Source organism: Pleurodeles waltl, chromosome 4_1, assembly GCF_031143425.1.
Source record: "Pleurodeles waltl isolate 20211129_DDA chromosome 4_1, aPleWal1.hap1.20221129, whole genome shotgun sequence".
Taxonomy (NCBI): Eukaryota; Metazoa; Chordata; class Amphibia; order Caudata; family Salamandridae; genus Pleurodeles; species Pleurodeles waltl.
The window spans coordinates 628,707,523-628,995,880 of NC_090442.1; positions in this window are offsets into that span (position 1 = coordinate 628,707,523).

Below are 288,358 nucleotides of genomic sequence, written 5' to 3' on the forward strand. Positions count from 1 at the left end.
GGAGCCAAAAATTTCCTTCCACCCAGCGTTCCCCCAAGTCTCCCGATAAAAATGATACCTCACTTATGTGGGTGGGCCAGGTTTCTGCAACAGAATAAGGCCCAAAACCTGAAGGGATAGAAGGGATAGTTGGGGGAGCCACGCAAGCCACACCTCCCTGGACTCCTTGGGGTGCCTATTTTTAAAAAATTTCTGGGTTTTGTAGGTTTCCCTACATGACAGCCGCACCCTGGACCAAAAACATAGGTGGGCCCTCCCCCCCCAAACACAGGCATTTTTGGAATATATCACTTTGATGTGTGCACATACGTCCGTGATGTGCCAAACACTAAAATTGTGAAAAGAAACACACTTAGGTTATGTGAAGAAGACCCCTCACCCACCAACCAAGTTGGTGGCATGCTTCATCATCGGGGTCCCACCCGAGGCACCTAGCGTGTCACAGGTGTGCTGCGACGCCTGATTACAGCGGAGCAGGTTTTGTCTTTTTTTACAACACATACTGGTTGGATTTGGCACGAGGGTGAGTGATGGTTCAGTGGATCAAATTTTATTAACAAGAGATTTCACAAAAATGAAATGCACTGCTAATAACTGAAAGGCAAAAAACTGAACCAATGACTCACAGCTTGTGAGCTGTAAAGCCGCGACAAGGCACCAACCGCTTTACAGGCCATTCACACACCTTTCATACATGACACGCACAAGACCATTCACACTGCCAGCCACGGGCCCAGCACATTACAACACTCACATCGACAGACCGCGCCACTCAAGGGCCCATCACTTACATACGCCCACATGCCTGATACAAGAATCACACCAGCTGATGGGAGTGTGGACTGCCGTTCGGCTGGCACCGCCAGCCAAGCGCCACCCCACACACACCGCCAGCCAAGCGCCACCCCAAGCACACCGCCAGCCAAGCGCCACCCCACGCACACCGCCAGCCAAGCGCCACCCCACGCACACCGCCAGCCAAGCGCCACCCCACGCACACCGCAAGCCAAGCGCCACCCCACGCACACCGCAATCACTTTTTTTATTTATAAACAACAAAGAAACTACTAATTATAAAGTAAGCACAAAACTACAAACACAAAAGCTCTAACTAAATACACAACAGATGCCAACCGTGAAACATATGAAAATTTAAAACAGACAGCTTACGCTCAAGGTATTTCCCAGAATTTTTTTGGGGTATGGTAACTTCTGTAACATGCGGGAACACACAGCCCAGGCTTTGAAGGGCATTCGGGGCAGTACATCCGGCTCTCTCTCCGGATTAATCTCCGGGCACATACTCTACATTTCTTTGTGGGCATGTCTTTTTTGGGAGTGGGAGGAATGTGATCTGGAAAGTGCCGATCTTTCAATCTAGCTTCATCCTCCACCACTTCTACTCTAGGAACTCTTGCCGGTTCCACCACAATAAGGCTTTCTATCACCGACTCCTGAAATTTAACAAATGTCATCCTTGACTCGGGTGAACAATCCTTGTATACAATAAAGGCATTAAAAGTTGCCAAATGAAATAAATGTAGGGCCAACTTTTTATACCACACATATGACTTACGAAGAGCAGTGTAAGGTTCTAACCTCTGATCTACTCTATCAACACCACCCATGTGCCTATTGTAGTCCAAAATGCACGCAGGTGTGCGCACTTCCGCAACCTGACCCCAAACAGCCACAGGGGAAGTACTCTCATCATGGATGGTCGATAGCATGTACACATCCCTCCTGTCTGAAAATTTCAGAGCTAGCAGCTCATTATTTCGCAAGGCACTGCACTGTCCCCTCTCAAGTTTTTTAGAGACAAGCTCCCTTGGATAGCCTTTCCGGTTAGAACGGATTGTGCCACAAGCAACTGTGTCCACCCTAAACAACTCCTTGAACAACTGCACTCCAGTGTAGAAATTATCTACGTACAAATGGTGACCTTTGTTAAACAGCCGTCTAGCAAGTTCCCACACAATTTTTTCGCTAACTCCAAAAGTGTCCGGACAACCAGGAGGGTCAATACTGGAATCCCGACCAGTGTAGACCCGGAAATTTTACACATATCCTGTACTGCTTTCTGACAGCAGATACAATTTAATCCCATACCGTGCCCTCTTACTAGGAATGTACTGCTTAAAAACAAAACGCCCCTTGAAAAGGACCAAAGACTCGTCCACACTTATCTCTTTGCCTGGGACATAGACCTCTGAAAACCGATCCACAAAATGATCAAGGACAGGCCTAATCTTAAAAAGGCGGTCACAATCAGGGTGATCTCGTGGCAAGGCTAAAGCATTGTCTACAAAATGCAGCATACGAAGAAGAAGCAAATACCGATTACGTGTCATAGTTGCAGGAAATATAGCCATTGCCATCAAGGGACTAGTAGACCAATAAGAAGCCAGTGACGGCTTCCTGATCAACCCCATCAAAAAAGACAAACCTAAAAACCTTTTCATCTCTTCCAGATATGTGGGAACCCAATGAGTAGCTCTAGACTGAGGCTTAAGTCTGGCAGCGTTGTCCCGCAAATATTGCTCTGCATACACATTTGTCTGCTCCACAATCTCTTCCAAAAATACATCGTCCATAAACAAGTGAAAGAAATGGACAGGCAGAAAGTTTTCCGTATTAACTCTACACCCTGGGAGACCAGTAAATGCAGGTAACTGTGGCTGCTCCATGTTTGGGGCAATCCAGGTGTCAGGTCTTCCAATGGGAAACCCTGCAGCCCCAGGCTGCTGCACTCTTGGCACATCAATGTCCTCCTCTAACACAGGCCCTTCATCTGCACTGAGAGTAGCTTCCTCATCAGAAGAATACTCTCGGACAGAAAACTCACTTCCAGAATCTCCTGCTTCCTCCTCTGCCTCAGATGCAGAGTCAGTGTCGTAATCATGGTCTGAAGACGACTCAAAGAGCATGCGAACAACCTGCTGAGCGGTCACTTTGCGGCTAGCCATGATCCTAACAACAAATGGATTGCCAACAACAACTAGCACTAAAATAAGTAATAAACAAAGTGTAGCTTTATCACAAAGAGTTATGTACTACAAAAAACTATACCACACAGTTGCCTGAAATAGCTACTCACCAAGCAACTACTCTGCAATCACCAATGATATCCCACTAAAAAGAAAAAAGAAAAAAGCAATTTAGACATATGACAACACAAACACCACTGTGCTCAAATCTAAGGACAATGTCAAACACACAATACTGCATTTAGTACACCACCTACAAACATGTCAACAATACTCCTTTGGAGTAAATTGCGTTCACTTACCTAAAACATGCAACTATGCAAACCACAGGACAACTACTGCCAAAACCGCAAAGATCCACAGCAAAGGAAGCAAAAGCGTTGAACTAGAAGAAAAAGAAGAAATAAATTGTTATAATCACAAATACAAATACTTTGCCAGTTGACAAACACCCCACCACCAAGAACTAAGAAGTTGTCCCTGGTACCTAAGTGGATCCTGCCCCCCTCGGGGTAGATGGGCGTAAAAGAATTGGCCAATCTGACCCCAAGGGGGGCAGAAATGGGCAACACCTCTGTGCCCCCTTTCAGGGGGCGACCCTTCCCCAAGGGGGCACCCCCAGCACAACACAAAACAAAAAAATCCCTGCCGTATTGGTGGTCTCTGCCCTCCTTGGGGGCAGATGGCCCTACAAAATTACGGGCAGAGATGGGCAATACAAATTTTCCCCACCTTGGGCGGCGACCGTTGCCCAAGGGGTGCCCCCAAACACACACCAAACACAATCCCTGACACCTAGTGTGCTTCCACCCCCCCCCCCCCGGGGCCAGATCGTCCAAAAAATGGCTGGTCTGCCATCGGGGGGGCCGAAACAGAAAAAAAAATCTCCCCAGGGGAGCGACCCTTGCCACAGGAGTTGCCCCCAAAATAAACAATAAAAACAAAATCCCTGATGTCTAGTGGTTTTGCCCCCCCCCCCCGGGGGCAGATCAGCCCAAAAATCGGCTGATCTGCCCCCGGGGGGGGGGGCAAAATACAAATAAAAATTGCCCCGGGGGGGCGACCCTTGCCCAAGGGGTCGCCCCCAAAAACACACATAAACAAAGATATCCCTGGTGTCTAGTGGTTTTCGCCCCCCCCTGGGGGCAGATCCGCCGAAAAATCAGCAGATCTGCCCCCAGGGGGGGCGAAATACAAATAAAAATTGCCCCCGGGGGGGGCGCGACCCTTGCCCAAGGGGTCGCCCCCAAAAACACACATAAACAAAGATATCCCTGGTGTCTAGTGGTTTTTGCCCCCCCCTTGGGGCAGATCCGCCGAAAAATCGGCGGATCTGCCCCCGGGGGGGGCGAAATACAGATAAAAATTGCCCCCGGGGGGGGCCACCCTTGCCCAAGGGGTCGCCCCCAAAAACACACATAAAAAAAGATATCCCTGGTGTCTAGTGGTTTTCGCCCCCCCCCTGGGGGCAGATCCGCCGAAAAAACGGCCGATCTGCCCCCAGGGGGGGGCGAAATCCAAATAAAAATTGCCCCCGGGGGGGGCGACCCTTGCCCAAGGTCTCGCCCCCAAATTTAGGCACAAAGAAAATCCCTGGTGGCTAGTGGAGATTCCTGCTCCACGATCGCGGGCCCTGCCCGCAATCGTGGAGCAGGAATCTTGAGAAAACAGACACAGGGGGAAAGGAAAAACCCTTTCCTTTCCCACTGTGTCTGTTTTCTCAAACCCCCCGCCCCCCAAAAACGGAGAGGACTCACCTTTGAGCTCCTGCTCCGAAGACGCGCTGGAAGCAAATGGCTTCCAGCGCGCCGGCAACACTAGATGACGTCAGCTCGCTGCGTGCGCGCTGACGTCATCGGATTGCCGTGGGGGGGGCGGGGGTGGAAGGGGAAGGTCTTCCCCTTCCATCCCCGCCTGGGGGGGGAAGGGGGGTGCACGGGGGGCGCGCTAGCGCGCCCCCAAGTTCCCCTGTGCCTAGGACGAGATGATCTCGTCCAAGGCACAGGGGAACTGTAGCCTTGGACGAGATCATCTCGTCCAAGGCACAGAAGCGGTTAATTTAGACATGTAAACAAACTTTTTTTTATAAATACAGCCAGAGTTTTGAACTTTTAAAGTGTTAAAATATAGAGTACTTTATTGGTCAGGCAACTCTCATTGAAGTCAATGGGGAAAATTACTGCAATTGGTCACTTGCAGGGTGAGCTTTGTGGAACCCATTTGGAGTTAAGGTCTTGGGGGTCCCTAGACTAAGCCTTAACAGTCAGTTTTTAGTTACCTTGCTCAGGGAGTCCTGGTGCAGAGGTACTCTGGCTGTCCTTGGTGCTGATGGGATCCGGGTGCGCTGTCAAAACTGCAGCCCTTGACAAAAGTACACTTCTGGGTGGACTCACACTCTGCTGTTGGTGAGTAGAGGCATTTTGGGTCCCAGGACCTGAATTCCACAGCTGGAACTTCACCACCACATCCAGCAGCTCCAGGTGCAGCGGTCGCATTCAGTTGTCAATCACGAAGGAGCTGGTTTTGCCAAAGATGCTTTACTGCTCCTCTCGAAGTCGCCTCCTACAGGAGGCAGGAACTCAGGAGAAGGGTCATTGTCAACGTTGGTCTCTATGCTGGAAACCCTCTCTTGAGTCGGTGATGTCTGAGAAGCAGTTGGTTACCGGATTGGTGTCAGAGAAGCATTTGCAGCGGCAAAAGTAGTTCACGGTTACTTTGTTGACTGAAGGTCTTCCGGAAGTAGGTAGCAGCTCGAAACATAGTGAGAACGTCACTGCTACTACGGGGGTACAGTGGTAAAGTCCTTGCCAATTGGGTTTACAAAATCTCAGTACAATTTAACGGAAAGAGAGCACTGGTACTGGGGTCTGGTTAGCAGGCCTCAGTACCCTTTCATGTTAAAAGCAACAGAATCCAGAAGCAAAAAGTGGGGGGTGGTCATCCCAAAAAGGGGACTTTACAACAGTTAAACATATATACCAGCTTACCTGGACTAAAATAAAAATAAAACCTTTATATGTGTTATCCACTAGCTCCCCATGTATGGTCATATAACTAGTAGGGGGGTGATACATTCTGGTCTGCTATCAGTGTTGGCAGAGTTTTGACCACACTTGTTACACAGAGTTCCAGCCAAATTCTTCTGACTGCTATGTTGTGGAGTTTTTCCTCACGAGCGGCTCGCCAATGGTATATTGGCAAGTGCAAGCATGATTTGGCATCCCCTAGCTCACTTTTCAGATGCCATGAGGGCACCCGGCTATATTTCCCCAACACGGGCGGTCCAAGGTAGCTGCGACCATTTATGATCAGAAATCTGCCTTTCAGGTAGAAAATTTACTTGAGTGGCAGTAAAATCAACTCATGAAGCAGTGCCCTCTGGTGCACCCTGTAATGCCATTTGTGCTGAGTTTTCAGCATGGAACGAGCTTTCGTGTTAAAAATCAGCACTTGCAGGGCATTGTGACTATTTCTGTCAATTTATGGAATTCCACTGAATCTTGTAGAGTGTTCATGTCACTCCATGGAAATCCACAGATTGAAACTCCATGAGTTCCACCCACCCCTATATACAACACTAACACATTGCCCTTATATGCTGCAGGTGCGTCTATATTTACCAGCCCTGAGAAGATGGCAGTTGATATATCAACAGAATGAACAAGTGTACTTATCACATCCCAGTCTGTAAACTACTAAAGAAAAGGCACATCATTAAGAAGTACAGGCTGAATCATGACACCATTGACTCCTTAACACCACGATGTCAATATGAACTGCTGACAAACATAGGACTTCAGACTTCAATCACACCTGTTGTGAAGATTATGGCAGTGTTCCATATCTGTGCTGCTGGCTCCTTTAAAAGAACACATTTAGTGACTCCCAAGAAAGATTTTCAGCTGTCCTTAACCAGGTCCACAATGACGGATTAATTACTAATTCCAAGTCCCTGATGATAACTCAACAGTCAGCAATATCAAGGCTTTGTTCTATGGCTTGGGAGACATACCACATGTTGCTGGAGCCAAAGATGGAACACATATTGCATTTGTGACATCTCATGATCAGGAGCAGCTGAACTGGCATTGGGAGGCATTTCTACTGCATTAAAGTGCAGGTACATTGTATAGCTGATCTCCACATCATGTGTGTGTCTGTGTGTTTTTGTGTGTGGGTGTGTGAACGTGGGTATCCAAGATTTAGAGGCTCCACATATGATTTGCTACTGCTATGCGACAGCTCCTTATCACAACAGATCGCAGACCTTGCACCAAGGAGCACCTCACTTGTTGCTAAGTGTTAAAATGTGTGCTGCTGTGAGATTTTGTTGGAAAGATGTGACCTTTCAAACAGAGTTTCACTTATGTTTTCTTTTGTGATTAGATTTGTAATCTCATCCTAGCTGCACATAGCTTTTAAATCCACTTGGAAATCCAGCAATGCCACAGGAAGTCTGCTTCAATGAGTCCCATGTGCAGGCTTTCTGGCTCCAGAAGCTTTGACGTGGGAGAAAATTTAAATTTGCTAGAGCAATAAGTGTAATTTTTTTAATCATCCTGTCATCTGTTGAAAAACTATCAAGCCTTCTGTGAATACTTTGGAGTACAGCACAGATACTGGTGATGGAGAGCTCTTCATTGCAACATTGGTGGAATATTTCTGAAAACACTGTAGGCTGGCACACACACATACAGGCAAGTGTGTGTACACATTTGTGATGTATTAGTCTTCTAGCTGGGATTTTGGTTGGAAAAAAATTAATAACACATTGTAGATGCAGTTTTACATACCAAGATGATGGACATTAAAATTTTGAGTGATGATGGAACGTTTTTTCATAGTATCTAATATGATTGTGTAAACTTTTTATATTTTTGTACATGTTACATATGTTTTCAAAACATATCAGTGTAATGTGTCTTGCAATTAATGTCAAGAAGGTCATAACACAATACATTCATTTATTTATAACTTTTTAAGAAAATCACATTTCACATCTTCTGAAAATGAGTTAGCTTGTATGTTGTTTTAGAAATTAAATGTAAGCCAACAATATCTTAGAGTCTTTTTTGAAGAAACAGTCCATGAGTGGTCTGGAAATGCGTGGAATGTGGGTGGATGAGGTGAATAGTCTAGGCACTCACATTAGGACATTACTTTTTGTCTTAAGTGATGGCTTTTTGGGCAGTGCATTCAGCTGAGCCAGAAGAATGGCCCCTACTGAAGCAGTCTGGGCATCAACAGGGGGGTTGGTAACTAGTGGGTCCCTGTGCAACAGTGTCCCATGTTTTGTAAAGCTGTCAACCGTAGATGTTTTTGGGCCCAGGCTGGCAGCAGATGGTACTTGATCACCAAACATGACTGCTAAATGAGACACGTCTGCAGATAATGCTGTAAGGCCATCCTCCACCACCACAGAATGTAAAGTGTAGACACTCAGGCAACTTTCCATGAGATCATTTTAGACACCATGGAAATCAATATTGGACTATGGGGGATCATTGGGGGTCCCTAACAGTCCAGCTGTTCCTTCTTTCACGTAGCTACACTCACCAGCTTTCGACCCATGGTGTTGACATTGTTGGCTGCACCCGGAGCCTCCCTTCCCGCAGCAGGTCCGGAGCTACTTCCTTTCACAATGACGACCAAGGGGGAGTATTTAAAGATCCAGCCTGTATCACTCTCAAAGCTAATCCAAATGCACAAAAGACACAGGGGGTCTAATTAAGAACATCAATTACCAGGTCATTCTTAAAGGCTCTTAGAAGAAAAAAATCTTTATTTGAAGGACAGAAAATCCCCCCCCCCTTAGGTGGCATGTTTATTCATCTGGTTCCTGCTCACGCCATTAAAAACGTGTTACTGATGTGAGCTACAACTCTCCCAAAGCTGGAGAAGAGCATTTGGATAATATTTACGAGATTATCTTCCATGTCAACTCTTTGGATTTGGTGAGCAGAGTGTAATGAAAATTAGTGAAAAGTGATTAAAATGCCTCTCAGTGGACAATGTTGTAGCTTTAAGGAGTGTCCCTCAAGAGCACAGTAAAAGAAAAGGAAAAGGGGCTATAACTTCACCATGTGTGTGATAATGGGGTCAACAAGCCTGTGCCATTCGTACTAATCCTACAAAGAGGTTGGGAGCATTCTTCAGGACCTAAATGTATAGTCTTCATACTTTGCATGTTGAATTGCATGTAGAAGAAAATAACACTATTGTCAGAAATAAACAAGGTGCAAACACTGGTAAAAGGATCCTTAGAAGAAAACAATGCTGACGACTTAAAGCACAGCAGCAGATAAGGTTAATATTTCTCCCGATCCCAAGAACAACCAGCAGGGCTGAGATTCAATTGCAATTGACAATACTTTGAATCTCGACCCAGGACATCCTGCCTCTATTGTTCCCTCAATGTTCCATGCCCAAGACCTAACACATCTTTCCCCTCAAATCTCAAAACAAAACAACATTTATTTGTAAAACACATTATAAGATGAACAAAAAATAACTAACCTAATACACCTCACCAGAACAAAACATGGTTTACAATGTTACACATAGTCACTTAGTTTGACAGATGGTCTTCTTTCCTTTAATGTTCTCAACCAATTAGCATCTAGAGGTACCAATGGTGGTCCTTGGATCATAAAACTGTTTTTTGACAATACCTCCCTTCTTTGCTTTGATAGTTTACCCTTTTTGTACCATTTCCCTTCCTCCAGCATCACCATATGTACTTTAATACACAGTATTCTCTTGGCATCAGGAAACCTAACATGCCTTTTGGATATCATTCTAGGTAGTTTGACCCTGACCCAGTTCCCCTCTTTGAACTCAACTTGATGCCTTCCTTTGCTAGCCTTCACACTCTTGTACTTACTTTGTGTATTCTGCCACCTTTCTTTCACTTGCCCGCATTTCTTGTCAGACACATGTATATCACTCTTCCGGGGTGAATCACCTTAGTAGTTGCTAAACAACCATTCAATAATGAGAAAGGGGATACATCTGTGATGGCTTTAGGGGTAGTACCAATTGCCAACAGCAAATCCTTCATCTCCTTTCTCCAATCCAACCTATTTGTAACTGATAGCTAGATATTGTTCTTGAAGGCTTGGTTACAGCTTACAACCAGCCCGTTGCTCCTGGTATGATAGAGGGACATGGTCAAATGTTTAATGCCCAATGGGCCAAACACATTTGAAACTGTTTAGAAGCAAACTGCACCCACCTATCTGTTATTTACTCTATGGGAGCTCCTTCCCTCAAGAACAATAATTGCAATAAATGAATGACCTCCTCTGTACTAGCTGTTCTCACTAATTCCACCTCAGACCACCGGATCCCATAAACAACCAGTACAATACCATACATGCAACGTTCTCCAAACACAAACATTGGATCAATGATGTCCAAACCCAGTTTGTACCAAGGTTTCTCCTGTACCAGTCCAGCTTCATCTGGGTTTGGAAAACTCATCTGGGTTTCACCAATAACTGCACAAGGTGCACACTCCCTCATGAATTGTTCTACAATCATATCCATGCCTGGCCACCAGCACATTTCTTTAATCCTCCTCCTCATGGCTCTAATGCCCACATGACCTTTGTGTGCCAGCCTCATTGCTTTTTTTTTGCATCACATGGTGAACAACCAGCAAATCTGTCCTCCTCAAAATGCCATTCTTATCATTTAATTCAGAGAACACATGCTTGAAGGCCATTATAGATTAACTTGTTGTTTTCTCTTACCATCCTTTTTATTAACAATTTATAACGTCCGACAGAACCTTCTCCCCCTGACAGCTAACATCCGTTCTTCCTCAAAAATACATACCTGCTTACATCCTGACATAAAAGTGAGTATGCAAAAAGCCTCATGATCACTGTCTTGCCCAACCTCCTCTATATTGAGAGGTAACCTGGATAAGCAATCCACAAACACATTCTTCACACCAAGTATGTATTCCAGGCAAAATTAGAATTCCTGCAGTCTTTAATCTCATTTGTAATTCTGTGAGTAGTCATTTCTGCCCCCACTCTTGGGTGTGAAAAATTAATCAAGGTTTTGTGGTCCATCCAAATTGCAAAGTCAGTTTCACACAGATACTGTCTATAGTTGTCAACACTCTAGCAATAGCCCACTGCTTCATATTCTATGACAGAGCCCCTCCCTGAGCCCTAGAAGCAAAATCGACTACCTCATCTTTCCCTTCTCTCACTTGTAACAATACAGCACTCAATCCATACTGCCTGGCATTGATAAACAACACACCAGGACCCCGCATATCAAGGCCCAGATTAAAGAAGCACTTGTGCCACATTAGCGTCATATTTTAGGCTAAGGTGGCATTAGACTTAAAAAAACATAGAGCCATATTTACAAAGTGGCGCAATGCATGCATTGGGGGACCTAAAAAATGGTGCAATGGAATATAAAAGATGTTCAGAGCAGGTATTAAAAGAGGGCAGACCGTTGGTTACAATGGGCCCCTATGTACAGTTCAGGGTTAGCACCAAAATTTTGGCACTAACCCTGAACAGTACATCAATAGCATCAAAAATGTTGATGCTATTGCCCCCAACCCTACACCAAGTTGCGCCGTATTTTAAATATGCGCATACATGGAGGCAGTAGGGGGGCACTAAGGGGTGCAAGAAAAAGTTTCTTAAATTTGCCCCAAATGTTTTGAGGGGAATAGCATTTGCTAACCTACTTCTGATTGAATTAAACTCTTTAATCCCTTATTCATATAAATATCACATTTTTCTTCAACAGTGATCTCACCTCATGAGTCCTTGCCATAAATTTAGGAATGAAATGTGCAAAAAACTTGAATACTCAAAAGAATAAACACAACTGATCCTTATTCTCTGGCTTAGGAAATTCCACAATAGCTTTTACCAAACTCCCTTTTGGCTTCATTCTTTAAATCAACAATTAATAGCCCAGATAGTCCACACAGTCCATGATAAACTTGCACTTGCTAGTTTCAGAGTGAAGCCTTTCTCCATTAGCATCTTTGTTAGACCTGGCAAACTTGTCATGGTTTCCCCTGACGTTTTGCCTTCTGACCTCCGGGTTTGCTGACTTCACTTTTGCTGGCTTGAGGACTCTGGGCATGCTATTACTACTGACCAGTGCTAAAGTTAAGTGCTCTTTCTCTAAAACATGAAAACTCTGGCTTATCCACAAGTGGTAATTTAAATGTACAGATAGGTCCCTAAAAAATTGCACTACCTGTTCCCAGGGCCTGTAAATTAAATGGTAGCCTTGGGCTTGCAGCACTGATTGTGCCACCCAGCACTGCAGTAGTCCTTCAAACATAGCTCAGGCCTGCCATTCTGAAACTGCATGTAGTTTTAAACTGCAATGTCAACCTGGCAAGTTAACCCTCTTACCATGCACAAACCTTCCTTTTTAATAAATATGTCCCTCCTAAGGTAGGCCCTCAACAGCCCCAAATACAGGGTGGAATGTATTTAAAAGGTGGGCATGCACCTCTTAGTTTTACATGGCCAGAAAGTGAAAAACTCCTGAAGTAGTTTTTCACTACTGCAAGGCCTATCTCACCACTGGGTTTACCTTATTACATTGTATAGGTGTAGTTTCCATTTGGGAAAGGATAGATATTTCAAGTTTGGTGTTTCTGGATTCATAATGTAACAGCACAAATTATGGTAAAGTTGTATTTTAAGTTTCAAGTCTGAAAATGACACTTTCAGAAAGCTGCATGTTCTTAGTTTAACCATTCCATGCATCTGTCTGTCTCTGAATACACATCTGAGGTAGGTGACAGCTAGGCCATGTGATTTCCATTTAGACAACCATACACAAAGGGAGCTTTTGTGTGCTTGATGGGCCATCCACATCCTGATGGACCATTAACATCCTGATGGGTCATCCTGGGCAGGATGGGAGGGAGGAGCTGACACTTGCATCTGAGTGGGCTGTGCCTCTCCTCACACAAAGAGCTGCATACCTCCCTGAAGCGAGTCTGGAGCCAGGACAGGAAGTTAAGGGACTTTTTGCACTACAAATGCCCCTCTTTGAAGTCTCTGCAACTTTAAAGACACATCTGAGTGTAAGCACTGGACCTCAGACACCACCACTACAGTACACCTCTGGGCCTGAGGACTTTCCGCCAGGAAGAAGGACTACTGTGCTGCTGAAGGGACCATCACTCTGCTGGACTTTGCTGGACTCCTGCTCTGTTGTGCCTCCACTGCTGCCTGCTGCCCTCCTTGCCTGGGAATGCGAAGGACCCAACCTGCATCTCCACATCGCCATAACTAAAGTGATTGTAAGGGCTATCTGGCTTCCCTCCTAATCTGAAATCTCAGAAACATCAAAGACTTCACGTCATCCTGAAACAGCACCTGCACTTTGCTTGATGCAACTATAAAATCCATGTAGCACCATAGTTGCACAATTTGGAACAGATGCATTTCCGCTTGGATGCCAACGGATCACTGCTCGAGGACTTTGCATTGCGAACTGTGAGGCTCGATGACGATGTATCACCCACATCACACAGGGATTTGCCAATAAAATGCTGTTTCAGGACATTGCTTCAATGGCTGCGTGACTTGACAATGACACAGTTCCGATTTCACAGATGAGATCTGATGAATCGCCTGCATCTGAAGAAATCAATGTCGATGCATTGCATCCTCTACTCCTCGCATTGGGTCTTTCATGTCGACGCATCAATCCATCCAAGGTACTTTTTCAGTGGGACAATGTTGGTTCTTGTATACGACCCGCACTTTATCCCGGTCGTCCTGACTTTTCAGATTTGATTCAGTGTAGCGCGACCAGATAGCCCTGGTTGGCCCTTTATATTTCTGAGCCCTATATTTGCAGATATTATTTAAAAATTCCAATCTTGACTACTACTTATTGAATTGTTGTCGTTTTGGCAAGCTCTATTGTTCTAATGAGGTATGTCTCTTTTTGTGTGGTGTTTCCAGTGTTTTTCTGTTTTAGATGTTGCACAAATACTTTTACATTGCCTCTTAAGTTAAGCCTGCCTGCTCTGTGCCAAGCTACCAGAGGTTGAGCACGGGTTAATTTCAGGAGCGTATTTGGCTTACCCTGACTACCATTTTGGTTCCTGCTTGGCCAGAGTGCATACCTCTGCCAACCGGAAACCCAATTTCTAACAATCTTAAAAACGGATCCCAACATTTTGTCATAAGTCACTATGGGGGTCATTCTGAGCTTGACGGGCGGCGGGAGCCGCCCGCCAAGCGGGAACCGCCAGAATACCGCTGCGCGGTCAAAAGACCGCTGCGGTTATTCTGAGTTTCCCGCTGGGCTGGCGGGCGACCGCCAGAAGGCCGCCCGCCAGCCCAGCGGGAAACCCCCTTCCATGAGGATGCCGGCTCCGAATGGAAGGGGTGCGACGGGTGCAGTTGCACCCGTCTCGATTTTCAGTGTCTGCTTAGCAGACACTGAAAATCTTGGTGGGGCCCTGTTAGGGGGCCCCATGACACCCGTTCCCATCAGCCAGGTTCTGGCGGTCAAGACCGCCAGAGCCAGGCTGGCGGTAAGGGGGTCGGAATCCCCATGGCGGCGCTGCCTGCAGCGCCGCCATGGAGGATTCCCCAGGGCAGCGGGAAACCGGCGGGACACCAGCCTGTTGGCGGTGCTCAGAATGACCCCCTATATCTTGTCCATCACCAAAATGTTATCCTGGAAGCACATTGCATTTGGACCATCTTTGAACATGGCCTCCACACCCTTTAAAAAACAGATGAGGCTGAAGCTAAACCGAAAGGCATTCACTTAAACCTGTACACCATGGGTAATAAATGATGTAAAGTGCCAACTCTCCCAATGTAATAAAATCTGGTGATAAGCTGAAGACATACTCAATGATGAAAAACCTTTGGCTCCCTGAAGAGAACTCAACAACTGTGAAGTATTAGTCAGAGGATGTCTATCCACCCAGATTCTGTCATTTATATCTCTTAAATCAATAGACATCCTCAAATCCCCATTACTTCTTTTTGCTAACACCACCGGTGATCACCTTTCCAAACTCTTGATGTGTTCAATGATACCTTGTTGAAACAAATGTTTTAATTCAGCCTCATACTCTATCCAGCATCTTCACTGCAGTGGCATATTCATTGGCTGCATCTCCTTCCCCCAACACAGTTAAAACATGCAGGTGTTTCAATACTTTTCTTCCTTTGGTACCCAAGGAATCTCATGATAAAGCATGTTTTTTTCTGTATAAATACTTTACCTTCAATTGCCTTCAAATATGCATCAAAACCCTCCATCCCCAACTCCCATTGAACAGGATGATTACCTGGGGATGACAAAAAGGCTAGAGGAAGTACTATACTCTGTTACAAGCTGAGAAAAATGGTCTGACACCCAAAAATGAACAAGTAAATAAATAAATAAGGTTTGAAAATATTAGTCACACTTAAAATAAAGTCTTGCTGCTGGTGTGCGAATCAATGAGCTCCTGTGAACAGCACTTTGGGGGTGATTCTAACTTCGGCGGGCGGCGGAGGCCGCCCGCCAAAGTTCCCCCACCAAAATACCGTTCCGCGCTCGAAAGACCGCTGAGGGTATTTGGGGATTTGCCCTGGGCTGGCGGGCGACCGCCAAAAGGCCGCCCGCCAGCCCAGGGCAAATCAACCTTCCCACGAGGACGCCGGCTCAGAATTGAGCCGGCGTAGGGGGAAGGTGCGACGGGTGCAGTCGCACCCGTCACGTATTTCAGTGTCTTCATAGCAGACACTGAAATACTTTGTGGGGCCCTCTTACGGGGGCCCCTGCAGTGCCCATGCCATTTGAATGGGCACTGCAGGGGCCCCCAGGGGCCCCGCGGCACCCCCTACCGCCATCCTGTTCCTGGCGGGTCTCTGGCGGTAGGGGGTGTCAGAATCCCCATGGCGGCGGAGCGCGCTCCGCCGCCATGGAGGATTCTGCAGGGCAGCGGGAAACCGGCGGGAGACCGCCGGTTTCCCGCATCTGACCGCGGCCGAACCGCCGCGGTCAGAATGCCCTGCGGGGCACTGCCGGTCTGTCGGCGGTGCTCCCGCCGACCCTGGCCCCGGCGGTCTCTGACCGCCGGGGTCAGAATGACCCCCTATGTATTTTTAAATGCTGTTGAAATTACTGTACCTTATTTTATGGTGTGACTATCACCATCGTTGTGTGATAAGCATCCAGATGAGTAAGCTATTTGTCAGTTTTGCTAATCACTGAGATTTATGCCCTATTTGTTTTGCTGATTAATAGAATAGTGCATGAATTTCAGCCAAATGAGAAATGCCACCCCTTTCCAAAATGACGGTGCCATTGCGCATTATAACATCAGTAAGCACATTCCGGCACCTTCAAAAGATGAGACTGTGCCCAAATGGTTGTCCTGATATCACCTTGAGTGTCACATCATGTCTGGTGATGGCAGACAATACAGCACTGTTTTCCAGCTCTTTCATTGCAGCCACCTTGAACGAGCAACCAATGTGGTTGCCATACCTGATGGTTCACTGCTGCATACGAGGCTCAGAACCTGCTTGTTGCCACTGAAAGAAGCCTTAAAAGAAAACACTCCAGAAGTCTTCAAGTACAGCAGCAAGTAAGATCCAACCGCTAGCCTACACTGAATGTGGCTTGCCAATTGTTGCCAGCATCTGGAAGACATTAAAATTAGAAAACATATTGTTTAGTTGCAAAAACAAACCATTCTGCCTGATACAGTTTTCTATAATTCTGAATCTTGTGCCAGTCTGCAATTATTCAATTGTCTCTTTGTTTTCTTTCCTGCTTGCCAACTCCATTTGCCTTTCAGAGCTCTGAAGCTATTATTTAATTGTTTAGGTTTATTCAACGACCATCAATAAAATAAACGCTGCTGCAGTAACCTATGCAAAGCCATGCCTTTACAGTGAGTGACTGCATGTGCTCAACTCTCATATGCAGCCAGGTAAATGATGATATTTTCTGGTGCCCTCACCTTGATGAGTTCCCCTTTCATTCCTCTGTGCATGCCACATGTTCAGAGCGGGTAGCCTTGCAATGTCCTAGAACCATGCGCATTGTTGAAAACTACCTTCACCTTTTCAAGTATGTCATCAGTGGGTTCCTGTGTTTAAGTCACTGTTTCTCACTGTGGTGGCTGCATTCCAATGGTTGGATTTGCTGTGGTCTCTTTTTAGGTGACAGTGTGCCTGTGGCCCACATGGTTGTGGATTCTTGTGTGTTATGGTTGTGAATTATTTTCTTCTTTCCATTTGACTTGCTTGACGTGTTAATTACCTTATGTTGCAGGTTTTCATCTTTGTTTCACATTCAAAGTATTCTTATTCTCTTGTATCTTTTTCGATCATACAGTTTATTCAGCTCCACGTTATATGTTTGCGTGGGGTGATCATTGTGAACATACTTGGGGTAGATTTTCCTTCAAAATTATGCTTGGATCCTCATTCGGAGTTGGCAACAGTAATATTTTGAGGGGAACCAACCACACTAATAACAATTGGCCTGTAGTTACTGCATCTGAAATTGCCAGATGCAAAATCATCAGGCCTGGCTTGATCAGAGTGAACCTGCACCCAGCAAAATCCCCTGTGGGTCCTGGGCACTCAGAGGGCACAGGTCGAGTCTGCTCCATGGTTGGAATTTCCATGAGGAAAAGAACCTTGTAATAATGATACCCTTGTTGATGATCCCTGAGTTTGGGTCACCGGATGGGATCAGTCATGTTAGCTCCAGTATGACCCAATCCAAACTGTGATGTCTCATAATTATTCCCTTAATATTTGCACTCCTAAATGCATGTATATTTCCTGTTCTGTAATGTGCTGTCCTCCTTTGTGCATTTAAAGCACCTGATCCATATCCTGCCACACCTGTATTATGTCTAAAATGTATCAAGAACATGTTGCTGTACCTTTTCTAGTGGAAGAAGCTTACACCTCAATCGTGGGCTTTTCCCCATGCACACATTTATGAAATGCCTATTTTTGTATTGCAGAAAAACAAAAAAGAAAATTGTGCTATTAAATTAGGCCTGGGTGGAGTTTGTGGAGTTTTGCTATGCGGTAAGTCGCACTGATTTTCAGGGCCTGGAGTTTGTCCGACACTGTAAAATCAGTGAGAACGACACATCGTGCAGCATGAGGACGCTGATTCTTTCTACCACTTGAGCAGATTTTCTACTCAAACAGCAGCTTCCACAATGCAAGTGGTAGTGACCTGCAGCGACTATCCACTTTGAGAAATCTCACCGGGAGGTGGTCTAGCATGTGATTTTTCTTGCTTCAGCTTGCCAACCTATTGTTGGCAAGCCGTGAGAGAGAAAATACTCTACTCCACTCTGCAGAGTTTTCTGGAGCTCCACACTCGGTATGGAGTAAGGAGTTGGCAAAACTGAGCAGAGTTCATCACCCACCCTTATATTGAATGCACTCACAATAAGCTCCTTCTTTGGTGTGTCTGAACTGGCTGTCCTCACAAGTTTGAGACGGAAAATTAAAATTGGTATGAGAGTGCACGGGATCAATGATGAACAACATATATTCTGACAACGCTACATTAAACATAAGCAAGGGATTTATGTGGTATTGTATTTATAAAATGAGCAATGTGACAAAGATGCAGTTAATGCAAAAGATAATTAGGGCCTTATTTATACATTTTGGCGAAAAACTGCACTAACGCAGTTTTGCACCAAAATGTTTTGAACCAGCTTGCACCATTTTTTAGCACCAGCTGGGCACCATATTTATGGACTCATGCAAGCCAGTGCAAAGGGTAGGCTAGCGTAAGTTTTTTTACGTTAGGCAGGTTAGAGTCAAAATAAATGACTCTAACCAGATTAGCGTCATTTTTTAGCGCTAAGGGGCATGTTTATACTGTTTGCACTGAATTAGCGTCATTTTTACAAATCTAATTTGGTGCAAAACAAACTCCATATTTATACTTTGGTGCTAGACCCGTCTAGTGCCAAATTTATGGAGTTAAAGTAATTTTTTGGAAGTGGAAACCTACCTTGCCTTAATGAGATGCAAGGTAGGCGCTCCCATGCGAAAAATGACTCTATGGCCTTAACGCCATATTTATACTCCCATGCAAAAATGGTGCATGGGACGGAGGAGGGGTTAAAAAATGGTGCAAAGCTTGCTTTGCCCATTTATTAAAGCCTGGGTCAGGGCAGGCGTTAGGGGACCTGTGGGACTATTTCCATGGTGGAATAAGCCCATGGGTGCCCTCCCCAGTCCCCAGGGGCACCCCCACCCACACCAGAGGGACTGCGGAGGATGGGGGACCCCATCCCAGGTAAGTACAGGTAAGATTGCATTTTATTTTTGAATGTGCCATAGGGGGCCCTGAAATGGACCCCCATACATGGCACAGGGTGCAATGGCCATACCCAGGGGACCCTTGTCCTCTGTGCTGGCCATTGGTGTGGTGGGCATGACTCCTGCCTTTTCCAAGGCAGGACTCATGTGGCATGGTAGGTTTAGCACCATAAAATGACGCTAATCTGGTGAGAGTCATTTTTTTTTACTCTAACCTGCCTAAAGTCATTTTTTGGTGCTAAACCCCCTTCTTCTATACCGCCAGCCCAACATGACTAAAGTCATTTTTTTTTACTCTAGCCTACTCTTTGCACCGGCTTGCACCATTCCATAAATATGGTGCCCGGCTGGTTCACAGAAATGGTGCAAGGCGGTGCTAAACTTTTTGGTGCAAAACTGAGTTAGTGCAGTTTTGCACCAAAAAGTATAAATAAGGGCCAATATTTTGTAAGTTTGCGCCACTTTTGCGTAAAAAAATGACGTTAATGTGGCGCAAAAAAAGTATAAATCAGGACATTGGTGCTACACTGGTCTAGCACCAAAGTATAAATATGGAGTTAGTTTTGCATCGAACTAGAGTAAACATTTGGTGCAAACAGAGTATAAATATGCCCCAGAATATAAATATGCCCCTAAATATGGCATTAAGGCCATAGAGTCATTTTTTGCACGGGAACGTCTACCTTGCATCTCATTAAGGCAAGGTAGGTCTCCACTTCCAAAAAATGACTTTAACTCCATAAATTTGGCACTAGACGAGTCTAGCACCAAAGTATAAATATGGAGTTAGTTTTGCACTGAATTAGAATAAAAAACAAATGATGCTAATTCGGTGCAAACAGAGTATAAATATGCCCCTTAGTTTGTGAAGAACTGCAGTGTGTTTTAGATAAAGCATTTTTTAAGCCTCTAGCAATCTCATCTAAAGTATTTTTTTATAATGCTCAATGTGAGTCAGATATCTATACATGCTTTCGAAAATAATCACACATAATAGCTTTTTTCCATGCTACTTAGAAGTTTAAATGATGATATTTTGTTGAGTGATATGAAAATATAATCTTAAATAAAGTCCCTTGGAAAGTTAATGATTTTTCTTGTGATGCTCCCTAATTTTCACAGTAGTACATTGCAGTTACCACCACCAAAATAAATTGGAAAGAGACCTGAGTTTTATTTATTCATCATGCATATTTATTCCTTCTTTCGTTGTTTTATTTACCCCTATTTTTGACCTTTCCTGCCCTTCATTTTCACTTCTGTGCTGTTTTCATTTATTTTTCCCCTCTAGCATAGGGAATTTGAATGACTAAGATTAAGCTGACAATGTCACCCAAGAAAATGTATACATTTAACTTTTAGCATATGCCTTTGGCCATTTTGTCTCCCATTCCAATTTTTCTCAGACTATTGCCATAGAACTCTGTGGGGAACGATATGTGCCCTGAATGTAACTCTTCGTACTTGAATAGTGCAGAAGCACAATGCTCTGAAATGTCGGAAAGTGTGTGCATTTAGAAAAAAATAGGCTGGTGATGTTTGAAAGTGTTTGCGCAGTTTGGTTAGAGGATCCAACTGTTCACTGAACGCACTATGCAATATGCCCAAGTTCTGACATGGACACTACATGCCCCATGAAGCCACGAGACTCTCCTGAGGTTTGCAAGTAGTGGCAGACATTTTGAAATCACAGAGGATATTTATCTCATAGTCGATGGCGTTTTTGTTAGGCAATCAAGATACATTGTAGCTGCAGTCAGAACCCTGTTATCAGAGTTTAGAGAAACCTAGAAGACTGTTTGCAATTACTTTTGGACTTAGCGAAAGAGCAAACTGTAACAGAGAGACATTTAAAATCCTGTTAGGTTTGAGGATTTAGACTATTTCTAAGTACTGTTTCAGGAGCCATTCTTTAAGCATTATGACCTCTCATTTTACAATACTTTGTTATTACAAATGAGAATGGAAATGATCCTAAAATCCTTCAAAGACTTCAATAACCCTTATAAGGTATTATTGTATTGAAAGGAAAGTGATTGCTTTTTGCCTGGTGAAATTTATAATCATGATGTTTACTTATCATATTGCAGTGTATGAACCTTTGCAATTCATTCAATGGCAGAGCTTGTTCTTATAATACAGAACATGGTTGTCCAAAGTGAGAAAATATTTATAGCTGTGGGTACATTTGACATTTATTCCATAAAATAATTGTGTTTTAGTTCTAGGAAGGCTAGAGCTTTAGAGAGGTGATAGCGATATTCTGAGTGTATATCATAAGTAATATTAGAAAGAACACTGTAGCAAGATACTAAGGTGGCCGTTATGACCCTGGCGGTACTACCACCTTCAGGCTGGCGGTAATGAACACCAAATTATGAACATGGCGGTGATCCCTCCCATAGACAGCCAATGTACCACACCAACCACCAGCGCAGTACGAACACCAAACACAGCTGTAGCCACCTACAGGCAGGCGGAAGACAAGGATCCACCCACCATATTATGACATAGCACACGCCACGATTTCCATGGCGGTAGCAATGACACCAAAAGCCTGGTGGAAATAGATCATTTAAAAGGAGACACTCACCTCTAGGGACACACAGAAGTCAGCGTCCGCCATGGAACCTGAACCACAAGTATTCCTGATGCTGTACCACGTCATGGCCGTCCTAGAGCACCAATGCAGACAAAGATGACGATGGTGAGTTCAGCCTCCTAGCACATAAGTGTGGGAGAGAGGTGGGGAGAGTGACACACACATGCACAGCACACAGCATACACACAATCAGTAACACATGCACAGGAATAAACAGCAACAGAATCCCGGAGTAAATGAAAGCAGGACTCTTACACAGTTCCAACCACTGTATTCCTTTTGTACGAATATGGAAAATGCAAAAACATGCACAACTCCAGAAATAAAGAAATGCAGGCACAAAGGCCAGTCCAAAGTCACTAATGCCCACAGGGCAAATTCCCCGCCCCAACTTGACTCCTGACAACATCGGGACTCCACTATTCAAGAGCATCATGTTGGAAATGGGCAAGCACCTCAAGGGGTGGGAGTGTGGTGTGGGTGTGGATTGCAAATCATTGTGAGGGGGCTCCTAGCCCACTGGTTCTGGAGGGGGCTTCCTGTCCACAGGATGAGGAGAAGGCTGGCTGCCCACAGGATGAGGAGGAGGCTGGCTGCCCACAGGATGAGGAGGAGGCTGACTGCCCACAGGATGAGGAGGGAGGCTGGCTGCCCACAGGATGAGGAGGGGGCTGGCTGCCCACAGGATGAGGAGGGGGCTGACTGCCCCCTGGTTCTGGATGGGGGCTGGCTGTCCACTGGTCCTGGAGGAGGCTGACTGCCTACAGGATGAGGATGGGGCTGGCTGCCCACAGGATGAGGAGGGGACTGGCTGCCCACTGGTTCTGGAGGGGCTGGCTGCCCACAGGATGAGGAGGAGGCTGGCTGCCCACTGGTTACTGATGGTGCCCCTTGGCCTCTGGCTCCGAATGCTTCTCTTTGGCCTCTGGTTCTGAATGCTGTTCCTTGGCCTCTGGTTCCAGATGCTGCTCCATGGCCACTATATTGTGGGCCTCCTGGTCCAGGGGTGTCTGTGGGGCCTCCTTGTCCAGGGATCATGGGGCTCCTCCTGGTCCAGGGATTTCTGGGGTTCTTCCCTGTCCAGGGATTCCTGTGGGGCCTCCTTCTCCAGGGATGTCTCGGGCTCCTCCTGGAAATTGGATGTCTGGGGCACCTTCTTGGCCTTTGATTTCTTGGGCTCCTCCTTAGCCTCAGATGTCTGGGGGCCTCCTTGGCCTTTGATTTCTTGGGCTCCTCCTTGGCCTTGGATGTCTGGGGGGCCTCCTTGGCCTTTGATTTCTTAGGTTCCTCCTTGGCCTTTGATTTTTGTGGTGCCTCCTTGGGCATGGATTTCATTAGGGGCTCCTTGACCCTGGGTTTTGGAGGTGGCCCCATGGTCTTGCCAGTCTGTTTGGGAAGGGATGGCACTTTGGCCCTCTGTTTTGGGGGGGGGAGTGTCCTTGGAGTGGTGGGGCTGGCTTCTCACTCATGTGCCCCTTAGTGGCAGCTGGAGACTTTGGGGATGGAGCTGTGTCAGACTGGGTGCTTGAGGTACTGGGCTGGGGTGGTGTCACCTTCCTCTTACCGGCAGGACGGGGGGAGGGGGAGGGAAGAGGTCAAGGCGGGCAAGGAAAAGTATCTTAGGAACAATGGGGCGGAATGTGGGAGGACGAATGGGAGTTGAGGTAGAGGGAGTGGTTGTAGGAGGAGGAGGTGTGTGGGACTTGGATACAGATACATGGACAGTGTGTGTGTGTGTGAGGTGGAAGGCTGTTGGGGGTTTGAGTGCAAGCGTTTGTGTGTTATTCAGGGAGCAGACAGGGTGGGCCAGGACAAACATGACGAGTGGATGGATGTTGTTGTGGTGTCTGCAAGTTAGGTGAGTGTGCTGCATGTGGTGGTCGTGGTAGCGACTGCACATGTGGTGTGGGGTGCATGTATGTGAGTATGTTGTGGTGACTGTGGGCAAGGCTGTACAGGTGGCAGGATCTTGGAATGTTGATGCAGTGCATGCAGGTGTGAGTGAGGATGTGACTGTGAGGGTGAAGGGGGAGATAGTGGAGGCAGTGGATGATGTTATGAGTGCATCTGGGTGTTGGCTTTGTGAGTGCTTGTGGACTGAAGTGTGCTGCCTGTGTTTGTCTGTGTGAGTCTTGTGTGTTGTTTTGGGTGCATGCTTGTCAGAATGTGTGCGTTGGGATGCGTTGGGGGTAGGGAGACTGGGACTGGGTAGTGGTAGTAGGAGGGGGGATGGATGAAACAGGGACACTGGCTGCTGTCAATGAAGTAGTCAGAGCCAGAAACTATCTCTGTAGGGCCGCCAGCCCACAGTGGATGACCTCCAGGAAGGCACAGCATTGCTGCATCTGGGATGCCAGTCCCTGGATGGAATTCACAATGGTTGACTGCCCTACAGAGATGGATCTCAGGAGGTCAATAGCCTCCTCACTGAGGGGAGCAGGGCTGACTGGGGCAGGGCCTGAGGTGCCTGGGGCAAAGGAGATGCCCACCCTCCTGGGTCCCATTGGCTGCAGCTCCCTCAAGTGTCCATCCAGTTCTGGGTATGCCACCGCCAGTATGCGGGCCATCAGGGGGGTCAGGTTCTGACGGGCACCCCTCCCTCATTGGGAGGCCATCCCCAGCTGAGCCTCTGCAGTCTTCCGGGCTCTGCATCTCAGGCCCACCCACCGTTTCCTGCAGTGGGTGCTTTGTCTGCTATAGACCCCCCAGGGTCCGCACGTCCTTGGTGATGGCACACCTCAATCCCTTCTTCTGATGGGCGCTAACCTGCAGAGGAAACACACAAGGTAGGACACCATGAATCTGATAATCCATCCTGTCACACATATGGCCAACAAAAAGCACTTCCCCATATGAGGTGCACACATGACCCATACCCCTGCATTTACGCTGCCACCAGCCATTCCCCCCACCTGACACACTGCCAGCACACACACACATCTCTATGCAGTCATGTCACATGCAACGTACCCATGGTGTACTCACCTGTTGGCCTGGAGGCCCATACAACTATACAATTGGCCATACAGGGGTAGGACCCCGTCCACAAGGCACTCCAACTCCTCTGACATGAAGGCTGCGGCCCTTTCCCCTGTAGCACGAGCCATGGCAGGTTTACAGACCCATTGTGGACATGGCTACACTGGAGGATGGGCATATCACACTCACCTATTGTCTGGACAGGGACACAATCACAGAGCTGTGTGCACAATTGGAGCCTAATCTGCTACCTGCTATCCGTAGCACAACAGCAGTCCCCCCTCTTGTGCAGGTACTCTCCTTGCTTCATTTCCATACCATCCGTAATGGTATGGGTGATAGTACTGACAGTTTATCAAGTTCGGTGGGTCTGGAGGAGTTGTAGTTGTGGCTGTTTTCTGTCGGTTTTGGATATATATATATCCAAATGTCGCGGACGGATGTCTGCCTCCACGGTGGTATGTTGGCGACAGTCAGCACGGCGGTATTCGGTTTTTACAACCAACATCATAATGAGTGCCTAAGGCCCTTATTACGAGTCTGGCGGTCGGACCACCACCAAAGCAGCGATCCGGCCTCTACATTATGACAACGATGGAGCTACCACGGTCCAACTGATGGCGGCGCAAGGTTGCTGCCAGTCAATAGCCTGGCGGTGCCAGCGGTCTTAATCTGTGAGGGCAGCGCTGCTCTGTGGATAGCGAGTCACCTCTCTACCGGCTTTTGCATGGCGGTTCCAATGCTGTGCAAAGGCTGGTGGAGATTGGGTGCGGGGCCCCATGGTGGCCCATGCATTGCCCATGCGCATGCCATGGGAAGTGCATGGGCCCCAAGGACAGCCCTGTTGTGCTTTTCACTGCCTGAATTACAGGCAGTAAATAGTGTGATGGGTACTGTCACAACCAACAGACCCCAACATTGTGTGGCCGGTTTCCAGCTGGCCCAGTAATAGGGCCTCAACCACCCACCAAACTCTTAATAAGGGCTTCATTTTGAGTTTGACGGGTAGCGGAGGCTGCCAGACTCGTAATAAGGGCCATTAATGCCTGTAGCACTGTAGGAAGATACTAAATGCATAAGACACTAAGGCCCCGATTTATAATTTTTGCCGCAAAACTGTGCAAATGCAGTTTTTCAGCAAAAAATTATACCGCCAGCTTGCGCCATTCCACAGCACCAGCCAGGCACCATATTAAAGGAATGGCACAAGCTGGCGCTAAAGTTGGGCTAGCTTCTTCAAAGAAGACTGTAGCCGAGTGAGGGTGGCGCCAGGGAAGAAGGGGGTTGTGCGTCAAAAAATGACACTAGCCTAATTAAAGGCAAAACAATCCTGTAACCAGACAAGCACCATTTCCTGCCACACAACCACCAAAAACACAACTCCTGTCTTAGGAAAGACAGGTTCATGCCCACCACCCCAATGGCCAGCACAGGGGACAAATGTCCCCGGGCATGGACATTGCACCCTGTGCTATGTAGAGGGCCCCAAGCTAGGGCCCCAATGGAAAAAAAAACATATATATATAATTGCCTGGACTTACCTGGGATGGGGTCTCCCATCCTCCGGTGTCCTTCTGGTGGGGGTGTTACTGGGACTTCAGGAGGGCAACTGTGGACTCATTCCATGGTGTTTAACCATGGAAATGGGTCTACAGTTCCCCTAATGCCTGGTCTGACCCAGGTGTTAAATAATGGTGCAAAACAAGCGTTGTGTCATTATTTATCCCCTCCTCCCACCCATGTGTCATTTTAGCATGGGGGAATAAATATGGGGCTATGGGGATAGCACAATTTTTTAGATGGGAACGCCTACTTTGCATCTCATTGACACAGGGTAGGTGCACGAATCCAAAACATGGTGCAAACTCCTATATTTTGACATTAGACATGTCAAATGTCAAAATATAAATATGGAGTTAAGTTTGCGCTGAATTTGCATAATAATAAATAAAGACAATTTGGTGCAAACAGACTATAAATATTCCCTGAAATGCCTTCTTTCATCTTTAGGAATTCATGCTTTTTTCTCTTGAAGTCAGTGCCCAATTGCATATCAAGGCACAGTAATGATATAAAGTATCTCAGTTTTTTGTCTTATCCCATTCCCTTTTTCTCATGCCTACTTCAACCTACTAGATAGTGTAGTGTTGACAGTGGATTAAAAGACGTGTAGAAATATGCATTGCTCACATTGAATGTGACTACAAGGTTACTGCTCTCTGATGGAACCCTTGTAAGGATTTTTTCCAATGCAAAGTCTTAGTTAACCCTTTCTAATATCCAGGGAGAGTATACTCATCCTTGATTTGTCCTCTGGAGCGGTAACATTCCCCTTGAATTGGCTACCACATGGGAGATTGTTCTCACTCAAATGACACAAGATGTTGCTTAATGGTGGCTTTATAGAATAGAGCATACTGTGTTCATTCAAAATTTGACTTATCTTGAACATTTCAGTGGAGCATCAAATGTTTTCTTAATTACATCACTTAAAGGGACCACATTTACATAATACTAATTTCCTTTATGAGTTTGTAAAAAGTCGCCTATTCCTAGCACAGCACCAGAATCAATGCGGTTCATCTACTTTACATGATGAGAATTCTAATGCCAAATTTAAAAGAATGTAATACTAGGGAGAAATCAAGTATTTTTGCATAAAAGCAATTGAATACCCATGAGTCCAAATGGCTCCTATAAACGTTGACAGTTAAATAGAATGATAATAATTGTCTCTTGTAGGAAAACCGGGCTGATGGCAGAAGCCCCCTCACTTTTTGCCCCCATTTTTAGCTGATACTTTGTGTTTTCTGCCTCTGACTGTGCCCTGGGCACTGCTAGCCAGTCCCATGCCCTGTGCTTTGTGTAAAATGGCATATGCAAATTAGGCATAATTATAATTTGCTCTGGTAGCCTACGTATAAGTCTCTGGTATAGTAGGTTTAGGGACACCAGTGTAGATAGGGCACCCTGGGTGATTTGCTGTGGTACCTGGTATCATTTTAAAGGCAGGCCTGCATTGGCAAAGTTAACCCCAAATTTGACTTTAGTATTACTTCCTAAGTCTTAAAAGTCCTAGTTCTTACATATACATCATCCATAAAGTCTGCCCTCTTATTTGTCATTAAAATAAACGTGTTACCCTCATTGGACCTTACACCACATATACATCACCCATGAAGTCTGCCCTAAGTGCCCCAGGGTTGGGTGTAGTGTAAATATAAGCAAGGGCTTTATAAAACATGCTTTATAAGCTCTGATGAGAGAAAAAGAGCCAAATTAGTTTTCCCCTTTGTAATCAATTGGCCCCATAGGCTAACATTGGAGACTTCATTTTAAAATAATAAGTCTTATTTTCAATAGAGATTAGCTAAAAATAGCACATTTGTAGCCAAATTAAATGTTATAATAAATGCAACAACTTGCCAATGTTTAATTTATTATAACTAGCACAGGGAAAAGGTTTTAGAACTCTTTCTGAAAGTTGCCATATTCAGCCCTGCAGTGTCCTATCCTGATTAGTCAGCCTCTGGCAGCATGAGCCAGGTTGCCTTAATGAGGTGTGAAGCGGACTGGGCTGGCACAAGGGAAGCATCTGGGGGATAGAGACCTGCTATAGCAGATGGCAGACAGGATGGGGGAAGAGAAGCCAAACTGGTCTTCAAAGGAGGGAAAGCAACTTGGAACAGAAACTGGACCTCCCTTATCTCCTGCACACCCAGACAGCGAGGAGCCCCATTGATTAGATTAAGAGAGGGGCTGGGGAAATGTGGCAAGGAAAATTGACCACACCAGTGGGTAGGCTCAGCCAGATATAACCTCAGAGGAGGGATTTCCTCAATGTTGGATTTTAAAATAATCTTGCTTTCTGGGATTGATTTTTGCCTTACTTCCCAGGGATTGGTCAACCCAAAGGGGGTTTCCCTGGACCCCATTGGGCAGGAGCACCCCCTGCTTGACATTCCAAGGAGCAAGGATAAATATGGCACAGCTTCCCCACAATTCAGATCACTGCGGGGAGAAGATTCCAGAGAAGAAGGACTTTGCCTAGCTACTGCAACTTCAGGACTTGACTCTGTAAGCTACAGGTACAAAGAAGCTGACCAGAGTCCCATGCATCAAGTCATCCAAGAATAGCCCAGCTGACCAGTGTCCAGTGGTCATTTAAGGATTCTGACCAGATGCATTCTGGGAACTGAAGTCCCAACCTCCAAGGAGCAACTCAGAGCTTCTGGAACCTTGGAGCAAGTTTGTGGACACGTTGAGGACCCAAATCATACGTCTGAAAGAAGATCCAGATGTTTGAAGAAGTTAGAGCCACTTTGAAAAAAAACTCCATTGGGCGACCAACCCGTCAACGAGAGTCATGTCCCTGATGTCAAACCCCGACCCAGCCTGAATTTCAGGTTAATCTCACTGAAGCTTTTCCCCATTGACAAGACCTACAGGAGTTGACCGGGACTCTGTGCTGAAGCAAGCCGCCACTATTGCATCGCAGTCCAGCTTGAAGAAGAGCCTCGCCTGACGATGAGAGAAAAAGCTCCAAAAAAGGTAAAATTTCAAAAGTTGGGCATTCGCTCCACTTATAAATTTGTAGGCTTTACTGCACCAATTTGGGATGCTGTCCTTCCATCGAGCTTTGGCAATCAGAGAGCCAGCTGGGGTTTACATGTTATTAGCACAAGTAGTACTCATACCATTACTGCACCAACCATCATCATATGAGGGTAATAGGGGCTCACACTCAGCTGTTGACCCCCCAGCTACAAAGCGGATGAAAGGCAGGAAATCTGGCTCACGATCTATTAGTCTGGAGGCTAGAAATAAGGGGGAATCTGCCCCCCTGGTGTCAAAGATACCTGCAAAGACCAATTTTAAACTGCCTGGTGTTTAACTGTCAGGTGCCTGGTGTTTCATTCTCAGGTCCTTGTGTGTGAGTGATAATGCTTTGCCTCAAAACGTAATGCATTTTGTTCTCCTTTGTAGTTTATATATAATCCCCAGCAGAAAATGTTTGATCCCATTGCTGAAGACTACCCATTTTGAGCAAGTTAGGCTGGCCCTCATGTTTTTGAAGCTATTGTCGGATGTACTATATATGCTGTTGCATGGTTTTGATCTTCCTCGCTTAGATTGAGGAAACTGCAATATGTGGGGGAGGCTAATTATGATCATGTTAATTTTACTTATGATGCACTTTAAAATGGTCTGGAATGTATATATCCTCTTGTTTTATGTTGTTGTTGTTTGTATCATGTTTTTGGGAGATCCAGTGTGTATAGTGGCTATAGTATGAGGACTGTTTTAGCCTATTTAAATTTTTTTTTTTTATATCCTGTATATCAATCTTTTCAGCAGTCTGTATGATGTATTTATTTATGTACATATTGTTTTGTCACATTTATGGTCTTAATAGACCAAATAAAGTATTTTATTATTACTACTACTACTACCACGATTTGAGAAAAGATTAAGGCACCTACCTGCTTCTACCCATAATCCACTTTCTAACATCGCTTATTCTAGTATCAGGACGTTCTGGGGTTTCTTTGATAAAGACAGCACAGTGGCCTGTCTCAGCCATCCTTTACACTTTTGAATGACATCTTCAGCATCACTGCTTTTCTGGCTGTGGACCTAAGGGCATGTCATCGAATTGTCAAAATAATCCTTGCTTTCCTTTGGTACCATTTTCCAGCTCACATTTGACTCTCTTTTCAAATGTGCTTGTGCATCTACATTGACCTTAGGTGTGAAAATATCTCTATTTACAAGTGGAAATGTTTGCCTTTTATTCAAAATATGACTCTACTGTCATAAATGTATTTGCTTGCACATTCTATTGAGCAATGCAGTATAAAACCATGATTGAGCAAATCTGTGGTGGTTGTCCTTGACCTAAATGATTACATGAAACCCCACAGGTTTGAGAGTTTTGATGTATTAACATACTCTTGGCAGGCACACTCCCACCCTTGATATGATCAGTGATATATACCTGTCATGGCCAGGAGTACATCCCTAAGTGGAACTTACAATGTACAAGAGAAGAGGTTTCTCCATTTAGATAATTATCCAAAAGAATTTTCCAGTTCTGTCAGCTGCTGCCTGGAAAGGTTTGGGGTGATCCATCCGGGGGGGGGGGGGGGGCAAGAAAAAAGGGGAGTCCCAAAACACGTTTTTCCCATTCATTTTCCATAAGGAATTTGAACAGTGATAGCGCAAAAACTACTGGGCAGATTTCCCCAAATTTGGCAAAAAGGGAGGTCCTGGTCCAGAAACAATGCTTTTTTGTTTTGGTGTAATTCCATTCAGTCTTTTTAGAGAAATTAAGGGGAAAACTAATTTGTATATCTAGGGACGCGGATCCATTGCAGAGCCGCACAGAGGAGTTTGATTGGCCGTGTGGAAGCTCTTCAGAAAGTTGTGGCCGCCATTTTCCGCACCTGCTACAGTCCTAGGGAATGGTTTGTGCGGGATAGGTTATGAGTTTAATCAGGTGAAAATGTTTATTTTTGGGAGATCGGTAATCCGCAGTGCTCATCGCGGCCTCCTGTGTAATATCACAATGGAGCTGGGGACTTTCTAATGAAAGAAAAAAATATATATTTTTCAACAGATAAAGCTGCACACATTGGTACAGTTACTCAGAGACACCCTGAGAGACTTTTTTCACTCTGTCACAAAGCCACTCAAAACCTCATGTACCCACTCACAGATGTACTTAGAAGCTCAAGTACGCACTCTGAGACCCATAGACACTTATGAACACACTTACACATGTAGTCAAAATTATATATTTGATCAGTTAATGCTGCACACACTGTTGCACTTAGTTACAGACATCGTGAGAGATTTGTCTACCCTGTCAGAAATCCACTCAAAAACTCATGCACCCACTCACAGATGTACTCAGAAGATGAGGTGTGTACTCAGAGACCCATATAGACACTCATACACCACTCCCAGAGTTACTCAGATTGTAATGTACCCACTGAGAGACAAATAGTCAAAAATATATATGTGATCAGTTAATTTTGCACACTCTGTCACACTTAGGCCATCATTATGACCCCGGAGGTCTAAAGACCACAAGGAGCGTGTTGGCAGTCTGACCACCACATTATGACCGTGGCATTTTGACAACAGTGGGACCACCAGCACTGCCACTTTCCCTTCCATGGAGATGGAGGGACTAGCAGTGCTGGCGGTCCTAATTCGCCAGGGCAGCGCTGCATGCAGCACCGCCCAAGGTTTACGAGCCCCGTCTCTGCCAATTTTTAAATGGCAGTTGCACCGCCATGTAAAAGCTGGTGGAAACGGGGTGCAGGGGGCTCCATGGGGAACCCTACACTGCCTATGCACCTGGCATGGGCAGTGTAGGGGCCACCATGGACAGCACTGTTGAACTTTTCACTATCTGCTATGCAGACAGTAAAAAGCGCGACAGGTGCTGTTGCACCCTACTCACCATGACATTGCCGCCAGCTCCATTATGAGCTGTCATCAATGTTGATGGCTGTTCCCCACTGGGCCAGCAGGCTGTTTCTGCCTGCCGCCCAGCGGGGAAATTGTATTAAATGAGGCCTTGTGGGGAACCCGACTGCATAGTGTGGCAGGTGAGCTTTTCGGCCCACCAAATTCAAAATTACCCCCTTAGTCAGAGACACCCTCAGAGACTTTATACACACTCTCAAAGCCAGTCAAAACCTCATGCACCCATTCACAGACACAGCCACTCAGGCTCACACTAAGAGACCAATATAGACACTCACACACCAACACTGAGACCCACTCAGATAGTAATGTACTCAGTGAGAGACACATTGAGACAGTCATGCACCCACTCACACATGTAGTTGAAAATACATATTTCATGAGCTAATTTTGTACACACTGTCATAGTTCACCACAGACACTCTAACAGATGTTTTGATTCACTCATGTACCCAATCAGAGTGTCATGACCTGAGTTTGAGAACCACTTCGAGGCGGATGAACCCACTCACAGACTCACACAGACACTTAGACATGTATTGACAGACTTAATGAGATAGTGATGTATCCTGAGAGAGGCATTGAGGAACTTATGGATGCACTCTGACATACAGTCAAAGAGTATTCTACTCACTCATAAGGTCATTAAGAAGTTCATGCAGTGACTTACAGAACCACTGAAAGACTTACACACTCAGTCATAGGCACTGATAGATAGTTCTGCAACTAGTCAGAGCCCTACTTACATTGTCTTTACTTAGTGAGAAACAGAGTGACAAGCGTATGTACCCTATTACAGATCCACTGAGAACCCCAGGAACCTGCTTGCACAGTAAGATAGTCACATATGAATTTGCAGTCCAAATGAGGTAGTGATGTATTGACTAACAGATCCACTGAGATATTTATTTACCCATAGACAGATCCACTGAGAGACTCTTTCACACACTCGGAAATCCACTGAGAATGTTTTCTACCCAGTCACAGAAACTGAGTTAGCTAATCACAGAATTACTCAGAGCGTAAGACTCCCACTCAGAGTTGTGGTGAGATAATGATATAAAAGGGGACATTCTCATATAGTGACATATGCACTGAGAGAGCGAGTTATATAATTATGGAGCCACTGACAGACATACTGATAAATTTTTATCCACTTAAAAAGCTCTGTGAATGTTGTTCATTGAGTGATAGTAGGGAATTTTAATTCCTGTGATGTATTGTAAAGTGTACTGTTAGATATAGTTAATACATAATAATAGATGATAAATATGTTGGTTGTTGAGCATTGAATTGTATTTTTGGTTTGTGGGTCCACAACCGAGTCGTAAATCAAAATCTTTGTTTAAAAAAAAGAAATTAGACCTTCCTTTACATTTTAAAAGTGTATGATATGTAGAGTGGCTCTAAAAAGAGCCTTTGTGTTTGTTGGTTGTATATATGAGTGAATGCAGAGTTTAAAATTGCTTAAAAATACTCTGTTGCCCTTATCTGTGAAATACACTCCATCTCTCCTGTATATGTCACCCCTGTGGAAGAGGAGGTTATTATTGTAGACTGAGCCCATCTCATGGTCTCTGAGAAATGCAGAAACTGTTTATTTACATGTTTCCTCACTTTGTCTATTTGTGGCCAAATTTGAGTTGAATACTTCAATTTTGGCTTCTGCCCTATATTTGAAAAAACAAAGAACAGTGTGAAGGAACATGTGCATCAATTAAACAAAGGTATCTTTCATTAGTATTTTCAGTCCTACTTCATTGAGTGTGCTTAGGTCATTACCACCACAGTGCACAACAATGAGGTGAGGAGGCTGGATATCTCCAATGTTTTGCACCAATGGAAGCAATTGATGCCACCTTAATCCTCTTTGACCAACCCAAGTTATATCCACACTAGGCAAAACAAGGTCTCTGTAAATGTCACTTTTTCTTGCATACTCACTAGCCCAAACAAATATAGCTGTGACCTACAATCCACACTCTGAACATTTTGAAATAAAGGAGCTGTTCTACAAACGAGAGGGCTGCAGCTGAATGAAGGAGGTTTGAAAATATGAGGTGGTTAAAATGGTGGGAGTTGCACATTAAAAAAATACATGTATTTGATTGGATATTGTAAAAAGAGTTATGTATTAAAATAGGTTGTGACTAAGAACAGCAGTAGTAAGTTTGTTCTTCATATGATTATACTTAGTGGTTGTAAACCAAACCTGATGCAGCATACAGTAAAGCTAGATTGCTGCTACCAGTAAATGTACATAACTTTTGAATTGCTGGTATAGTACAGTGTTCTGCAACAGGTTGCTACAGTGTGGGGGGAAGAGCCACTCTTAAAGGAGACAGTCACTCACAAGTAAATTAGAGAGTTTGCTGTAATCCGTTTAAAAAATAATGTTTTCCAAGATAAATATTATTTGTATTTTTATAATGTAGTGAAAACTGTGGAATAAAAAAAACTAGAAATATGTATTTTTGTCCCTGACTGGATTCACGACTCCGTTGCAAAGTTACACGGAGGTCCACGCAGGGAGACATGAAGGAGTCGTGACTCTGCAGCACACAGTAAGAAAATGGGCTTGTGACTAAGAGTAAAATATAGGGTTAATAGACAGTAACCATTGAAAACAAGAGTAACATAAATAAAACATGATACAGAGCTTCTGATTTAATAAGCACTACAGTATTATAGAGAGCAAATGTTAATAGGCTGCCATTACTGGTTGCTTGGAGTGAGAGTGGTCTACCATTTTTACTTTTACTTTTTATTGAGCTAATAAAAAGAGAACTGAAATTCATAATCTGATTTATCTATCATCAAAAGAGATTTAGAGGTATGTACATTTAGTATTATTTTTGGAGGGAGTTGTGTACAAATATGTGTACATGATATGTAAAAAAACTATTGTAAGTAAGGAGTAGTGACAGAGTTATTTTGATGGTACTGAAAATGTGTAATAAATGTGATTGAACGTTTTGATAGGATTGAGTAAATTATGTTTACAAATATTTGTGGCATAATATAGTAAGATTGTGTGGGTAATCTTGGACCTCATTAGTAGCATTTTAAGAGCAAAATATAGCAATATATCAAGAAAATAAATTCTTATGGAAAGGATCTTACAAAGAGTGCCAGAGTTTGTGGTGTAGTATTTTTAATTTGTGAACAGTTTCAGCTAGAAAGAAAATGTTTTAGTTTTGTAAAAATCTCAAATCTCCTGATTATGAGGCAGATGATGGATTATGTGGCAAGTGTGGCTATTGGATTATTAAGAAAACATTGGCACAAACTTATAATTTATTTGTTTACTGCCCAGTCTATAGTATGTGATTGTAATAAAACATATATAGGTCCAGAATTCTAGGGTTATGCTGTAAAGTAGTGTAGGTACTTACGAGTATAGTTGTTCAACTGTATCTTAACCCCTTCGCTGCCAGGCCTTTTCCCCCTCCTGTGCCGAGCCTTTTTTTGGCTATTTGGAGCAGTTCGCGCTTAGGCCCTCATAACTTTTTGTTCACATAAGCTACCCACGCCAAATTTGCGTCCTTTTTTTCCAACATCCTAGGGATTCTAGAGGTACCCAGACTTTGTGGGTTCCCTAGAAGGAGGCCAAGAAATTAGCCAAAAAACAGTGAAAATTTCATTTTTTTCAAAAAAAAATGAAAAATGGGCTGCAGAAGAAGGCTTGTGGTTTTTTCCCTGAAAAGGGCATCAACAAAGGGTTTGCGGTGATAAAATCACCAGCTTCCCAGCTTTCAGGAACAGGCAGACTTGAATCAGAAAACCCAATTTTTCAAGACAATTTTGGCATTTTACGGGGACATACCCCATTTTTACGATTTTTTGTGCTTTCAGCCTCCTTCCAGTCAGTGACAGAAATGGGCATGAAAACAACGCTGGATCCCAGAAACCGCAACATTTTTGAAAAGTAGACAAAAATCTGAATTCAGCAAGGGGTAATTTGTGTAGATCCTATAAGGGTTTCCTACAGAAAAAAACAACTGAAAAAGAAAAATATTGAAATTGAGGTGAAAAAAACATCAATTTTTCTCTACGTTTTACTCTGTAACTTTTTCCAGCAATGTCAGATTTTCGAAAGCAATATACAGTTACGTCTGCTGGACTCTTCTGGTTGCGGGGATATATAGGGCTTATAGGTTCATCAAGAACTCTAGGTACCCAGAGCCAAAAAATTACCTGCACCCTGCAGTGGGTTTTCAATCTATGCCGGGTATACAGCAATTCATTTGCTGAAATATAAAGAGTAAAAAATAGCTATCAAGAAAACCTTTGTATTTCCAAAAAGGGCACAAGATAAGGTGTTGAGAAGCAATAGTTATTTGCACATCTCTGAATTCTGGGGTGCCCATACTAGCATGTGAATTACAGGGCATTTCTCAAATAGATGTCTTTTTTACACACTGTCTTTGGAAGGAAAAAATGTAGAGAAAGACAAGGGGTAATAACACTTGTTTGCTATTCTATGTTCCCCAAGTCTCCCGATAAAAATGATACCTCACTTGTGTGGGTAGGCCTAGCGCCGCGACAGGATATGCCCCAAAACACAACGTGGACACATCACAGAAAACAGAGGTGTTTTTTGCAAAGTGCCTACCTATAGATTTTGGCTTGTAACTCAGCCGCCACCTATGGAAACCTACCAAACCTGTGCATTTCTGAAAACTAGAGACCAAGGGGAATCCAAGATGGGGTGACTTGTGTGGCTCGGACCAGGTTCTGTTACCCAGAATCCTTTGCAAACCTCAAAATTTGGCTAAAAAAACACATGTTCCTCACATTTCTGTGGCAGAAAGTTCTGGAATCTGAGAGGAGCCACGAATTTCCTTCCACCCAGCGTTCCCCCACGTCTCCCGATAAAAATGATACCTCACTTGTGTGGGTAGGCCTAGCGCCCGCAACAGGAAACGCCCCAAAGCGCAACGTGGACACATCCAAATTTGTGAAGGAAAACAGAGGTGTTTTTTGCAAAGTGCCTACCTGTAGATTTGGGCCTGTAGCTCAGCCGCCACCTAGGGAAACCTACCAAACCTGTGCATTTCTGAAAACTAGAGACGAAGGGGAATCCAAGATGGGGTGACTTGTGTGGCTCGGACCAGGTTCTGTTACCCAGAATCCTTTGCAAACCTCAAAATTTGGCTAAAAAAACACATGTTCCTCACATTTCTGTGGCAGAAAGTTCTGGAATCTGAGAGGAGCCACGAATTTCCTTCCACCCAGCGTTCCCCCACGTCTCCCGATAAAAATGATACCTCACTTGTGTGGGTAGGCCTAGCGCCCGCGACAGGAAACGCCCCAAAGCGCAACGTGGACACATCCAAATTTGTGAAGGAAAACAGAGGTGTTTTTTGCAAAGTGCCTACCTGTAGATTTTGGCCTGTAGCTCAGCCGCCACCTAGGGAAACCTACCAAACCTGTGCATTTCTGAAAACTAGAGACCTAGGGGAATCCAAGATGGGGTGACTTGTGTGGCTCGGACCAGGTTCTGTTACCCAGAATCCTTTGCAAACCTCAAAATTTGGCTAAAAAAACACATGTTCCTCACATTTCTGTGGCAGAAAGTTCTGGAATCTGAGAGGAGCCACGAATTTCCTTCCACCCAGCGTTCCCCCACGTCTCCCGATAAAAATGATACCTCACTTGTGTGGGTAGGCCTAGCGCCCGCAACAGGAAACGCCCCAAAGCGCAACGTGGACACATCCAAATTTGTGAAGGAAAACAGAGGTGTTTTTTGCAAAGTGCCTACCTGTAGATTTTGGCTTGTAGCTCAGCCGCCACCTAGGGAAACGTACCAAACCTGTGCATTTCTGAAAACTAAAGACCAAGGGGAATCCAAGATGGGGTGACTTGTGCGGCTCGGACCAGGTTCTGTTACCCAGAATCCTTTGCAAACCTCAAAATTTGGCTAAAAAAACACATGTTCCTCACATTTCTGTGGCAGAAAGTTCTGGAATCTGAGAGGAGCCACGAATTTCCTTCCACCCAGCGTTCCCCCACGTCTCCCGATAAAAATGATACCTCACTTGTGTGGGTAGGCCTAGCACCCGCGACAGCAGACACCCCAAAACGCAACGTGGACACATCACATTTTTTCATTGAAAACAGTGCCTACCTGTAGATTTTGGCCTCTAGCTCAGCCGGCACCTAGGGAAACCTACCAAACCTGTGCATTTTTGAAACCTAGAGACCTAGGGGAATCCAAGATGGGGTGACTTGCGGGGCTTTGACCAGGTTCTGTTACCCAGAATCCTTTGCAAACCTCAAATTCTGTCTAAAAAAACACATTTTCCACACATTTCGGTGACAGAAAGTTCTGGAATCTGAGTGGAGCCACAAATTTCCTTCCACCCAGCGTTCCCCCAAGTCTCCTGATAAAAATGATACCTCACTTGTGTGGGTGGGCCAGGTGCCTGCAACAGAATAAGGCCCAAAACTTGTAGAGATAGAGGGGATAGCACAGCAAGTTTATAAGGACATATTCTTTTATACATCTTTAGACTGACTCTGCTTTGGGGACCCACATAAGTGAGGTGTCATTTTACTTGGGAGACTGAGGGGAACACTGGGGAGTAGGAATTTTGTGCTGGAGTGATGATCTTACGAAGAAAAGTAAGGAAAATATGCTTTTTTAAGCACATTTTGAGGTTTACAGAGGAGTCTGGGTAAGAAAATGTTGGGGGATCCACGCAAGCCGCACCTCCCTGGACTCCTTGGGGTGTCTAGTTTAAAAAAATGTCTGGGTTTGGTAGGTTTCCCTAGATGAAGGCCGCACACAGGACCAAAAACATAGGTGCCCTCTCCCCCCCAAACACAGGTAGTTTTGTAATATATCGTTTTGATGTGCCCACATACGTCCGTGATGTGCCAAACACTAAAATTTTGAAAAGAAACACACTTAGGTTATGTGAAAAAGACCCCTCACCCACCAACCAAGTTGGTGGCATGCTTCATCATTGGGGTCCCACCTGAGGCACCTAGCGTGTCACAGGTGTGCTGCGACGCCTGATTACAGCGGAGCAGGTTTTGTCATTTTTACCACACATACTGGTTGGATTTGGCACGAGGGTGAGTGATGGTTCAGTGGATCAAATTTTACTAACAAGAGCTTTCACAAAAATGAAATGCACGGTTAGTAACTGAAAGGCAAAAAACTGAACCAATGACTCACAGCTCGTGAGCTGTAAAGCCGCGACAAGGCACCAACCGCTTTACAGTCCATTCACACAACTTTCATACATGACACACACAAGGCCATTCACACCGCCAGCCACGGGCCCAGCACATTACAACACTCACATCGACAGACAGCGCCACTCAAGGGCCCATCACTTACATACGCCCACATGCCTGATACAACAATCATACCAGCTGATGGGAGTGTGTGGACTGGTGTTTGGCTGGCAGTGTGTTGCAGTAGCCAACAGCAAGTCAATATGTACACTCTCAGCCAAGCCCCACGTGGAGTGTGGAACTCAATGGCATAATTTTTTTTTTTTTTTTAACAGAGGCACCCCTAACTAAGTAGAAAGAATTACAAAACTACAAACACAAAAGCTCTAACTAAGAACATGACAGAAATGCTAACCATGAAACTAAACACATGAAAATACAAAACAGACATGAGTTTACACTCATGGTTGTTCCCAGAAATTCTTCTGGGTGTGGTAATTCTTAAAACAAGCACCGACACACAGCCCAGGCTTTGAAGGACAATCTGGGCAGTACATTCGAGTCTCCCTCCGGATACCTCTTCGAAAACACACTCTACATTTCTTAGCTGGAAAGTCTTTTTTGGGTGTGGGAGGAATGTGCTCAACAAAGTGGCGATCTTTCAATCTAGCACATCCTCCACCACTGCTTCTCTAGGAACTCTGGCCTGTTCCACCACAATAAGGCTCTCTATCACTGACTCCTGAAATTTCACAAATGTCATTTTTGACTCTGGAGACCTATCCCTAAACACAATAAAAGCATTGAAGGTTGCTAAGTGGAAGAGGTGAAGTGCTAACTTCTTATACCAAACGTAAGACTTACGAATAGCAGTATAAGGTTCCAACCTCTGGTCAACTCTATCTACACCTCCCATGTGCTTATTATAATCTAAAATGCACACAGGTTTGCGCACTTCAGCAACCTGGCCCCAAACAGTCACAGAGGAAGTACTCTCATCATGGATGGTACTTAGCATGTAGACATCCCTCTTGTCTGAAAATTTCAAAGCTAGCAGCTCCTCGTTCCGCAAGGCACAGCACTGTCCTCTCTCAAGTTTTTTACACACAAGCTCCCTTGGATAGCCTTTCCGGTTAGAACGGATTGTGCCACAAGCAACTGTGTCCACTCTAAACAATACCTTGAACAATTGCACACCAGTGTAGAAGTTATCTACATACAAATGGTGACCTTTGTTGAACAGTCGTCTACCAAGATCCCACACAATTTTCTCAGTAACTCCAAAAGTGGGAGGACAACCAGGGGGGTCAATATTGGAATCCCTACCAGTGTACACACGGAAACTATACACATATCCTGTCCTACTTTCAGACAGCATATACAATTTAATTCCATATCATGCCCTTTTGCTAGGAATGTACTGCCTAAAAACCAAACGACCCTTGAAGAGGACCAAAGACTCGTCCACACTTAACTCTTTGCCTGGAACATAGACCTCTGAAAACCGATCTACAAAATGATCAAGTACAGGCCTAATCTTAAAAAGACGGTCAGAATCTGGGTGATCTCGTGGCAAGGTTAATGCATTGTCAACAAAATGCAGCATCCTAAGAAGAAGCAAATACCGATTACGACTTATGGTCGCTGGAAATATAGCTGTTGCCATCAAGGGACTAGTAGACCAATACGAAGCCAGTGACGGCTTCCTTATCAACCCCATCAAAAAAGTCAAACCCAAAAACTTTTTTAACTCCTCCAAATTTGTGGGAATCCACTGGGCAGCTCTAGAGTGTGGCCTAAGTCTAGCAGCGTTGTCCCTCAAATGCTGCTCCGCATACAAATTAGTCTGCTCAACAATCTCTTCCAAAAACATATCATCCATGAATAACTCAAAGAAATTGATAGGCATAAAGTTCTCTGTATTGGCGTTACACCCCGGGAGACCAGTAAAGGCAGGCAACTCTGGCTGATCCATGTTTGGGGCAACCCAGACATCAGGTCTTATAACGGGAAACCTTTCAGCCCCAGGTTGCTGCACTATTGGCACATCAATGTCCTCCTCTAAAACAGGCCCTTCATCTGCACTGAGTGTGTCTTCATCATCAGAAGATTCCCCTCCAACAGAAACATCACTGCCAGAATCTCTGACTTCCTCCTCTGCCTCAGATGCAGAGTCCGTCTCATAGTCATGATCAGACTGTGACTCAAAAAGCATACCAACCACCTGCTGAGCGTTCATCCTGCGGCTAGCCATAATCTCTCCTGCTAAAATTAACTGGACAAATTCACCACCAACAACCAGCACTGTGTAAGACAAGTAACAAAGTGTAGCTTTGTTAGTAAGAGTTACAAACTCTCAAACTATATCGCTCACTTGCCTGAAAAAGCTTGATTCACCAGCAACTACACAGCAATCACCAATGATATCCCACTAAAAATAAAGAAAGAAAGGCAAATTAGAAATAAGATAAAACAAATATCATTGTGCACAAACCTAAGGACAATTTCACACACAATCCTGCATTTAGTACACCCCCTACAAACATGTCATTCATGCATTGCAACAATACTCCTTTGGAGTAAATTGTTTTTACTTACCTAAAACATGCAACTGTGCAAACTGCAGGTCAACCACCGCCAAAACCGCAAGGAGACACAGCAAATAAAGCAAAAGCTTTGAACTAGAACAAAAAGGAGGAAAACATTTTTTATCACAAATGCAAAGGCTTCTTCAGTTGACAAACACCCCACCATCAAACATTTAGAAAATAGGCCCATCTGCCCCCAGGGGGTGTAGAAATGGCCAACAGGTCAATGCCACCCTTGGGGGGGCGCCCCGTGACCAAGGGGACGCCCCCCCACAAAAATAAAAATTTTTTTTTAAAAAACTGCCGTTCTAGTGGTATCTGCCCACCTTGGGGGCAGACCAGCCTAAAAATAATAGGCTGATCTGTCTCCAAGGGGTGCAGAAATGGCCTGGGTACATGTGCCCCCAAAGTGGGGGGCTACCCTTGCCCAAGGCCCCCCCCATCCTCTAACACACACACACAGTATCCCTGGTGTCTAAGTGGCTTCTGCCCCCCTTGGGGGCAGGTGGGCCTTACAAAATAGGCCCATCTGCCCCCAGGGGGTGTAGAAATGGCCAACAGGTCAATGCCCCCCTTGGGGGGGGGCGCCCGTGACCAAGGGGACACCCCCCCACAAAAATAAACAAATTAAAAAAAATCCCTGGCATTCTAGTGGTTTCTGCCCCCCTTGGGGGCAGACCAGCCTAAAAATAATAGGCTGATCTGTCTCCAAGGGGTGCAGAAATGGCCTGGGTACATGTGCCCCCAAAGTGGGGGGCTACCCTTGCCCAAGGCCCCCCCCATCCTCTAACACACACACACACACACACTATCCCTGGTGTCTAAGTGGCTTCTGCCCCCCTTGGGGGCAGGTGGGCCTTACAAAATAGGCCCATCTGCCCCCATGGGGTGTAGAAATGGCCAACAGGACAATGCCCCCCTTGGGGGGGCGCCCCGTGACCAAGGGGACGCCCCCCCACAAAAATAAACAAATAAAAAAAATCCCTGGCATTCTAGTGGTGTCTGCCCCCCTTGGGGGCAGACCAGCCTAAAAATAATAGGCTGATCTGTCTCCAAGGGGTGCTGAAATGGCCTGGGTACATGTGCCCCCAAAGTGGGGGGCGACCCTTGCCCAAGGCCCCCCCATCCACTAACACACACACACACACACACACACACTATCCCTGGTGTCTAAGTGGCTTTTGCCCCCCTTGGGGGCAGGTGGGCCTTACAAAATAGGCCCATCTGCCCCCAGGGGGTGTAGAAATGGCCAACAGGTCAATGCCCCCCTTGGGGGGGGGCGCCCCGTGACCAAGGGGACGCCCCCCCACAAAAATAAACAAATAAAAAAAAATCCCTGGTGTTCTAGTTGTTTCTGCCCCCCTTGGGGGCAGACCAGCCTAAAAATAATAGGCTGATCTGTCTCCAAGGGGTGCAGAAATGGCCTGGGTACATGTGCCCCCAAAGTGGGGGGCGACCCTTGCCCAAGGCCCCCCCCCCATCCACTAACACACACACACACACACACACTATCCCTGGTGTCTAAGTGGCTTCTGCCCCCCTTGGGGGCAGGTGGGCCTAACAAAATAGGCCCATCTGCCCCCAGGGGGTGTAGAAATGGCCAACAGGTCAATGCCCCCCTTGGGGGGGGCGCCCCGTGACCAAGGGGACACCCCCCCCCACAAAAATAAACAAATTTTAAAAAATCCCTGGCGTTCTAGTGGTTTCTGCCCCCCTTGGGGGCAGACCAGCCTAAAAATAATAGGCTGATCTGTCTCCAAGGGGTGCAGAAATGGCCTGGGTACATGTGCCCCCAAAGTGGGGGGCGACCCTTGCCCAAGGCCCCCCCCATCCACTAACACACACAAACACACACACACTATCCCTGGTGTCTACGTGGCTTCTGCCCCCCTTGGGGGCAGGTGGGCCTAACATAATAGGCCCATCTGCCCCCAGGGGGTGTAGAAATGGCCAACAGGTCAATGCCCCCCTTGGGGGGGGCGCCCGTCACCAAGGGGACGCCCCCCCACAAAAAAAACCAAATAAAAAAAAAACCCTGGCGTTCTAGTGGTTTCTGCCCACCTTGGGGGCAGACCAGCCTAAAAATAATAGGCTGATCTGTCTCCAAGGGGTGCAGAAATGGCCTGGGTACATGTGCCCCCAAAGTGGGGGGCGACCCTTGCCCAAGGCCCCCCCCCCCCATCCACTAACACACACACACACACTATCCCTTGTGTCTAAGTGGCTTCTGCCCCCCTTGGGGGCAGGTGGGCCTACAAAAATAGGCCCATCTGCCCCCAGGGGGGGCAGAAATGGCCAACAGGTCAATGCCCCCCTTGGGGGGGGCGCCCCGTGCCCAAGGGGACGCCCCCACACAAAAATAAACACATTAAAAAAAATCCATGCCGTTCTAGTGGTTTCTGCCCCCCTTGGGGCAGATCAGCCTAAAAATAATAGGCTGATCTGCCCTCAAGGGGGGCAGAAATGGCCCTAAAAGACATGCCCCCCAAAGGGGAGCGACCCTTGCCCAAGGGGGAGCCCCCCCCATCCACTACACACACAATCCCTGGTGCCTAAGTGGCTTCTGCCCCCCTTGGGGGCAGATGGACCTAAAAAAAATAGGCCGATTTGCCCCCAATGGGGACAGAAAAGGCCAACAGTTCTCTGCCCCCTTGGGGGGGGCGCCCCTTGCCCAAGGGGGCACCCCCCCCACATAAATACACATAAAAATAAAAAACCCTGGTGATCTAGTGTTTTCTGCCCCCCTTGGGGGCAGATCTGGCTAAAAAGTAGCCAATCTGCCCTCAAGGGGGGCAGAAATGGCCCTAAAAGACATGCCCCCCAAAGGGGAGCGACCCTTGCCCAAGGGGGCGCCCCCCCATCCACTACACACACAATCCCTGGTGCCTAAGTGGCTTCTGCCCCCCTTGGGAGCAGATGGTCCTAAAAAAAATAGGCCGATCTGCCCCCAAGGGGGTCAGAAAAGGCCAACAGTTCTCTGCCCCCTTGGGGGGGCACCCCTTGCCCAAGGGGGCACCCCCCCACACATAAATACACACAACAATATAAATCCCTGGTGATCTAGTGTTTTCTGCCCCCCTTGGGGGCAGATCTGGCTAAAAAGTAGCCAGATCTGCCCCCCTTGGGGGCAGAAATGGCCTAAGTAATTGCCCCCTAAAGGGGAGCGACCCTTGCCCAAGGGGCCACTCCCCGCAAGCCAGAAACAGAAAGTACAAAAAAAAAAAAAAAATCCCTGGTGTCTAGTGGGCATTCCTGCTGCCAGATCGCAATGCGATCGGGCAGCAGGAATGCTCAAAGAGACACCAGGGAAAAGGAAAAGCCTTTCCTTTTCCCTGGTGCCTCTTTAGCCCCAACCCCCCACCCACCGGGAAGAGGAACTCACCTCTTCACTCGTCGCCGCACAGGAAGCAAATGGCTTCCTGTGCGGCGATAATCCCATAATGAAGTCAGCGCGCGATCGCGCGCTGACGTCATTATGGGGGGGTGGGGGGGTGGGGGGTGGAAGGGGAAGGGCTTCCCCTTCCATCCCTGACTTTGGGGGGTGGGGGGGAAGCACACAGAGGGAGCGAGAGCGCTCCCTCTGGGCTGTGTGCCGAGGACGTAGTGGTTACGTCCTCGGCACAGCAGCACTGTGCCGCGGGACGTAACCACTACGTCCGCGGCACAGAAGGGGTTAATATATAAAAACATTAGAATATTTGTGGAATTAAAATGAATTTCTATTGTTTGCTGTTCTAATGATGATTAAAGTTATGTGGAAGTACAGTGGAAGAATGTTTCAACATGCTGCATAGGTTGTTCAATTGGGCAAAACAGTATTTTTGTAATTGACACAATGAGAGTATTTTATTATTAAGGAGTTCTAAAATATTTTTTTGTTTGTACAGATATATAGTTGGAGCGGAAGAGAAGTGGAAAATGCCAAATGAAATACAACGGAAAAAGAAAGTGTGCACATTATATTATCTCTTTCCAAGTAATAGGAAAGAAAAACAACATGTGGAAATTGACAAAAAAAGTTGTGACAATAGACAGATGAAGTTAAAGAAGAAAGCTGAAAGATCATCCAGGAGGCAACATCAGTTTAAGGAAATTAGAGTGTAAATGTTTTGTGGTAGACTAAGTAATTCTCAATCTTGTTAAGAGTATCAAGAAAATACAAAAAGGGAACAAACGTTTTGAACCAAAAAAAGGGTGGAGGATATAGTTGATAAGGTGTCTGAGGATGAGAGGCTTGGACAAAATGGCATTGAGTATGAAAAGATGCAGACAAAGGAAAAGACTTGTTAATAAAAGTAATTTAGTAAACTATTAGAGGAGAATGGAACCATACGTCCAGCACAGAAGCTTTCTTTAACGAGGAATCATATTTGCAAGAGAATACATTAGTGCATCTAGTGGATTCAATTGGTCAATGTTATGAAATGAAGGATAGGACTCCATTAGAAAAAGAAAAGATTGTTCCTAAAGGTGATGAAAGATCCATAGCTGTAGATGTTCCAGGGAGATGTACAGAACACCCTGTTTACCAGTGGAGTTGTAGTAGTATTTGTAGCATTCATCAACAATCTATTGATTTATTATGAGCTTTTGTACATGAATTTCCAAGTAGAACTCTCAAGAGAAACATTGCAATTTTGCAAGGTTTAGATCCTTGCAAAGTAAGTAGTCTAACACATTTACAAGGACATTCTTTAGCATGTTTATCCAGGAAAGTGTGCCAGAGCATGTGACATCACTAATGCTAGTAGTTTACCTTTCGAAAATGAGAAGTCTAGCTCGGAGACTGTACTGTGTAAAGACTCTAGCAATATGCTTAGGGGAGATGAATAGGGTACTTTTGCATGGTACTGTTAAAGAAGTAGAAAAGGTTTATGGCGATGTCCAGTTTCGGTTCTTTGGTTCTGAAGAGGATTGTAATATGAATAAGGAATCTGTACGTAGAGATATTGTAGAAGAGAGTTCAGAAATTGGCTCTGAGAACTTCCAGGAACAGATTACAAAATGTAATAAAACTAGTTGTGAAAAGCCAGACTATGTTTGAATTTCTTGTAGACACACTGACTATAACACACAAATAAGAAATGCAGATGTATTTTCAAATACTGAAGGGGAAAACAAGGAAAAGTGGCAAGAACCTTTATTTTTTTCATTTATACAAGAACAGTTTGATTTGTCAGTAGCAGCAATTGACAATATGGAACATCAAGGTGTAATTGTAGTTCTGAGCACAAAATTATAAGATAAATTAAACTTGTTAGAAAAGTCTGTATCCAGGACTGCTGGTCTAGAGAAACATTTACATGTTTGTAAACTGCAGAGTCATTTGAAGACATAATTTAAATGTAGAAGAAGGATTAGTAAATGGTGCCATGGGTAATGTTGTTGATTTCATTCATTTTCCTAATCGTGATGAGGTTGAATTCTTAGCTATAAAGTTTGATGACGTTGATGGTGTGAAACAAATTGGACAATGTGCTGTAGGTTTTTTGCTTGCTAAAGATTTGTATGTAAAACGAAAACAGTTTCCTGTTTGTTTAGCATATGCTGTACCAATCCATAAGTCTCTGGGGTTAAGTGTTGATTCTGCATTGATAAATATTGGAAGCACTGCTTTTAAAGAGAGAATGTCATATGCAGGACTGTCAAGAGTATGAAGATTGTCTGGTTTGTTTCTGGTTGCTTTTGATGAGCAGAAGGTTAGTGCAGATGCTAATTGTGTCAGAGAGTATTACATACTAATAAGTAAATATGCTCCTTGCTTAGGACAATATCCTGTGTAGGAAAGTCCTCCTTTTTGCCCTGGTCGCCTCCAAGGGCAGATACTGGTGGTTACTGACTCTTGGCTGTGACCTGGGTTCTGCATACCAGTCCCAGGGCCGGTGCTCTGAGTGAAGTGGAGATGCAAATTAGGCTAATTAAAATTGACAATATTAACCTGCCTATAAGTCCCTAGTATATGGTAAGACATGTAGGTTTAGGGACCCCAGCATAGGTAGTGCACCCATAGGTGCACTGCTGAGCTGCCCAGTGTCATTTTAAAGGCAGGCCTGCCTTGTTCGCTGCTTTTAAACTAAAGTTACATGCAAATTCGGCTTTGGTATAAAAAATACTTCCAAAGTCTTAAACTACCCTCTTTGTACATGTAAGTCAGTATATTTGTCAGATCTAAACCTATGTCATCCAATTTAATATTCCAAACTGATTAGAGCAATATGTCCAATAGGCAAAGCAATACATTTTACACTTCTTTGTGCTTAAAAGATATAGAAAAGTCTATGAGTACCTGTAATCTTGCCTGAATCAGCATAATCCTATCAGATGTAGGCAAAAATACATGTGTTAAGTCTTTATGGTGTCGACCCTTATCAAATAAGAATGATTATAAAAATGGCCACAATCAAGTTATGTTATATTGAATCTAGAATGATATGCCCCTATAACCAATCATAATTGGAAATGACCAGCGTGCACTGTGTCGGCAGCTGAGCAATGAATACCAACCAAAATACATTCTATTGGGATAGGTGGAAGTCATATAATATGCAGTCATTGTAAAACATTGGGATATGCCTTCTGATGAATGTATCACATGAAATTACACAAAAGAACACATAAGGAATTAGTAACATATTTCATAACTGTAACATAAAACTGGAGTACTCCTATAGTCTATTTGTGGAAGTAACAATGGTGTTTATCCTATATAATTGTCATAACCAACTCCATATACATCCACAATTTAAAAAAGTTTGCAAGACGTTCAGAGGGGGAAGGTAACTGTAAATTAAGTTGGTGGAGGATGTGTGTCATCCGATATGAACATTAAGTTCCTCTTCCCTTTATGTCCCTTTGGGTGCATGTTATCTAATTCCTACACCTCGTGTGACTCCAGTATACAAAGTTTCCTTTTACAATAACTCGTACATGTCATGAATCCTATTATTAGAAAATTGGGCTGCTTGCAGAAACAGCCTCACTTTTTACCACCATTGTTAGCCAGACCTAGGGCAAGTGCTCCATTAAAATGTACATGCAAATTAGGCATACTTATAACTGGCTCAGACAACCTACCTTTAAGTCCCTAGTAGATGGTAGGGCATGTAGGGTTAGGGACAACAGTGTAGTTAGGGCACCCCTGGGTGCCCTGCTGTGGTCTCCGGTGTCATTGTGGAAACGGGCCTGCCTTGCAGGCTGCTTTAACATTAAAGTTAACCCCAAATTCAACTTTGGAATTAAAAGTGCTTCCAAAGACTCATAATTACCTTATTATTTACATTTAAGCTACCCAAAGGTCTTCTCTAGGTGCCAACAGAGTTGGGTGCAATCCAAATATAAGCAGGGACTTTATAAAAGCCCTGGTGAGGGAAAAACAAATTAATTTTCCCCATGGTAGTGCTTTAGCTTCATAGGCTAACATTGGGAGGCTTTATTTAAAATTAATAAAGTCCCATTTCCACTAAATATGAGCTAGATAAGTCAAGTTTGGTATCAAATTAAAAGTTAGAATACATTCAACAACTTGCCAAGGTTGGATTTATTATAAATAGTACAGAGAAAGAGTTTTATAACTGTTTCTGAAAGTTACCAAAATCAACCCGTTAGTGCCCTTTCCTGATTGGCTAGTCTCTGGCAGCCTGAGTCAGGCTCCCTTAATGAGGTGTGAAGTGGCCTGGACTGAAACAAAGAAAGCATCGGGTGGGAGGAGAATTGCTGTAGCAGATGGCATAGCAGGATGTGGTTGGAGTGGACAAACTGGTTTTCAAAGAAGGGAAAGCCACTTGGGACAGAAATTGGACCTCCCCTATTTCCTGCTTCCCCAGCCAGATAGGAGACCCAACATTTAGATTAGGAGAGGGACTGAAAGGAGTGTGGTATGGAAACTTAGCCGCACCGGTGGGTTGGCTCAGCCAGAAGTTAGACTTTTAAAGAATGTTGTTTGATTTTTGCCACACTCCACAGGAAGTGGTCACCCCAGAGGCTGGCGCCCTGTATCCCATTAGTCAGGTCTGCCCCCTGCTTATCAACGAGGAGCAAGGATAAATATTAGGGCTTCCCAAAAAACGACTTTGCCTTTCTTCTAAATGATTCAGGAGTGGACTCCCTGTAAGCAACAGGTATAACGGAGCTACCCACAGTCACCTGCTTCAACTCCTGCCAGAAGAGCTCAGCTGGACAGCGTTCAGTGGAGTTTTAATCATTTGGCCAGGTGCATTGTAGGAATTGTTGTCCCAACGTCCCAAGGAGTAACACAGAGATTCTGGAGCCTTCGATTGGTGCTGTGGACAACTTTTCTGCATCAAGAAACACTTCTGAAAGTAAGTGTAAAAGTGTTAAATCATGGGCGGCTAGAAGTCTTGACTGTGTCGCGGATCAGCGCAACCTTTTTTAACCCTTAAAGCGCTATTTGCTTCTATGCGCTAATCTTTCAAAATTAATATCTCTGGTTCTCTACATTGGATTTGTGTCCCTTTTGTGTCATTCTAAAGATAGAAATATGTCCTATTTGTATACGTTGGTGCGGGATCTTCTTCGTGTGTTGTGTTTTTCTTATTTACTGTTTTGCTGATATTAAATGCGTTATACCCCTGAATCCTAAATGAAGCACAACTGCTCGTGGGCCAAGCTACCAGGGGTTGAGAAGAATTAATTTATTGAGGTTTTGACTGGACCTAGTGGTGGATTGTGGCCTATTGCTAAGTCTAGGTACCTACCTTCCCTTACCAATAACTCACTTTCCAACACCTAAGGTTACCAAAAATAATTGAAGGAGTTCAGATCGGTTGGCATGCTTGCGAAAAAAGCATCTTAGATCTGGATACTTGTAGCACGCCGGTGTACAAACACCCTCTTGCAGAGTGGACAGTTTGTGCTTTGTGTATATTAATGTCCGCATGGAGGACTTCAATACGTACATACTATAGTCTGAGCCACAATTTATGACTTATTATTTTATTATCAGTACAAATGGAAAATGCGTTTACATTTTTGCTAAATTTATCAAGCTTCACATTTGTCACATATTACTGGTTTTGTCTAAAAAGGTCTCATGCTTGGTTTGTTTGGAAACTATCATGTACCAAGTGATCTTGAAGTGATATAGGGCCACATGTACAAAACTTTTTTTGGAGGTCACAAACAAAACAATTTTCAGAATGGCACAATTTAAGACCACTTATAAGTATTTGGAAAATGTACACAAGCCAAATTGTGATTCAGTAATGAGTCTCGAGTCACTATTTGGTTTTGTGTTTCTGTATTTAGAAGAGGAATGCTTAAGACCTCCTCTCTAAATAATGAATCTCAGTGGTATGTATTAATGTTTGCAACCAAATCTAGGTCACCAAACAGTCAATTTTTACTCACTACTGAAAGGTAGTGTTAACCATTTACAAGTGCAAAAAGGTCCCCATGGGTCACCTTTCCCTTTGAGAATGTAAACAAATTATTTTTAAGAACTACAGGCGTTCCCACGAAACACAGTCTACTCTTAAAAAATGGAATTTAAACATTTCATTTTTTGTTTTTGAAATGCAACCGATTTTCCTTTAAGGTAAACGTCTTGCCTGTAAAAAAAAAAATTGCTTTAAATAAAATCATTCACATGCCTGTTGGCCTTTTAACCCCAGCAGGCCACCATCTCCATGATGGCTGTCATTCCTAATCGGTCACAAACTGCAACTTACCTCATTTATATTCATGAAGCAGGTTGATTTGCAACATACTAGGAATTCCTGATTAAGAGTTCGAAAGTTTCTCACACTAGGAATTGTGATTTCCTAATTAGGATTCAGTAAGAATCACAATTAGAAAATCACAATTCTTAGGTTTTGTACATTAGGCTCTTGTCTAAATGGAATTGATGGGTGAATACTGATAAGTGGTCCAATAACATTGTCAGATTTGAGGATGCCCCAGAGTTTGTTGAAGATATATCTTATTTTATAGACTTGGGCACTAAATCCTGTTATAAATGTAATGTATGTGTTTACAGAATCCTTGTTAATCCTGAACAGAATTTGATCTCTGTTTTTTTTGTTTGACCTTCACCATGGAGTGGGTAATCATTTTTACGGATATTTACATTCCGCAAACGTTGCTATAATGGTACATATTTCTTTTTTTATATAACTTATACTTGTTACTATTATGTTTTTCTCAGAGAAGTTTCCAAATAGGATACTGCACTTTAGATTTGTGGGATGATGGTTTTCAGCATGGGGAATGTTGTTTCCAGCAGTCGTCTTCCTAAACAATTGTCGTGAGACAGTCATTCTGCACCACTTGGAGGATATCCAAGAATACTATTATAGTCTTGTCCTTCTAGGTGCAACACAGATTTAGGTCATTAATTTCTAAGCAATCATTTTAGTGCCTTATTTCTTATCACCAACCCATATCAAAAAAGGTAATCTATATATCTTATGCATGAATCTTTATGTGATGAACAATGTTCATGTTCCACTGTCCAGACCACCTGCTGCTTTCACCAGTCCATGCATACATTTGTGAAACAGGGGTAAAGTAGGTGCCCATCCCAGTTCCTGAGATCTGACAATAATGAAAGCTGTCAAAGGTAAAAATGTTTTGCTGTAAACAAAATCACAAGCACCAGACCATGGCATTATGAGCTTTACCACATGCTGGTTTGTGGATCATTATTGCAACCCTAACCTAAGCCCAACCATTTTTGAACTATGTTGCTGAAATATGAAAGCCAGTTCTATTAAGGCAGTCTGACTAGTGAGCTTCTCTTTGTGATACCTGTTGTGATGTTCCTGTATGGAAACTGTGATTTTTAATGGGATCTTATTGACTGCATGCCTACATTTTTTAGTTCTTCCATGACAAAGCTGATGGCGCATTGTCGACCGTGCCTCATCAACAGTTCGTTTTTTGTCTGCTGTGGTGTTTGAACTAAAGTGTTGGGGTGACATTTGTTCCACCTAGTCCTGAACAGGCCATTAATGATAAGGCTGAAATGTGTTGATTTACACTTTCTAGGATTGGAGCGAAGCATGAAGAAGCAACAGACAAATTACATTTTGTCATGTACTTTTTTCAGAAATCTGAGGTGTCCTTTCAGTATATTGGTAATGTTGGAACAAAGGGGGTTAAAAATAATTAAGGTATAAGGATGTGTCTTTAAATAGTCCTCTGTTTGAAGAGACTATTGGTCTCCCCAGTGGTTTTGTGGGGACTTTAGGTAAAAAATAAATCAATGGTATATATGGTTTATCTGTTTTTAAGAAACTACATTTGTCATAGTTTATAAGTCACTATTCTTTACATGCCTAGAGAAGCTCATGGTAGTCATGCATCATTTTATGATATTCCACAGCAGAGATATTCTCTTAACTGCTGGATTTGCTTAAATTTCTTCAGGGTTCTGACTTGTTTTTTCAATTAAATTATAACCTTATTGGAAAGGTTAATAGTTATATGTCAGTCATTCACCACTGTATGAATCACTATATTTTGTTCCAGGGTGAGATTGTATTTAGTAGGATTTTGAGCCTCTTTAAGTGACTTTAGTTCATTAATCATGATCTTGTGAAAAAGTGTCAATTAAGTCATGAGGCATGTTAGGTTTAAAGATATTCTACTATGTGTGGCGTTGTTGATAGCAAAACCATATCTATGAGTGATTCTGTAAGGGTGATTTCCTGATCAGAACTAGAACCTCTTTCCAAGTTGTAATGGTCTACAAGGCTCTCAGTGTCTTCCACTCTAAACCAGATTTTCTGGGTGGACCACCCTGGAGGTCTAGATACAAACCTCTCATGTTGTGTACGTTAAGCAACTTGAAATTACACACAAACAAAGATAAATGTAATCTTGCTTGTATGAATTCAGAATTGGCAAGGTGACAAAAGGATACACCTCGACTTAATACAAGTTTCTCAGTATCAGACAAATCATGTTTTGATAAGTTGACAATAGTTTTATCATGAGTCTACCATTTATTGATTTCACATTTGGATAGTTTATCAAGCTGTCCCAATTTCCGCTTTAGTGGGATGTTTGTTGGTTTGTCTTTAATGTCAATAACCTTTATTAATAACAAGTCCTGTGCTCACTGTGCCACTAGATTCAAGCTTGCCTGGCTGATGAAGAGTGATACTCTGAAACTATTCCTAGGATGGTTGTTCTGGTCCAGGGAGTACCTGGCCTGGCAGTTTGGGCTGGACTGTCCCCATGAGGAACAGAATCAAGACTGATTTGCATATGGCTGGGTCCAAACAGGGTTGGCATGGTGAGCAAAAGAATGATGGATTAAACTGTGATCTGTGACTGGGGGTGAGTGTTTGCTTTGTTCAGCACTCCATCCATCATCCTTTTGTGTTCTTAAAGTTGTCCTAAGTGGGAAGGGTATGCCCAGACATGGGTCCTGTGCTCACTGTGCCACTAGATTCAAGCTAGCCTGGCTGATGAAGAGTGATACTCTGAAACTGGTCCCAGGATGCTTGTTTCCTGTCCAGAGAGGACCTGGCCTGGCAGTTTGGGCTGGACTGTTCCCATGAGGAACAGGGTCAAGACTGATTTGCATATGGCTGGGTCCAAACTGGGGTGGCATGGTGAGCAAAAGAAAATAGGATTAAACCCAGATCTGTTACAGGGAGTGAGTGTTTGTATTGTGCAGCACTCCATCCCTCATCCTTTTGTGTTGCTTAAGTTTCCCTAAGTGGGAAGGGTATGCCCAGACGTGGGTCCCGTGCTCACTGTGCCACTGGATTCAAGCTAGCCTGGCTGACGAATGGTAATACCCTCAAACCTGTTCTAGGACGCTTGCTTCTGGTCCAGGGAGGACCTGGCCCAGCAGTTTGGGTTGGAGTGTTCCCATGAGGAACAGGGTCAAGACTGATTTGCATATGGCTGGGTCCAGACTGGGGTGGCATGGTGAACAAAAGAACAATGGATTAAACCCAGATCTGTGACTGGGGGTGAGTGTTTGCATTGTTCAGCACTCCGTCCATCATCCTTTCATGTTGCTAAACTAACCTTTATATTGTCTGTTTTATTTAAGAGTAAAAATGCTTCTTGTCATTTTTTATCAAGTTCATTTGTTCACCCTTGAATTAATCCACAAAAAGAAAGAAAAGGAATATGGCATTTTCAGTAAGCTGGTGTTTAATTATAAGCAGCACATGTAGTATGTATACATCACTGCTTTGTCTTTTGATTTGACAAATATACATTATTTTAACTGCATTACCACAATCATTAACGACAAGGAACTGATTTGTTTGCAAACATTGGGATACGTTTAAATATTGATTTTATTTTAAGTCCCTACTGCTAATATTTTTAATGGGAGGATGTTGCAGTACCTGTGAGTGCTCATGGATGATGCTCGACTTACTCCAGCTCAGAGTTGGAGTATATTTACTCTTTGGCTGTAGTAACTAAAGAATTATAGTTTGTGAACAGGTCCCTGAGAAATAAGTCTAGAGAAGTAAATGTCAATCTCTGCAAAAAGATACATTCTCTCTTAAGGATAAACTGGTATTCTTTGATAGCCATCACCCGGTGCACAGCAATTGAGTCCTGTGTTTATAAATGTATATTTTGAGAAAAAAAGAAAAGATGAATCTGATTTACAGTACTGCAAATTTGTTTCAGCAGACCTTCATTTTGATGTAACATCATACCTCGGTCAGGAATCCTCAACTTATATTTGTATTGATCTGAGTACATCTGCAATTATGCTTTTTTGTGGAATAAGTTATATAACATATTTAATAATGCTCTAAATTTTAAAGACTGTTGTTATATTGCACTACACTAATAGAATGATTAGCTACTGATTGCTTAGGTTGCAAACCCAGTGATGTTGATGACTCATGCAAGGCTACTAAGTATTCTTTTTTACTTGTTTTGTGATTTAATTTATATTTAACATGACCCATTCTCCTCTATTTTCTCATTTTGTATTCACACATAAAGGCATGAACATTCTAAAATGAATACTTTCATTTTACAAAAGTCTGTTCTCAAACATCTCTTGATATTAGTTCACTCCTTCCTCCTCATTTGGAAGATACTATGTGTGCTTGTGCTCACTATTGATGGAAATGGCCATCATTTGAGTGTCACTTCCCACAAGTCTTTGCCTCCTTTTGCTGAACCTGTTTTGTTGGCAATAGTACAGCCTGCTAACCTTTGGTAAAGTGCTTCTGCTCTCTCTTTCAAATGTGTTAAAATGGTATACACCTGGTTGACACATTTAATTTACCTATAAGTCCCTTTTATATTGTACTACCTGTACTCAGGGACTGTACGTTGAATAAGTACAGTTTACTGCACCACGAATTGTGCAGTAAACTGTAGCACTGGAGAAACATATCTCCAGGCCTGCCACTGCAGCCTGGGTATGCAGTTTTAAAATTTTGTTTTAACCAGTCAAAATAACCCTTCTGACAAGCCTAAACATTCTATTTCAATACTTTTAAGTCACCCTATGCCATATGAGCCTAAAATGCTCATTGGGCAGGAGCCCTGGTATTTAAATGTAGGACATGTGTATTTAATATTGTACATGTCCCATCAGTGAAAAACCTCCAAGGTTGTTTTTGACCTTGGCAAGGCAGGCTCTTTCTTAGGGAAGCTCTGCATTGTATTATAACAACTTATAATTCCTAATTGTAGTCTTGGAACAACTAGGAAAATGTTTAAAGGATTTATTGCAAATGCAATTTTAAATGCAACTTAATTGTAAAGTTGGATTTTGAACTACTATTAAGGAAAATACGCTTTTAAAAGATTGTCCCTTTCCTGTGTAAAACTATAAAGCCTTTCTTCCAGTGTCCAACTGTCACCTGACTGCTGATGGCTTGCCAGTGGTGAAATGTGTATTGCTACAAGACAGTGGACAAAGGGCTTTGGGTGTGGAGAGGGAGTTTATCTCCTTGACAGGATGTGCTGGGAGTTTGTGCCCAGCCCCTTCCTGAGCTTCAAAGATGCCTACTCTGTTATTAGCAGATAAAGATCACAACTAGGCCTGCCTCCCTTCTGCCTTTCTATTCAGGCTTTATTCAAACCAAGTGTGACAGGGGAGCTGCCCTGAACAGGATTAAAGGGTGGACACAGAATTGCTCCTAGCACACAGGCTGGCACTAGACATAAAAGTGACTTCCCCAGAACTCTCCTCAGAATACTCCTGAACTTGATAAAAATTAGAAGGACAGCCCTGCTGTCTGAAGAACATGAAAGACTTAGCCTGCTTGCCTGTACCCAGGGCCCCAGAATTGACTCCACGCTTCCAGAAGCCTTTTCCTGTTTTTCAGGTAGCCAGTCCCAACTGGTCCTGACTTGGTCCCCTCTGCTGGCCGATGTGGGAATGAGTCCTGCCCCCTAAGTATTGTCCCCAAGGTCGTGGTCCCTTGTCTGTGGCCCGAGTGCACTCCTACCTGCCTAACTGAAAGCTTCACAAGACTTGACACCAACAACCTTTATCAATAGACCTGACTTCACTGGACTCAGTGCCAAACAGCACCCCATTGCCAGATTATCAGACTCAACACCAAGCAGCATCCAAGCATTAATGCTGCCAATCTTTGGGTACTGCTTCACTGGGTCCAAAACTGAGCAGCTTCCTATTGACCCTAAGAATTTACACAGCAGTCCCGAATGAATGCTGAGACCTTCCTCGGAAGACTTTCTAGCTCCATAAAATGTTCCGAGTCTGAAGATAACTTTTTTTGACAGGGACTAACCTGGTATCTGTATCCAACCTGTGCTCTATTGAGGCAGGCCTTAACTTTTGACTTTGACCTGGTATGGCATTACCAGATACTCATGGTTGGCGCCTGATATTTTTTGGCACTATTTTTTAACTCATACTTACTTTAGAAGCTCATATTTTTGTTTCTTCTTATTGTATGTGTGTCATGTCATGTATATTATTATTCACAATTTTTTTTCTAAATTGTTATGAGATTTGGCTTGTGTTGCATTTCACTTACTTTCTGTTTGAGTGCTCCATACATTATTTACATATTTCCTCTAAGTTAAGCCTGACTTCTTTGTACCAAGCTAACATGGAGTTGAGCTCAGGTTTAGTTAGTGTATTTAGTGGTTCAGCCTGACAAGGACCGTGATTATTATTTGAGTTAGGTTCTCATCCCTCTCAACTAATATCCCAATATCTAACAAATACTCCACAGGCTTTTTTCTTATATTACCTAGGTATAGGTACATGTTTTTAAACATATGTAAATATCTATATACGTATTCATATTTCAGGCATGGTGTGAGCTTTCAAAATTGCTATTCATTATATACGAACAGTGTGCGCTAGGTATTGTAACTGGTATCGAGGCAAACGATAACATGTTTTTAGGCAGGTTTTATCCCAGTCCTCTTGGAGTGGACAGTAGATATATTATCGCATCACCTGCCTCCTTGCTCCTAATTCCTCAGTGAAGTTGTCTGACTTCCATGACAGAAAATGTTTCACACCTGACGCCCCTGATATGTATATTCTTATTTTAGAAAGAATATGATAACCTTGGTTGCACATAAAGTGTTCCCTGTGGCACGGCTGTTTCAGTTTCCGCCCTAGTTTCAAACGGTTTGCAATTGTGAGACCAACTCCTTCTTATCTCCCTCTGGGAATCTTCGTCATGCCTCGAAGCAGAACTCAGCAGATATTACAAGCAGTGTCCACACGCCTGAGCAGATGTTATGCACCAAGGCATCGTATTTGAAGCTCACCTTTCAATATGAATACATTAAAAATATTCACCTGTCACTCAACAATGCGCGCAGCTGGTACCGGTCTGCCCGGTCAATGTGATCTCAATACTGCCTCTGTGAAATGTGTATATACTTATTATGAGACATAAGAATCATACATAGCAGAACCCTCCTTTGCGAAGTGGGCGTCAAAAGTCAGTGGCCGATAGAAAATGACACAAAATGAAGGAACATGGAGAAAATCTATTTAAAACCAGTAAAAGTGAATATTCTCCATTCAGAGCCGCAAATACTGTCAAAATATCAGTCCTGATACTTACAGAGTTTCGATGTAAGACTTTAAGCACACGTTACTGTATAAACATGCAATGATAGGCAGCAAAGGGGTCGAGAAGCCATACACAATAACAGTTCTGTTTGTTAAAGCTTTGTTGGATTTGTGACCTATATAGTGGCTTAAATACAATTGCAGGCAATTGGGATGTGTTCGAAAAGTTAAATTCAAGCCCGATTTTGTGAACTGTCCCTTTTGTTTAATACAAAGCAAAGTGCTTCCGATATTAACATACCTTTAAATTGTTATTGAGTTTGCAGGATTCTCGCGAGTGGTTCAAAATATTACATTTCCCCATCGATAACTCCGAATACAATTTTTTCTGCATGGATCAAATAGATCAAATAGGTCAGATAATGGGCTATCTGATCTGACCAGCTATCAATAATATTTCGAATTTGACACCAAGTATTGTATCTGATACAGTTATCCAATGATATCTTTTTCTGCATGCCATTCAAATGTTGCGTCCTTCTCTTTCTGAGTCCCAGAAGGCGCTTGGCAATTGACAGTTTTTTAGTCTGTGTGAAACCAACCACCCTACCAACCTGATACATGGGGTCACATTGGGAAATAAAAATGCAGAAAAGCAGTTCTGCCCTTGTCTCCTTCCCATCACTATCAAAACAGCCGTGAGTTTAGTGGTTGTGGGTTTAGATGTGCTACGCATAAAACGAAAATCAACTATATATAGCTGTGTTACATTTCAGTTCTGAGACTACAGCACAGGACAGTGTACTTGGACAGACCAGGGCTACATATAGGTGACTGCGTTATCCTCCCAAGTACTCTACATAAGTCGTGCTTTAAATCGAGGATGATGCTGTTGTAATCGATTAACAGGAGAAGGGAGCCCACATTCTCACCCTGCGAGAGTCAGTTACCTGGCCTCTCTGGAGTGACGTGACAGAATTTTTGAACACCAGGGGCCGAATCATCATGGCTCTGTGCAGGTGCGAAGGCCTATGTTTTTGAGTGAGAGATGTCTAGAGTTCAAACGTATAATGCGTGAACTTCAAACAGAACAAGTTGGAACAGCAAGCACAGATTTATTATCTCTGTTTCCGACTTGTTCTGTCTAAAGTTCATGCATTAACTCTGAAAAATTCGAGGTGCTTGAATTTTATAAACTCAAAACCATCATGACATGGCCCCAGGAGAAATAAACTTGTATGCAGTTCTGTGCCCAATGTATCCATATCATATCTGTAATTTACCTATAATGTACAGTGCTTCGACCTTGTCTTCTTTGCAAGAGCAGGAAATGGACATGGACTTTCACTTCACATGAAGGCTCATTGTGAGAAATTGGATTGCTCTTTTACTGTAGTGTGAGAACTGGTCAAACAACAGCCTTAGTCCCTTGCAGGGTGAATTACAAAAAGTCACCAAATTTACCTGTATTTAACCCTGGGTAACCTCACACAAAAAGCAGTCAGGCTTAACCTAGAGGCAATGTGTAAAGTATTTATATAGCACCCAAACAGCAATAAAGTGAAAACACAACACTAGAAAAATCCCAAAGCTATTTCAAATATAGAGTACATTTTCATGAATTATTTGACATCAAAAAGACAAAAATCCAACCAGTAGTGGCAGAGTTATGCATTTTAAATATTTTATGTGAAATCTAGCACCTAAAAGAGCAAAGCGCCAACCACTGATATCTAGTCACTTGAGACAGGGTCAAAGTCGAAAAGTTAAAGGCAACCATGATGGAGTGCGGTTCGGATACTCAAAGTAGATTGGCTCCAGTCAGTGCTTATCTTCACACTTAAAAACATTCATGCAGAAATGGAGGTCTAAAAAACTCCAGCAAGATGAAGCAGAGGGATTTGGCTAAATATAATTCCACAATCTCCTTTGGCAAGGGACTGATGAAAGAGATTTGCTGCTGAGGAGAAAACATAGCTGTAGAAGCAACAAAGTGAATCTGATCGGCGATGCACCTTCGGCGGATAGGTGAGCAGGTTGGTCCTGGTCTCCTCCTTGTTCTCAGAGCACTTTTTGGCCACATTTTATTGAGTCTTCAGTTTTAGATATTAGCCATCTGGGCACCTTTAGTACCAAAACCTAGGGCCCAGGACTGGTAGGACACCTCTTGGGAGTTCAGGACTCCCAAGAGGGAGGTCCGGGTGCGGGTTCAATATGGTGGGAACCTTTTATGTCCCTGTGGCTCTGAACGGGAGGCCAGCGAACTGACCCCTGGAGTCACTTCTGGTAGTCCTAGGTGCAGGTTAAGATGCAGGCCTCAACAACTGGGCAGGACTCTGAGAGCTCAAGGCAAGCTTCAGGCAGCAAAGCAGACCTTCCAGGTGAAGCAACAGCCTAGCAGAGTGCACAGAAGCAGGCATTCCTCTGAGAGTACTTTTGAAGGTCCATTGGAGAACTGACAAGTGGGTCTGAATGTTCTATTTTTATACCCTGGAGCTCTTCTTCTGAAGGTGGGAGAAGCCTCTGAAAAGGTTGTTTGAAGTGCATAGAATTTCCTGATTCCCGTGCCCTGGCTCAAGTCTGGTTGCAATAACAATGCAGGGCTGTTAGGCTCTTTCTATGAAGGCACTGCACAGGCTATTCAGATGTGAGTGAAACTGTACTCAGCACCATCCCCATCCTGCGTCTAGATGGTCCTTTAAGGCACACTTAATCCCTCTATTGTGTGACTGTCTGGGAGGAATACACAAAGTCTAACTGTCAGCTACACCCACCCATTCATGTCACCCAAAACAGGCTGCAAGCGCAAATGGCTGATGGCAAGAAAATGTCAACTTTCTAAAAGTGCTATTATCAAAATTGTAATGAAAAATCTGACTTTACCTTTTAGCATCATAATTTCATAGGTATCAAACATGACATAGCTACCTTCTGTTGACACTTGGCCATGTGGTAGTGCATCAAAAGTTGCTTCTGGAATGCTCTGGTGGCTATCTTGTCTTTTTCCTTTGCTCTGCACATCTTCACAATATGGCTACCTTTACCATAGCTGCTGCATATCTGACCAATGGTGGGACACTTCCCTTTGTGTGAGAACGCAAATTCACACTGGAAACATGTCTTCTTTTTGCATGTAGACATCACTTTTTGTCCTTCAGTCTTGATTCTAATTACTTTTTACACTCATGACTGACTTACTCTGGGCACCTCTGGCCTCCATGTCAGCACTTCTCCTCAGCCCTTCAGCTCTTCTCCAGGCAGAGGTTCCTCTTGATGTCCAGAAGTGATCTAAAGTCTGGTTTTGGGTGCCCTTCTTATACCCAATTTCCCCTTTAAAGTAGGCCTACTTCAAAGTAAAGTCTCTTTTGAATGCGAAATCCTGCCTTGCCCAGGCCATGCCCCAGACACTCACCAGGGGGCCGGAGACTGCATTGTGTGAGGACAGGCACAGCCCTTTCAGGTGTAAGTGACCACTCCTCCCCCCTCCTAGCATAGATGGCTCAACAGGAAATGCAGACTACACCCAGCTCTTTTGTGTCACTGTCTAGTGTGAGGTGCAACCAGCCCAACTGTCAAACTGACCCAGACAGGGAATCCACAAACAGGCAGAGTCACAGAAATGGTACAAGCAAGAAATGCTCACTTTCAAAAAGTGGCATTTTCAAACGCACAATCTTAAAATCAACTTTACTAAAAGATGTACTTTTAAATTGTGAGCTCAGAGACCCCAAACTCCACATGTCCATCCGCATGTAGGGAATCTACACTTTAATCAGATTTAAAGGTAGCCCGCATGTTAACCTATGAGAGGGACAGGCCTTGCAACAGTGAAAAACGAATTTAGCAATATTTCACTGTCAGGACATATAAAACACATTACTATGGGGGTTATTACAACTTTGGAGGAGGTGTTAATCCGTCCCAAAAGTGACGGTAAAGTGACAGATATACCACCAGCCGTATTACGAGTCCATTATATCCTATGGAACTCGTAATACGGCTGGTGGTATATCCGTCACATTTGGGACGGATTAACACCTCCTCCAAAGTTGTAATAACCCCCTATATGTCCTACCTTAACCATACACTGCACCCTGCCCTTGGGGCTACTTAGGGCCTACCTTAGGGATGCCTTACATGTAAGAAAAGGGAAGGTTTAGGCCTGGCAAGTGTGTACACTTGCCAAGTCAAATTTACAGTTAAAATTGCACATACAGACACTGCAGTGGCAGGTCTGAGACATGATTACAGAGCTACTTATGTGGGTGGCACAACCAGTGCTGCAGGCCCACTAGTAGCATTTGATTTACAGACCCTGGCATCTCTAGTGCACTTTACTAGGGACTTACTAGTAAATCAAATATGCCAATCATGGATAAACCAATTACATACAATTTACACAGAGAGCAAATGCACTTTAGCATTGGTTAGAAGTGGTAAAGTGCTCAGAGTTCAAAAGCCAACAGCAACAGGTCAGAAAAAAATAGGAGGCAGGAGGCAAAATGATTGGGGATGACCCTGCATAAGCAAAAAAGTCCAACACTTGTCTATCTGCACGTTCTTCAGTTCTGGTAGCCATCAACACTCACTCCAGACTAAACGTTTCTCTCAGCATTCGTCATCTGAATGAATCAGAATCCATTGATTAATCTAAGCCTCATGGCTTCTTCATGATTAAATTCATTGCATTTATAGTGTTTGATATGTGTGTTAAGCCTTTCAACAAATTAATCAATTGTTTCGCTAACTCATTGATGTTCTTGACAGAAAAACTTATTGTTCATAATTGACCTTTGTACCGGATTATACTTGAGGTTTAATGCATTCTCAATCTCTCATTAAGTGACTTCTTTGTCAGTTCTCAGCATTTTCTTTATGACTTCTTTCACACCATCACAGCATACTTTTGAGGTGTTTGATAATTTTTTTGTTATCGGTCTCCTCAAGCGCATTAAATAAATATTTAAATTCCCTGTCCATGCAGTACATCTATCATTAATATTTTGTTTTTTGGCAGTGTTAAATGGTAGTGGTGGTTTGAGAAAGGCAGCAGCATTTTAACTGCTCATTGGAGTGGCTGGCATCAAGGATGAAGTTTTGTCACATGCAGTCTACTGTCCATTGGAATCTGCATAATCATGGTGGCCTGACAATGTTTCAGCTTCTGGATCATCCACGACAGCCCTTGGAGTTTTGACATTCTTCTTAGTCTCCCTTGGAGCCCCATCACTCATGGAAACCTCTGGAGTTGTTCTGAGTCACCAACTGGCAGCTTGATGGTGTGCTACTTCATGTATTGGACAGCTCAGTAAGCACAACCCCAATGCTTTTTCTTGGATCTTCTCACCTGGCACTTATTAAGACTTAGGTAAGAGTAATAGCAGTATACTTTCTTTTTCCTTTTTCTGTCAGCTAACTCTATTTGATATCTGATGACTGTCTTTAATTGTACTTTGCAAATCTGGTTGAATCCGCCTTTAGCATTAAGGCTCTGTATATTGTGTAACTTTATTCTGCTTGGCAGCACAGTCCCTTTTTATGGAATACTGGTCGTAGTCTCTTAACCAATGATGCATAAACTTTCCAGTGAAGCTCTCTTTACATTCACATACTTTACATCGGCTGGAGTTTTGCTTAACTCTACGTAAACAACCATCAACTCAGCAGTTTTGGTTGGACCCCGGCAAACTCTCCAGGAGGGAACTTTCTTTTTTGGGTTACTTATCCTCTATATCATCAACAGTTATAGCGTCTCCCCAGTTTAGTACCCACTGAATGACTGGGACACACAGAGCTGTACATCATACATTTTTATTACTCTTTGTGTACATGTGAACTCCAAATATTCTGAAGTAAAATCTCATACATTCTATTCTATCAATTATGTCACACACTGTTATGAAGTGCTGAGGGAGCCATAAATGTTCAGTTCTAAATCATGCAAGACCCGACAATCTGGAAACTTGTTTAAACTTACATTCATCATTACCATTGCATAAGTGGGCTCTGCAGGAATCACATGAATAACAGTTATTAACAAAGCCAATAGATCTGGCTTTAATGAGATAACATTTTCAAATACAAAGATGCTCAAATGCTCTGAGTCCAATGAGTTGTGTCACTGTGAAGCTTACATCTAGCTGTGCCTCCTGTATCTGTGCCCTATTTTATATACTCCCTTTTCAAGGGTACCAGCCAAACAACACTAGGGGAAAAGGAACAGCCCGTCAATATTTGGCTCACTGCATGATTTCCATGGCTCATTGCTTCCATAGCATTGACCCTTGGTCCTTGGTACTGCATCTGCTATTGCTTCTCCCACAAGTGCTTATCTCAATAGAAAGCTCCACTCACAACCTAAAGATGCTACCACCCTTGCCAAGCACCTGCTGAATGTTGGCTGTGTCAACACTGATTGCCATGACCCTGGAAGTAGGGAACCAGGGGGAGGGAACCAGTCATGAGGGAGGGAACCAGCCATGATCAAGTGGGAAAATTCAGTCAAGATAGCAGCATTGGGCGGTAAATTATGAGGTAGCCTGATGAGTTTTGCTCCTGTGTTTGAAAAGGTACCTCAGTATTTTAACATTTGAATTGCTTGATAGCATTCAATCCGTACTTGAAAGATTTAAAGAATGGAAAACATTCTGGGAGAGGACGGTATTAATCAAAGTCAGCACATATTTAACAGAAGAGCTTTAAGGAAAGAAAACATCATGGCATCAAGAGGTTATTTCAGTGAAAAAGAAGCTTTAATAATTTTAGAGGAATGGAGCTAACAACATGACTAACCATAATACTACTGAGACTTGCTGAAGAAAGTCTCATTAAGGACCCATGCTGAGATGCTGCTTTGTTTTAGTGCTACCATAATCTACGTTGATGTATATCAATCGAGTCTAGCACCTCAGAAATGTACATAGTATCCTTTCCTATGTATAGGGTGAGTTTCTTCACTCTGACCATTCAGATATTTAAAGGCAAACAATCTAACTAATAGATACTGATGAGAGATCGTCATGCTAATGATAATCGCAATCAGTATTTCTTCATGAATTTTGGATTATGGGGCAAAAGGATAAGATTATGGTAGTTGTAGAACTAAAACTATTGATATTTCTTTCTGTTTTCAAGCACTTGTTGCGTTGGCTGAGCTATTCCAGTGGAAGTCAAACACAACTTCCATTGAAGCAAGAAAAGCATAAAAATAAATGTAAATAGATATATAATATAAATAAATAAATATACTTGAAAATATTAAAGGGTACACTTAAAAATTGACTACAAAATCGAAAGCAAAATAAGCATTTTTGATTACTCTGAGAATTTTTTTTTTTTTGTTACAATAAAAAAATTGAAATTCACTAAAAAACAAAAGCTAAAGTAAGACTGTAGTTAGGTGTGCAAAACAGAGCATAACATACTGTAGGAAAGTCTTCTTTTTTGCCCTGGCCACCCCCAAATGTTTTCAACAGATACTGGTGGTTACTGGCTCTTCGCTTTGCCCTGGGTGCTGCTTACCAGTCCCAGGCCAGTGCTCTGTGTGAAGTAGATATGCAAATTAGGGTAATTATAATTGGCAGTATCAACCTACCTATAAGCCATGTTCTATATGGTAGAACATGTAGGTTTAGGGACCCCAGCATAGGTATGGCACCCATAGGTGCACTGCTGAGGTGCCCATTGTCATTTTAAAGGAGCCTGCCTTACAGGCTGCTTTTCAACTAAAGTTATATCCAAATTCAAGTTTGGAATGAAAAGTACTTCCAAAGTCCTAAACTACCTTATTTTTACATATAAGTCTCTCCTAAAGTTGGCTCTAAGTGCCCTTCGGGTTGGGTGTCATGTAACTATAAGTAGGGACCTAATAAAAATTGATTTAAACGTGCTGGTGAGGTAAAATAGTAAAATTTATTTTTCCCTCACTGTAATGAATGGCCTCCATAGGATAAAATGGGGAGAATTAATTTTAATTAACAAAGTCCCCATAAGAGACAGATACCTTGAAATTGTTATCAAATTAACTGTTAGAATAAATAATACAACTTGCTATTGTTGGATTTAATGTAACTAGTTCAGGTAAAGAGTTTTAAAACTATACCTGAAAGCTACCAAGCTTTGTAGTGCCCTTCTCTGATTGGCCAGCTTCTGGCTGCCTGGCCAGGCTGCCTTGATGAGGTGTGAAGCGACCTTTGATGAACACACAGGATGTGCCTGTGGGAGGAGATCTGCCTCAGCAGATGGTGAAACAGGATGGAGGAAGAGCAGCCAAACTGGTCTTCAAAGGCAGGGAAGGACAGTTGGAGCAGTTCAGGACCCCCACCCCATTTCCTACAACCCCAGACAATTAGGTGCCCTCTTGATTAGATTAGGAGAAGGGTGTGTTTAGGACTTTTAGACCCACCAGTGGGTGGGCACAACCAGATCTAACCACCAAAGATCAGTTTTGGGGGAAAGTGGCTTGCTTGTGTTGGACAGTTGCCGCCCCCTCCTGCTTTTCCTCCCGGGAGGAAGGTTAGCTATGGCAGAGCTGCACTCAAGCCTCAGATCCCTACAAGGAAGAACATCAGAAGAAGAAGGACTACCCTGCTGGTCCCCTGACCTCCACCTGTACACTGCATTCTGAAGGACTGCACCAGCTGCTCACTTGGGCTTCACCACTAAAAGGGCTTTGGTAAAAGAAGGGACTCCCTGCTTGCTACAAGTGCATAATAGTTAACCTGAATCCCCTGCATCAAATCCTGAAGCCATTGACCAGCTGACCACTGTCCAGTGTTCATTTTGGAGTTTGAGCCAGGTGCATTCTTGGAGTTGGAGTCCAAATCCTCAATGAGCAACTTAGAGCTTCTGGAACCTTGGGGTGAGCTGTGGACTCCTAAAGGAAGAAGATCCAGAAGTTTGCAGAAGTTTGGGGAATTTTTGTAAATATTCTCCATTAAGGGACCAACCCACAGTCGAGAGTCAAGCTGGCTTACGTCTACCACGACCTGGCCTGACTTGCAGGTACGTCCTGCTGAAAAACTCCAGGGCCCCAGACTTCCAGGATTTTACTGGGGCTCCTGTAAAGGCAACACAACTTGAAATCGGCTTGCTGCTGAGGGTCGTCCGACATCGGAGAGAAAAAGCTCCAAAAAAGAGACTCAGTAAGAAGGAAGAAAGTTGACCAGGACTTACTGCTCAGCATATTCGAGGAGGGCTCCAGGGAAGCCGGATTAAGATTCAGCTTTGGACCAGACAAAGATTTTCATCCCAAAAAATCATCTAAGTCCAAATGCAGAACTCTTCACTGTGGTCTCCCGCGACGTGTATCCGAAAAGGGCTCCAGGAAGGTCGGATTGGATTGATAACTTCATCCCACTGAAGAAAATCTTCAAGAAAACGACTAAGACTGAAGGTAAAGTTTTGACAGAGGCCTCCCGCTTGCTGTAACCAATCAGGGCTCCATCATTGTTGGGCTGAAACTTTGACTTTGACCCAGTCGAGGTACGATCAGATGACCAGATTGGTGCCTTTTATTTTTATGTGCTAGAAAACATTAATTCTTTAAAAATTCATATCTCTGGTTCCCCTTATCCGATTTTATTCATTTTGGTGTCAAATAAAAAATATAAATATTTCCTATAAATTGGTTTTGGATTGTTAAACTGTTTTCTGTGTTTCATTTTATTACTATTTTGTGATGCTTGAATGCTTTACACACTTTGAGCCTCATTACGACCCTGTCAGTCTTAAGACCGCCAGGGCCACGGTGGCAGTCGAACTGCCAGCACCACCAGTTCTCCACTGGAGAGGCTGGTGGTTTTGGCGGTCCCAACCTGCCAGGGCAGTGCTGCAAGCAGCACTGGCCTGGGGAAAATGAGTCCCTTCTCTGCCGGCGATTACATGGCAGTAGCCCTGCCATGTTAAAGCCAGTGGATACGGTGTGCCGGGTGCCCGGGGGGGGGCATGCACTTGGCATGGGCAGTGTAGTGGACCCGTAGCCAGCCCCATTGCTTTGCAGACAGTGAAAAGTACGACAGCTGCTGCTGCACCCTACGCATTACAACATTGCTGCTCGCTCTATTATGAGCCGGCATCAATGATGAAGGACATTTCCAGATGGGCCAGCGGGCAGAAACCTCTGATCCAGTAGGAAATTATTTATGAGGCACACTGGAAGATGGCCGCACTGGCGGTAACCTGACCGTAGGAGTTTGGCGGACAACCTTTTTCGTCCACCAAACTCATAATGATCCCCTTTATCTGCTAAGTTAAATCTTGCTGCTCATTGGCAAGCTACCCTGTTTGAGCTGGGGTTAACATATTGAAACGTAACTAAACCTATTGGAGGCTAGTGGATTATTGCTAATTGTAGGGACTTACCTGCCCTTAACAATAATCCATTTCTCAACACTAACATTTAAAAAAATCATAGGAATTCACTGTAAAAAAAAAACGAAGGTTAAAGCAGGATTATAATTAGCAATAGAAACATAGACTATAACTTAGGTTTAAAACAAAACAAATAAACTTACCAGAAAAAAAACAAAGATTAAAGTGGAGTTATAGGTGGGCATAAGATTAACTTTGTAGTTTACATAAAAAAAAACTCACAAAAAAACTGAAAATAACAGTTCATATGACGCTTTATTTAGGTATGCAAAAAAGACTGCAACTTAATGTAATAGAGACATTTAATTTCACTGGGAAAACACAAAGGATAAACAGGCATTATAACTAGGTGACAATGTCTGTCATAACTTGAAGTATTAAACTCAAAGGGGCATATTTACATTCCCCTGCGCCACCTTAGCGCCACCATTGCATCATTTTGTTTTACACTAAGGTGGTGCCAAGAAGGCCTTTTCCCAAAGCCAGATTTGCAAAGTGGCGCAATGAATGCATTTTGCCACTTTGCAACCCCTTGCGTCAGGCGTAATGTATTCAAGGAGGGGTTCCAATGCAGGGAGGCCTGAAAAAATGGTGAAGTGAAATTTGCTAGATCTAACTGCACCATTTTTTTGTCATTTATAATGCCTGCTCATGGCAGCCATTAAAATGGCACACTCATTAAAATAAATGTGCCTCCCTGTGCTTTGCTGCACTAGCGTCAAAATTTTTGACGCACATGCAGCAAAGAGCCACAACAACATGAAATGTGTTGATACTGTTGTGGCAATGTCAATCATACTGTAAATACAGTGCAACCATGGTGTCGTTGGGTTGGGCAAGGGCGACGCAAGAGAAGTGGCGCATCAGGACCGATGTGCCACTTTCTCAAAAATGTGCCCCTAAATCTTTTGAAATTTACCACTTACTGTTCAGTGATCTAACTGTAATGTGTGCCCTGCACTGCTTTTTACCTCATATTTTACTTATATATTTGACATGTTCCATGACATCATTGATGACATCACAGACAACATCTCAAATGATATCATTGAGGACATCACTGGTGACATCACTTACAACATTATCCATAATGCTGCTGTTAAGTTTACTCCACAAACCAGTACAACCTTTCTAAAATGTAATTAAGTAGCAAATATTACAGAAAAAGTATAAATTACATGAACATTTTTCATTATAGAAAATAATTATACCATAACCAACTCCAGCTAAAAATAAGCCCCATTAGGTGACCAAGCCGCTACAGCGTTCATCCTGTGCACAGCTCTTTATGGAGAGGCTACTCTTCGGACACCCAAGTGACATTACGTGCACAAGCCACAACTGCTCACAGTCTTCATTCTTTGCATATCTCTTCACAGAGAAGCCATTCAATCTACACACACAGCCCCATTTGGTGGCAAAGCCCCTACTGTGCATATCCTTTGCCCTGTACAAAGCTATTCATGGAGAGGCCACTCTCTCCAGGCAGCCATGCCACAATATGTGGCTGTAGGAAATTGGATCACTGATTGAGGGGTAGTGAAAGATTACTCAAGCAGCAACCACAATATCTGTCAGGGTGAAACACAAGCAAGCCATAAATTAACCTATGCTTAAATATCTGATACAGTTGTAAAGTGAAAGCACAACTCATCAATTTAAAACACTAGAGTAAAATGTAACAAATCATTTGCCAACAAAAGGACAAAAGTCAAATCAGTAGAACGGAAGTTAAGTATTTCTAAATTTTCTAGAAAAATCATGTGCCTAAAAGATCAAAGCCCGACCACGGACATCTAGTCATGCAAGATTGGGGCAAAGTCGAAGGTTATGGTTCATCGCAATGAAATGCAGTTCAGACACACGAGGTGGATTGGGCCTAGCCTCTGCTTACTTTCCAACTTAGAAGAAATTTTGGGAAACTATGTATTGAGAAGGTAAAGTTGAACAAGGTAAGACAGGCAGTGATGTCTGAGGAGGAGACGTCATCATAAGGGGAGATACTGGACAAAGTTGAGGTGAATATTTCTAAATTCTGTCTTAGGGGTCATTATGACTATGATGGTACCACAGAACCACCAACGTGTCAGGAAGAAGCTGCCAGCATGGCAGCAGAGTCCCCCATTGTATTACAATGTTCACACTGGGAGCATTGCATTACGATGTTCCTGCCAGGCTGACCGGTGGGAACAGTGCTACGATATTGGTCTTGGTTCCCTCAAGGGAGCTGAGACAAATACCTTGGCACTACAGCACACTCATTGCAAGGGTGCTGGGCACCTCTGTGGCCCCCTGCACTGTGTTTTCACTAGTCTTTTGATGGTGTGGTCCCTGACATGTAAAGGCTGCTGGAAACAGTAGTCATGATCAGCACAGTAGCGCTAAGTTCAGCACAGCCGTGTCGGACCACACGTTGGACTGCCGTCAGTCCATCTGGCACCTTGTTCACGGTGGTGGCAGTGGTCCCCTGGTGGTCTGAACACCAGAGTCATAATGTGGCAGTCAGACCACCTGGAGTTCAGCGGTCCAACCACCACCCAAAGCCTGGCAGTCCTTGGGCTTCAAGACTCGTAATGCAGTCCCTTGTCTCTTTTTTGGAAGTCAAATATCTTCAGAGGTATAAGGCTGCAAGCTGTAGCCAACAAGGGCTCCACGAGACAGGACACCCTTTCAAAGAGGAGCCGTGAACAGAATTTGCTGCTGTGGAGAAGCTACAGAAAAGTCAGGTCAACAGGCTATGCACCTTGGGCAGATTAGGGAGCAATAGGTCCCTGTCACCTCTTGGTCCTTAGAGCACTTTTTGGGAGAAAAGTTTCTAGTACCAAGTTTTGGATGTAGGCTATCTGGTCACCTCTAGCATGACTTCCAAGAGGCCAGGGCTAGATGGACACCACTTGGAGGGCCAGCACTCACTCAGGCTGAGTGCAGACACTGGTACAAGATGATTGAAGCCTTTTCTGGGGTTCTGGGCTCAAGAAATGCATGTCCAGTCCTTCTTAACCAGCAAAGAGGGCATGCAGGTCAGTAGAGCAAGGCAGAAGTCCAGCAAGGCACTAGTCCAGCAGAATGGCAGGCTTTTCTGCAGCACAGCAGTCCTTCTTCCTGGCAGAGTATCCACAGTTGGTACAAAACTATACATTATATTGCATCATATGCCACCAGTGATTTACAATAATATGGTTTATAACCTATTGTACCAGCAACATGAGTTATCTTTACTCTTGAGATATTGTTCACAATTGTCATATACACTGGTTTTATACATTTCAGATTCAGTTTTTTTTGGGGGGTCTGTTAATAAGTCTGTCAACTGTCGATTTATACACCCGTGCTTTTGTTTTTGATGTTCGTTTCACAGAGGATTTTTCCCTTTTTAGGGTCGAGCAAGCGATCTAGCCTGTTGTAATCTCTCTGTGGGCTTTTAACCACACCCATTTCATTCTTTGTTGTGCTTGTCTTAAATGCTTCATTTTTATTGGTGAATTTTGTGAAATGTCCCTCCTTTGTGTGCTACGTTCCCTCCCCAGGCGTTAATTGAGAGAACATTTCTGTTGGCCACCACACTATGTCACCCTTCCTCCTGTTACAGCGTGTGATGGTCCCTCTTCTGGTTATGGTTTGCCTTTCATCCCAGCAGTGATCCTTTCTAGACATTCACTGAGGGACCTATAAATCTAGCAGTCACGCTCATAGCTGCTGTTGTGGTTTGAATCAGCTTTTCTATTGGTGAAACGACAAGATAAAAGTGTGTGTGCTGTCTAAAAATAATGTGCTGGTTTCTGGAAACAATTAGAGGGCAGGCAGTCCGTGAGGCCAGTGTTATCTGTTTGGAGTTGGAGGTTCGGGAACTGGCTCTCCTGTTATTCCATCTGCTTCCACTCACAGCAGTTTATTGACTACATAGGCCGGCAACCTGCTTCACACATTGGGCACTGGGCATCACGGTGGAGTGAGCTCCATGCAGCAAGACGAGCACCCGTGCTGGGGCACGGCAGACTTAACCCCAGAAGACGTATTACTCTTTCAGGACGCCTACATCAGAAAGCTGTCCTTATGTATTCTTTACTGTTGGAAATGGCCTTTCTGCAGCGTCACCCCCAAACATTTTGCCTTCCTCCTCTTTTTCTGACCTCATTTTTGCTGGCTTTATGACTCTGTATACTTTACCACTGCTAAACAGTGCTAAAGTACATAAGCTCTCTCCTTAAAACATGGTGACATTGGCTCATACCCAATTGGCTTTTTTAATGTACTTGTAAGTCCCTAGTCAAGTGCACCTCATGTGCCTAGGGCCTGTAAATTAAATGCTACTAGTGGGCTGCAGCGCTGGTTGTGCCACCCACACAAGACACCCCCTAACTATGTCTCAGGCCTGCCTCTGCAGTGCCTGTGTGTGCAGTTTCACTGCCAATTCGAATTGTCATTGAAAATTATTGCCAAGCCTTAAACTCCCCCTTTTCTACATATAAGTCACCCCTAAGGTAGGCCGTAGGTAGCCCATAGGGCAGGTGCTATGTAGGTAAAAGGCATGACATGAACATGTGTGTTCTATATGTCCTGATAGTGTAAAACTCCTAAATTCATTTTTTACACTGCTGTGAGGCCTGCTCCTTTCATAGGATAGCATTAAGGTTACCCTCATATACCTTTTGAGTGGCAGATCCTGATCTGAAAGGAGTAGGAAGGTCATATTTCGTATGGCCAGAATGTTGAAACAAAATCCTGCTTAATGGAGAAGCTGAATTTTATGTTACTATTTTAGAAATGCTAATTTTAGAAAGTGAGCATTTCTCTACACTTAAATCCTTCTGTGCCTTACAATCGACGTCTGGCTAGGTTTAGTTGACAGCTCCCTTGTGCATTCACTCAGAAACACCCCAAACACAGGATACTCAGCCTCACTTGCATGCATTTGCATTTTGAATGGGTCTTCCTTGGCTGGGAGGGTGGAGGGCTTGACACTTACATGTCAAAGGACAGTTGCCTGCCCTCACACAAACTACTGCCACACCCCCTAGTGGGACCCTGGCAGACAGAATTGAACTGGAAGGGGAACTTGTACACTTCTAAGCCACCCTTTGAAGTCTCCCCCACTTAAAAGGCACATTTGGGTATTTAAGCAGGGTCTCAGACCCTACCAACTTAGACACTTCTGAGGTAGACACTGTACCTGACAAGACACTTCCTGGAGAAGAGAACCTGAACCAGAACCTGCATCCTGCCAAGAAGAACTGCCTGGCTGCCCAAAGGACTCACCTAACTGCTTTCCGTGAAGGTCTGCTGCCTTGCTGTTGCCCTGCTGCCTGGCTGCTCTCTGGCTGTGGTGAGAAGTGCTCTCCAAGGGCTTGGATAGAGCTTGCCTCCTGTTCCCTGAAGTCTCAGGACCAAAAAGACGTCATCTCAATAAAAAGTGCCCCTTGTGTGGCGAAAATCGATGCACAGCCTGCCAGAAACAACTCACAGCCTGCATTGTGGTGAAAAATTCACCGCACGCTGAACCTGAATGACGAAGCCCGACTTCGCAATGAGAAGATCGATGCAGCGCCAGCTTAGCGACCACAAATCCAATGCACGGCACACTGGATTGATGCACAGCTGAGCCAGAATGATGCAGCCTGACTTCCAGAGAGGAATCAATGCAGCGCCTGCCATGCAATAGAAATTTCCACGCAATGCCCACCGGATCGACGCAGCTCCTGTGACTTCATCCTGTCAGCGCCGAAAATCCACACATCGTCCCCGGGTCGTCCGAAAACCCTGAGCGCAGGAAATCGACTCACAGCCGCCCCTGCGTGAAAAGTAAACAATGCATCGTCGTTTGGGGCCCGAGAAATTGACACACACCTCCCTGTTTTCCACGCATCTCCTCCTCTGCAGTTCTTTGTGGAGATTTTGAACGCAAACCAGGTACTTTGTGCTTGAAAGAGACATTTATTGCTTTTAAAAGACTAAAGACACTTTATATCACTTTTACAGTGCATTTTAAACGTTTTGACCTGCATCTTATCATATAAATATTATATATTTTTCTAAACACTGTGTGGTGTATTTTTGTGGTGCTATACTGTGTTATTGCATGGTTTATTGCACAAATACTTTAAACATTGCCTTCAAAGTTAAGCCTGACTGCTCAGTGCCAATCTACCAGAGGGTGGGAACAGGATAATTTGGATTATGTGTGACTTACACTGACTAGAGTGAGGGTTCGTGCTTGGACAGGAGGTAACCTGACTGCCAACCAAAGACCCCATTTCTAACATTTACAGTATGTGAATGTGGTTGACCAGGCATCAAGCATACAGTGCTTCATTTAAAGATATGCACCTTGTGTGTGTCACTCCTATTGAAGAACTTTGCACACCTTACAGGCCTGCATGGTTAGACAGTTCACAGAAGTGAATAGTACCGAACAGATGCAGTGTTTTACTGCAAGGGTTGGCTCGCTAAGTATATGCAACCTGTTCGCAAGTTTGCACAGTGTGACAACTTTTTTTGTTGGTTATTTTGCATAAGTGGGGATCGGTTTAGTCTCAAACAACTGTATAGTTTTACTTGAAAAAATGTTTAGGTCGGCAAATCAGGCGACCACTTTTTGTTGCAGGTTATTTTGCATACACAGAATTATTATCAAGCACATGTTCAATTGATTATTGTATCTCTGGAGTAAACACCTTATGTAAGAACTACCGGAAGTGAATTTAGCAAATGATGTGTGATTTCTTTAATGTTTTTGGAGAATTTAGAAAGTTTGTTTCCCCAGAGTTGGTCCTAGGGCCGCTTTTAACACAGAGGTTGCAGCAGCAGCTAGTGATGGACCTTTGTAGTGTGGATTCCTTTTTTGCAGTGTTGTTGTACAGCACACCCTGGCCAGTCCTGGGGAGTCAGCATCCGCCTCACATCTCAGTTAATGTAAGACCCATGCCTCTCTAGCACAGCGCCCAGGGCGGCGCAGTGAATCCATGATTCTAATCCCAATCATTTTCGATGTTTAAAGAAACAATATATAGCTCTGTTGTTTAAAATGAATTGAACCGTCCCCCAATAAAGATGTGGGATGTACATTGTATATAGGGCCAGATGTAGGAACCGTTTTGCATGTCGCAAACTGCGAAAACCGCAGTTTGCGACATGCAAAACGGCCATTGCGATGCTGATTCACATTTTGCGAGTCGGTACCGACTCACAAAATGTGAATCCGACTCGCAAATAGGAAGGGGTGTTCCCTTCCTATTTGCGACTCGCACCGCGATGCAGAATTGCTTTGTGACCGCAAAGGCGGTCGCAAAGCAATTCGCAGTTAACACCCACTTGAAGTGGGTGGTAACTCATTTGCAAATGGGAAGGGGTCCCATGGGACCCCTTCCCCTTTGTGAATGTCGCAGAAAATATTTTTTCAGAGCAGGCAGTGGTCCGATGGACCACTGCCTACTCTGAAAAAATTAAACCAAATGGTTTCATTATTTTTTTGAATTGCAACTCGTTTTCCTTTAAGGAAAACGGGCTGAAAAAAAAAAAAAAAAAACTGCTTTATTAAAAAAGCAGTCACAGATATGGAGGTCTGCTGTCTTCAGCAGGCCACCATCCCTGTGAATGCATGGACTCGCTATGGGGTAGTAAAATGTGACCCACCTCATTAATATTCATGAGGTGGGTCTTTGCGACCCGATAGTGAGTCGCCGAAGGTGTCTGAGACACCTTTCTGCATACAATTTTGCGAGTTGCAAATTGCGAGTCGGTCTGACTCGCAATTTGCAACTCGCAAAATGTTCTGTTGCTACATCTGGCCCTTAGTTTTTTGGTCTTCCTTTAAAGCCCAGATTGTCCGGTCTTTGTTCGGCGGCAGGGGAGAAAGCTTTGATCTTAGTAAGTATTTCCAGGACCACAGTTAATGGAGGGGTGGTGCTAAAGGCCTGGCCCGCTAGAGCAGAGAGCCTGCCTGTTGTATGTCAGAGGTCATGCTATGAGCCTGCACTTGCAAATAGGTCAGGCATGGTGGCATAGACGCGTATACTGTGCAACATGGTTTTTAGCTTGGGAGCCACCAGCGTTATGAAGGAGATTTTGTTGTCTTTTCTCGAAATCCAGCACTTAATTTTTATGCTCCATACAACTGGTAGTTTGTATTATTTTGTACTCCTTTCAGTAACGGTCTTACATTTTCCAAAGCACTCCTGGCAGTTGTGGAAGGGTGTGTCTTGAAGATGCTAGGAGTTCCTTCTCCACGCCCAGCAAAAACAGCATCTGTCCGTCCTCATATTAAATTTAACCAGTAGTTTCTGAGCAACAAAATCTCGTTTTAAAGACAACCGTGGCTCGGTTCTTAGAATGAAAGCTGGACATGTCCTCTGGAGTGGGTGTCCTGCTCCCCATTAGCTGTTGCTACTGTTGAGTGTCAGCTCTTGCTGTTATTGTTGTGCTAGGATAGGTAGATGGAGGGCAAAGCATGCAGTGTGTGTTTTTGAAGTGATTGACAATATGTTTGACTGTGAGCAAATTTCTTTTTGCTTTTGTGTCTCTCCTTTGCGCTCATGCTTCTGGCAGCCATGGCGCTTTGAATCAGCTCACTTATGTCAATTATTTTACTTTCCATTTTCAGTTTATGTGTCAAGAAAAGTCCAGTTAGGAATTTACAACTCAAATAGCTCTAACTTGAGCAAATACAAGACCCATTGCATTGCAAATGCTTGTTTTCCTTGTACTCATTGCACAGTTATGTTGTTTATGTTTATTTTACGGGTGTGGCACATGGGTGGTTTTTCCTTTTAAAACACACACGTTTGGTGTCTTCTTGTTCTCATATGCATGTTCATATGTGGGATTTGGTGCTCTTGGTGGCTTTGATCAATTCAACACAGCTAGGTAATTGGACACTGTGTTGAGGTTTTCATGGTCACTATTTGTTTACGATGGGCGTTCACAGTTCACTGAGACATTATTACTTTGCAGACTAGGTGGGGGGTCCATTTTTTGTGGTTCCAGTTGTTCTACTGTTCATGCTGTGAAGTGCTTCAGATGGTCCGTTCAGCACGCCACTTAATCCCCTCACCAGGTATGTTGTAGTCCCTCGCTGGTACGGGATAGAGGAGAGAGAATATGTTATTGTATTGAGGAGCTTTTGAATTTTTTCAGTTGCTCTACGACATGTGTCTTGGCTGTTCTACTCTGTTTTTGGAATCAAAGTATCTCCTTTCATTCAATGTAGTACGCAAAGTGTGAGTTGAGTAGTCGTTTCAACTCTGATGCTGCGTGATGGATCTGGTAGTTTGAGCACTGGTTAGTTTTTGGCGTTGCCTCAGGTTTACGATTTCTTGTAAATCTGGGGCAGTGTCAAAAGCAATGAGTGTTGCTGCAGAAAACTGCATTGGGGGCCCATATTTACAAGGCAACGTTAAGCCATGCAAAGTTGCTTAGCGCTGCCTTGTAAATGTGGAAAATGGCACAGCGCCACCGGAGCAGAGAAAAAAGAAAAAACAACCACAAAGTTTCTCCTTGTTGCGCCTCCCCTGAGGAGGCATAAGATTTTGAAGCATTCCCGGGTTTACAGATTCTTGTGAATCTGGGAATGTGTCAAAACCCATAGGTGTTGCGTGGGAAAACCCACTGCAACGCCCATGGAATGCCTCCCTGATGTAGTGTAAGGCAACGCAGTGACTGGCGCTGCGTTGCATTATACCATATCTAGAAGACCATGGAAAGCCACCCAAAGTGGTTTTGCGTGGCCTTGTAGATATGGGCCTGCACTATGCACTGCCACTATGTTATAAACAGTGACACATCAGTGGCACACAGGGCTTGTAAATAAGCCCCACTGTTTAATATGCCTGCCTGCAGAGCCATGTACATTACAATATTTAACAGTGGTGACATTGCTGAAGTTGGCAGGAAGAGAACTAGCCACTGCAGTGGGGACAGAGGAGACAAGGTTACTTTAGAAATCAAATAGAAATTTTGTTAAGAGAAGCCGCATCTTCCAAATGCACTTCCACTCCACTTTCGAGATGGTGGGGGTGAAGCACAATACTGGAGTCTCCATTGTTCAGAGTGAGAACATAGATAAGGTGAGACCAGCTTTTTGTCTCTTTCCTCATCACTGCCAATTATGCAGTTGCCTTGTTCAGAAAGTTCACACCTATTTGTGCCTCTGTTGTGAGTATACCAGGCTGGAGACTACCTTGCTTTGAGGAGTGTCACTCTGTACAAAGGTTGTCTGCAGATCCGCCTGGAGAGGAACTTGAAAGAAGAACTAACACTAAACAAGTTATGTGTATTTAAACTATAATCAGTGTTTTTCTGTACACATTCTGCCTGAAAATACAAAATAATATTTTCTGAAATTTAAATTAGAGTTTCTAATTTCTCATGTTATTGGAAGCAGGAGTTCGTGTTTATGTGCACAATCTGCTTGAAATATGAATTAATTCAATGATGCACTTGCTTACTGAAGCTCCCTCTTGTCAGTGCTGCTTGTTAATCAGTTAAGAAACGTGCAAAGTCCATAAAAACACCACAATCACTTTGTTGCAGTAGGTGCTAGAAGCCACAGTGTTATCAATGTAGATCACCAAAAAACTGACTCTTCCTCTAGACTATCGACGCCAAACTGTTTTTTTTTTAAATGGCACCTTAGTAAATTCACGGTCCCCGGTGAAGAACTGCCACTGTTCCAAGCGGTCCAAGGAGAGGACGGTATAGGCGCACGGCGAGCGCCCCCTTTGATGTATGTTTGACTATAAGGGGACACTCCCCCTCCTGGATACCAGAGGCTAGCAGCCTCTATGAAAGGGCCGCCTCAAGGTAATTCCTTGGGTAAGGTAGACCTTTTACTTCACACTCTTTGACCTTCACATAGAGTAAATTTCCTCCAACGTGAGACGTAGGGATCCTAGGCCCTGACGAATGCCCCGAGACCTCTATTGGCTCACTTCTGAGGGCAGAAACATGTTGGCTATTAGTTAGGTGACCCTGTGAGTCTTTATCCTCACAGAGGTGTCCCAACCCCTGTTTTAACTACACCAATCAGACACCACCATTACATTTTTCACTCCTCACAGGTGTCTGCTTAGGTGTTTTTAATTTTTTCACTAGATTAGCTGGATCCCGATCTTTCCAGAAACAAGTTTATTTACGCACTCCCTCCTGTTCCTTTAACAGTGAGGTTGAGTCCGCCCAGGTGGCACTGTCCTACCTGGGTGGGTCTAGGTGGTCAAATGATGAAGCATGACCCTATATAGTGTGTGAGACCACCTAGTCCGTAAAAGGAACTCCCCCCGGTGTCTCTCCCCGCGCATGCACTCTGCAGTTACTTACTGACATTTCACTGACATTACCCTTCCAAATAGGAACACGTACAACCTAGGGCTACGCTGGTACCCGCGACGGCCTGTTTAGAGAACCCCGTACTTTCTTGTGTACTTTGAACTGCCACAATATCCATGCTCTAACTCTTATAAATGTCTAAATCTAATGTGCCTTACAGAGACAAGGCCATATCATTACTCTAGTATTGCCTGTAAAGGCTTAGTTCCATTTGATAATTACAATATTTCAGCCTGTAAGGAAGAGAAATGAAGTGACGGGCAAGCTATGATTATTAAACAATCGTTAAAACCCACAAAATTATGTGTATAGTAAAACAACAGCGCTACGTATTCTTATGTTATCACCAACCTGGAACAAGTCCCATGGACTCAATTTCCTGATTACCTCCCCATCTTTGTAATGTTTCATCTAATGAAGCTAAAAATGTTAGATTTAAATGTTCATTTTGATATCTCCAACAAAGCAGTTCAGACAAAATTCAGAGAAACGTTAATATAGCTGAATTGGGGATATCATTTGCTGTGATATTAATCCTTTTATCACAGCCCAGCATCTGGTATTGTACCAAGAGATTCGAAGAAAGCTTGGGTAGTTCAATAGATAATCTCTCTGGCCAATTACAGATCAATTTCACAACTTCCCTATCTACCAAAGCTACTTGAGCCTGGAGTGTTAAATCAACTTTCACAGTTTGTCGAATCTCAAAAAATATTTCATTCAGTTGAGCAATATGCAGGATAAAATGAGTTTCAATGTGTCATATCAAAGCCTGTGCCATGTGGGGTCCCACAAGGATCACCTTTTTTTAAAAAACATTTATATCTGTACACTGGTATATTTAATTCTGTCTTTCATCTTCACATTGTCTATAGTGATTATATGCAGATCACCATGGCAGCTGACAGGTCTCCAAAAATGGAGGCCAATAACTTTTATAAATACATGCCCAATGTAGAAAGATTGATGACCCAAAATCAACTTAAGCTAAATAGTTTTAAGAAAGAACTCTTGGCACCTTTTCAGCAAATGCAAGCCTGGGGCCATCCTTCCTAGCCATCATCACTAGGCCAAGAATGCCACTACACTCGGTGAAAACTGTTGATTATGTTATGTTGTGATATGTGGATTTGAATAGCACACTAATCACTCAAGAGGGTGTCCAAGTACTATGGCAAGGTGTGTAGGTATGTGGTGCTAAGGTGCTTATATGAAGATCCAGGTCTTCAGCTTCTTGCAGAACTCAGGATGTGAGGAGGAGACTCTGATGTGTTGAGGGAGATCATTCCAAATCTTGGGTGCAATGTAGAGGAATGAGCAACCTAAAGTTTTGCTTTTGCAGATGCAGGGAGTGTGTCAAGTGAGAGTGAGGAAGAGTATAGGTTTCTGGTTGTGAAAGTGTATGCAGCTGGTCACATATTCTGGTCTTGTGTAGTGTAAGACTTTGCATGTGTATGTGAGAAGTTTTAAAGAGGGTTTTGGTGGGAAAACTAGTCCTCTAGCAGATGGTCTCCAAGGTCAGCAGGTGTGATCTTTTTAAAAACCTCAAACTTTAAATGAGTCACCTCAGGGGGCAGAGCATTTTCTTTCTGATTTATAGAAAATAACGTACTAAATTTAGAAATCTATTGAACACATAACTTTCTTCTATGTTGTAATAAGAAGCAGCATTTTATAGTACCAGTATTTTCTGTCAAAATTGAATTTAGCGCCAAGGTACCGTTTCGCAAATGATGAACTTTAGAAATTCCATAAATAAATAAAGACATTACTGGACATGAATTGAATAAAAAACCTACAGTCATTTGGAGTGTCAAAAATTAATTTTCATTATCTGGTGAAATAACACAAACTTTAGAGTAGCTGTATAAAACAGTAGGCCTTTAGTTAATCAGAGTTCCATTGGGAAGTAATAAATCACAATTCCAAATACGTTGATGGATTAATTAAAACAAAACATGTCGTCTTGGGGCCTGGTAGCATTGTAGAAATACACAGCTAGGAGAACGTATGAATAATGAGGGGTGTAACTGCATATGGCTGATTGGGCCTAAAGGGACCAGCTGAAACTGTACAGCTCAACCTCAATGCTTCACTCTACACCTAAGTGCAATTGAAAGTTGGCCACAAAGTGATAGGAGAATCCCTGCATTCCTTATGAACAAAACAAAAACTCTTCTCATATAAGCCAGTTCTTAAACTCTGATCCTTCCAAGCAGGTTGGATGAGCTATGTAGTGTGCTACCTGTGCAACCAAAATGGCTTTAGGGCCTTGAGAAGGGTATGACGTGCCATATTAATGACATTACAATATACAAGAAGATGATTCTATTGTCCTCACTGTGTGAAGCTAATTCATCAGCTGTTTTTAACCTCTCCATGTCAACCACAGGAGGTAACAGAGGAATCAACTGTGGTCGATTGTAAATAAATGATTCTACTATTCGGATAGCACACTAAAAGGATTTGGTTAAATACAAGTGAGAGTCTCCTCTGTGTCTGCAATAATTCAGACCATATTTTTAATACATGAATATTGTTGGAAAGTGGATTATTGGTATGGGCAGGTAAAAACCTATACTTAGCAATAGGCCACTAACTCCCACTAGGTTCAGTTAGGTCTCAATAAATTAACCCCAGCTCAACCCTTGGTAGCTTAGCAACCAGTGACAAGGCTTAACTTAGGAGACAAAGGCCCTCATTTGGACTCTGGCGGTCAATTTCACTGACCGCTAAAGCCCAACCCGCCAGACGACTGCCAGTGCTGGCGGTGACAAGACTGGCTGCTTTCCCCCATTATTGCAGTTGAAAGCAGCCTGCAGTCGTACTGATGGTTGGGTTGCAGAGGCGGTTCCCTTGCCAGCACCGCCACTCCAGCAGGACTCCGCCTACCATATTGCAAGCCGTAATTCGGCTTGGCAGAATCCTGCTGGCGTGGTGGTGGTGGTGAGGTGGTGGTGAGGGAAGACCACAAGGACCCATCCCCTCCCAGATGTCCCCCTCGACTGAGAAGGTAAGTGGGCATCCGAAGTGGGGGGAGGAGGTCTGTGTGTCTGGGTGCGTGTGTGCATGTTTGTGGAGGGGGGTGCTGAATGCGTGCATGTCTGCGAGTGAATGTGTGTGTGGATGTATGGGGGTGTCTGTGTGGATGAATGCAAGTGAGTGGGTGTGTCTGAGTGCATGTAAGCGTGTGCTGCATATGTGTGTATGTCAATGTATACGAGCGTGAAGGGGTGGGGGTTTGAGTGTCTGGACAGGTGAGGGGATGTGTGGGGACATATGGGTTTGTGTGTGCAAGATGGCCAGGGTTTTCATGGCAGGGTGTTTGCCATGGAAAGCCTGGTGGTGTGCAACCTCGTAATTCGGACGGCAGACTGAGGCCTGCCGTCGGGTTGGAGGTGCTCTTCGCTTGCTGCGGTGGTATGCCCGCACAGCGGGCCAGGCGGGGTTGTGGAGGCTTGGTATCTGCCAAGCCTTACAACTCTTAATGTGGCGGTCCTCATCGCTGGTTCCGCGGTGGAAGGACCGCCATGGTGAGGCTGGCGGTGTCATGACAGGAAGTCTCATAATGAGGGCCAAAGTGTGTAAAGCATTCAATTATCACAATATAGTAATTCAATAAAATACAGAAAACAATTTAAACATCCAAAACCAATTTGTAAAAATATGAAATATTTTTATGTTTATTTTGAAACCAAAACAAATACAATCCGATATGGGGAACTGGAGATATGAATTTCTAAATAATTTTTTAGGGCTTAGAAATTAATGACTGGGGCAAAGTCAAAGTTTAAGGCCAACCGCGATAGAGCCCTACTCGTCTACAGCAAGTGGGAGGCCTCAGTCAGAAGACCTTCAGACTTAGATGTTTTCTTGAAGATTTTCTTCAGTGGAATGAAGTCGCCAGTCTGATCCGACCTCCCTGGAGCCCTCCCTAGGATACGCAACGCAAGAGACCTCGGTGAAGATTTCTACATACATACTTAAATGGTTTTTTGAGGTGAAAATCATTCGATTGGGCTAAACCTGAATCTTGATCCGACGTCCCTGGAGCCCTCTTTGGATACACTGCGCGAGAGGTCCCAGTCAACTTTCTACATTCGGACTTAGTCACTTTTTCACATATTTTCTTCAGTGGGACGAACCTGCAAGTCAGACCAGGTCACAGTTGAGGCAAGCCAGCTAGGACCACTGCAGTGGGTTGCTCCCTTTATGGAGCTTTTTCAAAAAAGTTCTCCAATCTTCACCGAACTTCTGGATCTTCCTCCAGAAGGTCTGTAAGGTCCTTTAGGAGTCCACAGCTCACCCCAAAGTTCCAGAGGCTCTGAGCTGCTCCTTGAGGGTGCAGACTACAACTCCCAAAATGCAACTGGCTCAAATTGCAAAACGGCCACTGGACAGTGTTCAGCTGGCCAGTTTCTTCAAGGTCTGAGACAGGGGACTCTGGTTAGCAATTCTTTGCCTATAGCAAATAGGGAGTCCCTCTTTGAACCAGTTAAAACCCAGCAAAGTCCTTCTTGTGGTGAAGCCCAAGTGTGCAGCTGGTGCATTCCTTCACCGTACAGTGTTCAGGTGCAGGTCAGGGGTTCAGCAGGGCAGTCCTTCTTCTTCTTCTGATGTTTTTCCTTATTGGGATCTGAGGTGTGGGTGCAGCTCTGCCATATTTATCCTTGCATCTGGGTGAAAAACAGGGGGGTCGTGATTGTCCAATGAGAGGCAGGGTCCTTACCACTGTGATGACCACTTCCTGGGAAGTGTGGCAAAAATCAATCCCAGGAAGCAACAGTCTTCAAAACTCCAACATGGCTGAAAATGGTTTTTGGAGGTTATATCTGGCTGAGCCCACCCACTGGTGTGGCTAAAAATTCTAAACACATCCTTCTCCTTCCTTCTTCTAATCTAATCAAGAGGGCACCTAATTGTCCGAGGCTGCAGGATGTGAGGGAGGTACTGGGTTGCTCCAAATGTCATTCCCTGCCTTTGAAGACCAGTTTGGCAGCCCTCCTCCTTCCTGCTTTCCCATGTGCTGAGGCAGTGCTCCTCCCCCAGGCACATCCTTTGTGTTCAGCCCACGCCACTTCACACCTCATCAAGGCAGCTTGGCCAGGCTGCCAGAGGCTGGCCAATAAGAGAAGGGAACTGCAGAGCTGAAGTTGGCAACTTTTCAGGTAGAGTTTAAATAAACTCTTTACTTGAACTAGTTAAATTAAATCCAACAATTGTAAGTTGTGGAATTTATTATAACAATTAATTTGAAACCAAACTTGAGATATCTGACACTTAAGTGACTTAATTAAAATAAAGTCTCCCCATTTTACCCTATGGAGGCCATGCACTACAGTGGCTATTTTACCTCACCAGAGCTTATAAAATAATTTTTATAAGATCTCTGCTTATTGTTCCAATGCACCCAACACTAGGGGCACATAGGACACACCTTAGGGGTGACATATATAAAAATAAGGTAGTTTACAACTTTGGAAGTACTTTTTATTCTAAAGTCGCATTTGCATATAACTTTAATTTAAAAGCAGTCAGCAAGGCAGACCTGCCTTTAGAATGACACTGGGCACCTCAGCAGTGCACCTATGGGTGCACTACCTATGCTGGGGTCTCTAAAACTACAGGCCCTACCATATACTAGGGACTTACAGGTAGGTTGATATTACCAATTATAATGAGCCTAATTTGCTTATCCACTTTACACAAAGCACTGGCCCTGAGACTGGTAAGCAGTACCCAGGGTACAGCCAAGAGTCAGTAACTACAAGTATCTGTCCAAAAAGTTTGGGGGTGACCAGGGCAAAAAGGAGGACTTTCCTACAAATATAAACATATTTATCTAGACATATGAGAATGGAGCACAGGACCTTACAAATAGACAAAGTGTAATTGCTGCCATCGCTCCTCAATCTCATTGCACTCATAAAAACATGAGACATCTACTTCACAGACAGAACCTCTGGCCCTTTGGAGCACCCTAACTTCACATACAGAAGTGTTGTGATTCTTTATATGTATGGTCCTTCAATGGGCCTGGTAGCACCCTCACCATCGCCCTCTTCTTTTTAAATGACTTTGATTTATTTGTATCAGAGATCAACATATACATGTGTATAAATATAAGCACTGTGTTGTTATCAAATATGTATTATCAGACGTCATTAAGGATGTAATCAATGCAGTCATTCAAAATGCCATGAGTGATGTAATGCATGAAGGTACAAGCAGTTTACACCAAATTTGGCACAAACTTGGATCTTGGTCCAGAAAGATTTCTTTTTGTAAGTTGGTGTGAATCATTTCAGTAGTTCTGGAACTATTAAAGAAAAAAGATTTATGTATATATAGAGACACAGAGGTGGTCATTCCGACGGGCTGGCGGTGAAGACCATCAGATTACGAGTGTGGCGGTCCGGCCTGTGCCAAACCGCCACTTACCCGTTCCTACTGCCAGGGCGGTTGGACCCGCCAGGCCGGAGATGAGTATCTCTGACCCGGCGGTCCACCCAATACTGCTGGCAGTATCATTATTCCCCTTTCCGCCAGCGATTTCTTGGCAGTAGCACTGCCACGAAGTCCCTGGTGGAAAGGCTACTGGCAATAGGAATTTGCATTCCTGTCACTGGTATACAACTCCCCCACCACCCATCTGCCCCAGAGCCCCCTCCCCTCTTACCTTACAAAATTCCCACCACCCACCTCTGTGAACCCCCAAGTAATCCCCTGCTCCCAGTGGTAACCCCCACCACCATGCTCCCAGTGGTGACCCCTCACCACCCAATCCCAGTACTTAACACCCACCACCACGTACATGAATGTACCCACACGCACCCACAGACACGCACACCATGATACACACTCACTCACACTCACAACACCCTTACACTCATGCACAAACACATGCAACTCCCACCCAAATCCATACACACATACACTCACACACTCACAACACACCCACTCACACATGCACTCACTACATTTACCCCATTGACACCCATACACTCCATCCTCCACCCCCTCCTTTTCTCTACATACATACACACAGAACCCCCACTTCTGTCTACATGCATGCACAAGCACACCCCGACTAAGCATTCACATTTACCCACACACGCATCATCATTACCCCAACGTTTACACACAGACATACACGCACACACAAATAAACACTCCCCTCCCACCCCCCCATTCATTACGTGCATACACACACACACTCACACACATCCATTCAGATACTCCACCCGCTCCCCTTGTGGAGAAAGATTAATTCAATCGACAAGTTGCTCCTCCCTGAGGGGACGGGACCCCGCGCTCCCACCGCTGGCAGTGCCCCACCATCAGGACACCACCAGGCCATATTACAAGTCGTAATATGGTTGGCGGAGTCCATTTGGCGGGGTGGGCCAGTGGTGGAACCGCCTCTGCGCCTCTGACCACCAGCATGACTACTGGAGGCAGAAATCCTTCAGTACTCAAAATATGGTAGTCTCCTGGCGCCCTCGGCTTCGGTGGTCTAAGGAAAAGACCACCGAAGTCAGAATGACCACCATGCGGATCTGCAGATTTACATGCCAATAGCAATGTTGTGATTCGTTGGTCGCAACCTGAGAGGAAAGTTGCGGCTGCCATGTTGTTTATTTCATGCCAGGGCGTTTAAAAATGATACATGGGGTCAGGGTAGAGGAACCCTGACCGAATAGTACTGATGAAGTGGTCTGTGAGGGACCCCTCATGTGCAAACAAATACCCAAAAATAATTTATTTGGAGGTACGCGGCCCTTAGTGTGAATCTGTGATTGATCCAGAGGTATAAAAAACAATACACAGACCCACTCACACACTCACTCATACATCCATTAACACACTCACAGACCCATACAACCACTCACTCCCACACCCATACAGCCACTCACACGCCTACTCACAGACCCACACAGCCACTCACACACCCGTTCACATACCCACAGAAGCAAACAACTACTCACACAACCACTCACATACTCATACAGCCACTAACACACCCACTCAGAGAGCCACACAGCCACTTACACACTTACACACCCACTTACAGGTGAATGGGCAGCAAACTAACTGTTCAGGACAGGTGGGAAGGGCAGATGGAGAACATCTTCCACAAAGGGCTGTAATGAGTGTGAAAAAACAAAGATTATATGAATGTTATACTCAGGAAATAAAATAAAAATAACTTTGAAATTTACTAAATAAAGCAAAGGTTACAGGAACGTTTTAGTTAGGTTCAGATTTTACACCCACAAAACTATAAAACTTCAGCCATTATAGGTAAAGTTATTTCAATTAACTATAACCCATGCCTTGAGGTAACTATAACTCACACACTGCTAGTTACCCCAGATATTGCATCCCTCATGATATCTACTATGACATTGTTAATAATTTCACTGTAACATTTGCAGTAAAATTATTGATGAGAAAGCTGTGCATGGCATGGCTGCGAGTTATAGCTACCATATGGCAAAAGTATAGTTACTTGAAATAACTCTAAATATAACAGCTGAATTTCTGTGGTTTTGTGCATGTAAAATCTGAACCAAACTATAACATCCTGTAACCTTTTATACATATATATATATATATATATATATATATACATGTATATATATATATATATATATATATATTTATATAAATATAATCACACAAAGCAGTCCCATTGCAGTGCGCTTTCCCGGGCTGGTGCTCGAGTTCGGGATGGACCTTCCCTCGTTTCAATTTCCAAACAAAGATTATGCTGCACTCCAGGAAAGTTCATATGCTTTTAATTTCAAACTGAATTAGATCACCTACATCCCCACCAACGCGAAGTGCAGTGTAATCTTTGTTTGAAAACAACAACAAAATATGTATATAGATATGTAGATATAGATATGTAGATATATAGACATATACTCACCATATTTAAGGGCTTTCTTTAGGTGTCTTTCTCCCCCCATTCCTCTTTTAATTATTTGGACAGCCTCATTGACTTATTTAATTTGACAAGAAAACTACAACTTAAGAAGTGGTTTGAATTAAACAAAGTGTGAAATCATCATATGTTTCTATTCTGGATGTACCATCCAAATTGTGCATTGGTGGCATTGATCAGTTACATATGTTATACAAATTGGATGAATTTATCGTATCCCAGGAGGACCGCATTTTGAAGTAAGAAAACTTGGTAGTCCCTCTGGACTTGAACTGTCCCAGTGGTTCTCGCCCAAAATCTGTGTTTTCTCATAGTATGCCATTTGATGGTACTGATGTTTTTAAAATAGTATACCATTTGATGGTATTGATGTTTTTGAAAAGGGAGTGATAAAAGACATTAAAATCTTAAGGTCTAAGTGTATAAATAGATCATTTAACCTGTTGCTGGCTCAGAAGAATGCAAAATAGAGGGGACATTGTGATTTGTAATTCAGACAAAGGGGATAACGTTGTGTGTCTAAGGAGATATATTTGGCAGAAGGTCAAAGACAGTTAGCTGATGCTACATGTTACGTATCTTGCCAAAAATTGGAAAGTGACACAACAAATAAAACTTACTAGGATCAATTGATGGATTGGAGGGTGGAGGGCTTGTGGAGAGGTAAGGGTAACAGTTACTCCTTAACAACCACCCCTAAATACCTGTGCTGCATCTCCTGTCCAAAATATATAAGAACCCTATGAATCCACCAAAGCAACCAATTTTGGAAGATACTTCAAGATATGTTGATTTCTTTTTGCACCCATCAGTTAAGGCATTGCCTCATACGTATGTAACAATGGAGATTTTCTCAGGATAATTGAGGGGATCACTTGGGAAGATGATGATACATGGACTGGTAGGAGGAACAAGTGGTGTCGAATTTTCATCTTTACCACAAACATGTGGTGCTCTGGACTCAATACAGTGATGACATATTTGTCATCTGGATGAGCGCTGAAAGTTTGGCCACAGAATTTGTCCAAGAAGTTAATGTTAATGATCACAATTTGAGCTTCACTAGCCACATTGAGAAACAATATTTCATTGATCTGAAGTTGGAGGTGTGGAACACTGAAATTCAGATAAAACTGTTTTGCAAAGAAACTGCAGGCAATAGCATATTACATGCTGCTAGTAGTCATCCTAGCAATCTGACCAGGAGAATCGCCTATCTGGAACTAATATGAGCAAGGCAGAAATCAGTCAGGATTTTGATTTTGAACAAGAAAAACAGGTGATGATTAAGAGATTCACTAATTGCAAGTAATAGTATGTCTCACTTCGGATAATAAGCTGTTCACTCTCCTTTGGAAATCATAGGTCTTAGAAATCCAAAACAACACCTTGTGTACAATTTTTCTTTACACCTGAATTTTCAGCGACGGTACTTACCACATCTTTGTCTTTGAAAGCACAGACCTTGCTATCTCATGATCTTTTCACCACTGTCTTTTGGGATGGTGCATGTCACATAGTTTTCTATGAAAGAGAGTACAGAGTCATCACTGTCTGTTCCAAATTTTGGTGAATATTTACACTACACCCCTAGAGTTGCAATATTTTGCTATCTGGAAGGAGGGCAGGTAGCCCATGTCCTTGCTTGGTTTAGGGCACCTGGCACTCTTGCTACGCCATTGCTTCTGAAACACCTCTGTAGAATAGAAGATGACTAGTGGACAACTTTTAATAAACAGTGCATTGATGTGCTAAACCTGCTTCTGCCTGACTAATAAAGCAAAGAGATGTAGGATTCCTGGTTACTGCATGGATATGCTGTAAGTTACAAAAATAGATCTTTCTGCCAAATTTGGTGTATTTATCAGTCCAGCAGTTTGGGCTCACAAAGACAATCTCTAGGCATGTACCTCATTCCAGATTGGGGTCTGATTACAAGTTTAGCGGTTGTTTTTCACTGTGCTGACTGGCTAGATCCAAGGTTTCTACTGGTCACCCCACTGGAAAAAGTGCAGTGGCATTGAACTTGGCTCCACATGGAGCCATGTCCAATGTTGTTGTGCTGGGGCCCCTCTAGCACTGAGCAGACACTCCAAGTGTGCTTTGAAGAGGGGCTCTTGCACTGCCCATGTCAATGTCATGGGTAGTGTGGGGTCCGCCCTGTGGCCCCAGCACTTGTTCTCTGCCTGGCTGTTCATGGCAGTTGAACTGCCATGAAAAGTCTGGCGGAGAACATGATTGTAATCAGCACAGTAGCACTGAATTCAGTGCCACCGTGGCTGATTACAACCACGAGCACCGTCATCCCATCAGGATAAAAGTTCCTGGCAGAGATGGTGGTCGTTTGGCAGTTCAACCACCAGGGTTGTAATGTGGCAGCCAGACGGCCACAGCTGCTGTGGTCTGACATCCACCGCAAGTCTGGCGGTCTTCGGACCACCAGACTCATAATAGGGCCCTAAGTTTCATACAATATGCATGAAGAGCTCTTCATCCTGGTTGAGCCCACTGGGGTCTTGCTGTTAAGTTGAATGACACATTCAGACTCCAGAAGTCTCAGTTTCATCTCCCTATCACCCCCTATTGATTTCATAATCACCCCATCAATTTAAAAAAAGGACAAACTTTCACAAATCTGATTATGTTCCTTGGACCAATGCCTCATGATTCGATAACTAGGTTCACAGTGTGTAATCGTTCTGAGGTGCTCCATGATCCTTTTCTTCAGTGGGAAGATGGTACTCCCCACATTTTGAATCCAGAAATAACACACCAATTCATGAACACAATAATCAATACTGCAAGTGATGAATTTGTTTATCCGATATGCCCTCCGATTGGGTAATACATATGTTTTCTCATCCTTACTACCCATGCAGGCCTTACATCACCCACATTTGTAGAAACAATGTTGTTCCTTGTAAAAAACCTCACTTCTTCCTTTGTGTATTTGAGTAACTGTGTATCAGAATGACTTTCACAAATGTAGGTTTCCAGCATGTGACCAAGGGGTGTGGTGATGCCTTCTGGCCCATTACTGGATCTGCTTTAACATGCTGCCAATGCCTATTTAGCATATGCTTGGACCTGGCAGACTTGAGTAGTACATGGTAGTAACACTGTTGGAAAATGAGTTACTGGTAAGGGCAGGTAAGCACCTACAGTTAGCAATAGGCCACTAACCCCCACTTAGGTCCAGTTAGGTCTCAGTAAATTAAACCTACCTCAACCCTTGGTAACATGGCAATGAACGACAAGGCTTAACTTAGGAGACAAAGCATAAAGCATTCAAAGATCACAAAACAAAAATTAAATAAAACACAGAAAATAGTTAAAAAATCCAAAACCAATTTCCAAAAATAGGAAATAATTTTAGCTTTAAAATGACACCAAACAAATAGAATCAGATAAAGGGAACTGGAGATATGAATTTTTAAAGAATTAATTCTTTTTAGTGCTTAGAAGCGAATAGCACCAATCTGGTCATCTGGTCGCACCTCGACCGGGGTAAAGTCAAAGTTCGGCTACAGCTCGCGGGAGGCCTCAGTCAAAAGTTTACATTCGGACTTAGTCAGTGTCTTAAATAATTTCTTCAGCGGGACCAAGTCACAAGTCCAATCCGACCTCCTGGAACTCTTCCTTGTATAAGCATCACAGTAGCCCTCGGTGGAGATTTTTACCTTCAGACTTAGTCATTTTTTTTAGATAAAATCCTTCAACCAGAGCAACCCTGATTCTTGATCTGACGGCCCTGGAGCCCTCTTCGGATACACTGCCTGGGAGGTCCCAGTCAACTTCCTACGTTCAGACTTAGTCACTTTTTCAGAGATTTTCTTTACCAGGACGAACCTGCAAGTCAGGCCGGGTTGCGGTTGAGGCAAACCGGCTAGAGTTGCTGTGGCGGGTCAGTCCCTTTATGGAGCTTTTTTCAAAAAATTCGCTAAAGTTCTCCAAACTTCTGGATCTTCTTCAAACTGTTCTTGTGAGGTTCTTTTGAGGTCCACAGCTCACCTCAAGTTTCAAGAAGCTCTGAGATGCGCCTTGAGGGTGCAGACTACAACTCCCAGAATGCACCTGGCGCTAACTCCTTTTTGGCCACTGGACAGTGGTCAGCTGGTCAGTTTCTTCAGGAGTTGGTGCACGGGACTCTGGTTATCAAGTTTTCACCAGTAGCAAACAGGAAGTCCCTTCTTGAACCAGTTGAAGCCAGGCAAATCCTTCTTTTGGTGAAGCCCAAGTGTGTAGCTGGTGCAGTCCTCCAGAGTGCAGTGTCCTGGTGAAGGTCAGGGGTCCAGCAGGGCAGTCCTTCTTCTCCTGTAGTTCTTCCTGGCAGGGATCTGAGATGTGGGTCCAGGTCTGCCAGCGTTATCTTGCTCCTGGGTGAAAAACAGGGGGGTCCTGGTTCTCCTATTAGGTGCAGGGTCCTACCCCTGTGATGACCACTTTCTGGGGAGTGTGGCAAAAATCAATCCCAGGGAGCAACATTCCTCAAAAATCCCTTATGGCTGAAAGTGATTTTTGGAGGTTACATCTGGCTGAGCCCACACATTGGTGTGGCTAAAGGCCTTAAACACACCCTTCTCCTGCCCTCTTCTAATCTAATCAGGGGGGCACCTAATTGTCTGGGTTTGCAGGATGTGAGGGAGGTGCTGAGTTTCTCCAAATGTCCTTCCCTGCCTTTGAAGACCAGTCTGGCAGCCCTCCCTCCTTCCTGCCTCTCCATCTGCTGAGGGAAGATCTCCTCCCCCAGGAACATCTCTTTGTGTTGATCCAGAACACTTCACACCTTATCAAGGCAGCCTGGCCAGGCTGCCAGAGGCTGGCCAATCAGAGCAAAGCAGCAAATTACTGCAGGGCTGAAGTTGACAAATATTCAAGTAAAGTTTAAAACGGTTTATCTGAATAAGTTATAGTAAATCCAACAATTGTAACTTGTGGGATTTATTATAACAATTAGTTTGATACCAAACTTGTGGTATCTGTCACTTAGGGGGGGCTTTATAAATTAAAATAAAGTCTCCCCATTCTAGATCATGGAGGCCATTCACTACAATGAGGAAAAAACACATTTGGCTGTTTTACCTTACAAGGGCTTATAAAACTATTTTTATAAGGTCCCTGCTTATAGTTACTTGGCAACCAACCCTAGGGGCACATAGGGCACTTATAAGTAAAAATAAGGTAGTTGCACTAGCTATGCTGGGGTCCCTAAACCTACATCCCCTACGATATACTAGGGACTTATAGGTAGGTCAATTTTGCCAATTATAATTAGTCTAATTTGCATATCCACTTTACACAGAGCACTGGCCCTGGGACTGGTAAGCAGTACCCAGGGCACAGCCAAGAGTCAGTAACCACCAGTATCTATCCAAAATGTTTAGGGGTGACCAGGGCATAAAGGAGGACTTTTCTACAAAGATGCACACTATATGGCTCTTTGTGGGTCCTGTGTTTTTTGACAAGTAAGCTGCCTTTGCCTTATCCCTAGTTGCCATAAGTACCTTAACTGGGTAGCACCTGACTTTCAATCTGTTAATCATCTTCCTCTCTTCTTTGTGAGCAGAAAGAGGCATGCTGCTATTGCACTTTGCTCTCAAAAATTCCCCAAAGGGTGTATTCCATTTCAAATTCTTAGGATGATGTCTGTTGGCACATAACATACTATTACCCCCAGTTTCTTTAAAAAAAATTGAGGTATGTACAGACCCATCCTCTATCTGAACAAAAATGTCTAGGAACTCCATCTCAGTGCTATCACTCTTACTGTATGTGCACATGCCAAATTGCAATCATTGTTCAAAATATGTCTCAAACATTCTTGCAACAAGCTTGTGGACCATGTAAAATAACTAAAAGATCTTCAATGTACCTTGTCTAAAAGGTTATATGTTTGTCCCATCCCTCATTAGCATCTCATTAGCATCTGTGAACACACACAGTTCCTCCCACCATCTCATGAAAAACCCAGCATAACTTGGGGCAATACAACTGCCCATGGCAGTGCTGGTGAATTGTTTCAACCAGGTTTCCTTAAAAAGGAAAAACACATTTTCAAAGCAAAACTTCAGCATTTCTAACAGCATCATACAGTGATCATATTTGTGACTAGCCTTGTTCCTGAAGAAATGCCTACAAGCTTGAATTCCCAATTTATGTTGAATGCAGGTGTATGAAAAGACCATGTCTATGGTGACTAACAAGTAGCTGGATTTCCATGGAATGTCACTTACTTTGGTGATAAAAACAATATTGTCCCTGCATTATGATAGTAAATTTATGACATTTGGCAACATAAGGAGATACATTGATATTGGTACCAAAAGGCTGTTAGCTTAAATTGTAGGCCTACCAGGAGGATTCTCTCTTCATTTGTGTATTTTGGGAGACATGTAAAAGCATGGTACAAAAGGTTTGTTACCACACAGAAATTAAAATTCCTTAGTACTCAAAAGGCCTCTCTCAGACCTGTCCTCAAAGAGAGCATGATACTCCAAAATGGTCGTTTCGTAACCATCATGTCAGGTCAGATCATAATTTCCTGAAAAGGTAATTAGTCTCTCTGCTTCATATAAGTATTTGTTAATAACCCATAATACCACATTACCACCTTTATCAGATGACTTGCCCTGGAACAAAGAGAAGGAAGTGCATACCTTTCATGTCAAACATTTTCTTCTACAAAATACTCTTACACTGCACTGCAATTTACTACATCAAAAGGCCCAGATTTCCAAAAATGACTACAAACAAAAGACCCACTATACATGTCTTGTATAATTGCCTGAACACTTCTACATTTGTTTCAACAACAAATTCACAAAAAAACTTTCATGAGAAATGTAGCACAAAACACTTACCTTATTCATTTATTTACACAAACAGAAGCCAACATCTGTTTTATGGAGACTCAAATCAGGGCTTTTGGGGGTTATCTATGCAATCCTCTCCTGATATACATATTGTTAGTTTTTTATTTTGATAAAGTATCCTTTTCTCTAGTATATTTTCAGACTTGACTGATTGGCAGTGTCTTTTTGCTTAAGGGAACCTATGTCCATTTCCAACGTCTTCTATATATTACCATTTTAAAAGCTCTCAAAATACTTCTTTACTACAGTCTGTGAAATAAAGAAGATATGAAACACCTGGATCTATGGAATCCAGAAATTGTACTTTTATGTTCCATATAATAGAGCTTCTCAACTCAGTAGAATAGTTCTTATGTATTGCTATTAACCCTTTTACTGCGGGCGTCGGCCACTGGCCGACGCCCACACTCCCTCCCTGGTGCGGGTCACGACCAGTGGCCGACACCAGGGAGAGGGTTCTGGAGGATTTTATTTTATTATTTTTCCCCCGTCGTTAGTTAGTTCCATCCTGACCCCTCCCACCCCCTTGTGACGCCAGCGCGCCGCGAGGCACGCTGACGTCACAGTTTTTCCCCACCGGAGAAGAAGAGAAGCAGGTAAGTGTTCTCTTTTTCTCCAGTGGGGAACAAAAGGCCAAAACGGCCTCCCAAGATGCCAGGGAGGCATCGATGGAAAGGGGAGGCTCTCCCCTTTCCATCAATGCCTCCCTGGCACCGTTTCCTGGCCATGGATCGCAGTGCGGCTGCGATCCATGGCCAGGAAACGCCCCTAGGCACCAGGGGTCGGCCCCCTTGTATTTATTTATTCCCACTGTTTTGGGGGGCGATCGCGCCCCCCACAATTAAAAAAAAGTTTTAAAAAAACAAAACAAATGAAAACAAAATGGCGGGTTCGGCCCTTAGAACACAGGCCGACCCCAGGGGCAAAAATTTTTTTTTTAGTTTTGCCTGGGGGGGGGGGGGGGGGGGGGCGATCGCCCCCCCAGGGTAAAAACAGGAGAAACAAAAACAAATTGTTGGTGGTCAGCCCTTACGGTGACCATCAATGGGGCCATTTTTTTTTATACATGCGTGCTTTGCCAAGGGCAAGCACACATGTATGAAAAAAAAAGTTTGTGACATGAGTGTCTTGTTTTCTCTCTCTCTCACTCATATATATGTATATATATATATATATATATATATATATATATATATGTATATATATATATATATATATATATATATATATATATGGATAGATATAGATATATATATTTCTTTTTTTTTTTTTTTTCAGGTCAAGCATTGCAGCGCCCATGCGCTGCTTTTCTGACTTGTTGGTGTGTATCTGGGCTTCTAACAACGCCCACCTCACGCCCATCACTACCACTCATTCGTGGGTTTGCCCTTCAAAAATCCTTTGATTACATTGGAAAATGGTTTACCTTTGTCCCTCCTTGGGGAGGTTTTGTTACCGCCTTGGCCATCGCCCCTGGTACATGGCTAATTGCACTTTTGCTGTTACATTTAACTGCGAGCGAACTTCTTTTCCTTTTGTGTATCTCTTCACCTGATGCTCATGGTGGCCGTGGCGCTGTGAATCGTCTCTCTTATGTGAAAGAGTTTAACTTTTAATTATCAATTTATGTGGCAAGAAAAGTTGGGTTAGGAGTTTATAACGCTAATAGCTCTAACTCGAGCAGATGCGAGACCCATTGCATTGTAAATGCTTGTTTTTCTTTTGTGTGTCCGCAGCCTTCGACACAGTTTGCCACCACACCCTACTAACACGCCTCCACGAAGCCGGAATACAAGAGAAAGCCCTCAAGTGGATCTCCTCCTTCCTCTCCGGTAGAACCCAGAGAGTCCGACTCCCTCCCTTCCGTTCCGAAGCCACCAACATCATCTGCGGCGTACCCCAAGGCTCCTCCCTAAGCCCGACGCTGTTCAACATCTACAGGGCCCCCCTCGCACAACTGGCCCGTCAGCACAACCTCAACATTCTCTCCTACGCTGACGACACCCAGCTCATCCTCTCCCTCACCAAAGACCCACTCACCGCCAAAACCAACCTCCAAGAGGGAATGAAGTCCATCGCCGAATGGATGAGAAAAAGCCGCCTGAAGTTGAATTCCGACAAGACGGAGGTCCTCATCCTCGGACGTACCTCTTTGGCCTGGGACGACTCCTGGTGGCCCACCGCGCTGGGCCCCCCTCCAACACCAACCAACCACGCACGCAACCTGGGCTTCGTCCTCGACTCCGCCCTCACCATGTCCAAGCAGGTCAACGCCGTGTCCTCCTCCTGCTACAACACCCTCCGCATGCTTCGCAGAATCTACAAATGGATCCCGACGGACACCAGAAAAACGGTGACCCAGGCCCTCGTCAGCAGTAGACTAGACTACGGCAACGCACTCTACACAGGCATCCCGGCAAAAGACATCCGACGCCTACAACGCAACCAAAACGCCTCCGCCCGACTGGTCCTCGACGTACCCCGCCGATGCCCCATCTCCCACCACCTGACAGACCTACACTGGCTCCCCGTGGACAAAAGGATCACCTTCAAACTCCTCACCCATGCACACAAGGCACTCCACAACGCCGGACCAGTCTACCTGAACAACAGACTCAACTTCTACGTCCCCTCCCGCCAACTCCGCTCTGCCAACCTCGCCCTCGCCATAGTTCCCCGCTTCCATCGCAAGACCTCTGGTGGCAGATCCTTCTCCCATCTCGCCGCCAAGACCTGGAACGCCCTCCCGACCGCCCTGCGACAGATCCAGGATCTTCTCACCTTCAGGAGACTCCTCAAGACCTGGCTCTTCGAACAGTAGCAGCAACCCCCCCCCCTTCAGCGCCTTGAAACCCTAACGGGTACGTAGTGCGCTCTATAAATATTGTGATTGATTGAAATAATTATTGTGATTGATTGTGTTGTTTTATAATGGTGAACAATTTCACCGCACTCCATGAGGACCGTGATCAAGACTCCTTGGTGAGTTGAAACACGTTGGTGGTTATTGACTGCAATAAAATACACGTTTATTTGTACCTCGTGGAGTGCGGTTAAATTTTTCGCATTACATAATTTCTAGATTGGTCTTCTCTGTCACTGGGCACCGGCAGTGGAGTGTGCCGCCCAGCAACCCTTCAACCACTTTGTTTCTAAACATATATATATATATATATATATATTATTATATATAGATGCAACACAAATTGGTTAAAAGATTGTTGCGCAGCGCACTCCACTGCCGGTGCTCAGTGATGGAGGAGAGCAACCTCAAAAATATTTTGTGAACAAGAATCTCACCGCACTCTACGAGGTTCAAATTGACATGTTATATTGCAAGTATAAACAATGAAAGAAAAGAGGGACTCATTTACTGTGATCAAGACTCCTTGAGAGTCGAAACGCATACGTGGCTGTTGCTTGCAATAAAAGATACCAATTTTAACCTCGTGGAGTGCGGTGAGATTCTTGTTCACACAATATATATATATATATGCATGCAAGCATGTCTTTTCTGTAGTGGCAGTTGCCATAAAGTAGCGCAGATGGTTTATTTTCCTGCTGCAAAGGAGATACATTTATATGTATTTAGCTGAGTGGATTAGTAAAGGCAAGCGTTACCTGCGCTTTAAAGCAAATGTAATGCCAGGGAGACTATGGAGATAGGAGTGGCACTTTTGCTGGGTAGTACTGAGGGAATTAGAAGAGGATGTAATGGGAGGCAGAGCACCAAAAATGACTGTTGCACAGGGTATGTGGTAAGGTGAAGTAATAAATTCTTTTTTTGTTTTTTTCAGTGTTTTCAGAGAATCTGCAGAATTGGAGAAGAAGCGAAGGTAAGGTGACGACTTTTCCTATTGTACACAACAAACATACCCACAAGCAATTTTGTGACTATCTGCCTTCTACGTAGGCTAGTAATTTAGAGGGACAGTTTAGCCAGTTGCAGAGATGGCGTCTCGTTGGATGACTGCTGATCAAGCCCTAACTCGGGTTATGGAGGACAGTTCTGATGTAGGCTCAGAGACTGAGACAGCAGACACTGAGACAGCATCTGAGGGAGAGGACAATGGGGCAGATTCTGGGAGTGATTTTTCAGTCGGCGGAGTCCCATCCGACGACACCTCTTCCAGTGAGTCTGAAGGAGACAATGACGACATCCCTGCTGTCCCTTCACAAGCACATTCTGGGCAGCAGGACCACATTGGGTTAGCCGAACCCAGAGAGCACGTGCTTGCTGCTGCAAGCACAGAGAGAGTGCTCTCTTGGCAGCCCCCCTGTTTGGTTCAGCCCCAAATTCCACCTTTTACTGGTGACGCTGGATGTAAAGTCGATACAGTTAACTTTTTGCCAGTCGACTACATCTATCTATTTTTGGGTGTTGACTTCAGAAAGTTGTGCAGCAAACAAATTTGCGTGCAGACCAATTTCTGAGGGAGCGCGGAGGCACTCTAAGGCCCTGTTCTAGGCCACGCCAGTGGACTCCCACTTCTCTGGCGGACTTGAAGATATTTTTGGGCCTTACGCTCAAAATGGGGTTAGTGCAGAAACCCACCATGCAGTCCTACTGGACGACTCGCACGGTTTGGGTAACTCCCATCTTCGCACCATACATGAGCAGAGATCATTTTTTGCTACTGCAGCGCATGCTGGATTTCAATGACAATTCTGCTGCATTGCCCCGGGACCATCCACATCATGACAGGTTGTTCAAAATTCGGCCTGTCGTGGAACATTTGTCTGTCAGGTTTCCAGAGATCTATACTCCTGGAAAGAATATAGCAGTCGATGAGTCCTTGATCCTGTACAAAGGACGGCTGCTTTTCAGACAGTACATTGCGAGCAAAAGAGCTCGCTATGGCATTAAGCTGTACATGCTGTGTGAGAGCTCTACTGGCTATGTGTACAGCTTGAGAGTGTATACAGGGAAGGATTCTACTCTAAACCCTGTAGGTTGCCCTCCCGCATTAGGGGTCACAGGTAAGATTGTATGGGAACTTGTCCAGCCACTTCTTCACAAAGGTTATGACCTTTATGTGGACAATTTCTATACAGAAGTAGAGCTGTTCAGTGAGCTCTACAAAGCTGTCACTGTGGCCTGCGGTACAGTTCATTGTAACCGCAAAGGATTCCCGCGGGAGCTTGTTTGCAAGAAGCTCCAGAAATCACAGAGTACTGCATTGTGTTCTAACGAACTGCTCGCAGTCAAGTTCCTTGATAGGCGTGATGTATACGTGCTCACTTCAATTCATGATGAGAGCACTTCTCCCATCACGGTTTGGGGTCAGATGGCCGAAGTCCACAAGCTCATCTGTATACTCGATTACAATAAGTACATGGGTGGAGTGGACAAGAAGAACCAGGTTCTTCAACCATACAATGCGTGTCGTAAAACTCGCACTTGGTACAAGAAACTGTTTACCCACCTGATTCAGATGGCAACATATAATGCGTATGTTGTTTACCGTCAGACAACCACAGGAAGACTCATGACTTTCCTTGACTTCCAGTTGTCTGCAATTGAAAGCCTCACTGCTGTTACAGAAGAAGCAGCAGCCTCCACCTCATATGTTCTGGAGGATGTGGCAAGGCTGCAGGAGCGACACTTTGCTGATCGCATTCCTAAAACACCCAAAAAGGATCGTCCATGTCGTCGCTGTAAAGTGTGCTCGAAGCATGGAAAGCGGCAGGAGAGTCGGTATTACTGTCCCCAGTGTCCATCTCAACCAGGCCTCTGTATTCCTACTTGCTTTACGTTGTATCATACTAAAGCAAAGTTCTGGGAAATCGACTGAGGTTGAGCTGCCGTTGGGTAATCTTTTCAGTGGCAGTGCATGGATACCGAACGTCCATAGGCCACTGCTTCGTTAGGCAAGGAGCCACAGAATTTTACTTCATCATTGACTTCCTTTTGGCGTGGTCGGTGTTCTGTTCAATTAACATGCATTATATTCCCCCTACTGCATATACTATTGGACAGAACATATGCCACATTGCCACAGAGTACCCTTTCTTCACCTGCATGTCTACCTTACTTTCAACAGTAGATATGCTCTCTCAGTTCGAGGAATCACTTTGTACGGCATACTTGGAAACCCCCAACTTGCTTCCACAAACTAGTATAGGTTCACTTGGCTATTATACAGGATTAGCCAGGACTCTGATGAGAACAGAGACATGGATGGGTAAGGAAAGCTTATGGTAGGAGTGCCTTCACAGGGTTATTGCACAGGTAGAAGGCAGATAGTAAAGGTAGTACAGATGTACATCATCTACACCTATGGATTCAAACCCATTTGTGCCATCCCAGCACTGAAGGAGAATGACTTGTATAGGTCAGTGTTTGACCTGCTTTTCATGTTCATCCTCCATCAGAACTTAGTAGATGTTCAGTTTGCTGTAAAAGTGCATTATAGTCACATCACTGCACATAACGTTGGCTGGGACATATGCTACGTTCTCATGGACTCTCCTATGTACCAAACACTACCCTTTTTCATAGCCTATGACCTTCTCTTTAGGGAACATCATGAGAAATCCCCAGCATGTCTCCCTTAGTTTCAAAGGTAGATATGCTCACTTAGTTCGAGGAATTGCTTTGTACGGCATACTCGGACACCCCCAACTTGCATCCACAAACTGGAAGGAGTTGGATTTAGCACAGAGAGTGCGTTAAAGGCGCATGAAAAACATGTCTTCCTGAGCCTCAGGTGGCTGTCACAGGAGTCATTAGTAAAGGTTCATTACGCATGCATTTGGTAATGTTAAGGAAGAAGGAGACAGTTACTTGACAGGTGGTAAAATGTAGTCAAACTTATTCCGTTCTGTGGTGTTTGAATGTGATGGGCCCTTGTCTGACAGCGGTAAGCTAATGTGAGTGCAGTGATTGGTTGGATTGGGCCCGTGGCTGGCGATATGAAAGGGTTGTTTGTTGTGCGTGAATGGCGTGTGAATGGACCGTAAAGAGGTTGGTGCCTGGACGCGGCTTTATGGCCCACCTTCAGAAGGCTTGGTTTCAATATTCAGATATTTTGATAAGTAATCATGCTTTGAAACCATAATTTCTGGAGGTGCTAAAACCAACCAGTGTGAGTGGTGGGTTAACTTTAACAAACTAGTACCAGGGGAGTCCAAGGGTGCAGGACTTGCGTGGCTCTCACCAGTTTTCCTTCACCCAGAATCCCCTTGAAATCACAAAATGTGCTTAAAAAACATATTTTCCTTGCATTCCAATGAGCAGAAGTCCAGGGATCTGCAGGGATCCTCAAAATTCCTACCACCCAGTGTTTCCCCACTTGTCCTGATAAAAACACAACCCCGCTTGTGTGCCTGCGCCTACTGCCTGCTTCAGGAATGAATCACTCCAGGGTTAACAGTAGACCTCAAGCAATGACTACCATTGACCCTTGTGTGATCCATTCCTGTTGCGGGCGCTAGGCCTACCCACACAAGTGAGGTATCATTTTTATCGGGAGACTTGGGGGAACGCTGGGTGGAAGGAAATTTGTGGCTCCTCTCAGATTCCAGAACTTTCTGTCACCGAAATGTGAGGAAAACTTGTTTTTTTTGCCACTTTTTGAGGTTTGCAAAGGATTCTGGGTAACATAACCTGGTTAGAGCCCCACAAGTCACCCCATCTTGGATTCCCCTAGGTCTCTAGTTTTCAAAAATGCACAGGTCTGGTATGTTTCCCTAGGTGCCGGCTGAGCTAGAGGCCAAAATCTACAAGCAGGCACTCTGGAAAAAACAGCTGTGTTTTCTGTCAAAAAATGGGATGTGTCCACGTTGTGTTTTGGGGCATCTCCTGTCGCAGGCGCTAGGCCTACCCACACAAGTGAGGTATCATTTTTATCGGGAGACCTGGGGGAACATAGAATAGCAAAACAATTGTTATTGCCCCTTATCTTTCTCTGCATTTTTTCCTTCCAAATATAAGATAGTGTGGAAAAAAAAGTCTATTTGAGAAATGCCCTGCAATTCACATGCTAGTATGGGCACCCCGGAATTCAGAGATGTGCAAAAAACCACTACTCCTCAAAACCTTATCTTGAGCCCATTTTGGAAATGCAAAGGTTTTCTTGATACCTATTTTTCACTCTTCATATTTCAGCAAATTAATTGCTGTATACCTAGTATAGAATGAAAACCAACTGCAGGGTGCAGCTCATTTATTGGCTCTGGGTACCTAGGGTTCTTGATGAACCTACAAGCCCTTTATATCCCCGCAACCAGAAGAGTCCAGCAGACATAACGGTATATTGCTTTAAAAAATCTGACATCGCAGGACAAAATTACAGAGTAAAACATAAAGAAAAATGGCTGTTGTGTTCAGCTCAATTTCAATATTTTTTTATTTCAGCTGTTATTTTCTGTAGGAAAACCTTGTAGGATCTACACAAATGGCCCCTTGCTGAATTCAGAATTTTGTCTAGTTTTCAGAAATGTTTAGCTTTCCGGGATCCAGCATTGGTTTCACACCCATTCCTGTCACTAACTGGAAGGAGGCTGAAAGCACCAAAAATAGTAAAAATGGGGTATGTCCCAGTAAAATGCCAAATTTGTGTTGAAAAATGTGGTTTTCTGATTCAAGTCTGCCCGTTCCTGAAAGGTGGGAAGATGGTGATTTCAGCACCAGAAACCCTTTGTTGACGGCATTTTCAGGGAAAAAAACACAAGCCTTCTTCGGCAGCCCTTTCTTCCCATTTTTTGGGAAAAAACAAAATGTTCACTGTATTTTGGCTAATTTCTTGGTCTCCTCCAGGGGAAACCACAAACTCTGGGTACCATTAGAATCCCTAGGATGTTGGAAAAAAATGACGCAAATTTGGCATGGATAGCTTATGTGCACAAAAAGTTATGAAGGCCTAAGCGCAAACTACCCCAAATAGCCAAAAAAGGGCTCAGCACTGGGGGGGGAAACGGCCCAGCAGCTAAGGGGTTAAAAGGTATTTATGTGTTTGGGAGTGCATTAAGTGAACTTAAGGGGTGCACTGTCTGTACACCTGTACACCACAAAAAGGGTTCAAACATCCATTGTGACCTTTTAGAGCATTCCCTGAAAAGAAAGTAAGTGAATACCAGGGATTCCATTCAACTCCATCTGGGTGCAATAATTCACTTCATCCACCTACAGATCTCTGTCCTCCTCTGAAAGATAGGATGGTTTGCCACCGGCATATTGAAAGCAGATCAGTGTCTTCAAACAGCCAAACTGCCTATCACAGATGCAGTGCCCATAATGTAATCGCAAGCTAGACGTTGTGCAGAGGACTGCACATTAGCTGTAATAGAGGAGTTGGTGCACCCTGTTAAAGGTGAGCAACAGCACAAAGCAGGGCAGTGAGCCATTTACATAATAGGACCCCGGAGGTTGTTTGGGGTCCTGTCGAGATGGACTTGTGTCAGATCCTGTTATTTGAGCTGGGAGAAGACAGGGGCTACTGGACCACATACATGGTGGTTAAGCTGGTGGAGGTCATTTGCCATTGTTGCCCCTTGGCCCGCCCTACTTTGGCAATGGAAACAGAGTCAAGTATAACCATTTCTACACTCAACTCTCAGGTTTGCTGGGGAGATCAACTACAGCCTTCTCAGAGTGGCAGTGTGGGGTACTTGAACTCAGCATTTCGCAATCAACCAAAAGACCCAATAATCCCAATCAATACCCAGCAGTGTGCATATCTATCCAAAAAAGAAAGTACTTTAATCAAATAGTTGTATTAAACAATACACAATCTGTTGGTTATACATCTAATCTACCCTATGTGTGATTGTTCCATGTGGTACTATCTCCTCCTGATTCCTCTTAGAAGTTCCTCCAAGATGGCCCTCTATCTGCATTGGCTCTCTCTTTGGAAACAAGTAAAGAGTGAATCAAGTGTAGGCTTCAGAGATGTTTTAAGGCATGGACAATAATTTGCAATCTGATGTTTATACATCTAATCATCCCTGGGTTTGATTGTTCTTCTTGGTGCTATACCCTCCTGATTCTTCATAGAAGTCCTTCCTCGATGGCCCTCTATCGGCATTTGCTCTCTCTTTGTAAACAAGTAAAGTGTGAATCAAGTGTAGGTTTCAGAGATGTTTCAAGGCATGGTCAAAATGAGCAATTGTCCAAGGGCCCACCATCAATGACCCCCGTGAGAATGCAAACTTTCTCTCTTCTAACCGTGGATTTGTTATATTTTGCTATTACAACCTCTTTCCAACAGCCCTTACATCTAATTCTCTCTCTCTACCCATTGCCTTCTAAAAGATTTTTGGGGCACTGGACGAGATAAATTTCAACTCTACTTATGTGATCCCATTTCTGAAATGTTAGGATACATTCAGTATTGTTTGGCATCATGCGGACTCAAAGTTGTGCTGAACATGAGCCCACTGAAGTTTTGCCTGAGACTCCCCAAATTCTTTAAATGACATTGGACGCAGCCTTCTTGTTCTCACACAATCTACTCACACTCACTTCAAATCTTATGGCCTTTTATGAACTGGGTAGGCAATGATCAACTCTTCTTGTAGGTCAAAAGGCCCCTCCGCACATCTTGATGTGCCTCCCAGGTTCAGTCTCTTGAGACTGTGGCACTGTGCAGACCTGGATATGGCAGTCTCTGGCAGCTGCGCTTATGTAGTACCACATGGGCCAATGAATTTATCAGTTCTGCTCTGGCCTAACATTGTCAAGACAGTTGCAGCCCTGATCTGACTAGAGGTATATGTACAATTCTCACAGCGATCGCAACACATGTCTGGGCCTATGATGATCACAGAAGTTGCAGACCCTGCCTAAGCCTATGATCATTACAGCGGTTGTATTATCCATCCTGGTCTTTGTTGATTATGGAAGCTGTAATCTACATCCAGGTCAAGTGCAGGCCCCATCCAGACCGAGGTTGTATGACAACATAATGTAAACAACAATATGTTGGCACTAGAATATCTTATAAAAAAATACCATCTAAAAATAATATTGAGTCAACCTTCTTTATTGGCAAACCAAAAATATATTGTGTCAAAAATATAGTGGAACAGAATGTTGCAAAATAAGTTAGGAATAACATAATTTTGATATAGAGCATTATAATTATTTTATTTAAAATAACAACAGAAAAATAATACAATATTTTTAACAAGTAAATACAAATATATGTATCAATTATATGTAACAAATGCATAAAACATAAACAATAACTTACATTTTCAGTTAACAAATGAATATTAGCAGTTATTTAATAATTGTAATATTAAAAAATCAAACGCTAAATAAAATTTACATATTTTTTTAAGCATACTAGACACATTAAAGAAAGAATATACAATATTAAAAAGAATACCAGCAATCAAACATAAACAACTTTAACAAAAGTGTTGGACTTCAAAGGAATCAAATTGAGTAACCTAACTCCAATTTCAGCAAGTGTAGGAAAACTGTTGGGGTTTGGGTGAGCTAGATTTACTATTCCCACTCCAATGTAAGCAAAAGTAAGGTATATATTAATCTTTGAAGGGGTTAGATATATTATTTCTATTGGAAACTAAGAACAGTAGGGAAAGTGCTGGGCATTGGTGGGGTTAGATTTACTATTCACACTCCAAACTAAGCAAAATTAGGGAAAGTGAGGGACTTTGGAGTGGGTACCTTCACTATTCCCATTGCCAGTGTAAGCAAAAACAGTGAATGTGTTAGACTTAGGAAGGGTTACACACAGCATTTCAAAACCTAAGCATTTTCAATTTTCAAATAAACATTTAAATACCTAACAACATAACTACTAAAACACATTACTAAATACAAGTATGCTATATATAAATATATAAAATTACACTTAGAAAACAATTAACAATACAACAATAATGTAACAAGTAAAAACATAACACATGCCCTTCTCCCACCTACCCAAAAACACATTCCCCACACAAATTATAAAGTCAGAGTACTATTACAATATTAATAAAATAAAACAAATACAATCAAAGAAAAAAAGATTAAATACTTTTAATAATTAAACAAAAATACATTCCAACTAATGAATGTAAAATTGTCATAATTAATTAAAAATAAATATTGAATTAGAATTGAAAAATATTTATTTAAATAATTTCCCACCCTATGCCTCTACAAAACCAACAAGCCACAATAAATATAAATTACTAATTTAACTATACAAGAAAAAATATATGTTAAGAAATCGTAAAGTATACTTAAATATTTAAAGTAATAATTTATCAGTTTAATTAACTATTACCAATTAAATATTAAAACAACCAAACAAAGCAAAAAACAAAAACATGTACTTTAAATAACTTTCCACTCTATGCCCCTACAAACAAAACATCTGCAACTAAATTATGAAATACTAATTAAATTAAAAATAAACTCAAAAAATGTCAAACTAAAATTAGCATAATTAATACAATTAAATTAATAATGTTAACTCCAAACGGTATCTGATAACTCATATATTAAATAAATAAATAAATACATGATACCTAATGCAGCTATTAAAATAAATGACATTAGAAATAATATATTTAAAAATAATATGAAATACACAAATAATCTTGTAGTCCATGTATTATTGCTCAATCATTTTGTAATTACAATATGTTTGACACAATATTCATGTCACACAATATTTTTTAATCTATGTTGTTGTCATTCACCCCAGACCAATAACAATCAAGGAATCCCCCATTTCACTCTCTGGTACTCAAGTCTTTTTGGATGTACTCTGGCATGGAGAAACTCAGTGAGACTCAGTTTTCTTGCACAGTTGTGCTCCTCCTGCATGGCCAGATATAATTGTTCCCTCTCTCATAAAACAATCATAGTTCTATACACTTCAGGCAGATTTGGAGCTCCTCCAGTTAGAAAGTGCATACTTCAGGAACCCATGCATTCAAAAGACTGCCTGTTATGCAAACACTAGCCCTGGTTTCACAGAACTCCTTTGAGTACTCCGCTGAGCACTCCCTTCCTTGGTCATAAATGACTGGGACCTAGAACCAAGTGGGTTGATTTAGGTTCTACCTTAATACAAAACATTTCGATAGGGACTGTGGTTCCACTATTTTTAACTTCTTTAAAGTCAGAGCCAGTTAGAGTGGTCCTCCTTCTAAGGGTCCTCCTCAGGCAATTGTAAAGATCCCAAAGCCAGACCCCATTTTGTGAATGGTCATTGATCATGTTTGCTTTTGGCACAGATACTGCATGTCATTATCTTTTGTAGAACTTGCAAAAGTGTCAAATAATCCAAGCAATGAATTTGCTAACTTTTAGCATGACATAAATCTGCTACAAGTTCCCTGATATCTATGATTTAAGGTTGGACAGTGAATTTACAAACTAAAAATCTAGTGACTTACTTTTGTCATACAGGTGCATGTCTTGGACTAAAAGGAAAGTCCTCTACTATAGGGCAAACATCAGTGATCAACCCTGTAAGAAGAAAACCTGGAGGGATGAGCAAATTAGAGTTGTCTTCACCTCAGGTTATTGCACGCGGTCCTGCCAGACTGCCGTACTACCTCCATTCCTATGCCAAAAGCAGATACCAAGCCAATAATGTGAAGAGGAGCTGAGCCCAGCTAATGTGTGTTTTCCTTTTTTTGAGGGGACAGTCTCTCCTGGTCAAAGTCTGAAAACAATAGCTTCTCCTCTGTGAACAAATATATAGTGCAATGAACCCCAAAAAACGTTAGAAGCAATTTAACTACTACATGATCTCATTGTTTAGTGCACAGAGGTAGTCTTTAGAGTGCTAGGTTGCTGAGAACATTGCAACCATGTTCATATTATTCTCTCTGTAGGTGACACGCATTAATGTTGCTTACACATTTTTCTGTTTAATTATTACTCATGTGCTAAGCACAAGGATAAGACTGTTGAAATAAACACTTTTAAAAATATAGGGCCTGATTAAAATCATGGCGGACAAAATTATTCCATTGCAAACTTGATAGATATAGAAATTACAATTTTATTCAGTCCAATGGAAATTATATTATGGCGGTGGAATATACATCATGTTTGTGACGGAGTATTCCATCTGCCAAGATCGTAATCAGGCCCTTTGTCTCTTTTTCTTAGTACAGTGTGATATTCAAAAAAGCAAAATTGGATTTGAATTACCACTGCATCTCGGATCAGCTTAGGGAACTTATAGAAACTAAGAAAGCATGGACACCACATGCAAGTATGTCATATGGGGTGGTGTGGGGCTACAACAACCTGGAGTTCATTCTCAAGCAATAGTGTGTTGAATTGAGTTTAGGCACCCGTGGCAGGAAAGCCAGACCTTGTAAAACTAAGCCAGGACCATGGTTTATGCAACAAGGCTGCTATACAGACAAACGGCATCATTACGAATTCCAGACAGGAAGACCCATCTGCCGAACTTCCAAAGGGGAGGTTGCCACCTTACTGGCTACCTCCCTGCTGGCCCTTAACAACTGGGCTGACGGAGGGAAAACAAATTTTCCGCCTGTCAGCCCAGCGGGAAAGTGGTGACAACATTGCCTCCGGCTCGATTACAAGCCGGAGACAATGCTGCCACCCTCAAGGGGCACCTGCACCCTCTTAATGCGCACTATCTGCACAGCAGACAGTGTGCATTATGAGGGTGCTGGACAAGGGGACCTGCGCACAGCCCATGCCATGGGCAGTTCAGAGCCCTTCCTGTGGCCCCCCACTTCTGTTCTACGCCAGAATTTTCATGGTAGTGAAACCACCATGAAAAGGCTGGTGGAGAACTAAGGTCATAATCAGCAGGGCAACACTGAATTCAGAGCCAGCCTGGCTGATTACGACCTGCATCACCGTCAGCCCATTGGGAACATTGTTCCTGGTGGAGATGATGGTAGTTTGGCACTCCGATCAACAAAGTCTTAATTTGGTGGCCATGACTGCCAAACTGGCAGCGAACATGACCGCTGCCATGAATCTGGCAGTCTGTTGACCGCCAGACTAATTATGAGGCCCATATTCTTTGTCTAGAGCAATGTTTTCTCATATCATGTAGCACTGGGGCTGCTGCCAGCCTGGGGCACATTTGCACAAGTCAAGCACAATGAGATCACAAGTTCTTCACCTGGCTGTTATCAGCCAAACTGAAAGAGTAAGCAAAGAGATACAAAAGTGAAGACCTCACCTAAAACCTCCTTATCTCACACATCAGAGACTGCAGTAAAACTCCACTTCTCTTATACAACACATGGCTCTGCTTAGGATGACTAATAAGCAGCACCTTGCTAATAAAAAGCCGCACAGAATTTCTAAAGGTAGTCCTGAAGGGGTTAGATATATTATTTCTATTTGAAAGTAAGAACAGTAGGGAAAGTGCTGGGCATTGGTGGGGTTAGATTTACTATTCACACTCCAAACTAAGCAAAATTAGGGAACGTGCCAACAAAAAGCCTTACAGAATTTCTAAAGGTAGTGGTTGGTTCTTATCCCTTCAGCTATAGGAATGCAGACAACACACTTCCACTGATGTGGTGTATAACCCTTTCCCTCCATTTTGTGCTATTCTAAGCCATAAGCATCCAAAATGGAACCAATAGTCTCCATTACTCAGGCTCAATCACATGCATAGCTTATCACTCACCACACGTGAATTACATGCACTACTTATGCTCACACAATTGATATATGCATGGGTTGACAGCACAACGTTCTAGGCATAAGAAATATATTGGAACTATTATACATGATACACATAAAATGGTCTGGTTATGCTACTGACATGTTTTAGAAAACAAGATGCTGCCAAACAGCTGTGAGAGAGTGTGTTACTGGTTAAGGGAGGTGAACCTCCACTAAAGCAATAATCACAATCCTTGTTTGAGTGAAAAAACTCACTAAATTAACCTGTGCTAAACCCTCTTGTAGCCTGGCACAAAAAGCATTCAGGCTTATCTTAAAGAAAATGTGAATGTAGAGTATTTATGCATGACACAAACAGCAATAACACAACACAGCAATACACTCATACCAAATTAGAAAAATTACAGAAAAATACCAAAAATCTAATCAGTAGAATAGGAGATATGCAGTTTCAAAGATGTAGATAAGTGTAATGTCTAAAAGCACAAATCAGTACTTGCTGTTACCTGATCGTGCTAGACTCGGGGAAGTCACAAATTCAGGGTGACTGTAATGGTGTATGGGCTGGATCCAGGGACCAAGTTAGTCCTGCTCAAAAACGTACCTTCTCAAAATCCGGTGCAAAGAGTCCAGTTTGTGGTGAAGGAGGCTGTAAGGAGAAGGGAGAGTGTCATGGATTGCTATCTCTGTTGATTAGAGAACAGGCCAGGTATTGCATGGTTGTTTCTGTAATGGGAGGATCCTGTTGAGCGCCGCAGATGGTCCATACTGGATCTTCTCGTTTCTGATCACATCGGTCTGTTGATGCTGTAGTGCAATATGCAGGAATCTCATGTTGCCTATTGTCACTGGTGATCACTGTATCTCAAAAGATCAGGTCTACTGGAGTGTCACGTTGACGGTTGTTGTGGGAGGCAAGATCTAGGCATAAACAGGTCATTTACGATCAGAAAGAGACCAAAACTTCAAGAATTCTCTTTTCTTCACAGGAGGAGGTCACCTGGTGCTAGCTAAGGGTAGAGGACTTATGGAGGCACTTCTTGGTGATCAGGAATTCACTCAAGCAGATGCCAGCAGGGCTCAGGTAGGTCCAGAGTCCAGTACAGGCAAACCCAGGGCAGCAGGTCAGCTGGGAAGTTGCAAGGTGGCCTCTGGTGCCTTTTGTGTCCGTGTAGCTCAAAACAGGACATCAGTCTTTTGACGCTGCAGTCTGTTGGGACGGAAAAGTCCTCTGTATGGTACCCATGCCCTGAGTGCTCAACTGTACTCGTGTCTGGATCCCTAATGCTGATTTTTGTGTCATATGTAAACTTTATTTTGCCAAGTCTAATTGGCTGTTTAAGACTGCACACCGGCAAATGGCAGCCCTGAGACATGTTTCAATGGGCTACTTAAGTGAGTGGCACAATAAGTGCTGCAGGCCCACTAGTTGCATTTAGTTTTTTGGCTCTGGGTATATGGTATACTACTTTACTGGAAACTTATAAGCCAACCATGTATAAGTCAATTTTACTATGTTTACCATTAGGTATGCCAAATAGGTGTAAGTCAATTTTACCTTGTTTTAGGGAGTGATTAGCACTGCTAAATTGCACAAAGTCCTAAGGCCAACAAAAATTAATTCAGCAAAACAGGAGTGGAGAAGACAAAACTTTTAGTGGAAGATCACCCCAAGGTTGACAGAACTGTTTTATATGCTATTCCCAGGTTTGGGGCAGTAGTCCTCTGTCCACAAGAAGACAACACATGATGTTCTTCATCATTTCATATGGCAGATCTAGGACCTCTGGATTCTCATAAAGTAAGGGACAGGCCTAGGCACCTGCACTCAAAATTAGATAAGTATGATGCTAGGGCTAAATTACAGTCAGGATACAAGATAAAGATGGAGTCGATCACCCAGGGCAGAGGAACACAATTGCTTACCATGCAGGTGACATTCTTATGTACGTTTCGTTCTTCATACGCTTACTCTCATAAAACGTAAAAATAGCACCATCTCTGTTTTTAACACTACTGTGTAATGGCTGCATACACCTTGGCATGTTGACAAGAATATTTTTAAAATTGTAAGGCAAACCATGACTAGATTTAGCAAACATAAATTGTGTATATGTGACAAGAAGAAATGAGGTCATAAAGTGCTATATTAAATTTAATTAAAATGCGCAGCACGTTTTTAAAAAAGTATGCATGGTTTTATAATGCGTGCAAGGAAAATAACAGCAGGAATAGTTATAAAGATGTGAGTAATTAGATGCGCTGTGATGTATAAAACACGAATTCTGGGTAACCTACCTTAATTGTGCATCCATAGAATTCCCAGTTACCATGACAGAGCAAGAAGACCATAATCAAATTGCCATTAATTTGAAATAGAGTACAAATGTCACTGTGCATGTTTTGTCAAGAATGTATAGCATTCACCAGCCCCATCATTTGCCTCCCAGATATTTTTATTTCTCTTGTGAATAATGTTAATTATTAATGAGCAGGCTATCAATTATGCATGTATCTATATTCATGGCGGTAAACACTGATTAAATCTGAACAGTTCCTATTCATTAGCTTGCAGTAAGATTTACAATATATTTTGCAACACGGTTTGCTGTGTTCTACCACTGAATCCATATTATTTATACCATATCATGAAAGGAAAAGGCACATTTTACAGAAGTAAATATTTCTGTAGCTGAAATATTGGAGTGCCTTTGGGGATAGGGTGACAAGGAGAACAATTATGCCAGTAGTGGGCAGACGTGTATACATGTGTTGCTTAATTAGTTAAAAAGCACGTCGGCCACTCTTATCACAGATTCCTACCGAGTTGCGTTTCTAAATCGCTTAACCTGATCAAGGGATAGTAGTTATTGGTTTTGGCTCTCCAAGAAGTAATATTACTAGAACATTGGCGTCTTTCCTTGCTGTCCAAGTTAAAAAGTAAACCCTTTATGGATGCCCATCTGTGCCGTTTTTTATTGCTCGTACGTACAAGGGGTCAATTACAATATGCAAAACTAGTGGAGTGAAATTTCTCTTCTCTATTTCCAGGACGTACCTGAAAGAAAGAAATCTGCGCCCTCCCATCCGTGATACTTCTTACTGTATTTAATTGGTCACAATTACAGTTACATATTCAATAACAAAAACAGAAGAGATCATAAAAAATGTAGCATGTGGAGCTAAAGTAGATGCTATGAAGAAGAAAGGTAGGAAATGCAGCCAGGTGACCCGAAATATATAGAAAGCCCCTTATAATATGGCACTTGGTACACTTTGTGTTAGACCTGCAGCCTTGGGGTGGTCTTCCAACAAACGTTTCGCCTCAGTCCTCCTAATTTCTCTCAATTCGTTTTTGTTGGCTAGTCCGCTTAACTAGCCTTTTAAAAACATGTCGCAGGCCTCCCATTTCAACGTGTGTGTGAAATTCAGGAACTTATGATGAGTTAAACACAGAAGTCCGCACCACTAAGTATCAATGAAAGTGAGAGTGAAAGGCACACTCCCTCTGTATTAGCTCGCTAGAAATGCAAAATCAGTGAGTGTGAAAGGCCAAGCCTTTCCCTTTTGTATGGTTTCAAATGTATGTAGGTGGCCAGTTTTCTGACCTTTGTAGATAAAGTAGTTTAAAGAACAGAGATACCAACATGTAGGTTTCATCACCACTGTAGCTGCTTGTGATTCACATACAGATTATTCTTAATTGAATAACATTTCCAAGATGCAGACATAGCTGAAATGTGACATTGTTCGGGAGCTACAGACCACAAAGGAGGGAGTTCACAGTAACATGTCATTAAGACAAATCTTTGCGGTGTATGTTTGAAAAAACATTGAAATTTGGATTTTGATGAAGTGGAGGTTGTAGTCAAAGGCTATGCATCACTAGAGCATGTCCTCTGTTTCTCCAGTGCTGCATTCTGTCATGTTCGTCTATATGAATGAAATATTAAACTATCTGAAGCTCTGTTGTTGATATCCAATATATAACAGGTGGTAATAAGTATGAGCGTGTATTTGGCGAACACTTACCATTTTAGAGAGTACAAAATGATGAGGACATGATTATTAGGACTTGGCAGATATATAAGGTACAGTACAAGTGCTAGTGACACAGTCACTGTAGAGGGCCTTGTTATTATATGCTTTTATATGGGGCTTTTTATATGGGGCATATGAGGTCTGTGAAACAATGGGATTAAATGTAGCACCTGCCCTACCAACTTTAACTGTGTGCAGAGAGGAATCAACAGTGGAAGCTATCCTAATCACACAGCCATTGTTCAAATCTTAGATTGCAGCAACTACTTCAAAGGTTGATTGTTTTCATGGGTAAGTGACTTTTGTATTTTTCTGGGGGCTACATCACCAAAGCATGCACAGCCTACATAGCATGTTGTTGTGCATTACAAGCCACTTCAAAGCGTCAAAGCCTTGTGACATTACATGTTTGACAATGCACAAGACATCTGCTATGTCTGTGAGTGTTACCAGGTGATCTGTGCAGTGAGAGCAGGCTAGCACATGATCAGTCCCTGATGTATGTGCTGGTGAAGGAAATATTCTTACTGTTAAGAGCCCTCATGTACAGATCCTGCCCAGAGTCTATTTTTCACTTAAATTTCTTTGAAGGGTAATTCTTGCTAAGTGGCCAGTAGTTGACAACACCTCCACCTTCGTGGGAGCAGAGGCCAATCTAGAGTCCTCTGGCTGGCAGAGTGATGCACTCCAGCCATAATTTTGTATTGGCTGCCAAAGGTGTGATGAATGGCAGAACTGGTTGTAAGTAAATTCTGCTCCAAAGACCACAAAGGACATGCTTATAAACTTACGTTTTCACTAAAGTGAAAAATCTGATTTCACCATTTAGTCATATTTTGAATATTTAGTGTAAAAACATTGAATTTTCATTTTACTAGTTTTCTCGGTGGCGATGTAAAATAAAGATTTTAATTAGACCTGTCTGCTAAGCCTGTACAGTGGAAATAGCTTTTATACATTCACTCACTGTGAGGGTACCTTTTTCAAATACACCCCAATGCCACATTTGTATATATATGTTTTCAATATATAAAATGTGCTTTTGTTCCCTATATGTTATTGAAGTACCTTTGAATTACATCTCAGACAGAACAATAGTGTTCTTCATAGCCAGATATTTTGGGTCTGATTACGATCTTGGAGGATGGGATACTCCGTAACAAATATGACGGATATTCCATCCACCTTATTACAAATTGTATAATATCCTATGGAACTTGTAAAACAGCGGCGGGATAGCCGTCATGTTTGTGAAGGAGTATCTTATCTGCCAAAGTTGTAATCAGGCCTTTTGTTATGTATGTGGGTGGTGTAAATGCACATTGCAGCCCACATACGACATTTTGGCCTTCATTATGACAATGGCTGTAAAAACCGCCTACCGCCGCGGTGACAGCTGCCAAAAGACCGTTGTCGCGGCTACCCGCTGCCCGCCATATTATGACCACAGCCAGATTTCCGCCAGAAGGATGGCGGAAATCCGGCTGTGGCCATGCCGGCAGATGGTGGTAAGGTGATGCTGCTGCCACACCAATAGACCCCGCCGGCCATATTATGAGAATCAATATGGCCTGGTTTTGTTCTGCTGGTGGACGCTGCTGCTGTCAGCAGCGTCCTGTACCGACTCCTGCCAGAGGACCCCATGGACACAGGTAAGTGGGTGCTCTGACAGGAGAGGGGGTGGGGGTGTTGTGTGTGCATCGGTGTGTGTTGTGTGTGTGCATGTTTGGGGTGTGAGTGCATGTATGTTGAGTTGTGTGAATTGGCATCTGCATGTATGTATGTAAGTGTGTGTGGATGTGTGTGTGAATGGATGTATGCATGCATGGATGAATGTTGGAATGGATGTGTGTATGCATGTGTGAAGGGAGGGGCGTGTATGAAGAGGGGGTCGGAAGAGGAAGGGGATGGAGGGGAAACTGTGGAGGGGGCAGCGGCTGGGGAAGAACCCTATCAGTGACAGGGAAGGGAATCCCAATCACTGATAGTGCCTACCACCATGGTTTTCGTGGTGGTACGGAAGCCACGGAAACCATGGCAGTAGGCGGGGTCATAATCCCACAGGTTGGCAAGTAACGGCCGCCAGGCTGGAGATTGATGTCTCCAGCCCGGAGACCATTAACGTTGTGGAGGTTGGTATGGTACATTGGCGGTTTGGCTTTTACCAAACCGCCAATGTCATAATATGGAGGAAAGAACCACCAGCCTTTTGGCAGTACTTTCCTCCATATTATCGCCGACCGCTGGGGTCATAATGACCCCCTTAATTTGCACGCCATTGGTGCACTTTTTGCACAATTTGTTATGGCCTTCCTGGAATGTTAAATAGGAATGAAATCTGCTTTCTCAGTACCATTGTAGGCCAAGAGCACAAGCACTGCCGGAATAAATACCAGTGCAAAAAGGCACAGCACCCCAATTGCCACACAAAAATAGGGTTACAAAATGCAAACAAATAGAGGTGACTAGCCACAAAAGGCAAATTTCCTGAATATTGTTAGAGGATGTATTTCTTGTAAACAATGAGTAGCACAGATTGGGGCAGGGCATTACCCCATGTTAGATTTTCACATTCAGTAGGAGTTGTTAGTATTTGTAGATGATAAGCACACACAGCTCTAAATTACAAAATTGTAAACTCAAAAGTGTCACAGTTGGTGGGAAAATAAAGTGGGTAGTTTAAATTTCAATTCTACTAAATGTTGCAGAGCAAAAAAGAAGAGAAGGATATTGTAGCATTGATTTGTGTCACTATTGTTTATATAATGAAGTGTCTTAATATGAGTGAATTAAATCTGTTAAGAATTATAATTTACAGCTGGCCTAGAAAGTGAAAGAGAGTTTGTTCAAAATAGGTGATTGAGTAAAAGAACAGGTTGAGAGGTTCTTTTTCTTAACCATTTCATGCCCATCATCACGTGTCACTTCTGTGTCCTCAAGTCTTCCAAAATCACATGACAAAATGATCTTTCAAAATATTACAGATATACTGCTAATTCTGCTGCAACCCAGTGGAAAATGGAGTGACAAGAGAAGGAATCAAGTGGAGGTCATCTCTACAAACCCCCTCAACTCACAACACTAATACGATCATTCAATAAACATCTTTCCCATCACCTATCAGCTAAGGAATACACATCACTGGATCTCACATCATGAACCTTCACAGGAAATAATATCACTGAAAGATGATGCCAAGTTAGAGGACTTAATTTCCCATTAGCAATAAGTACATAGATTTAAATCATGGCACCCTGCACTCCTTCCCCCTCCCAGGACCTACTTAATAACAGCTTCAACATGGACAAAACAGTCTGGGCTGTGCCCAACTCCAGGAACCATGGTCCGTACCATCCAGCCATACTCTGCAGCACTCGTTAGGCTGTTAGACTCCAGACACCATTCCCCTGTGTCAGTGCCTCATACCACAGTAGGAGCTTTCACCTAAACCCATTGCCTGCTCTCCAGCAGCCACCCACCTACCCCCACGCAAATATGCCCACAACAGCCCGTCCCAAAACACACTCCACACAAGCAGCAACAAGGCCCACACTCCTAACCTATACCACATACCACATTAAAACCCGCATGTCCACACCCACTTACATGCTTTCTTGTCAACACACAACTGAAATGCAAGACCTGCTGAGCAGAAACACACCAAACATCCTCCTCATCACAGAGACATGACTCAACCTCTTATCTGTTTCTCAAGCCAGGAGGAGGACTTGCTGTCATCTAGAAGGAATCCATCAAATGCACAACACCCTAAGAGAATGCCACCCCATTCATAGTACACCTCCACTTCAAGCTGCAAATATTTGAAAACTTCACCATGAACAGAGCCCTCACCTACTGACTACCCAGACCACAAGTCACCTTTACCAACCAAATCACTGACTTCATATCTCCACTCACCATCAACTCCAGAATCTACATTCTCCTAGGTGACCTCAACTTTCACATGGAAAATAGTTCCACAGCACGCCTTGAAAGATTGAACAACATCAGACTCACCCAGCTCATCTCAGTACCAACACAGTCTGCGGGACACACACTGGATCCCATCTTCACCACAAGCAACAACAACAAATACAAATACAAAACACAGCGCACAAGCAACGATCCCTCCATCATCCACTTCCAAATCAACACATCTCAAGTCAACACCCATACTAGGTTCAGCATTCCATGCTGCAGCTGGGGAAAAATCACAGAAGCATACTGACTCCATGCCTCAGCACAGATCAACTAGCACTACAGACGAACCCGACAAGGACATAAACAACTTCAACAAATGGATCAAGAACTGCGTGGACTCCCTCACACCCATCAAACCCAACAAGAAGAGTAGATCAAACAAGCAGATCAAACAAGAAGGCCAGCAGGTTCACAGAAAACCTCTCAGACACCAAATAACACTGTAAACAGCTATAAATGGGAGTGCCAGGTATGAAACCATCAACAGAACTATCTACAAGGCTTCACCCAAGTGCTATCCCTAGCAAATAAGAGGCACCAAGAAAAAAACACTGGCAAGCTGCATCGGAGGAAGCACCATCAGCTGAAAGGAGTTCTTCTTGATAACGAAGGATTCTACCTCACCCTCAGACACTGTCAACCATAATGCTACCACCCAACAACTATCCAGCTTCTTTCATAGCAAATTCACAAACATCTACAGCAACTTAGCACACCAGCCCAATCCCAGAGAACTCATTGCTAACCTACACACCACCAACCAAGATGGCCATCTGATCAAAAATGAAGAGCCCTCACCAGAAAAGACACAGGAGCAATCATGCGGATCATCAACTCAGGGGCCCCAAAGGATCCATGCCCCCACCTCATCTACAACCTGAGAACATCACCAATCAACACCAGGTTAACTCACATCCTCAACATATCCATCATGTCTACCACTTACCTGGATGATTGGAAATTTGCAGAAATCAATGCCCTCCTCAAACAGCCTACAGCCAACTTAAATCACCTGAACAACCTCGGACCCATCTCCCCGTTCCCCTATCCAGCCAAAGTAATTGAGAAATACATCACCAAGCAATTTACAAACCACCTCGAACTTCACCATATTCTAGGCAACACTCAAGCAGGATTCCAAAAGGACTGCAGTACCAAAACAGCATTTATTGTGTCTACTGACAACATTTATATCACTCTGGGCTAAGAAGAAACAGTGGCCGTCATCCTGCTTGATCTCTTCACGGCCGTCAACACTGTCTCCCATAAAACCTTCATCCCAAGACTTTATGAGATCGACACACAAGGATCCCCTCTCAAATGGATCTGTTCCTTCCTCATAGGAAGAACACAAAGGGTCAGGCTGTCACCTTCACAGAGACCAAGAAACTGATATGTGAAGTCCCTCATGGATTGTCCTTCATCGCTTTTCAACATGTTCATGACATCACTCGCCAACATCATCGGACCAGACAACCAGTATCAGAACCAACTTCACCAACTGCATAACCATAGTAGCGGAGTGGATTCTAACCAATTGCTTGAAACCGAACTCTGACAAGATTGAGGTACTGGTCCTCAGCAACAAGACCTCCACATGGGCGGCCTGCTGGCCAACAGAGCTAAGACTAACACCCACAACTACAGTCCATGCAAGAAATCTGGGGATAATCCTAGATGACTGACTCAAGTCAGCGCAGCGTGCACATCCTACTTCCACATCCTACTCATGCGGCAAAAGATCTTCAAATGGTTGTCTCTGAACTTCAGACAGATCGTCATGCAAGCACTCATTACTAGTAGCCTGGACCACAGCCATACTCTATATGCTGGAATCTGCAAACAACTCCTACAGAGTCTCCGGAAATCCAGAACACTACAGCAAGACTCATATCGGACCTCCCATGCTGCACCCATATCATACCATACCTCAGGAAGCTGCTTTGGCTACCCATTCATAAGTGTAGCCAACTTCTCGCATGCACATACAAAGCCCTACACAATACAAGACCAACATACTCGAACAGCCGCATACACTTTCACCAACACACCAGATACCTATCCTCTGACTCACTCTGAGTCACACACACTCCCCACTTCAGCAAAAGCAAAACTGGAAGTTGCTCATTCTCCTACATCACACCCAAGACAAGGAGTGACCTTCCTCAACACATCAGAGCCTCCTTCTCACTTCTTGAGTTCTGCAAGAAGTTGAAGACCAGGCTCTTCCTATAAGCACCTTGGAGACCACGCACCTGCACACCAACCCCAGCACCGGGTTACTCTCATGGGTGATTAGTGCACTATACAAATCAACATAACATAACATCTGCCCCAAATCAGGGCAACCAATAGAGGTCTTAGGCAAAATCTAAATGTGGGACCATCCGGATGCTTCAGAAGTACCTATTTATATACATGAAAAACTATGTAACACAAGGAAAGAATACCATTTTTTGGTATGGACACTAAGCATTATCTTTATTAATAATGGAAGGAAACTGGGCTCTTTGCAGATGCCCCCACTTTTCCCCCCATTTGGACCCCTAGATGCTCGTTTTTCGAATCTGATAACACACTGGGACCTCCTAACCAGGCCCCAGTGTATGTGTTCTTTCCCTCAATTATTTGACAATGTGGTAATTCCCTGATTGACAGACCTTTACCCCCTGTAAACCCCTAGTAAATGGTACATAGGGTACCCAGGGCATAGGTGGTAAAGGGGCCTCCAGTGCTGCAGCACGTGTTTTTGCCACCCTAGGTGACCAATGCAAACTACTAATGGCAGTTCTGCCACTGCAGACTGCCAAAGAGGTGCAAACTACTCGACTTCAACTGTGCCCTCACCAAGAGCGGCACAGTCCCATGCACTGCCTTGCATATATGTCAGACACCCCGTAAGGAAGGCCTCTGCATCCCAGGAGGCAGGGTGCAAACTGCTCGAGTTCAACTGTGCCCTCACCAAGAGTGGCACAGTCTCATGCACTGCCTTACATATATGTCAGACACCCCTAAGGAAGGCATCTGCAGCCTAGGAGGCAGGATGTATTATATTTAAGGTGCAGGCATATAAGCATGAGCTTATATGTTTCTATAGCATTCTTTCCATTAAGGTACACTATAAATGCATGCCGGTCCATAGGATTGCATCGGGCTTAAGCCCGGGCAGACCCAGGTTGCTAGCTCCATTATGGTACTGCCTAGTTATGTTGAGTTTGGTGTCAAACAACTTTTTTTCGCTCCCCCAACATTTGCCTGGTGTTGAGGGACAGCTGCTATGCATCCAGGTGACTCACTAGATGTTGCCCTTCTGTTTGTCAACCTTGTTTGTGCTCTGGCTAGTCACTTTTTCCAGCACTTGCTGTTACAAGGACAGGTTTCTGACCTCCTGCCATGCATGTGGTTGCTCCCAGAGGTAAGGGACAAAGGCTGAAGCAGGAAGGAGGTCACAACTCCTGCTCCCCAGTCGGGCTAATGAGTAGAGCCATCAGGGTGCTGAGCTTCAAAGGCTTCACCACCCTTGATAGCTGTCTGTGCAGTCCCCAAGCAAGGAAACTTCCCTCCCCATCTCCCTTCCCCAGGCACATTTTCTTGTGGACAAGTTGGAAATTAGGCATGAAGGACTGTACACACTCCCAAGCACACTGACCACACCTTTAGGGTGAACATCCAGGTTTGTGCACTAAATTTTGATTTCTGACATCTTAGGAGTGGCAAAATAGAGGATTCTGGGTAGCTAAAGGTGACCTCTTCCCCTGACACCATAACCTCAGATCTGATGGACTAACTTAAAAAAAGCACAAAGAGGAGCTCTGCATCACGCAAAACCGGACTCTGCCAACTTCACCAAGGCAAAAGAGGGATATCTTGCCCTTGAGGCAACAGACTGGGAATTGCGTGAACAACCATTGTCCTTGTCTGAAACTCATCACTTCCGACCACGGAGACACCTGTGGGTCCAGAAGCCTCCTCAGTTTTTCTTGGACTAAAGGCACTAGCCGAATCGACTGGATACAGTTGGTGAAGTGCATTGTGGAAGTTGTAGTCTGGCCTTCTACAAAGTTACAGGCCACTGAGATATTTCCCTGGACGTGACTATTTGGAGAACCTTGAGAAAGCCCCATGTATATATACCCCAGATGGTGTGCAACCGAAGCACACCATCTGGGGCATCCCTCAAGGTTCCCACCTTAGTCCTACCCTCTTCAATATCTAAATGACATCCTTGCCAACTTTGTCAGAACCCATGACATTAACATAGTTTGGTCAATTTCTTCAGGATTTAATTAAGGGGACTCTTGTTAGCTATTTTCTACCTGTAGCAAACAAGAAGTCCGTTCTTGAACCAGTTGAAGCCAGGCAAAGTCCTTTTGGTGGTGAATCTCAAGTGTGCAGCTGGTGCAGTCCTTCAGAGTGCTGTGTCAGGTGCCAGTCAGAGGTCAAACAGGGTAGTCCTTTTTCTCCTTGTCTTGTTCCCTGTAGGGATCTGAGGTGTGGGTGCAGCTCTGCCACATTTATCCTTGCTCCTGGGGTGGAAAGCAGGGAGGCCAACTGTTCAATCACAGGCAGGCCGTCACCCTCTTGGATGACCACTTTTTGGGAATGGTGGCAAACATTAGTCCCAGGGAGCAACATTCTTTAAAAATCCAAAATGGCAGTCCACCCACTGGTGTGGCTAAAATTCCTTAGCACACCCCTTTCCTGCCTTCACTTAGTCAAATCAAGAGGACACCTGGTTGTGTGGGTTTGCAGGAAATGGTGGAGGTATTGAGCTGCTCTAAATGTCCTTCCCTCCTTTGAAGTCCAGTTTGGCTGCTATCCCCCATTCACCATCTGCTGAGACCTTAGAGGTGACTTATCTGTAAACATAAGGTAGTTTAAGACTTTGGAAGTACTTTTAATTCAAAGTTGAATTTGAAAGTAACTTTAATATAAAAGCAGCTGTCAAGCAGGCCAGGTTTTAAAATGACAATGGGCACCTCAGCAGTGCACCAATGGGTACACTACCTATGCTGGAGTCCTTAAACCTACATGCCCTACCATATACAAGGGACATTTCGGTAGGTTGATACTGCCAATTATAAATAGCCTAATTTGCATTTCCACTTTACACAGTGCACTGGCTCTAGGATAGGTTAGCATTACCTAGGGCACAGTCAAGAGTCAGTAACAACCAGTATCTGTCCAAAAATGTGGGGGGTGACCATGCAAAAATGAAGACATTCCTACACCTATAGACTATCACCATAACCCAATTTCTCTTCTTTATGGCAGGGGAGCAAATAACTTAACTTACCCAATTAGTACTGAGGGAGTCTACTTCTTTTTTGGCGTTTTTAGTTTCTCATAAATGTATAAGGTCAGCCGTCAATTTGAACAAAAAGTTCTCAATCCTTTTGTGTTTGACAGGGTTATTTTGCCCCTTAACATGCAAAGAAACGTTTTTCAGGTCATTCGTGGGTGGTGAATTAATTATCTTGTGAAAATGAGATCATGGTTATAAGTGATGTAGCTGAGTGGTCCAATTGTCTAAAAGCGAAAATACAGTGTGTCTCTAGCGGGGTAAGGAGTACAACTGTAATTGAATATTCTAAACATCTAGTGAATGTAGGAGACAGATCCATGTAGAATGTATTGTTAAGCAATAGTACAAAATATGAGCCACCATAAAATGATCATACAATTCTTATAGCAGTGAAGCACAAACAGAGACCAAATATAACACAAATATGATTAAATAGAATAATAGAAAAAATACATTAAAAAAACTCATGGCCCTCCCCCTCCCACTTCCCAACCCATCCCACCCGAGGCAGGTAAGTAGAGGGAGATGACAGAGAGTCATTAACCAATGGCTTCAGGATCAAAGAATGGATAGCAACATGTACTTTGAGAAGGTAAAATTAGTAAGTTGTAGGTGATCCAAAGAACAACAAAGTTCAAGAAAACATGGTCTGAATGGAAGCCACAGTGAGAGAAGAGGCTGAGGGGTAGGATTACAACATTGATGCACCTATAAGGTAAAGGACGCAATTTGTGTGGAAAGTTTATGAAATGTAGATCATGGTTAGCTAGACATGAGTGTGACCAGTTAGATGTTGAGTTTACAGGACCAAGTCATCCTATATCCCAAGTAGGATGTTATATTGAAGCACATGCATATTTTTACCACAATGATGGTAACAGAGTTGCTAAAAAAAAATGTTTTAACAACCAGACTTAATATCACAGAATTAAGTAAGTAATAAGAGGGATGATTAATTACTTTTCTGTTGACGATCAGACAGAAACAATGGAACAGAGTTATCACACATTTGAGAGTGAATTTAAACATTTGAATGTTCGAGGAGTTAGTATTTCCTTTTGTTTGAGTTGGAAAACTGGGCTTCCATTTCATGGTTCTCTTGATCATCCAAGAAGGGTGTTAGCTCTTTAGGGCCAATACGCTGAGTCTTGTTGCTCCAGCAAATGAGAATTTTAAGTTAAGTTTTTTCAGTCTGAGACAAAACATTTGCTTGTGTCCAAGTCACTTTTGAATAGTCCTGCAGGATGTATTTTTTTTGGCAAATCCAGAGGATGTGGTTATGTTTTTGCATGTGGTTTAGTATCAGCTCTGTATGTTAGAATCACAGAGGTTTGTAGCCATTCTGTCGTGTCATTTAATTATTCACAGTGAAAGTAGGAATGCAATGGGCATGTTTAAGTTCAAACTCCTTAGTGAATAATATACCTGTGACTTGTGGAAGCCCCTTTTTAAAGAAAGTCACGCATGAACCTGTTGAGTCCTCTGTTCCTCCAGAAAACCAAATATTTATAGATTCTCTCAATGATATCTGTCTTCCAAGTCAGATACTTTTGTGCTAAGAGATTTCATCAAAATTTGTTGTTTTTTTTAGTGCTTTTTCTGATTCTAATGAGGTAACATCCACCACGCCGATTCGTTGTTCTGAATCTGAGATTCTATCATTGATGTTGTTAATGTCTGTTCTGATGGTGGTCACCTCTAACTATATTGCATCTGTATTGTTTTTGGCCTGTCTAGCAAGGCTGTGGATCTTATCTATTTTTTCAAGATCATTTCCATAGTGTAGTTCAAGTTTGTTTTCCCTTTAATAGGTGAGCCTGGGGATGGAGGCTCAACTTTGGATCATTGAAGGGAAGATTTTGTTTCTTTTTCCATCAGGGTTGAACAACAACTAGATTGTAAGTTCGCTTGAAGTTCTATGGTTCCTCTGATCAACCAGGGTGATGTAGTTAGATTCTGTCAGTTTCATTGTGACAAATTGAAATAAAATGCCCTCTCTGGGTTTGCAAAGTCCTGTCAGTTTTGTGCTTGATTTGTGGTATGTTTGTCAGCACAGAAGGATCTCTGGTTGTATTGAGTAGATCTGGATCAGAGCTGGAGATTCACAGATTTATTTATTTGGGACTGTGATCTCTAACAGTTTGCAAAGGCAAAGGCAGACCTATGATCTCTGAGCTCAGGTGTTTGATTTCTGAGCAGGTTGCAAAGACATTTTATATGCGAAATGCAGTGGGCCTCTCATTAAGAGCAACTCAGGTATTATACCATTATTAGATGAGGTAGCAAGGTGAAGTATAGGTGATTGGGGGCTGCTGTGTTATACCCTTCTTTGCTAGTAGTTTGCCTGAAGTACAACCTATATGATGATTATGTGCTGATTGTAGTGCTCCTATTGGGTTAATATTACAGACTTAGACCCTCATTTTGAGATTGGCGGTAAAAACCGCCTACTGCCATGGCGATGGTCGACAAAAGACCGTCGCCGCGACTACCAGCCGTCCGCCGTATTATGACCACAGCCGGATCTCTGCCACAAGAATAGCGGAAATCCAACTGCGGCCATGCCGGCGGATGGTAGTAAGGTGGCGCTGCTGCCACCAGCAGCTCCACGCCAGTAGACCGCTGCCAGACATATTATGACCAATAATACAGCCTTGCGGTGTTCTGCTGGCTGACGCAGCGTCCCGTCCTGTCTCCTGCAGGAGGACCCCCTGAACACAGGTAAGTCGGGTCACCGACAGGGGAGGGTGTTGTGTGTTTGTGGAAGGGGGTGAATGTTTGTGTGTGCATGGATGCAGGTGTGTGTTGCATGTTGAATGTGTGTGGATGTATGGAGGTGTGAGTGTGTGTATGTTGTGTTATGTGAATACGTGTCTGTGTGTATGTATGAAAGTGCATGCGGATGTGTCTGTGAATGGATGTATGCATGCGTGGATGCAGGTGGGAATGGGTGTGTGTATGCATGTGTGAAGGGGTGTGAATGTAGGAGGGGTGGGGGCTTTGGAGAGGTAGGGGGTGGCAAGGCTAACTGGAGAGGGAGGGGGTAGACCCCTATCAGTGACAGGGAAAGAATTCCCTGTCACTGATAGTGCCTACCACCATAGTTTTTGTGGCTTTAGGCAGGGTCATAATCCTGCAGGTGGACCAATGATGGATGCCGGGCTGGAAATGTATATCTCCAGCCCGGCGACTGTTACCGCCGTGGCAGTCAAAGTGGTACATTGACGGGTTGGCTTCAGCCAATCCGCCAATGTTATAATATGGTGGTAAGTACCGCCAGCCTGTTGGCAGTACTTACCGCATATTAATGCCGACCGTCGGGGTCGTAATGCCCCCCTTAGGGTCTTGTATAGATATTGGCAGATGGGTTACTCCGTCACAGTAGTGATGGATATCCTTTCCACTGAAATCTAAATCCCATTATTTCCTATGGGATTTAGATTTCAGCAGATGCGATATCTGTCACGGTTGTGATGAGTTAACCCATCCACAAATATCTATATCAGGCCCTTAATAACTGCACACAAATGATGGTTATAGAAGGTTGCTGGTATTTATTAATTGATCGCTATCTTCAGTACATGTGTAAAATTCAGGCCGTTCGTAGTATTTTAGGTTGTTGCGAGTTTTATCAGCACCATTCTGAGGTCAGGCTGTGGGAAATTGTCTTTTAATGTCACTGATTAAAGCAATGTAGGCAAACAGGAAAGAATCGGCAGTGGCGCTGAAGTGGAGTTAGAAAGCAGCTGGTACCTGAATTTTCAAGGCACAGCATCGCCACAATAACTCTTTTTTGTTGTCAGGAATGAGAGAGTTGCGGTGGCCATTTCGTGACCCGGGCACTTAAACACTGTGATTTTCATTAGACCTCGAGATTCACAAATAGCTTAAAACTTTTGTTACAAGGGCATTGCTGAGTCCACATTGTTTGCAGCATCATGCAGGGTTACTTTTTTTTTTATATAATTTCATAGGCCATAGAAAACAGCCTTTAATAATCCATGCCGTCGGAAGCAGCAAACTCATTCCACCATTTGCCTTGCCATCCAGCATCTATTTGTAATTAACTGTGCTAAACACGACTTGTGTGTTTTAAGTATGTCTGACATGTGACTAAACACTGGTGTCTATTGCTTCTATTTCAGGCATGCTGTGCAGCATGTGGTTGCACTTCCAGTTATTAATGATATTCATGGATTCTCCAAAACCGGCCAAAGTGATATTTAACAGATGCTATATTCACTAAAAGTCTGTTTGTTATCGTCAGTGTAGTGTTAAATTACCAGTGTATATGATTTGAATGTTTTTAATTAGAAACAACATGTATCCTTTAAAACCAAGTAACAGTGCCATGTCTGTTAACTCACAGGTCTTTAATTTAGACACAAGTGGTGCAAACATCAGTGCCGCTGCAATGTTGCGGTGAAAAGACAAACACCACCTCAAAGCATGGCCCTGAATGGCTGAATAAAGTAGATACTCAACAAAGGTCTCCTGAATTTCAAAGAGAATAAAGAGAAACAGGTTAAGAAGGACGTAGGCAGTAGAAATGCAGGATTATCTTCAAGACTTGGATGACTGAGAATAGAATCTGCAAACAGAGTCATGTATAGGATATGGCTGAAAACAACCACAACATTATTAAATATGAAACAATGTAGCAGTTTGTTCATGTTTACCATTGCCAGAGGTTTATCACAGTAAAGTAAGTTGGATATTCCAGTGAAGTTTTCCACAACAATGAAGAGTTAACACATTCTTATGGTTTGGGGCACATTACAAATGCTTAAGGAGGTGTTTATGAGGTGAAATTATCTGAGACTACAGGCCTTTAAGACAACATAAACTATTTTAGTATTAATGCTCTTTCTGCATAGTTCTTATCACTTCTGTGGTTTGGCTTTGGCTAGTGCAGAAGAAAACTAATAATCAACATTCCTATAAGATTATGTTACAATTAGTTGGAAGGGCAGAATCCACACTCCCTGAGATACGTGTTGAATCTTTACAGTTCTGGTAACATTTCAGCAGTGAGTTTTCCGTTTCCAGTGGTAAAAGGTCAGACAAATGGCCAGTTAAATATATCCAGTTACAAAAACGTAAAGCTGGGTTATGGAACTCAAAGGATTAGTAATATGTTCTTATTACCCAATCTCCTTATGAAAGCTCTCAATTACATTTTGTGTCATGGTTCATCGGGCCAGTCTTTTGCCAATATAATCTTGTCAGTATGAGATCAACAAATAACACTTGCTCTTGATATTCTTAGGTGGATTAAGAATCTAATTTTTTGGGGGAGGGGCTAGCCACACAGTAGCCGCATAGTAGTGGAGCTCCCGCTAGTCCCCAGTCGAATCCCCAATTACATCCATCCCATCATCAGGCCTCAGAGCCTATGCTGCACTGCTTGAGAGGCAGCAGCTCTGAGGGACCTAAGGTGCGGCGCAGACAACCCCAAGTCATGAGACAACGATGGACTGAAGTGGGGTCTGCAGGCAATGCAGTGGCTGTGGCCTTGCACAGTGAGCGAGGCCACAATTGTGAAGAGGTCGGGGGCAGGCTGTGGAGCTTGGCCGTTCCCCCAATACAACAACGAGTGTCCTGATAGGGCAATTACGGAGGCCTGAAGGAAGTGTGGGCCCAGCCCCGAAACCAGCAAGAAGGAAAGAGCAAAGACACGCAGGACGAAGGGTGCCAAACACTGGCCCAACATCAGAGTGATGGCAAAAGTTGACAAGGGGCCCTGGGATTGATCTCAGCTAAGGGAGGCCGAGTGACGCTTGGGGCGCACAGAGGCCCACGTGATGACAAGTAGCCTGGGGACCCAGTGAGAAGCTGAAGTAGCCCTGGGGACTGGGGGGGCAGACTCCCATACCGAGAACATTGGGATACCATGGGTATAGAGTGCCGGGATAGTGACCTCCAACACTTCAGCAACACCGATGCTCAAAGTGAGGATTGGGTGCCTGCCCCGCTAATGCACCTCAAGGTGAACATGAACAACACAGCAGGAGGGTTGCACACACTGATAACCGAAGGCCACTGAGGTGATGGATGCAGGCACCCCAGAGGTGAGTAGTGCCTTGAAGAGGCTGGCACAGTGCAATAGCGCCCATCTGCATTTGCTGCAATTAGCAATAACATACAGCTGACAATCTCTGACCCCACAGCAGCATGACGGGCAGCAGAGGAGCAAAAGTGGGACACCAACTTGAACTTAAGAAGTTCACACAGCCCAGGGATGCCGTTGGGGCCCCACAGTCAGATGGGTCCTGCTTGGCAAGAGCGACCGCAATGCCAGAGGAAGACACCATATTGTTAAATAACATCATGGCAGCCATACAGGGAGTGCGCGGTGCTCTTGAAACTAAGATTGACTTGGTGTCAACTGAGGTAGCGCTGATAAGGGCAGACTTCCATAAATTGGATGCTGGGGTAAAAGAGACAGAGGACTCCCTGAAGGTGATCAAAGATGACTCAGCATCACACTAGGGAACAAATGTATGCATTTAGGGCAACTACAGCAACATTGGAGGTTAAGGTTGAAGTAATTTGATGGGCACTCCTGCCACAATAATATTAGAATATTTGGGGTACCAGAGCAAACTGAAGGAGCTCAATGGACCTATTTGTGGAGAAACTCATCCTAAAACAGTTGCAACCAAGGGGAATTTCGAAGTACTTTTCAGTCGAGAGAGTGCATCCAATACTCGGTGCGCCCCAAAATCTAGCACCCCTCCACGCCCCATTATTGTGAGGATTTTCAATTACATAAAACGCAATGTAATCCTTCAGACAGCAAGGAGGCTTAACTTCAGAAGCAATGTGTAAAGTATTTGTACCAACACACAGAGTAACTCAGAGAAAACACTGCAAAATGACACAACACCGGTTTAGAAATGTAGGAAATATTTATCTAAGCAAAACAAGACCAAAACAACAGAAATCCAACATACACTGGTCACGTTATTGATTTTAAAAGCGAAAGAGTCTTAAATCCTTTGTAAACAGCAAAAACACTGTTAGCGTTGAAAAGTACCTTGGTAGCGTCAAAATAACACACACGGGCGAGTGTGCGTAGAAAAAGGTTAGCAATGTATCGATTTCTCACCCGCATCGTTGTTTTTTCTCTCCGCAGGAGAGCGATGCATCAATCTGGGCAAGCACTCGGGTCCAGGCAGGCTTTGCATTGTTTTTCCACATCCAACAAGGTTTGCGTCAAAAATCCTGCTGCACGGCATCAGCAAAACTGCACTATGTGATATGTGGGATCTTGGTCTGCCAGCTTCACCTGTGAAGGCCCCAGGAACTGGATAGGGCACCACTTGGCAGAGCAGGAGTCTCAGCAGAGAGTCCAGGTGCTGGCAGGAGAAATCTTTGATGGCCCTGAGACTTCAACAACAGGAGGCAAGCTCAGGACAAGCCCTTGGAGATTTCTTCAAAAGCAGGAATGCACAGACAGTTCATCAGGATATGCAGACTACACCCCAGCGCCCTTTGTGTCACTGTCTAGAGACAGTGGGACCTACCTGGGACACTCAAATCCTTCCCTACCTCACTTGGTTTGGAAATACCTAGACCACTCACTTCAGGAGCACTCCCAAATGCCTCTGGTACTCACCCAGAGGTCTGCCTCCAGTGTAAGTTCCCTGGGGTCAGAGAACTCACACTCCACCTGGTGTTGGCATAACTCTGGAAAATAAGGACTAGAGATATGCTCTCCAGCAATTATATCACTCAGCCCCTCACATGAATTAACCAAACTACCCTTCACCCAACCATTCAGCGACTCAGCCTTGAAAAAGTACCCCACATCACCCTCCTGAGACTGGTGATAGAGTACCTGACTGTCCCTGACACTCAACCCACACGCTTCTGGGATGTCTCCACACTCCATAACCAGGACTTCTACCTGGGTGGAACCTTCTCCCTGTCACTCTCACCTCGAGTCAGTAGAGTGTCCCTCCTACCAGTAGGAATATGACTCCCTATGCTAGTTCCCCAATCCACCTCAGGGACCCTGTGCATCACTGGAGCTACCTCATACCCCTGAACCTCCTGGTGTGTGTCAAACCCCCTCCTTCAAGTAGACACGTCTCTGGGCATGTGTACTTCTTCAGAACTGAATATAGAATGGTTGCTGCCGCCATTCAATCTGGACTCTTGACTTTTAGCTTCTTCAATCTTAGCTCATAAGCCAAGATTATCCTTTTCTCTTCTAAGGCAATCCTCAGCTTCTCTAATTCCAACTGGTGAGCCCTCTCCTCCTGTCTGTCCTGTAACTCTTCAGGAGTCAGACCTCTGGATGGCACATAGCTACCTATCCAGGAGACCCTCCCCCAGGCATAACAGGTACATCCACTACACCCTTATGAACCCTCTGCACCTCCTCGCCCTCATCCTCCTCCTCTGTGTGCCCTCCAGCCTCCTTGGCTGCCAGCCAGGCCCTCAATGCCTTTTGCAGCTCTGCCTTTCCGGTGGAGCACTTGATGGGGCAGGCAAGATCCTTACAAAACCTTTTCAGTTGAGCAACTGTGTAACTCTCAAGCTTCTCCAACTCAAAAACAGCCTTTGCAGACACCAGATTTAGGTACGTTGGTAAGGTTTCACTTCAAAAGCAAAGTTCCAAAATCCATAAAGAGGTCACCAAAAAATATGGCAGCAGGAAAAAGTCCCAAAAGAGAAAAAGCAAAAATACAGGACAAGCATAGGTGGTCACATAGTGGTCTGCACTGGAAACAGCAGTGTACACTTAGGGCCATATGTACGAAAGCTTTTTCCCATAGACACAGAATGGGTAAAATCCTTTCGTACATCTGGCCCTTAATCACTGTATGTCAAGTACAAGTACAAATACAAGTCCAATCCCAACAGCTGATCACCAATGTTAGAAATGGAGTCTTTGATTGGCAGTCAGGTTACCCCCTCTCCAAGCAAGGACCCTCACTCTAGTAAGGGTAAAGGAGAATCACCCTCAGTTAACCCCCGCTCACCCCCTACTCATTGAAAAAACTACAAAATTGCACAACACGGGTTTAGAACAATAGGAAATATTTATCTAAACAAAAAAAGACCAAAACGACAAAAATCCAACATACACAAGTCAAGTTACTGATTTTAAAAGCAAAACAGCCTTAAATCCTTTTGTAAACTGTAAAAAACCCTGTTAGCATGGAAAAGTACCTGTGTAGCATCAAAATAACACGCACGGGTGAGCGTGCGTTGAAAAAGGTTAGCGATGCGTTGATTCTCCTCCTCTGGTCGTGTCGGCGTGTGTTGTTTTTCCTCTCCACAGAAGAGCGATGCGTTGATCCAGACAAGCACTCCGATCTGGGCAGGATTTGCGTTGTTTTTCTGCACTCAGCAAGGTTTGCCTCAAAAATCCTGCTGCACGGTATCAGCAAAACCACGCTATGTGGGTTGAGAAGTTATCAGTCACCATCAGCTGGTGTTGCACATCATTTCTCCAGCTGTGTGTATCGATCTTCCAGCCACGATGCTGGTGGGGCATCGATTTCAGCTGCAAAGCCGACGGCGCATCATTTTTCAGCCACGTCTCGAAAGGTGCGTCGATATTTTCTCCGCACGGCGGTCTGTGCACGGATTTTTAATCTTGGTCTGCCAGCTACACCTGTCAAGGCCCCAGGAACTGGATAGGGCACCACTTGGCAGAGCATGAGTCTCAGCAGAGATTCCATGTGCTGGCAGGAGAAGTCTTTGATCGCCCTGAGACTTCAACAACAGGAGGCAAGCTCAGGACACGCCGTTGGAGATTTCTTCACAAGCAGGAATGCACAACAAAGTCCAGTCTTTGTCCCCTTGTACAGGCAGAAGCAGCAACTGCAGGATAGCTCCACAAAGCACAGGCAGGGCAGGACTTCTCCTCAGCTCTTCAGCTCTTCTCCAGGCAGAGGTTCCTCTTGATGTCCAGAAGTGATCTGATCTTTCAGGGGTTTGGGTGCTCTTCTTATACCCATTTTGGCCTTTGAAGTAGGCCTACTTCAAAGGAAAGTCTCTCTTGTTTGTGAGATCCTGCCTTGCCCAGGCCAGGCCCCAGACACACACCAGGGGGTTGGAGACTGCATTGTGTGAGGGCAGGCACAGAACTTTCAGGTGTAAGTGACCACTCCTCCCGTCCCTCCTAGAACAGATGGCTCATAAGGATATGCAGGCTACACCCCAGCTCCCTTTGTGTCACTGTCTAGAGTGAGGTTAAAACAACCCAACTGTCAAACTAACCCAGAAAGGGAATCCACAAACAGGGAGAGTCACAGAATGGTTTAAGCAAGAAAATGCCTACTTTCTAAAAGTGGCATTTTCAAACACACAATCTCAAAACTAACTTTACTAAAAGATGTATTTTTGAATTGTGAGTTCAGAGACCCCAAACTCCACATGTCTATCTGCTCCCAAAGGGGATCTACGCTTTAATCATTTTTAAAGGCATCCCCATGTTAACCTATGAGAGAGATAGGCCTTGCAACAGTGAAACCCGAATTTGGCAGTATTTCACTGTCAGGACACATAAAACACATTAGTATATTCCCTACCTTAAACATACACTGCACATTGCCCATGGGGATACATAGGGCCTACCTTAGGGGTGCCTTACATATAAGAAAAGGGAAAGTTTAGGCCTGGCAAGTGTATGTGGGTGGCACAACCAGTGCTGCAGGCTTACTAGTATCATTTGATTTACAGGTCCTGTAAACCTCTAGTGCACTGTACTAGGGACTTCCCAGTAAATCAAATATGCCAATCATGGATGAACCAATCAACAGTACAATTTACACAGAGAGCATATGCACTTTAGCACTTGTTAGCAGTGGTAAAGTGCCCAGAGTCCTAAAGCCAACAAAAACAGGTCAGAAAAATTAGGAGGAAGGAGGCACAAAGATTGGGGATGACCCTGCAAAAAGGGCCAAGTCCAACAACACTCAAACAGTGTGAATACCGAGAAGTGGTGCAGGAGGCAGCCAAAACTCAATATAGGACGACTTAGTGATGACTATACAAAATTGAGGATAAAGTGTGGTAACTACTGATTTGGCCAGATAGATGAGACACAGCTCAACACTGGATCAGAACTATCCGAACAAAGTCAGGCACCCCAATCAGTGACAGTAGAGAGATTGCAGGTTCCTTTGCGGGTTACTATACCAGACTCTACTCCCAGCAAGTGACGGCCACAAAAGATGACTCACACGAACAGTTAGCGGACATCCCTCTCCCCACTCTAACAGCAGATGGTAAAGAGATTTTAGACAGAGAGTTCACATCAGAGGCGATAGTAGGAGCCATTAGAAATCTGCAATCGGGTAAGGCAGTGTGCCCCAGTGGGAACCCAATTGAATTGTATGAACTGACAGCCAATACTCTTGCACCTCACCTAAACAGGATGTATGAGGACAGCATGGCCAAAGGGGAACTCCCCCCAAAACCAACACGTGGCCTCCATCGTCATCATTTGGAAGGATGGGAAACCAGCAGATGAGTGCAGCTGATATTGCCCAATTTCCCAGCTTAACGCGGAGGTCAAGATATTAGCCAAAATGCTAACCTCCCGCCTCATACTGATCATACCCACATTGATACACCCCAACAAAATACGCTGTTGAACCTCAGGAGAGTGCAAGGAGTACTCACTCAGGCTAAGTCCCTAAGAAAGGATGTACTGATCCTGTCACTTGATGCCCACATGGCCTTCAAATCAGTCATGTGGCCATACTTATTCACAGTACTAGAGTGACCGGGCTTCAGCCCTCACTTCAGGGTGTGGTTACAGCTCATCTACTCCTCCTTACTAGCTCAAGTGGTGGTGGTGAATGGTGCAAGGTTGAGGACATTTACACTTCAATGCAGCACTAGGAGGGGATGCCCGTTCTCCCCCTGTTGTTTGTGTTGGCCCTTGAGCTGTTGGTGGTATGGGTGAGGATGGACCCCCTGGTTAGAGGGATCAATTGGAATGAACAATGGGAGGATACAATATCATTGAACACAGATGACATCGTGCTGTATGTCACAAAGCCTCCCCACCTCACTCAACAGAATAAAGGACATATTATCCCTGTTCAGGCAGTATTCTGGATATGCAATAAAGTGAGTGAAGTCTGTTATCTATATCCCTAAGGGTGATGCTTCCCGTCTCCTGCCAGGACTGCCCAGTTGAAATGAAAACCAACAATTTTAAAAATGTAGGCTTCTACGTGACAATATATCCTATTAGCTATTACTCACACAAATTGCTTCCCATCCTGACTATGCTTTAAACAGACATTCAGCACTGTCACTTTTGGGTAGAGTAGCCCTCTTCAAAATGATGGCATTGCCATGCTCTTTATATGTCCTACACAATAACCGATACCAGCTGTCTCCACATTACTATAAAGCGTTAGACAGTGAACTTCGGGCTCTTCCATGGGATGATGGACAGGCCAGAACAGCCCTGACTAAGCTGACCAGTGGGTGGTACGACAGAGGGATCACCCTTCCCTACATAAAGAAATACCACTGGGCTGCGCAGCTGACAGTGATAAACTATTGGATGCACACATCACAGGATGAATCACCCTATTAGATGGATAAGTGACTACTACATCTTGGAGGGTACTTCAGGGCCCTCTACCAACCCCCCCAGATCAACATGTAATCTCAGCCCCATGACACTGACCATTGGCAACTGGCATGCAACACACTGAGCCCTGGGTTGGGAGGGAAGACTTACCCAGTCAACTCCCCTCTGGGACTCCGGGACGCTGGGGACCCTGGGTGACCTCACTAGATTCACAAAATGGAACCTCATTGGCATGTCAAAAATATGAGACCTCTGGCCGTGCAATGCCATTAAGACCTTCAGTGATCTGCAAGAGGAGTACAAGCTAGCTCCCTCTGAGTACTACCGATACCTCCAGGTAAGGCACACCTTACAGTCAGTTCTTCTGAGGGAGATGGAACTCCCTTTGAACACCGACTGCTAGAAGAATTCTCACAAGAAAACATCTCTCTCACATACAAAACAATACTGAATAACTCACAAGATATACTCAAACACCTGAAACACCAGTGGGAGTTGGATCTGGGCGATCTGGTGGATGAGGAATGGGAGGAGGCACTGGCATCCCTGAGGGAGGTGGGAATTAGCTCCATGTTTTCTTTAATTCAGTTCCAAATACTCCATAGAACATACCTACCATGCACACTAAGGTTCAAAATGGGCAGGGCACTGGATGCCTAAGGAAATGTGGGCTGGAGGGGTCCTTCATACATATTCTCTGGGAGTGCTGGGAAATAAGACACTACTGGTCCTCGGTGCTTGCATGCCTCTGTAACCTTCTGGAGGAGGAACTGTCTCCATCAATGAAATGGTGTCTACTAAATATATGGGAACCCACGGATCTTGGAAGATCAAAGAGACTGCTGGTAACATTGGGCATGATGGTTGCAAAGAGAAATATCATCAGATTATGGGCTCCCCGGAGACCCCAGAGTTGAGAGACTTGAAAAGGGACATGGACTGGTGTATGATGGCAGAGAAGGTAACTTATGTGAGTTGGGGGGTGCCTAAAGAAATGGGGAAAGGTGTGGGGAAGATAGAATGAATATAGGGGTGGATTGTGCGCTCCATCCTCCCTTCCCCCCCACACACAATCCCATCATGTGCCCACCTTGCAAGGACAACATTCTCCAGAAGAAAACCTCTAAAAGCCGGGACCTAGTTTGGGACTTACAGGGAGAGAGGTGGGGGCCACAGTGGTGTCTCGTTTATACTGCTGTGTGCTGAGAAATATTCGCAGTCTACCATGTATTCTTGCCGAGGTTCTAATAAGAAAAAAATAAACAAAAAAAGAATAGAATTTGTTATTGGAAGTAGATTAAACTTTTCTAGAGAAGACACCTTCAAAAGTGTACAGTCACTTGGTATTATTGCATAAGATTTAAAACCAAGGAGTGCATGGGACAGAAAATAAGTGTCCTTTCATTCTAGATACAGTCAACATGTTTCAGCATACTTAGTTGCCAAGAGGCATTCTGAAGGACTGTCTAAAGATCCCAATGCGTCTCTCCTAGTATTGGTCTTTTAAAATCACCTTGTGATGAGCAAGGCACACAGGTGAAAGCGGTTGGGTTAAGAACATACACCCTGTTGCTAATATATAAACTCATCCTATATATATTGTTCGAATTGAAAATGTGCTTTTTTGGAAGTTCTTGCTGCTGCAGAAACCCCCTTTCCCCCACACACCAGCACACAAATCAAGACCAAAATGAGGGATGGGATTTCGATTTATATCCCTTACATAATACCCTGATAATAGAGATGACAGGTCCAAAAATACCTTTTACAACAATATTTTTACTTCTCATTGGCAAATTATGCTACAAATGGTTTAATTTCCCTTTATAAGAGCTGCACTTCATGACGTTCTAGTAATTATCCCTTAAAAAACACGGACTCGCGTTAAGTATATGAGCACACAATGTTCTTATTTCCACTAAATGGCAGTGTTTTATTAATCAATGAAATAAGACTTGTTTTCATTATTGCACATGAGGTGTTCTCTGTATCAATACCTGCTGTGTGACACACTTATTCAGAACAGAAATAATAAAGCGGCAGGAAACAATGAGAAAAGAATGACTGGAGAAATTATCTCCTCCACTTTATCCATCTACTTTTGTTTACAACCACATTTCCAGTAAAGATACCCTCTATTTCTGCCGGAAATATTGTAATAAGCAGATCCCAATTATGCTTAGAGAAAGTTGACTGGCATTAACAGGTATTGTAAATATTGAATATTGAATTACACTCTCATCTGTATTTAGCACCTCTGCTCGTGGCAGAATAATCACCCTTCTTTGCAGAGTAGAATAATGTAATCTGTTGAGTCATCAAGGAAATTAAAAATAACAAACGTCCTCTGATACTAATATCGGTAGTCCAAACCGGAAATTCAGAACTGCATTTCTTTGCCTCATCTCTTTAGACATTATTCAGTTTTTCTTAGACTAAGACCACCATTACCTTATATAAATAGCATAATATCTCATCCCTTCATAGATAAAAAAACAACTGAGGTCAATGATCAAAGTTCATTCAAACAATGGTCTCCAAGCTATGGATTGCCATCTGATCTGACCTGGTGGCGCTGGTCATAATGCCAGTGGCATAAGAGATATTTGTAGGAGGCTGGACTGGCTTGTAGTGAGTACCAAGGGGTACTTACACCTTGCACCAGGCCCAGGTATCCCTTATTAGTGTAGAGGGGTGTCTAGCAGCTTAGGCTGATAGAAAAGGTAGCTTAGCAGAGCAGCTTAGGCTGAACTAGGAGACGAGTGAAGCTCCTACAGCACCACTAGTGTCATATGCACAATATCATAAGAAAACACAATACACAGATATACTAAAAATAAAAGTACTTTATTTTTGTGACAATATGCCAAAAGTATCTCAGTGAGTACCCTCAGTATGAGGATAGCAAATATACACAAGATATATGTACACAATACCAAAATATGCAGTAATAGCAATAGAAAACAGTGCAAACAATGTATAGTCGCAATAGAATGCAATGGGGGCACATAGGGATAGGGGCAACACAAACCATATACTCTAGAAGTGGAATGCGAACCACGAATGGTCCCCAAACCTATGTGACCTTGTAGAGGGTCGCTGGGACTGTAAGAAAACAGTGAGGGTTAGAAAAATAGCCCATCCCAAGACCCTGAAAAGTGGGTGCAAAGTGCACCTAAGTTCCCCAAAGAGCACAGAAGTCGTGATCGAGGAATTCTGCAGGAAAGACCAACACCAGCAATGCAACAACGATGGATTTCCAGACGAGAGTACCTGTGGAACAAGGGGACCAAGTCCAAAAGTCACGATCAAGTCGGGAGTGGGCAGATGCCCAGGAAATGCCAGCTGTGGATGCAAAGAAGCTGCCACCGGATGGTAGAAGCTGAGGATTCTGCATGAACGACAAGGGCTAAAAACTTTCCCTTTGGAGGATAGATGTCCCACGTTGTGAAGAGTCGTTCAGAAGTGTTTTCCCGCAGAAAGATCGCAAACAAGCCTTGCTAGCTGCAAGGGTCACGGATAGGGTTTTTGGATGCTGCTGTGGTCCAGGAGGGACCAGGATGTCACCAATTGCGTGAGGGGACAGAAGGGGCGTCCAGCAAGACAAAGAGCCCACTCAAAAGCAAGCAGCACCCGCAGAAGTGCCAGAACAGGCACTACAAAGTGGAGTGAATTGGTGCTCACCCGAAGTTGCACAAGAGAGTCCCAAGCCGCCGGAGGACAACTCAGGAGGTCGTGCAATGCAGGTTAGAGTGCCGGGGACCCAGGCTAGGCTGTGCACAAAGGAAATCCTCGGTGACTGCACAGGAGCCGGAGTAGCTGCAAAACATGCGGTTCCCAGCAATGCAGTCTAGCGTGGGGAGGCAAGGACTTACCTCCACCAAACTTGGACTGAAGAGTCACTGGACTGTGGGAGTCACTTGGACAGAGTTGCTGAGTTCAAGGGACCTCGCTCGTCGTGCTGAGAGGAGACCCAGAGGATCGGTGATGCAGTTCTTTGGTGCCTGCGGTTGCAGGGGGAAGATTCCGTCAACCGACGGGAGATTTCTTCGGAGCTTCTAGCGCAGAGAGGAGGCAGACTACCCCCACAGCATGTACCACCAGGAAAACAGTCGAGAAGGCGGCAGGATCAGCGTTACAGTGTCGCAGTAGTCGTCTTTGCTACTTTGTTGCAGTTTTGCAGGCTTCCAGCGCGGTCCGCAGTCGATTCCTTGGCAGAAGGTGAAGAGAGAGATGCAGGGGAACTCTGATGAGCTCTTGCATTCGTTATCTAAGGAATTCCCCAAAGCAGAGACCCTAAATAGCCAGAAAAGGAGGTTTGGCTACCTAGGAGAGAGGATAGGCTAGCAACACCTGAAGGAGCCTATCAGAAGGAGTCTCTGACGTCACCTGCTGGCCCTGGCCACTCAGAGCAGTCCAGTGTGCCAGCAGCACCTCTGTTTCCAAGATGGCAGAGGTCTGGAGCACACTGGAGGAGCTCTGGGCACCTCCCAGGGGAGGTGCAGGTCAGGGGAGTGGTCACTCCCCTTTCCTTTGTCCAGTTACGCGCCAGAGCAGGGCTGAGGGATCCCTGAACCGGTGTAGACTGGCTTATGCAGAGATGGGCACCATCTGTGCCCATCAAAGCATTTCCAGAGGCTGGGGGAGGCTACTCCTCCCCAGCCCTGACACCTTATTCCAAAGGGAGAGGGTGTAACACCCTCTCTTTGAGGAAGTCCTTTGTTCTGCCTTCCTGGGCCAAGCCTGGCTGGACCCCAGGAGGGCAGAAACCTGTCTGAGGGGTTGGCAGCAGCAGCAGCTGCAGTGAAACCCCGGGAAAGGCAGTTTGGCAGTACCCGGGTCTGTGCTAGAGACCCGGGGAATCATGGGATTGTCTCCCCAATACCAGGATGGCATTGGTGGGGCAATTCCATGATCTTAGACATGTTACATGGCCATATTCGGAGTTACCATTGTGAAGCTATACATAGGTAGTGACCTATGTATAGTGCACGCGTGTAATGGTGTCCCCGCACCACAAAGTCCGGGGAATTGGCCCTGAACAATGTGGGGGCATCTTGGCTAGTGCCAGGGTGCCCACACACTAAGTAACTTAGCACCCAACCTTTACCAGGTAAAGGTTAGACATATAGGTGACTTATAAGTTACTTAAGTGCAGTGTAAAATGGCTGTGAAATAACGTCACATTATTTCACTCAGGCTGCAGTGGCAGGCCTGTGTAAGAATTGTCAGAGCTCCCTATGGGTGGCAAAAGAAATGCTGCAGCCCATAGGGATCTCCTGGAACCCCAATACCCTGGGTACCTCAGTACCATATACTAGGGAATTATAAGGGTGTTCCAGTATGCCAATGTGAATTGGTAAAATTTGTCACTAGCCTGTTAGTGACAATTTGGAAAGAAATGAGAGAGCATAACCACTGAGGTTCTGATTAGCAGAGCCTCAGTGAGACAGTTAGTCATAACACAGGTAACACATACAGGGCACACTTATGAGCACTGGGGCCCTGGCTGGCAGGGTCCCAGTGACACATACATCTAAAACATCATATATACAGTGAAATATGGGGGTAACATGCCAGGCAAGATGGTACTTTCCTACAATATTACCCTGCTTTCCGTACCAGTTGCGTCCAGCTAATTGGTGAAGAATACTCAGGTCTTGGCTGTAAACCACAGCAGAGTTTAGTAAAACAAAAGAAGAGCCCCAACCACCCCCACAATCCAACTTTAGTCCAGGCCCTGAACTAGGTGTCAACATGTGAGATACAGGTGGAACCTTGCACTTTACTTTCATCTTGACAGGTCAAACACATGCATTATAACCCTTATCAGTTCACACAAAGGCAAAGAAATGCAGTGTTTGAAATGTATGGCTTAGGCGAAATTTTATTTACACCGGCATAATCTTATGTTTCAATCAATCAAATTCTTTATTATCTCATAAAAACAATCACAAAAGATACAACATTAAAAAGTATAAAAATCCTAAAAATCTTAAAGTCATAGATAAAAATTATAACTACACTAGGATAAAAATCATTAATAATAAAAATTCAATGATAACATGAAAGTCATACCAAAAGAATGGAAAGGGAGACCTCTAGCACCTTATTGATGTTAAAAATAATGCAGACATCATCATGAAAACCTCATAAAGTTTTACAAGTCTAATGCATTTTTGAGAGGGAGCCTACTGTATTCGGCATAATAGGGTTCTCTTGGTTTTCTGGGAAAAAGTCAGCCCTGCCAAGACCTTATGTGAAGCAAAAGACACTACAGGTCATGGCATTAACACATTATTGAGTTACGCAGGTGAAGTGTACCATTCAAAAAGGAGCAAGCTGCGGTTCATGTATCATGACCTTCTAGCTCTTGTAAAAAAAAATCAAAGCCACTCTACACTTGTTAAAAGGCAGTAAAAGCAAATAGTGAAGGCAAGCTAATACTGGCAACCAAAGACAAGCTACAAAAGGGTTTGAGAGGACAGCTTATCACATGAGCAAATACATATATCTGAGGGAGCAAATTGACCTTGCGGAAAGCCTAGATGCCATCTAATAAACCGTAGTCTAAAACGGGTCAAGAACATTTGTTCCCATGTGCTTCGGACAAGGTTCTAATAAGGAGACAACCACAGAGTCGTCCACAAGAGGCAGTATTCTTTAACGGCTGGTTTCATTACTTCCATGCCCTCCTTCTAGGCATGTCTGTGGAAGAGAAAGCCATCACTAACCCAGCCTTTGTCCTTCTTTGTCTTCTTTGCAATCACCTCCAGTTTCTCGTGTATATGAGAGCAGCCTAGGGGAAGGGTTGTCTCCTTAATATATTTTAATCAAGAAATAGGAGAGACAATCAAAAATAAGTGCCCAATTCGAATCAGCCTTCTCATTCCTCCAAATTGAGCACCATTACAGAAGTGGGTCGAGATTTATTGAGTCCTCCACATATTCCACACCTAACTCATGGTGAAATATGAAACATGAGGTAGACGGGGGTAGCCCCAGTACATGCCTGCAAACTCAATTTTTCTCTGTTCCTATTCTACTTACATTCGTAGGGCAGGGTAGGATGCACATTCTCCTATACATTTCCAGAATAAGTTCAATGGGGTTTTCCCCTATAGAAGCAGCTAGTGAAAAAATGGCACCCACTGTGGGCAAAAAATGGTCTAACCTATTCCCAAAACACTGGGTCCAAGAACAGGCATTATCAAACATCAGCCCAAGGTAAGGGAACTGCCTCACTCTCTTAATCTTCCATCAAAATGTATGCGATGTGTTTCAGTGTTCTTTGAGCCACACACAATGATACAATTTTTTTCTGAGATAAGTTTCCAAATCAAGCTTTTTTTGTGAATGCCATGAAGCTGGAGATTAACATCTTTAACCCATTGGCTGTCCTGGTAAGAAGCACAGCGTTGTCTGAATAGAGAAGTGCAGGCATGTTTTTTTTTATTAACCTGCAGTACATCTGCCTCCATGTTCACAAGATTAACTTCCAGGTAATTTAAATAAAACAAAACAGGCAACTTTGGCGCATTCCTCGTTTAACTGAAAATGAGGATGATCCCCAAACCTTACAGATGCCGATAGGTCCCAATGGAGGTGTCTCAGAAAGGCAACCAGGTCCCCCTTGAGATCCCAAAAAATTAGAATGTCCCACAGTTTGGACCTATTTCCACATATATCCATATGCGCTGAGTCCCCGCCATCTGCAGCAGCAGCACAATCACACTTCCTTAAACTGTCATTCATTATCCTCTGTGCCAGAGAGTACCATGAATTAGTTGCCAAATAAGGGCTGTATCTTAGTTTGTGACAAAGAAGGATACACTTCCTTAAACTCTGTCAGTCATTATCCTCCATGCCAGACAGTACCATGAATCTGTTCCCAGACAAGGGCTGTATCGTAGTTTGTGACAAAGAAGAATTTCCATTAATCAAAGGGGTATTAACAGCGAGATGTTTGTAGAAAAAAAAACAGAGGTAAGGTCTTTATTGATCTTGATTTTACAGTACCAGTCCTAGCTTAAGCCAGAATTTCCCCAGCAACCATTATCCCTTGAAAGTGTTTGACCATACAATCTGTGGGGAACTGTTTAGGCAAAGGTCCTATGCCCCCAACTCTATGCACAAAGAGTATTTCTTCATGAATATTACAAATAAATCCAACGATATTATTCAGTCAGTGTATCACCTTGTTCTTTGACTTCCACCATCCATCCTGTGACATCAATGATCAAATCTGAATCATTTGCTAAAATAACAACATACAGGCAAGAGGCTGGTGGAAAGTTGATCACAGGGAGTGGTTCTGAGCAGGTTTGCCTCCCACCTGCGTGGCTAGCGGGGGATGGCCGGTGGACAAAACTGCTGGCTTCCCTGATTATAGATCTCAGAGCTGTTTCTGTAGATACTACAGGTCTCTGTTCATTGTCATAGCCTTTACTGCTTGTTTCCCCAGCATTTGTCCACCAGCCATAGCTGAACAAGGTGGTCTTCATCCGCACCAGGCTGCTCTTTTGATGGGCCAGGGAGTACCCCTTATAATTATTAACCAAGCCTTTCAGACATACCTCTATGGTTATGAGGCGTAATTTAGAATTAATTGTCACTAAGACATCCATATATACTCTACCACAGGTCAGAATCCAACTCTGGGGAGCTGGATAACATATTTGATGATTTTGTAACCTGCTGGAGTTTTGAGTTCCCCAGATAAGATTGTCCTTTTTCTTCATTTAGCCACAGTGCAAGAGTGAATCAGGCTCAACATTATTTAGGCCTTTTCTTCCAATTAGAGCATCCCCACTGTCAAGAGTTCTAGCATTCCTTACAATGGGAGCAAGAACACTTATGTGGACATCAACCAGGGTGTCATGGTCATGGTTAGGAATAGCAGAGAGCTGCAGCATAGGTAACAAAAGTCAAGGAATATCATCAACTGAATGTCCTAAGAGATCACATCTACAGCCCACACCAAGAAGCTATCGATTGTTGTGCGGGATTGTGTTTGTGCGAAGAGATTTAAAAATGTTAATACCACAGTACCTTGAGGATCAAGCAGGACTTCATGATAAAGAGGCAAATGTCGTCCACTTCTAGCAGATGTCAGACCTTTCCTATGGCTCAGGGAAGGCTGGGGGATGCAATCCTACACCAGAAGGGCTGCCAAAGTCAGTGTGGGCAGGTGAAAGCTCCTCATTCATCAGTCTGCACATCCCACACTGCGGGAGATATCCTGCAATTTTAGCGGATGTCAGGCCCCTCTTATGGCTCAGTCGCACCTCAGCAGAGCTGTCCAAGTTCATGCAGGCATGTGAAACCTCCCTGTTCATCAGTCTTCACCGACCCCTCCTATTGCTCAGGAAAGGCTGGGGGATGAAGTCCCACCACAGCAGGGCTGCCTAAGTCAGTGAGGGCAGATGAAACCTCTGCACACCCTCCTGGAAATTTCTTGCACTTTTAGCGTATGTCAGTCCTCTCCTATAGCTCAAGAAAGGCTGGGGGATGAAGTCCTACCCTAGCGGGACTTCCAAGTCAGTGCGGGTAAGGGAAACCTCCACGTTCACCAGTCTGTGTGTTCCGCTGGAAATGTCCTGTGCTTTTACCGCATGTCAGGTACCTCCTAGGGCCCATAGAGGTCTGGGGGATGAAGTCCCACCCCAGCAGTGCTGCCAAAGGCAGTGCCGGCAGGTGAAATCTCTCCGTCCACCAGTCTGTGTGTCCCACGCTGTGGCAAATATCACATGCCTTTAACATATGTCAGACCACTCCTATGGCTCAGGTAAGGCTGAGGTATGAAGCCCCACTGCAGTAGGGCTGCCAAAGTCAGTGCTGGCAGGTGACACCGTCCCATTCACCTGTCTGCACATCCTGCAAGAAATGTCCTATGCTTTAAGCGTATGTCAGTGCACTCCTATGGCTCAAGGACTACAGTGGGATCAAGTCCCAATCCAGCAGGGCTGACAAAGTCAGTGTGGGTAGGTGAACCTCTATATTCACCAGTCTGTGCATCCTGCACTACTGGAAATGTCCTATGTTTTTAGCGCATGTCAGGACCCTCTTATGCCTCAGGGAAGGCTGGGTTGAAGACACACCCCAGCAGGGCTGCCAAGGTCCGGGATGACATGTGAAACCTCTCCGTTCACCAGTTTGCGTGTCCCACACCACAAGAAATGACCTGCACTATTAATGCATCAAGCCCCTCCTATAGCTCAGCGGAGGCAGGAGGATGAAGTTCGACCACAGCAGGACTGCCAAAGTCAGTGTGGGCAGGTAAAATCTCCTAGTTCTCCAGTCTGTGAGTCTCGCGCGTCGGGAAATTTCCTGTGCTTTTAGCATGTGTCAGGCTCCTCCTATGGTTCAGGGAAGGCTGGGGGATGAAGTCCCACCCCAGCAGGGCTGGCAAACTCAGTGCAGGCAGATGAAACCTCCTAGTTCACCAGTCTGCACATAATCTTTTGTATTTTCCAGCATTTCGCATTTGATTGTTAATGGCCCTTGATTGGATCCAATCCTTCCTCGCTGGCAGAACTCAACAAGTGAGACTTCCCCCCTTCCTCCCAGATCCGACATCCACCACCTGCAGAGTTCCCCAGAGATCCCCCCTCAGCCCACGCTGTTTAACGTGTACATGGCCCTGCTTACCACCATTGTAACAAGCCACAGAGTCAACATAATCTCAAAACCAGACACAACTCCCGGAAAGGCATAGAAGCAGTCGCCAATTAGATGAGAAACAGCTGCCTTCCACTCAACGAAAACCAGACAGAAATACTCCGCATGGGCCTTCAACCCAACACGTAAAATGACTCCTGGTGGTCACCCACCCACGCAAACCCGCCCACCCCCACCAGCCAAGCAGGCAACCTCGGAATCATCCTGGACTCCAATCTCGGCATGAATCATCAAATCAACTCAATCACCTCGCCCTGCTTCCGCACCCTCAGCCTCCTACGCAAGTCCTTCAAATGGATCCCCCTCGAACATAGAAAGACCGTCACACATGCCCTCATCACCAGCAGACTGGACTAGAGCAACGCACTTTACACTGGAATCAAAAAGAAACTCACCCACAAACTACAAAACATCCAGAACGCCGCCACCAGACTGGTCCTTGACCTACCTTGACACTGCCACATCTCGCAACACCTGTGTACACTGCACTCGCTTCCCATAGAGAAAAGAATCACCTTCAAGATCCTTACCCATGCACACAAAACCTTCCACAATACCAGACCAGCCTACCTGAACCAGCGACTCAAGCTCCATGTTTCCCACAGGGCTCTACGCTCAGCCCAGCTCTCTCTCGTGGAAGACAAGATGGAAGTCCTTATCTTCAGCTCCACCCCCTCCGCATGGGATGACTCCTGTTGGCCTGCCACTCTTGGAACCGCTCCGACTCCCACCGACCACACACTCAACCTAGGATTCATCTTGGACCCCTCTCTATCCAGGACCCAGCAAGTCAACGCCATCTCCTCCTCCTGCTTCAACACCCTCTGCATGCTCCAAAAAATCTACAAATGGATACCCACCAAAACAAGAAGAACAGTCACCCAAGCCCTCATAGGCAGCAAACTGGACTATGGCTATGCCCTCTACGCAGGAACCACGGCCAAAGTCCAGAAGAGGCTGCAACGCATCCAGAACGCCTCTGCACGCCTCATCCTGGACATCCCCCGCCACTGCCACATCACAGACCCCCTGAAAGACCTGCACTGGCCCCCAGTCAACAAGAGAAGCACTTTCAAACTCCTCACCCACACTCACAAAGCACTGCACAACACCGGACCAGAATACCTTAACAAATTACTCTCCTACACACCATCCCGGTATCTCCGCTCCGCTGACCTCTCCCTCTCACCCATCCCATACATCTGCAGAACTACAACCGGTGGTAGATCATTTTCACACCTCGTCGCCAAAATGTGGAACACTCTTTCCACCCACCTGCAACAGACCAAAGACCTCCTTCCCTTCAGGAAACCTCTCAAGATCAGGCAGTTCGAGCAGTAGCAGCACCTCCCCACCTCCTTCTCCCCCTCACGTCCTCAGCACCTTGAGACCCTCACGAGTGAGTAGTGCACTTTACAAATCCTCTGATTGATTGATTGAAGTACCCCGCATCAGGAAAAGCAGAACAGGAGGACACTCCTTTTTCTACCTTGCAGCCACCGCCGCTCCACATCTCAGCTTCACGAAGAAACTGACGACATGGCTTTTTTTAAGAACCACCTCACCCGTGAACGCTACACTTCCCCCCCCCCAGCGCCTTGAGACCCTAACGGGTGAATAGGTGCGCTTTACAAGCACTGATTGATTGATGTGAAATATCTGAGATTACGCCATTATGCCACGGGTAACTGAGACCTCTTATCTTGGGAATACAAGAAGAATGCCAAAGAACCAAATGAGAGCAGTTCTTGTTCATGTCATGTTCTATTTTGTGTAATTGTTGGCAAAAAATGTGCTCTCGTACCAAATAGGGAGTTGTTGATGCTTTTCAGGCTAAATAATAGTGCACAATGCCATATAATAATGCGTAATTTTGCAATTTTTTTTGCCATTTAGCATACTTTTTGCAAGAGACACTACACAACTGTCACCCTGGTCTTTCAAAATTATATTATTTTAACTCACTGAGAGGAGCAAATCATTCACAAAGAAAAAGTGTAGAAAACCAGTGGAGCAAAGAGAATGGATAGTTGGCACCATGATTCTCTTACATGCACAGGAAAAAGCATTTTAATAAATCTCCTATAAGCAGGAGTATATGAATAACTTCCCTAATAATGTCCATTGACATGACCAATACAAACAGAGCTGTTTCTGACACTCAATGACATTATGATGACTTGATTTGCTCAATCGAAGTCTAAACAATAAAGGATTCAAATTGTTGACTAGAAGGTTGCATTGTATTTCCAGCAGGAGCGTAACTAACTGAACTATTTCCTAGATCACAAAGTTTGAAATCCAGTTTGTACCTAGATATCTGAAACAACTACATGAACCCACTGAGCTACCTCATTGTAATTTGAACCTGTGACCTTCAAGTCACACGCAGGAGTGTGTGCAAGGGGCATTCATGTTGAAACTAAATTTCAAGACAGGAAACAAGGTTCCTCCAATGGTGAAAATCCTGTTCCTGCAGGTAGGGCTCAAAGTTTGGGTTTTGCTTGAAGAAGAGTGATTCTTAGGTTCTGCAGATTAGGGAGCTTCGTGGCTTCACATGCCTAGAAACTTTGGACACAGGAAGGTGAGAAGCTGAAGTCAGGTTTTTAGGAAATCACATAGGCCCTCATTATGACATTGGCGGTGACTGTTAAAATGGCAGTAATACTGCCAACAGCCTGGCAGTAATTACCACCATATTATGACCATGGCAGTGATACCTCCCATAGACAGCCAATGTACCACACCAACCAGCAGGGCGTTAACACTACTGACCACAGCGGTAGCCATCAACAGCCATACGGAAGTCAAGGTACCGCCCACCATATTATGACATAGCAAGCCACCTGGATTTCCGGGGCGGTACCAATGCCATCAAAAGCCTGACGGAAACAATGCACACAAGACAAAAGACACACCTTCAGGGACACAGAGGAGACCGTCGCCTCCATGGAACCAGAACTTCAAATCTGTCCAATGCTCTTCTACGCCATGGCCCACCGGCGAAGACAATGACGGTGAGAACAGCCGCCTAGCACACAAGGAATGGAGGGAGGGAGGAAAAGGAGAGTGACATACACACGCACAACACACACCATTCACACACACTCCATACACAGAACCAGCTGCGGAGTAAACTCAATGTCACAGGACCCACTTGTAATTAAAACAAGGACCACATTGAGAATTATCAAGCACTGTAATTTGATGCCAACAGCCACCATATTGTCCATTTAAAGCAAATGCAGTTGTCAATGTCCAGAAAGGGCCAATGGCCAGTCCAAAGTACAAATGACCCACATGGCCACAAGACACAGTCCAAGCCCCAACTTGACGCCTGACACAATTCGGAATCTACTGTGCAGGGGCATCATGTTGGAAATGGGCAGGCACCTCAGGAGGAAGGGGGTGTGGGGGGGTGTCACCTCAGCTGAAGTGGAGAACATGCTCACTGGTTTTGGAGGGGGCTCCTTGCCCAATTCTCTCTGATGGGAAGTGTAAGGCCACAGTCTCTGAAGTGGGGAACATGCCCACTGGTTCTGGAGGGGGCTCCTTGCACAACAGTCACTGAGGGTGGCCTACATGCCCTCAGCTGGAGGAAGGGCTGCTGTGCCTATGCTGGAGGTGAGGGCTGCTGTGCCTATGCTGGAGGTGAGGGCTCCTTGCCCACTGCTGGTGGAGGTGTAACCCTGGCTGCCTCTGCTGGAGGTGGGGGCTCCTTGTCTTCTGCTGGGAGAGGGGGCATTTTGCCTCTCTCTTTGGTGGCAGAGTGGGAACCTTTCCTTTCTTTGGTGGTAGAGTGGGAACCTTCCCTTTCTTTGGTGGTGGAGAGGGAACTTTCCCTTGCTTTGGTGGAGGAGGGGGGTCCATGTGTCCCCTCTTGTGACAGGTCCCCTTGGCCTTTGACATGTCACTTGTGTCCTTGCCTCCAGGACTAGGAGGTGTCTCCACTGTCCCCATCTCATGTCACTTGGCTTTTAACACCCTAGTCCTCCCTTTCTGAAGTGGAGGTGTGCTCACAGTAGGAGTGGCAGCTGTCACACTCCGGGGCCCCTTTGTGTCAGCAGCTGATGATTTGACGGGAGCAGTGGCAGACTGTTTGGCTGAGGTGATGTGCTGGGTCGTTGGGACTCTGCACTTACAGGCAGCTAGGGAGGTGGAGGGGGAGGGAAGATGTCAAGATGTGCAAGGAAAAGCTTCTTATGGACATTGGGGTGGGATGTAGGAGGAGGGATGGGAGTGTAGGTTGAGGGACTGATTTTCGCAGGTGTACGTCTGTTGTACTTGGGTGCAGTTGCATGGTAGTGTGCGAGTGTGAGGTGGATGGCTGTTGGGAGTCTGCGTGCATGCGTTTGTGTCTTGTAGGAGGGGGGCAGACAGAGTGGGAGAGGCCAAAGGGGACAAATGAATGGATGTTGTGGAGGTGTCTGCAAGTGAGGTGCATGTGCTGCTTGATGTGGTGATGGTGGTGGTGGCAGTGCATGCAGGTGTGAGTGCGGACGTGACTGTGAAGGAGGAGGAGGGGGACACAGTGGAGGCAGTGGATGTTGTTGTGTGTGCAACTGTCTGCTGTTTGTGTGAGTGCTTGTGGCCTGAAGTGTGCTGCCTGTGTTTGACTGTGCTACTCTTATGTAATGATTTGTGTGCATGCTTGTCTGTATGTGTGCATGGGATGGGTTGTGGTTGAGGAGACTGCGACTGGGAAGTGGTAGTTGGAGGGGGGACGGTAGGAACAGAGACACTGGCTGCCACCAGAGAGGAGGCCAGAGCCTGAAACGACCTCTGTAGGGCCGCCAACCCACCTTGGATGCCCTGCAGGTATGCATTGCTGCATTTGGGATGCCAGTCCCTGGATGGCATTCACTATGGTTGACTGCCCTACAGAGATGGATCTGAGGAGGTCAATGGCCTCCTCACTGAGGGCAGCAGTGCTCACTGGGGCAGGGCCTGGGGTGAAAGAGTTGTCCACCCTCCTGGGTGAGCGGGCACGGCCAACTCAGTGGGGGGCTACTGGGTAGACAGTGATGGTACGGGGTAGTGGCTGTACCTGTAGCTGGGGTGGTTCCAGAGGTGTCTGCCACAGCCAGGGACCTCCCATCGGAGGAGGAATCAGAGTCAGTTTTATCACCTCCTGTCTCTGCCATGGTGGTCCCCTCGCGTCCCACTGGTCCCCTCGGCATCAGTGGAATCTGCCTCCTGGGTCCTGTGGGATGCAGCTCCCTCAGTCGCCGGTGCCCCTGCTCCTCTGCAGATGATGCTAATGCACACATGGACATGATACAGACAGGAGGACACCATTAACCATACAATCCATGAACAATAAAGACAACAGCACACAGTGTAAACCACAATAATATGTGAATAGTAACATCCAAGGTATGTAGATTTCATTGAAGAAAAAGGCACGTAAGTATCCCACCTCCTTTAATAGAAAGTCTCTTTAATTAAAAACACAGTTTGCTTCATTGAGAGAGAACTTCCATCAAACACAGCCAACACGTGTTTCGTCACGAAGGTGACTTTTTCAAGGCTGCACAAAAGACATATATACACACTAGTGTTTCATTTTGTTCATAACTGAACACCGTAGAAGCAAAGCCGACAAACAAAATATTAGAAGAAACCTAAAACCAAGTTACAGAGCCAGAAAAATGCAAAACCAATGTAAGTAAAGAAAAACCGTGGACATGGCAGACCAGAAAGAATTAAAATAGTGAGCAGACACCATGTGAGAACACCTAAGTGAAAAAAGACATTGCATGAACTCCCAAATCAAAGACAACATGAAATGTGCTCATACCTTAAACAAGACACCCACATCGATTGTTACTAAAACTAATGAAAAGCGCGCATAAAATGGTCAGTCGAATGAAAAGTAAGTCGACTGAGCAGAAAAAATGCATGCTTAAGTGGAGGGTCATTGTCAGGTGTGTGATTTTAGTTTTGGCCAGTGTTGTGGTGTTTTGTATTTGGGTGGCCAGTCTGACCGCGCCGGTGTGAACCGTCAATTGTTTATCACTGTTGAATGTGTGCTGTGGTGATTTGTGGGTCATAATATGGTGGGCGTTGTTTTGTTGGCACAATGGTATGGGTGTTAGTAACACTAACCTTTGGTCTGGCGGATATGTGCTTGTGGCAGTATTCTGTTGGTTTAGTATGTTTGTGTCATAATATGGTGAACGGAAGTTCCCCTCCGCGACGTTATGTTGGCGGCCATCACCTCAGCGGTAAAAAGCATTTACCGCCAATGTCATAATGAGGGCCATAGTGCCAGATGTATCAATCTTAACAATGGCGATTACCTAATTGCGATGTTTTGAGTAATCGCTATTGGAATGTATGAAACTCCAGAAGTTTCATACTGCGATTCACAAGGGGCTCCCAAATGGACCTACCTCATTAGTATTTGTAGGAAAGTACCATCTTTCTTGGCATGTTACCCCCAATTTTACATGTATGTCAGTATGTTTTTGCCTGTCTGACTGGGATCCTGCTAGCCAGGACCCCAGTGCTCATAGTTTGTGTCCTGAATGTGTATACCTGTGTAGTGCCTAACTGTGTCACTAGGCTCTGCTAATCAGAACCTCAGTGCTCATGCTCTCTCTGCCTTTAAATTTGTCACTATAGGCTAGTGACCACTTTTATCAATTTCAAATGGCATACTGGAACACCCTTACGATTCCCTAGTATGTGGTATCTAGGTACCCAGGGTATTGGGGTTCCAGGAGATCCGTATGGGCTACAGCATTTATTTTGCCACCCAGCGGGAGCTCAGACAAACCTTTACACAGGACTGCCACTGCAGCCTCAGTGAAATAACGCACATTTTATTTCACTGCACTTAAAGAACTTATAAGTCACCTATATGTCCAACCTTCACTTGCTGGATGTTAGGTGCAAAGTTACTAAGAGTGAGGGCACCCTTGCACTAGCAAAGGCACCCCCACATAGTTCATGGCCATTTCCCCAGACTTTGTGAGTGCGGGGACACAATTACACTTGTGCACTACATATAGGTCAATACCTATATGTAGCTTCACAATGGCAACTCCGAATATGGCCATGTAACATGTCTAAGATCATGGAATTGTCCCCCCAATCCAAATCTGGTATTGGGGAGTCAATTCCATGCATCCTGGGTGCTCCACTATGGACCCCAGTACTGCCAAACCAGTTTTCTGGGGTTTTCTCTGCAGCTACAGTTGCTACCAAACCACAGACAGGGTTCTGCCCTCCTGGGGTCTGGGCAACCCAGTCCCAAGAAGGCAGAACAAAGCATTTCCTCTGAGAGCAGGGTGTTACACCCTCTCCCTTTGGAAATAGGTGTTAAAGGCTGGGGAGGGGTAGCCTCTCCCAGCCTCTGGAAATGCTTTGAAGGGCACAGATGGTGCCCTCCTTGCATAAGCCAGTCTAGACCAGTTTAGGGAACCCCCAGCCTCTGGAGGCATCTGAGTGGCCAGTGCCAGCAAGTGATGCCAGAGACCCCTCCTGATACATGCATACTTGACTATGTGGCCAATCCTCCTCTGAGTGCTATTTAGGGTCTCTCCAGTAGGCTTTTCCTCAGATAACGACTTGCAAGAATTCATCAGGGTTCCTCTGCACTTCTCTTTTCAACTTCTGCCAAGGACCAACCTCTGACTGCGCTAGGATGACTGCAAAACTGCAACACAGTAGCCAGAAGACTTCCAGCAACATTGTAGAGCCTAATCCTGGCAGCTTTCTCAACTGCTTCCTGGTGGTGCATGCTCTGGGGGCTGCCTGCCTTCACCCTGCACTGGAAGCCATGAAGAAATCTCCCCTTGGTCGACGGAATCTCCCCCCTGCTTCAGCAGGCACCAAACCTCAGCATCACTGGTACTCTGGGACCCCTCTCATCCTGACGAGCATGGCCACTGCAACACAGGTGGTGGACCCAAGTGACCCAGACTGTCCAGTGGTCCAACTGTTCAAATTTGGAGGAGGTAAGTCCTTGCCTCCCCTCCCCAGACAGTAATCCTGTGCACCGCGTGATCTGCAGCTACAAGGGCTTCTGTGCACATTTCTAAGAAATCCTGCATGCACAGCTGAGCCTAGGTACCCAGCACTCAGTCCTGCGATGCTCAGCTCCCTGAGTTGATCTCTGGTGTCTTCTGTGGGTACTTCCTTCTTGTGCATGGGCTCTGTAAGCAAGTGGCGACATCCTGGTCCTTCCTGGGCCCGGGCAGCCACGACTCTTGCAGCTAGCAAGGCTTGTTTGTGGTATTTTGCCAAGGAAACAACTCTGCATCCTCCAGCACGCCGTGGGACATCTTGTGCATGAAGAAGTACTTCCTACCACCTTTCATTGTTGCAAATCCTGCAGCTTCTTCCAACCGGAGGTAGCCACTTTGCACCTTCATCCAGGCTTTAGTGGGCTCCTGCCCCCCCTGGACACTTTAGCGACTCTTGGGCTTGGTCCCATTCCTTTGCAGGTCTTCAGGTCCAGGAATCCATCTTCAGTTATTTGCAGTCTGTTGTGGTCCTTGCAAAATCCTTTAACACAACTTTAGTGTGTTACTGGGGAAATAGTAGTACTTTACTCCTACTTTCCAGAGTCTTGGGGTGGGGTCTCCTTTACACCCTTAGTGTTTTCTTACACTCCCAGCAACCCTCTACACACTACACTAGCCTAAGGGTCCATTTGTGGTTCGCATTCCACTTTCTTAGTATATGGTTTGTGTTGCCCCTAGGTGTTTGTACTTTCTGACTGTTTTACTTACCTGATTTGGTTAGTTGTGTATATTTTGTGTATGTTACTTACCTCCTAAGGGAGTATATCCTCTGATATATTTTTGGCACATTGTCACTAAAATAAAGTACCTTTATTTTTAGTAACTGTGAGTATTGTCTTTCTTATGACATAGTACCTATATGATATAAGTGGTATTGCATGAGCTTTGCATGTCTCCTAGTTCAGCCTTGGCTGCTCTGCTATAGCTACCTCTAACAGTCTAATCTGCTAGAACACTACTACACTCTACTAATAAGCGATAACTGGACCTGGCATAAGGTGAAAGTACCATTGGTACCCACTACAAGCCAGGCCAGCCTCCTACATTGGTGGTGCAGCGGTGGTATAAGTACTTGTAACTGCTTTACCACTTTGTCATTGGTGCTTTTCAGAAGAAAACCATATTCTCAATACTTAGAAATATACACAAGTAAACTTAACAGTCTTATTTTCACTCTAAATACTTTCTAAAACGTTTCTAAAAAGTTTGAAAAAGTTTTTCTCTTTTCTTTAAAAGTTTTCAAAACTCTTTCTGTTACCCCTAACCTCTTTCCTTTTACCATGCCTGTGGTAGAGCAAACTCCCAAAGTTGTGAAGACAACCTATGATAATCTAAACTTTAAAAGTTTGAGGGGTCTCTGTATAGAAAGAGGTTTGGGGATTGGTAAGAACCTACTAAGGATCTCCTTTTTAACCGTCTCCTTGAAAGTGACCAGAGTCAGACTGGTCAAACCCAGGATCAGGAGGTAGAGGAAGGGCGTACCCAGATAGATTCAGGGAAGGGTCCTGAGAACTCTGGGGAGGGTACTCCCAAAGACCTTTCACTTATAAGGCCACCTAGTGAAGCTGGGAGTGGGAGCGGGTCACACAACAGTAGGACACCTTTCACTCCAAAAGGCCAGGTCACTAGAATTCGGGCAGTCAGAGAAAAGTCTGCTTCTGCCCATTCTCACATTACCTCTGTGTCAGAGAATTCCCAAACCTCCCACCCTGAGGATAACACCCTAGATAGGGAACTCAGAAAGCTAAGGTGGAAAGAGGCCAGACTGAGGCTGAGACAGCAGCAGTTGGCCTTCTATAGTGAATCCTTAAAATGTAGAGAGAGAAAGACTGAAGTTGGGGTTAGTTCCCCATGGTGGCAGCAACAGCAGCAATCTTGATAGTAATCCTGTTAGAGAAACAGATTAAAGAAACCTGCATAAGATTGTCCCCCCTTACAAGGAGGGGGATGACATTAACAAATGTTTTTTTGCACTTGAGAGGGCCTGTATGGTACAGTTGGTCCCTCAAAGGCAGTGGGCTGCTATATCGTGGTGATCTTTCACTGGCAAAGGTAGGGACAGACTCCTTACTGTCAGGGAGAGTGAGGCCAACAATTACAAAGTTTTGAAGGATGCACTCTTAGATGTATTAGCTTAACCACTGAACAATACAGGATAAAGTTCAGAGATACCAGAAGAGTCCTCTCAAGACTGGACAGACTTTGTAGACTTTTTGGTGAAGGTCTTGGAGGGATGGTTACATGGCAGTAAAGTGACTGACTATGAAAGCCTATATAATCTAATTATGAGAGAGCATATTTTGAATAATTGTGTGTCTGACTTGTTGCATTAGTACTTGGTAGACTCAGATCTGACCTCTCCCCAAGAATTGGGAAAGAAGGCAGACAAATGGGTCAAAACAAGACTGAGCAGAAAAGCTCATACAAGAGGTGACAATGATGTCAAGAAGAAGGATAGTGAGTCTCATGACAAGAGTGCGGACAAAGACAAAAAGGATTCTGAGTCTTCATCAGGCCCACAAAAATTCCCTGGGGGAGGTGGGTCCAAATCCTCTTCTCACAATCAAAAGAAGCCATGATGTTATTTTTGTAAAAGTAGAGGGCATTATGCAAGTGATACCACTTGTCCAAAGAAAAACACCAAGGCTCCCACTACCACAACCCCAACTGCGTCCACTAGTGTCCCTAGTAACAGCAGTGGTGGTGGGAAGAACACTACAAATAGCTAGACAAAGTGTGTAGATGGGCTCACCATTGGTAATGTAGTGGAGGTTGGTCTAGTTAGGGAGACCACAGAGGCTGTTTCAGGCTCTGATGGTGGTATTGATTTTGCCACCTTAGTTGCTTGTCCCCTTAATATGGGTAAATACAAGCAACTAACCCTAATAAATGGTGTTGAGGTTGAGGCCTACAGGGACACAGGAGCCAGTGTCACCATGGTGATAGAGAAACTGGTTGCCCCTGAAAAACACCTACTTGGTCACCAGTACCAAGTGACGGATGCTCATAACAACACGCATTGCCATCCCATTGCTGTTGAGAATCTCAACTGGGGTGGGGTTACTGGCCGAATGTAAGTTGTGGTAGCCACTAATTGACCTGTAGACTGCTTACTAGTAAATGATTTGGAAACATCAGCTTGGGCTGAAGTGGAGTTGGAGGCTCATGCAGCAATGCTGGGCATTCCAGGGCATATCTTAGCTCTCACAAGGGCTCAGGCCCAGAAGCAAAGAGTACAGAGAAACTTGGATCCTGGAAAAATGGGCCAAAGTGCTCCAAAAAGCTTGGGGTAGAAAGGGTAAATCCTTGGCCACTATCCCTCCCTCTCAAGAAGATTCCCCTTTTGAGGAAGAGGAATTCTCTCCCTGTGCAGAACCTACACCAGAGGATCTGGCAGCTGACAGTGCTGAGCTTTTGGGTGCAGGGGGACCTGCTAGGGAAGAGCTGGGTGTGGCACAGCAAACCTGTCCCACACTAGAGGGTCTAAGACAGCAAGCTGGCAAACAGCAAAATGGGGATGTCATTGATACCCACAATGTCTATTGGGAAGACAACCTTCCCTATACTGAGGCAAGGGACCCTAAACCTGGAGCTGCCAGGAGATTGGTCATCCCTTTGCAGTATAGGGAGTTTCTTCTGACTTTGGCTCATGACATTCCTTTAGCTGGGCATTTGGGCCAAAGTAAAACATGGGACAGGCTTGTTCCAATGTTCCACTGGCCTCCTATGTCCAAGTCAAAGGAGTTCTGTCGATCCTGTGTGACCTGCCAAGCCAGTGGCAAGACTGGTGGCACACCTAAGGCCCCCTTAATTCCACTTCCAGTGGCTGGGTTGCCCTTTGAGAGGGTAGGGGTTGACATTGTTGGCCCCCTTGACCCTCCAACAGCTTCAGGAAACAGATTCATCCTAGTTGTAGTGGACCATGCCACTAGGTATCCTGAAGCTCTACCTTTAAGGACCACTGCAGCTCCTGCAGTGGCAAAAGCCCTCCTGGGAACCTTTTACAGAGTGGGTTTCCCTTAGGAAGTGGTATCAGACAAAGGTAGTAACTTCATGTCTGCATATCTAAAAGCAATGTGGAAGGAGTGTGGTGTTACCCACAAGCTCACCACTCCTTATCACCCACAGACAAATGTATTGGTTGAGACATTTAATAAAACTCTCAAAGGCATGATCATGGGACTCCCTGAAAAACTCAGGAGGAGATGGAATGTCCTGTTGCCATGCCTCCTTTTTGCTCATAGGGAGATACCCCAGAAAGGAGTGGGCTACAGCCCCTTTGAGCTCCTCTTTGGGCACCATGTAAGAGGTCCCCTTGCTCTTGTGAAGGAGGGTTGGGAACAACCTTTTAAAGCTCCAAACAAGACATTGTTGACTATGTGCTTGGCTTCGGATCAAGGATGGCTGAGTACATGAAAAAGGCCAGCAAAAACCTTCAGGCCAGCCAGGAGCTCCAAAAGCAATGACATGACCAGAAGGCTGTCCTGACACAGTACCAACCAGGACAGAAGGTGTGGGTATTGGAGCCTGTGGCACCAAGAGCACTCCAGGACAAATGGAGTGGACCCCATCTCATTGTGGAAAAGAAAGGTGAGGTCACCTATTTGGTGGACGTAGGCACTGCCAGAAGCCCCCTTAGGGTGCTTCATGTCAATCGCCTTAAACCTTACTACGACGTGGCTTACTTAACGCTGCTCATGGTAACAGATATGGGGTAGGAGGAAGAGAGCGACCCTCTCCCTGACCTCTTCTCCACCACTGAAGCTGATGGCTTAGTGGAGGTAGTGGTATTGGCAGATTGCCTTACTGCTGAGCAGAAGGACAACTGCATAAATCTCCCTGATCAGTTCTCTGACCTCTTCTCACTAATTCCAGGTACAACTACCTGGTGTGAGCATACAATTGACACTCCAGACAGTTTAGCTGTCAAAAATAAAATTTATAGACAGCCTGACCATGCCAGAGACTGCATCAAACAAAAGGTGCAGAAAAGGTTAGACCTTGGAGTGATTGAGCCCTCTGAAAGCCCCTGGGCCCGCCCAGTGGTGCTTGTCCCCAGACCTCATAGTAAAGAAGGAAAAAAGGAAATGTGGTTGTGTGTGGACTATAGGGGTCTCAATCAAATAACAAAAACTGATGCTCACCCTATACCCAGGACAGATGAGCTAATAGATATACTGGCTTCTGCCAAGTATCTAAGCACTTTTGATTTAACTGCAGGGTATTGGCAGATTAAGTTTTCGGAAGATGCTAAACCAAAAACAGTATTTTCAACCATTGGAGGGTATTACCAGTTCACAATTATGCCCTTTGAATTGAAAAATACACCAGCCACTTTTCATAAGTTGGTGAATACAGTCTTCCAAGGATTGGAAGCCCTTAGTGCAGCATATCTAGATGATATTGCTGTTATTAGCTCCACATGGGATGATCATCTGATCCACCTGTGGAAAGTTTTGGGGACCTCACTATCAAGGCCTCAAAGTGCCAGATAGGGCAGGGGAAAGTAGTTTATCTTGGCCACATGGAAAGTGGGGAACAGATTGCACCACTGCAGAGGAAGATCCAAACCATAATGGAATGTATTCCCCCTACAACTCAAACCCAAGTGAGAGCCTTCCTAGGCCTCACTGGGTACTACAGGAGGTTCATAAAGAATTATGGCACTGTAGCTGCCCCTCTTAATGACCTCACATCAAGGAAGATGCCTAACAAGGTGTTATGGACGGCTAGCTGTCAAAAGGCTTTTGATGAGCTCAAACAGGCCATGTGCTCTGCACCTGTCCTCAAAAGCCCTTGTTACTCCCAAAAATTCATAGTTCAGACTCATGCTTCTGAATTAGGGGTAGGGGCAGTTCTATCACAGCTAAACATAGAGGACCAGGATCAACCTGTTGCTTTCATCAGCAGGAGGTTGACCCCTAGAGAAAAGCGTTGGTCTGCCATAGAGAGGGAGGCTTTTGCTGTGGTCTGGGCCTTAAAAAAGTTGAGACCATACCTCTTTGGTACTCACTTTTTTGTTCAAACAGACCACAAACCTCGATTATGGCTTAAACAAATGAAAGGTGAAAACCCTAAATTGTTAAGGTGGTCCATCTCCCACCAGGGAATAGACTATACAGTGGAACATAGACCTGGGAATACCCACTCCAGTGCAGATGGACTCTCCAGATATTTCTACTTAGACAATGAAGACTCATCTGGGCAAGGTTAGCCTTATTGTCCCTCGTTTGGGGGAGGGTAGTTTAGGAAAGTACCATCTTTCTTGGCATGTTACCCCCAATTTTACATGTATGTCAGTATGTTTTTGCCTGTCTCACTGGGATCCTTCTAGCCAGGACCCCAGTGCTCATAGTTTGTGGCCTGAATGTGTATACATGTGTAGTGCCTAACTGTGTCACTGAGGCTCTGTTAATCAGAACCTCATTGTTCATGCTCTCTCTGCCTTTAAATTTGTCACTATTGGCTAGTGACCACTCTTACCAATTTCAATTGGCATTCTGGAACACCCTTATAATTCCCTAGTATATGGTACCTATGTACCCAGGGCATTGGGGTTCCAGGAGATCCATATGGGCTGCAGCATTTCTTTTGCCACCCAGAGGGAGCTCAGACAAACCTTTACACTGGACTGCCATTGCAGCCTGAGTAAAATAACGCACACATTATTTCACAGCCATTTTCACTGCACTTAAGTAACTCAAAAGTAAACTGTATGTCTAACCATCACTTCCTGAAGGTTAGGTGCAAAGTTACTAAGTGTGACGGCACCCTTGCACTAGCAAAGGTGCCACCACATAGTTCAGGGCCATTTCCCCGGACTTTGTGAGTGCGGAGACACCATTACACGTGTGCACTACATATAGGTCAATACCTATATGTAGCATCACAATGGTAACTAACAATATGGCCATGTAACATGTCTAAAATCATGGAATTGTCCCCCAAATCCAAATCTGGTATTGGGGAGTCAATACCATGCATCCTGGGGGCTCCACTATGGACACCAGTGCTGCCAAACCAGTTCTTTGGGGTTTTCACTGCAGCTACAGTTGCTGCCAACCCACAGACAGGGTTCTGCCCTCCGGGGGTCTGGGCAGCCCAGTCCGAGGAATGCAGAATAAAGCATTTCCTCTGAGAGCAGGTTGTTACACCCTCTCTCTTTGGAAATAGGTGTTAAAAGCTGGGGAGAGGTAGCTTCTCCCACCTCTGGAAATGCTTTGAAAGACACAGATGGTGCCCCCTTGCATAATCCAGTCTACACCAGTTTAGGGAACCCCCAGTCCCTGCTCTGGTGTGAAACTGGACAAAGCAAAGAGGAGTGACCACTCTCCTGTCCGTCACCACCCCAGGGGTGGGGCCCAGAGCTCCTCCAGTGTGTCACAGACCTCTGCTATCTTGTTTCCAGAGGAGTGGGGACACTCTAGATGCCTCTGAGTGGCCAGGGCCAGCAGATGACGTCAGAGGCCCCTCCTGATAGGTGCATACCTGACTAGGTGGCCAATCCTCCTCTGAGAGCTATTTAGGGTCTCTCCTGTGGGCTTACCCTCAGATAACGACCTGCAAGAATTCATCAGGGTTCCTCTGCACTTCTCTCTTTGACTTCTGCCAAGAATTGACCACTGACTGCTCCAGGACGCAGGCACAACTGCAAAAAAGTAGCCAGAAGACTACCAGTGACATTGTAGTGCCTAATCTTGCCGTCTTTCTCGACTGTTTCCTGGTGGTGCATGCTCTGGGGGCTGCCTGCCTTCACCCTTCACTGGAAGCCATTAAGAAATCTCCTGTGGGTCGATGGAATCTTCCCCCTGCTTCAGCAGGCACCAAACTTCAGCATCACCGGTACTCTGGGACCCCTCTCATCCTGACGAGCATGACCCTTGGAACACAGGTGGAGGACCCAAGTGACCCAGACTATCCAGTGGTCCAACTGTCCAAATTTGGAGGAGGTAAGTCCTTGCCTCCCCTCCCCAGACAGTAATCCTCTGCACAGCGAGATCGTCAGCTACAAGGGCTTCTGTGCATATTTCCAAGAAATCCTGCATGCACTTCTGAGCCTAGGGCCCCAGCACTCCGTCCTGTGATGCTTAGCTCCCTGAGTTGATCTCTGGTGTCATGGGACCTCTCTTTGCAGTGTTGAGATAACTGCCATGTTCAGACTTCTTGAACCCATGTTCAAGGACTTCTGTGGGGGCTTTCTTCTTGTGCATGGGCTCTCTACATTGCCGAGGGCCCCTTCTGTCTCCTTTCCCAAGTGGCGATATCCTGGTCCTTCCTGGGCCAGGGCAGCACCCTTTTTCTTCAAACGTGACTCTTGCAGCTAGAAAGGCTTGTTTGTGGTATTTTGCCAAGGAAACAACTCTGCATGGTCCAGCACGCCTTGGGACATATTCTACATGAAGAAGAACTTCCTACCACCTTTCATTGTTACAAATCCTGCAGCCTCTTCCAACCGAAGGCAGCCAATTTGCACCTTCATCCGGGGTTTAGTGGGCTCCTGCCCCCCCTGGAAACTTTAGCGATTCTTGGACTTGCCCCCTTCCTTTGCAGGTCTTCAGTGCTTTGCAGTCTGTTGTGGTCCTTGCAAAATCCTTCATCACAACCTTAGTTTGTTTCCTGGGGAAATAGTAGTACTTTACTCCTACTTTCCAGGGTCATGTGGTGGGGTCTCTTTTACACCCTTAGTGTTTACATACACTCCCCAGCAACCCTCTACACACTACACTAGCCTAAGGGTCCATTCGTGGTTCGCATTCCACTTTCTTAGTATATGGTTTGCGTTGCCCCTAGGTGTTTGTACTTTCTGACTGTTTTACTTACCTGATTTGGTTAGTTGTGTATATTTTGTGTATGTTACTTACCTCCTAAGGTAGTATATCCTCTGAGATATTTTTAGCACATTGTCACTAAAATAAAGTACCTTTATTTTTTGTAACTATGAGTATTGTCTTTCTTATGATATAGTACCTATATGTTATAAGTGGTAGTGCATGAGGTTTGCATGTCTCCTAGTTCAGCCTTGCCTCTGCTATAGCTACCTCTAATATCCTAAGCTGCTAGAACACTACTACACTCTACTAATAAAGGATAACTGGACCTGGCATAAGGTGTAAGTACCATTGGTACGCACTACAAGCCAGGCCAACCTCCTACAATATTCATGAGGCTCAGCAGACCACCATGTCTGTGATTGCTTTACAATAAAGTAATCTTTTTTTTTTCAAATGCAGCCCGTTTTACTTAAAGGAAAACGGGATGCATTTAAAAATGTAAAATGAAAAGTTTTCTTTTAATTTTTTAAGAGTAGGCAGTGGTCTTAAAAAACATTTTTGCTTGCATTCACAAATGGGAAGGGATCCCTTCGGGACCCATTTGAAATTGGTGGTAGCTGTGATTGTTTTGTGACCGCATTCACGGTCACAAAACAATCATACATACCTCTGCGATTTAGTATTAGGAAGGGATGCCCTTGACATACCCCTTCCTAATACTGAATCAGTATGTAGTCGCAAATGCAATTTGCGATTCAGTAACAAGCTGGACTTGTTACAACCAAAATGCATTTTTACAATCGCAAAAATGTGTAATACATCTAGCCCATGGTCTCTAATAACTGTTAATGGAGCACCTCTAAGGTCTATGAGGGCCAAAACTGAGGGTCCGTAATGGCTCAAAGGGAGGTTCTTAAGCGTAGCAGCTGGGTGATAGGCTGCATCGGAGGTGTCAGGGGATCGATGTGCTGACAGTATGAACTAAGCATCTGTAAGGGATGGCTGACAGGATCCAAGGTTAGGTAAGGGCCTCTCAGGACCTCAGTCACTTCATTCTGAATTTATTTGTCAAGGTAATGCGTATGAATCTAATTAATCTCATAGTGGTAACTCTGTGAACATGTTCCATCATCAGAGGCACAATTTTGGCTAAAAGTTGTAGGAAAGTGATGGATGGAATACTTGAATCAATCTCAGCCACTGGTAATTTTTCAAGTCGCATCCCAGACCGTTGCTATTTTGCACAGCATGTCACCTCAGTTTGGACCCAGCTATCTCAAATCACTCCTGACCCAGCTCCACTGGGAAAAGCTCAGGCTGAGCTGCCAGGTCAGATCTTCCTTGAGCTGGAACACAACCTAGGACCAGTGTTGGCCAAATTAGTGATCTTCATCCAGGTATAGCTTGGTTCCAGTGACACAGTGTTCACTGGATCCATATCTGGGTATACCCATCCCACTTAGGGTGGCACACTAAAGTATACAACAAACTGATGGATACAATGCTTGAATTAATGCCAGCCACTGGTAATTACTCGGGGTGCATCCTAGTCCATTATTATTTTGCACACCATGCCACCACAGTTTGGACTCAGCCATTGCAAATCCTTGACCTTGCACCAATGGGAGTATCCCAGTCTGAACTACCAGGCCAGGTCCTCCATGAACAAGACTACAAGCATCCGAGTACTGGTTTTACCTTAGTTATGACTCATCAGCCATGTATAACCTAGCTCCAGTGACTTGTGTTGCTATTGCCCAACGTAGCGATACTCATCATTTTATCCAAAACACCCTTGTCTCCCTCATAACTTGTGCTGCAGATGTTAGTAAACTACTAACTAACACTGTAAATAGAAAAGAGGAAAAACAAAATAAAGAGGCTACAGTTTGAGGGAGGTCCCTCAGCATAAGTAAGGTCTTTCTGGATAGATCACATCCTGAGCTGTGCACTCTGCCTCGCTGTTTGATAGCTTTTGCTGTTGAGATGCAAGATGCAAGACATGCATGGAGGTGGGGTAAGGAAGCCAACTGGCAGAAGTGCTGCTGACCATAGCCAGAGTGGGGGCCTGAAAGGGGTCTGATCAGGGACAGAGGAGACTGTCAGCATCTGTACCAGAGCAGAGTGGAGATAGCAGAGGTAGGGAGACTCAATTGTAGACCCATGTGCTGCTACGATTCCAGTATAGTTTGCTGTTATTTGCCAATCTGTTGGCCCACAATGGCCTAGCGTGGCAAAGGAGGACTCAGGCAGTGCTGTCCTCCCCTTGATTCACCTTCTCTTGGTGCCCTTCCCACCTACTGAGCTTCATTTGGCACTTTATGGTATGTTAGACACTACTGGTGTTGCAGAGGTGAGCAACAGGCACAGTGGTGGCCATCCTAGGTGCCAACACAGTTTGTGCTTTAGCGCCCCCTCTTCTCTACAGTTGCCTTTCACCATCCTGGCATCTCCTTTCTCATCACAGCTACACCAGCTTGTCCCTTGTCCTAATCACTCAAGCCAAGGCTGCTCCCGGCCTCTTCTGCTTCATAGGGATTTACTGAAGCCCTTGTTGTTCCCTAGCTAGCTCTCCATGGCTTTGCAACAACGGTTGACTGTGTATGCTGTTGCTGCCTTGAGCTGCAATTTTCTAGCATAGTGCATAGGCAATTTGAATACTCCTCTGCCCTGAGCTGCTGCCCCTACTTGTCATCCTACTAGACCACAAAGGTACTGTGGAACTGAGGTTAAGGAAAGTAGTGGTGATCTCCAAGCATGTTTTTGGTTACTGTGGCTCTGGAGTGTTATCTCTGGAGTGTTGAGCTGGCTCTTGTGTTGATAGAGCTGTTGCCATTCACAGTTCTCCTCTGCAGGAGAGACAGGGTGTTAATAAAATTTGATCTACTGAACCACCACTTACCTTCTTGCGAAATCCAACCAGAATATGTGGTAAAAATGAAAAAACCTGCTACTCTGTAATCAGGCATCGAAGCACACCCGTAACATGCTAGGTGTCTTGGGTGGGACCCCGATGATGAAGCATGCCGCCAACTTGGTTGGTGGGTGTGGGGTCTTTTTAGCATAACCTAAGTGCATTACGTTTCACAATTTTAGTGTTTGGAACATCACAGAAGAACGTGTACACATCAAATCAAATCAAATCATTAACATTTATAAAGCGCGCTACTCACCCGTGCAGGTCTCAAGGCGCTAGGGGAAAAAGGAGGGGTTATCGCTGCTCGAACAGCCAGGTCTTTAGGAGTCTCCGGAAAGCGGAGTGGTCTTGGGTGGTCCTGAGGCTGGTGGGGAGGGAGTTCCAGGTCTTGGCCGCCAGGAAGGAGAAAGATCTCCCACCCGCCGTGGAGCGGCGGATGCGAGGGACAGCAGCGAGTGCGAGGCCAGAGGAGCGGGGGAGGCGGGTGGGGATGTAGAAGCTGAGGCGTCTGTTGAGGTATTCCGGTCCCTTGTCGTGGAGGGCTTTGTGTACGTGGGTGAGAAGTCGGAAGGTGATCCTTTTGCTGACTGGGAGCCAGTGCAGGTGTCTCAGGTGTGCGGAGATGTGGCTGCTGCGGGGTATGTCGAGGATGAGGCGGGCCGAGGCGTTTTGAATGCGTTGCAGGCGATTTTGGAGTTTGGCTGTGGTCCCGGCGTAGTGGGTGTTGCCGTAGTCCAGGCGGCTTGTGACGAGGGCGTGGGTCACGGTTTTTCTGGTGTCGGCGGGGATCCAGCGGAAGATCATGCGGAGGATGCGGAGGGTGAGGAAGCAGGCGGAGGACACGGCGTTGACTTGCTTGGTCATGGTGAGAAGAGGGTCCAAGATGAAGCTGAGGTTACGGGCGTGGTCTGTGGGAGTCGTGCGGTGCCGAGGGCCGTGGGCCATCAGGAGTCGTCCCAGGCGGACGGGGTGTTGCCGAGGATGAGGACTTCCGTTTTTTCAGAGTTCAGCTTTAGGCGGCTGAGCCTCATCCAAACTGCGACGTCCTTCATACCCTCTTGTAGGTTGGTCTTGGCGCTGGCGGGGTCCTTGGTGAGGGAGAGTATAAGTTGGGTGTCGTCGGCGTAGGAGGTGATGATGATGTCGTGCTTGCGTACGATGTTGGCGAGGGGGCTCATGTAGACATTGAAGAGTGTCGGGCTGAGTGATGAGCCTTGGGATACGCCGCAGATGATCTCGGTGGGTTCTGAGCGAAACGGAGGGAGGTAAACTCTTTGGGAACGGTTTGAGAGGAAGGAGGCGATCCAGTCCAGGGCCTGGCTTTGGATTCCGGTGAAGCGGAGGTGGGTGATTAGGGTGCGGTGACAGACAGTGTCAAAGGCAGCCGAGAGGTCGAGCAGAATGAGGGCGACTGTTTCACCGTTGTCCATCAGGGTTCTGATGTCGTCAGTGACTGAGATGAGGGCGGTTTCAGTGCTGTGGTTGGTTCGGAATCCGGTTTGTGAGGGGTCGAGCAGGTTGTTGTCTTCCAGGAAGGTGGTCAGCTGTTTGTTGACGGTCTTCTCTATAACTTTGGCTGGGAAAGGCAGAAGAGAGATGGGGCGGAAGTTTTTCAGGTCGCTCAGGTCAGCCATAGGTTTCTTTAGTAGGGCGTTGACTTCGGCGTGTTTCCAGCATTCGGGGAAGGTAGCAGAAGAAAAAGAAGAGTTGATGATGGTCTGGAGGTGCGGGGCGATGATGTCGTCGGCTTTGTTAAAGATGAAGTGCGGGCAGGGGTCCGAAGGGGCGCCGGAGTGGATAGAGTTCATGATGGATTTGGTTTCTTCCGTGTTGGTGTGGGACCAGTTGTTGAGGGTGATGGCCGTGGATGCCGGTTCGGTGGTGTTTGGTTGGGTCTGGTGTCCGAAGCTGTCGTGGAGGTCGCTAATCTTGCGATGGAAGAAAGTGGCGAGGGATTCGCACAGATCCTGTGAGGGCGTGACGGCGTTGGCGTTGGCGCTGGGGTTGGAGAACTCCTTGACGATGCTGAAGAGTTCTCTGCTGTTGTGTCTGTTTTTGTCCAGTCTGTCGGTGAAAAAGTTCCTTTTGGTGGCGCGGATCAGGTGGTGGTGTTCGCGGGTAGCGTTCTTGAGGGCGGTCATGTTGTCAGCGGTGCGGTCCTTGCGCCAGGCTTTCTCAAGGGCGCGACAAGTTTTCTTTGATTCTTTGAGGGTGTCAGAGAACCAGAGAGGTGTTTTGGTGTTGGTCTGTCGATGCGTGCGTTTGAGGGGAGCAAGGATGTCTGCGCAGTTGGAGATCCAGTTTGTGAGGTTGAGGGCTGCGTCGTTGGGGTCGGTGGTGAGGGTGGGTTGGTTGGCGGCGAGTGCGGAGAAGAGTTGCTCTTCGGGGATCTTGTTCCACTGTCGACGAGGGATGGGTTGGGTGCGGAGGTGGCGGGTCTGTTACAAAACTACCTGTTTTTCTGGGGGGGGGGTTTGGGGGTGGCACCTACTTGTTTGGGTCCGGGTGCGGCGGTCAACTAAGGAAACCTACCAAACTCAGACAATTTTGAAAACAAGACATCCGTTTGAGTCCAGGGAGGTGTGGATTGCGTGGATCACCCAACATGGTGCAGCTCATTTATTGGCTCTAGGTACCTAGAGTTCCTGATGAACCTACAAGCCCTATATATCCCCCCAACCAGAAGAGTCCAGCAGATATAACCGTAAATTGCTTTTGAAAATCTGACATTGCAGGAAAAAGTTGCAGAGTAAAACGTGGAGAGAAATGGCTGTTTTTCTTTACCTCAATTTCAATATTTTTGTTTCAGCTGTTACTTTCTGTAGGAAATCTTGCAGGATCTACACAAATGACCTCATGCTGGATTCAAAATGTTGTCTAATTTTCACAAATGGATAGCTGTTCAGGATCTAGCATTGGTTTCACACCCATTTTTGTCACTAACTGGAAGGAGACTAATAGCACAAACAATTGTAAAAATGGGGTATGTCCCTGTAAAATGCCAAACTTGTGTTGAAAAATGTGGTTTTCTGATTCAAGTCTGCCTGTTCCTGAAAGCTGGGAAGATGGTGATTGTAGCACTGTTGGAAAATTGATTATTGGTAAGGGCAGTTAAGTATCTCCACTTAGCAATAAGCCACTAACCTCCATTTAGGTCCAGTTAGGTCTCAAATTAAACCAAGCTCAACCCTTGGTAGCTTGGCAACGAGAGACAAGGCTTAACTTAGGAGACAAATGTGTAGAGCGTTTAAAAATCACAAAACAGTAAATAAGTAAACCACAAAACACACTAAAAATCCATCACCAATTTATAAAAATAGATTATATTTTTATCTTTAAAATGATACCAAAACGATTAAAATCAGATAAGGGGAACAGTGGATATGAATTTTTAAAGAATTAATGCTTTCTAGCACATAGAAGCAGCTAGCGCTCAAAGGGTTGAAAAAAAGGTCACACTGGAAAGGAACAAAGTCCAGAGTTCAGGCCACCCACGAGGTAACACTGTCACACTTACTTTCAGAAGCGTTTCTTTATTCAGGAAAGTGGTCCACAGCACCAGCCAAGGGTTCAGAGGCTCTGGTTTGCCTCTTGGGTTCTGGGACTACAACTCCCACAATGCACCTCTTCAACTTATGGAGTTGCTCCAAAAATTTCCAAACTTCTGGATCTTCTTCCAGAGGTCCTTTTTGGGTCCTTGAAGTGTCCACAACTTGATCCAAGGTCTCAGAAGCTCTGAGTTGATCCTTGGGAGTTGGGACTACAATTCCCAGAATGCACCTGGAATGGCCACTGGACGCTGGTCAGCTGGACTCTGCTTGCAGGACTTGATGCAGGGGACTCTGGGCAGCTCCTTTCTACCTGTAGCACACAGGGAGTCCCTTCTTGAAGTATTAGAAGACAAGCAACGTTCTTTTAGTGGTGAAGCCCAAGTGTGCAGCTGGTGCAGTCCTTCAGAGTGCAGTGTCCAGGTGCAGGTGTCCAGCAGGGCAGTATTTCTTCTTCTGACGGTCTTCCTTGTTGAGATTTGGTAGGGAACTGGGGCATGGGTGCAGGTCTGCCAGTTTTATCCTTGCCCCTGGGAGAAAAACAGGGAGGTCCTTGTCTCCAGTCAGGTGCAGGGTCCTTCCCCCTCTGATGACCACTTCCTGGAAAGTGTGGCATAAATCAATCCCAGGGAGCAACATTCCTCAAGAATCCATCATGGCTGAAAGTGATTTTTAGAGGTTACATCTGACTGAGCCCACCCACTGGTGTGGCTAAAACCCTTAAACACACTGTTCTTCTGCCCTCTCCTAATCCAATCAGGGGGGCACCTAATTGTCTGGATTTGCAGAATGTGAAGGAGGTGCTGGGTTGCTCCAAATGCCCTTCCTGCATTTGAAGACCAGTTTGACAGCCCTCCCCCTTCCTGCTTCCTCATCTGCTGAGGGAAGATCTCCTCCCCGAGGCACACCTCTTTGTATTAAGCCAGGCCCCTTCACACCTTATCGAGGCAGCCTGGCCAACCAGAGCAAAGCAGCAAAATACTGCAGGGCTGAAGTTGGCAACTTTTCAGGTAAAATTTAAAACTCTCTTACCTGTACAAGTTATAGTAAATCCAACAATTGTAATGTGTGGGATTTATTATAACAATTAATTTGATAACAAACTTGTTGTATCTAATTTCTCCCCATTCTAGCCTATGGAGGCCATTCACTACAACGAGGGAAAAACAAATTTGTCTGTTTTACCTCACCAGGGCTTATAAGGTGTCTGCTTATAGTTACATGGCACCCAACCCTAGGGGCACATAAGACATACCTTACGGGTGACATAAATGTAAAAATAAGGTAGTTTAAGACTTTGGAACTAATTTTAATTCCAAAGTCGAATTTGCATGTAACTTTTAATCAAAAGCAGCCAGCAAGGCAGGCCTGCCTTTAAAATGACGCAGGGCACCTCAGCAGTGCACCTATGGGGTCACCACCTATGCTAGGGTCTCTAAACCTAAGTACCATATACTTGGGACTTATAGGTAGGATGACTTAGCCAATAGTTCATACTTGTTTTATACAGAGCACTGGCCCTGGACCAGCAAAAAGTGAAAAATGGGGGCAAAAAGTTGGGGGGCTTAGGTAATCAGCCCTGTTCTCTCACAAGCACAGCAAACCCTTTGTTGATGTCGTTTTCAGGGGAAAAAACACATGCTTTCTTCTGCAGCACTATAAAAAAAAAGCAAAATTCTAGCTGTATTTTGGCTAATTTGTTGGTCTCCTCCGGGGAACCCACAAACTCTGAGTACATCCAGAATCCCTAGGATGTTGGAAAAAAAAGAACGCATGCGGTGGGCAGTTTATATGGACAAAAAGTTATGTGGGCCTAAGAGCGAACAGCCCCAAATAGCCAAAAAAAAGCTTGGCAGATTACTACGCCAGAAATGGAGCTGAACCACCCCAGGGCATCACTATCCCTAAAGCCAATAAAGCACCCTGGAGAATCCATTCAGCAAGCCCAGTAACATGGCACTGTATCTCGAGTGCTTGAGTGGATCTCAGATGACTATCTTGAGTTAGCTAATGAACATCACCCTCCTCCACAAATAGGGGATTGTCAAAGTACTTGTGGCAAAATTCATAGGCCACAACTATTTGCTAAAAAATCATCGCAGTTGAAAAAATGGGGCACTAACATCACTACTAATTGCTAGATGCAGAGCCACAGGAGAGGAGTGTACCCGCTGCCATTACAAACAGTGGCTTGTCGCATAGGCTCTCATTATTCTAATGAGACTACTGGATTTTGAGCAGCAAGATCGTCCACGGTGTGGGAGACTGAGTCTTACCCACTGTGGGTGACACCTGTCACCCTAAATCCAGGTTTTGCTCCGGCTTACTAGCAGTGGTTCATCTCCACCAGAAGATAGGGATGATTGGGCAGCCGAGCACATGACATATTAGGCTTCTCAGGGAAGTAGTGGTCACTCAGGTCGCATCCTTTTCTCTCATTCACAATTCAGTCTCATATATAAATGACAATAAGAAGTAGTATAAGTTTTAATGACTGGTTTAATAAAACAACTGCATTTTAGATAGCAAAGAGTTAGCTGCAATAACCAGGATGACACAACATGACAATATTAAAATGGTGGCGAGGAGAGTGAAGCATAAGAATAACGCTATCATATTGTCACTAGGATTGATGGACTATTTCCTTCCTAGGCCATAATCTGAGCATAGCATGGTAAATTCTAATTCTGCCTTTCAGGTTACCCCGGGAGGACATCAACCCTCATACCTGAGCAAAGGCCTGTAGTCTGCATTAGCATCTGCAGCGAAGCATTCAGCAATCAGCATACAGTTGTGGTTCGCTGGCTGGAATCTCCCTCTTAACATGTAATGGGAGTAGGAAGTGTTTTTATAATAACACAGCTGATGTTCTAAGAAAATGTCCCTACGTAAGGATGTGTATTTTCTACAAATATTGGCGACTAAACTTCTACCGCATTCACCGGCAATGTCCAAACTGTAGCCTTGGCTGAAGCAGAAAGTGATCAAGAATATTTTGTTTGAGAACACAGTGCTGGGCTAAGCAAAAACAGTTAGATGAAAATAAAACAAGATCGTAAAACTGGTTATGGTAAAAATGACAATGCAAAGCCGAATAAAATATATCTAGGTCAAAGTGCACAGCGGCCTAGTGTGTTAAACTACCGTGCATGGAGCTATAACTAATATGGATACACAACAAGCTCACATTGCTTGCCTGATGGAACAGTCTTATGCCCTCTGTTAACAATCAACATACGCCAAATTACAGCTGTAATCTAAAATGGGCTTTTGAGAATAATACTTCATTTCAATCACCTCAATGTTTTGTCTTGGCAGATGAAGTACTTGAGTTAGAAGACACATATCCCCCACTGCCTGGGCAACTGTCATTACCAAAGACCTGTTTAAATAGTACTTCCCTAACGCCTGGTAGCATAAGTGTCTATCAAGCAATTCTTCTTTGAGCAACTCTAAGCAAGACAGTTCTGAGACCCCTCAGGCTCAACCAACCCTTGTTATCATGGCAACAATGTGCAGGACTCTAGCTACTGTAGTAGTTCTATAACTGCGCAGTCAACAAAAATAGATGATCAAACTTTGATCATGTGTGACATTGCAAATAACATTGAATTAATTGAGAAAAGAATGTGCTTGATGGTGGGTGCTGTGATAGACTCACTCAGGAGGTTTAAAATCAGGAGATAAGTGTAATTGTTCTGTGATACTAGCAAAACTAGATGAGGCCGCATGCGTTATTCATTCAATTATATCAGACTTTAAAAAGAGAATAGAGGAAGAAGAACTAAGAAATCAAAGACAGAATTATGATGAAGGCTAATGTGAAAAGTTGTAAAAAATCAAAGAGCTAAATCTTTTGCAGTTCAGCATCAAATTATGGACCCACCCAAGAGGAATTTAGGAACTTAGGGCATCGCCCTTGCACCACGCAATGAGGTGCAATGGGGTGCATGAGTGACACAACTCTTGAGTTAGATTTATCAAGCCAGGCAAGGCCAACTTTCATGGCCTTCCCTGGCTTGATAAATCCATTTTAACTTTACCAAATTGCTGCATTGCATTACTCTGCCCTGGGAAGGAGTTCTTTGGGTAGAGCGTGGTTTCCTATGCATCCCCCCATGGATTGTGGCTTACTCTCAGATTTACCATTACTGGTAGACCTGGGATTGCATCAAAATACTACACCTCTCCAGGTGAGGCATAACAGTGAGAAATTATTTAACCTCCTTACCATGCAGCACACTTAGAAAAAGAAAAATGCCTCTGAGGATTGTGTTTTTGCAGGAAGGTGCACATAAGCAATCCTGCTTCAAATGCATTGGCGCTAGGTAACACATTGTGTACCTGTGCAGGGAAAAGACAGGAATGCGCTGTTCAGTGTTAAGTAGGGCACATTTCTGTCCTTTCCCTATCACACAGCAAGGTGACTTGTTGAGCTGCGTGATTTATTTAAAAAAATATGCCCCCAATGTTTTCTCACATACAGTCTCAGAACCTAACCACAAGATATTTGTCAGACCTCCTGAAGGAGGTAACATAAAAAACAAGAAGAGAATCCCCAAAGTATGCCTGCACAAAGTCTTACAAAAACTCACATTTGACAAGAAAAAAAAAATCTTTCAAAAACAATAATGGTACTAAATGTGTAGAAGTCATAGAGCAATTAGCTCCAGGTTCTCAAGAACATGGTTTCCCTGGGAATGATTGGTGCAAGCCAAGTATCAGTCTCTTCTCCCCTGACATGTGATGTGTCTTATAAGGTCCAAACACATGTTCAAATAATTTCCACAGGAATAATAGACTCCACAGCACCATCTTCATTTTTACCACCACCAAAAAGCCTTAAGACGCCATTTAACTCCAACGTCCATCAAGCTATCGACTTTGAAGAAAAGTGACACGTAACTCCATCTGTGCAGTCAAAATAATGTTACACCAAAGATGTTGAAGTCAGCTGCCCTTCTGATATCTCAGATCCTGTAACTAATCCATTCTGTGAGTGTAATGTCAGTTTGGAACCAGCTAGATCGGAAGCAAGAAACAATTGTACATCTTTGAATATCCCAGTGGAGAAGTAACAGTGGTGTAACAAAACTAGGGTCCCCCCTTCAGAGAACACAAAGGACCCTCCCCGGACTCACTGAGGCCAGAAGCTGTGCTGAGGGGGTCCCTTGGAGGTCATGGGCCCCCACGCACAACTGGGGCTGCGGTGGCCTTTGTTACACCACTGTGAAATAATGAACATTGTTGCACAAACCAGTGTTAAGATTTAGATTAATTTGAAGATCTTGCCCATAGCATTGGCAACAATCTTTTCTATGGCTATGGCTGGACAAAGGCCGGAAGAGCCTAGCCTTCAGAAAAGGCTACTCTGATACCACATCAACTTCCTTCACAGTCACAATAATGTCATTTAAATGTTGTCCAATCACAAGTGTATAGGTTAATAAAAACAAATATTATACAATGGCTTAATGGGGTTTGTAGTGGTGACACCATCTCAATGCATAGGCAAGATAGAGTCATGGAAATCTAAACCTGTTCTCAAATAGCCAGGTGGTCACTGTTGACTCCAATAAAAAAATATTCTATTCACACGTACCTATCAATCAAGGGCCCAAAGAGATATTTTACACAAAGACGATTTAAAATAAAAAAATTACCAGGCCTATCAGAAGGAAATTTGCATGATCTGTATAGGGCAGAGTTAATTTCCAAACCCACAGTGAATTAAAGAAAAACCATGGTAACAAAGGTTGGTTGACCCATCCGTGTCAGAAGAGTTACTGGCGCAAATTGAGACCTTGTTGACTTGAGGGATTCTCACTGCAGTAGGAAAACCAGAACCCTAATCAAGCATTTTGGAAACCGTTCCCATAGTGAAGTTCCCTAACTGGCTGTGACATTCAGGCTCTTATTTTAGATTGGTGCTGAGATCAGCCAGGTGTCCTAGTAGACAGCTCAGTAAGATCACCCAAAACGTAAGAGTAACAGTGAGCTCAATTGTGGCCGACAAGGTATTATCATCCCCAACAGTCAATCAATCTCACATGAGTTTACATAGTATCATCTTCAACCACTTTACAAACAGTATAGTCAGTCATCCATGATCACCATCAACCTTTCAGCACTGCCAACTGGGCACCAACAGACACAAGCATAGCAGTCAAAATCTGCTCATAATGGGGGTGGGCTTGGATGGATATTAGTCTGGACAAAATCAAAACTGATTTGATAGCATGACTGATTTGCTTTTATCATTCTTATATTACTTTATAATATTAGCTGTTTTCAGGAAACCTGGCTCTAGAGGATCTAGAGTTCCGCTGGTAGGCATTGTTTAGCATTAAAGGTTAAAGAGAAGGTAGAGGTTAACCAAATGCAGACTAGCAAATTAGGTTTCAAACAAAATATGTGCAGTACATTTAGTAATCCATAAAATCAATTACAACAACAACATTTAAGAACTTGCATTTATAAGTGGATTGTCCATATTTTCGATATTTATTTTCCACCAGGTTATTTGAATGATTTGAAGCTTACATCAAGAAGCCAGGGAATTCTATTTCCAGTTTTAGAAATGAACTTAGGAAGTGTCTATTTGTACTTAACCTGGATATCCCTACCATGTGACAGTGACCAGGGGCAAAACATCGATTTTATTCTTTGACGATGATGTTGTATTGCTGACTTGCAATACAACATCATCGTCAAAGTTACTCAGGGGATTTTGGCATTGTTCCACACAGAAGAACCTCATGATCAATGTTAGCAAACCAAAGAATTCTCTGGTGAATTCAAGGAACAGTCTGAAAAGAGCATTTAAAGGATATGTCTGATAGCTAGATCACATTGATTTTTATGATTACTTATGAACAAGGTTTGATGCAAACTTAACCTGGGCAAAGGAGATATCCAAAAGTAAAGCTAACCTGTCCCAGCATGGTATGGCATTTTGTGTAATGTGTTAGAAGACTGATTAAACTAGTTTTTCAGGCTTGTCGGGCCAAAGCACTGACAGACGACCTCTACTGAGCCTAGCTCTAGGGAGGTAAAAAGGCATATGGACATTTGAAAATTGAAAAACAATTTTTGAGCTCCTACCCACACCTGGATCTGGGCAATCTAGGGCATGAACTGGACATGCATAATAGTAAAGCTGTTGCTGTGCTTAAAACCTACTTTTCAATTGATTTGAATATGAACTGTTGGAAATGGCCTTCTCTGCAGGGCCATGCAAAACCTTTTGCCTTTTCCCCTCCACTTTATAGTGAATTTGTTTTTGTTGACCATAGGGTTCTGTGCACTTTACCACTGCTAGCCAGTGCTTAAGTGCTTGTGCCCTCTCCCTAAAGCATGGTTTGATTGGAATATACATAAGTGTCATATTTAATGTATTTATAAGTCCTAGTACAGTGTACTGCATGTGTCCAGGGCATGTAAAGTAAATGCTACTAGTGGGCATGCAGCACTCTTGTGCCACCCACTTATGTAGCACTTCAAAACATGTCCCAGGCCTGCCATTCCAGCCTGAATGCAGTATTACTCTACCATGTTGACTTGGCATTTAAGCAAACCCCTTGCGAAGCTGTAAACTCCTTTTGTATTACATAGGGCAACATACAATGTAATTAAAAGGTGTTAGAAATGGGGTCTTTGGTTGGTAGTCAGGTTACCCCCTGTCCAAGCAAGGACCCTCTCTCTAGTCAGGGTAAGTCACACACAATCCAAATTATCCTGTGCCCACCTTCTGGTAGCTTGGCACTGAGCAATCAGGCTTAACTTAGAAGGCAATGTGTAAAGTATTTGTGCAATAAATCATCCAATAACACAGTATAACACCAAAAAATACACCACACAGGTTTAGAAAAATATACAATATTTATCTGGTTAGAATAAGGTCAAAACGATCAAGATTTGATAAGTACAAGTTGAAATATCACTCTGGTAATAATAAATAGAGGCTTTAGGTGTCTCTTGCAAGCACAAAGTACCTGGTTTGCATCAAAATTATCCGCAGGGGACCACAGAGGAGGAGATGCATGGAACATGGGGTGATGTGTGTGAGTTTCTCCAGCTGCACACTGATTATGCGTCAATACTTTTCCACACAACAAGGGCTTTGCGTTGATTTCCGGTGCACAGGCTTGGATCCTCTTTGGGCTGCAGGGTATTTGGATGCCAGGGGGAAGATGCATAGAAATCTTGGGCGTGCAGGATGAAGTCACAGGAGCTGCATCGATCCGGGGGCGATGTGGGGAAATTTCTGTTGCACGGCAGGAGCTATGTTGATTCCTGTCGCAGGAAGTCGGGCTGCGTCATTCCAGCTCGGCCATGCGTCGATCCAGTGGGCCATGTGCGGACGTTCCGGTCGCAACATTGGCGCTGCGTTGATCTCCACTTGGGGAGCCGGGCTACGTCGCTCCAGTTCGGCGTGCAGTGATTTTCTCACTGCGAGGCAGGCTGTGTATCGATTCCTGCAGAGATTAAAGGGGTCATTATGAACCCGGCGGTAAGTGTTAATGTGGCGGTAGTACCGCCAGTAGGCTGGCGGTACATACCACCACTTCTCCACTCATGCAGCCATGGCAATATCGGCCGCTGGGCCTGGTATATCAATCTCCAGCCCAGCGGCTGGCACAGTACCGCCAGCGACATTATGAGCCTGCCTACCACCATGGTTTTCGTGGCATTACCAAAGGTGGTAGGCCCTACTGGTGAGAGGGGAATTCATTCCCTGTCACTGGTAAGCGGCTCCCCCGCCCCCCAACACTCACCAGATGCCCCCCTCCATTCAAACACTCTGCACCCCCTCCGATCAACACACCTCCACCCCCTCCAATCCACAAACACACACCTCCACCCCTTCTGATCCACAATCACACCCCCACCCCCTCCGATCCACAAACACATCCCCAACCCATACATGCACACACCTGTAGACACGCACACACCGCAAAACTGACCCCACAGCCAAACACACACACATCCCCGTATACACGCACTCAGACACTCACACCAACATGCATATACCCATTCACTAACACTACCATACATGCATTCTCACACACACTGCATACATGCATTCACACATGCATACTTACAGACATACTGACACATTCTTAGACAATCACACAGACATGCAGACACACACTCACTTCACCATTCTTACATGCATTCACTCACAAGCATACAAACATGCACACTACACAACACACACAGACACATTCACACTTGTGCTCGCACACTCAGAAACACACACACAACACCCCCACCCTGCCACCCCCCTCCCCTGTCGGATACCCGACTTACCTTGTCCGGTGAGGAGGTCGTCCGACAGGGAGAAGGAAGGGGCACTGCTACCGTGAGCAGCGTCCCACCAGCAGAACACCGCCAACGTGTATTAATGGTCATAATACAGCTGGTGATGTTCTACTGGCGTAGTGGTGCTGGTGGTAGCAGTGCCAGCTTACCACCGTCCGCCAGTATGATCACTGCTGGACTTCCGCCCTTCTTGTGGCGGAAGTCCGGCAGTGATCATAATATGGCAGACGGATGGCAGCTGCGGTGAGGATATTTTGGCAGCCATCACAGCAGCAGAAGGTGGTTTTTACCGCGGAGGTCAAAATGACCACCTAAGTCTTTTTGATCCTGAGACTTCAGGAAACAGGAGGCAGAGTGCAGCAAGGCAGCAGGGCAACAGCAAGGCAGCAGTCTTTTACAGCAAAGCAGTCAGGTGAGTCCTTTGGGCAGCCAGGCAGCTTCTCTTTGCAGGTTGCAGGTTCTGATTCAGAGTTTCTTTCCCAGTAGGCATCTTGTCAAGAAGTGTCTGCAGAAGTATCTGAGTTGGTGGGGTCAGAGACCCAGTTTACATGCCCAAATGTGCCTTTGAAGTGGAGGAAACTTCAAAGAGTGGCTTAAAAGTGCACAAAGTCCCCTTTCAGTCCCATCCTGTCTGCCAGTTCCCAGTAAAGGGTTTGGTAGTCTATTGTGTGAGGGCAGGCCACTGTCCTTTCAAATGTAAGTGTCAGGACATCCACCCTCCCAGCCCAGGAAGACCCATTCGGTATGCAGATATGTGCGGTGTGGCTGACATATATAAACCCAAATAGCAATCTACTTTACTACCCCACACCCATCCATTTAGTGTCTTCCTGGAGAAATCAAAAAAGTCTACCCAGTTCTGTGGAGAGTTTGGTGCTGTCCCTGAACCTCTGACGGTACTTCTCAGGGGTCAGCCCAAACTTGGCAAGTAACACAGCTTTCATGGGTGCATATGTGTTTTGATCCCTTGGATCCAATGCAAGGAGTGTGTCCTTCCCCAAAACTGGTACATACCACCACAAGGCTACTCCCCATTGCTCTTCAGAAACCCATGAGCCCTTAGTGCAACTTCATAAGCAGCCAACCACTTATCAATGTCATCTCCCTCCACATAACTTGGCACCACATTTTTGGGTATAAAACCTTCTTTTCACAAGCAGGTCCTGCATGTATGCTACCACCATCACTGCTGGCCTCTGACTGCCTCACCTTGATATCTAGCTCTTTAAGACTCAGTTCATGAGCAAACAAAAGTTTCTTTTCAGCCAAGGATCTCTCAGCTGCATCCCTAGCACTCCTCTACTCTACCTCTCTCTGAACTTTTCCTTCCTCTGCCCCCATGTTTAACTTTTCCATTTGTAATTGAAATTCTCTCTCCTCCCTCCTTTCCTCTGCGGTCTGGCCGTGGCTAGAAACACTGCTTCCTGGTTTAACAGTGGACTCAAATCCAGGGATAACATCCCCCATTCCTGGTGACAAATCCTCTGAGGGACCATCCTCTGGCTCCTCCTCCTCAACATCTTCTTCTGTGCGGGCTTCTGCCCAGGCCCTCAGAGCCTTTTGGTATTACTACTTTCTGGAGGCACTCTGGGTAAGTACTCTCATCCCCTTGCAGACCCTCTTCAGCTGGTTAACTGTATATGTCTCCAGCTTGGCTAGGTCAAACTCTTCAGCTCCTGCTTGACACCAAGCCAGAGACACGTTGAATGAGGATAAAGTTACAATGTCAGGTAGAAAAATGAAATTGCATAAAAAGCTAAAAAATCAAGTTGACCTTCAACTGTGGGTAGGTAGTGTACACATAGCTATTGTACGTCACTTCACAAATACAAGTCAGTCAGGTTACTCCCTGTCCAAGCAAGGACTCTCTCTCTCTCTCGTCAGGGTAAGTCACACACAATCCAAATTATCCTGTGCCCCCCCTCTGGCAGCTTGGCACTGAGCAGTCAGGCTTAACTTAGAAAGCAATGTGTAAGGTATTTGTGCAATAAATCATGCAATAACACAATATAACACCACAAAAATACACCACACAGGCTTATAAAAACAGAATATTTGTCTTGTTAGAAAAAGTTCAAAACTATCACGATTTGATAAGTACAAGTTGAAATATAACTTTGGTAATGATAAATAGAGTCTTTAGTTGTTAAAAAGCAATAAGTGTCTCTTGCAAGCACAAAGTACCTGGTTTGCATAAAAATTATCCACACAGGACCGTAGAGGATGTGCGTGGAAAATGGGGAGGTGTGCGTCGGTTTCTCCTTTCGCACACCAGTGATGCATCAATGCTTTCCACGTCAAGTGCTTTGCGTCGATTTCCGGCAAGCAGACTTGGATCCTCTTCAGGTTGCTGGGTATTTGGACGCCCCGGGGATGATGCAGAGAAATCCTGGGTATGCAGGATGAAGTCACAGGAGCTGCATTGATCCAGTGGGCAAGTGGGTAAAATTTATGTCACACAGCAGGTGCTGCGTTGATTCTTCTCGCAGGAAGTCAGGCTGCATCATTTCGGCTCACCTATGTGTTGATCCAGTGGGCTGTGTATCAAAGTTCCTGTCACAACGCTGGTGCTGTGTCTTTCTCCACTCTGGAAGCTGGGCTGCATCATTCCGGTTTGGCGTGCAGTGATTTTCTCACTGTGAGGCAAGCTCTGTGGGGATTCTAGCAGGCTGTGAGTCGATTTTCGCGGCACAAAGAGTTCTTTGCAGAGATGAAGTCTTTTTGGTCCTGAGACTTCAGAAAACAGGAGGCAAGCTCAATCCAAGCCCATAGAGAACACTTCTCAGCAGAGCCAGAGTGCAGCAAGGCAGCAGGGCAACGCAGCAGTCCTTTAGAGCAAAGCAGTCAGGTGAGTAGTTTGGGCAGCCAGGCAGCTTCTCTTGGCAGGTTGCAGGTTCTGGTTCAGAGTTCCTTTCCCAGTAAGTGTCTTGTCAAGAGGTGTCTGCAGAAGTGTCTAAGTTGGTAGGGTCAGAGATCCAGGTTAAATACCTAAATGTGCCTTTGAAGTGGGGGCAACATCAAAGAGTGGCTTAGAAGTTCACAAGGTCCCCTTTCAGTTCCATCCTGTCTGCCAGGGTCCCAGTAGGGGGTTTGGCAGTCCATTGTGTGAGGGCACGCCACTGTCCTTTCAAGTGTAAGTGTCAGGCCCTCCACCCTCCCAGCCTAGGACGACCCATTCAGAATGCAGATATGTGCAGGTGTGGCTGAGCATCCTGTGTTTTGGGTTGTCTGAGTGAAATGCACAAGGGAGCTGTCAACTAACCTAGCCAGATATGGATTGTAAGGCACAAAAGTATTCAAGTATAGAGAAATGCACACTTTCTAAAAGTGGCATTTCTAAAATAGTAATATTAAATCCAACTTCACCAGTCAGCAGGAGTTTGTATTACCAGTCTGGCTATACTAAATATGACCCTGTTTCAGATCAGAATTTACCACTCAAACAGAATATAAGGGTAACCCTAATGTTAACCTATGAAAGGAGCAGGCCTCCCAGCAGTGAAAAATGAATTTTGGAGTTTTATACTACCAGGACATGTAAAATACACAGGTATATGTCCTGCCTGTTATCTACATAGCACCCGCCCTATGGGTTACCTAGGGCCTACCTTAGCGGTGATTTATATGTAGAAAAAGAGGAGTTTAAGGCTTGGCAAGTGCTTTTAAGTGCCATGTCGAATTGGCAGTGAAACCTGAAACATGGTTAAGGGGATACTTATGTGGGTGGCACAATCAGCGTTGCAGGCCCACTAGTAGAATTTAATCTACAGGCCCTGGACACAGGTAGTGCACTTTACTAGGGACTTATAAGTGAACTAAATAACCAATTGGGTATGAGCCAAGGTCACCATGTTTTAAGGGAGAAAGCATATGCACTTTGGCACTGGTTAGCAGTGCAAAGTGTGCAGATTCCTAAAAACAGCAAAAACAGTGTCAAAAATTAAAAGAAGGCAGGCAACAAATTGAGGGTGACCACCCATAGGCTGTCAGATCTAACAGAAGGCCAAATACATATTTTTGCATGTTATACATCCTGGTAGAGAAAAACTCTTGGATTCATTTTTCACTACTGTGAGGCCTTCCCTTCCTGTTGGGATTCCATATTACATTTAATAAGTTGGAATTCCTAATTGGGAAGTGGTAGACCTGTGATGTTACCTAGGGACTTGTAATGATACATTTTCGTTAATTGTAAAGTCTGATTTATTGTTACAAATATAAAAATGGCCTGTGTGCCTGCTGTCTCCAATACACATCTGGGCTTGTGCATTTCTTCTAGACAGACACACACAAAGGGAGCTTAGGTGTGACTGATGAGCCATTCTGGGCATGATGGGAGGGAGGAGCTGGTCACAGCCTCACACTTACACCTGAATAGGCTGTGTCCTGACCCCGCACAAAGTACTGCTTAACTCCCTGTAGGGAGTCTGGAGCCTGTGAAGGAAGGCACCGCTAGATATATGAACTGGACTTCTGACCATACCAACTCAATACACTGCTGGACCTGTGAAGAGCTCTGCCAGGAAGAAGGACGGCTATGCCGCTACAAGGTTTGCCACTCTAGATTATGGCTCCGGAACAACTGCTTTTCTGCTGTGCCTGCCCTGCTGCCTCCTGCCTTCTAGCCCTGCTGAGGAAGAACTAGACCCATCTCACTTGAACCCAGAGTGACTTCTGGGGCTTGCGGGCTTGCCTCCTATTCTCACAAAGTATAGACTTTCCTCACCCTGCAACAGCACCTGGACTTTGCTAGCTGCATGTCTTGTCCCTTCAAGTGGTACCAATCCAGTCCTGGGCCAATGGGAGTGGGTATAAAGTGTTGAAACTGCCAAACTTGCAAATCAATGCTGCTGTGGTGATCGGACCCAGCTCATCTCCATCTACACTGACTCATTGCCACAGCTGTGAGGATCAAGGACACCGCATCGCCCTCAATGTGATGTATTGCTTCTGCTGCGATAATCAGGAGTACCCTATTGCTGACTGCTCGATGCATCACCTCCTTTCATAATGCATCTCTGCCTTTGCACTGCTCGGAGCTGACACATTGCCTACATCTTTGGCATTAATGTTAACGCATCGCCTCCCTTTCTCCTTGCATCTTGTTCTCGAAATCGATGCAACTCTGAATCAAGGTAGTATTTCACTGATGAAGGCTGGTGTTTGTATCCAACCCACAGTTCATTGCGGTTGACCTGACATTTCAGATTTGTCCTAGTCTAGCACAACCAGATAGCCCCGGTTGGTGCTTTTTTGCATTTAGGCAATACAACTAAGCTTATTCTGTATGAATTTATATCTAGACGTCTACTTATTGGATTTTTAACATTTTGGTCTTGTTTTGTTCATAAAAATTATAGGGGTCATTACGACCTCAGCAGTCTTTTCAAAAGACCGCTGAGGCCGCGGGAGACAGAATAACGCCATTGCCGGTGGTATTTCTGTCTCCCTATTATGACATTTCCGCTGGGCCAGCGGACGGTAACAGTGTTACTGTCCCCTGGCCCAGCGGAAATGTCACATCAACATTGCAGCCGGCTCGTAATAGAGCCGGCGGCAATGCTGATGTGCAGCGGGTGCAGTAGCACCCGTCACGCATTTCACTGCCCGAAATTCGGACAGTGAAATGCGCAACGGGGCTATGCTTGGGGGCCCCTGCACTGCCCATGCCAAGTGCATGGGCAGTGCAGGGGCCCCCAGGGGCACCCCAAGTCCCCTTACCGCCGGCCTTTCCATTGCGGTGTGTACCGCCAGGGACAGGCCGGCGGTCGGGGACTCATAATCCCCAGGGCAGCGGTGCTGGCACCGCTGCCCTGGGATTATGACCGCCAGGCGGATTCCTGGTGGGAAAGTGGAGGGGCCGGCGGTATGGCCGTGGCAATTCTGCCACGGTCATAATTGCTGGCGGAACACCGCCAGCCTGTTGGCGGTGTTACCGCCAACATACCGCCGGCCGCCAGGGTCGTAATGACCCCCTTAATCTATTTTCACTGTGTTACTGCTTTAAGTTTTGCACATATGCTTTACATATTATCTCTTAAATTAAGCGTGACTGTTCTGTGCCAAGATACCAGAAGGTGAGCACATGGTAATTTATGGTGTGAATCTGATTTGCCAAGACTAGGATTGTGGTTCCTTCATGGGCTGGGTGCATTCTTCTGCCAACCTGAAACCCAATATCTAACTCGGACTAAATCAAATCTTGCAATCTATTTATTCCTGTTTGTGAATTTTACAAATGTAAAATACCATAAATTATGGATTAATCCAGAGACCATAATCCACCCCTCTGTGAAAGAAAAAATAAGTATTGGTCATGAATATTATTACATGCAGGGATTCAAGGTATTTTTACTCTTTCAGGAAATTAAACCTGTTCCTTGCTAGGACATATATCTGTATCAGCTTTTCCCTAAAATTAAGAGATCATTATATAAAACATTTTAGGTTAGACTCACTTCCAGTAAAGATTTACATGAGGAACTAGTTAAACAGGAACGAGTCTACTATCTGCAATTGCACACAAGGTGGTGATAAACTAGTCTTGCACTTTGTGCTGCTATGCAGTTTTTCCCCATCAGTCAGGAGGCTATTCCTAAGCCCGCATTTTAAGAAATACGACTTTGTAATGGTGCCCTTAAACCATGCTTCCAAAATGACTGTAAACCCAGTTTCAATTCAGGGGCTTCCTATATTTATGCAGCTTGGAAGGCTACACAGTTGTCAGTTCATTATTAGATTATTTGATTTTAACTGCCATCTGTGAATTCTAAAGTCAGCTTTGGTATTTAGCTTTGATCCTTTGTTGTATTTATAACATAAACTTGGTGGATATTATATTACCTTTGACAGTATTTCCCTAAAATGCAAGTGAATTTAATTATCTGAGAACCTTTATTACACCCACATATGTAGGGAGAGATATGAGATAAATGCATCACCTTCACAGAATGAATTATACAAAATTATTTTGAGATTTTAAATTGTTTAATTTTTTTATTGGATAAATTGGTAAACTGTAACCTTCCTATGGGCCAGGTACATCTCCAGAATCTGACTCAAATAGTAAACAAATTTTAGTTAAGCGTTTTCACTTTATGACAAAAGTTAGGTGGCTTTAGTTCTCAAGCAAATCTGCTTAAGCTATGAATTAATATTTGTGATTACAAAGCATATGGTCTTAATTTTATCAAGTTAATAAGGTCTGTGCCAGTGTATTGTACATTGTGTGTGTTGCATCCTTCATACAGGGCTAACAGGCTTCAATGCAGAGAGGAGCAAGCACATAATATTCTGTTATCTGGGTTACTTGATTATTTGTGCTCCTATTTAAGGACCACAGCATAGATTGTACACCAAGCTGGGAGAAGAGATTGATGTATTTTTAAGTATGTTAGTTGGCTGTTTTCTTCATAATTTAAAATCATAGAATTCTGCTTGAGCGAGAGAAGGAGACTGAAGTACATTTATATATATTAATCATTTGTTTTATACATTTTGAAAAACATATAAAACTTTTATGAAATGTGATAAATAACACAATTTGCAAATTGTTTATTTTACTTTTGCAATAGTATAGGTTTCATATGTCAAGGCTTACACTTGTAAGCTGAAACAATAAATACAATTTGTGATGTGCAATCATAAAGTGCATATTTTAATTTCAGCAATCTATGTACAGTATAATCTGCAGGTAAGTGGATCCAATCATAGTAAGAAGATCAACATGGACTTCAATGTAGTTTACATGGGAGTATGTGTACTAATTCTAAATTGCTTAATGTTCAACACTTTCCCTAATGTAGCTTTGATTGGAGTAGGAAATAGTAAATATAAACCCCTCAGTGCCCAATACTTCCCAATGTAGTTTAGGTTGGAATGAAAATAGTAAATCTAAACCTCTTGATGTCCAACACTTTGACCAACGTATCTTTGATTTGAGTGGGGATAATAAACCTAAAACCATCAATAATTAACACTTTCCACAATGTAGTTTTGATTGGAGTCAGAATAGTTAATCTAAGCCCAGCAATGTCCAGTACCTTCCTCAAAGTAGCTTAGCTTGGAGTGGTGACAGTGTTTGAAAGTGGCTTAATGGTAAGGGCAGGTAAGTACCTACACTTAGGAATAAGCCACAACCCCCACCAGGTCCAGTCAGGGTCTCAAAAAAATGAGTCCAAACTCAACCCTTAGTGGCTTGGCAACGAGCAGTTAGGTTAAATTTAGGAGACAGGTGTGGAAAGCATTTTTTAATCACAAAACAGGAACTAAGTAAAACACCAAACACAATAAATATCCAATACCAATTTATAAACATAGATTATATTTTTATCGTTAAAATGACACTGAAACAACAAACATCCAATAGAGGGTACTGGAGATATATTAATTTTTCCATATTAAGGCCCATATTTCAGAAAACGTAGCAGTGCCTTTGCGCCATTTTTTCTGACTCAAAAGCAGCAATAACCTAGCGCCATATTTATATTTTGTCGCTAGACCCATCTAGCGATAAAATATTAGTTGGCATAATTTTATGGGAGCACTAACCCACCTTGCATTGTTTAACAACAATGATATGCAAGGTAGGCTTTCCCTTCCAAAAAATGACCCTAGCTCTCCATCGCTATATTTACTGCCCAACACAAAAACGCTGCACATTAAGGAAACGGACCAAAAAATCTACGCAAAATTCGATTAGCGTAAAAGTTTAACGCCTGGTCAGACCGGGCGTTAAAATGAGGCCCACTCACTACCAGATGAAAAAAACACACAGAAGGAGCATTGGCAACCTCGTGGACAACATGAATCTGTTAATGCTCCAGCTTGGCACACGCTGTAGACAACAGTGACAACAACATGTCCTACCTGCACCCCCGCAGCAACCCCAAACACCACTGCAGCACTTACAAAGGCAGCACAGAAGGCGGAAGAGGATATTTAAACAGCGCACAACCATCCATGCACTCAGGTAAAAACATGTCATCAGAACCTACCATCTAAAGTGGGAGTCCATTGTATGCCTGCTGCACTACATTGCACCAGACTTCACTGCAAGGACGGAAACTCCAACAAATATTCCACCCATGACCAAACTCCTGGCTGTCCCCCATATGCTGGCATCAGGATCGTTCCAGTCAACTGGTGGGTGGTATCACCCAGCCATCCTTCTCGGCCTTCCTTCCAAAAATTCTGGACACAATCATCCACCTCCCACCCAACCACATCTGCTTCCCCAACACCCAACAACTGCAGCAGGAGATCAAGAAAGGTTTCTACCAAATTTCTGGGTTCCTACATGTGCTGGATGTAATGGACTGCACCCATGTCCAACTTGTGCCACCTGCTGCAATGGAACACCTCTACAGGAACCACAAACACACCCCTTTTATCAATTTGAAGGCCATTGTGGACCACCGTGGGCTCTTCACTAACATCTTAGCCAAATATCCCAGCACCCTCCATGATGCCTACAAATTCTGGCACTCCACCATCCACGTGCCACTCTTCCTGTACCCCTTAGGGCACCCAGTCAGCCACTATTTGTGTACCACATAAGACATTTTCCACACCATGCCACAGGGTTGGGGGAATAGGTACAAAATCTGAAGACAATATGGATGTACTGTTCGGACTTAGGGCAAACAATATGGGGACTAACCCTGAACTGTACATAGGGGCCCATTGTAAGCAAGGGTGTGCCCCTTCTAATGCTTGCTATGAGCAGGTTGTTAGCCAAAGTAAACATGAATGATGCATTGGCATTCCTTAGAATCCCCAGTGCCATTTTCCCTGCCCCCCCACTGGGGGAACCTCACCTGGCATCGATGATGCCTGGCCAAGGCTTAATGTAGCGCAAGGGATGTCAAAGTGGTGGAATGCATGCATTGCGCCTCTTAGTGACTATGGCACAGGAATTTGGGACTTGTTGGGCCACTTGATCCTCATAAGTATGATGACACAAATGTGGCACAAGGAGGCACTAGTCCAGTTACATCTGGGCCATAATGATCAACAATGGATAGTCATTAACCCAGTGACATGAACATGATACCATAGATGGGTGGAAGGAAGTTTAGTCTTGAATTGTAATTGACATTGTTGTGGAATGTCTGGTGGACATCATGTGTCATTTGAGGATGCTGTGTGCATTACATGTTTGTTCTACCTCCACCCAATGCAGTATTTTATGCCATGTTTTCCTCATGTTTAAGCAACCACTATTACCACAGCACAGAAGTGTGCTATTGAGAAGAGGGCAGAGCGTTTCCGCCACATCATGGAGGTGCAGACAGGGTACCGGAAGATGGCCTGGTGATATTGGTGGGAAAAATCATCGGGGGCTTGCCTTCCCACATGGGGGAACCTCCTAAACAGGCTGCAACAGTGCAGATCACATCGGGCATGACATCAGGGGTCACGGGTGCCTCCGTTTGTCCAACCCCCTCCACATCAACAGCAACTATGGCACCACAGCGCCGCTACAGCCACCTGCAGCAGCCACATCCTCCAACTTTGAGGCAGACATGAGGAGGGACATGGCAGCCATTATGATGAGGTTGGCCAAACTTGAGCAGGACAATGCTTTCAATTTCAAGTTGTTGAAAAATTTGCAAAAAGAAGCTGAAGAAGCTGTAATCATATAAATGCAGAGCCTCGCAGGTCCTTCCCTTCTCCGGTTGTATTTTGTAATTAGTTTTAGTGGGTGTTAGGTGGGTAGTGATAGGTTAGGTAACATAGATTAGGTTAGTTGTAGGATAGAGTAAGTATAGTTTGAGGGGTGAGTTTTAGTATTTCTTTTTGTTTTGGGGGTTGGGTAGAAGGTTATGTATGGGGCTGTAGGTTGAAATAAATAGTTAAAAACCTCAAAAACTAAATAAATCCATAAAAAAATTACAAAAAAACTAATATTTTTTTTAGGATATTGGTGACGTTAGTAAATGTGCAGCTTTAGTTAATGTCCTGCTCGTATCTTGTCACTTAAGAGGGGTGGGGGGACAATGTTTAGTGTGAGATTAGGATAGATAGCTGTAGGGATAAGATTAGATAAGTTAGTATAGGTTAGTTTAGTGTAGGATAGTGTCTAGGTGAGGTTTTAATAACAGTTATTTTTAAGTACTAATAAATCCTGTTAGCTGTAGACAATTAGGTGCCCACTTTGATTGAGTGTCTGGGTGTTCACATGTGTGCACTGGCCAAGTTAGAGGAATGCCTTAGGGTATGTTTTCTGTATTTATTTACATGTATGACTATGTATATCCCCTATGACCAAGAAGCTGTCAGATTGGCCGCAATATGACAATCAGCCACTCAAAACATTTGTCACCCCCAGCTCCTGACAATCACATTGTGTATGTATACGAAACCTTTGTCAGGTAAGAATAGAACATCAACTGTCATTGCTGAGGTCTGTCACAAATAATCTTGTAAAGTGGAGCACATATTACTTCAGCTTTTTTGGGGTATGTATCCTGGCACACTGACACCTGCCCGTCACTGATCAATTTTGCCTCTTCTGTTCCACACAAATTAGTTGTACTGGTGCTCTCATCAGGGAAAATACTAGACACATGGTACGAATCCATACATGCCATATGTCAACTTGCATGTTTATCTGTTCAATACACTCTTTCAAGGTTCTGTAAGTTGGTTGTAGCCCAGAACACAATCAGTCATCCTTTTCATGTTAGATTCCTAGTGTGCAGCTTTGTGTCTGACAGTAAGCCACACATGTAATTAGGTTCTGTTCTCATTGACATAGCTTCACACAATGCATACATTTAGATGAGGTGATGGATTACAGTAGAAAATGGCATGATACATGTGAATATGGAGATTTATTTACATGTGCAAGATTATTTTCCAATGCAATACAATGTCCTGTTCACAGACACCTTTACAGATCCAGAGCCATTTGTCGTACATTCAGAGTCCAAGGGTGAGGGACGTGTCATGAGACATCGGTAGGAGAAGTGTGAATTAGTGAGGAGATGCACAAATTGACAATAGGTAGGGATTGAGATAATGACAGCCTATAGCAGATAACTCAATGGTGGTTGAGTGAATAGGGCACGTTGTCCACTGTCACTACACTGGCATGATTTTAAGCACAGAACTAAGGAGATACTGTACATGTGGCACACACTGGTGCTACTGGGTGGTTTTACATGTGAATGTGGCTCCTTACACATCTTCATCCTCTAATTTGTGCGGTGCCTCCTGTGTCATGGGTGGTGCTTTTGTTGAAGTTGAAGTTGAGGGGGCCACACACACATCAGGAGATGAAGATTTGGAATCAAAGGTCCTGGCAGCTGCCATTTGTGGTAACACCTAAGGCATCACTGCAGCAAGGAGGAACTGTTGATTTCTCAAAACCACAGCTACATCACAATGGTAGACAGCCATGGTTTCCCTGAGGGATGCCACTTCCGACTTTATATACTCCAGGACATTGCACCCACCCCGTTATCTATCATGCTGCAGCCAATTTGGAAAGGCAATTGTTGAAGCCTCTGCCTCATTACAGCAGCTCTGTCGGCCAGGGAGTGCTTGAGTCCACGTAGCGGGGAGTGAGTGCCTCTGATGGTAGCTGAGTTGTCCTTATTTGGACTGAGGCACCTCCTAGACTGCCTGCCATGGTCTCTATCCCCATCCACACCTGCTTGGCCAGCTACCACTGGATTCCTACTACTAGCATCTTGAAGGTGATGTCTGGGTCCTCGGAGTCCGGGGCTGTGGCAGGACTGGTTGGTGCTGTGTGTTGGTAGTTGGGTGGTTCATGTGGAGACCCTGCAATGCGGAGTCCTCCCTGTGGCTGGAGGTGGTGTCTGTAGGGAACCTAGGTCATCCTGGAGAGTCTCTTCATTGATGGTCGCCCTCCAGGTTGCTGCTTGTCTTCTTTATGTACTCTGCCATACAGAACCGCAGCCCCAGGCATAATCACGCAGATTCTGTTTGGACTCTTTGAGAAGCTTCTCTCAAGACTTTCTCACCAAACACAAAGGGACTCTTACAGGGTGCCCAAAGAGTAATTCAAAGGGGGTGAAGCAAACCCCCTGCTGTGGTACCACCCTGTAAGCAAACAGCGGGCATGGGAGGAGAACATCCCATCTCCTCCTGAGTTTGTCAGACAAACCCATGATCCTGCCCTTCAGGGTCTTGTTAAATCTATCCACTATCCAGACTATTAATCTGGGGATGATATAGGGTAGTGAACTTGTAAGTAACACCACATTCATCTCACATTGCTTTCAGATAGGCACACATAAAGTTTCTACCCCATCTGAGACCACCTCCTTGGGAAAGCCTACTCTGGTGAATACACCCAGTAGGGTCCTAGCCACTGTGGGAGCAGTGACTGTCCAGATGGGTATTGCCTCTGGATACCTGGTGGCATGGTCCACTACCAATAAAATGTATCTGTTGCCTGAGGCAGTTGGAGGGTTTAGGGGACCAACAATATTAATCCCCACTCTCTCAAAGGGACTCTCAACCACTGAAAGTGGTATTAAGGGAGCCTTGGGCTTGCCCCCTATCTTGCCACTAAACTGACAGGTGCGCAGGAGCTACAAAACCCCTTTACTTTTTCTGACATGTGGGACAAATAAAAATGGTTCACCAGCCTATTCCAGGTCCTGGTCTGCCCCAAATGTCCTGCCAAGGGAATGTCATGGCATAAGGTGAGGAGGAATTTCCTGTACTTCTGGGTGACCAGCACTCTCCTGGTTGCCCCTGGGTTGGGGTCCCTTGCCTCTGAATAGAGGACTCCATCCTCCCAATAAACCCTGTGGGGTCTATTAACATCCCCCTGCTCTTGCCTAAAGGCAGGTTCCACCAGACCCTCAAGAATAGAACACTCTCTTTGCCCCTGGTACAACTGTTCTCAGGTGAGTTCACCTGCACTTTTCAATTCAGGCAGAGTTTGCAGGGGTAGAGGCCCTCTCTCAGAGGTCATCTCCTGCACTCAGGATCAGATTCCTCCTGCACCTCTGTAACTTCTGGGGCTGGCAACCCAGACCCTGTGTCCTTTCTCTTACTTCTGGAGGCTTGGCCCATTGTTCCAGGGTCTAAATGTCCAGCACTTCCCTGTTATGCAGCCTGTGACCTAGTCACAGCACACACCCATTTAGGGAGGTCCAGCATCTGTGCATGGACCCATATTTCCACCTTTGACCATTCAGATGTTTCCAATTCATTGCCCAGAAGACACTCTACTGGGAGGGCAGTAGCTACAACTACCTTTATAGGGTCAGTCACACCTCCCCATTCCAAACGTACCATGGCCATGGGAAGGAGATTGGTTCTGTTCTCTGCATAAGTCACCTGGTGGAATACACCAGGTAGGATCTGCTCTTGGGAAACCAGTTTCACTGTGACCATGGTCACACTGACTCCTGTATAGCTCACAGCCTCGACCTCAGTCCTTTTGAATTGAGGCCTCTGCCTGAAAGTCTCCATGCCTGGAGGTAATGCAGCCAGGGTTGTAACATCCACCCCTCCCATGGACACTAAGGTGACCTTTGTGTATCCTGAACCCATCCCTGGGTTAATCTCCACACCCACTCCTACACTAGCAATCCCATGGGACTACTCAGCTGTGGGGGGCTTCTTGGAGCAGAAAGCATCTCTTCTTTTGTGCCTAGGCTGATTGCACTCAAAACACTTCCCTGCCTTGGCAAGTTCCTGGAATGCTTCCCCTGATCCCCCATCCCCTTGGAAGTGGCATGGCTCGGGGCTCCCCCCACATTGCAGGTTCTGGGGACTCTTGTGAGGACTCTTTTGGCTTTTCATCTTCCTTCCCTTTGGCTTTCCCCTGGGAAGAACCCTGTCCTCCTTTCTTCTGATCACCCCCTGGGGGCTTGTTGTTAACTCTGGTTCCCAAACATTCATCTGCGGCTTCCCCCATGGCCCTGGGTTTGAACAACTTAGAGTCTACCAGATACTGGTTTAACTTCTCTGAGACACAATTAATCAGATGGTATTCCTTCATCATTAAATTGTATAGCCCCTCATAGGTACCTACCTTGTTACCCTGTATCCAGACCTCTAATGCCTTGACTGAGATGCCCACAAAGTCAACCCAGGGCTAAGCATTGTCCTTTTGGGTGTTCCTGAACTGTATCCTATACTGTTCTAGTTTGAGAACAAACTTTTGGATGAGGCACTTCTTCATGTTGGGATAAGCACCCAGGCTGGCGGAGATCGGGTACAGGGGATCACAGAGGGGCCACTACACTGCCCACACACTTGGCATGGGCAGCGAAGGGGCACCCCTGGCCAGCACCCTCGAAATGTTCACTGTCTGCTTTGCAGACAGTGAACATTGCAAGGGTGCTGGTGCACCCTGCGCACTACAGCATTGCCGCCGCCTCTATCAAAAGCCGGAGACAATGCTGTAGGCCGTTTCCCGCCAGGCCAGTGGGCGGAAAATCAGGTTTCCACCCCTGACCCACCAGGAAACTCGTAATGGGCCCGGTGGGGAGGCAACCACAATGGCGGCATCATCCCCTTTGGAAATTTTGCCAGACTGGTTTTTCCGTCCACCGAAATTGTAATGAGGCCCTAAATGTTTTTGGACACATTGAAATCAAAAGCACCAATCTGGACATCCGGTCGCACTTGACCGGGACAAAGTCAAAATTTGAGGCCAACTACAATGGAGCCCTGCTTGGCTACACTGAGTGGGAGGCCTTGGTCAAAGTTTTACCTTTGGATTTAGAATAATTTTTGAAGATCTCTCACCAACTGGGACAAGTTGAAGCAGACCTCACTGGAGCCATCTTTGGATACGTATTGCAGGAGGCCTCGGAGAAGAGTTCTATATTCAGACTTAGATGATTTTTCAGAATGGAAATTTTCATCAGTTGAATCCAACTCTGCAGGAGCCCATCTCGGATACACCGCTCAGGAGGCCTCAGTCACCCTTTTAATTTTGGACTTAAAAACTTTTTGGAGCTTTTTCTCTGGCTCGGACGACCCTCCACAGAAAGCTGATTTTGGTGCAGCGTCATTGGATTGCCTTTCCACGAGCTCTTGGTGAAATCCTGGAAGTCTGGGGCTTTGGAGCTTTTAATCGGGACAAACCTGCAAGTCATGCCAGGTTGCTGTCGATGTTGGACGGCTTGACTCACGATGTGGGTCAGTTCACTTATGGAGCTTTTTCCCAAAGTTGCTCCAAACTTCTCTAAACTTCTGGATCTTCTTTCAGACGTTCTTTTAAGGTTCTTTAGGTGTCCACAACTCACCCCAAAGTTCCATAAGCTCTGAGCTGCTCCTTGGGGATTAGGACTCTAACTCCCAGAATGCACCTGGTTCAAATCTAAAAATGACCACTGGTCAGCTGGTCAATATCTTCGGGGCTTGGTGCAGGGGACTCTGGTCAGCTATTTTCAATCTGTAGCATACAGGAAGTCCCTTCTTAAAGTAGTAGAAGTCAGACAACATGCTTTTCTTTGTGAATCCCAAGTGTGCAGCTCATGCAGTCCTTCAGAGTGAAGTGTTGTGGTGCAGACAGGGGTCCAGCCGGGCAGTCCTTCTTCTCCTTGTCTTGTTCCTGTATGGATCTGAGGATCGGAGGTGGGGTGCAGCTCTGCCATGTTTATCCTTGCTCCTGGGTTGGCAAGCGCAGGGGCTCTGTCCAATCACATGCAGGCCACCGCCCTCTTGAGTGACCACTTCCTAGGAAGTGTGGCAAAAATCATTCATCCAAAATCCTAGATGGCAAAAATGCAATATGTAGGCCTAATTATGACCCTTTCAGTCTTCAGACCGCCAGGGCCATAGTGGGGCTCTGACCACTGCCAAAGCAGTGGTCCAACCACTTTGGCGGTGGTCAGACCGCCACATTATGACCGTGGTGGTTCGGCCACGGTCAGACTTCCTACACCTCCAGTTTCAATCCACTGGCGGGACTGGCGGTGCTGCTGGTCCTAATGTGCCATGGCAGTACTACCCCCAAGAATAGCCCTGTCGTGCTTTTCACTGTCTGCACTGTAGACAATGAAAAGCTCAACAGGTTCTTTTGCATCCTATGCACCGCAACATTGCCAGCGGCTCAATTATGTGCTGGTGTCAATGTTGTGGGCTATTCCCCACTGGACCAGCAGGAGGAAACACTTTTTCCACCCGAAGACCCAGCGGGGAACTTGCAATGGGGCCCGCGGGAAGGCAGCCACACTGGCGGCAACCTGATCGCTGGAATTTGGTGGGCGTCCTTTCTGCCCACCAAACTCATAATGACCCCCTAAATGTTTAGATCTGGCTCCATCCACTTGTGTGGCTATGTTTTCATTAACACACCCCTTGCCAGGCCTCTCTTCATCTAATCAGGGGGAACCCGGCTGTCTGGGTTTGCAGGAAATGGGGGAGGTACAGCTGCTGTCCCAAATGTCCTTCCTTTCTTTGAATTCCAGTTTGGCTGCTCTCCTCCCATCCTGTTCTACCATCTGCAGAGGCTGACCAATCAAAGAAGGACATTGCTGAGCTGAAGTTGGTATCACTTAACAAGAGTTATAAAAACTCTTTCTAGGTACAAGTTACATTAAATTCAACCATGGCAAATTGTTGGTGTTGGATTCGTTATAACTTTAAATTTAATACTAAACATGCCACATTTAGCTCCTTCCTAGGGAAAATAAGACTTTATTATTTAAAAAAAAGTGTTTCAATGTTAGCTTATAGAGCCCATTCACTACAATGGGGAAAAATTAATTTAGCTACTTTTCCCTCACCAGGGTACATAAAACATCTTTTATAATGCACCTGCTTATAGTTATACATCACTCATCCCTGGGGGCACTTAGGGCATACCTTAGGGGTGACTTGCATGTAAAAATAAGGTAACTTAGGACTCTTGAAGTACTTCTAATTCCAAAGTTGAATTTGGACTTAACTTTAACTTAAAAACAGCCAGTAAGGGAGGCCTGCCTTTAAAATGAGCCTGGGCACCACAGCAGTGCACCTATTAATGTCATACCTATACTGAGGTCCCTAAACCTACATACCACACTATTTACTAGGGACTTATAGGTAAGTTGATGCAGCCAATTATAATCAGCTTAATTTGCAATCCATTTTACACAGAGTACTGGCCCGAGGACTGGTTAACAGTACCCAGGGCACAGTCAGAACCAGTAACTACCAGTATCAGCCAAAACATTTGGGGGTGATCAGGGCAAAAAGGAGGACTTTCCTTCAAACAGTAAATCTAAACCCTGTAATGTCCAACAGTTTTCCTCGATGAAGTTTAGATTGCAGAGGCAATACTACATTTAAACTCCCTATTGCCTTCAATGTTTCTCAACGGAGGATGTATTGGAGTAGTAACAAATAACTTGTAAGTTAGTAAGTCCTAATTTTGAACTATAATGGTTATGTTGCACTTTCTGCATCTTGTTTAATGGTAGAGGCAAATGTTTGCGGTTTTAAGCTCAAACATATATATGGTTTGTTTTGGCATTTTGTCTGTGGCCAACTGTAGTTTAGTATTTTTTGTTTGATGTATTTACTTACATCATTTTTTTTATGTTTGGTGTTTCACAAATATGTTGTGTTGTCATATATTAAATAAATGCAATGTACATTTTTTATCATGATATATATTTTTTATTTAACTTCTGTAAAACAAAATATTTTTTGTTATCAATGTTTATTTAGCTTTCAAAGTAATGTATATTCTTCTTAGACATTTTTGTTTTAAATAGACAATCACACATATTTTTTTATATAAAGAAATATACAGCTATCCATTGTAAATAAATGTATAATAGTTACAACTTTAAATAATATTTTTGGGAACACAGACATTATGAATACATTTTTATTTTATTTGTGCATATGTTTTACACATGTCCAACATTTAACATGTGAACACTCGTTCAGTGATATTAATTTTTTGGGAATTCTTTGTGCACATATTTACATTATATTTATCATGTTCCAGAAAAAAAAAATATTTTGTCACATACAATTTACCTGAATCTTGTATTTTTTTTATTTTTTTAAATACACATTTTTAATTGTATTGTAAACATTATTCACAGTTTGCTTATTGATGTACACTTTTATTTTTAAAAAGTGCATAGTTCTATTTAATTTCTGAAGATGTTAAATCTATGTTTTTTTTATATTAAGAAACCATTTTTTACTATGTGTAAATTTTGTCTTTTTTCCTTATATCGAGTTTGGAACAGCCACAATGGCAGGGGACTGAATGTGTTATTGGTTAAGGAAAGAATTGTTTAATTTTATTATTTCTTTTTTTTAACTTTATTGTTAGTATTTAGTATTTGTAAGTGTATTGTAGTGTGCAGAATGAATTGCTGTAGCATTATTTGGTGGTGCCTGTAAATTGCAATGTTTTAAAACTGTTTATCTGTGTTGCATTAGTTTGCTATGTATATTTACTGTTGTTTTAGTTTGTGGTAGGTTAATTATTAGGTTTGTATACTTGGATGATTTGCATGATGAGTTGTAGTTTACAAAGTTTCTATTATAAGAGTTGTTTTTAATAAATGTGGCACATTTGTATCATACTAGATTGCTTTATGAAGTAGTATTTGTGATTTATATTGGGTGGGATGTATTTCCATGATTTGTGATGCTTTCCTTTGACAAATTTATTTTGGGTGTTGTTTTTTTATTTTGAATTTAGAAATATGTTTTAATAACTAATTCTGAAAACATATTTTTACTACATCTTCTTTTTTTACATTTGCTTTATTTCATATTTTTCAGGTTTTTGCAACTTTTACAACTGCATTAAGGTATATTTGAAATGCAGGTATTTTGCAAATTGAGTTTTGAATTTTTTTGGGTCCATTTTGTGAATGTAGATTGGAGTAATGGGATTATAATTGTTAGTATTATTTCAAAGCATTATTATTGAGTGGTCATGTTGTATTAGAATATGTAATTGTTTTATATTTTTGTGTTTAAATGTATTTGTATTGCGCTGTTTGTTAACAATTTATACTTATTGTGTGTTTTCTGCTTAATTTGATGAATATTGTTTTTAGTTAAGTAAATTAACCTTAATTTGCTCAACTAAAATAGATTATGTGCAATTTTGTTGATGTACGTTAGTTATTTATAGGAATATGTATACTATGGAGCCTATGTAGTCTAGGGGTAATAGTTCTTTGTATAGGCTTATCTTTTTACAAAATGATTTTTTTTATATGTAGAAGTTTGTTTCTTATGTTTACAGTTGTAGGAACTCTAATAGGGATTAATTGATACTTAAGGGTTAGTAGCTGTGCTGTTTTGTAGTATTTGAATAAACTGGTATATGGTTACATGGTTTCGACTAATTATGTCTTTAACTGAGTTGTGCCATCCTTCTGCTTCACTGTTTGTTTTTTCATTCTTTGTTTAGGATACCCTGGCATACATTACACCACTTAATGTGGAACCTTCCTTTGCATCTGCGTACAGAGCAGTGAAGGTGACCAACACAGGAGTCCTAAACATAATCTACGAGTGAGGTCAATTAGTCTTTTTTTGGTGAAATTTAGATTCTATGAGCAGGTTATAATATCTTCTTTGGGTGGCACAAATATTGGTTCAAAATGTTTTGTATTTTAAATTTAGAATTGTAATGTAATCTTTGTTGACTATTATGTACTTAATGTAGATTTATTAAGGTGGAGCCATTTGGCTCTGTTATAATGGAAATAACACCCTTATATTTCAATGTTTGGATACAGTTACAATAGTGTGTGTATCATAATAAACTCAAAATCCATGAATATTTTAGTTGGTGCATAGTTGGTACATTTATCATTCGTTTCATTGAACATTTCTAAATAGGTGTGTGATTATTTATTGGGTAGTAAAGCAAAGACAATTTGTATATTATTGTCATGAATGGTCTATAATTGGAAGAACTATGGTAGAAATGTTTTAAAGGTTCCACTTGTTAGCTGTATGGTACACTTTTTTAATACTTGCAGATTTTGGTCTGTAGCAAACATTACATTTTGTTCTAATTTTTCTATTGTCATTTAGTAGGGACGTTTTTTTTGTCGGGGTAACTAGTAGGTTGTCAGGGGTGCCCATCTCTCAAAGGTTACAGGGGTTATGTTTCTTGGAATCTGCCTTTCTAAAATGCTTTCTTAAAGTTGGATACAGTTGGTAGTTATGCAATGCAATGAATTGGGATTTGTGTGTATACATTTTAGTACTGTTACACCTGGAGCACTGGAGTTTGAAGCAGTGACTTTGTGCTCTTGAATTATATCTCTGACCTCTATTTCTGTTATATTTGGTTTACAATATTTTTTGCAATAGTTAGTGTCCCTTAGCAACCATTCTAGTAGTAATTGGTGCATTTCCAGTGAGTGCATTCATTGCTACTACCTACTTTCATGTAATTGTATCCTAGATATGTTAGCAGGGGTTTTCATTTTTTGAGAAACAGTGAATGTTTCTTCTCTGAATATTTTGTACTTTGTGTTAGATTAAAAATATAAAGAATGTCATCTATATTTTTTTTTGTGTTAGAATGTGTCTTTCTAAAAATGTTTTTTTAAAGATAGGCACAGTTGATAGTTGTGCAATGTAATGAATTGAGATTTTGTAAGCATACATTTTTAGTACTGTTCCACTTGGAGCACTTGAGCTTGGGAAAGTCTCTTTGTACAGAGATCTTCATATCTGAGAAACAGTGATTGTTTCTTATTTGGACATGTTGAACTCCGTGTTAGATTATATATATAAACAATATTACCTATGTTCTGGGATGCCTCTTATCTTTGCCGCAACTAATCCGCAATGGGGCAGAATCAATTGCCCAGACAGCCACTGGCCCAGAATGGGCTGACTGAGGAGGGGCTATAAAGCGTGCAGTATCACAGCTCCCCGAGGAGCACCACTTATCTTTGCTGCAGCGGAGATACATCAGAGCGGACTAGATTGCCCAGACTGCTCGTGGGCCAGGAGGGGCTGAATGAGGAGGTGCTATAAAGCATGCAGCATCAGCACACTCTTTGGGACACCACTGATCTTTGCCGCATCAGGGCAAACACCATTGTGCAGGCTGCGCTTGGTCCAAGAGGGACTGACTAAGGAGGTGTAATAAAGTGTGCAGCATCACTGTGCCTCATAGGACATCACTTATCCTTGCTAGAGCTCAGCCACATTGGAGCATACTCTATTGCCCAGAGTGCCCTTAGCTCAAGAGGAGCTGACTGAGGAAGTACTATAAAGCACCACACGCTGCAGGAGGTGCACGAGACATGCCCAGTAATGGCCCGGGTGAAGACCATGCCAAGATCAGATCCGTCTGCACCTGTCAGAACCAGAACGAAACTGTGCTGGGCTAACCCTCTAAACTTTTGCACAAGGTACTGTAAATTTTTCCTTCTTTTTGTACCTTATGTTTTTTAATTCCTTCATCTATTTTTCAGGTTTTGAGGCAATTCTCCTAAGATGGCCTTTGGAACTCTGGACTCACATTACCCCCACCACATCACCAGGGCTTTTTTTCTATACAAGTGGAGTAGTGATTGGCCTTCTTTGTTTGGCTTGGTCTGCTCTACTGGTCTGTTTGGCTTCTGTCACTAGATGTTTTGTTTTAAGTCTACTGCTGTTTGTTTTAATCTTTCAAGGGTGTGGTCTGATAAATTGAATTTCTATTTTCACATACCTTTTAATGATGTTGATTGATGAATCTTAAGTTTTTAAATGGTTCATTGACTAATAAAGTCTTTGTAGGTATAGTATGCAATTTTCTTGTTGTCAAGTGCTGCAGGCAACTCTCTAGATTGATAGGTAAAACTAGGGGTTGAATTTTCATTATCAAAATGGGGAAGAGGAAAGCAACAGATAATCCAGTAAAGGCAAGGAAGGCTAGGGAGAAGGCAGAGCATGCGTCAGTGAATTGTGCCCTAGACATAATCAATGTCCTTTTAGAAGGAGTAGAGGGCCTTTTGAAAAGAAGTGAGAACAAAAAAAGTGCAATAAATGCCAAAGGTGCCCTGGGTACATTAAACCTTACCTAATAAAATCTTGTGGAAGTGAGAAAGGAGTTAAAACAGCGGAAGTTATAGTGCAGTCAAATCGCTTGCTGGCCATATGCAGAGAGACCTAGTGAGCCTAGACCCCTCAGAATGTGTCATGGAATTTCAAGAAACTGCCCCTGAGATTATAAAAGTTGAGAGCACAAATGATTCCACATTTTGAGGGAACTGGAGAATGATGTGATGCATGCTGCCCCCCCACAGACTGATCTCCCACCAGACACATCCTTGCAACAGGAGGTTGTGGCTCAGCTTACCCAATTGAAAACAGAAACCATGGGGTTAAAAACTACCATAACCTCACTTGCACAACTCCTCACAGGGACAGTGGAGAAGCTTGGTCTGCTGCTTGAGACTTTAATAAAGGGGGTGGCAGAAAAGCACCCCTGGCTGTCCCGACACTCAAGCTCCAACTTATCCCAATATGAGCAAATAGGCTTTCCCATAGTCAAGAGAGACTACCTTAGTAGAGAGGAATGACACGAGGCAGAGGGTCTTTACTTTGATGGGTTCTAATGTGAGACAAACCTGTGATAAAGGCAATATAGGAGATCATATTTCTCCAAATCTTAGGACTACTGAAATCCCCCAAATAAAGGGTTGGTTGCTTATAACAATGTTCCTGACCCCATTGAGAACCACCATTTTCCAACTATCCGGGGGCTCCAGAAATAGTCTACCTGGTAGGCAACTGAGCCGAGAAGTATTTATGACAAATTGCATTCAAGAAGATGTTGGTGCAACACGATATGTGAGTAAGAATGGTAGAACTGAATGTATTAGCTTGAGATTTGGGAGTAATGCTATAGCTGATGGTTTGATTCATATGGAGCATTGATCTGCATTGCTCAGTGGCACTTCCATGCATCTACAATTTCATTTACCAAATTATTTTTTACCAGAAATAAGTGGTACTTTAGATCTGATACCTGTTCAACTCCCAAATACCTGTTTCCAAAGATCATGTTCATTGGGGGCTTCTGATGTGGACCAACTTCAGCAGGTTAAGCAATTAGGTAGGGGGTTGTATTCTGTGATGTCTGTGGCTAAACCACAGAGTCACTTCTTACCCTCAACTAATACTATAGCTCCGGGTGCCCTAAATGAAGGGCTTGCTTTGCCAGTGAAATGTTTATCCTGGAAACTAGCAGGTATTCACTCAAAACTCACAGATTCAGAATGGGGTGAATTTATTGACAGGCACCACATTATCTTTTTCTAGGAAATGGTGGGGAAGCAACCGGAGATTAGGCCTGACTATCTAACATTCTACAGTACTGCCATCCCTATTAGCTCTGGGTGAGCCTCAGGGGCTTTTCATGATCCCTTGCAGGCTTGAAACACTTGACTCCAGCTCCAGGGCTATTTTCGGTATTAAATTGACAATGTGGAACACTCTTAAAATGAATTATAGACACATTGTGGTGATAAACATCTATGTGCACTATGTCAGAGATATCTTAGAACTCCAAACACTGCATACTCTCCAAACTCTTCTTAAGTCATTACAGCATGTTTGGCCTGTGGTCATGGCAAGGGATTGTAATGCCCACTTAAAACTTTTTGAGCCAGTATCTTCCTTGCAAGTAACAGAAGATGAGGAAAAAGGATTTCCAGACCGATTGGCCAGTTCAGTGAAAAAATGAGCAAAAGTGGCTAACCAGCCATCCCATCTAACTTTTGAACATGGATTGAGAACAAGATATGGTTGTACCAAATCAGACTGCCCTGCCAAACTAACCTTTCAAAGGGGCAGATCTACAGGACAGATGGATTACACTTTTTTGGACCTAAGATTGTGGCTCTTTGTGAGTGATATGAAGGTCATGTTTCACCCGGATAGGGACCACAATGCCATGGTTTTAGATTTTTCTGTTGATACCCTATTTTCATCCCATGAATGTGACATTGACCCTTGCTCAGTGCCATTGGCTCTTGCTAATAGTTCCAGGAGTGTAAAGTGGACAGAATATAATCAACAATGATTAATTATTGGGCAGAATTTACCAAGCCTTTGTTGGCTTTTTTAATCTGTATGACTCACCTGACTCTGACCTTGACTGGTGCAATTTTGCATTGCTTCATTCAGATTTGTTTCCACCTTAAACCATTTCGTATGAGCTGCTCTAGACCAATGACTAATAGAAACATGTCTTGTCATGGTTCACAAGGGAATGTAGAGTGACAAAGCAGGTGGTGATTAAAGCTGTCAAAAGGATGGCATCATTGAATTAATTAATGCTAGAAAGGCTTCAAAGTCAACTTTGAGGGCAAACAAGAGAGTTTGGGAGGAGGCCCAGTGGGTTGAACTAACTGATACCCTGCAAAGGAAGGAGATCCAAGTTTTCTGGAGAATCTTTGCCTTTGGTATCTGATATAGTGTACCCCAACCTGACTCATTTGTTCCAGATGAACAGCGGGTTTCACACTTCACCAACCTTTTCAAAGAAAGAGATACCTGTGTGACAACTCCCCCTGATAGTACTGAGCATACATCAATCACTCAGGCGTCACATTTATCTGAATCTCAATCACTTACATGCACATTCTCACTGAAGGTGATTGAGACAGATTTATATTCAATGAAACTGGGAAAAACACCTGGTTCCTATTGTATTCCAGGTGACCTGTTCCTCCCTGAGGATGACATCTAGATACCTTATTTGAATACTGTTGGGGGGGATCTGTCTGCAACTTGGAGAGGGACATCATTGTCCCCATCCATGAGATGGGGGCGAGAGACAACTCTGGAAACTACAGACCTATTAGTCTTTTGGAAATGACACAAAAAATCTTTGCCAGGCAAGTTCTATCCTGGCTCCAGTCTTTGATTAGAGACCATCAGATCCTGTCTGACTTCCAGGCAGGATTCGGTGAGAAAATAGGCACAATGGACCAGGTGTTCCAGTTGTCAGTCATCTGTTCGAAATACATCACAGTACAGAAAGACCACCTTTATGTGATCTTCGTGAATATGAAGCCCACATTTGACTTAGGAAACTCCTGTGGGCAGTACTTAGACAGTATGCTATCCCAATAGATCTTTATTTTAATTAAAATGCCTACAGGCATCTATGTGCCAGTTAGGAGGAACAGACAAGGGGAACTGATGAATAGGATCCTCTTTTAATGTGGGGCCAGACAGGGGTGCGTACTAGCCCCACAATGTTCCATTTGTATATAAACAGACAGGGGAGTTGATGAGTACTTGCCAGTATCATGCCCCCAAATTAGCAAACATCAACACTCCGGTGATGGTGTTTGCTGATCATACACTACTCATGTCATGTACCCCCTTGGGCCTACAAGTTTTGCTTGGGTAGTTCCATTCCACATGTTTTGTGAGAACAGGGGACTCAAAAGTAATGCTGGAAAATATAAATTTATGGCTTAAAACCCCATCGCTAATTTAAAAATATACTGGAGGTGCTGGGACTTCGATTCAGCGGGCTGTGAGTTTCGACTACTTACGAGTTAGACTGTCTGATAAACTCTCCTGGAAGCCCCAACTTGCTAAGATAAAATCATTGTTGCAGCACAGATTGGCAGCCAATCTGAAACTTTGTGGATATAGTGATAACAGTCTGCTAATCTGAATGAAAAATGAGTTCTTATGGTCACTATTTAATTTACCAAATTGCACACCCATGTTACCTTTAAGGTGGGACCGAAACATTCTGAGAATTTACCATATTGCCCACTTAAGGATCATAAATTTTTGGATTGGTTTATGTGCAACACCGGAGCAGGACTCCTACAGAATGGCCATGAAGGAGCTGATTGTATTAGATAAAAATTATTCCACACCCTCACTAAAGTCTGTCAAGGAGCTCTGACTTACATTACATATGCATGACATATGGGAAGAACCAGAAAATCTAAGAAGAAATGTGGGCACCCAGATTTAGAGCCATTTTTGGGACCATGTACTTTCAGAAGTGTGGCCTGTACCTCATGCGGAGGGTAGGGCTCATACGTTTTTATCACACAAGCGTCATCAAAATTTGAAATATTCCTTGATAGGATTACTGCCCACACAGCTAGAACCTTGTATGTTCGTGTTAGAATTGGTTCCCTACCGTCAAATATGCTAACTGTTAAAAGGAATGGGAGTGAAGGTGATACAGGAAATATCCCTTTTGCTGGGCAAATACGGAAATACCTGTACACTTTACCATATTTTAAGTGGATTATTCCGATCTGTTGTCACTTGGGCATTGGACACTGCATTGAGGTGCTGCACATACTTAGACATGATGCAAACTAACTGATCGTCTATCGAGGTTCTTAAATTGGGCATAGCACATAAGGGCTAGAAGCCCCAGCTAGAAAGCATATTACCTTGGTGATCGAGGTGCTACTGGGCTGATGCCTCAGAATTTGGAAGAATTGACATTCTTCTGCCTTGCTACTTTCAGGCTGGACATAGTTCACTTTTACAATTAACTGATTTAACCAAGAGGGTTGAGCAGAGACGTGTATTGCTTAAACTCACATTTCATGTTGAAGTACTAAGGGCCTGATTTAGATCTTGGCAGTAATGGTTGCCTTCAGTTTACCGACTCAACACCTGTCTGCCACTTAGGCAGCCCGCCTGTCATATTTACATATTGGCAATCCCATAGGTGAGAGCCCGCATTCGTCCTGCTGTCTCCACCCAGAAACTCCATGGGTGTAGACAGCACCATTTGAAATGGTGGCTGCCAGCAGGAGCCCAGCCACATTTACTGCAGTGCACCTATTAACCTAACACCTGGTACCTCTGGAGTTGAGCCATCACATATGGGATGCTGCTATTCCTCAGGATATAGGCATCATGCACAGACCCAGGATACTTAGCATTGACATGGGAGATGTACTGGTCCGCCAGGCTCACTATCTGCACATTCATAGAATGAAAGCTCTTTTGATTTCTGAACACCTGTTCATTTCTCCAGGGGGGAACAAAGGCAATATGTGTACCATCAATAGCACCAATGATGTTGGGGATATGTCCCAGTGCATAGAAGTCAGCCTTCACTGTGGCCAAATCCTCCACCTGGGGGAAAACAATGTAGCTGCACATGTGTTTCATCAGGGCAGACAACACTCTGGTCAGCACAATTGAGAACATAGGCTGTGACATCCCTGCTGCCATGGCCACTGTCTTGCACAAGAGGAGGTATCCCAGTGGGGTGACAGATAGTTAAGATCAGCTCTGGCTCCAATTGGACACACAGCTCTTGTATTGTGGCCCTATCAAGTCTGTAGGTGAGGATAATGTGCCTGTCGTCCATTGTATGTCTCCATCTCCTATTCACCTGCAGCAGTTGAACTCTAGAATGAAAAACGGTATGTAGATGGTCATATTCATACATATCCTCATAGTAAAATGCCTTGCATGTTGTGACAGAAACAGTATGTGAGCGTGTAATTCCGTTAATGTGCCTATGTGTGCTGTGACGCAGTTAGGTGCGATGGCCTGTTCCCCCCTGAAATGGCGGCAGCCTGACCTGTGTGGAGGGACAAGTGGAAATTAGGTAATTCTGCTGGTGTTGTGTGCCTTTGCAGGAGATGGTCGACGACCCCCGTGTAACACCTCATTGGTTTTCAATGGGTCACATGGGTTCCAGTAGCCAATGGGGATGAACGCCCGTGGTGACGTTACACACCACCGCAAACGTGACCGCCATTTTCTATCTGTTCACTCACTTGCTACCTGACCTTCAACAGGAGAGGACCTACACTGCAAGTGCTGCTGTGACCTGTGTCTGGAAGTGACCATGGCTTGAGTGTCTGGGGAAAGGGCCCCTGCCTTCACTTCGGAGGAGTTTGAGAGACTGGTGGCTGGGGTCCTACCCCAGTACCATTTACTTTATGGTCCTCCAGCCCAACAGGTGAGTACACTGTGAGCATGATGCATAGGGCATGAATGCATGGAGTGCTGTGTGTGTAAGCCTCATGTAATCGGGGGGTGGCTGCGGGGTCCTGGGCAGAGTGCTGCATGTCTGGTGGTCAATGTCTGTGCGTAACGGGATGGGAGAGATATGGTGGGCCATGAGTATAACAGGCCGGATGGTATGACTTATAACTTTTTCTATGTATCTTTTTCTGCAGGTCAGCGCCCATCAGAAAAAGGGTATTTGGCGTGCCATAGCCAAGGAAGTGCGGTCCCTGGGGGTCTTTGACAGGCGGAGCACCTACTGTTGCAAACGTTGGGATGACCTGCACCACTGGGCAAGGAAGACAGCAGAGGCCCAGCTGGGGATGGCCGCCCAATTATAAAGGGGTGTCCGTCATACCCTGACCCCACTGATGTTCCGCATCCTGGCGGTGGCCTATCTGGAGTTGGAATAGTGCTTGAAGGCATCACAGCAGCCACAAGGGGGTGGGTACAGTTTCAGATTCTGCAAATTGCATGTGTTGAGGTGTTATCTGGGTGGGGGATGTGGGTCTGTGGGTGCCCCCAGGTCAGGACGAACATGGCAGGGTAAGTTCCATGAGGGCCAGGGTCTGATGCACTCCAACCCCAAATATACTAGTGGGTATCTCCAACTGGGCAGGGTCCTGTGTGTATCAGCTGTGCTGCTATTGGCGTTAGGTATTGTACTCCAAGGCCTGGGGACTAGCATTGTAACTGGTAGTGCATGGCCTAGTGCATAGGGCAGTTCCCTCTTTGTTGTGTACGCCAACTATGGTGTTGTTGCTGGAAATAACCAAGTGTATCCCCTGTCTCTTCTCCCCCCTTTTTGTTTTGTCACCCTGTCCTTGTGTGCATTAGAATCATCTGGCGGAGGAGCAGAAGCACAAGTGATGGAGGGAGCTGCATCCCACATGGCTTATGAGGCCGAATCCACCGACGGTGAGGGCACCAGTGGGACGGAGGGAACAGTTCAGACAGCGACAGCAACACCTCCTCTGATGAAAGCTCCCTGGTGGCGGCGGACACCTCTGTGGCCACCCCAACTACAGGTGCGGCCACCACGCCCCCATACCAGCACCGCCCTCCCAGCAGCCGCTCAGCGTGTTTACCGTGCCCGCTCACCCAGGAGGATGGGCATCTCCTTCGCCCCAGGCACCTCAGGCCCAGCCCCAGTCCGCCCTGCTGCCCTCAGTGAGGAGTCTATCGACCTCCTGCGATCCATCGTTGTTGGGCAGTCAACCATACTGAATGCCATCCAGGGTCTGGCAGGGCATTTGCAACAAACAAATGCATTCCTGGAGGGCATTCACTCTGGCGTGGCGGCCCAACAGAGATCATTCCAGGCTCTGGCCAACTCCATGATGGCAGCCATTGTCCCTGTCTCTAGCCTCCACCCTACAACTTCCTCTACCCAATCCCATTCCCCTCAATCCCAGCATATCCTAAGCACACCTTCAGACCAGTATGCATCCAAATCAACACACAGAAGTGGCTCAGGCAAACACAAGCACCACACTTCATCCCACAGACACTCACACAAGTACCATCCAGATGCAGACACACCAACATCCACTGCCTCCACTGTGTCTCCCTCCTCCTCCTCGTCTACCACCCTCCCAGTAGCGTCTCCACTCACACCTGCATGCACTACATCCCCACCCACTGCCTCCATCACCATCATGCCTGTGTCATCTACCACTGGCTGTGCCCCCTCCTCCCAAAGTACACAAACACAAGCACTCAGAAACCTAACAGTGAGCCACCTCACAACAGCATCCAGCCCATGCACCTGCACCCAAGCATAGCAGACAGACACCTCCTACTACCACTCCCTCTTCCTTCACTCCCAAACCTTCACCCTCTTCCAGCCCCAGTGTCCCTGAAAAGCTTTTCCTCTCCACCCTTGACCTATTCCTTGTCACGCCACCCCCGCCCTTCACTTCAGGCAGGGTGGTCAGGACCCAGGATAGCACATCAGCCATCCAGTCCTCGGCCACTGTCGTTTCTGCAGCCACTGCAGTTGTGAGAGGCTCAGAGAAGACACCCGTCCACAGAGCCAGTGTGCGAGCACCAGCAGCCAAGGTCAAAAAGGGAGCACCAGCTGGCAAAGGCAAGGAGGCACCATCAGCTGCCAAAAGCAAGGAGGCACCACCAGATGGCAAAGGCAAGGAGGTACCACCAGTTGGCAGAAGCCAGGAGGCACCACCAGCTGGCAGAAGCAAGGAGGCACCACTAGTTGGCAAGGGCAGGAAGAGAACACCAGCTGCCAAGGACAGGAAAGTAACACCAGCTGCCAAGGACAGGAAGGGAATACTAGCTGCCAAGGACAGGAAGCGAACACCAGCTGCCAAGGACAACGAAAAGACACAGATGACGCAGCCAGGATGGATATGGAGCCTGGTGTTGGAGCAGGATCTGGGCACACAGCACCAGCCATGGCACTTCAGCGGACCAAGGCTGCGGGGGAAAGGCTGTAGCCTCACTGCACTGCTGCCAGCCCAGCCGCCAGCCCAGCTGCCAGCACCACCACCAGCACTGCCACCAGCACCACTGCCACCACCACTGCCAGCAGCAGCAGCCCCAGTGGGCAGCTGTCCGAGGCTGCTTGGGAAGGGTTGGAGCCTACCCCACCACAGGCAGCACCGCCGCCAGCCCAGCCATCAGCACCACTGCTAGCAGCAGTAGTCCCAGTGGGCAGCCATCCGAGGCTGTGGGAGAAGGGCTGGAGCCTACCCCCACCACAGGCAGCACCGCAGCCAGCACCGGCACTGCCACCACTGAGCAGCTGTGACCGCCGGCGGGCAGGGTGTAGTCATGCCTCCATGTGCTGTAATGTGTCCTGGCCCCTGCAACAACTGTAGGTGTGACACCCAGGTGAGAGACTGTGACCTTACACCCTCCACGATCTGCATCACAGGGCACAAAACCCCCTCCAGAACCAGTGGAAGAAGGCATCCACTCACCCCCTCCTTGCCGAGATGAAGCGCACTGGGCACAAGGCCCCCTCCAGAACCAGTGGAAGAAGGCATCCACTCACCCCCTCCTTGCCAGGATGAAGCACACTGGGCACAAAGCAGCCTCCAGAACCAGTGGAAGAAGAGACTGTGGCTTTGCACTCCCCAGGACCAAGCAGTGGGCAAACAACCCACTTGAGAGACTGTGGCTTTGCACTCCCCAGGACCAAGCAGTGGGCAAACCACCCACTTGGGAGACTGTGGCCTTGCACTCCCCAGGACCAAGCAGTGGGCAAACCACCCACTTGAGAGACTGTGGCTTTGCACTCCTCAGGACCAAGCAGTAACCACCCACTTGAGAGACTGTGGCTTTGCACTCCTCAGGACCAAGCAGTGGGCAAACCACCCACTAGAGAGACTGTGGCTTTGCACTCCCCAGGACCAAGCAGTGGGCAAACCACCCACTTGAGAGACTGTGGCTTTGCACTCCCCAGGACCAAACAGTGGGCATGTAACCCCCTCTAGGAGCAGTGGTGTTATACCATTTTCCGGCTGAGGTGTCCCCCTTCCCCTTCTCCCTGGGGTCCCTGTGAATTTTCGACCTGATGCCCCAGCAGTGTTCTCTCCATATTGAGGCAGGAGTCAAGTCGGGCCTTAGCCTATGTGATGCGGCCCTGTGGGCCACGAACAATTTGGACTGGGCCGTGTCCCTCCATTTGTATATATTGTAGATACTGTTTTGTGCTTTAAGGACGTACTTCTCGAAATGTATATTATTACACTGACTTTACTCACTTCCTTTTATCCTTGTGTTATTCCTGAGGGTTACGGGGTGGCTATGTAATGTTGTTGCATCTGTTTTGTGTATGGTGTTGGGGTGGGGGTATTGCGTGTTGTGTGTTGCGTGTGTGTGTCACTCTCTTTTTCCTCCCCCATTCCTTGTGTGCTAGGAACGGTATTCACCGTGGTCATCATGGCTGGTGTTGGTATTCCTGGTGTAGGAGGAGATAGACTAGCATGGGAAACACTTGCAGTTCGGGCTCCATGGCGTTGTGGTTCTTCCTTGAGTTTCCAGAGGTGAGTCGTTTCCCTTCTGTGTACTGTTTCTGCCATGCTTTTGATGGCGTTGGTACCGTCCCGGAAAAGCTGGCGGATTGGCTTGTTGTACTAGGGAGGATGGTACATTGTCTTCTGCCTGGCTGTGGGTGGCTGCGGTGCTTGTTGCTACCGCCGTGGCAGTTGGAGTGTTAAAGGGGCTGTCTGTGTTGGCGGTTTCCACCGTGGTCCTAATTAATTTTTTTTTACTGCCGGCCTGTTGGCGGTATTACCGCCACATTATCACCAACCGCCAGGGTTGTAATGAGGGCTTTTATATCACTTTTACAGTGATATCTCAACAGATACTTGATGCATTTTTGTCGTTTTGACCTGCATCTTATCAGATAAATATTATATATTTTTCTAAACACTGTGGTGTCTTTTTGTGGTGCTATACTGTGTTATTGCATGATTTATTACACAACTACTTTACACATTGCTTTCTAAGTTAAGCCTGACTGCTCAGTGCCAAGCTACCAGAGGGTAGGACCAGGATAATTGAGATTTTGTGTGATTTACCCTGCCTATAGTGAGGGTCCTTGCTTGGACAGGGGCTAACCTGACTGCTAACCAAAGACCCCTTTTCTAACACTGACCCACACAGAAAACATGACCCCCCCTGTTGCCGGACTCAGAGGTAGGGAACCCGAATCTCCAGTAAACATTGTGTGGTTACTACACATGAGGTTGGGATCACTGCAGGCATATATGTGTCACTGTAGTGTTTTTAAATTACTGTGACATGCATATGTGTGGAACATGATTGTGTCAAACATGGATGGGAACACATTGGTGCAGGGTGCATATTGCACACATACACATATGTCATTTTGGTGTCAGCATTCATTGCCAAAAGAATGCTGGTACCACAATGACATTACAATCACACTTGTCAACTTGTGGCTGTTTGCAAATTGCAAGGGAATCTGTACCTGTGATGTAGTGCTTCCCGTAGTGTATGAGTCTGTACGTGTATATATGTGTGAGATGCAATTGGCTTTTTGTGGTTTAGGGAGTGTGTGATGTGGTTTTGTCAGTATGTGTGCCACGTGCATATGGGTCTGATGATGTTGTGTATTGTTGGTTGTGTGTTGTGTTGCTGTGTGTGACATTCATTTGAGCATTGTTGTTATGTGGTGCACGTTGTTGAGATGTGTGTAGTTGTGCCTCATGTGAGTGTGTTTGTGTTTATGAGCGTGTAGTTGAGTTGGTTGTTGTGGTTGTGTTATGTGTGGGTGCAGTGTCAATAGTGTATGTATGTTGTGTCATTGATGTGTGGCAATGAGTGTTTTTGGTATGTACGGGATGTGTGGTGCTGGAATGGCAGTGGATGATGGTATGTGTATGGTGTGTTGAGTTGTGTGTCATGCAGGGGGACTTACCTGTATTCCATAGCCACTACCATTGTTCGTTGGTCATTAGATCTAGCGACCGGGTCCCTTGGTCAGGAATCTGTCACCAGTATACTGCATGAAGAGCTGTAACATCTACTTATGGTCGGCAGGAACCTGCCTGCCTGACAGCTAGGAAGAGTGTGCCTTTGTGGCTGTTTTTGCCCAAGCTGCAATACAGTTCAAGTCCTAGCACCAATCCCTCACCAAAAAAAATCTTGTCTGGTTTGATTATTACAAGCATCTAGTAACCCTCTAAGCTGCTCGAATTCCCTTCTCCTCCTCCCAATTGTTGGTAGGGCACTGCCTCTCACAACTTGAAATACTGGCCGTCTGTGGTGATAAGGTCATTTTTCCTAGGAAGAAAAATTGGAATGTTACTTCTAGACTTATCTCATAAGTGGATGGTTCAGTTTCTGACGGACGTGTGGCTGATCTACAAACACTTACGTTTGGTTGAGTACAGCTATTGACAAAACTGTGTTGCATCCCAGGCACTTCTGCAGCCTTCTTTTCATGAATAACTGTAATCTCCCTAGGAAACACAGATAAAAAATAAAAGTTTTCAACGTTTGGCATATGCTGTGTTAAACAGGGATATGTATGTGTGTATATATATATATATATATAGATAGATAGATAGATAGATAGATAGATAGATAGATAGATAGATAGATAGATAGATAGATAGATAGATAGATAGATAGATATCAACAACATTCATGAAAGACTTCACGAACGACCGCACTCCAGGATCTCTCATTTCCCAAAATTCATTTATTCAGGCTCCGTTAACTTCGTTTACACCTCAACTATTACTCGCCCAACGCGTTTCGGTCTCAGAGACCTTGATCACGGGCATTTCCGGTAGGGGGTTTCTGTTTCCACATTTATTTCTACAGATAACACATTTTGACTCAACATATTTCTAAATACACTTTCAAACTACTTCTCTCTGCTTGTTAAGTTTAATAACTGCACTCTGCACAACTAAAACTCACCCATAATTTCCAAATAAGTTCAATTATTGACTAGTGCACTATAAACTTATAATGCTGCATTCTGGGAGTTGTAGTTACCGCAAAACAAAAACAAATTAATCAATATGTTGATACACCTCATAAATGTGCATCCGTAACATAATGTCCGTGTCTCACCATAATAAAAAAACTAAAATATTAATTAAACTGAATATTAGCTGCAAGTGCTACAAAATAGAAAAAAATTGTGTTTTATGATTATTTACAGTGGCTGCCATGTAAAATTACAAATGTACAAATAACTCCTCATCCTGATTCATCCCCAGAGGGTTCAAAGTTCGAATCTCCAAGATGTGTTTAGACTCCAATTGTCATAGTCTCTTTTCTCTGTCCCCTCCTCGTTCACTTATGGGGACATGTTCAATTGCATAAAAAGTCATTGTTTCCCATTGTCTGTCATGTGTCAACTCCATATGCTTAGCCGTGGCATAACTTCTATCTGTGTTGACGATGGCACAAATATGTTCAAGGATCCTTTTCTTTGTTTCACATATGGTGCTCCCAACATACTTTAAACCGCAGGGGCATTCAATAACATATACTGTGAACAAGCTCTTCCAAGTGATATGTTGTTTAATGCTTTTTGTGACACCATTGCCAATGGTGTATTCCTTAGTGTTTTTTGCAATTTTGCAAGCCTTGCAATTGCCACATTTCCAGAAACCTGTTTTTTTGAGCCAGTTGCCTCTTTTCTGAGAACTAAAGTGACTTTTCGTGATTCTGTCCTGCAAATTTGGTGCTCTTCTAAAAGTCATTCGAGGAAAGTCTCCCATAATCTCCTTTACTATAGGATCCAATTGGAGAATAGACCAGTGTTTTGTGAGAATCTTCCGTAACTGGGAGACATTATTGGAGTATGTTGTGATGAAATGTATAGGGTCCTCCAAGTGACCTTCCAACACAGAAGTTTTTTTATGAACTAATTCTGTTCTCGAAATCTTTTCCACTTGCTGTTTTGCCTTATTGATACATTTCCTGGTATATTGTCTGGAGATAAATCTTTCTTCTGAGGCCTTCATATGTTTAGCAAATTTTCCAGATTCTGAACAAATTCTTTTTAACCGTAAGAATTCACCATATGGTATGTTCCATTTAGTATTGGGTGGGTGGAAACTAATGGCATGTAACACTGAATTTGTGGCAGTAGATTTTCTGTGTAATGTGGTATGTATCTCTCCTTCTCTTATATAGATTTCTGTATCCACCTCGTGTGTCACTGATTTCATAAGTGAATTGCAATTTGGCTACAGTATTCTTCCAAACATTAAAATATTCCTTGAATTCAATTTCTGTGCCATCCCAAATTAGAAATAGATCATCAATGAATCTTGACCAGCTAATGCCTTTCTGCTGAAATCTTTCATTTTCTTCTGCCCATGCTATTCTCTGTTCAAACCAGCCCATTGTTAAATTTGCAAAATGTGGAGTAAAGGAAAAGCCCATGGCTGTTCCCTTTATCTGTAAAAATAACTGCTGATCAAACTGAAAGAAATTATTGGTAAGGCAGAGATGGATCATTTCTAAAAGCATTTCATTATGTTGGGCAAATTGAATATGTCTTTGGCTCAGAAAGTGCCTACATGCCTGGATGCCAATCTGATGTTCAATATTGGTGTATAATGAAATAACATCCATTGTTATCAACTTATATGAGTCCTGCTATGGGCTGCACGTTGTTGTGAGGTGTGTAGTTGTGCCTCATGTGAGTGTGTTTGTGTTTATGAGCGTGCAGTTGAGTTGGTTGTTGTGGTTGTGTTATGTGTGGGTGCAGTGTCAATAGTGTATATATGTTGTGTCATGGACATGTGGCAATGGGTGTTTTTGGTATATACAGGATGTGTGGTGCTGGAATGGCAGTGGATGATGGTATGTGTATGGTGTGTTGAGTCGTGTGTCATTCAGGGGGACTTACCTGTATTCCATAGCCACTACCATTGTTCGATGGTCATTAGATCTAGCGACCGGCTCCCTTGGTCAGCAATCTGTCACCAGTATACTGCATGAAGAGTTGTAACATCTGCTTATGGTCGGTAGGAACCTGCCTGCCTGACAGCTAGGAAGAGTGTGCCTATGTGGCTGTTTTTGGCCAAGCTGCAATACAGTTCAAGTCCTAGCACCAATCCCTCACCCAAAAAAAATCTTGTCTGGTTTAATTATTACAAGCATCTAGTAACCCTCTAAGCTGCTCGAATTCCCTTCTCTTCCTCCCGATTGTTGGTAGGGCAATGCCTCTCACAACTTGAAACACTGGCCGTCTGTGGTGATAAGGTCATTTTTCCTAGGAGGAAAAATTGGAATGTTACTTCTAGACTTATCTCATAAGTGGATGGTTCAGTTTCTGACGGAAGTGTGGCTGATCTACAAACACTTACATTTGGTTGAGTACAGCTACTGACAAAACTGTGTTGCATCCCAGGCACTTCTGCAACCTTCTTTTCATGAATAACTGTAATCTCCCTAGGAAACAGATAAAAAATAAACGTTTTCAACGTTTGGCATATGCTGTGTTAAACAGGGATATGTATGAATGTATATATATATATATATATATATATATATATATATATATATATATACATAATAGGTGATGCTGGTTTTTTGATACTTAGGGGTTGGACTTCTGCATCTTTGACACGCCATCAAGTATCCACTAACATCTCAGAATCTGTGCACTGGTAGCCAGAATTTTGATTCTTAAATTGTTCAACACTTTTTCTCAAAAGCATTGCCTTCTCAAAGCAACCATTTATTTAACTGTTTTGTCTATGTGGAAAAATATGAAACTCTGAAAAAGTAGAGTGTTGACGATGGGGACAGACCTAGGAGACAAACTGCTGATACTGCCATAATGATCTGGGCATTGGCTTGAAGAGGTAGCTTGGAAAATTTAAATATCACATACACCACCACCCACCATAAGTAGGGAAGGCAACAATGTTTTTTAAAGAAGAAGAAAATATACAAAAATTGGCTTCATAGCTACCTTTCCTATTTCTTCCCTGGCCTGCATATCTCAGCACTACTTTTCAAAGATCAACAGAAGATAGGATACTTTCATCATGGCAGTGACTTATTCACACCTCAATTACTACAGCTCTTTCAGAAGTTCACATTTTGCTGCATTGAAGCAGCAAACATCCTGACTTGTTTGTAACAACTCCTATGGTCATTTGGTTGGTTCACAATTTCACTGGTGGCAGACACCAGCTAGTGGCAGTGTCTATTCAGGTCACAATTACCAGACTGACTTAAAAACTAACCCTCTTCTTGTTCAAGAATGTCCTGAATAAATTGGGCCTCATTGCAGGTGATCTAATACCCATAGGAATCAATTGTAGGACAAAATATACCACGTTCTTGTTCATACCCTCTAACTCTGGTCAGATTGAAGCACTGTCATCAACATTGAAGAAGTGAAGAAAATGTGGACTGCTGGGCATGCCTTCTACACTTTATTAATTTAGCCTGCTCGTTGGAGGTTTTTAGCCACTGAACTTGCATTCACATCCCCAGCTTTTGCACAATCCCACCACATTCCCCTGATACTGCTTACATCCTCATTTCTCTCCAGTGCAAGGGATATTGGTACTAGATCTCCTACCTGTCATATGCAGTGTCCCCTGCTGCACCATCCTGCTAATGATTTGGGCAGTGGGTGATGTATGGTCTCACAGCACCCTCAGCCTCACAAAGCCCTGCATTGCTCACCTGTGGTCTAGGTGTTCATTGGCGCCTAGAGGTAGGTAGTGTTCTTTGGCTACCAGTAGGGTTCAACAGGGTATGCAGTGCATTACTGCCCTGTTTGAAGAGCATCCTAGTCACAGTGAGGCTGCCATGACCCCCTTGTTGGGAGGAAGTTTGAGACTGCCATCAAGACACTAATCATTCACCGAACAAAGCAAAGGTTAAAGAGACATTACAGTTAGGTGAGGGCATAGGATGTTAACTTACCTTTATCAAACCTTAGAAATGTACTGAAAAAAACAAAGGTTAAATGAACATTATAGTTAGGTTTTAAAATAATGTGAAACTAACATTTAAAAAAGCAAAAACAACACTTAAATGTAATGGTTATGGTTTACTGAACTAACTATACATTGTGCAACCACCATGCACTGCTTATGATTTCACATATTGCCATACACATGGCGTGTTCAATGACATCATGATGATGACATCACTGATCACATCTCAAATGACATCACTGATGGCTCCAGAACACAGGGACCAATTTCCTGAGTTTTGTAATAGTGACTGCAATATTTCTGTTCAATTTTCAAGCAACCAATCTAATTGAACAGTCCTGTGAGGCCTCTTTATATGCACATTTCTCAAAAATAGAGATAATATTGGAACTAACATGGGAAAATGATGTTTTGGGACCCCCATTTTTATTTGTTCCCGCTTCATAGATCACCCTGACACTTTCCTGGAAGGAGCTGAGGTGAATGAACCTTGTTTTGAAAAGATTGGTGAACATTCATCAAATAACATCAAAATTATTAGAGAGAGGAACTCCGGGAAGTTCCAAAGATTTGGTGGAGAGCTGTTTCATTTGGAGTGTGCCTTCAACACCTGTGATACTCTCAATCTGCCCTTCTAAAATGCCAGTTTTTCTAAAAGAGTTTTTAAGCATAGGATTAGCACAGTGCAATCCACACCGACCTAGAATAGCAACGAAGTCTGGTGCCATTTTTGCAGCAAAGGGACTGATTCACAAAGGTAAACTTAGATGTTTGGTCTAAACCTAAACCAAAAGTCTACGTTTACAACTTTGGGAATTCACAAAGGGTATTTACGTATACTATTTTTGTGTTTGCACTCGAGCAGAGATCCGCCCAGGTGAAGATATGGAGATAGTACTTGTGAATGCTCTTTGTGAATTCCCTAAGTCATAAAATTTGAATTTTGGTCTAAGTTTAGACAAAAACCTAAGTTTACCTTTGTGAATCAGGCCCAAAGTCTTTAAGCAAAGGGTTAGCTATTGCTATCCTTGTCAAGCTGAAAAATGACATAGGTCTTTTAGCACACCAGGTGAAGCATTAAAGTTTTTTTTTTGGTTAAGTACCATCCAAGCCATTCTGGAATGAATAAAAGCAGCTGCTGACACATGGGAGTCACTCTCAATAGAGTTTGCCAGAGAAGGATAGATTTATCTCGACAGAGGGAGGAACCCATTCAAGTTCAAAACCAAACTCCTGCTAGTTTAGAATGATGCATACATTACGCAAAACAAAGAAAGGACCTCTGGGAAGTATCCAAGTATATGAGATGTCATGTAAGGTCACATGCTACTGCCTTGTATGTCACAGTATAGTGGTATGTATAATTTAAGGAATACCTAATAGCAAATAGACAGAAATTACTCACTGGGGTTTTATTTTTGGTGCACATTCATTTTATGAAATGTTTTGACTAGATCGACACTAATGCTTTCTATTTTTTTATAAGTTAGATTTTTTTTTACCACTAGGCCTTCATTTGAAATATAATTATGTGCGACCAGATTGGAAATATTTGCATCGCTGGACTTCCTAAGAGTTTCATTTTTATGCCCACTAGGGCTTTAATTAAAGCATAATCATATGCGAGTAAATAGTTTTAAATACAACGTGTTTGGTTACGGTTGAGTAATAGAGAACCGGACGTGTCAATATGTCTCTGTTGACGGTATTCATTTTCACTAATGCACTTTCTTTCAGGATGAAGTATCGAAGGATAAATATTTGTCTAACCTTTAAAAAAACTTTTTTTTTTCAAAATAATTTTTTCAATTGATTTAAGTTCCTTAATGATTAAAAGGTATTTTAGTTGTATTTCAGGCAATCATGTACAAATATTTGTGATCATGGAATAACTAACAATAGGTGAATAGTATTTTTATCAAGTTCATACTGGCGTAAAGCACGCCATGCACTTATATGTGGCAAACAAAAATGGTGGCTCTCCAAATGTGATCAAGGCTTTCGCAAGCCAAAATCCATAATTAGCAACTTCTTTAATAAATTGCAAAAGGGTGGATTTTGTTGTGTTGTCGTCTGGAGATTTAAACAGTGATTCGATTTCGTATTCATTTTAACGGGCAGCCAACCCGAGAACTAGCACCAGGCTTGCTTTGGAGCACCACTGTCTTTTGCAGTTGACGGCAATTCCAAGAGGAAAGCAGCGGAGCCCCAAGCAGGCAGCAAGAAATCTGATGATGAGGGCCAGAAGATGGGGGTCGGAGGACGTAGGACGTCTGGTTAACCCCCTGAGGTGAGAAGTTGCCAGCATGGACACGAGGCACTTGCGTACAGAGTTAGCATCACAAGTGATGGTGTTATGTTTTCATGCAAGATAAAACAACAACAGTTATGTCTGCTGATGCTGTTAATGGATGGGAGGAGAGAGCAAAGACATTTTTCGATGAAAGTGTGTCAACTGCTGAGCCCCTCTCTGGGAATGCTAACAAGAATGGAACACAAAGTGGAAAACTCGAAACTAAATTGAGGCGATTGGAGATATTATTGTTGAAGCAGATATGCAAATAAGAAATTAATAATGAATGTTTATGTGTTTAAATTAACAAGAAGTTGATAGAAAAATTAAATGTAGAGAAATAAATGTGCACGTTTGAAAATGTGCCCACGGAGAGTGACAGCCAGTTTATACGAATTTGTACTAAATTGATTAAAATGTCATAAAATATTGAAAATGCATAATAATAATGTGGTAGTATGTCATATTAGGATGCATAACCTATGTTTTGCATTGTATTGTAGAGTTAAGATACCCGAAGTTGTGGCCTAGTTGCCAGGCCTCATGCTGAGGCTGAATAACTAGCGCATTGTAGAGAAGCTGATGCGTTGAACTGACCATGAACTGCGTATGATAATAAAGTCTGCTTAGCGAGAATTTTCTGCAATGTACCAACGGACAGGAGATGATGGAACTAGACATGTAACAAATTTGGTGTAAGACAGACTTGATGTACTTTTCCAAGACTCGAACAATATAGACACTGACTGGAGAAGAAGATGCAACATTTTCGATACCTGATGAGCCGGGTTGATGAGGACATTGTACAGTGGACCAATCAACGATCTGAGAACGGCGTAATATTAGAATTCATAGATTTGCAAAATTAATATTATTGGGTAGAGTAATAACTGGTGATTGACTGACCAATTAGGAATTAGGGGGATGGACTGAAAAACTCTAATAAAAAGTCATGACAGAGGGCAAAAACTTCAGATTCGAAGGACGAATTGATGATGTCAGAAGATCTGATTCGAGATTCTGTCATTGGGCTCATGCTCTTGAGAGCCTGATGCATTGCTGATCGATTGATGACCTGAAGACGAAGACTGACTTTGTTGCTGATCTATTCCATGGATAGGTAGCTATGACAATGTGACTGTTAACTTTTTGTGCTTTTCTTTCTAGGTACCAACTGCGCTGTTTGAATAATGTTTCTCCTAGTTAGATGTTTTCTAAATTCGTGTTCTAAATTGTTTTCGCATGAAGTCCCACATGCTAATGCTAATCTGGGTTAGGTAAGGTTCTTTTAGGTGACGTTGAAAGTGACAAATGATTGACAAACTGATTGCTGAACTCTGCTATTAATACTGTTATATTCATCTTTGTTGACTTATGCTAAAGCATTCAAGCATATGTTTTCTCAAGTCCTGATTAGATTATGTTATTGGTGGTCATTAATGAACTAATTCTGAGTTTGAATTAACCTTATGACTTAGAAGTGTAACAAATAGGGAAATAAAATTGCTAAAACGTTTATTGAGTTGTGGTTCTTCATGAAATGTTGACGTTATTGATTGATGATTAGTGTTTTGCTTATTGATCATTGATATGTACATTGATTATTGATGGTCATCAGTTACTACATAGCTAGGATACTCCATGCGATCCAAAAGGTTCATTGGCCTATACCCGTCCCCTTGTTAGTTTACTTACTAAGGACCAGGCACGCTAGCATTATTGTGGAGCAAATGAACGAAATGGTGAGAAAGCAAATCTATGCAGGGGTACATGGAGGCTGGCAGAATCAAGGACGTCATTTAGGGGTCGCCAGGAGTCGCAGCTGCGTCCCTGGCTTGCCCCTTGGGACCGCTAGCACTATCTTTGCGACCCCTGGCCGCAGAGATGGCAAAATCAGTGGCAGGAACACAGTGGCAGCTCGTCCTTATGGAAGTCAATTAGGGATCCCCTCTCTTTGTTATCTCTCAGTTTATTTATTACACAGATAGTGAGTAATGAGATATTATTCACTAATAGTGTAATATACAAATTGAGAGAAGCAAAGAGTGTATACTACGTCTATTTTTTATTACACTAATAGTGAATAATGTTTCCTTTTTCAATATTATTTTATGGATCAACTCTGTTTATTAATTTTCAATTTTTAATTTCAAACATCGTGTTAGACTTTTCATCCTTGGCGTGGTCCCCCTTAACTTTTTGCCTCTGTTCCCCAGGTTGTTGATGTGTACTGGACTCTGATTTTACTGTTTTTGTTACTCGGGGCACTTTTACCGCTGCTAACCAGTGCTAAAGTGCAAGTGCTCCTGTTTAAAAAGTGTACGTAATTGGTTCTCCATGATTGGTATATTTGTTTTACTGTTAAGTCCCTAGTAAAGTGCACTAGAGGTGCCCAAGGCCTGTAAATCAAATGTTACTAGTGGGCCTGCAGCATTGGTTGTGCCACCCACACAAGTAACCCTGTAAACATGTCTCAGACCAGTCACTACAGTGTCTGTGTGTGTATTTTTACACTGTAAATTCGACTTGGCAAGTGTACCCACTTGCCAGGCCTAAACCTTCCCTTTTCTTACATGTAAGGCACCCCTAAGGTAGGCCCTAGGTAGCCCCAAGGGTAGGTACAGTGTATGGATAAGGTAGGACATATAATAATGTGGTTTATATGTCCTGACAGTGAAATACTGGCAACTTCGTTTTTCACTGTTGCAAGACCTGTCTCTCTCATAGAATAATATGGGGGCTACCTTTAAATATGATTAAAGTGTAGATTCCCCTAGAGAGTAGATGGACATGTGGAGTTTGGGGTCCCTGAACTCACAATTTAAAAATAGATCTTTTGGTAAAGTTGATTTTATGATTGTGCGTTTGAAAATGCCACTTTTAGAAAGTGAGCATTTTCTTGCTTAAACCATTCTTGTTTGTGGATTCCCTGTCTGGGTCAGTTTGACAGTTGGGTTGTTTTTCACCTCGCACTAGACAGTGACACAAAGGGAGCTGGGGTGTAACATGCATTTCCTGATTATACATCTCTGCTAGGAGGGAGGGGTGGAGTGGTCACTCTCATCTGAAAGGACTGTGCCTGCCTCTGACAATGCAGACTCCAACCTCCTGGTGTGTGTCTGAGCCCGTGCCTGGGCAAGGCAGGATTTCACAAGTAGGTGTGAGTCCCCTTTGAAGAAAGGTGACTTCAAAGACTAAAATGGGTATAAGAAGGGAACCCAATGATACATGTCCATCTACTCTCTACCTAGAGAGTAGATGGACATGTGGAGTTTGGGGTCCCTGAACTCACAATTTAAAAATACATCTTTTGGTAAAGTTGATTTTATGATTGTGTGTTTGAAAATGCCACTTTTAGAAAGTGAGCATTTTTTTGCCTAAACCATTCTGTGACTCTGCCTTGTTTGTGGATTCCCTGTCTGGGTCAGTTTGACAGTTGGGTTGTTTTTCACATCGCACTAGACAGTGACACAAAGGGAGCTGGGGTGTAACCTGCATTTCCTGATTAGCCATCTCTGCTAGGAGGGAGGGTTGAAGTGGTCACTCTCATCTGAAAGGACTGTGCCTGCCTCTGACAATGCAGACTCCAACCCCCTGGTGTGTGTCTGAGGCCTTGCCTGGGCAAGGCAGGATTTCACAAGTAGGTGTGAGTCCCCTTTGAAGAAAGGTGACTTCAAAGACTAAAATGGGTATAAGAAGGGCACCCAAATCTACAGACTTGAGAAACACTTCTGGAACCAAGAGGAACCTCTGCCTGGAGAAGAGCTGATAGCTGAGGAATAAGTGCTGCCCTGCCTGTGACTGTGCTTTGTGGAGCTTTCCTGCAGTGCTGCTTCTGCCAGAGTAAGAGGGCAAAGACTGGACTTTGTGTGCCTTCCATCTTGTGAAGAAATCTCCAAGGGCTTGATTTAGAGCTTGCCTCCTGTTGTTTGAAGTCTCAGGGACAGCAGAGACTTCTCTCTGCCAGCACCTGGAGTCTCTGGAGAGACTCCTGCTCTGACAAGTGGTGCCCTATCCAGTCCCTGGGCCCATGAAAGGAAAGCTGGTGGAAATCCAAGGAAATCGACTTCGGACGACTCCGGACCGACGCCGCTGCTGAATCTGGTAACGCCACCTGCACCCGACGCCGTGACCTTCGCTGTAACGTGACGTTCTTTGCAGGCCCAACACCACAGCAGCCCCGCTGAAGTCCGTGACTCCGTGGAAGTCGCCGCACCACGTCGTGACCGACGCCGCTCAAAGTGCACGGATTCAACGTTTCGCACAGACGCCGCGATTCCCGACTTCGCGCATCAGCTTGTTTTCACTCTTCACCAAAGGTACTGTACTTGGGTATCAACACGACTCCGTGTCCGGCGCTGCTGGTGTCGGCTTGTTGGGAACGACTCCGTCACGACGTCGTGTTAACATCGAAGCATTTTTGTTTCTAAGTGCTATTTTTGAGTTTAATCTCTAAAAATTCATAACTTGACTTGTGTATGTCGGATTTTTGTCGGTTTGATTTTGTTTTGTTTATATAAATATTTCCTATTTTTCTAAACTGGTGTTGTGTCATTTTGTGGTGTTTTCATTAAGTGACTGTGTGTGTTGGTACAAATACTTTACACCTAGCACTCTGAGGTTAAGCCTATTGCTCTGCCAAGCTACCAAGGGGGTAAGCAGGGGTTAGCTGAGGGTGATTCTCTTTTACCCTGACTAGAGTGAGGGTCCTTGCTTGAACAGGGGGTAACCTGACTGTCAACGAAAGACCCCATTTCTAACACATCGCATATGCAGTACAATACTATATTGTGAGAAGACTCAGTAACATCTTGCATAAGGCGAAACAATAGAAAAGAAAGATAATAATTAATGCAACTACCTTTCCCTGCTGCCAGCTAGCCATTCCATGATCATACCCTCCCAGGCTCTGATACCCGGTGGAAATAATAATACAAAGATATCTCTTTACAAGTACCGTCCCTTACAATCAGGTCAGATTCAAAACCCTCAAATAAACTGGGCATGTCAGCTCTGCGAACTCTTCGGACAAAATACTCAAAAATGGTTGCCAGAGATCCTAAAGTCCTCAGCTCGCTTTTGAGATGTCAGGCTGAGCTTTTCCATAGCAAGGATAAACCAAAGTCTGTGCAGCCACGAGAGTGTTGTCGGGATTCGCTCTGACCCCCATTGAGATAACAACAACTGAACTGCTGCATTCAAGGCTAGAGCCATCTGTCGACCTCTCAATGATCTCAGGGGGAAAGTCAGAGAATTGGGAAGGCCCAGCAAAACATATGCAGGGAATCTAGGGATCTGAGTATCAAAAGCCCTGTCCACCATGTCTAGTATATCCTTCCAACACCTATATAACTCAGGACAGAGCCATAATAGATGCACAAGTGTACCCCTGCCCCGGCGGGGGCTCTAACGGGAGCACCTGAAACTGATACAATATGCGTGGTAGAATAGTCATCTTTACTGCCGCGACCCTGCCCAACCAGGACAATTTAAGTTTCCCCCACGCCTCTAAGTCTCGGTGGACCTCCTGAGTCAGTTTCGCATAATTCACCGCCACTGTACGAGCGACTGTGGATCCCAACTCGATCCCCAAATATGGGAGCCCCGTGGTGGGCCACGTGAAGCGGAATCGGGCCTTCAAGTCCCGCTCCTGTTCCGCGCTAATAAACTTGCTCATAGCCTGCGATTTAAGCATATTCATTCGGAACCCCGAGACTTGCCCAAATTCCTCCAGGACAACCATTAGCGCCGGGAGCGAAGTCGTCGGCTCCGCCAGAGTAAGAATGACATCATCCGCGTAAAGTGATATGAGATTTTCGTCTCCCCCAAACTTCACGCCCCTAATCTGAGGATTATCCCGAAGCCTCTGCGCCATAGGCTCCATATAGAGCGCAAAAAGAAGGGGCGAAAGAGGACACCCCTGTCTGGTGCCTCTTGGACTGCAAATGGCAAGTAAAAAAAGTATCCCATTAACCCGTACCGCTGCCCGAGGTGCCTGGTAAATGCAGCGAATACATGTCATAAAGCCCGGCCCCAAACCAAAGCGCTCAAGCACCTTGAACAGGTATGGCCAGTGAACCCTGTCGAATGCCTTTTCAATGTCAATTGATAGAAATAGCGCCGCCCTATGAGAACGTTCGGTTTTATCCAAGAGGTGAAGCAGTCGCTTGGTATTATCGCTACACTGCCTATGCAGTATAAATCCCTCCTGGTCAGGCTCCACTAGCCCTGGCATATAATAGTTAAGACGATGTGCCAAGATGCCAGTAAATAATTTAGCGTCAATATTCAGAAGGGAAATCGGCCTATACGAGACACATTCCTCAGGAACTTTCCCCGGCTTCGGAATAACTACGATAGTCGCGTCTAACATACTAGGTGTAAAGCGCCGGCCTGATGAAAGGAGGTAAAGAGTCGCACCAAGACGGGAACAAGTTACCCACAAAAAGATTTATAAAAAAGGGCCGAGAATCCATCAGGACCGGGTGACTTCCCAGTCTGCAGCCGAGCGATCACTGAAATAACCTCTTCCGCCCTTAAAGGTAAATCTAGCGCAGTTGCCTCTTTCAAAGACAGGGGAGTGATTGCTATATCCTCTAAGAAGGATTCTGGGGATAAGGCACCGGGCTCTTCAGCCCTGTATAGATTCCGATAGAATTCTGCAAAAGCCTGCGCTATTTGGTCACTCGAGTGTGCTTCTATACCCAAGGGGGAGCGCACCATTTTCACCACTGACGCTGCTCGCTGCGCTCTTAACCTATGTGCCAACAACTTCCCACACTTATTGCTTCCTACGTAGTACTTATGTTTAAGGCGGGCTACCCCGTACTCTGCCCTATCCCAATCCAATCTACTCAGCTGTTTCCGGACCTTCTCGAGCTCTTGCCATATTCTAGGAGCACCTGTACGTTTATGAGAGCGCTCCAACACCCTTACTCGCTGTTCTAGGTCCCCCCTAAGTCTACTCCTTGCCTTATTATCTCTAGATGAAAGGGACATCACTTCACCTCTCACCACAGCCTTCAGTGCCTCCCACAGTGTTGCAACGCTTACTGTCCCATCGTCGTTAAAACTAAGGTAGTCTGTTATTGCCCCTCGAATCGCCTTTACTGTCTCAGCGTTCTGAAGCATCGAATCCCTAAATCGTCATCCCAACCCTCTCCACGTCAACGTGGATCTCGACTGTAATGGGGGCATGATCTGAGAGGGCCCTCGGCTCAATCTCTGCGTCTCTAACCCTAGAGAGAAGCTCCTGTGATGCCAGAAAGAGGTCCACATAGCGTATGTTTTGGTTGCTGAAGAGTAAAAAGTGTAGTCCCTCAGCGAGGGGTGCACATTTCTCCAGACATCCACTAGACCACACTCGCTGAGCCATTGCCTCCCTGCGTCCGAGAGAGACCCCGTCTGCCCGTGTCGCTGACCTGAGCGATCCAGGGCCCGATCCACCACAAGATTAAAATCGCCCCCAGCAAGATAGCACCGTCAGGGGATTGGAGCAACGGAGTCAGAGACTGTCTCAGGAAGGGTTCTTGTTGGGAGTTAGGTGCGTAAAGGGAAGCAATCGTGAAGGAAAAGCCTCCCAGTCTAAGTCTCATAGCCAAAAGCCTTCCTGGGATCTCATGCAGTTTTGATATCACTTCCCCCTGGAATGAACGTGATAGAAGTATTGCCACCCCTGCATGCTTTGATGGTAACGAGGACCAGAACTGTCTGGGGAACCACATAGAATGCATGCAGTAGGTGTCTTTCAAGACAAGGTGCGTTTCCTGCAAGAGACAAACATGGCTCTCCGATCTCTCTAGAGCCGACAGGATGGCAAGTCTCTTAGTAGGGTTGTTGAGCCCCCTCACATTTAAACTTATACATTTAATAATCATAGCCCATACTGAGGGGAGCCAACAGAGAGGGACGGGGCACAGCAGAGGGCTATCCCCTACTTTAACATCTAGCTCACCTGGAGCGATCAGGCCAGAGAGCATTTCCATAAAAAGCCAACACCGCAGGGAAACACAACAATAAACAAATGATAAGCACAACAGGTGCATAGAACACAGAAGTCCTCGATTGTCTACAATCACGAGGTGCGATTTTCACGGGGCAGTATATCCGACCAGATCAAGTGTTCAGGTCCACAGCCTCCGCCGCCTCGACCCGCTTCAACAATCAATATATTGTTAGCGAAGCGGCCAGTAGCAAACCCGGTCGCCCCCGGGGGACCAAACTAGGTCGAAGTTCCGGCAGCCACATTGTTCAAAACGGCCTCTCTCTAGATCCTGAGCTCCGAGGCCATCGGGCGCTGCAGCTTCCTTTTCTTTTCTCTGCCAACAAGGAGTGCCCCGCGCCGGCAGAGCCACTCCCCCGCTCGACTCACATCCAACGTCCTCCAGACCCAGTAAGCGACCAGCCTCCAAGACAGTTTTCACCTGCCAAACCTGCTCCTCCCAACGGAAGACCGTCGGAACGGATGGCCCCAGGAATATGACACGTTGTGTGCCCGCAAATGATCCGTGATCGGTCTAAACTCTCTCCTCCTCTGCAGAGTCCGCGCCGACAGATCATGAAATAGCTGGAGTTCATGCCCACAAAAGTGTACACTCTGGAGATTGCGGGCCCGCTGCAGAATCTTTTCTTTAAGGACATAATTATGGAGACAGGCTAAGATGTCAGGGGGACGATCTCCAGGCCCTCCAGCACGCCCTACTTGATGTACCCGGTCCAGGGCCACCTCTTGTGTCTCGTCCGCACCAAGCAAGGAGCGAAACAGGTCCACCACGTAGCCCACGATGTCCTCCTGTTCAACCCCGGCCGGGGCCCCTCTATTGCGAATATTCTGCCTCCGTGAGCGATTTTCCAGGTCCTCAACCGCCATCTGAAGGAGGTCCTGCTGCTCTCTGAGACAGACCACCTCCTGTTGTAGGCCCGCGACCTCCTCGCTGCGCAGGATCTCATTATCTTCGAGCTGCGAAACACCCTCACCCAAGGAGGAGACCTCACCCCGCAACTCCTTCAGCTCCTGTGAGATGTCCCTGCGCAGCTCTTGGATGTCTCCCCGAAGCGACTCAAATAAGGAGGTCAAAAAGCCCTTCGTGACAGGGGAAGACTCCGCTGGATCCTTTTCCCCATGGCTCTCCGGAGCCCTCGTCTCAGGTGAGTCCTCTGCCGCCGTGCCAGAAGTCGGGCGCGTCCCTGCCAGCATGTCCCTCACCGAGCGCTCGCGCTTCGATTTGACGGCGCCATGGTACGCCGGTCTGGTTGCTCCACACCACTTCCCGCCTCGGGAAATCCAGAGTCTCTGTCCGGGGCCGATCAGTATGGTCCCCCAAGGCCGGGACCGCGCCCAGATCCAACCTCCAGTGACTTCCTCCGCAGCAGTCAACTCTTGGGCCCTTTCCTCAGAACCGCGGGGCCACGATCATCAAAGACTCCTAAAATGGGGTGAGGCCAGACCCCTAGGCCCTACCTTCTGCCGGGGGCCCACAGCTCCAACGACCCTCTCCAAGGCCCAAATATGAGGAGGCCTTGCCTGTCCCCCTCAATCTGCCATACACAAGGGAGCACCTTCTCCCCCAGGCACTCAGATCAGCAGGCCCCAGGTCTTCACAGGCCGATCCACCTGATATGGGGCCCAGGGTGATCCTCAGGCCCTCTGCTCCTCGATGCTCGGCCCAGAGGAGCCACCTGGCAGAGGCCCGTTCCGCGGCCCAGGCCGCCTCCTGCACCGCCCCGCAGCCCCGCCCCTACTGCAGGCCGAGGCCAGCTCCCCTCGCGGGAGCAGCACACTCCGTTCGCGGCCGCCGCCGGGCTAAGCGAACCCCCGGGGGCACCTCACACTACGGGGGGATCCTCAGGCTACCCCCCCGCGGGCCGCAAAGCACTTTGCTGGATCGGGCGGAGCGCTAACAGACACGTCTTAGAGCTCCGCCATCTTGGCCACGCCCCCTTCAATATTATTTTAATAAACAATGGAGTACAATTAGCTAGAATATGACCTGCCCGGACAGCCGAGGTAAACAAAAAATGGTTTTAAATACAGTTGTGTGCCTGCTTGAGTGTGTGTGTTTACATGAGATAGAGAGTGTGTGTATGCGTGCATGTGTTCAGGTGTAAGCACGTGGTTGTGAGTGAAACTGGCTGTCAAAGGGCATGTGATGCCACTTTTGCTGCCCCAGGCAATTTGGTGAAATGACGTTCATGGGCAGAATCCCTACAGGGTTAAGCATCTTAATAGCGCTGAGCTTTGAGAACCCACATTCAGACATGTTAAAGGAGTGGGCATAAAATAATATGGACATCTCTCCGCCTCTTGTGCAGATCTCAATTAAATATGCTGAACTAGTTAGGCAAACTATCATGCAAGAAGTTGACATTTAAATATGGAATTAGCAAAAGAGATTGATCAAGATAAAATCAACAGATATATGGCAGAAATGAAAGCTGGGCATAGCAAGTAAGAGTAAATAATAATTAATCAAAAATCACAAAAGTTCAAAGGAGAAAAAAAAGATTCTGATCGAGGGCAAATCTTTACTTTCCCCCACCGGTTTGGCACTATAATAAGACTAAAGCTTTCTGAAAATAATAGGGGAAGACAAGAGCACTGATACAATGTCAGCATTTAGTTCAGAAGTGGAAACAAAGGGTGGATGTGTACAAGTTCATCAGAACACTCAAACTTAAAAAATTATACGCTATTCAAGTACACACAGACCTTAGCGTACCACTAAAATTCAAGATAAAAATTATAATCTTGAAGTATCCGTCATGAATTTATTATTGAAATTAAAACAACTTGAAAATGAAAATCAGGGAATACAAGAAACTGTTACAGACTAGAATATCATTTCTATAATGGATTTGGAAGTATACAATGAAACAATGGCACCTTTTAAACCTCCATCAAGCTTTGTGCCAAGTCTGCCAGAGTATGGTTTGGACATCTTTACAGAGCTCACAAAACAGAAGATTAAAAAGCTACAGATCTCCAAATGCAAAAGACATGGGAAGTTAAATGCTAGAAGACTACCTTATGGTAATTTGATCAAGAAACCCCAAGCTAATTCAAATGTGGTGAGCAAAAGCGCTGACAAAGGCAGTAACATTGTACTTTGGGCACTACAGGTATATATGGACATAGCAATGTGACAGCTCAATAATGCAGAGTGCTACTTGGGAACTACTATCCAGAAAGTAAAGGAAGTCAAAATAAAATATCACAATGAGCTCAAAGAGTGGTGTAATAATGCACTATTACCCCACAAAGAATTATTCTTCCTCAAGAATTATAACCTCAAGATACCAATTTTTTATCTTATTCAAAAGGTTCACAAAGATTTCAAGCAACCTGCAGGATGCCCGCTCATTTCAGCCATTGACATCCTGTTGGAGAATACTTCAAAATATGTGGACTATTTGTGAAAGGATTATGTCAAAAGTCACCTGTTTTATGTCCACGATACTGGAAACTTTCTGAAACCGATAATCAGCATTGTGTGGGAGGAGCATTTCCCCTTAATCTCAATGGATGTAGCCTCATTGTATACAAGTATCAAGCATAGTGATGGGTTGCAAGCTCTGCAACACTTTCTTAGTGCAAGGCTTGCTGCATTGCTGAGGCATATGGAAATGTTGAAAAATATGGCAAAATGGTGCTTTGAAAATGATTAATTTCTATTTAATGATGAAATGTACAAACAATTGAAGGGGGCTGCTATAAGCACCTGCTTTACCCCAGCTATGCGTATTTGCATGTGGGCTGGTGGGAGGAGCAAGTGTTCCAGTCTCAATTCAGCAATGCAAGTAACGAAAACATAAAATTGTGGACTAGGTTTATAGACATTTTATTTGTCATATGAAAGTGTTCAGAGGCCAGTGCCAGAGAGTTTGTAACAGGTATAAATAATAATACTCTGAACCTTCACTTTACTAGTACTATTAGTAGCACCAAAGTGGTCATTATGGATTTATTTGTGTAAGCAAAATGTCATCGGTTAGAGACCAAGATCTATGGGAATCCAACCTCCTGAGATACAGTATTGCATGCTAGCAGTTTTGCCCCTAACAACCTGGTAGCCATCATACCACATGGTGAAACACTATGATTTCATAGGAACTGCATTGAAGATAGTACATTTGATATTGTCATGAAAGATCTGGTGAGAAGATTCAAGGAAAGAGGTTATACGGATGAGGTTATTAGAAATTCAATTGAGAAGGCTAAACATTTGAACAGAAAGGAAGTTCTTTTCAAACCCTGTAACTCCAAACAGCAGAGTAAAATTCAATGCAGGTTCATGAACCATTACAGTACTGAATACAACAACATTAACAAAACACTGAACAAGTAGTATTATCTTGTCAGAAATGACCCAGTGATAGCCCCAGCACTCCCACAAAAGTTGAGATGTATGTTCAGGAGGGTGAGGTTGATGAGGGGTGATCTGGTTAAAAGCAATTCTGTTGAATCTACTAAAAGTAATTGGTTCAATGCCAGCCATGGATTCTGCAAGTTGAGTAAGTGCAAGCCCTGTGAAAATAATGTTAATAAAACACGGTTTAGCACACCTTTGGAAAGAACCCCACAAAACATCAGGGGAATTCACTCTTGCAAAACAGACTATGCTGCATATATATATATATATATATATATATATATATAGATATAGATATAAATATATATATGTATATAGAAATGCCTTTGTGGGCTACAATATGTATGGAGCACTAAACATCAGGTGCACAAATGTATCTTACAACATATCAGAGACATAGCAAACAGGCACACAACCCATCTTGTGGCAAGGCATCTCTGAAATCCATGACAATAATGACAGAGAGCTGAAGTATTTTGTCATAGATGCAGTGCCCTTAACCATCAGGGATTGTAACAGGGAAAAAGATCAAAGGAAGCTGGAATCCACCTACTTTCTAAAAACTCAGGAGGGCTCAATGTTTTAGAAACGCAGGGATGCACCATATTTAAGGGAATACCCCTGTGTTTCCCCCTCTGCTGGTGCTAAATTTTGCTTCCAGCGCCAACGAAGACATCCTTACACTATCCTGCAAGAATGTCTGTGTCGATGGGTGTGATTGTTAATGTGCATGAAGGTGTCCCTTCCTGCACACAAACAATCACTAATGGTGCTTTGGCACTTCTGTGTGTGCTGCACAATGCAGCACACACAGAATTGCCAAAGAGTCATTTTCAAATGATTGTTTATGTGCAGGAATGGACACCTTCCAGCACATAAAGAATAATTTCTGGCATTTTGCTTTTTCTATGCATGCAACAGAATGCAGCGTGCATCAAAAAAGCAAAAACGAGGAGGAATAAAGTATTCCTCCTCGTTGCACCCTGCTATCGCCACCCCCTCGGTGTGGCGTTAGATTTTGTCACTGCCTCAGGTTTACGTGATTTGATAAATCTGAGGCAGCATCAAAATGCAATGGGTGTTGCTGTGGCATGCCCACAGCAACACCCATTGCACACCCCTTCCACACGCAGTGCTGCGTGGGAAGGGGCCCTATATAAAAGGTGGCGATAAGCCAAAAAAAGTGGCTCAACATTACCTTGTCAATACGGCGCTGTGCTTTGTGCCACAGGAGCATCACCCTGTAGTGCTAGGGCCCTTTAAATATGCCCCTTAGCATGGTGGGGGAGACCTAGCAGCAAAGGGGTTAGGGGTAAGAAATTTCAAATAGGAAAACATTGCTAACTGCCGCTTTATTTTCTGTGCACAATAATTTGTTGACATGTTTGACCATGTCGAAAAATATTGTTTTTATGGTATGTTCTTATTGGTTAGAATGTAATGTTTTGCCCACAAGGTGCTTACTCAAATCATAATTATGTGTGACCACAATGAGATAGTCAATATGTTCCTGTGAGGATGTTAATTTGCACTAACACACTTTCTTTCAGGTTTAATTCTTGTAAAGTGAAGAACTGTCTATCATTCAAAAAATGTGTTTTAAAAAAGCTTTTCAACTGATTTAAGTTATTTAATCATTAAAAAGTATTTTTAGCTGTAAATATTTGTGATCATGGAATAAGTAGATGAATAGTATTTGTATCATGTTCATTGTGATGGAAGACATGCCATGCATGTGTATATTTCAAACAAAGATGGCAGCTGCCCAAATCCCTTTAAAGCTTTCACGAGCTGAAACGCGGAATTGACGACTACTTTAATAAAATGCAAAATGGTGAACTTTGTTGTGCTGGTGTCTGGTGATTCAAACAGTGACCGCATATATACATATATATATGCATATATATATATACATACATATATATATATATGTGCAAAACAATTGGTCTGGAAAGCAGCGCGCTCTGACTGCCGATGCCAGCATAGGGTTGAAACCAGGACCCTCTAAAAATAAGCAAACAAGAATTGCTGCACGCCCAGAGGTAAAGATTAGCAGATTCCATTTATTGACAGAGCAGCACTTCAAACCCCACTTCGCGTTTCAACATTTTGTCGGTCATTCTGACCGCGGCGGTCGCCGCCCGCCGCCCGCCATGCGGTTACCGCCGAATGACCGCTCCGCGGTCAGGAGACCGCGGTGGCCATTCTGGCTTTCCCGCTGGGCCGGCGGGCGACCGCCAAAAGGCCGCCCGCCGGCCCAGCGGGAAAGCCCCTGCAACGAGGATGCCGGCTCCGAATGGAGCCGGCGGAGTTGCAGGGGTGCGACGGGTGCAGTGGCACCCGTCGCGATTTTCACTGTCTGCCAAGCAGACAGTGAAAATCTGTATGGGGCCCTGTTAGGGGGCCCCTGCACTGCCCATGCCAGTGGCATGGGTAGTGCAGGGGCCCCAAGGGGCCCCACGACACCCGTTCCCGCCATCCTGGTTCTGGGGGTGAAAACCGCCAGAAACAGGCTGGCGGGAAGGGGGTCGGAATCCCCATGGCGGCGCTGCAAGCAGCGCCGCCATGGAGGATTCCCTGGGCCAGGGGAAAACCGGCGGGAAACCGCTGGTTCCCCTTTTCTGACGCAGCTTTACCGCCGCGGTCAGAATAGCCCTGGAAGCACCGCCAGCCTGTTGGCGGTGCTTCCGTGGTCCCCGGCCCGTCGGAATGACACCCTTTGTCTTCCTCAGGTGGTTTTAGTTTGTAGGCACACATGGTTCTCATTTACCTGCTTATATAGACATGGGCATTTTGGGAGTTATAGTTCACAGTGCCACTTTCAGAGTCCTTCTTTAAATGTTAATAATCATTATTTGCGTTCTGCTTATTTCACAAGTAAACAAACTATGAGAGGTCATAACAGTCTCTGTGTAATTTATGCTCAGTGCTTTTATACTTGTACTTCCATTAATAAAGTCGACATTCACATAGAGTTAATGCATTGGCAGAAGCTGTGTTTGAAAATTTCAGTAAAGTGTTCTCTGCAGGCATACTGTTCAAAATAATTCTTTTCAGAATAATTCTTTGTCAGCCCCTTTGACCTCTGTCTCGGTGAAAATAAAATTGTGATTTACTGCACTGCCTTGGGCCCTATTCCCCGGAATAGTTATTCAGTTAGGGCTGCGTTGGTGTTGTGGCACAATAATTGTAAACTTCAACTCACCAAACATCTTGATAAGGATGCCCCACTGATTTCAGGATGACACATGGCGCATTTGGAGTTTTCATATTTATCTGTCTCAAAGTGCACAGTACACACGCAGGAACATAGTATTTCCTCGCCACCTGTATCATTTCATGATGTTTCCATTCCACTAAACCGGGCGCTGCCACTTGTGAATTAATTGCAAAACAGTTGGGCTGAAAAGCTGCGCGCTCTGACTGCTGGTGCCAGCATAGGGTTGAGACCAGGACCCTAAAAAAATAAGCCAAGAATTGCTGCACTTCCAGAGGTAAATATTAGCAGATTCCATTTATTCACAGAGCAGCACTTCAAGCACCACTACGAGTTTCAACATTTTGTCTTCCTTAGGTAGTTTTAGTTTGTAGGCACACAAGCTTCTCATTTATCTGAGTTATATAGACACAGGGGCATTCTGGGAGTTATAGTTCAAAGTGCCACTTTCAGAGTCCTTCTTTACATGTTATTAATCAATATTTGCGTTCTGCTTATTTCACAAGTAAACAAACTATGAGATGTCATAACAGTCTCTGTGTAGTTAATGCTCAGTGCTTTTATACTTGTACTTCCATTAATAAAGAGGACATTCACATAGAGTTAATGTATTGGCAGAAGCTGTGCTTGAACATTTCAGTAAAGTATTCTCTGCAGGCATACTGTTCAAAATAAGTCTTTCCAGAATAATTCTTTGTCAGCCCCTTTGAACTCTGTCTCTGTGATAATAAAATTGTTATTTACTGCATTGCCTTGGGCCCTTTTCTCCTGAATAGTTATTCAGTTAGGGCTGCATTGGTGTTGTGGCATGATAATTGTAAATTTCAACTCACCAAACGTCTTGATAAGGATGCCCCACTGATTTCAGGATGATACGAGGCGCATTTGGAGTTTTCATATTTATCTGTCTCCAAGTGCACAGTACACACGCAGGAACATAGTATTTCTTCGCCACCTGTATCATTTCATGATGTTTCCATTCCACTAAACCGGGCGCTGCCACTTGTGAATTAATTGCAAAACAGGTGGTCTGAAAAGCTGCACGCTCTGACTGCTGGTGCAAGCATAGGGTTGAGACCAGGATCCTGAAAAAATAAGCCAAGAATTGCTGCACTTCCAGAGGTAAAGATTAGCAGATTCCATTTATTCACAGAGCAGCACTTCAAGCACCACTACGAGTTTCAACATTTCGTCTTCCTCAGGTGGTTTTAGTTTGTAGGCACACAAGCTTCTCATTTACTTGAGTTATATAGACACAGGGGCATTCTGGGAGTTATAGTTCAAAGTGCCACTTTCAGAGTCCTTCTTTAAATGTTACTAATCAATATTTGCATTCTGCTTATTTCACAAGTAAACAAACTATGAGAGGTCATAACAGTCTCTGTGTAGTTTATGGTCAGTGCTTTTATACTTGTACTTCCATTAATAAAGACGACATTCACATAGAGTTAATTCATTGCCAGAACCTGTCTTTGAACATTTCAGTAAAGTGTTCTCTGCAGGCAAACTGTTCAAAATAAGTCTTTCCAGAATAATTCTTTGTCAGCCCCTTTAACCTCTGTCTCTGTGATAATAAAATTGTGATTTACTGCATTGCCTCAGGCCCTTTTCCCCTGAATAGTTATTCAGTTAGGGCTGTATCAGTGTTCTGGCACGATAATTGTAGGACTTCAACTCACCAAACATCTTGAGAAGGACGCCCCACTGATTTCAGGATAATGCAAGGCACATTTGGAGTTATCATATTTATCCATCTCCAAGTGTACAGTACACACGCAGGAACATAGTGTTTCTTCTTTATTTCTTATTATTATTTCCACTCCAGCAACGCCAACACGTGATTCATCTGAGGTGTCACCCAACGACTTCCTCAGGGCTTTCTAAGGTTGTAAACAATATGTAATATATATTCTTTAAGTATATTTCCAACCTAATAATACTATATGTTCCAACAGCCCATCCTCATGCAGCATATTGTATTAATTTGTGTTTATTATGTGGAAACCAAGCATTATGAATGAATAACATATTAACCTTCATAAATTAACTTATAGTTTTATATATCCTCTAGGTATATCTTCCAATAACATAAACAAATCAATCTTGTATAGCATGCCCCATCACCTCCGTGTTTTTAAGCATGCACACACAAGTACATTTCTAACCCCCTAAGTGGGGATTTCCATAGTCATATCCGTGTTATGTCTCTGTTGTTATATCTCCAAATAAACTCTTCTCAAGTGTTCTTCATTATTACGATTTCCTCCTCTTATATCTGTATTGGTATTGCAGATTTTATCCGTTATATAACAAAACCAATCATAATAAATACCAAACAATTCCAATAATAATCACTAGTCTCTCTATCAAGTAGCTTTTTCACACAATCTCCTTTTCCCATTCCACTTACCTGCTAATTATTTATTATTTAATGTATCTCACTTTCTTTGGATGCCTCGCATTGTCATTAACCTGAAGCTTATCCTGCAAACGAGTTTAAAGCAACTTAATATGTCTGTAACCCTTGTCGGGTAACTAGTTTCCATTAATTCCTTCTACCTCCTTAGTTTAAAGCCCTTTCACATGCCTGTGTTATCTGCAGTGTTCTCATTTGAACTGCTAGTATGCCATTAGATTCCCAAACGGAGTCAGTTTTTTCACTTCCTACTTATATACCCACCCCCTCTGCTAATAGAACGAGAACTAGGTTATATCGTAAACTCAACGCTATAATCTTTTTAAACATAAATTCTCCAACACCCCTTATGGGTGTTACGTAATCTCAATAAAAATTTATATATTTAAATTGTATTCCTATTCCATACTCGCTAGTATGATAAACTTCATATATTCCGAGTAGATACGCAACTCTATTGTATGTAAAACCGGCTAGTTATATTAATCTTATGTAGTCATAACATATAAAGACTATTAATCCACATCCTCTCAAACTTTATTTTTATGAACTCCCCTGGCAAAGCAAAATTTAAAAATATTAATTATAAACTGCCCATTCTAATCACTTATACAAATTCTATACAGGGAAAAACCTTGTTCTGTTCCTAATATATTTATACCTAATTCCTATTCCTAATTCTAATTATTATATTAAAAATTCGACTTGTGCGTACATTGCTTAAATTTTAAATACAAACCTGATATCCATATCTGAATCATCCTCCTTTTATCTCCCACCCAAAAAATATTCCAATTCATAATCCGAGTTCAATCCACATTCTACTGCTTTCAAACACATAATCCAAATAGATTATTTTTTCCTCAATGCTAACTCTCTACTCCCTCCTCAGGGATCCTCAGCTCTGATTGGCAGCAAACACTTCAATCCAGGCAGTGTTGACAGCCACCTTGGAATCAGCTTCAGGCAAGTCCCACAAAAAAGAGACAAGGGGCCAGGGTAGAGTCATCCAGATCCCTCAACCTTGGTGCTCGAGTCCCAGGGTGACCCAGCCAGAGCCAAAAAACAAATTTGGGAATTGTTCTAAAAAAACAACAAGCCGGACTTGTTTTTTACAAGTCCCTGGGTGGGCCAGGTCCCAGGGGCCTTTACTCTTCCTATGCGGGGGGCACACCCCCGCAGCCCTGGGCATTACCACCTCCTCGGGCAGAAAATAAAATTACGTGTGGTAGGCCCGCTCAGCACCCCCGCAGCCTCGGAGAGACCGCCACCTTCCTAGGGCATTGATAAATAAGAATGTAGGGGGCCATGTGGCCCACCACAGCTCAGGGGACAGCCACCTCCCTGGGGCATTACTAAATGAGAATGTGGGGTGCTGCCTGCTTCCACCACAGCCCCAGGGACCGCCACCTCCATGGGATTTATCAAGAGTTAATGCTGGGGGCTGAACAGCCCCCCTGCAGCTCCCCATAGCCCTTGGGACCACCACCACCTCGGGGCTATTTGCATGTTGGAGTGGGACACATGGTCCGCCTAGCAAAGCCACTGATGGCCCTGGGGGGCACCATCCCCTATGGGTGGCTTCTGGTTTGAGAATGTGTGGGGGTCACCTGCCCCCCCCCCCCACAGTCCCAGGGACTGCCTCCTCCATGGGGCATTATCCATAGTCAATGAGGGGGGCTGTTTGTCCCCCCTGCTACCCTAGGGACCGCCACCTCCCAGGGGCATTATCAATATTCAATGCAGGGGGCCACACAGCCCGCCCTGCAGCCCCTTGACTGCCACCTCCATGGGGTATTACTATGAGAAAATGCAGGGGGCACATGACCCCCACAGCCCCAGAGACCTCCGCCTCCCCAGGGCATTATCAATAGTCAATGCAGGGGTGCTGTTTGACCCCTCCTGCAGCCCCAGGGACCGCCACCTCCCAAGGCATTACTAAATAAGCCCTGGGGGCAGCCACCTCCCTGGGGCATTATCAACAGTCAATGTGAGGGTGGCCACGCAGTACCCCCTGAAGCCCCGAGGACAACTACCTCACTGACGCATTACTAAATGTGAATGCGCAGTCCAGGCCTTGCAGTAGTCAGTGGTGGTTGGATGAATGTATAGTAAGGAAATTTACTTACATTAAAAAACAGAGAAATTCACTAAAAAAACAAAGGTTACAGGGATTTTATAGTTAGGATATACAATTTAAAAAAACATAGAGTGCTGTCGCTAACCATGTCATCAATGATGTAATATGTGAGGTCATGAACAGTGCATTACAGGGAAGCAGTTATAGTTAGCTGAGGTAACTATAACTGCTGAATTTGTATTGCTTTGTACATGTGAAATGTGAGCCTAACTATAAAGTCACTGTAACTGTTGTTTTTTTAATTGAATATGTTAGACTTGGCATCTTTGGCGTGGTCTCCCTTAACTTTTTGCCTCTGTTTCCCAGGTTGTTGATGTGTGCTGGACTCTGTTTTTGCTGTTTTCATTACTTTGGGCACTTTACCCCTACTATCCAGTGCTAAAGTGCAAGTGCTCCTATATAAAATGTGTATGTAATTGGCTTTCCATGATTGGCATATTTGATTTACTGCTAAGTCCCTAGTACAGTGCACTAGAGGTGCCCAGGGCCTGTAAATCAAATGCTACTAGTGGGCCTGCAGCACGCATGGGCCACCAACATTAGTAGCCCTGTAAACATGGCTCAGACCGGCCACTTCAGTGTCTTTGTGTGCAGTTTTAAACTGCCAATTTGACTTGGCAAGTGTACCCACTTGCCATGCCCAAACCTTCCCTTTTCTTACATGTAAGACACTCCGAAGTTAGGTCCTAGGTAGCTCCATGGGCAGGGTGCAGTGTATGTTTAAGGTAGGACACATACTAATGTGGTTTATATGTCCTGACAGTCAAATACTGCCAAATTTAGTTTTCACTGTTGCAAGACCTATCTCTCTCAAAGGTTAACATGGGGATGCCTTTAAAAATGTTTAAAGCGTAGATTCCCATTGGGAGCAGATAGACATGTGGAGTTTGGGGTCTCTGAACTCACAATTTAAAAATACATCTTTTAGTAAAGTTGATTTTGAGATTGTGTGTTTGAAAATGCCACTTTTTGAAAGTAGGTACTTTCATGCTTAAACCATTCTGTGACTCTGCCTGTTTGTGGATTCCCTGTCTGGGTTAGTTTGACAGTTGGGTTGTTTGCACCTCTCTCTAGACAGTGACACAAAGGGAGCTGGGTTGTATCCTGCATATCCTGATGAGCCATCAGTGCTAGGTGGGAGGGGAGGAGTAGTCACTTACACCTGAAAGGGCTGTGCCTGCCCTCACACAATGCAGTCTCCAACCCCCTGGTGTGTGGCTGGGTCCTGGCCTGGGCAAGGCAGGATTTCACAAACAAGGGAGACTTTCTTTTGAAGTATACCTACTGTAAAGGCAGAACTGGGTATAAGAAGACCATCCAAACCCCTGGTAAAGTAGATTACTTCTGTAAATCAAGAGGAAACTCTGCCAAGGAGAAGAGCTGAGGAGAAGTGCTGCCCTACCTGTGACTGTGCTTTGTGGAGCTATCCTGCAATTGGTGCTTCTGTCTGTAAAAGCGGACAAAGACTAGACTTTGTTGGGCATTCCGGCTTGTGAAGACATTTCCAAGGGCTTGCCCTAAGCTTGCCTCCTGTTGTTGAAGTCTCAGGGCCATCAAAGACTTCCCCTGCCAGCAACTGTACTCTCTGCTGAGACTCCTGCCCTGCCAATGGGTGCTCTGTCCAGTTCTGGACCTTGGAAGTTTAAGCTGGCAGACCAAGTCTAAAGGTCCACGCACAGACCGCCGTGCGTGCAAAATTTTGACTCACCTTCTGAGACGTGGCTGAGAAACGATGTGTCGCCGGCTTCGCAGCTGAAATCTATGCTCCACCTGCATCGCGGCTGGAAAATCGACGCATGTGGCTGGAGAAACTACGCTCAACACCCACTGACGAAGGCTGATAACATTGCAACCCACATATGTGGTTTTGTTGATACCGTGCTGCAGGATTTTTGACGCAAACCCCACTGGGTGTGGAAAAACAACGCAAAGCCTGTCCGGACCCGAGGTGCTTGTCTGGATCGACCCATCGCTCTCCTGCGGAGAGGAAAAATGACGCACACCTACCCGACCAGAGGACGAACCACACAAGTTCTCGTTTGCGAGTGAGAAATCAACACATCGCTGGCCTTTTCTGATGCACACTCGCCCATGCAGTGTTATTTTGATGCATCCCAGGTACTTTTTCATGCTAACAGCGTTGCCACTGTTTCCTAAAGGATTTGAGTCTCTTTTTGCTTTTTAATTCCTAACGTGACTTGTGAATGTTGGATTTTTGTCATTTTGGACTTGTTTTGTTTGGATAAATATTACCTATTTTTCTAAACCTTTGTTGTGTCATTTTGTAGTGTTTTCACTGAGCTAATGTGTGTGTTGGTACAAATTCTTTACACCTAGACTCTGAAGTTAAGCCCAGCTGCTTGTGCCAAGCTACAGAGGGGGTGAGCAGGGATTAATTGAGGGTGATTCTCCTTTACCCTGGCTAGAGTGAGGGACCTTGCTTGGACAGCGGGTAACCTGATTGTCAACCAAAGACCCCATTTATAACAGAATATATATATATATACACATACATATACAAATACATATACACACATATATATATATATATATATATATATATATACATATATATATATATATATATATATATATATATATATATATATATATATATATATATATATACATATATAGACATAGATATAGTTAGGACCTGTTTTCTATATAAAATGCATTTTTTTAACTTGTCTATATCTTTGGCGCCGCTTGACGAATATTCATGAAACTTTCCAAAAAAGATTGCCATCAGGGCAGCTGCTGTCTGAAAAGTTTCATGGTGATCCATCCAGGGTAGCTGAGAAAAAGGGGGGGTCCCAAAACACGTTTTCCCGATTAATTTTTCCATAGGGATTTTGAACAGCGATAGCACCGAAGCTAATGGACAGAATTACACTAAATCTAGCCGAAAGGTAGGTCTCTGTCCAGAAAGTGTCCCTTCTTTTGTTTTGGTGTAATTCGGTTCAGCGGTTTTAGAGAAATGAAAGAAAATCTAAAGTTGTATAGCTAGGAACATGAAGGATTCACAACCCCTCATGGTCTTGTGCTGAGATCTCATTGGCAGCCAACACTTCAATAAGGAAGCCATTTAAGTGTTGGTAGCCATCTTGGGAGTCAGGTGATGCTGAGTCTCTGAAAAAAAGAATAAAAAATGCAAAAGGTGCCAGGGTATTAACACCCTGACCCTTTAACCCTGGTGCTGTGGTCCCAAAGACAGCCCCCCCACACGGCTAAACGGGATTTTTTAATTTGTTTTACTGCGGATTCATGATGGAGTCATGAATTCACTGTAAACATGTTTTTCTAAAAACAAACATGGGCTCCCATGCTTGTTTTAAAATAAGCCCCCGAGACGGCCAGGTCCCTGGGACACTTTGTTTTTTTTTACTAGGGGAGTCCCCTGGCCCCCCACAGCCCCGGGACCACAGGCTCCCTGGTGCCAATAATTGTGATATGAGCAGGGTGGCGCATGGCCCCCGGCCCATGGGACCCCCACCCTCTGGGGCCAAAATGCTTTTTGACATGAGGGACACCTGATGGCCTCCACAGCCCCGGGGACCGCTACCTCCCTCGGGTGCATAATGTAACATGAACATGTTGGCTGCCCAGCCCCCCTGCCCCAGGGACCACCACCCCAAGGGCAAAAATGATTTTTTTAAATGGGTGTGGCCTGATAGCCTCCCCCACAGCCTTGGGGACCACCACCTCCCCAGTGCAAATAATCTTATATGAGCAGGGGGCTGTGTGGCCAACTGTGCCCCAGGGACCACCAACCGCTGGGTCAAAAATTCTTTAGTAACTTGGGGGAGGTCCAATGGCCTCCCCCACAGCCCCAGGCACCATAACCGTCCAGGACAAATAGTGTAATATGAACGGCGGGACTGCCATGTCCCCACGCCCCAGGGACCACCATCTCCCGGGGCAAATACTGAATAATGAGAGGGGATCTGTTACAGACCCTGATCAGCCCCAGGGACTACCACCTCCCCAGGACTATGCCAATGAGGGTAGGGGGCCATGTGGTCCCCCTCAAGCAGCCACTGACAGCCCTGGGGACCACCACCACCCCAGGGCCGGCTCCTGCTATCTCCCAGGGTGCCCAACCCTAGGACATAGCTGTTTGCTTTGGCTTGGCTGCAGGCTGTAACTTTAAAGCTGCATTCAAGACACAGCAAACATTTTGGTTTTAGACAGTGGGATAAGCGTACCTTTCTTTTCTGTTCCCTGCACACAAATCTGTGTGCAGGGAAGAGAGATTAAAGATTTGCTTCAGCAAGCATGGAGCTGCTTTTAAAGCAGCTCCTTGCTTGCTGAAGCAATGGCACAGCGGGGAGGTCTAAAGGCTTCCCATGCAGTGCTAGATAGCCCATAAAGGGCATTTGGTTAAATAAAATAAAAAATAAATTTAAAAAAGCATGTAGGGATTGTGGGGGAGCCCTTCCAGTGAGAACAAAGAAAACAAATAGCTCAGAGTGAATATCACTAACCTTCACAATGAGCAGTCAAGGTTCGAGTCCAGTTGGATTAACTTCCCTGTTTTATTTTTTTTTAAGTAAAAAAGTTTTAGAGTCATGTATAAGGTGATTTTACTTTAAAAAAATTACAAATACATTTTTCTTTTTAAATTGTGCAGAAGTATCTCATTCTAACTTTATTATACATAAAAGATTAAAAAGTCTCCATCTCTCTCCCTCTTACTCTCTTTCCCTCTCTCTCGCTCTCCTTCAATCTCTTTCTCCCACTCACACACCCATTTGAACACTTATGCACCCACTCACAAACCCACTCAGATGCCTACACACCCACTCACAGACCCACTGAGACCCTTGTGTACCCACTCACAGCCCCAGTCAGACCCTCATGCACCCACCCACTGACCCATTCAGACAGTTATGTACCCACTCACAGACCCACTCAGACTGTCACATACCCACTCATAGATCCACTGACACCCTCATGCACCTACTCACAGACCCGTGCACACACTGACCTACCCACTAAAAGACTGATGTACCAACTCTCACACCCAGACAGATAATCTGACAGCCACTCTCACCCATGGATACACCCTCTTACACCTTTTCTCATACCCAGAGAGTCTGCAGCCAACTCCCGTCCCACACAGCCAAAAGGGTCATGCACAGCATGGGGTTGGTTAGGTAGTGGGGGTTGGCCACAGGGTCTGACTGCAGGCCAGATCTTGTTGTCAACCTCCCCTGTGCATGGGTGAAGGTGGTGCACGGTGCGCGGTTGAGTGCTTATAGGGGGTTGACCATGGGGCAATGACCCCACAAATTATGACACTCAGAACATCTTTGATAGCATCATTGATAACATTTCAGTAAAATATTTGATGAAAAAACTGTACATGGCAGGGGTGTGAGTTATAGTTACGTTAGGGTATGAGTTATAGTTACTTGAGGTAACTCTAACTATAACTGGTAAATGTCTATGGTTTAACACATTTAAATTATGAGCCTAAAGTACCTGTAACCTTTGGTTTTTTAAGTTAATATATATATATGGGTAGAACATTAAATTTAGAGCTTTAAATTCCAGGATTCCACGTATGTGTATTTTCACTTTGCACTGTTAATGGAATGCTGGTTGAGTATTTATTTTACTACTCAGTGCTGCAAAATATATCACTGCATAATACTCCTTTGGGCTGATCAAAATGGGAAACCTACATGAATTCACCAAAGGTTGAAAAGGAATGACCTTTGACTGACGAGGACTAACCCAAAGGAGACAGATATTTTTTTTGTTGTAGATCTAAAAAGAGAATGTAAGGATGTAAGAATGCTAGAGGTTGAGGAATGTACTACTGCCATCCTCAAAGAGAAAAGCAACATGCAATGTGGAAGGAAAAACTATTCATTATACAACTGTTAGCACAGGGAAAAATATCTTGCTATTGTGTGCGTGTGTCAAGGACAGTAATCAACTACATTAGGGTAAATAGCAAATACAAGTATGTTTGAGAGCATAGCAAGCAAACATGAAGAACTTCAGCCTTTAAGCAATGCACTGACATGCCCTACGAGCAAAGAGGAAGATTTTCTAAAGCTTTTGGAAAACAAACTGTCAACATTGATGTAGTTAATTGGATTTAGTTAAAAGCACACCCACATAGTGAGACTGAAAGGAAGTACTCACCTTTCAGCTCCAGCAGTATACATATGGTCTTAAGAACAAGACCCACATTTCACTGCTTAGCGAACCATCATGATAATCTTGATAAATTACAGAAAATATGTACATCAATCTTTACATGCACGCCATAGTAGTCAGCACCATTACCACACAACAGGTGTTGTTTCACCCCAAAAGCTACTATTGTTCATCCAGTTCAGTGCTATTTTGGTACCAGAATTTCAGCACTTGTCAGCCACATGGTTCTTTGTAGCATTGGTGATGTCACTAGGACATCTTTACCATTGTGGGACTTGTTTTATCTATGAATATCATTCTCACCATAATGATGACATGGTCATCCTACATTTAATCATTTTAGCTATACATATGTAATGCAAAAATAAATGACCCACCGTGCACCACAAGTGTATCATGATGTGGAGGTAGACTAAACTCCCACTGTGCATGGCATTGAAAATTGGCAGTAGTAAGATAGGTCATGTATTACATCTGGCCCACCCAGTGTAGAAAGTGTCTGCCGATCTGCTCATGTGACCCCTTTGCCAGTTGTTCAATGACAATTATGGCCAATGTAGCTGTGAATGACCAACATCTCATCTGCTATGGCCTAGTTCCTGCACCTCCTCATCTGAAGGCCTGCATGTTAGCTTGCATCTCCTGATTCACAGGCTGCATATACTCCATAGTGGTCATTAACCAACGTATTTACATAAATTTCAATCTGCACAAATCCTTTGGTGGTCCTGCATCACCTAATTTAGTAACCTCCGTATTTTGCTATGAACACTCAGTGGCCCTGTTTCATATTGAACCTCAATATCAAGTTATGTTTTTTATTTTTTTTATTTTAGTTTTGTATTATTCCAACACCTGTCTGTAAAGTCACCTCAACCTTTGTTTTTTTAGGACATTTCTAGGTAAGCATGTGGTATTTACACATCGAATCCCTGGTCAAAAGGTCGAGGAGTTTTACTAAATTCATGGATGTAGCAAAGAAAACTGTCAGGTGTATAATAAACTCATTATTTATTAACCTTTACATATCATGTGTATCATTCAGTATTAGCAACAGGCACTGATAAGAATTACACTCTCCAGTGAGTTTTTTTTGTCACATTATCGGCTTCTTCCTGTTATCTGAATCACCGATTTCATCTCCAGTATATTTATAGTCTGTGTACTAAATGATTACAAATGGAAATCTGTTAATATAGGTCCAGTCTCAACACATTCTTACCCACATTCTCTGTTGTACATTTTGTTGTTCTACATATCATAGGTGGATCTTACTCATCAAATCCAGATTAGTTTTAAACCGATGTGGCAAACATTTCGAATTTCATGCAGTGGTCTATCTTCTACAGTCTCAGGAAAAGTGACTGGATCTTCCCCAAGCCATCCAAATTCTTAGTTAACCCCACTACATCCTCATTGCCCTAGTGATATAGGATCTGCTATATTGGTGTGTAGTTCATTAAGGGTAAACTTGACACAAACCTTTGGTAGTACTTGCTCCTATAAGTGAGGTGGAGGGTAGGTTTGAATAACTCTTTGTGCACCTTTCCTACTGCTTCCATATCCTCTGTGGGGATGTAGGGTGTTTATATCAACTTCGAATGTAGTACTTACATACTTTAAATCATATTCTGGTCTGGTACAGGCACCCTCCCACACAGTGGTCTAATTCACTTACATATTCTTTCTGAAGTGCAAAGAAGAAAGTGTTACCCATGTGAGTACCTAATTGGACATCCAGGTTAATCACTTTGGCCCAGATTTATCATTATTTGGCAGAGTGCAATGCAGCAAGGCAACTTACTGCACTGCATTGTGTCAAATGAAGAGGTCAGGAATGCACCACCTCTATCAAAATATAACCCATTCCTGCTCTATCCCTGTCCTGGCACACTTTGTACTGCCTAGCACCAATGCAGGAACCCTTGCTCCATTGCTGAAAGGGTTCCTGCATTGCAGGTTGGATTATTGTCAAACAATCCTTAGAAGTGTTTTCCTCTTTCTAAGCGTGCTGCATAATGCACAACATATGTTGGGCACAGAAGCACTAAGGCACTTTTTATATACTGGGAGTACGTGTTATTTGAACATATGGAAATTCAGTTGTATATGGTGCATATCATTTTGACTCATAATGTCTTTATATATATTGGAATATGGTACCTTCAGAAGTGCAGGACTGCAATGAGCTCCAGGTTTGCACCTTTAAATGTGAACCTCTTTATGGGGCTATGTGAGTGGAGGCATGCAAACCCCAATGGGCCCATATACCTTATCTAGGAGGGAAAGAATAACTCATGGGGGGGTACTCCTCCTCCTCTGCCTCAGCATGAACACATGGTTATTTTACCCCACGTCATGCATCAGTGTGGCTTGTCATTTTCACATACACCTTAAACACTTGTTTTTTGAGGGGAAAAATGTGGTCACTAGTATGTGCCCATTGAGTGTTACTTTTTAACCTATCTCATTTTATGTTGTTTGATTAGGTCTCCACATTCAGAAGTTTATGATTCCAACAGAAGATTTCAGTGATTTCTCACATAGGCAAAAGGAGTAGAGTGTTTTACTGTCTTACTGAGGGTTAGGCATAACAACAGGTCCTGAAGAATCGGCAACTGATCCGTGTGACTGTATTAGGCAAGAAACATGTTGACCTTGACTGGAAGTTCTGTAGTGTAGGGAATACCCACACACATTTCCATAATATCTAAATCCCTAATTGGAATGGTAGATACACTTTTAGCATTTAGTTGTTGGTAGGAAACAAGATCATTATTTTCTGTACTTTCCCTTTTTTTTGTTTTTAACCTTGGTAGTGGTGTCAAGTTTTATTAAAGAGAGTTTTCTTGGGCACCTTTAGCCAATTTTAGCATTTTTCCCAGCCTCTTTCTAACATCGACTCACTGCCAGCATTCTTTCTTAATAAGATCTCTGGTAAAGTCATTGCAGTGTGGACCTGACGAGAAGCATGGCCTGTCACCCAATGGTGAGTGAGGGCTACTGTTCCTGTATGACTAATGCATGTCGTGACTGTGGTGACTGAAAAGACACCTACCCTAATTGGTGAAATTGAATCTGTTTTTTGAAACAGTGCATCTTGATTCAACTATAGGTTCATGTAGGGAGATTGATGCACTGGACCACATAATTCTCCCTAGGTTTATATCCCTATACATTTTTGATATAGCATGAGATATGTATTAGGTATATTCTGATTAGTTCTGAACTTGGGCAATATTGGGATGCTGCTTCACTAACATAATATAATAAGGGAATTGTGATATCGAACAGAGTAACACACGAACAGAGTAGTTGTAGGGTTCTTTACCATATCGGAGCCTAATATTGGGCACAGTGTTACACAATATTAATATTGTCATGTAAATTAATCTCTTTGTTTGTGATTAAGATAGGACAATTGATTGTATATTATATAAATGTGAACATTTAAATATGGCGCATACGCAACAATTGTTTCACGCTATGGTTTGACACCAACGTAGTCCCCTTTCTATAGTGAGCAGTTGCTGGGTGGGAGTATAAAAATTCAAACAAAGATAGAGACCAACTTGCACATCTGATGGGTGCTGTACCTGATTGGGTCTGTAACATGGGTATCCACTGGGTAAGAGTAAAAGTGTTATATCAATGTACCTGCTAGGTCAGCTTTAGAATATGGAGTTCGATTGCTCCTGTGAATTAAGTACCAGGTGGTTTTCTGTGATGGTCTTGTTTGGCATGGCGGTTTGTTTGTTGTTGGGATGTGGGATTGGGTGGACAGAATTGGTCAGCATTGCATAGCACATGCTCTGCTTTTCAGGGTTTGTGACTCATGGACTTGCTATGTCATGAAGTATTGTTCATATAATAAACTTTTGAAGTTTATAAGGTCACGGACAAATCATCACTGGTGTTGTTTATAATTTTGGGCCATTGATCGGTGCGCTTCATATGATTGTATACTATACTTATATGAGTATAGCCCTGATTCTGTAGCAAGTGCTCACTAGAAACAAGTATATGAAAATCAAAATCAATATAGTGGATGCTTTGTCCACTGACTGATGCTACATTGGACAGGGTCCATGATATGTGGACTTACTGGGTCATAGTATACTGCCTACATGGCTAAACTATCTGCAAACTAGTGACATAATGGGGGTGAAGAAATTATGGTCGGTTTTGCAGCAGTGTTCAAAATAATGCTGAGTCTTTCACTTATGTATCACTCATTCTGAGAGAACAGGGCTGATTGCAGAGGCCCCCTAACTTTTTGCCCCCATTTTCCTGACTCTGATAGTGCCCTGGGTACTGCTAACCAGTCCCAGGGCCTGTGCTCTGCGTAAAATCAGTATGCAAATTAGGCAAATTATAATTGGTTAAGTCAACCTACCTATAAGTCCCTAGTATATTGTAGGGCGTGTATGTTTAGGGACCCCAGCATAGATAGGTGCACTGCTGAGGTGCCCAGTGTCATTTTAAAGGCAGGCCTGCCTTGCTGGCTGCTTTTATATTAAAGTTATATGCAAATTCGACTTTGGAATTAAAAGTAGTTCCATAGTCTTAAACTACCTTATTTTTACATATAAGTCACCCCTAAGGTGTGCCCTATGTGCCCCTAGGGCTGGGTGCCATGTAACTATAAGCAGGGACCTTATAAAAATAGTTGTATAAGCTCTGGTGAGGTGAAAACAGCCAAATTAGTTTTCCCCTCATTGTAGTGAATGACCTCCATAGGCTAGAATGAAGAGACTTTATTTTAATTTTAAAAGTCCCCTTAAGTAACAGATACCAAGAGTTTGGTATCAAATAATTGTTATAGTAAATCCCACAACTTCCAGTTGTGGGATTTAATATAACCTGTTCAGGTAAAGAGTTTTAAACTTTACCTGAAAAGTTGCCAACTTCAGCCCTGCAGTGTTTTTGCTGCTTTGCTCTGATTGGCCAGCCTCTGGCAGCCTTGATGAGGTGTGAAGTGGCCTGGCTTCACACAAAGAGATGTGCCTGTGGGAGGAGATCTCCCCTCAGCAGATGGTGAAGCATGAAGGGGGAGGGCTGCCAAACTGGTCTTCGAAGGCAGAGGAAATTTGGAGCAAACCAGCAACACCCTCACATCCTGCAAACCCAGCCAATTAGGTGCCCCCTTGATTAGATTAGGAGAGGGCAGGAGAGGGGTATGTTTAGGATTTTTAGCCACGCCAGTGGGTGGGCTCAGCCAGATGTAACCTCCAAAAATCACTTTCAGCCATGATGGATGTTTGAGGAATGTTGCTCCCTGGGATTGATTTTTGCCACACTTCCCAGGAAGTGGTCATCACAGGAGGAAGGACCCTGCACCTGATTGGAGAACCAGGACCCCTCTGTTTTTCACCCAGGAGCAGGGATAAAACTGGCAGATCTGCATCCACACCTCATTTCCTTACCAGATCCCTACCAGGAAGAACTACAGAAGAAGAAGGACTGCCCTGCTGGACCCTGCACTATGAAAGACTGCACCAGCTGCACCAGCTGCACACTTGGGCTTCACCACAAGAAGGACTTTGCCTGGCTTCAACTGGTTCAAGGAGGAACTCCCTGTTTGCTACAGGTGACAAATTGCTAACCAGAGTCCCCTGCACCAACTCCTGAAGAAACCAACCACCTGACCACTGTCACCAGATTGCTGTACAGAGGACTGGCAGTGGACCTCCACCTCCTCCCCTACAACTAACAACATGGGAGGAGCAGGTCTTGGCACTACTGCATCCTGAGGGCCTCGCAGGGGTAGCAGGAGGACTGGACTCTGGTAAGTCAAAGCTTTACTGCTACATGCCCCACCCTACCTGCAAGCCATCACATACTCCTACATGGACACCCATCACCAAAGCATGTCCACTTCAGATACCCACACAGACCCCAAACCAACTATCACACAAGAACCAAGACAAGAATGCAAGCACTGGAGTACAGGGTCACCCGCCCATTGAACACAATGGCACACACAGATGCAATAATCATGCCTTTACACCCCTGCAGGACCCCAACCCAACGTTACCGGACAGGAGGTACCAGACATATCCAGTCCCCCCACAGAAGAGACCCACAGTGATGACAGCAGCTCTGCACAACTGGATCAAGATGACCAGCCCGGCCCATCAGGGACCTTGGGACAGTCGGTTCCCCTGACACTGGCATAAGCCACCACAGACCATTCCCCCTCAGGAAACACCAGCACAGCACCCACCCAGCGGGCCCATCCTCTGTCCCCAGCACAAGTCAAGCAGCAGTGTGTCCACCACCACAGGGAACCCAGGCAAACCCACCAACCCAAGAAAATCAGGGCCCTGGGGGCAGTGGGCACACGGTTCAGGGAACAGAGGCTCAGGAAAACAGGGAAACTGTGAGGACTGCTGTGCGACAGGGGGAGGAGAACCACCTGTCATATGGAGGCACTGGAACCTGGCCTTCAGGAGGCCGAAGGTCCTTTCTATCACCCTCCTAGTTCGCCCAGATGCCTCATTGTAGCATTCCTCTGCCCTTGTCCTTGGATGTCTCACTGGGGTCAGTAGCCATGACAGATTGCGGTAACCAGAGTCACCTGCAAATGTCGAGGGACAACTGTTAGACACACACTAACCCGTAGGGACAACCCCATACCCAGACAACTATTAACACTGTATAGGGTCCTTGTCCTCACCAATTAGCCACACACGGTGCCTCTGGAGTTGCCCCATCACTTAAGGGATGCTGCTATTCCTCTGAATATAAGCGTCATGCCCTGAGCCAGGAAATTTTGCATTCACGTGGGAAATGTACTGGTTGGCCAAACAAACCATCTGCACATTCATCGAATGGTAGCTCTTCCGGTTTCTGTACACCTGTTCACTCCTGTGGGGGGATACCAAGGCCACATGTGTCCCATCAATGGCACCAATGATGTTGGGGATATGTCCCAGGGCATAAAAGTCACCTTTCACTGTGGGCAAATCCTCCACCTGAGGGAATACAATGTAGCTGCGCATGTGTTTCAGCAGGGCAGACAACACTCTGGACAACACGTTCAAGAACATTGGGTGGGACATCCCTGATGCAATGGCCACTGTTGTTTGAAAGGAACCACTTGCCAGGAAATGGAGTACTGACAGGACCTTCACTAGATGGGGGATTCCTGTGGGATGGTGGATAGCTGACATCAGGTCTGGCTCCAACTGGGCACACAGTTCATGGATTGTTGCTGGATCAAGTCTGTAGGTGACTATTACGTGTCTCTCTTCCATTGTTGATAGGTCCACCAGTGGTCTGTACACCGGAGGATGCCACCATCTCATCACCTGCCCCAGCAGACGTGCCCTATGGACGAGAACAGTGAGCAGAGAGTCAGCCAACACTGAGGTATCACAAAATGTCATTTGCACCCATTTATTAATCCGCAATGTGCCTGTTACTGTGTGTATACAAGGCCTACATTGGTGTGACACAGTTAATATTGATGCCATGTGACCCCATGAAATGGCGGCTGCCTGACCTGTAAGGTGGGACAAGGGAATATGAGGTAACTGCGCTGGCATTGTACACCGTCACGGTAGGCGGTCGAAGACCGCTGCACAAGCCTGCATTGGTTAACATTGGACCCTATGGGTCCGAGGAGCCAATGACGATGTACACCGGCGGTGACGGTATGCACTGCCACGGACGTGACCGCCATTTTCTGTCTGTTCACTCACTTGATACTTGACCTTCAACAGGAGAGGACCTACACTGCAAGTGCTGCTGTGACCTCAGTCTGGAAGTGACGATGGCTCATGTGTCTGGGGAAAGGGCCCCTGCCTTCACTTTGGAGGAGTTGGCGAAACTAGTGGATGGGGTCCTCCCCCACTACACACAACTGTACGGTCCCCCAGACAAACAGGTGAGTACACTGTGAGCATGCAGCATGGGCAATGCCTGTTTGGAGTGGTGTGGATGGATGGATGATAAACGGTGGGGGCTGAGGCCTGCATGTGCGGACGGTGAGTGTATGTGCGTCAGGGCAAGGGTGGGAACGTGGGCCAATGTGTATGACGGTCCGGACGGGTAAAGATTTTCCTTTTCCCCTGTACTGTTCCTCTAGGTCAGCGCCCACCAGAAGAAGGATATTTGGCGTGCCATCGCCAAGGACCTCCGGACCCTGGGTGTCTACCACAGACAGAGCACCCACTTCTGTAAAAGATGGGAGGACCTTCGTCGCTGGAGCAAGAAGACTGCGGAGGCCCAGCTGGGGATGGCCTCCCAATGTGGGAGGGGTGCCCGTCGCACCATGACCCCCCTGATGTTCCTGATCCTGGCGGTGGCATATCTGGAGTTGGATGGGCACTTGAGGGCATCACAGCAGCCACAAGGGGGTGAGTACACTCTCATTCAGCTGACTCTGCGCACATTACGAGGTGTGTTTGTGTTTTCCCCTAGGCCAGGGCGATCTTGGTAGGCAAGGTCCCTTGTGAGGAAGGTTCATTGGCACCCCAACCCCACTAGTGGTTACTGCCATCTACACCTAGTCAGGTTCCTGTGACTTCCATGTGTGCAGCAATCGGGCTCAGGCCTTGTACGCCATGGGCATGTGAATAATCTAGGAACTATAAGTGCATGGCGTAGTGCAGAGGGCTGCTGTGTCTGTAGTGTCCTCCAACGGTAGTGGTGTTGCATGCACTGAACATGTCTTTCTTCTGTCTTCCCTCTAATTTATGTGGACTCCCTGTTCTTGTGTGCAGTAGCATCATCAGGCGGAGGAGCAGTGGCACCGGAGCAGGAGGGAGCTGCATCCCACTTGGCCCTGGAGGGCAAAACAACAGAGTCTGAAGCCATCAGTGGGACGGAGGGCGAGGGGAGCTCCATGGTGGGGACAGGAGCTGAAGCAGTGAGAGTGACTGCTCCTCTGATGGGAGATCCCTTGCAGTGGCGGGCCCCTCTGTGCCCCCCGCATCAACATGTACAGCCGCCACCCCCCCACCAGCAGTGCCCTCCCAGCAGCCCCTCAGTGTGTGTCCTGTGCCCGCTTACCCAGGAGGGTGGGCATCTCCTTCACCCGAGGCACCTCAGGCCCTGCCCCAGTCAGCCCTGCTGCCCTCAGTGAGGAGGCTATTGACCTCCTGAGATCCCTCACTGTTGGGCAGTCTACCATTATGAATGCCATCCAGGGTGTTAAGAGGCATTTGCAACAAACAAATGCATACCCGGAGGGCTTCATTCTGGCCAGGCAGCCTAACAGAGAGCATTTCAGGCTCTGGCCTCAGCACTGATGGCAGCCATTGTCCCTGTGTCCAGATTTGCCCTCCAACTTCCTCCACCCAGACCCAATCCCCTGTACCTCAGCGTATCCCAAGCACACCATCAGACCAGCATGCACACACATCAACACACAAGGGTGGCTCAGGCAAACATAAGCACCACAAATCCCACAGGCACTCACACAAGCATCATACCCATGCACACATACCAACATCCACTGGCTCTACTGTGTCCCTCTCCTCCACGTCTCCCTCCTCCCTCCCAGTCTCTCCTCCACTCACACCTGCATGCACTACATCTTCATCCACTACCTCCTTCACCAGCACGCCCATCACCACACATGGCTCACGTGCACTCACCACCCCCACTACCATTCACACATCCCCTGTGTCCTCTCCCAGTGTGTCTGTGAGTCCTCCTCCCAAAGTACACAAACGCAGGTACACACCCACCCAACAGCCATCCACCTCACAACAGCCTCCAACCCATGCACCTTCACCCAAATTCAGCAGACGTACACCTCCTACAACCACTACCTCTACCTCCACTCCCAAACCCCCTCCATCTACCCGTCCCAGTGTGTCTAAAAAACCTTTCCTGGCTAATATTGACCTCTTCCCTACACCTCCCCCCACCGTCCTTCCCCTAGGGCCAGGCTTTCCAGGTCCCAGCCCAGCACCTCAGCCACCACATCTCCAGCCACAGTGGTGCCAGCAACTGCTGGGTATTGGAGTGCGCCAACCATTAGGGCTGCCAGTGTGCCACAGAGCGAGGGCAAGGACATTCCGCCACCTGCCAAGGTAAAAAAGGTGCCCACAACCCGGAGGGAGAAGCCAAAAACACCTGCCACCAAGGGGTCAGGGAAAACAAAAGGGGATAGTGGCAAAACAGCTGCGCCATCATCAAAGGTGGGGAAGGGCCAAAAACTGAAGGACAGGTCAGGAGAGGGCATGGTGGCACCGACTGAGGGACCAGTGTCACACCTTCTGTGCACGTCAACACCAACCTGTACAGCGGAGAACACCACCACCTGCACTGCCACCTGCACCGCCACAGAGCTCGCAGCCAGCACCGCCGCCACAAAGCCAGCAGCCAGCACCGCCACCACAGAGCACGCAGCCAGCACCGCTACCACAGGGCCCGCAGCCAGCACCGCCGCCACAGAGCCCGCAGCCAGCACCGCCGCGACTGACACGGCCGCAAGCACCAACGCTACTAACATCGCCGCAAGCACCGCCAGCGGCCCCACGACATCCTCAGGCAGTGGCACCACCGCAGACATGGCTACCATCTCCATTGGTCAGTCGTCCGAGGCTGGTGGTGAGTTCATGGATCCCTGGGCAGCTTCCATGAAGCATCACTGTCATCACAGTTGTCACCGGCATATATATAATGCGAAGCCACATCAGTGTGGGGTATATCTCTGCCTCCATGGCTTATCATCCTACCTGTACTTCGGCAATCTCGTGGCACACACCCAGGCAAGCGTTTTGCTCCGGCAACAATGCACATGGAGCACTCTGGGCACAAAGCCCCCTCCAGAACCAGTGGAGTATCTCATCCACTACCTCAGTCCTCGGCAGGATGAAGCACTCTGGACACAAAGCCCCCTCCAGAACCAGTGGAGTATCTCATCCACTACCTCAGTCCTTGGCAGGATGAAGCACTCTGGGCACAAAGCCCCCTCCAGAACTAGTGGAGAATGGCATCCACTACCTTAGTCCTTGGCAGGATGAAGCACTCGGGGCACAAAGCCCCCTTCAGAACCAGTGGAGAAAGGCATCCACTACCTCAGTCCTTGGCAGGATGAAGCACTCTGGGCACAAAGCCCCCTCTAGAACCAGTGGAGTATCTCATCCACTACCTCAGTCCTTGGCAGGATGAAGCACTCTGGGCACAAAGCCCCCTCCAGAACCAGTGGAGTATCTCATCCACTACCTCAGTCCTTGGCAGGATGAAGCACTCTTGGCACAATGCCCCCTCCAGAACCAGTGGAGAAAGGCATCCACTACCTCAGTCCTTTGCAGGATGAAGCTCTCTGGGCACAAAGCCCACTCCAGAACCAGTGGAGTATCTCATCTACTACCTCAGTCCTTGGCAGGATGAAGCACTCTAGGAACAAAGCCCCCTCCAGAACCAGTGGAGAAAGGCATCCACTACCTCAGTCCTTGGCAGGTTGAAGCACTCTGGGCACAAAGCGCCCTCCTGAACCAGTGGAGTATCTCATCCACTACCTCAGTCCTTGGCAGGATGAAGCACTCTGGGCACAAAGCCCCCTCCAGAACCAGCGGAGAAAGCCATCCACTACCTCAGTCCTTGGAAGGATGAAGCAGTCTGGGAACAAAGCCCCCTCCAGAACCAGTGGAGAAAGGCATCCACTACCTCAGTCCTTGGCAGGTTGAAGCACTCTGGGCACAAAGCGCCCTCCTGAACCAGTGGAGTATCTCATCCACTACCTCAGTCCTTGGCAGGATGAAGCACTCTGGGCACAAAGCCCCCTCCAGAACCAGTGGGGTATCTTATCCACTACCTCAGTCCTTGGCAGGATGAAGCACTCTGGGCACAAAGACCCCTCCAGAACCAGTGGAGACTGTCATCCACTTGAGAGACTGTGGCTTTGCACCCCCCAGGATGCAGCAGTGGGCAAACCACCCACTGAAAAGACTTGAGAGACTGTGGCTTTGCACTCCCTAGGAGACAGCAGTGGGCAAACCACCCATTGAAAAGACTTGAGAGACTGGCTTTGCACTCCCCAGGATGCAGCAGTGGGCAAACCACCCACTGAAAAGACTTGAGAAACTGTGGCTTTTCATTCCCCAGGATGCAGCAGTGGGCAAACCACCCACTGTAAAGACTTGAGAGACTGTGGCTTTGCACTCCCCAGGATGCAGCAGTGGGCAAACCACCCACTGAAACGACTTGAGAGACTGTGGCTTTGCACTCCCCAGGATACATCAATGGGCATGGAGCCCCCTCGTCGAGCAGTGGCGTTGTGCGTTCATCAGGCTGAGGTGCCCCCCCCTACCCCTGAGGTAACTGTAGATATTCTATCTGATGCCCCTCCAGTGTTCTCTCCGTTTGGAGTCAGGTATCTAGTGTGGGCCTCGCCCATGCATTTTGGGCCCAGTGGTCCACAGACAATGATTTGTTCACTATCCGGAATTGTGTAGTTGGTGTACAAAATTGTATATACTGGATTTGGACTTTTGACTTCTGTATTTTTATTGATTACAATTGTGACAATCATTTCCTTTTGTCCTTGCTTTATTCAAGGGGAGAGGGTGGGGTGAATATGTAATGTTGCAGCATGTATTTGTGTGTATGGTGTGGTGGGTGAAGGGGGGTGGGGTGTTGAATGTTGCGTGTGTATGTGTCACTCTCTTTTCCCTCCCCCTCCCGTGTGTTGTAGGTGCAGTACTCACGTGGTTGTCGCCGCCGTCATTGGAGCTCCTGATAGAGGAGCAGGAAGACCATCGCCGGCAGTATCTGTAACTCTGGCTCCATGACGTCCTGGTTCCTGGTGGGGTGTGGAGAGGTGAGTGTTTTCCCTTCTGTGTACTGTTTTCGCCGTGTTTTTATTCATGTTGGTTCCGCCCCGGAAAAGGTGGCGGATAGCCGTGTTGTGATAGGGTGGACGGTACATTGTCTTCCGCCTGTCTGTTTGCGGTGTCCGCTGCGCTGTTTGTTTGTACCGCTGTGGGTGTTGGAGTGTTAAAGTGGCTGTCTATGTTGGCGGTTTCCACCACGGTCATAATCCCATTTTTTTTTCCGGCGGCCTGTTGGCGGCATTACGACCGCTTCAACACCGACCACCAGGGTTGTAATGAGGGCCTAAGTCTGAATGTAGGAAGGTGACCAGGACCTCCCAGCCAACGTATCTGAGGAGGGCTCCAAGGATGTCGGATCAAGATCCAGGTTTGCCCCAGTCAAAAGAATTTCCCCTCGAAAAAACAACTAAGTCAGAAGGTAAAAATCCCCACCGAGGGCTCCCGCGACGCGTATCCGAAGAAGTGTTCCAGGTGGTCGGATTGGACTGGCAGGTTCGTCCCGCTGAAGAAAATCTTCAGAAAAACGACTAAGTCCGAAGTTAAACTTTTGATTGAGGCCTCCCGCTGGCTGTAGCCGAGCCGGGCTCCATCGCAGTCGGCCTTAAACTTTGACTTTGCTCCGGTTGAGGTGCGACCAGATGACCAGATTGGTGCTTTTTGTTTCTAGGCGCTAGAAAACAATAATTCTTTAAAAATTCATATCTCCAGTTCCCCTTATCTGATTTTATTTGTTTTTGTGTCATTTTAAAGATAAATTGGCTTTGGATTTTTAAACTGTTTCCTGTGTTTTATTTAATTACTGTTTTGTAATATTTGAATGCTTTACACTCTGTCTCCTAAGTTAAGCCTTGTCGCTCGTTGGCAAGCTACCAAGGGTTGAGCTGGGTTTAAATTACTGAGACCTAACTGGACCTAAGTGGAGGTTAGCGGCCTATTGCTAAATGTAGGTACCTACCTGCCTTACCAATGACCCATTTTCCAACACTCATAGTCTGGAACTGGTTATGAGTATGTGATGGAGAACTAAGAAAGTGAAACATGTCATAGAAAGTTGAGATAGGTTAGGAGATCATAGCGTAAAACAGTTGATATAGTTGAAATGCCCTCTTGAGTCTAAAACAATTAAAAAATCAATTAATTAGAGTTAAAAAAACAACCATTTCTGTCTACGTTTTCTGCTGTAACTTTTTTCAGCTATGGCAGATGTATTAAAGCAATATACCATTACATACGCTGGACCCTTCTGATTGCAAGGATATATGGGGCTTTTAGGTTTACCAAGAACCCAAGGCACCCAAAGCCAATAAATGAGCTGCACCTTGCTATGGTTTTTCACTGTATACCCAGTAAACAGCAATTAATTTGGTAAAATATAAAGAGTGAAAAATAGGTTTCAAGGAAATCTATGTATTTCCAAAATGGGCACAAGATATGGAGTTTAGAATCAGTGATTATTTGCACATCTCAGAAATTCTGGTGTATCGATACCAGTATGTAAATTATAGGGTATTTCTCAAAATGACTTCTTTCTTACACACTGTCTTACATTTGGAAGACACAAATGTAGAGAAAGACAATTGGCAATGACACTTGTTCTACTCTGTGCCCCTCCAAGCCTCTCAATAAAAGTGGTACCTCACTTGTGTGGGTAGGCGTAGTATCCGCCAGAGGTAGCAACACAAAACACAATGTGGACACAGCACATTTTTACCCTGAAAAGGAACGCATTTTTATCACAGTGCCTAGCTGTGGATTTTGGGCTCTAGCTCAAGCGACACCTAGGGAAACCTAGCAAACCTAGGTTTCCTGAAAAAAATGATACTTTTCTTCTGTGGGTGCCCAAAACAGAGTCAGCTTTAACCCGTTCTGTGCCTTGGACGAGGTGACCCCCCTTCTACCCCCAACCCCCCCCAGCAATCCAATGACGTCAGCGCGCGCACAGCGCGCCGACGTCCTCAAGTGTTGCCGGACGCGCTGAAAGCCATTTGGGGAAAGGACCCATAAGGTGAGTCCTTTCCGTTTTTGGGGTTTTTTGGGGGGGGGGAAACAGACACGGGGGAAAGGAAAGGGTTTTTCCTTTCCCCCTGTGCCTGTTTTCACAATATTCCTGCTCCACGATCGCGGACAGGGCCTGCGATCGTGGAGCAGGAATCTCCACTAGACACCAGGGATTTTTTGGGTTATGTTTCTTTTGGGGGCGACCCCTTGGGCAAGGGTCGCCCCCCTGGGGGCCAATTTTTTTTTTCTGTTTCGGCCCCCGATGGCAGACCAACCATTTTTTTGGACGATCTGGCCCCCGGGGGGGGGTGGAAGCACACTAGGTGCCAGGGATTGTGTGGTGTGTGTGTGGTGTGTGTTTGGGGGCATCCCTTGGGCAACGGTCGCCCCCCTAAAGTGGGGAAGGTTCGTATTGGCCATCTCTGCCCCCTTTGGGGGCAGATGGGCCTATTTTTGTAGGCCCATCTGGCCCCAAGGAGGGCAGAAACCACCAATATGCAAGGGATTTTTTTTGTTTGTTTTGTTTTGTGCTGGGGGTGCCCCCTTTGGGAAGGGTCACCCCTTAAAGGGGGCACAGAGGTGTTGCCCATTTCTGCCCCCCATCTACCCTGAGGGGGGCAGGATCCACTTAGGTACCAGGGACAACTTCTAAGTTCTTGGTGGTGGGGTGTTTGTCAACTGGCGAAGTATTTGTATTTGTGATTATAACAATTTATTTCTTCTTTTTCTTTTAGTTCAACGCTTTTGCTTCCTTTGCTGTGGATCCTTGCGGTTTTGGCAGTAGTTGTCCTGCGGTTTGCATAGTTGCATGTTTTAGGTAAGTAAAAGCAATTTACTCCAAAGGAGTATTGTTGACATGCATGAATGACATGTTTGTAGGTGGTGTACTAAATGCAGTATTGTGTGTTTGACATTGTCCTTAGATTTGAGCACAGTGATGTTTGTGTTGTCATATGTCTAATTTGCTTTTTTCTTTTTTCTTTTTAGTGGGATATCATTGGTGATTGCTGTGTCTGTGCAGAGTAGGTGCTTGGTGAGTAGCTTTTTCAGGCAAGTGAGTGGTATATTTTTTTGTAGTACATAACTCTTTGTGATAAAGCTACACTTTGTTTATTACTTATTTTAGTGCTAGTTGTTGTTGGCAATCCATTTGTTGTTAGTGAGGATCATGGCTAGCAGCAGAGTGACCGCTCAGCAGGTTGTTCGCATGCTCTTTGAGTCGTCTTCAGACCATGATTACGACACTGACTCTGCATCTGAGGCAGAGGAGGAAGCAGGAGATTCTGGAAGTGAGTTTTCTGTCCGAGAGTATTCTTCTGATGAGTAAGCTACTCTCAGTGCAGATGAAGGGCCTGTGTTAGAGGAGGACATTGATGTGCCAAGAGTGCAGCAGCCTTGGGGCTGAAGGGTTTCCCTTTAGAAGACCTGACACCTGGATTGCCCCAAACATGGAGCAGCCACAGTTACCTGCATTTACTGGTCTCCCAGGGTGTAGAGTTAATACGGAAAAGTTTTGCCTGTCCATTTCTTTCACTTGTTTATGGACGATGTATTCTTGGAAGAGATTGTGGAGCAGACAAATGTGCATGCAGAGCAATATTTGCGGGACAACGCTGCAAGACTTAAGCCTCAGTCTTGAGCTACTCAGTGGGTTCCCACATATCTGGAAGAGATGAAAAGGTTTTTAGGTTTGACTTTTTTGAAGGGGTTGATCATGAAGCCATCACTGGCTTCTTATTGGTCTACTAGTCCCTTGATGGCAATCGCTATATTTCCTGCAACTATGACACGTAATCGGTATTTGCTTCTTCTTCGTATGCTGCATTTTGTAGACAATGCTTTAGCCTTGCCACGAGATCACCCTGATTGTGACTGTCTTTTTAAGATTAGGCCTGTCCTTGATCATTTTGTGGATCGTTTTTCAGTGGTCTATGTTCCAGGCAAAGAGATAAGTGTGGACGAGTCTTTGGTCCTTTTGAAGGGGCGTTTAGTTTTTAAGCAGTACATTCCTAGTAAGAGGGCACGGTATGGGATTAAATTGTATCTGCTGTCAGAAAGCAGTGCAGGATATGTGTATAATTTCCGGGTCTACACTGGTAGGGATTCCAGTATTGACCCTCCTGGTTGTCCGGCCACTTTTGGAGTTAGCAAAAAAATTGTGTGGGAACTTGCTAGACGGCTGTTTAACAAAGGTCACCATTTGTACGTAGATAATTTCTACACTGAAGTGCAGTTGTTCAAGGAGTTGTTTAGAGTGGACACTGTTGCTTGTGGCACAATCCGTTCTAACCGGAAAGGCTATCCAAGGGAGCTTGTCTGTAAGAAACTTGTGAGGGGACAGTGCAGTCCCTTGCGGAATAATGAGCTGCTAGCTATAACATTTTCAGACAGGAGGGATGTGTACATGCTATCGACCATCCATGATGAGAGTACTTCCCTTGTGGCTGTTTGGGGTCAGGTTGCAGAAGTGCGCAAACCTGCGTGCATTTTGGACTACAATAGGCACATGGGTGGTGTTGATAAAGTAGATCAGTGGTTGGAACCTTACACTGCTCTTCGTAAGTCTTATGTGTGGTATAAAAAGTTGGCACTACATTTATTTCATTTGGCAACTTTTAATGCCTTTATTGTATACAAGGATTGTTCACCTGAGTCAAGGATGACATTTGTTAAATTTCAGGAGTCGGTGATAGAAAGCCTTATTGTGGTGGAACCGGCAAGAGTTCCTAGAGTAGAAGTGGTGGAGGATGTGGCTAGATTGAAAGATCGGCACTTTCCAGATCACATTCCTCCCACTCCCAAAAAAGACTTGCCCACAAAGAAATGTAGAGTATGTGCCCGGAGATTAATCCGGAAGGAGAGCCGGATGTACTGCCCCGAATGCCCTTCAAAGCCTGGGCTGTGTGTGCCCAGCTGTTATAGAAGTTACCATACCCAAAAAAACTTCTGGGAAATACCGTGAGCGTAAGCTGTCTGTTTTATATTTTCATATGTTTCACGGTTGGCATCTCTATCATGTATTTAATTAGAGCTTTTGTGTTTGTAGTTTTGTGCTTATTTTATAATTAGTGGTTTCTTTGTTGTTTATAAACAAAAAAACGTGATGGCGGTGTGCGTGGGGTGGCGGTTGGCTGGCGGCGTGCTTGGGGTGGCGCTTGGCTGGCGGTGTGCTTGGGGTGGCGCTTGGCTGGCGGTGTGCTTGGGGTGGCGCTTGGCTGGCAGTGCCAGCCAAACGCCAGTCCACACTCCCATCAGCTGGGGTGATTCTTGTATCAGGCATGTGGGTGTATGTAAGTGATGGGCCCTTGAGTGGCGCGGTCTGCCGATGTGAGTGTTGTAATGTGCTGGGCCCGTGGCTGGCAGTGTGAATGGTCTTGTGCGTGTCATGTATGAAAGGTGTGTGAATGAACTGTTAAGCGGTTGGTGCCTTGTCGCGGCTTTACAGCTCACGAGCTGTGAGTCATTAGTTCAGTTTTTTGCCTTTCAGTTATTAACAGTGCATTTCATTTTTGTGAAATCTCTTGTTAATAAAATTTGATCCACTGAACCATCACTCACCCTCGTGCCAAATCCAACCAGTATGTGTGGTAAAAATGACAAAACCTGCTCCGCTGTAATCAGGCGTCGCAGCACACCTGTGACACGCTAGGTGCCTTGGGTGGGACCCCGATGATGAAGCTTGCCACCAACTTGGTTGGTGGGTGAGGGGTCTTTTTCACATAACCTAAGTGTGTTTCTTTTCACAATTTTAGTGTTTGGCACATCACGGACGTGTGTGCACACATCAAAATGATATATTACAAAAATACCTGTGTTTGGGGGGGAGGGCCCACCTATGTTTTTGGTCCTGGGTGCGGCCTTCATCTAGGGAAACCTACAAAACCCAGACATTTTTTTAAACTAGACAGCCCAAGGAGTCCGGGGAGGTCTGGCTTGCGTGGCTCCCCCAACATTTTCTTACCCAGACTCCTCTGTAAACCTCAAAATTTGCATTAAAAAAGCATATTTTCCTGACTTTTCTTAGTAGGATCACCGCTCCCGCACAAAATTCCTACTCCCCAGTTTTCCACTCAGTCTCCCAAGTAAAATGACACCTCACTTATGTGGGTCCCCAAAGCAGAGTCCGTCTAAAGATGTATAAAAGAATATGTCCTTATAAACTTGCTGTGCAATCCCCTCTATCTCTACAGGTTTTGGGCCTTATTCTGTTGCAGGCACCTGGGCCACCCACACAAGTGAGGTATGATTTTTATCGGGAGACTTGGGGGAACGCTGGGTGGAAGGAAATTCGTGGCTGCTCTCAGATTCCAGAACTTTCTGTCACCGAAATGTCAGGAAAATGTGTTTTTTTAGCCAGATTTTGAGGTTTGTAAAGGATTCTGGGTAACAGAACCTGGTCAGAGCCCCACAAATCACCCATCTTGGATTCCCCTAGGTCTCTAGTTTTCAAAAATACACAGGTTTGGTAGGTTTCCCTAGGTGCCGGCTGATCTACAGGCCAAAATCCACAGGTAGGCACTGTTTTCATTAAAAAAATTGGATGTGTCCACCTTGCGCTTTGGGGCATTTCCTGTCGCGGGCGCTAGGCTTACCCACACAAGTGAGGTATCATTTTTATCGGGAGACTTGGGGAAACGCTGGGTGGAAGGAAATTTGTGGCTCCTCTCAGATTCCAGAACTTTCTGCCACAGAAATGTGAGGAACATGTGTTTTTTTAGCCAAATTTTGAGGTTTGCAAAGGATTCTGGGTAACAGAACCTGGTCAGAGCCCCACAAGTCACCCCATCTTGGATTCCCCTAGGTCTCTAGTTTTCAAAAATGCACAGGTTTGGTAGGTTTCCCTAGGTGCCGGCTGAGCTAGAGGCCAAAATCTACAGGTAGGCACTTTGCGAAAAACACCTCTGTTTTCTTTCAAAAAAATGGGATGTGTCCACGTTGCGTTTTGGGGCATTTTCTGTCGCGGGCGCTAGGCCTGCCCACACAAGTGAGGTATCATTTTTATCGGGAGACTTGGGGGAACATAGATTAGCAAAACAAGTGTTATTGCCCCTTGTCTTTCTCTACATTTTTCCTTCCAAACATAGAAGAGTGTGTAAAAAAGACATCTATTTGAGAAATACCCTGTAATTCACATGCTATTATGGCCACCCCGGAATTCAGAGATGTGCAAATGACCACTGCTCCTCAACACCTTATCTTGTGCCCTTTTTGGAAATACAAAGGTTTTCTTGATAGCTATTTTTTACTCTTTATATTTCAGCAAATGAAGCTCAGCTCATTTATTGGCTCTGGGTACCTAGGGTTCTTGATGAACCTACAAGCCCTATATATCCCCGCAACCAGAGGAGTCCAGTAGACGTAACGGTATATTGCTTTCGATAATCTGACATTGCAGGGAAAAGTTACAGAGTAAAACGTAGAGAAAAATTGATGTTTTTTTCACCTCAATTTCAATATTTTTCTTTTTCAGTTGTTATTTTCTGTAGGAAACCCTTGTAGGATCTACACAAATGACCCCTTGATGAATTCAGAATTTTTTCTACTTTTCAGAAATGTTTAGGTTTCTGGGATCCAGCATTGGTTTCATGCCCATTTCTGTCACTGACTGGAAGGAGGCTGAAAGCACAAAAAATTGCAAAAATGGGGTATGTCCCAGTAAAATGCCAAAATTGTGTTGAAAAATTGGGTTTTCTGATTCAAGTCTGCCTGTTCCTGAAAGCTGGGAAGCTGCTGAGTGTAGCACCGTAAACCCTTTGTTGATGCCATTTTCAGGGGGAAAACCACAAGCCTTCTTCTGCAGCCACTTTTTCAATTTTTTTTTAAAAAAACGAAATTTTCACTGTATTTTGGCTAATTTCTTGGCCTTCTTCAGGGGAACCCACAAAGTCTGGGTACCTCTAGAATCCCTAGGATGTTGGAAAAAAAGGACGCAAATTTGGCTTGGTTAGCTTATGTGGACAAAAAGTTATGAGGGCCTAAGCGCAAACTGCCCCAAATAGGCAAAAAAAGTCCTGGCACAGGAGGGGGAAAAGGCCTGGCAGCGAAGGTGTTAAAAGAAATGTATAAAAAAATGTGTTTATCAACACACTGTGATATCTTCTCAATCTCAACATGTTTTTGTCCCTTCCCTGTCACAGGCACTTGGCCCACCCACACAAGTGAGGAAAATAGCTCTGGCATACGGACCCACCCAGAAATGTGAGGAAAATTTTATTTCTCAACTAAATTTGAGGTTTGCAGGGGATTACGAGTAAGAAAATTATCGGGAATCCGCATAAGCCACACATCCCTAGACTCACCCGGGTGTCTAGTTTTAAAAAATGTCTGGGTTTGGTAAGTTTCCATGGATAACCGCTGGGCCCTGGACCTAAAACCCAGGAGACCCCCCTTGCAAAAACAGGTTGTTTTATGATAGCTAATTTGGATGTGTCCATGTTGGGTTTTGGTGAGGGACTATTTTTATCAGGAGACAAAGGGGAACACTGGGTGGTAAGACATTTCTGGTTTATTTTTGTTTCTAGAAGAATATTACACTGAAATGCAAGAACAATGTGCTATTGTTATCATATTTTGAAGTTTGCAGGGCATTGTGGGTACGAAAAATTGGTGGGATCCACTCAAGATGTGAAAAAAAAGCACTAAGTTTCATAAAAAAGACCCCTCACCAACCAACCTAGTTAGTGGCATGTTTCATCGTTGAGGTCCACTGAGACACTTAGCATGTCACAGGTGTGCTTCAACGCCTGATTACAGCAAAGCCAGTTTTTTAGTTTTTAATTTTACCACACACATAACGGTTTGATTGGGCACGAGAGAGAGTGATGGTTCAACAGATCAAATTTTAATAACAAGAGATTTTACAAAAATGAAATGCTCTGTTAATAACTGAAAGGCCAATAAAATGAACCAATGACTCACAGCTCATGAACTGTAAAGACATGTCAAGCCACTTAAAACCACTTTACAATCTGTTCACACACCTTTCATCCGTGTTAGAAATGGGGTCTTTGGTTGGCACTCAGTTTACCCCCTGTCCAAGCAAGGACCCTCACTCTAGTAAGGGTAAGGAGAATCACCCTCAGTTAACCCCTGCTCACCCCCTTTGTAGCTTGGCAGGAGACGGCAGGCTTAATTTCAGAAGCAATGTCTAAAGTATTTGTACCAACACACACAGTAACTCAGTGAAAACACCACAAAATGACACAACACAGGTTTAGAAAAATGGGTAATATTTATCTAAAGAAAACAAGACCAAAACAACAACAATCCAACATACACAGGTCAAGTTATGAATTTTTATAGAACAAGAGTCTTAAAACCTTTAAAAAGTGAGAACAGTGTTAGCATGAGAAAGTACCTCACTCGAAAGCAAGACCGTGCGCTATTCCTCCTTCAGTTGGGTTGGCGTGAGTCATTTTTCCTCTCCACAAGAGAGCAGTGCGTCGATCCAGACAGGCACCTCAGGCCCGGGCAGGCTTTGCGTCGATTTTCCACGCCCAGCGATGCGTGGGGCTTGCATTGTTAACAGCAGCCACTGCAGGTGCTGTGCGTCATTTCCCCAGCCTCGTTGAGTCTATCTCCCATCTGCGATGCAGATGGAGTGTCAATTTTAGCTGCGCAATTTTAACAACGCATTGTTTTTCTGCCACGAACTTGGTGGTGCATCGAAAGTTTCCCTGCACTGCGGTCTATGCGTGGATTTCTGTCCTTTTTCATCAGCTGTACCTTTCAAGGGCCCAGAGACAGGTTAGGGCACCACTTGGCAGGCAGGACTCTTAGCAGAAAACCCAAGTGCTGGCAGAGAGAAGTCTTTGCTGTTCCTGAGACTTCAACAACAGGAGGCAATCTCAGTTTCAAGCCGTTGGAGATTCTTCACCAGTGGGAAGTCACACAAAAGTCAGTCTTTGTCCTCTCTCAGGTAGAAGCAGCCACTGCAGGCCAACCCAGCAAAGCACAGTCAGAGGCAAAGGGGCAGTACTCCTCCTTCCGCTTCTCCAGCTCTTCTCCTTGACAGAGGGTCCTTCTAGTTTCAGAAGTGATCTAGTTTCCAGGGGTTTCCGTGCTCTTCTTATACCCATTTCTGCCTTTGAAGTAGGCCTACTTCAAAGAGAAGTCTCTGTTGTTTTCAAGATTCTGCCTTGCCCAGGCCAGGCCCCAGACACACACCAGGGGGTTGGAGACTGCATTTTTCGGGGGCAGACAGAGCCTTTTCAGGTGTAAGTGACCACTCCTCTCCTCCCCTCAGCCCAGATGGCTTATCAGGATATGCAGGCTACACCCCAGCTCCCATTGTGTCACTGACTAGAGGAGAGGTGCAAACAGCCCAACTGTCAAACTGCCCCAGACAGGGAATCCACAAACAAGCAGAGCTACAGAATGGCTTAGGAAAGAAAATGCCTACTTTCTAAAAGTGGCATTTTCAAACACACAATCTAAAAACCAACTTCACTAAAGATGTATTTTTAAATTGTGAGTTCAGAGACCCCAAAGACCACATGTCTATCTGCTCCCAAAGGGAAACTATACTTTAATCATATTTAAAGGCAGCCCCCATGTTAACCTATGAGAATTTGGTCGTATTTTACTATCAGGACATATAAAACACAATAGTATCTGTCCTACCTTAAACATACACTATACCCTGCCCATGGGGCTACCCAGGGCCTACCTTAGGGGTGTCTTACATGTAAGAATAGGGAAGGTTTAGGCCTGGCAAGTGGGTATACTTGCCAAGTCGAATTGGCAGCTAAAACTACACTCACAGTCACTGCAGTGGCAGGTCTGAACCATGTTTACAGAGCTACTAAGGTGGGTGGCACAACCAGTGCAGCAGGCCCACTAGTAGCATTTGATTTACAGGCCCTGGGCACCTCTAGTGCACTGTACTAGGGACTTACCAGTAAATCAAATATGCCAATCATGGATATGCCAATGTACACATATAATTTATAGAGGGAACACTTACACTTTAGCACTGGTCAGCAGTTGTAAAGTGTCCAGAGCAAACAAAACAACAAAAAGAGAGTCCAGCACACAGAAACAACCTGGGAAGTAGAGGGAAAAGTTAGGGGAGACTATGCCAATGATGCCAAGTCTAACAATATGTGACACACACAAGGCCATTCATGGTGCCAACCACAGGCCCAGCACATTGTAACACTCACATCAACAAAGAGCACCATTTAAGGACCCATCACTTTCATACGCCCACATGCCGGACTCAGCAATCACACCACCAGACAGTCTGTGGACTGGTGTTTGGCTAGCAGTGACGATAAGCATGTCCCTATTTACACTGCCAGCCAAGTGCCAGTTTACACACACCATCAACCAAGCACCAGCTCACACACATCACCAGTCAAGCACCAATCCACACACACCACCAGCCAAGCGCCACTCCATGCAGACTGCCAGCCAAGCACCACTCCATGTACACATCACATTTTTTTAACAAAAAAAGAATATACTAACTAATAATAAGTAATTACAAAACTACAAACACAAAAGCTCCAACTAAATACATGACAGTAATGCCAACCATGAAACAGAACACAAAATATAAAATAATACAGAACAGGCAGTTCACCTTTACACTCGCAGTAGTTCTCAGTAGATCTTTTGGGTGTGGTAAGTTCTCAAACAGGCGAACACACACAGCCAAGGCTTAGAAGGAGAATCGGGGCAGTACATACGGCTCTCTATCCAGTTACTGCTTTGGGCAGAGATTCTACATTTCTTAGCGGGAAAGTCGTTTTTGGGCATGGGAGGAATGTGATCAGTAAAATGACAATCTTTCAATCTAGCTACATCCTCCACCACTGCTTATCTAGGAATGCTTGCCTGTTCCACTACAACAAGGCTGTCTATCACAGACTCCTGAAACTTAACAAATGTCATCTTTGACTCAGAAGAACAATCCTTGAACACAACAAAAGAATTAAAAGTTGCTAAATGAAAGGGATATATAGCCAACTTCCTATACCAAATGTAAGCCTTATGAACAGCAGTTTAAGGGTCCAACCTCTGATCTACTCTATCTACACCACCCATGTGCTTTTTGTACTCTAAAATGCACACAGTTTTGCACACTTCAGCAACCTGACCCCAAACAGATGCAGGTGAAGTACTTTCATCATGGATATTAGTCAGCATGTAGACATCCCTCCTGTGTGCAAGTTTCACAGCTAGCAGCTCATCATTGCACAAGGCACTGCAGTGTCTCCTCTCATGTCTTTTACACACAAGCTCCCTTGGATAACCTTTACAGTTAGAGTGGACTGTGCCACAAGCTATGGAGTCCACTTTGAACAATTCCCTGAACAATTGCACACCAGTGTAGAAGTTATCTAGGTACAAAAGGTGGCCTTTGTTGAACAGTCATCTACCAAGTTCCCACACAATTTTCTCACTAACTCCAAAAGTGGACGGACACCAAGGGGGTCAATACTGGAAACCCTAACAGTGAAGGCCCAGAAATTATAGACATATCCTGTAGTACTCTTAGACAGCATATACATCTTAAATGCATAATGTGCCCTTTTGCTAGAAATGTACTGCCTGAAAACTAAACAGCCCTTGAACAGGACCAAAGACTCATCCACAGCTATTTCTTTGCCTTTAACATAGATCTCCGAAAACGATCTACAAAGTGATCAAGGAAAGGCCGAATCTTAATAAGATGGTCACAATTAGGGTGATCTCATGACTACGCTAAAGCATTATCAACAAAATGCAGCATCCAAAGTAGAAACAAATACTGATAATGACTCATGGTTACAGGAAATATTGCTGTTGCCATCAAGGGACTAGTAGACCAATTTGACAGCTTCCTTATCTGGCCCATCAAAAATGTTAAACTCAAGGATTCCTTCAACTCTATCAGATCTATGGGAGTCCACCAGGTAACTCTAGAGTGTGACCCAAGTCTGACACTGTTGTCCCTCAAATACTGTTCATCATAAAAATTAGTCTGCTCAACAATCTCACTCAAAAATGTATCATCCATTAACAACTCAAATAAATTTATAGGCAAAAAGTTGTCTGTATTCACTCTACACCTTGGGAGAGCAGTATAAGCAGTCAACGGAGGCTGCAGCACGTGTGGGGCTACCCAGAGTTGAGGTCTCCAAAGCGAAGCCTTTCAGTCCCAGGCTGCTGCACTATTGGCACATCAGTGTCCTCCTCTACAACAGGCACTTCATCCACACTGAGATTGGCTTCATCATCAGATGATTCAGAGAGAAAATTTACTGCCAGAAACTTGCACTCCCTCCTCTGCCACAGAGGCAGAGTCAGACTCATAATCATGCTCAGAAGAAGACTCAAAAAGCATATCACCAACCTGCTGAGTGGGCATCCTGCAGCTAGCCATGATCCTTCCTAATAAAAGTAACTTGACAAATGTGTTAACAACAACCAACACTGTATAAAATAAGTAATATACAAAGTGTGGCTTTATCACAAAGGCATATACACTCAAAAATGATACCACTCACTTGCCTGAGACAGTTAGACTCTCCATCACCTACTCAGCACAGACACAGACACAGCAAGCACCAATGATATCCCTCTAAAAAGGAAAAAGAAAATAAATGAACACATAAGAATACACAAATACCATCTTTCACAAATCAGAGGACAATTTGACACACAATGAAAAATAAGCGAAATATCCTGCATTTAGTACACAATGTACTAAAAAGTCACTCACGCATGACAGCGATACTCATTTGGAGTAATAGTTTCTTACCAAACACACACAACTTTGCAAACTGCTGGTCTACCACTGCCAAAAGCGCAAGGAGTCACAGCAAAGGAGTCAAGGGCAAGATGTAACAAAGATTGTGCACGTCGCATACAACGAATTTAGTTGTTTGTGATGTGCAAAAACCACATTGCGATACCCGATCCCCGTTTTGCGAGTCGGAAACCTGGTTACCGACTCGCAAAAAGGGACTGCGAGTCGCAATTAGGAAGGGGTGTTCCTCTTCCTAATTGCAAGTCGCAGCGCGATGCTGCATTGCTTTGTGACCGCGAACGCGGTCGTAAAGCAATCGCAGTTACCACCATTGTCACACTGGTGGTAACCCATTCGCAAAAGGGAAGGGGCACCCCTTTCCCTTTGTGAATGCCATGGAAAACATTTCTTCAGAGCAGGCAGTGGTCCTATGGACCACTGCCTGCTCTGAAAAAATGAAACTAAAACGTTTCATTTTTTTCATTTTGTAATGCATCTCGTTTTTCTTTAAGGAAAGCGGGCTGCATTACAAAAAAAAAAAAATGCTTTATTTAAAAGCAGTCACAGACATGGTGGTCTGCTGTCTCCAGCAGGCCACCATCCCTATGAGTGCTGCGAGTTGCAAGGGGATTGCAAATTGTGACCCACCTCATTAATATTAATGAGGTGGGCATTTGCGACCCCCTTGCAACTCGCAGATGGTGTCAGGGACACCATCCTGCATATTGAATTGCGACTCACAAATTGCGAGTCTCTCTCACTCGCAATTTGCGAGTTGCAATTCAGGAATTTCGTACATCTGGCCCCAAAAGTTTTGAACTAGAACAAAAAGGAGAAATAAAACATTACGATCACAAATGCAAATAGTTGGCCCATCAATAAACACCCCACCACCGTCTAGTGGTTTCTGCCCCCCTTGGGGGCAGTTGGGCCTTATGTAAATAGGCAGATCTGCCCCCAAATGGGTCAGAAATGGCCAAAATTAATGACCCCAAAATGGGTCAAACCTTACCCAAGGGGCTGTCTCCCAAACAAAACGAAAACACACACAACATAATCCCTTGTGCCTAGTGGTTTCTGCCCCACTTGGGGGCAGAAATGGCTAAAATGAATGTCCCCCAAAGGGGAGCGACCTTTGCCCAAGGGGCCACCCCCCAAACAAAAGGGAAACACACAAAATGTAATCCCTGGTGCCTAAGGGTTTCTGCCTCCTTTGGGGGCAGATTGGCCTAACAAAAATAGGCTGGGCTGCCTCCAAGGGGGGCAGAAATGGCCAAAAGTAATGTGCCCCATGAGGAACGACATTTGCACAAGGGTCCACTCCCATACATACAATAACAAAAAAAACTCCCTAGTTTCTAGTGAGCATAGTGATCGTGCAGCAGGGATGCTCAAAAATACATTGGAGGAAAGGAAAAGCCTTTCTTTTCCCCAATGCCTCTTTTCTAGAGAGAAAAAAAAAAACGGCCACAGGAGAAACACCTCTTCTCCTGTTGCTGCGCTGGAAGCAAATGGCTTCCAGCTTGTTGGCTGGCCTCTAATGAAGTCAGTGCTCGTAGATGTCATCAGATCAATGGGGGGGTCGAGGTGGCAGGCGAAGGTCTTATGGTGTCATCCCTGGTGGGGGCCTGTGGCACGGTGGCACATGGGTGGAGCGGTAGCAGCACTGTGCCCAAGTACATAACCATTACAACCTGGTCATAGAAGTGGTTAATGGGCCCTGGATGTAATAATATTGTTCATATTGTCTATGGATTATACTAACATATAATGGAAAGCCTATAAGCAAGTAATTCTGAAAGTTTTATCCACTAATGTGCAGGTGATACAGATATATTGAATGGACAGTGATGAAAAATGTGCAATTGATTTATATGTAAATAAGGGTTTAAGGGTGTGAACTTTTTTAGATAGATTCACTAATTGGGTGTTCATAAATCTTAATAAAGTGTGCAAGAGTATGTCTTTATTGAATGGGTAATGTATTAATTTCTATTGTAGCCCTGACGAAGTTCACATAGACCCAAACACGTTGGCAGTTTGGCTGCAAGTTTTATATGATAACACACACATGCAAGATTGTCTGGCTTTAAGTCATGTATGATTACAAACAAATGCAGGAAATGTGTCTTGTGGACTTAACCAAGCAATACAAGGAGATTATATATTGCAATCAGTGGACTTTGGAATACTTTTAGTTTTTTGAGAGATGACTCCATTATGCCTCATTGTGATATTGCTTTTTGAAGATATGGTGAGGTGCTGGATCATGTTAGTATTCAGGATTTGTGTACTCCCCTGGGAGAAACCAAGAAAGTAGCCAAAATGTAACAAAAGTTAGAATTTTTGAAGAAATGGTAAAAAGTTACTGTGTAGGGAGGTTTATGTTTATTTCAATCAATTGAATAAACAAAAGCTGTGGTAGAACATACCTTTCACCCATGTTTTTGGCAAGCAATGTTTCCTATATTTGTGGTTTCCATTTACCTGCAGTTTGTGGTAGAAACAGGTGTAAAATAAAATCGATCTATTATAGTAATATACTGTTACTTGTCTCAGAAACACAAAGGGCCATATTTATCAAGGGATTGTTCAGCCTTTGCATCACAAAGGGTGTTGCAAGGGCACGACAATCCCTAAATCAGACTTACCAAGCAATGCAAGGTCACAATGCATTGCAACGAGTTGCTTGGCAAATCTGGATCAACGCAAGGCAGCACAAGCCACTTCCCTGCTTTACTTCGCACTGGGAAGGCTTTTCATGGGTGAAGCATAGGTGTTCCCATGCATCCACCCATGGATATGGGCGCATTCCCAGATTTACCATCACTGGTAAACCTGAGATTATGTCAAAATTCTACGCCTTCCCTGGGGAGATGCAACGAGGAAAAATATCTTTATTTCTCCCTGTTGTTTCCTCTTTCTAAGCATGCTGCATAATGCTGCACACTCAGAAAGAGGAAACAGCCTCAGAGGATTGTGTTTGTGCAGGAAGGTACCCTTTCCTGCACAGAAACAATCCTGCCTGCAATGCAGACACCCTTACACCATGACGCAAAGGTGCCTTCATAGGCAGTAGGCAGTAGATTGTACGCCAGCACAGGCAGAGAGCAGAAATGAACCTTATTTTGTTGAATTTGATGCATTGCTGCCCACTCCCTCTCAAACAGTGCAGCAAGTTTTCTTGCTTTGTTTAGTTGCAGAAACATTGATAAATCTAGCATCAATTGAGCTGCAGCTCATACAGATTCTCACATTGTTTACTGTCCATGCACCTATTCATATTGGAAAATCAAATGAGTGAAAAAAGGTATGAAGGAAAACTGTTCATTTTTTTAATATTCCCCAAAAATCAGTTCAGGAATAGTGGATATTCGCTCTTTTTTGCACAATGGCTTACATGTGGAAGTTAAAAATGGAGAAAATGGAGAATAATTCAATAGATGATAATCACAATTATCCTATTATTCTGTGATCCCACACTTCTTCCATTAAAATTGGTACGCCACTTGTCTGGCTGGGCCCACCAGATGCATTAGGAAAGAACCCAAAATGCAGCATGGAACAATCACAACTTTTCCTTTTGAATTCAGTCATTCCAGCGTTGTGGGTAGCTGTGGTATTTGAGGCTGGGGTTGGCCAACTCCTGGGCAAGCCTATCAACCCCAGATAATTCTAAAACCTCTCAACACATGGCAATCCAAGGTGGTGGGGCATGTAGGGATTCCTCTATGCTTTCTTACCAAGTTGGCCTTTCAAAATTTAAACTGTGGCATCTCTGTCCAGAAACATTCTGGAATCTGCAGGTATTCCCAAATGTCATACAATCCAATGTCTCCACACTTCTCCCAATAAAAGTGATGTGTGATTGGGTCTATGAACTGCAACAGGAAAGGGTCTAAAATGCAAAAAGGAAAGATTAAACATTTTTCTTTCAAATTCACTTATTCTAACGATGTGGATCGCTGTGGTATTTGGGCCCTGGCTTGGCCACCACCCAGGAAACCTACCAGTGTCATAGATTTCTGAAAACTCAGGAGTGTCTAGACCATAGTGGTGTGACATGCAAGGATTCCACTATGTTTTCTTAACCAGTATTACCTGCAAACGTTTGTTAAAGTAAAAAAATGTTCTCACATTTCTGTGGGGATGAGGACTGCCATCCACTAGTATTCCCAAACTTCTCTTGATAAAAATGGTATCCCATTTGTGTAGATGGGCCCATCTAGAGTGACACGAAAGGATACCACAAGTTTTTTTCTTCCAAGTTCACTCATACTGGTAATTAGGGTATCTGCGGTATTTGAGCCAGGGCTCAAACTCATCTGATACCTCAGGAACCCTACCAAATCCAGTAATTTCTGGCAGAGAGACATCTTGGGGAACCCAGGGTGGTGCACCTTGCATGAATCTACCCACCTGTACCTGCCAATATTGTATTACTGAATATCGAGGCTAGGAATATCGAGATACAGGAATATCATGTTCAAAATATCAAAGACCAAACTATTCAAAAGTAATTATAGATTTACTATTGATATATATATCATCAAGGTATGTTCATCAACCCACCAGATACGTGCCTTCCACCTCCTGGGCCTTCACCCACAGCCCTTACGTCTTCCGAAGCCACCAAAGCATTGAATGACCTACCCTCCACCTCCCTGACGGAATACAGAAGGGGACTCAAGACATGGCTAATCAATTGAGACCAGTGTAACCTCATCAATCTAATACCCTCAGTGGTGAAGAGCAGTGCTCTATGAATGAATGTTGATTGATTGATTGATTGATTGAAGGTATATAGGTGATGTTAGGTATCGTAAACTAATACTTACTTACCTTTTGATATTTTAGAATTGATATTATGTCCTTGATATTTGTATACCTCACTATTCTAGCCTTAATATTCCTTGTCGACATCAAACTTTGGGTAAAATCAAGATTAGATTATAAGAATGCATTTTTTTCAGTGTATTTGGTGTCCAGATTGTTTAACTGAGGTAGTGAGTAGCAGCAAAAATTATTCATAGCACATCTAGTTAAGTCTATCAGGGAATTCTGCTTTAAGTGTGCTTTACCAATGCACTGCCTCCAAATATTGCTGGATGGCTCATCTTCCTTCGACACAGTCAACTATCCCACCCTCATCCACAACCTGGAATCTCAAATGTGAGTCACTAGCAAAGTCCTTCATTGGTTCTCTTCCTTCCAATTCAGCTGACACCTGTTGTTAACATGGGCACCTCCAGGTCCCAAAAGATCCCTATCTCCTGCTGAGTCTCTCAGGGTTCCATTCTATCTCCTGTCATCTTCAGCTTCTACCTGGAGCTGCTTGGTGATCTACTCCTAATCAGTAGCATTAAGATTGACCAATATACTGATGATACACAACTCTACTTAAAATTCTCCTCTGTTTCAGACATCTAATGCCTCCGCCACTTCCTGCACATCATCCACATCTGGATGTCCAGCACCTAATGTAAGTTCAAAACAACCATGGCAGAATTCCTGGTGTTTTACCAAGAACAACAATCAAGAAACAGTACAAACATAGCTCAATGATGTGAACTGAGATTGCTATAAAAACAACTTCCCCCAAATGCCTTTTCTCTAGAATTCACCTTCAACACCAACCTCACCCTCAAGGAACACATTATCAAAAAAACAAAGATGGCCTGGTACCAGCTCTCGCTCACTTCTAAAGAAAATGAAGGTTTCCCAAGAAAGCCACTTCATAACTGCTGTTCAAGTCCTCATACTGTCATATCTGGATGGTGGTAATGCCTTGCTCTACATCCTCCTATACTTTCACTCTGGTACCCGTTAAGGGCACCCTACACAGCAAGGATGTTTCATCCAAGGCCTGAAGAAATATTATCACATCACCCCCATCCTTCCAGAAGTCCGCTCACTCTCCTTGCCAGCCCACACCATCTTCAAAACCAGCACTCTCATTTACAAAGCCATCACAACCACAACCCCAGATTACCTTGCAGAAAAGCTCATTATCTCTGATGTTTCTCAGCACACCCACATCCAGGATTCCATCAGACTGCCAACTAAGGAATGTAAACAAGAAAAATAAGGCAGCACACCTTTTCCATCTCTGTACCCATGAATTGGAATAACATTCCTGTAAATGTTAGGACAGCCACAACACTGCTCCACTTTAGGACAGACTAGACAACTCACCTCTTTAAAGATGACTACATCACAATGCATAAAATGTCCACAATCCAGCTTCCTCTCCTATTACCGGTTGATGTTATGTTTGATTTGACCCTGTACAGCGCTCTGATGCCTTTTGGTTAGGTTTTTGCTATAGAAATGACATGAACATACACACATAGATTACTTTCTGCTCATTATGCATATCAGCAGCATGACCTGGAATATTGGAAGTTAAATTATCATATGTTGAAGTACAGATATCAGAATATAGCAAATAGGTAGTTATACTGTTTTGTTGGCCAAATGGTAAACATGCATGCCTCCATCAACAGTTTACATGTTTCACCTCTATTATGTTTGCCTCAGTAGCTATCATTTTCTAGGTTGATGATGTTGGTTAGACTCAGCTGTATACCTCGTAATTTTTCATTGTTTTGTATGACTGCATTGTTTCAGGATATCTGTGTTGGCTGTGCATTGCTAATTTTGCGAAATTCATTCATTTATTTTTGCAGACAGGCAAACATCCCCAATTTTCAGCTAGTAACAGCTAAATGCCAAATAAGTAAGGTAATCTGGTATTTTCAGAAATAGAGATCAGGAATTGTACTTACGAAGTACTACATAAACACCCCGGGGACTATTTGGTAAGACTTTGCCGGTGGTGCAAAGTGACTCAATGCACCGCAAAGAGATGTAACTCTTTGCATCTATTTACTTACGGGTGTACAAAAATGCAGGTGGAGCTCAAAATTGAGCAAGACCACTCATGCCCACACAATCTTTAGCTAATAACCCACAGCATTTCAATTTTTATGATATAGCACCAACAAAATATAAAATAATCCAAAAAAGCAATCAATTCCCCCCACATTCCTACATCACTGAATCCATCCAATATCTACGTGTGTCTAACACATTTCTGGGCATTTAGAACAGACATTTTAGCCCACTTTTCAGTGAATAATCGTTTTTATGGATGAGCGCAAATCGATCTGTCCCATGCTGTAATCTCTCTTTGGGCTTCTAACCACGCCTAAGTCATGTCAGTCACTTTCATTGGTTCGTGGGCTTGCCTTTTAAAATCTGCTTGCTTTAATTTGTGAAAGGCATGCATACGCCTACACAGCACCGGTAAACTACTGAAACCATTCGAGGCTCGATGTTTTCAGCATGGTTTCCGGACTAATTTATCTTTTTATTTTCCATGCAGTGTGATCGCGCTGGGGTTTACATAGCGCAATCGCGCACAGTTTTTCGGTTTTCATAACGCGATCTTGCTGTGTTTTTTTCTTGTCATTTGTGTGGCAAGAAAAGTCCTGTTAGGAGTTTACAACGATAATAGCTCTAACTCAAGCAAATGCGAGACCCGTTGCATGCCACATTTTCTGCTGTGGTAACTTTTTTAACGTTTTTCCAATTAACATATGTAGCGTGTGCGCGAGTTTTTGATTTTTTAACCTAAAGATAACCCATATATTTAACTGACTGCAAGATTTTTTAATGTGAAAAGTAGTGTGTGCTTCCAAGCTCTGATGCAGGAAGCGTTTGTGCGCATTTTATAAATATTTCTTTCTTTGCTTGTAATACAGGAAGTATTGCAAGGAAAGAAAGAAATCTTCATAATGCGCGCAGATGCTTTGCGCATTCCAACTTGGGAGTATATAAAGTAGTTGCCAGAAGGGTTAATATATTTTAAAAACAAAGAATACTTACGTTTCGGTTTGAGACAGCAAATAAAGAAAGCTCTCAAATACGTACACAGACACACATTTGGGTGAGAAATAGTGATTTGTGTTAATTTTCTCCTTTTGTTTGTGTCTGCAAAGAACCCAAATGCCACTTGTGACCCCGATAACAGTCTTTCCAGCCATGCTAAGGTATTGGCAACTATATTCAAGCAGGCCCCTTTGGGAACAAAGCCTGCATGGATTCTTCCTCCTTAAGTCATCTTTGACGTCATACTTGTGCTACAAATACAGCGGATCACGTTATACAAATTCTATCTATCATAGGTTCTGAAAGCTTCGGTTGTTTTTCATCGGAATTTTTTATACTAACTGACTATCTTATTTTTACATTTTTAATTGAGTGCTTTTGTTGCTCTTGCAAGACAGTGTGCATCTTCTTTTTAAGTAATGTATGTGTTATGTTGGGAAAAGATCTTATGTAGTCAGCGTTTAAAAAATGTAAATGAGGGTAACCTGTGGTGAATGGTCAGGCTAGCGGAGTCACTTAAAATGTAAAGCAGTTTGCAACGTAAGTTAAATACCTTTTCCCAAAAAAGGTTTCATGTAGCTATCATCCAGCATGTTTTGTTTGACCCTTATGTTTGCTCAGTAGTAGTAATAACGACGCATGTCCATGAGTTTTAGCTGTATCTTTAGAAGGTGATAAATCCAACTCAATGGTTTGTCTTTGCGGTTTTACATAGATTGAACACGTCCCCAAAGCATTGGAACACTTTACATGACAACCAGTTACATTGCACAAGGACACATTCATTTTTTTCCTTTAAGGCACCGGTCAATTTGCACAGAATCACAGCTGCTACAGTAGCACAATCCTTATTAAAAAAAAATCTACTTTTGATTATATACATACAAAATATGTTTTTAGCCCAACATGTTTCCATAAAAATTAAACTATGTCAGTGGGCCGCCATGTACGGCACTAACTCATGCTACCTCTTGCGGGTTAGGGTCGAGAGCAAAGCGCTCTGTCCCTGCTGTAATCTCTCTATGAGCTTGTAATCACGCCCACCGCACGCCCATGAGTTTGGTTGGTTTGTGGTCTTGCCTTTTAAAATGTACTTGTTTTCATTAGTCGAAGGCATGCATACGTCAAGCGTTTTCCGGTGTTTAGCTCCCCTTGAGCGTACCAGCCAACTACAGAAAACATACGAGGCTCTATGTTTTCCGTATGGTTTCAGGACTACTTTTTTCTATTTATTTCCTATGCATCGCGATTTCACTGGGCAGTAGTCGAGCACATTACATCACATCGACCCTCTTACATTGATGATACGTTTGACTAGAGTGAACTTTTGTTTTACTTATGATTTTCAATTTATGTGACAAGAAATAACCAGTTTGGAATTTACAATGCAAATAGCTCTTTTTCGAGCAAATGCGAGACCCATTGGATTGCAAATGCTTGTTTTTTCAGGTACCTGTTGAATATATGAGACCTCTCCCCATGTGGAGAATGCCTCACATGTGACAGCCTTTCCGAGTAATTAGCTTGTCAGAGAATGCCCCTAGTTCCCTTTACTTCTACCCGTTTGATGTACTCTTTCCTCTAGCTGCATCTTTTCTATCTTCAAATATTCCACATAATTCCATGTTTGCTTCCTAATTTCTGCATCTCTTCACTAGCTTTCAGATCTTAGAGGTTCTGAAATTCTGAGATTCATATTGTTTTAAAAGGATTTTGCAGTTGATGCTCATTGGACTGACGTTAACTACAAGCCCCATAAGCAAATACTTAAAAACAATAGTATTAAAATAGCAATGCTCATACTTGTAAAACTACGCACAAAAGCCCGGCCCGATAGCTCATTGAGGTAAACGCTCATGCTAACCTCTATGCTCTACAGGTTAGAACTTGAATTCTGGCAGGGCCAACACTGCCTTGTATCCGATGAAATGTCAAAAGTGCCATCTAAAAACATTAGAATTAAATACAGTTTTTCCATTCTTGTTCATCCCCTTTCTCTCTGATTTAGTCTTTAAAATAGTTTGGGAAGACAGGCAACTATTCTTAGTATATTGCTACTGTTTTGTAGATTTATGCACGGCTGATAAATGATGTTTAAAGCAATTTCGACAATTTTTACACACTTTTAACATTGTCTGTCACCTTACCTTGCTGAGTGAATTGCTCCTATTTTTGTCATGTTTCCACACAAACGTCTCCCTTTTAGATGTGACTACAAACTGCTGTAACTCTCAATGTGGCATTTTACTATTTCCTTTCATCTCTGTACCGTGGGTTATATTACGCCTATATGTGCTTGTTCACCGAAATGTCGTTTTTGCTCCTAAATTTGTCTTTGCTTGTAGAAGTATCTCAGCACACTGTGTGGACTAATGGAGAGTTTACATCTGGATGTATTTTTGCACCTACATAGATGTTTGCTTGTAAAAGTGTTTAACACTCATATTACTGTTCGTCCAATGCTGAAAGTGCATATAAATGTGTTTTTGCCCTTAAATGTGTTTGTAAACCGCTGTAAATTTTCTATAAATTATGTTTTTGGAATTTTATGTGGTTTCTTTCTTTAAATGCAGATTTGTTGTTGGCATTTGCCCTCTTAAAACGTGTCCACGCCTCTGCTATTGTTTCACCAAAGGATGATGTTGACAGTCTGATTTTATACAAAAAACGTTTTTGCTCATACCAGTCACAGCACAATGCTGCTTAATTTTGTACTCAGGTTCATTTTGGCCCAAAATGATTTTACACCTACACATAAACATGATTTGTATTACTAAATATGTTCCGCACTCATGCTGATGTTGCACCAAGGCTGGGCTGGCAATTCACCTGTTACAGCTTTTGTGACTTTATACTAATACAGAGACTGACTGCACATTAATGTGATATCATATTCCTGCTTACTTTGCAGCTAGAAGGATTGTGCATATGCTTGAGCTTCTAAACGTGTTTTTTGACCGAAATGTGTTTTTGCACCTGAATATGTTTTCCCAGGCCCGCTGACGTTACACAAAGGGTGAGTTTGCATGTATATGTGATTATGCAGCTAACCGTGATTTTACTTTTAAATTAGCTTGTTAGACCTTTCTTCTTGGTGTGGTCTTCCTTCAGACTTTTTGCTTTCATCCCCCAGCTTTTCGTTTTTGTTGGCGTTACCACTAGAAGCACTTTATCACTAATAACCAGTACTAAAGCGCTTGTGCTCACTCCCTTAAACATTGTAAAATTGACCTCCACCTGATTGGCACTAATATTTACTTGTAAATCCCTAGTAAGCGGGCACTACAAGGTACCCAGGGCCTGTAATTGAAATGCTTTTAGTGGGCATGGCAATACACACTTTCAACCAGGTCTACACCTTCTTTCAGTACATATGATTCACTCCTAAGGTAGGCCCTAAATGCCCATTAGGCAGAGTGTATTATACTTAAAAGGCAGGACATGTGGGTTTAAGTTTTATATGTACTTTTAGTGAAAACCTCCTACATTCGTTTTTTACTACTGTAAGGCATATAACTCCCATTGGATTACTTAGAGTTGCATTATTATACTTAACAAGAGCTAACATTTGCTTAGGAGCAAGTAGAAATGTTGGGCCCGATTCACAAAGATAAACTTAAACTGAAAGTCTAAGTTTAGACCTAAAGTCTTACTTTACTGCTAGTAAAGTTAGACTTTTGGCCCAAGTTTAAACTTTTGTTCTACGTTTAGACTTTTGGTCTAAGTTTAGAACCAAAATCCTTTGGCTAAGTTTACCTTCATGCATCATGCCTGTCATGTTTAGCCTACATCCACTTTTCCTTCTCCCGCCATCAGTGCAGGCGGTATTTCTTGGTAGAGATGGCAGTTTGAATGCAGGTTTTCATCTATGGAACTCCTAACATCTAGATACGGCAGGTGGACCATCACAGTGGCAGATGGGTTTCCTGTTGGAAAGTCGACAGCGGGACCATTACCACCAAGATCTAAATCAGGCCCATTGTCTTTTTCTTAGAGCTTTTCTCTCAACGACTAGTACTCGGGTTCCTCAAATCCAGAGTTCGATTTTGATACCAGGGGCCTGCTGCAGCTTGATGCCTAAGTGAGTCTCTGGAAGTCTTTATCTTTGATGTTGACGGTAAGGATGCAACAAGACAGCACTCAGCTCTTTTGAGGGAGACAAGTGCTATTCTGTAGCACTGTTCCCACTGGTCTTACTGGCAGGAACGCTTTATTTCAAGATTTCTCCCGATCAGACACAGTCAGACCAGGGGAAACCTTGTAATAGGGCAGGGGGACGCAACCACCACTGTGTTGGCATCCTCCCTGCAAGTTTGGTGGTTCTGTGGTGGGATCGTCAAACTCCTGTTGAGCTTGAAGGTAAAAATCTTCACTGCAACTCTGTCCAGTGGCTTCCTGACGACAACTTCTCTATCCGCTTCCTTGCCCCACTGAACTTTACATTCTCAGGATCTTTTCTATAAAAATTCTGCTAAGTTCAGACTGAAGCCAAGGCCAGTCCTAATCCAAATCATGTATTCAACCCACAC